The sequence below is a fragment of the Myotis yumanensis genome, unplaced genomic scaffold (genome assembly GCF_028538775.1).
Source record: "Myotis yumanensis isolate MYYU_CA2020_CCGP unplaced genomic scaffold, mMyoYum1.0.hap1 SCAF_10, whole genome shotgun sequence".
NCBI lineage: Eukaryota > Metazoa > Chordata > Mammalia > Chiroptera > Vespertilionidae > Myotis > Myotis yumanensis.
In genome coordinates, this window is record NW_027223761.1 from 61,434,700 (window position 1) to 61,723,057 (window position 288,358).

Sequence of the window (288,358 nt, forward strand, 5' to 3'; positions counted from 1 at the left end):
GGTGGTCCTGTTTAAGGGGGCTGTCCCTTCTCCCGCTGCCTATTAGTCTGACAATCCCAGAACCCATGCCAGAGGGCCCCAGGCTTGCTGGGCACATCGCGTCTTCATCGCAGCAGCTCTTGCAGTGCCCATAGGTCAAAAAAGGACAGTTCCGTCTTTAATTAGCCAGCATCGCCAGCCTTCTAAGGAGTAACACCCTCATGATTTGATAGCTGATTGGAAAAAAAATAAGCTGAAAAGGAAAAATGTTTATTTCATTCTTAAAGAATCATCACAATTTACTGATGGCTGTGGTACCTGTTGGTGTCCACAAACTTTGCACACAACCACCTTCGCTTTTGGATCCACGTTGACTTTTGTGTTGGACTTGCCTCCATCACAGCAACCACAGAATATTCGCCTTCATTACGAAATGATCCGTCGAAGGACATCATGAGCTCTCATGTCAAGTCTGTAAGCTTTCTGGAGTTCGTAGCAGTTTCCACAGTGTCTGGCAGTAGTTGTATCTCCACCCGCCTCCCCAGACGAAATGGCCTGCAGGGCGGTGTGAGTGCTCTGTGACCCAGGACTCGCTGGGGCATGGTTTGTGGCCCTACTCCATGCATTGATCGCATCTCCTCATGTTGAGGGAAGTGGGATGGGGTGAAGAATGTGGACAGAGAGATTGCCCAGACAAGCCCGCATCGTAACTTGCTCAGGACGCATTTGCAGATGATGCTCATTCCTTAAAGAGGCATTTCTAGGGACGATCGCGAGGCGAGGGTCCTCCCTGGGCATGTTAAAGGCGCGCTGTGCTGAGAAGGAATGGCACCTCCCCGAGTGGGCTGCGAGTCCATAGGGTTATGCCTGATACAATATGGTCACTTCACTATTTGTAGGCCAATCATTTCTTTCACTTTCTCTCCCTGCCTCCCTCCCTCCCTCCCCTCCTTCCATAAATGAACATTGTGCTCCTCCCGTGTGAAAGGTAATGAAAAGCACAGTGATGAAGAGCAAGATTCAGGAGCCATACTACCCACCTTACCCATATTACCGTGTGACTTCGGGTCATACCCCATCTCTGTGCTTCATGCTCTACTCCTGTAAAATGGGTTTAATAAAATGGTGTTTCCTATGGCATTTGTTAGATCAAAATAAGCTGATGGAGATTAGATCGATGTCTGCCCTGACACCGTGCAGGCAGCCCAGGAAACAGCCATGACAAGACAGACTTGGTCTCTACTTCTACCCGCTTACCGTCAAGAAAAGATAAATATCAAACCACTGTTGGAGCAAATATTTCATTGATTGCAATTTTGATGTGTGTTGCCAAGAAGTGTAATATTCTATGTGAGTTTCACATAGATTTGGGGGTGAGTGTCACAGAATCCTTCCAAGAGTAAATAACCCTTGAGATGTATTGGGGTGAGTTAGGTTGAGGTCCCGTGGGTGGAGGAGTGTTCCAAGCAGAAGGAGCATCATGAGCTACGGCGCGGGTGAGGAGCTCATGTGAGAGGGTTAGGCAGAGCAAGATCATGCAGTGCCTGCGTGAGGTCCTCGGTGAGGAATCTCTAATTTTTTCTAAGAGTGATGGGAAGCTGGCAAAGGGTTTTGAGCCGAGGAGTGATGTGCCTTTATGTCTCATAAAAGAACACTGGCTGCTGGTTGGAGAATGGGCTCTCGTGGACAAGAGAAAACACCAATTAGGAGCCTCCTTGAAACTCATTTAGGGGAGATAGCAGGAGGCCCTGCCTGGGGTGGTGGTCGGAAGAGGACAGACTTGAGAGGCAACTAGGAGGCAACTAGTTTCTGTGTTTCTCTCTGAAATATCCAGATAAGGATCTCAGGCCTTTGCTTTACTTTGTACGAAAGGCAGAGTGCTGGGGGTGGAGGATGAAAACCTCCTCTGTGGCAAAGAGCTCCCTGTGGCTTTAGAGTTCTTCACCGAACCTAAGATGCACGCGGGGCCATTGAAAACACAGCTCCTCCTCCTGGTGTCTGTGCACAGCCTCCCAGCTTCTCCGGGAGTGCCTCTCTTCCTTTCTCTGCAGCCACCCTTCTTTCTGGTGAATAAGGAGGTGTTTTTGATATTAATTAAGTTAGATGGCAATTTCCTCCCCCTAATTAAAGTGGAACGTTGTCCCAGGACACTTTGAAGTGGGACTCTGTGGATATAAGGAACTTTTCATCCTGCGCCAGCTCTCTGTAGTCTCTTCATATTGTTCACTTCAATCAGAATGAAACTCTTTCTGGTAATGGAGGGGAAAGCATTCAACGTTTCCCAACCATCACACAGCGAAGGCCGCCTGGGTGTGATGTGGGGGAGCCAGGCACAGGCGGTGTGGGCACTTGAGGTGCACCTTTCCGGGTGCACCTGGGAAGGGGTCCATGCTGTGGCCGGGCTGGGAGGTGTTGAGGGTGACAGAGGCCAGAATGCGAGGTGCTGAGCCGCTTCTAGAGAAGCTGGGCCACTGGCAGCACCTGCCTGGGATCGCTCAGCTCCAGGGAGGCTCTGGCCGGGAGCTTGGATTTGCTCCATGAAAGGGCGCTGGTGGGACCGTGGTCTTCTGTTCTGAGTTTCAGGGGACAGCTCCATGCCCTGTTCGGCCCAAACAAGCCCCTGCCCCAGAGATACACAGTGAGCAGTGAGGGAAGGAGACCAGGGAGAGAACTGAGGGCAGGCGGCAGCAGAGAGAATCGGGAAGGGAAGGGAATCAGCCTCACCCTAAAAGCTCACTTGGCCCCAATGATATTTTTTACTCTTTGAAAACTACCTGGTTCCTCTGACTTACCCTTTGCCTCCCTCCAAACTTTCCTCTTTGGAGCCCCTCTGAACGCCCCGAGCCAGGAAGGTAGGGAGGGAGTCTCATCCCCTCCCTGCCCAAAAACAGTTTCTCATGAAAACGCCCGGGGAGGAAGCCGAAGCCACTGAGTTTATCTGTGAATCTTCCCGCTAGTGTTTCCCCTGTAGGTGTCCACAGCCGGTATCACACACTCCCAGAGGGAACCAGAAACAGTGTGCCCACCTCCTCTGCCCAGTGCCACCCGCCCCGAGTGTCAGGCGCTTTAACTGGGTTATTGCTGTTTCCCAGGCTGTCTCCAGGCATCTCCCAACAGTCCCACAGCCACAGACAAAGGCAAATGGAAGAGGCAGTGGGAGGCGGAGAACGAGCGCAGGTTCCACCCCATGGTCCTCCTTCAGTGGCTGCCTGTCTCTGGGCTCAGGCCAAGGAGCAGTGTGAGTCCCCCCAGCCTCAGCTTCCTGAGCCGCCTACAGGCTCATGAGGGTGTGGGGTGCTGCCTGTGGGAAAGGGTGCCAGACCCCTGAGCCCAGAGGGACAGGCAGGGTGGGGTAAGGAGCAGAGGGGCACAGCCAGGATGGGGTGGGGAGCAGAGAGGGACAGGCAGGGTGGGGTAGGGAGCAGAGAGGGACAGGCAGGGTGGGGTAGGGAGCAGAGAGGGACAGGCAGGGTGGGGTAGGGAACAGAGAAAGACAGGCAGGGTGGGGTAGGGAGCAGAGAGGGACAGGCAGGGTGGGGTAGGGAGCAGAGAGGAACAGGCAGGGTGGGGTAGGGAGCAGAGGGGGACAGGCAGGGTGGGGTAGGGAGCAAAGAGGGACAGGCAGGGTGGGGTACTGAGCAGAGTTGGGAAGGCAGAGGGATGAGGAGACCCCAACTGGAGGGTCCTGAGCATCACTGCCTCCCCTGAGGCTAACAAGGGCAGGAAGGGTGCTGCGACCAGGGCGAGAGGCTCCCAGTGGCTGGTAGAGATTATACATGCAGGTCGATTCTGCGGGGCAGTTGGGACCCAGAGCCAGGCTAACCTGTGCTCGCTACAGTGTTCTGTTCAGTAAAGCTGTTCTGGCCAGCATGGAGCCAGGATTAGGTTCTCACTGTGCTCCGAATACCTGGGAACTGCGCTCCATGGTCTGACTTCATGGGAAAGTACTTTCTGGGTGAAGGCAGCAGATTCCACCTGGATGAATGACTGGGTAAGAAAGCGAGCTGAACAACTATTTTGTGTTTCACTACTTTTTTTTAAAAAGCCATCCATGTACCATTTAACACTCACAGAACCTCTAGGAAGGACTTCAGAGTAGATATTATACCCATTTTACAGAAAAAAGAAGGGCAGAGAAGTTAGATTGTTTTCCCCAAATCCCACAGCTTCTAATTGCAGAGAAAAGAGTCTATCCCTGGTCTTCTTAAAACAAATGTGTTTTTTTTTTTATTTGTTTGTTTGTTTGTTTTGTTGTGTTGTGTTGTGTTTTTGCCACAGACACGGTTCTAATAGATACCAATTTCTCTCCATTAGGATAAGGGAGAGTGGTGAATACTAGGACCCAACCCCTGATTCTTATGGCTTGGCTTCCGAGGGCTGGGTCTTTAGCGCTGATGAAAGCCAGCCTCCAGCAGCCAGCCATAGGAGACACCTGCAGGCATCCAGCCAACCCAGAGACCTAGAAAGAAAACCCAAGCATTCCTAACCTTTAAAAAGATCTTAGCCCGTGGACAGATAAATTAACTCCGGGACTCTGGGGAGATTAAACCTTATTTTATGGTTTGCTTGTTAAAAACGCATAACTCCAAATCTCACCAGAGATTGCAATTAAGATAGCACAGGGCTAAAGCTTTATGAGAAGAATTATTTACTCTCGGATCCCTGCAAAGACCAAAACGACAATAGGCTTTTCCATTTCCTGGCCTGCAGTTGATCTGAGGCCACCTGCCTTTGTATCTGAAATGCTCTAGGACACGTGTTTTTCCTCTCCCAGCATAGCTGCCACTACAGTTCTGTGATCCTTTGTGGTTGCCCAAAGTAACCATAAAAACCCAAGTTAAAAACAAAGTTTCCAGGGCGTTCATGTCCAAGAGACACCAAAACCCCTTTTTACCATCTGCTTCTCCCCTGTTCCCACCTGAGGGGCCCTTTTACAATGTTCCTCTTTGAAGGCCTGATTGGTACACGCCCCAAATAGCTCCCTGATTCCTAGAGAAGTCCAAGGAAAAGCCAGGGCATCCTGAAGCTGGCTCATCTCTCTGAAATGTGCCCTGGAGAGAACACATAGGACCCAAAGGGCCACTGTACCAACAAAGACCAATGAAATTATACTCAAAGCTGGATGAGACCTTAGGAGCCTTCTAGTCCAAGCCTCTCATTTTGCAGTTGAGGAAACAGCCCCAGAGGTCATGGGGCTGGTTAATGCAAAACTGAGGCCAATTCCCCAAACCTCCGCATTCCCACTGCTGATTCCGGTTACGCCCATGGACAACCCACACTCTACTGTGTTACATCTGAATGTGGGTGGCTCTGGATGATAATGCAGTTACTCCATTTTAACCATATGATTCGATTAAGTAGGAGCTCATCGATGCCCTTTCAATGTATTAATTGCATTAGCGATTTCCTCCCTGCGTGTTTGGTGTGTGTGTTTAGTTACATGTGCTTCCAAATTATAGTTCTCTTTATGCGAAGGCCAAGAAGGTGAGCCGGTGAGCTGGGATGCCGGTTCCCCTCTCCCTGGCTGTTGTCAATGGCCTAATTGATTAATTTAACCTCCCTCCGGACTCAGAAGCCTGGCCACAGCTAGAGCTTCTCATATTAGCTGTCAGTGTTGTCATTCACACGTGTATCAATAATCCTGAACTCTTACAGTTTTCTTTTCTTTTAGCCCTAAACCTTATCTTCTAATACAAATATCACACGCCAGGCAGGGCACCATAGAACAATTATTGCACTTCCCAGGTGAGCTGAATTTCTTGGCCTCGGCTCCTCATGGCAGCACCTGAGATGTGTTCTAGTCACTCGGAGGCTCTGACAGAAGGGTATTGCACTTTGTTAAAGACACAGGAAAAAGAGGACACCTGTTCTTCGGCAGCTCGCTAGGGCGTTCCCGCTGGAGAGAAACATGAAGGTGGGGTGGATTGTAAGTTACAAATGTCTCCCATTTGCACTGTTGCACGGATCTCCATGACAGCACTTGGGATTTCTATCTGGAAGTTAGGATATTGGATGCTGTCCTCGGTAATGAATTTTCAGATCTCCCATCATACAGATGAGGAAACATGTTTGGAGAGAAGAGGTAATTTGGGTAGAGCTGGTATTCAAACTCAACTCTTTCTGAGTTTATTTGGGTCAAACCGACAATTGCCAGGAAGCAAAATCTCAATGGATTGAGAAAATGCTCTGGAGAATGGCAGCTTTGCAGTTAATTTTAGTCATTAGAGCAGCGGTTCTCAACCTGTGGGTCGCAACCCCTTTGGCAGTCGAATGACCCTTTCACAGGGGTCGCCTAAGACCATCCTGCGTATCAGATATTTACATTACGATTCATAACAGTAGCAACATTACAATTATGAAGTAGCAACGAAAATAATTTTATGGTTGGGTCACAATATGAGGAACTATATTTAAAGGGCCAGAAGGTTGAGAACCACTGCATTAGAGTCAAAGGATAAGATGGAAGAATTCAAAAATCTATTGGTGGTAGACCTAGTCTGTCAGAGAAAGCAAAGTGGGCAATCGCTGGGATTGGATAAAAAGTAAAATGGGAGACAGGGCTTCTTTTACACTGGGGTGGTACAAGATAGTTAATAATTAACATTTACATCAGAGGGTCTAGGCTAAAGATAACAATGAGGGGTTCTGTGGCCTGTTCTCTGGTGCAGAGTGTGTGCCCTGAGGGGTCTGGAAAGATTTCCCCTGACCTTTCAAAGGTATGTTATCTGAGATGTAAAAAGACAGTAGACAGGCTCACTTAAGGTCAAGATTGACCTTTGTCAAGAAAACTACAGGCTGACTGCCATGCCCGCTTTTAGAAATGTTTATGTTCAGGCCATCCAATGTGGTCACTTTCAGCCTCTGAGTGTGTAGGGCCTGCCATGCTGGCTTCCCCTAAGCTTGTCAGGCTTAGTATGTGAGCCCTTTTGCATCCACACTCATTTAACCTGGGTTCCCCCGTCCCCCAGCACATGAGGTCAGGCAAAAGTTCTGTTTGTTGTTGTTTTTTTCATTGACTCAACATTTGCTTGATTAGTATCAATAGAATGCCAGTGACATAAAGCATTGTGTCAGACTCAGAATGTTATGCCCAGATTTCAGGATCCCCAAGAAACCACACCAGGGAGCCAGCCATGTCTGATGCAAAAGCATAAGAGACTTTATTCAAGCCTGGGCTTGGCTCCCCCAGCCTCCTTACCTATGCATGGGGGAGGAGGGGGAGGGAAAGAGAGAGAGAGAGAGAGAGAGAGACCGAGCTTTGTGGGTAGAGGGGTTTTATTTTTATTTTTATTTTTTTTATATATTTTTTTATTGATTTTTTACAGAGAGGAAGGGAGAGAGATAGATAGTCAGAAACATGGATGGGAGAGAATCATCGATCAGCTGCCTCCTGCACACCTCCCACTGGGGATGTGCCTGCAACCCAGGTACATGCCCTTGACCGGAATCAATCCTGGGACCTTTCAGTCTGCAGGCCGACGCTCTATCCACTGAGCCAAACCGGTTTCGGCAGTAGAAGGGTTTTATAGGGGAGTTGGAGTAAGGGGAGGAGAGAGGACTGTGGGCCCTGCCGATTGGCCAGGCGTAAGTCGGTGTCTTGTTGCACAGGATGTGGTCATATCTATGGCGCGCACTTCCCTTGATTATCATTAGTTAGTTTAAAGAAATCCTAGGTGTGGCTAGCAGAGGTTTGGGCTTCTGGGAAGAAGCTCCTTGCTGAGCACATGGCTGCTGCCCAAAATGGAGGATTCGGGGCAAGATAGAGGGCGTAGCCCTTGCCCTCTAAAGAACTGCAGTGATTGCTGGCTTCCTTACCCTCTATGTTCAAGGGAACATTTAGTGTAAACTTTCATGATTATGGATAATTACACATTCCAGGTAGATTGCTGAGAAGATCTTTCAGGTGCAGCTGGTAGAAGAGATCAGCAGCAACAGCAACCCCAAGTCATGGTTTCCATTTTGCTTTTCCAAGAAGGCTCTAATGCTCTTTGCTTTCCACCCTCCATCCCACCTTCACACCCACCAATCCCCACATAGCCTCACATGGCCTGTCTCATGCATGCTCACACACATTACACACAGTGTCATACCTAGATGCACACACACAGCCTCGCACACTCCTAGCTGTCACTGTCCATCCACGTCTCCCTTAGTTCCCATCCCATTCTGGTCCCTGAAGCTCTCCTTCCCTCCTCCCAGGTCCTGGTCTGCCAAGGTGCCTGATGGGGGTGGTGCTATTGCCAGTGAACCAGGAACATCCCAGAACAGCTGCCCGCCCCCAGGCTAATGTCCCAGTCCCTCTCACAACTCCCAGCCCCTTCTCCCTGGATACTCAGCAATCACTCCACCCTCCGTGTGTCATGGTTCCCCAGAGCTCCCTCTGACAAGTTTATCAAGTTGAGAAATGACACTGTGAACAGGCATATAAGAGAAAAAAGAAGGGAGAGAGGGGGGAAACCTGGAGCCTCCACTGGCTCTGCAAGGAGACATATCCACACTCCCAAGGTCATAGTGAGGCATCCTCCCACTTCACCATCAGTGAGCCTCCCCCAGTGGGTGCCCGGTGCGGCTCTCTCACATTGCCTTGGTGTGGAGTGGCAGTTTGTGTGTGTATGTGTGTCTGCGGCGGGGGGGCGGGGGGGGGAGGATTGTGCTTTAATAAGCGAGTGTTTGGAGAGAGAATGGCTGGCCTAACAATGCCAGCAAAGTCATGACACCAGGGACCTCTTACAGTCTTAAGATCCAATCAACTTGAAGCTATTATCATCTAAGGTGGACATGAAAGGGGCTGTAGCAAACAATCGATCCTGGCGTATCTACTGAGAGTAGGACGCCTGCTAAAATATTAATTTGGGATGGGGGTGGTAGGGAAGGGGAGGGACTGGGGAGCATCACACTGCCTGAGCTCTTCCTAAAAATCTGTTGACAAAATAAGTTTAATTAGAAAATACAGGAGCTATTTTGTATATATGTAGTTATTCTATTCTTTACAAAAATTCCAAGAGTCAGCCACATAGGAGGAACTTATAAGAGACTAGCTTTCTTTCTCAGTGCTGAGTATTCTTCAGGAGCTGCCTGGGACCTGTCTCCCTGGGACTCGGCCCCTCCCACTTTCCACATTCCCCAACCAGGGCCTCTCAGTGCCTCCCCTAGGGCTTCTGCAACCTGAGGTGATGAAGACCTTGAAGGTGGGAGGTACAACTCAGGAAAGACAGCAACCAGTACCAGGGGAGCGATTTATCCAGCTCACATGTCTGACAGAGAGCCAGCCCCTGCCCAGTCCCTGGCAGCATCAATAACATCGATGGAGCTGCTACCCTCAGCACGGGCTTACAATGTGGCCATGAGGAGAAGGACAAAGAAACAACCTCTTTCCTGGCAGAGCAGCGTTTAGGGAGGGTGGCGGGGAGGCCAGTCCTGTAGAAGGCTGAGAAACCCACTCCCTGACTGGCTGGCCGAGGTCAGAGGAGAAGGGGGAACAGAGGCTGGTGGGCCGGGCTGCAGCTGCACAGACACTGCTGGAGGGAGGCAGGAGCGGGGCCAAGGCAGCCAGACACCCACTCCTTCTCAGGGAAGGGCCCCAGGAGGAAATCCTGTTCATCTTCCTAGCAAGCACAGGTACAGTACCCGTATCTCTGGTTTCCTTTTAAAGGTCTATCTGAGAGCACTCGCATTCAGGATTTCATATTTGTTTTGGAGACTTGTCTCTGGCTCCGCTGCCCGGAATGCTGGTGTGCTAGGTCCAAACTCACCCCTTCCCTGCACTCATTCTCAGCTCTGCCCAGACCAAGCTCCTTATTCCCCTCGTTGCCTTCACATAGCATGTTGTTTGGACTTTAGTATTATAATTACTTTTATTTTTATTGATTTCAGAGAGGAAGGGAGAGGGAGATAGAAGCATTAATGATGAGAGAGAATCATTGATGGGCTGCCTCCTGCATGCCCCCTACTGGGAATGGAGCTCATAACCTGGGGATGGAGCCCATAACCCAGGCATATGCCCTGACCAGATTCCAACTGTGACCTCCTGGTTCATAGGTCCATGCTCAACCACTGGGCCACATCGGCTGCGCAGACTTTTGCTAACTAATCTGCATATTGAATTATAACTTTTCTTGCCTCTCTCTTTCTGGGACTGCCAGCCCCTCAAGGGCAGGGGCCTCCTACATCTACACCCCCAGTTCCTTGTGTGGTGGCCCATGTAGCTGGTATTTGAAACCCACAGGATATGCAGGACAAGGCTGCTCACTACCTGCAGCCATCGCCCGGAGGAGACGTCTTCTTCTAAGCTGAATCACCATCCTCTCACTGAGTGAAATATGGACCTGCACCACATGAAATGACTAACATGCAACCATCTGAGACCAGCCCAAAGGCCATTTCCTATGGTCCAACCTACTCTGACAGACACCGCCTCAGGGAGGGAAGGAGGAAAAGGAAGTAGCATTTGTCACCATCAACCGTGTGCCCAGCACTTCACAGAGTTTAACCCAAGTTTAATTCTGCTTCAGGAGAAGAAAGTAAACATAAAAGAAACAAAATGTTTGAGTGCTCAGAGGGGCGGTACTGTGGGACAGGGCAGGAAAGAGACCAATTTGGCTGGTGAAGGCGCATGACAAAGGCGGGCTTCAGCACCCCAAGGTCAGGCTTCCCTGAGCAGCTGGGCTGTGTCATGGGGCCCTTTTCTTTCTGGTGACCCCTTCCTTTCTCATGGCTCACTCACTCTGCTTGTGCTCCGCACAGGGCTTCCTTGCTGTTCACTTAGTTCTCTGTTCACATCTCGGTAATTCCTGTCCCTGTGTCTAGGGCAGCGGTTCTCAACCTGTGGGTCGCGACCCCTTTGGCGATCGAACGACCCTTTCATAGGGGTCGCCTAAGACCATCCTGCATATCAGATATTTACATTACGATTCATAACAGTGGCAACATTGCAGTTATGAAGTAGCAACGAAAATAATTTTATGGTTGGGTCACAACATGAGGAACTGTATTTAAAGGGCCAGAAGGTTGAGAACCACTGACTTAAAGAAAGAAGAAAGGAGGTGCTGGTGTGTGTCCATACACAGCACAGGCAGAGAGAGAATGCGATGTGGCAAAATGTTGACAAGTGGTGAGCCTCGGAGGAGGGCCTGTGGGTGGGCATTATTAGACTGGTTCCTGAACTTTTCCATAGGTTTGAAATTTTGAGAACACATGTTGGGAAAGCATACCTTTTTGAATCACTTAGGCATTCCTGCTATTATTTCATACCTTTTCTGTCCTTAAAACCCCAGTTCCTCCCTGCTGTCCCAATCTCAGGAGGCAGCTCTCTCCTTGTATTCATTTGGGAAGGGATGGGTGATGCTGCAATAACAATCTGAAAATCTCAGTAGCTCAAACCATCAAAGCTTTCTTCCTCACTCATGCTACATGGCATGTCAGAGCAGCGGGAGAGTCAAGCCACCTTGGTGACCATCTCAGGTACCCTCATTTCACCACAAGAAGGCTCTGTCTCTGAAGTAGGCGTTCCCTTCCTTCTCAAAGGAAGTGTTTCTTTCCTCTCATTTAGAGACCACTACTTCCTGTGAACTCTGGACCCATGTCTCTGCTGGGATTGTGCTTCCACAAGGTGCCTGTGGGTCCTCCGCTCTCAGGGCCTCAGTCTCTGTCTCTCCGTTGCTGCAATGTCCAGCTCTAGAAAGCCCTGTGCTCGATGCTTCACACCTCTAATCCCCCCGCTTCTTTTTTCCTGGCAAATCCTAAAGCTGATGGTCTTTGCAGATGCCTTCACTTTCTGATACCCCACTCTTGGTTGAAATACAGGCTGGCATTCGCTGCCAGATGATATTGACATATCTGTCTTTTTGCAAAACAAACAGCCTTTTCTGCCCCCTGCTCCATTATTCCTGACCTTGGCAGTGTGGCACTATGGACAGTTCCCTTCTTTGTGATATTTTCTCCTACTTGGATCTTTGTACACCAGATTTTGGGGGTTCTGCTCCCATTTCTGGGGTTGCTCCTTGTCCGGCTGTGATGTTTCTTTTTTATGCTGCCTTCCTCAATGTGAGGCTTCTGTGAGGACCCTTCTTTGGTCCTTTCATCTTTGTCCCTCTGGGGGCTTGTGGATGTCACTGCCAGTACATCCCTCCTGTGTGCTGTCCAGCCCTGATCTCGCCTCCGCCATTTCAATCTCATCTCAGCTGCTCCTGGGATTTTCCCACTCCAGTGACTGGCCCATCACCTCAAACTGCACACATTCCCACTTGAAGTCACCACACTTCTTCTTTCCAAACACTTCACTTTTCCCCAGAGGAGCCACTTTCATCAAGTGTCTCAGTTGAGCAGCATCTTAGCAGGATTCCTTGACTTTTTCTTCGTCTTCATTCCTCATTTTATTTCTAGTATTCCAAGTCCTGTTATGTCCCCTCCAATCTGCCTTTTCCTCATTGTTCTTGCAGATGCAGGCCCTCATGAATGTATTGTAGACTCCTCTACTGAGAGTCTCTGATTTTGGGCGTTCTACTTTGTGCTCTTGATTCCCCCTCAAGCCACCCTTCAGAACGTCTTCACCTCACAGTGCCTGTCATGAATGGGGAAGAGTCCATCTGACGGGGGCATCAAATCCAGGCTCCTCAGAATATCATTTGGCTCCCTTCAACCCACCTTGCTGTCATGGTCTCGGCTTCTTCGGCCTCTGGCCAAGCCTTCCAGCCTCTCTGAGAATGCTCTCATCCTATTCAGGCTTTTCTCTCCTCCCTTTGTCCCCACATTTCATTATGTGTCTCCAATTTTCCTAGCCACCCCACGCACCCCTTCATTTATTCTCATCCTCTTTTACCACCTTTTGCTTTTCCAATCTTTGACTTTCTTTAAGATATAATTCAGGGAGACCAAGATGGCGGCATAGGTAAACACCAGAGATTGCTGCCGCAAACAACCACTTCAAAAATACAATTAAAAGACGGAACGGACATCACCCAGAACCACAGGAAGGCTGGCTGAGGAGAGCCTCTTCAACTAGAAGGAAAGACAACAGCATACCGAGGCTCAGAGGAGGCACAGTGTGGAAAATATAAAGGTACCGAGGTGCACGTGCAAAGTGGGCTGGTGGCTGAGGGAGCGGTTGTCGTTTTCAATCTGGAGGGAGTCTCAGACTCTGAGCTCCAGTTCCGGGCAAGTCTCTAGGGACTCAGACTCAAACAGGAGAAGCGGGATTGTCTGGCATCAGTTGGAACGTGAGGGCAGCTTTCTCTCCCAGGTTTGCAGCGGTTGCTGGGGTTCTGAGAAGCAGAGCCTCTGGGAACAGGACTGAGAGCCGCCATAACTGCTCCCTCCACCCGCCCTGTTGATCCCGCCCCGCCCAAGCCCTGTGCAGAGCCATTTGCCAGATCAACTCAGGCAAAGGCTAGATTAGCACCTATCCAGAGGACAGAAGTTTTCCCGCAGCAGACACAGCTGATTCTCACAGCCAGTCGGCCTGGTGGTCAAATCCCTCTAGTATTAACTACAACAATCAAGGCTTAACTAGAACAAGACTGCGCACAAAGACCACAAGGGGGTGCACCAAGAAAGCATAAAAAATGCGGAGACAAAAAAACATGACAGAAATGGAGGATATAGAGCTAAAAAATGCAATTTTGAGGGCTTGCAATAATGTGCTAGAAGCTGCCAATAAACTTGATGAAAGCCTCACGAAATCTAATGAGACCCTTGATGCCATGATAAAGAACCAACTAGAAATTAAGCATACACGGACTGAAACAAAGAATATTATACAGACACCCAAGAGCAGACCAGAGGAGTGCAAGAATCAAGTCAAAGATTTGAAATGCAAAGAAGCATAAAACACCCAACCGGAAAAGCAAAATGAAAAAAGAATCCAAAAGTGTGAAGATAGTGTAAGGAGCCTCTGGGACAGCTTCAAGCATACAAACATCAGAATTATAGGGGTGCCAGAAGATGAGGGACAGCAAGATATTGAAAACCTATTTGAAGAAATAATGGAAGAAAACTTCCCCCACCTGGTGAAAGAAATGGACTTACAAGTCCAAGAAGCGCAGAGAACCCCAAACAAAAGGAATCCAAAGAGGACCACACCAAGACACATCATAATTAAAATGCCAAGAGCAAAAGACATAGAGAATCTTAAAAGCAGCAAGAGAAAAAAAGTCAGTTACCTACAAGAGAATACCCATATGACTGTCAGCTGATTTCTCAACAGAAACTTTGCAGGCCAGAAGGGAATGGCAAGAAATATTCAAAGTGATGAATACCAAGAACCTACAACCAAAATTACTTTATCCAGCAAAGCTATCATTCAGAATTGAAGGTCAGATAAAGAGTTTCACAGATAAGGAAAAGCTAAAGGAGTTCATCACCTCTAAACCAGTATTTTATGAAATGCTGAACAGTATCCTTTAAGAAGAGGAAGAAGAAAAAGGTAAAGATACAAATTGTGAACAACAAACATGCATCTATCAACAAGTGAATCTAAGAATCAAGTGAAAAAATAATCTGATGTACAGAATGAACTGGTGATTATAATGAATCAGGAACATAGAAAGGGAATGGACTGACTATTCTTGGGGGGGAAAGGGGAATGGGAGATGCGGGAAGTGACTGGACAAAAATCGTGCACCTATGGATGAGGACAGTGGGAGGGGAGTGAGGGCGGAGGGTGGGGCGGGAACTGGGAGGAGGGGAGATATGGGGGGGAAAAAAAGAGGAACAAATGTAATCTGAACAACAAAGATTTAATAAAAAAAAAAGATATAATTCAGCTTCCACCTCTCCATGAAAGCATCTTTCACTGCTTGGGCTTAAACTAAATTTTCCCTTTTCCCACTGTGACCAGAGGTAGTTGCAGTTTCGTAGTTAATTATTTAAAATATCTTATTCCTTTCTTTCTGACTACCTCATTAGTTCTTTGAAGTTCTACACAGAAATCACCACAGCACTGGGTACATGGCTGTGATCAATAAATACTTATGATTTGATTAATGGATTTCTCTGGATCTAATGAAAAGTGACAGGCAGGATTGCCTAAGAGGGGTAATTACTTGGGCAGTGGAATCAAATATCTTGATCCTCTTGAGTGCTCTCTCCCACCTCATCTTTGCATTGACCTTGCACTTTGCTCTGTGTGCTTTCTCCACCAAGCCCTAGGCTACCCTTCTGCTCTCTCCTCCACCTCCACCACAACAGCATCCACACGTGACTCTTGTTAGTGCCCTGTCTCTCTTTCTATTGTGGCCTCAGCCATGGTGATGAGTGCAGGGAGATATAACAACATAATCCTCCTCACACCAGCCAGTCCCCAAAGGTCCTTACTCAGAATTCTTCATTTATCTGGTCATTAGTTCAAATTAAATCTCTCCATCTTAGAGCACTGATGAGTGGCACCACTTTCTCTCACCAATTAGAAGACAGGAGATTAAAGAATGCCCTCCACACTTTGTCCTTGTGAGGGTGGTGGCAGGAAAGAGGGAGTGCAGGAAAGCAGAGATTGTCCTGTATCTGAAGACTGTGTTGCTGTACTGTGGGTGCTGGCCCCCCAAAATGCAGTCTTTGTTGGCTTCTCCAGCTGTCCCCATGAAAGTGCCTTTGGTAGCCTGTGTCTCTTATTGAAATTTCTACTTCTTTCTACAGATGGGTTTGGGCAATTTAAACAAAGGACATTTATAATAAGCTCGTTAAATAAAATCATAAAGGGAAACTGGGATTGAAGAAGGGAGTAAAAAAACACATTAATCCAAAAGGTTAATTAACATGTTTATTGCAGTTAACACAAAATCTGATTGGAGCTTCCAGGTAGTTAAAGTGAAAATGAAACATAGCACATTGCCATAGTGCACATCATTTAAGAGAGGGAAGTGTACTTTCCCACTATGCTCTATTCTTAGGGGATTAAACATGTCCTAGTTCTAAATTCTGAGAGGAAGTTCTAGTGTGGGCCAGCATTTAGGAGACTCTGGGAGATAGAGAATGGTTTCATCAATACTCCGTACACACTGTCTTGCATTTGACAGGCAAGGCTCTGAGTGCCCAGGGCTTGGGAATTGAGTTTTCTTCTTTGAAGGGTTACGTTGGCCACAGAGAGCTCAAACACTGACCTCAGCTCTATGGGCACTGTGCTCAGGTCACCTCGGCTCCCAGGTCAGCAGGGAGAGGAAGGCTACTGACTCCTACCATGTCCAATTCAACAAGTTCCTTCGGAAAAAGTACCTTTACTCTTGGGCCCCTACATAAACAGACCAGCCTCCACTACCCTGCCTCAGGGATGTGTTTGCTCATGAAGGCAGTCATCACTCACAAAGAGGGGTTTGGCACTGTGGGGGTGGGGGGTGGGGGAGGGTGATATCTGGGGCGGGGTGTGGGGGAGGGGGCACAGCCTCAGCCCTGCTATGACCTCTGCATAATCTTCTGTCTTCCTTCATCATGGCATTACGGAATCAGAGCTTGCTTCTCTCCCTCTTCTCCAGACACCCCAAGGTGTTATTTGGGAGGACACGCACGGACACCTCTTCTGAGCCCTCCCTAATATTCAAAGCGGAATTGGTTCTGGGACGGTCAACCAGAAGCCAGACCAAGGACCTGAAGGCAGCTCAGCATGGAGGCGTAGGGACGGGGGAGGTGGTCTCAGGCTCACAAGTGCTGAGATATGCTCCCTGCCAAGAAGAAGTAGGGAAGTCAGGCTCCACTCAGGCACAGACCCACCGGGAAGGGCATTGCTGCTAAAGAGATTCCTGATGCACAAGTTCCCCCATTCTCACCCCAGACTCCTTCCTTCAAAAGACACAGAACCTTGGGTTCTGGGTCAAGCTCCTGCCCTGCAGACCCCCGCCCCTCTCCCCCGCTCCCGAGTCTTTGTTAGTAAATTGGGGCTGGAGGCTTCTTTTCGGAGTGAGCGTTTAATGAGATTATGCATGTCCAGTGTGTGGCACAGTGCTTGCCCGGGGAGTGTGTGCCCATGTGGTGCTCCCTGGGGTCAGTTCCTCCTCCCTCTGCCAGGTTTGCCTGCTTCCCTCTCCTTTTCCCCTTTCCATCCCAGGCTCACCTGTGGGCAGGAAGCCTGTGCAGCCAGGGCAGGAGGAGCGTTTTTTCCACAGGGGGCGCTCTAAGATCAGGAACCATACCATGGGAGACCTTGACAGTGTGCCTGTGAGGACTGGGTGCTGGTACCTATGGCTGGACATTTAAAAAATGACTTTTTTGAAATCTATGCCTTGATATGCTATCATTTTTCCAGATGTCTTTTCCATACCTGTCTACAGATGTGTATGAAATCATAGCAGGTCCCGCAGCTGGGGGATGACGCTATGGCAGCTGGGGACAGACACCGCTGGCACCGAGGAACAAGGTAGCCACCTTCTCTTGGCAGCAGGTCCATGGGGGGTGGGGGCTGCCAGGCTGCAAGCCCCCGGATGCAGAGCTCGGCCATCAGCTGGGCGCTACCTGCAGCTGAAGCCCCTCTCCCTTCCAGGCCTTCCCTCCAGGCCTGTGCCTCCCGGGCGGACCCAGGTCCAGGCTCAGGCTCTGGGGCTGTGCAGGGGGCGAAGCTGGCTGGGTGGCCCTCCTTGGGTTAGACCGGGGCCTTGAAGACGTGGAGAGGTGAGAACGAAGCTCTGAGCAGCTTTGTGCAGGCCCTGGGTGCTGGAGGAGGGACGGCGTGGGCAGAGGAGGCTGAGAGAACAGCTTCCCTTGAGGCGGTGACCTGGAGCCCTGGGCCTGGGCATGGAGGGCGGACCAGCATTCTGTTTACTACCTGCCCTGGTGCGATGCGGGGGCCCAGGAAACTCCTGCGATGCTGAAGGCGCAGCATGAGAACCTGTACAGGGAGCCACCGAGTCCTGAGAAAACATCTAAGAAAGGAGAAGTGCCTGCCCCGCTGGCCCCTGATGGGCAGGTGGGGAAAGGCGTGCATCTGCAGCTGCCCCAAAGCGCCCCCTCCTGCAGGTCAGCTCCCTACAGAGACCCACCAGGCAACAAGTGCCCCTGATGGGCAGTTCTGTTCCCCTTTCCCCCCCACCCCCACCTCCCCCCCCAACTCCCATAAAGCAGGCTGCCAGGCCCACACCTACCCACCTCCCAAAGCTCTGGCAATAGGGAGGAGCCTGCCATCAGGGCCATCTGCAGGAGGAGATACTAGCCAATCGAGTGCTCCTTGTAGAAAGAGTGGGCTGGAAAGACATTAAACATGGCACCTTCAAAATAACACAAAAAAGTAACAAAATGAAACAAACAAACAATATATAAAAACGTAACAATTAAAATAAGTAAAACAACAACATAAATAAAAAGAAAAGAAGAAAAATGGAAAACAAATTAGCAAAATGGAAAAAAATGCCAAAACAAGTTGAGTCCAAGGCCAACAGGTCTCCACAAATCATCTTCCTGGGCTATATCGGACAAAAACCTCAGCCTGGTCAGGGTCTTATATAGGAGTGGTTTGCAATTTCATCACAGTGGCGCCTTATGAGGTCAGATTAAGAAATGGACCAATTACAGCTGGGGTGTGGTTTGCAATTCCCTCACAGTGGCTCTTTATGAGGTCAGAGCAAGAAATGGACCAATCTCAGCTGGGCTGTGGTTTGCAATTCCAACACAATGGCCCCTTATGAGGTCAGAGCAAGAAGTGGACCAATCACGGCTGGTGATAAACCACAGTGGTTTTCTAAGTTTTTGGTCTCATGACCCTTATACTTTGGGGAAAAACAAAAAGACAACCCCCAAAGAGCTTTCTGTTTATATGGGATTTAGCTATTGATATTTACTTTATTAGAAATAAAAATCTGTAAGATGCAAGCATACAAACACATGCAAAAGAAAAGTCTGACTGATTCTTATGCTCCAGGCCTCAGCTCAGATATCACCTGCTTAGAGCCCCTGAGAGCACGCCCCTGATCCATCCATGCCTACCTTCCTCGCCCAGCTGATCAGGTTTGTCGTCTTCATAGCACTGATGACAGTGCTTCCCATGAAGGGAGGAGCATGACTGTAGTGTTCCCTGTGTCTAGCACAGTGAGTGGCAACAAAACAAGTATTTCATAAATATTGTGTCACTGGGTTAACAGAGGAGTTGGGAGAACAAAAGAAAATATGTCCAACTACTTATTTAATCGAAGTGGCTCTGTGGGCCAATGGGTGTGCTGCGTGCAGGAGAGGCCCCCCGGGGAGCTGGTCCGGCCCCCTACTTCTTCCCTTTCCCCGTCTACTCGCTGCAACTCGTCCAGGGGACTCCCCCAGTGTCCTGTCTGAGGTGGTCCTGTTTAAGGGGGGCTGTCCCTTCTCCCACTGCCTATTAGTCTGACAATCCCAGAACCCATGCCAGCTATTTTATTAAAGGCTAAAATCAGCTAGGTAGGATTAAGGCTGAGGAACTGCCAGAAGCTCCCCACCCCCTGCCACCATGTAGCAGACCTCTTCACCATTTCACCCCCAGCCCTACCCCACAAGGCAGTGAGTAAAAGTCTTAAATAACTTGAGCGGGAATAGGCAGCACTGCAAGTTTCCATACTTGACAGGTGACTTTGAGTCTCTTTCTCAGACTCAAAGAAGAAACTGGGCCCCACTGGCTGCCCTGGAGGGCTGTGTGCAGTTTGGGGATGGGCAGGGCATGGAGCTGCCTCTTGGGTGCATGATAAAGAGAACATAGGAGGGGATGTTACCTTGAGAGTGGTCCTAAATGCCCTACACCCTGGTCATTGCCACATCCCACAACCAGGGCAGACAATGCCCTCAGGTCAGACTGGATTTTAACTAAAAGGAATTATTGATGTGGGGACCCTTTGCTTGATGATGTGAACAAACCAACCAAAAAAGACATTTTGAGGTAATTGTGAAAATGTGAACATGGACAGAGCATTAGAGAAACTTAAAGCTCTCTTTGTCTTTATTAAAAGGGATCATGGCACAGTTCTTTTTGTCAAAAATAAAAGGTCTTCTTCATGAAAGAGGTCCACAGTAAAATATCCTGGTTTCTGGGATGAAGTTTGTTTTTTTCATATTTCTTCAAGGGACTCTGCTGCTTGGCTGGCTGGCTGGGGACCCCACTGTTTTCTTCTTTTGAGTAGGTGCGTCTTCATACTGTTTTCTGCCATTTCCCCTCATACTTTGATGCTTCGCTTTTAAATTTTAAGACAGTTCAGAATCATTCTTACGTGGCTTTTGCTGCAGTGGTTGCCTGTGCTTTACCCACTGGTCCCCAGAACTTCGGGATATCACTGCCCAGTTTCTTAAAAGACCACTCTAGCAGGACAATCGTGAGCAGCTGCTTTATTTCCATTTCCTGTGTGAAATGCCCAGCCTGGTTGGCTCGGTACCCTTGAACCAGTCGTATATTTTCCAGTGTCTTTTCAAGTATAATTGCATCATATATGGATACTCCCATTGTTATTTCCACTAGTCACCCAAAACTTTTTCCACATCCTCACCATGAAGCAGTAAAAATGGACAATAACTGAAGACAACTTAGCAAAACCCCGTATGCCACACGGAGTTAATTCCTGTGTGTTGTGCATGTAGAAATCCAAGTAAAAACAACGGACAAGTTTAATCTGAAAACACAATGAAACAGCATTGTGTGCTGGGAATGTGCAAAGTAAATTGGCTTCAGAGAGCTTGTTTGGAGGTCCTAGCAGGGCAGCGCAGCAACTCTTACACCCGTGAGAATTTCTTGACAGCTGGAAGGAAGAGAATAATCCTTAATGACCAGACTCACCCATGTGGGGTGTCTCAGGGCAGAAGCACATTTTGCAGGCCCCTCCAGCAGAATATGCTATTAACTTTACATAGTGATAGATGGTAACTAGACTTATTGTGATGATCCCATTGTACGGTTTATAAATGTCAAATCACTATGCTGTACAACTGAAGTTAATATAATATTGAATGCCAATCATACTTTAATAAAAAATTCTTTAAGAATAGATGAACTGATAAATAAGTGAATGGATGGATGAATGGGTGAGTGGATGGGTGGGCAGGTGGACAGGAGGTGGAGGAGTGAGTGAGTCCTGGGATGGAAGGCTAGCCCAGAGCCCTCTGACCAACACACTGACGTTCCTTCTTGCTGTCAGCAGCCACCACCAGTGTTGTGGGCCTGCTGCTTTCCCTACCAGCCTGGCCTCCCCATTTGCCCAGGAAAACCATGGAGCCACCTCTGTGTGCCTCAGGGGACAGTGTCATCTGGGCTGAGGCCTGTGACCACCATCCTCAACACAGTCCTCACCAGCTTCCTTGTCTGTGACCAGGTGGCCCCACATGACCAACATCCAGGGAAACACTACCCTCTTCTCTTCATGCCGATGAGCTTCTGATTTCCTTGGTGGATTTAGGTTTTTAATAAGCCTGGGTTACTTTCCTGTTTTAAGAAATAAAAATATAATGAATTTTAATGAAAAGTCATAAGTAGCCCCAGATCTTGGCTTAATGTCATAAAGCACAGACTCTAGAGTCTGAGATGTGGGGATGAGTTCCCACCCAGCCACTGCCAGGCTAGGAGCATTTAGCAGTGAGGTCCCCTTCTGACACTCCATTTCCTCTAGAAAGAGATAATACTACCTCCTGGCCTGGTGTGAAGGTCAAGTGAGATGACATTATTTACTGAAGGGTTCAGGAAAGAGCCTGGAATACAGTAAGTGCTTAGCAAATGTCCTCTATTATTGTCATTACTATGATTGCTATATGATGGCCAGTGTGAGCTGGAATAAGATCCCAGGTGGGCTAATGTCAGCTGCAGAGCCTGCAGTTCCAGCTGGATTCCCCGGAGCCTACACTTTGCCATTCCCATGATGCCCTACAGATCCAGCCTTGCCCAAGCACCAGCCACCTACCTATACAAGATGCTGCTCAGCTCCTCCAGGTTGGTGGGTATAAGGTACCAGTACATGTCGTTGCACTTTTGCACGTTCATCTCCATGCAGTGCAGGTTCATTGTGTACACCTCCAGTCACTCCACTGCTTGCTGCAGCGGGGGAAGAAAAGAACAATTACACCCCAACTCCTCACAGCAGATTCTAACTTTATAGATTCTCCCTCCTCCTCCTGGTCCTCTCCTGTCCTCACTGAAAAGAACATCCTCTACCTGGACCAGTCAATGTGCGATTGGGTTTTGTTGTCGTTTTCTAAGAAACCCTCTTTCACTTTGTAGGATGAATATTTTTGAAATATTTTTCTTTGCAAAAACAATCCTATGAGGTATAACTGAAGCTGGAAATGCATCCCATTTGTGATTGGCCTACTATGTGCATGAAAATGCATAGGGCAATCCAGAGAGCAACTAGGAAGAATAGCAGTTGACGCTGCAGAGGGAGAACTAAGAAATTTAAATGGGAGAAGACTACCTTTCATCATCTAAAATTATGTGCACATGCTTTTATTTCCAAGTGGTTGACTATTATGGATCAATTTTCAAAAGTAGTTAGATGTACAGCTGATGCTTGAACAATGTGGGGGAGCACTGAAGAATCCAAGTATAATGATTCCCCAAAAAACTTAGCAATGAATACCTACTGTTGACTGGAAGTCTTATTGGTAACAAAAACAGATGATTAGATCATTTTGTACATTATATACTGTATTCTTACAATAAAGTAAGCTATGGGAAAGAGTTAGTGAGAAAACCACAAAAGAATATATATACAGCCCTGACTGGTTTGGCTCAGTGGATAGAGTGTCGACCTGCTGACTGAATGGTCCCAGGTTCAATTCTGGTCAAGAGCATGTACCTTGGATGTGGGCACATCCCCAGTAGGGAGTAGTGTGCAGGAAGCAGCTGATCAATGTTTCTCTCTTATCGATGTTTCTAACTCTATCCCTCCCTTCCTCTCTGTAAAAAAAAAAATCAATAAAATATATATTTTTAAAAAGAAGATATATCCACTTAAAGGATTGTACATATTTATTGAAAAAACTCCATGTGTAAGTGGACCTGTGTAGTTCAAACCCATGTTGCTCAAGGATTAACTACACATCAAGTATTAAGGAAAAGTCTCCAGATTACATATCAAAAGGTTTATTCATGGTTCTTTGTATCCTTAGGCCATTATCCATCAAGGACAGACAGCATAAGTCTATGTCAGTTGAAGTTATTGTTACTTTGAGTGGTTATGTCACGAACTTCACTTACTGTTAGTGACAAATGTTTCTGATTTTAATTTTGTTTTAAACATGTATTTTTATTGATTTCAGAGAAAAGAGAGAGGGAGAGATAGAAACATCAATGATGAGAGAGAATCATTGATCACCTGCCTCCTGCATGCCCCATACTGGGTATGGAGCCCACAACCCAGACATGTGCCCCAACCTGGAATTGAACCCTGACTTTCTGATTCACAGGTCAATGCTGAACCACTGAGCCATGCTGGCCAGTCTTTAATTGCTTTTTTATTAAATTATTTTATAGGCTGTAAAAAACTTAACTAGCTCCAAAGTCAAAACTAGCAAACAGAGTACATTCAGGGAATCATTCCTCCTTTCCCTCCTGCACCTCTGTAAGTAACCATGTGATTAGCTTCTGGCTTATCCTTCCATTGTTCCTGAAACAGAGACAAATAATGTACATATTAATATTTCTTCTTTTTACATAAAAGATGACATAATATGCACACTCTTTGCACTTTAAAAATGTTAAGACCAAATTAGCCTCCCTTTTAACTGAATGAAATGGAAAGTTGTTGAACAATACATATTACTGTAGGAATTTTTAGATTTTCTAACCTTGCAATGTATGTTCTGCGTCCTGTCTTCATACTTCTGTGCATGTGAGGCATACAGAGGGGTCTGGAAGGATACACGGCAAACTGATGATGGCAGTCTATTTCCAGGGAGAAAAGTGGGGATTAAGGATGGCCAAAGCCTAATTTAACTTTCTCTGTAACATTTTACTATTTTACTATTGTTTTACAGGGAAAGTTGATTCATATAATACTTGTGCAACTAAAATCTCAATTTTAATACTAGTATAAAAGCTAAACCATAAGTGACCAGTGGATTGTGGACATCCAAGTTCACTGTTACTCCAGGTAGCAGGGAGGGGCAAGGGCCTCAGGCAGGTCACCTGTGAGCTGCTGCTGGAGTCCCTCTGCAGGAGGATGTTCTGGAGGCCAGCAGGCAGCTCTGGGAGGACTGGGAGACAAAGAGGCAGGAGGGAGCCAGAGGGAGGCTGCATCACCCAGGCTCAGGGTCCTGCACTGAGCTCAGGAGGGCAGTTGTGTTGGGAGTCAGGAAGTCCAGTTTTATCTCTGTTCCTGAAATCAGCAAGTCCCCTCTCCAGGCCCCTGGTTTCTATCTGTCAAATAAAAGGGGTAGGAGTCTCACTTTCTGCTCCCTGGAGCCTCTTCAGAGACCATCCCAGCTTCTGGGCCTCAACTCCCACCCCTATAAACAGAAACTCCCATCTTTAACTGTTCTGTACTTGCGACTCTAGCTGACATCTTAGTTAGATTCAGACTAACTGACTGTATGAATGACCTGATTTTTTACTTCCTTCTCTGCATATGAGCCTTTTGCCCTATAACTTCTAGTAGTTCCTGCCTACTCTGATGCTAGGCTTGGTCATGTGACCCCCCTTGGCCAATAGAATGTTAGCAAAGTGCCCAGGGCGGAGACTTTAAAAGAGCTTTGGATGTCTCTCTTTAGGATCTGACTTCACTATGAAAACACACACAGGTTAGCCCTCTGGAGGATGAGACATGGAGTTGAGCCAAGTCACCCCTGGCATGTGAGAGAGCCCCATAAAGGTCAACAGATGTTTTAGCTGACCTTTAAAGCAGAACTGCCCTCTGACCCAGAGACTCAGGAGAAGAAGGAAAAGAATGAAGTTGGAAGGCACTGCCGTTTGGGAGTGGCTTGTTAGGCAGGATTAGTGTGGCAATTGATGGCTGACACGTCACTTGGGAAGAGAACCAACTCCTGCTTTGGGCCCCTAAACTGAATGCTCTGTGAGAGCAGAGATGTCTGAGTGGGTCACTGAAGTATTCCTGGCCTTCCAAGACACTACGGACAGCACCTGACATAGGATGGGCACTTCATAAGCATTTGTTGAATAAATGAAAGTCTAGCACTGTGCTAGGTGCTTTATACACACTCTCTTGTTTAAGCTGCACACAAATCTCTCCTCTAAATGATTATTCCCATATGATAGATGGGGAAACTGAAGCTCACAAGTATCAGAATTTGCCTGTGGCCACAGAGCTAGGAAATGGTGGGTCTGGAGTTCAAATGCAGGTCTGTCAGATTCCAGAGTCACTTTCTACCCTAAACCTAAGGGTGAGACGCTGTCCAATGCCCCAGACACCTAGTCCTCACCATTCCTACCACAGCCTGATGGAGGGAACCCCAGTCCCTGCCATAATCTTCTCATCACCTGGTGGCTGGTGGTGGACTCCCAGTGCATCATGCAGTGCAGGTGACCATCCAGGCTGGCCCCTGAGGAGCAATGAGCTAGGGCAGCTGCGTGAGACTGCGTTAGGCCACAGTCTGTGCATAGCCGGCATGAATCTGCTCACTGACCTAGGAGGGCAGAGGCAAGGTCACCCACAATGCTGGGATCCATGGGAAGCATCATTCAGACAGAAAAGAGGTCGATCTGGGACACTGAGCTCTTAAAACAGCTCTTTACCACTCAACAGACATGAACCCAGTACCTACTATGTGCCAGGCACTGGCTAGGCCCTGGAGATACACAAAAGTAAGCAGGATACTTTTTCTTTCAATCCAACCTTCCCCTCCTGCCTATCTTCCTCCTGTTTTCCCTCCTCAATCCCTCTCATCCTTATTCCCTCCCTTTTTACTTCCTTCCTTCCTTCCTTCCTTCCTTCCTTCCTTCCTTCCTTCCTTCCTTCCTTTTTTCCTTCCTTCCTTTCTTCTTTCCTTTCCTACTGCACAAAATCAAATATTATTGAACCACTATGCTATTCCAGGCAGTATACTAAGCCTCTTTGTACCCACAGGCTGGTGAGACTCAGGCTTGTTCAGATGACACAAGTGACATCTGCCTCATAATGTATTGAGCTATCTGCAAGGAGGTAAGCTCCCTGTCACTAGAGGGATGTGAGCAGATAGCGTGAGTGGGGTAGTAGGTTTGAACATCTTTCTTTAGTCATCCCTGGACCACCAGCCCATGAATTTCTCCACCATGTGGCAGCCTGGGCCCCACACAAACCTACCCATTCAGGATCTCTAGGAAGCCATCCAGGAAGCAGTCGGTTTTGCTACTTTAATGACGCCCATTAACATGTGGGACTTGTCAGTTGTATCAGTGCTTCTCAGCCTTAAAGGTATACACATGGTCTTGGGATCTTGTTAAATGAAGACTCTGCTTCAGTGGGTCTGGGCCCCTCCTGAAGGATTGATAATCTCCTCGGGTTTTAATGTTTCTGGACCACAGGGCTTAGAGGACTTCAAAAATTTCAATCCAGCCCCCACATTTTATGATGCTTTGGCTGAAGACGGGACCATCCATTGGAACAGAAGCCTAACAAGGACAATAGGATTATATTCTGACAGGCAGGCCAGGTCAGCAGGAAACAAGACCCTTCTCATGAATGGGCTGAGTACTCTCAAAGGGACCAAGGCCTATGTGCAAGGAAGGAGATTTAATATTATAAAATAAAGGTGCCATAGGCTAGACACTTTAAAGCATCATTAGATTTGTTGTGATAATAGCTCTATACAGTAAGCATTAGTGTCCCATGTGGTGGTGGAGCAAACAGAGGCACGTGTGATTATCATTAAGTAATATTTCTGCTGTCTTCCTTCTAGGAGGATGGGGGGGGGGGCTGCACTTCTTAGCCCCTTGTGATTGAGGCAATGAATTGTGAGTGGAAATGACAGGTGGAATATTTAATTGTTGGTGTGAGTCTCTCCAGGCTACCTTTTCCTCTATCACTGTGATTGGCAATATTCTAGATGGGGCGGCTCCATCAGTGGGACCCTTTAATGTGGAGAAAGCAGAGTCCCCAGGTGACCTATAATACACACACAGCATGAATGATAAATACTCCTTTGTTGTATAAGCTACTGAGATTTTAGGACTGTTTGTTACTGTGGCCTGCCTTATTTATCCTGACTGATACATGCAAGGAAGCTGCAGCAATTAGGACTTCACAGGGGTAAGATTTCATGTAGACTTGGGTAATTCCAGAGCCTCTGAAGTCAGTGCACAGCAAGGAATGGGTATCTCCAAAACTCTGGTAAATCTTCCATTCCCTCTCTCCACAGCTCAAGCCCCTCATACCTCCCATGTTTGCAGCCATTGGTTGAGACACCATTAGCCGAGCCTCTCTGTGGATAAGATGAGCACGTGAATTTGCTGGGACTGAGGTGCCATAGGAATGGCAGCTTGATGACGAAGACATCCATCGGGTCCTAGGGCACTGTGGTGGGTAGAAGAGGCAGAGGAAGATCCTATGTGGGTCACAGAAACCACACTCCATACCAAGCCACTCACCACTAGCTCAGCACTGAGATACGAAAAGACCCTGAATCTCACAGTAGGAAACAGCGATCCCAATCACTGTCTGACTCAAGTCCTTGAGCCCATCTGAGCCAAAAAAAGCCACCACCATTATATGGAGCCCCTAGGAAATAGGAAGAGCTGATGGCCATGAAGAGAGAGCAGAACTGAGAGAGAAAGATCAGAGTCAAGAGATAGGCCCAATCCCAGACCAAGGGGCCAAGCCTCACCAGGTTGCCACTCTGCTATCCTCACAGGAGGCTGACACGAAGGAAAGGAAGCTTACTGGGAGCTTCATGGGAAGGCATAGGGTCTCAAGTCGCCAGAGATTGACTCTCTTGGGGAGAGAGTCTCTGGTGGTAAGGCAGAGGGAGTCTGACTCATCTGATGAGGCAGGACACACAAGGCCAGGACACAGTGGAGTCCCTAAGTGATGATGGCACCTGCACTGTCCTGGTCCTTAGTTACCAAGAAGGTCTCAAACTGGTTGGCTACATTCTGGAATAATGAGGGAGACTTATTAGAAAGCCCAAAGTCTGCATCCCAGCCCTGACCTACTGAATTCAAACCTACTGGTGATACAGCCCTGGAAACTATATTTAAAAATAAGTTTAATGTAGCAGCAACATTTGAAAACCAAGAATGCACGACTTACCTAACTCCTGGACACTGGTGACTCCTGACCAGTTCACCTCCTGGAGTTCAACACTTACAGTTTCCCTTAAGTTGCCTTGCTCAGCTCCATTAAGACCACAGCCTCTGCAGTGCTGCAGGACACACAATAACATGTCCATCACAATTCCCATAGCTAACTTCCTGGCCTCTTGGCAATTTCAGATGGGGCAAACCATTATTTTCTTTAGGAGAAGGCTCAGTATACATTTTCTGTAAAGCGTCAGACAGAAAATGTTTTAGGTTTTGTGAGCTATTTGGTTTTGTGAGCTATTGTGACCACTCCACTCTGCTGTCATAGTGCAAACATAGCCACAAACACAATGTAAACAGAAGAGCACGGGGGTGTTCCAATTATGGGAACTGGAAGGTGAGTGTCATATCATTTTCACCTGTCACAAAATATTCTTTTTTTTTCAGTTACTTACAAATATAAAAACCATCCTCAGCTCATGGGCCCTACAGAATGACACTGGATTTGGCCTGCAGACCATAGTTTGACAAGCCTTGCTCTAGGATGTAAGAGGGGTACATATTTCCTCCTCATGCCATGCCTCTTCAAGGATGATGGGTAATACCTAGCCTCACCATGGGCTCCAGGGAGAGGTGGAGTTCTGTACTCCGCCCCACTTGCCATCACAGCTCAGTAGCTGACAAAGTCTGCCCCATCCAGTGACAGAGTAGGAAGCTGCCTTGGGAATGAGATTTTGGAGGTCACCAAATGTGTTACACTCCTCCTCCCCAGGCAGACACCCAAAGGAGCTGGCCAAGAAAGACCAGAAAACTGCTGTAAACTCCGCTAGAAAAATGGCTGCAGAACTTAGCCAATCTCAGGGAAGGGTTGCACCCAGTTGTGGCAAGCAAGCCTTTGCCTCCAGCCCCTCCCACTCTGCAGACATCACCAGAGGATCCCTTCTCTACTGAACCCACAATGCCCCAAGCTAAATCCTGCAGGGTGGAGGCTGAACAGCATAAAGGCATCGATTTGTTTTCCACCTCCATCTCCACTGAGACCAAGACTCAAATGACAATAAAGCAGAGGTAGTCGAACTCAACCCCAGGGATGAGGGTGTCCAGACATTACTGGAGGCTGCTGGGTCACGCCTGCTGCTGGGAGTGTGCTGTCCCATCTGCTCTGCACACCAGACACAGGACAGTCCCAGACACAGGGCGGTCCCAGACACAGGGCGGTCTGAAAATACCCTTCTCTGACTGATTCTTCTGATATTGTAGAATTTTCCTTTGCCTCCTCTGTGCACAAGGAGCAGGCAAGGTATGAGGTGGTGGAACAGGGGTAAGAAGACACTAAAAGGGAGTTTAGAACCCTCTGTGGCCACATCTTCCTTCCCACAGGTCCCTGCAAATTTTTTCTGTAAATAGTCAGAGAGTAAATATTTTTGGCTTTGTGAGCTATACAGTTGCTGTCACAACTATTCCTCTCTGCTCTTGAGGCCTGAATGCAGCCAGAGACAAGATGTCAATGACGGTGTGGCCAAGTTCCAATAAAACTTTATTGACAAAAACAGGCAGTGGGTCAAATTTGGCTGACAGGAGTTTGCTGATTTTTGATTTAGGCTCCTCTCCTAAACAGATTTCATACCTCTCACAGATAAAAAGCATAAGCAAAAGATTGTTTGCGGTTAACCCTGTGTGGCTCCAGCCCAGGAGAAAAATTACCCAAGGATGAAGTTATCATTTCCACAGGGACTGAATGTGACCTTGAGGATGAAGGGAGTAAAACCAGAACACCCTCCCTCTCCAAATAATCTGCTCGGTGTGGTAGAAAGAGGCACATTCTCTGGAGCCAGACAACCTGGGTTCCAATCCCATCCATGCCAAGGATTAGCTGTGTAACCCTGGACCCGTTTCTTAACCTTCCTGGGCCTCAGTTTCCTCCTCTGAACAATGGGGATGGTGATGGCAGTGGCACCTGTCTGGGATAGCTGTGGTGAGGATTAAATGAATCAGGACACGGAGAGCATAGAAGTGGGTGTGACACACAGTGGCACTCAAAACACGATACCTACTATTGGGCATGGAGCACTTGTCACAATAGATGGTTGGTGTATCTTCACACTGAATTCTCACAGCATGATCCTGGGTGGGGTGCTGATAACCCCATTCTACCGACCAGGAAGTGAGCCTGGAGAGGACAGGTCACTTGGCCCCATGGCAGCGGCAGAGCTGAATGCAGTGATGTGAGCTTTTCTCTGAACCAGTGGTTCTCAGCCTGGGATAATTGTGCCTCCAGAGAACGTTTGGTGACATCTCGGGACACTGCTGGTTGCCACAATTTGGCGGATTTGCTGCCTGGACTCTAGTAGGTGGAGACCAGGGATGCTGCTCAATATCTTACAATGGACAGGACAGCCCCCGTCACAATGAGCTGTTGCATCTGAGAAGCCCTGTAATAAAGAAACAGGCTTAGCTGAGGTTCCTCAAAGGCAGACAAGGATTCCAGGGCATGGAGTTTATCTGGGAGGTGTTCCCAAGGAGCCCGGGGAGGGGAGAGCTGAAGTGGGACGGGAAGGGGAAGCAGAGAGTAAAGGCTTAGTTATCACTCCTGTTACCACTATGCGCACGGGGGGCTGGATCTCCTGGGGGACCTCTGGGAGACAAGCAGATCCACATTTCAGAGATTTCTCAACTGAGGGTGAGGGAGCTTAGTGCCGGATCCCCACCTCCTGCCAGTCACTGGTGAGGGCTGCTCCAGGGAGCACTGATTCCCTGACACTTCTTTTGTGCCCAATCGCTGGGCAGAGAAATCCTAGAGGCCAGATAAATCTCTCAGGAAAGAGACCCAGCATCTGGGACCTGGCAATTGGGGTGTTGTGCACAGAACCGGGGAGGTAGGCACAGTCAGCAAGTGTTCCACTGGTACATACTGGAACCCCAGAGGCTAACATTGACATCCCACAAATAAGGGATGTCCCTACCCAGCCTGGCTTCCAGCAAGAGCCTACAGTAATGTGTTGGGGGATGAGCCCCTGTGGAGAGAGCTGTCAGGGAAGGTAGCACAGGGCATCTGGTCCTCGCTAATGAATCAGCTCTCTGGTGGGGCTGTATGCCATGGACAGACTGGGTGGCCCCAGACCCTGATTCAGGGCAGGAATGGGCATGGCCATGAACACTTCAGAACACTCTGAGGCTCTTAATGACACAGGAACATGAGATTTGTCTCCCAACTGGCCATGAAGGACTATATGGGTGAAAACACACTAACCCCAGCCACATAAGACATTACCACATAGCCTTCCCCACACAGTGGTCCAACTCAGCGATGGACAAGAGAAGGAGCACTACGCGGCTGGGCATGGTTAGTTCAACCTCACCAGGAAGGACATCTACTTCCAAAAGGGCCTCTCTCTGCCCAGCCGAGGTCACTTTAGCAGAGGGAGGCTCAGAGCAATTATCACTCTGATGGTATCAATGGAGCCACTGAGGGTGAAAGAAAATGAGGTGAACAGAATGAACCTGTAACTAATACCGATCTGTTTAACAGACATTCATAATGTGCCTAAAAAATGCCAGGCCTCCTTCTAAGAACCTTTCAAATATTAATCCACTTAATCCTAGCAATAGACCAGGGGAATGCTGATCTTAACAGCAACAGCCTCCATTCACTAGCATCTGTCTCAGGGCAGTCAGCAGCAAATTACTGAACATATTATCACATCCTGTGTTAATGCCAAGTGCTTCCTTCCCCTCTGCTGCTTTGCTGACCACTGATTGAGTGTCGACCTGGTGCAAGGCTTTATAGGCTTTATATTGAACATGTCATTATCTCATTGAATCCTTAAACAATATCTTGAAGTCTAGTAACAGCTTAATATCAGCTAAGAGTTGGGTGTTCTCTCTGTGCCAAATACCTTATCTCATTTAATCCTCACAAAAACTCTATTAAATGGGTGCTGTCGACATCCCCACTTTACCGATAATGAAACCAAGACACTGAGGTGAAAAGGTAGTTGGCCAAATTCAATCCAGATTCCAGAGCCCATGTCACTGCCACTATCCCATGCCAGCTGCAGGCCAGCCAAGAAGAGAGGGGTTACTTATTAGCTCAGAAAAGAGTGGTTGTTTCTCATTGCAGGAAAACTGAGGCCACTAAGATACACACTTCCTGATTCCAGGTCTCCCTGCTGACCCCAGAATCCAGACCTCTTGTCCTCTAGTTCCAAATGGCTGGGTCATTTTGGGGATCAGGTGCACCAACACGGCAGCTTACCAAATTCGGACTGCAGCCTGGGGGAGAGGAACCTGAGCAAGTCATCCGCAGCCTGGTCCTCTTCCTCATCTGAAGATGTGGACTCGGTGAAACCCCAATGGCTTCACGTGTGCAATTTGGGACGTACTTTGACCTGAAAAACATGTCTCAGTGCAGGCTCCCTGGGACCCACCTGTTCCCCAACCTGCACAGCCTGAAGCTCTCGATGGGGTGACCATGAGCTCACTGAGCCACACAAGAGCCGGTTGGTAAGAATGACCCCTCCCCATGGCTGACACTACCATTAGACTCCTGGATCCCCTCAGTCACTCACCTTCCCCCACTGACACCAGAATGGTGGGTCCAGCTGCCCTAGAGGAGCAGCCTGTCCTCCAGAGAGGAGAGGAACTGCAGGAGGTGCCCGCCCCTGGGCAAGTGGAAGGGCGGCCTCTGGATCCAATCCTGCTGACCAGCACCACTGTCCCACTGCTGTCCATTGCACTGTGACCCGGCCACAAAACACCCAACAGGAAGTCATTATAAAGCAAGGTGATGGGGACCCTCCCGGACAACACATCCCCCAGGCATGCCGAGCCAGACCCATGGACCTGCTCTGAAAGTCTGGGAAAGGCCTGGGCACAAGGTCAGGGGCAGGTTTTACCTCTCCTGGTCCCTCTCATCCCACCTGGCATGGTTGTTGACTGGAAACTGTAGGACAGGAGCAAAAGGAATGTGATTGGTCTCCCATAAAAGGAAAAGAAGGCTCCCAAACACCCCATGCCCCTCAAGCCACCTCTACAAATCAACCTCACCTATTTCTGCATGAAGGCCGTTAGACCTGCCCCTTCTCAAGGCAGTAGTTGATTCTCTCTAGCATGTGTTGAGCACTTGCTGTATACAAGCATGGCACATTACAGGCACCATCTAATTGTAGTACACAAAAATAGGACATGTCTATTTTACAAATGATAAAACTGAGGCTCGGAGATGTTATGTAACTTATCCAGGGTCACACAACTGATTAGTTGCAGGGCCTAGACCCGAACGCAGGTCTGTCTCATTAAATAAGCTCAATATGTTGTGCCTTAGTGGGCCAGGCACCCCTTGCTTTCCACAGCAGGATGTCTCTCTGCTTGTTAATAGACCTTCCTGGAGCTTTAAAGGAGAACTCTAATCATTAATCCCAGATCTGCAGAGCACTGACTTGGGAATGACAAAGACCTGGCTGGATTCCAGTCCAGGCTCTGGACATTATAGGTTGTGTGTCTTTTTGCCAAGCTGCTTCCTCACCTCTAAACTGGGATTGACAGTGCCCCTATCACTGGGTCATCGTGACGATTAAATAAAAGACACGTAGACACTGGCTGGGTAGCTCAGTTGGTTAGAGCATTGTCCTGATATTGATATGCCCAAGTTGCAGGTACAATCGCCCTTTTCAGGGCACATACAGGAATCAGTCAATGAATGCTTCTCTCTCTCTTTCTCTCTCTTTGTCTTTCTCTCTGTCTGTCTCTGTCTGTCTCTCTCTCTCTCTCTGGTTCCCCACCACCCATTCCTCTCTATCTATCTATAATTAAATTTAAAAATAAGTAAATATTTAGAAACATGCTTGACACATCATGAACACTCAGTAAGTGACAGCATCTAACACCATGACTTTGATGTTGAGCCATTAACATAAGTCATTTGATCCTCACAATAACCTGATGAATAGGTGCTGTTATGGTCCCCATTGTGCAGATGGCAAAACCTAGGCTCAGAGAGATGAAGTCACTTGTATGAGTTTGCACAGGTAATAAGGGTGTGGAGACAGGAAGGGGATCAAGGAGAAACACCCCAGCACTGTGCTACCTCCACAATCCTTACATTGTTCATGGCAGTGCAGGTAAACAATCTCATCCAGGCAGATGGACATGGCATAGTGACAGTAGATGCTGGAAGGGGAGGGAAGGTTAGGCCTGCAGGATGTCTGCCCATCTCATTGTGGGAAAGGACCCAGTAGGCCAGAGGAGCACACACCCATGGGCTCCTACAAACTTCTCATCAGGCCCCACCTACTTCAACATTTGTACCACAGTCTTCCCGGACTCTATCTCCTATTCTTTGGTACCAGCACCCAATGTTATAATCCCTTGTTGCCCCCACTCCAGGTGTCTGAGGTTGACCACACCAACCTGTACCCCAGGATTCCAGGAATGGCCACGTGACTCAGGCCTGGCAAATAAGCACCTTCCACGGTTCCAGTCCCAGAAACTGGTTCAGGGATGGTCCTATAGAGCAGGGATGGCCCTATAAACCAACAAAATTCCATTATTGCATTTATGTTAGAAATACTGGGAAAGAAGCTTAGAAGAGTAGTGATAAGGATGCTAGAAGACTGAAAATGAGGAGGGCATGGCAAGAAAACACCTGCCTGAGAACAGAGTCAACAGTCACGGAAGAAGAGCCAGGCGACGATAGCAAGTGTTCAGATCTTCCTCATGTGATCAAGCCCTGCCTGAAACCACTGCCCCTGCATGTTTCCAGTTCATGTGCACAAATGCTTAAGTCACCTTGAGTACGGTTTTCTGTCACTGCTATCTGAGTCTTAACTAACTCTGACCCAAATTTCAGGCCACCATGTATCCAGGGACTGGAGTATGAATAAGCACTCAAGGGCCTTGACTTCATAAGTCCCAGCAGTGAGACTTGAAGGCTTCTATGAGCCCCTGTTTCCTCCTCAGAAATTGCAGAGGATAATAATACCCACTGGGTAGTGTTGCTGAGAAGATGAAATGGAATCACATATTTCAAAGGCTGAACACAACCCGACACATTTAAAAAGTACCTGGTTAATGGTCCCTGTGATTATTTGCTTAAGACTTGCCATGTTCAGCTCAAAGCCTACCGTGCTCTTGAAATAGATTGCTTTTGCCCTCAAAACACAATGAGGACGTGAGCCAACAGGAACTGGGACTTGGTGGCACCACAGGAATGCATTGATCAGGTCTCCTTCATGGGGCCTAGCTGTGGGGAGAAGAGTTGAACATCAGCCTCTGAGGCCACCCCACTGTATTCACCACCATGTTTGTGCCAGGACTGAGCACACAGGGGTGATAGTGCCACCCTCTTCCTGTGGGACAGGGGACTCCTGGAATGGTCACCTTTATCCTGGGGACTTGCAATTGATCAGGACAAACAGTCTTAGACCTGCACTGTCTGAGACCCTCCTGCCCAGCCTCGCTGGTCTCGGGGCTCTCACTGCCTCCTCCTGGTCCTCACCTTCCTCCTGCACATCTAATCCTGGCTTCTTGTCTGCTTCTTGGAAGACCCAAACTAACACAGGCTTCGAAGTAAGAAAGGGTTCAAATCCTACTTCTGACACCTACACTGAACCAGTTCCTCCTCCTCTTGAGCCTCAGTTTCTCCAGCTGGGAAATGAGTAAGTTGGAACATAAGCTCTCCCAAGGCTTCCTGTACTGGTCTCATCAGAGTCCATGGAGTGAATGTCCTTGGAGGACAATCAAGTCCACAAGGATTTTTAGAGTCATAGCCTCTGCTGAGACCTTCCCATGCCGAGTCGTGGCCTGGCCCTCCCCTTAGCTCCAACTCCATGCCCATCACGCAGGGTTGAAATTACCTGTTTTCTCTTCTGCTCCTCCAAGGGGTGCTGATACCTGGAGAGGGACTGGGTTTGTTCACTTCTGCAAGATGCTCAGGCAGTGTTCATGTTCAGAGTGAGTGATGAATGCTAGGCCCTGGGAAGCTTGTAAACAAAGCAACTTAATAACTACCACAAGCACCAGCAAGAAAGAGCGCTGCAGCCACAGTCCCTTTGGATCCGTGTAAATCAACACCAATAGTCCCCATGTCAGACAGGCATTTCCAGGTGCCAGGCTTCCTGCCAAGGGCTTTGCAGGCATGTCCCCACTGACTCCCCCCACGTGCCTTTTCAAAGGTTCCATTGCCACATCCCACTTAAGAGATGAACAACCTGAAGCTCAAGTTCATTTCCCAAAGTCATGCAACACAGATTAAGGAGCAAGAGCTATGTTTTCTGGTTTTTTGTTTTATATTTTTTAACAGCTTTGTAGGGTGGAACTGCTGTGTTATATGTCAGTGGTATGCAATAAGAAAGCAGTTTTCCCATCAGCAGTGTATGAGGGTTGCAGCTGCTCCACATGACAGGGCTGAGATTTGAGCCTGACTCCAGAACCCAAATAGCCACCTCTTTGGTGATTATGTTCTTTCAAACATTAGGAAACCCAGAAGGGAAGTTACTCTCCTGGTTGTGCAAGAGGGAGTGTTGGGAAAAGAGAGAAGAGGTCCTGAACCGCTTCATGGAAGGACCATACCCCTTACCTTCATTGTCCCCAAGGAGATGCTGGAAAGTCTGGACACCTCTTTTCCACATGCAAACACCCACATTGCTGACCCTTGGCTCTTTCTCTTCTGTGAGCCCCAAGTGCAAGTAACAGGTAACAAGGAGAGATGGGGGTTCCGAACCCAGGACTGGGGGTGTCCCAGCATTGACAGTGACCTTGAAAGTGCAGATTCCGTTGGAAGTAAATATTTAGGTGCCCACAACATGTTTGTTCACAGAGAAAAAGGTGGAACTGACACAAGGAGTCCCTCATGATTTGAGCTGGGAAGGGGGAGGCTGTTTGGAAATCATTTGGTCAAAAGTCTCTCCCAAAACATGAGCATCAAAATTTCCATCTCACACAATCCTGAGTTTAAGTTCAACCAACACCAGGGGCCTCGGGCTTTAATGAATGACTAGATGGCTGGCTTAATAGGTAGGTGGACAGATGTACTGGAAAATAAAAGGAGAGATGGATGGAAGGATGGATGAATGGATATAAATACAGAAATGTGGATGAAGGAAAGGTGGGAAATGCAGGAGCAGGTGGATATAGAAACAGGAAGAGAAGTAACTGGCTGGCTGACTGCAGATATTGACAGATGAATTCCATGGAAGGAAACATGGACATGTGGATGAAGGAGTGGATGGAAGGAAATACTGGCATATAGATGAATGAATTGAATGTGGAAATATGGCAGATGAATGAATAGATGAGTGAGTAGGTGGGTAGGTGGATGGATGGATGGATGGATGGATGGATTGAGCAGCATGGATTCAAAGACCACTTCTCTATGAGATGGAGCCAGACCCCCAATGAAAGATCTGGGCCCAATATGAACTCTTATGAGCTGAACGAGAATGTCTTTCTTACCACACAGCAGGGTATCTCAGAATTTCAGGTGCAGGGACTCCACATAGTGGTGGGCAGAGAGGGATGGGTGGACACCCATGCTGCCACTGCAATGCCTCTTCTGGAACTGACAGTGTGAGGACAGGTAGAGGATGGTCCCTGGTATCACCTTCAAGGCCCCACTCCATTCCATTCCCCAACTTCATGGCAGGAACAAAGTCAAACTCCCCCACAGCTCCCACTGCCCACACCACTCACACAGAAGGCTGAATCCTTGATGAGGGAGTCCTGGGCAGGTGCAAACCGGGGGTGCTGTGCCTCTGGATGAGCTCATCAGCAGAGAGATCAGTCCAGAAGGGATCCTCTTTCTCCATCGTGGTGTATTTCTGTGCACAGGGCTCACTGCAGAGCAGGTGGGGGCTGGCAATCCTTAGCCCTGGAAAGTCCACCCTCCCAGCTACCACCAGATGGGCCACCCATTTCACTGCCCTTCCCCTCCAGCCAGCAGGATGCCCAGGGCCCTGCCAAGGAGAGGCCCACACAAGACCCTGGGTGCAAGAGACAAAGAACAGGTGCTTTTGGATGGTGGAGAATGGAGGGATTTGAGAGAAAAGGTGCCCCATGAGCCAAGAACAAAATAATTTCAGATGAAGCTCACAGCACCAGACCACTTACTTTACAAGACACAAGCATGAGGCCATCCCCAGGATCCATCAGGAGAGCTTCCTTTCTCAGAATTCACTAGCAAGAGGAAACACGTGCAAGTTGGGATGGTGACCAGCAGAGGGCACACAGTCCCCAATGGCCTGGTGCTTAAAAGCAGACAGATTGGTTTCAAGACCCTCTTGTCACCTGGCTACCTCTGTAAGCCTCAGCTGCCCCATCTGTAAACAGAGGATAATAATATATCTCAGAGAATTGTGAACGGACTTTAGAGGGAGAAAACAAATGTAATGCGAGACTAATTCCTGCATGACAGCAGGGCTGCATCTGGGAATGGCTGAGGGCATTTCCCCAAACCTGAAAAGGGATTATTGCTTGGCTGCCAGACAGCTAAAAGGCATCTTAATCTATATGGCATTGCCTCCTACTGGCCAAACACCTGAACAGCCCTAGGTTAATTCCCCCATTCTGGCAATGGACTCTGTACTGAAACCCTGACCCTTTGAAGTGTATATCTCTGCCTGGCCTCAGGACAAACTGTGTTAATAAAAAGCATGGGGTCCTGGGACAAGGAGACCTGAGAATTTAGATCTTGGATCTTAGCTCCTTTAGCTAAGCTCCTCTGACCCCCAAATGTCTTTCAAAATTATATTTCGTCTCTGGACTCTTATTTAAAATTTACGCACAGCCTTCTCCAGATTCCTGAACCCTCCTTGAGTTTGGGACAAGAACCCCAGCACTGTAAGGTGCTTAATTTAGCAGGGTGAAAGTAGAGGATTTAGAACCAGACAGACTGAATGGGAGTCCACATTCTCTTTGAGGCCTGAATCTGGTTTTGCTTTTGAGACCAGTAAAGAAGGAGAAAAGATAGTCACAAAAAGGAAAATCCAATGGGACCAATATGCAAATAGGAAGAAGTTCAGCTTCTCTAGGAAAAAGAAATAGCAACCAAAACCAACTTTATTCATCCTGGAAAATGCATAAGAGTTAAAACAGAAAACACACAGTAATACCAGTGATCAGGAAGATGTGGTAAAACACAATTTTATATATTGTTGATGGGTTAGCCAGAATCTCATCTCATACCAATATTATTCTATCACCCTCTCTCTGCATATCTATCTATCTATCTTCTATCTATCTATCTATCTATCTATCTATCTCTGTTGGAAAGAAGTGCTGTCCAAGAAGAGGCTTGGTAATAGAATCCAGACTAACTTTGAGTAGCAAGCTTAACATGACAGGCAAGACGTTCTTGACCTTTTTCCCGATCACCACTCCATCCATCCCCTTATCACTGACCTTTCTGACCCATGATCTACTCACACAGAGAAATCTGCAGATCCCTCTGGCCAATGGGTCTCTTCTCAGGAATTTCCCTGAGCTGCTGCTCATTCCTGTTTTCCTCCCACCCCATTCCAAGGCTCACCCCTTTTAACATTTTAGGTCTCAGCAAGGAAACCCCCTCCTGCAGGAAGGCCTCTCAGACCAGCCAGAGGTGGTGGAGGGGCCCCTCCTCTGTGCCCCCTCAGACTCTGCAGTATAACATCCTGCTCACTTTTCTGACTTCCCCTCCAGACTGTGACCTTAGAGACATGGACTAAGCAATTAAATGATTATTTAAAATTATAATACTCCCTGAGAGTCCACCACAGGGCAAGAATGGGTCCTCTTCATATCTGTATCTCCAGGGCTTAGCACAGTGCCTGGCATAAAGGAGGGCTCAGTATATAGGTTCATAAATGAGGGGTTGCATGAATGAATGAATGGCTCTCATTTACCACCTGGCATGGGCATCTCTAAATTCTCCATTAACAAGGCACTCCCAGGGTTATGGAAGGCCTATGGAAACCCATCCCTTTTAGAAGTTATCAGCAATACCTGGAAATTAAGCAAAGGGGTGTGAAGATCACGTGGCTGAGGATTCAGATACCGAAGGCCAAATCCAGAGCCCTGCCCATCATGTTCTGGCCAGCAGCCTCGGCAGACAGGTAATAAAGGTCAAGGAAAGGGCCTTTTTCCCTCCAGGAAAGGGGAATCATTACCCATGGCAGAGATGGCAAACCCATGGCAGGCATGACTCTCTCCCTTTCCTTGCCTGGTGCAGACATGGCTAATCAATCCATGCACTCTTTCCCAAGAAGGCCAATCACAGCTACAGAATCCTTCCCAACATGGTCCTCCTGGCAGCAGCTGCACCAACTGGAGTTGCAACCCGCTCGCCATTCCTGACCAGCCTCCGGGTTGGGGGTTTGGCTGTGCAGTCAGAACTCTAGGGGTGACGCTGGCCGGAGGTTCTTCTGTACAAACACTCAGGCCATGAGCCTCCCCCCAACACACACACTCAGCCACCAAGAGGAGCTTTTGAAGCCACTTCTCCCCTTTAGTGGTTGCCTCTATGTGAGTTGTAACTGGGTGCCCATATGGGGTCTATGAAATGTTGGTCTTGCTGCATTTAGAAGAGGGCTTGGCTCACAGAAGGCACTGACTCACTCAACACTTGTTTGGGGGGCATTTACCTGATGCTGGGCTCTTCCAGACACTGGGTCCAGAATGGGGAATAACCCAGATGTAGTTGCCTGTCCTCATGGAGTTCAGCCAAAAATAGGAGACAGACAACAGTCAGTAAATGTTAAAATAACAAATACATGAATAATTACAGGTGGTGATAACAGTTGTGAAGAGAATAAACAAGGTGATATTGAAGAGAAAGTGGGTTGCTAATTTATAATTAGCAAGGGGAAGACCTGAATATGACAAAGAACCAGACATGGAAGATGAGGGATAGAACCAGGGGTAGGATGTGCACAGGCCCTGGGGTGGAAAAGAGCCTGCGGGTCTGAGAAGCAGGAAGGAGAGCAGAGAGAGATTACTGGGAGGCACGTGCTCTCACAGAGCACAGGGAGGAGCAGGGATTGTCTGGGGGATTACCCCAGCCTGTACCCCCTGCTCTGAACTCAGGTGTTCAATATCAGCTGCTCCAGGTCCTGGACCTTCAGGCTTGGACCCACAACAGGGGGGAAGCTCTTGCCCACCTTCATGAAGAGCCATGATCTTATTTCCGAGCAGGAAGCCAGCCAAATCCATGCAGGACACAGTCTCCACCGCCGCTGCAGGGACACAATGGTCAGCAGGCCCTGTCCTGCCCATGCTCCCCAGCACCCCACTCAGTTAGAGTTTCACTCACACAGGCATCTGGGAGTCCCAGGGGTGCCCAGAATCACACATTTGTGACAGCATCATAGGAATAACGAAGGGAAGCACCCTGGCATGGGCATCTCTAAATTTTCCTCAAGAGCCTCTTCTCTATTGTCTTGAGGCCTCTGAATACAGGGATTGGACAACAGCCTCATCCCACCCATCTTTGGGGAAAACTGCAGGGCAGGGCTAGGAATGGGCTGTTGTATCAATGGGCACCCAGTTTGCTTCCAGGTGGCAGAGGTCAGGGCTAGAGTTCTACTGCCAGTGTAGGAGGACCAAACACGGTCCCGACTGGGAAGAAGGTGGTCACAGGCTGCTTCTGGAGGAGGCTGAGTTTTAGGACAGGATTTGCCTGTTAGACCTGAGGGGAGTGGAAGCCAAAAGGGAGGAAAAGGACCCCGTTGATGGGCGATGGTTTTCTGTCCAACCAAGTCCTGGACAGTCGATGAGGGGGCCCTGATGGCAAGGCTCTTCTCACTGTGCCCACCACAGTGGTGGAGCGGCTGGGGGTGGATCCAGGACAAACACCCCACTAAAGGCAGCCCTTCCTGGCAGTGGTGCTGGGTCCTTGAATGGAAATAAGAGAGCTCTGCTTGGGTGCAGCCTCGAAGGTGAGACATGGGGGAGGGGGCAATAGTGCTTCCAAGCATGTGGGCGTTCTTAGTGCAGGGCCTCTGCTCACCTTTGGGGTATTCTGGTGTGGGGGCTGCAGGCATGCAGACTTCGGCTTCTCTCATGGTGGCTGGTGCAGGGAAACCCACTTGTTTCCACGGTAGTGCTGAGGTCTCCAACTGTGCAGCAAACATCTGGGGAAGGGGCTCAGCTCCAAAGCCCACAGTTGCTGCTGAAACCCCAAACTGCAGGGCCAGAGCCAGTGTTGTCTGACCTTGAGCAGTGATGCCGTCCGAGGGCTCAGTACTGGTCACAGCACTGTGTTTCTCAGCAGCTGCAAGGCACCCTGCACAGCAGAGCTGTTTGTCTCTTAGGCAGGAAGTAGCCTGTGGTGAGTGAGCCATAAAGACCAGCTTCAACCTGTTTCAGCCCAGATGGCAGGGAGCTCACCCCCAAAGGATCTCACCCCTCATTATAATCCAACCTCTGTGCTCCATGACACACCCAGCGGCTCCAGGACCATTGGCAGTCAGCATGACAACGACCAAAGGGATCCATGAATGCAAAGAAAAAATGTGGATCCCTGATTCGGGGGGGAAACTGCCACCCCCTCCCCAGAAAGACCAGGAAGTGTCCTCTTTCTAATTTGCCTGGACCACGGCTTCATTTCTAGCCTCCTCTTGAATATACAACAGGATTTCAGAGTTCCAACCCCCTCTTCTCCATTCACTGGCCAGTGAACAAAGCCTGTGCCATGACCCTCTCAGGTTTCAGGATTGTCTCCAACACCTCTCAGCCCAAAGGCCCTGCTGTGGGGCTCAAACAAAGGGCTTAGTGCTTCAGTAAGAACTCCCTTGATGGCCCAACCATTTTGTGGCCAAGCCACAGCTGGCCCCAAACAGCAAGGCTGTTCCTTGCTGTGCCCACAGCAGAGGGGGGTGCTGCTGGGGTGGGGGCCGACGGACGCCCCACTAGAGGCCGCCCAGCTGGAACTGGTGCTGGGCCCTGGGCTGAAGGAAAGATGGCCCTGCGTGGGTGTATCTCTGAGGACAGGACTTCCTGGGTTTCTTAGTGCTGGGGCCCTCGGTGTGGGTCATCATGGCAGCATCCTGGCGAGAGCGCTTTCGGGTGTTCCTGCCCAAAGCCCCCCCAGAGCTGATAGTGGCTGGGCCAGAGGGGGTGCTGGGGCCCTTGGTGCTGGTCACTATGGCAGCATCCCTGTGAGAGCGCTTTCGCTTTCGGGTGTTCCTGTCCAAACTCCCCCCAGAGCTGACAGTGGCTGAGCCAGAGGGGCCTACACCTGGGGTGGAAGCAAAGGCTGGCCTGGTGCTGGCATGGGGACTCAAGGTGGAAGTTGTGGATACTGAGGCCCCAAAAGGGGTCTGGGTGCTGCTCCCCAAAGCTGGCTGGACTGGAGCAGAGGTTGGGGCCTGGGCTGGGGCTGGAGCTGCCTGATTTCCACCATTAGAGCCAGGGGGCGCCCTGGACACCTGAGCACAGATAGGTGGGGTGGTGTCCATGGGGGTGGCCTCTGTGTCAGGGGCAGGCTGGGGAGCCAAGCCTGTGGATGTGCTGGTTGAGGGCCAGGCACTGCCTGCAGAAGGCACTGGCAGGCTGGGGGAGGGAGGGGGACTGGCAATGGTGACAGGCACAGTGCTGGCAGCAGGGAGGAGGGAGGGACACCCAGGCTCTGGAGCACAGCAGCCTGAGATGGCCTCAGTCTCACCCCACAGAGCAGCGTGGATGCTCTGGAGCGCGGCTTTCTTCTCCGCTTCCAGGTGCTTGGCTGTGACCCGGAAGCTCAGGAGAGGAGGTGATGGCAGCCTCAGAGGCTCCCCCCGCCTGTGTGGCAGCAGAGCCACCTTGCGTAGGGGCGGCCTGGAACTGTCACGGGCCGGTGAGCGTTTCCTCAGAGATCCTTTCTGTCCGCTGGTGCCATCTTGGTCCTTTCCCTGCTGCCTCTCCCGCTGGGCAAGCAGGGGAGCTGAGGAGGGAGCCTGCTGGCCCTGCTGGCTCCCTGCCTTTAAGGACCCCGGGAGCCGCCTGGCGGGGCAAGTGGGGTTGTGGAAAGCGGAACTGCGCTGTCTGCATGCGCAGGTGGACACCCTCCTGCTCTGCACCGGAGGGAAACCTCGGGTGGAGCTGTAGGAGCTGGTGATGGCATTTCTAGTGGTGCAGGAGCTCATCGCGAAGGCCTGGGGTTTCCTGCGGCTGGCGGCTGCTGGCACCTGAGAGAAGACGATTGTCCGCAGAGCCCCAGGCCTGGGTACCAGGGAGGGGACGCCCCGCCGAGCCCCCACGGGCCTAAAGGCAGACCTCGCCTCCCCAAAGCCATCAGGGCCCCAGAGCCAGGGAGGCATATGCACAGCTGGCCTGGGCACAGCTAAGGGCACTGGGAGGGCAGGCCCAGGCGCCCTGGGCAGGGGGCGGCCCCAGAGCCTGGCTAGAAAACCGCCCATTGGGCGCTTGGGACAGTTCTGGCCTCTAACACAGAGTCAGTGAGCAGCTTCAGCAGCTAAAACTGTCTAAAGCCAAGAGCTAACAGTTAAGCCTGTTGCTGGGGAACACTTGGAACATGTGACAGGGGCTCGAGGAAGGAGCGCGCACTACAATTCTGGGGGGAGGAGCACGCGCACGGGACAGGGAGGACCCAGGGCCAGCAAAGGTGCAGGTCCTCCAGGTCTCTCCTGTGGTTCTGATCGGCTACGGGTGGGGGTGTGGGCCTGATGGCCATGAGCACAGTGACAGGCAGAGGCCCCTGCTTCCCTGGCGGCCCTGCAGGCCCAGGGGAAGCGACTGTGCAGCGCTAAAGAGGGGAAGGGATCTGTCAAGGGGAGCAGGACCCAGCTGTCCACACACAGGTGGCAGTTTTCCAGGATCAGCCTTAGGCTGCTCTCTACAGCGCAGGTGCGAAAGGAAGCGCTTTGGTTTCTGAAATCTTTGCTAGCGCTGGGCAGCTGTCAGGAGAGCAGCGCATGCGCAGAGCCAAGCTCTGCTTTCCCAAAACACTTTGCGTTCCTGGGCAGGTGTCCACCAGAGCATGGGCAAACAAAGCATATTTTTCTGAGTGGCTGACTATTATGGATCAATTTTCCAAAGTAGTTATATGTACAGCTGACCCTTGAAGAACATCCGGGCGGGGTCAAAAATACAAGTATAACTTTGATTCCCCCCAAAGCTTTACTAGGAGTAGCCTATTGTTGACCAGAGGCCTTACTGATAACATAAACAGATGGCTACATTATTTTGTGCATTATATACTGTGTTCTTAAAATAAGGTAAGCTAGAGGAGATAAGTGTTAGTGAGAAAATCATAAAATAAATACACTTGCAATACTGTACATATTTATTGAAAAAATCCATGTATAACTGGACCTACACACTTCAAACCCATGTTGTTCAAAGAGTAACTACACATCAGCTACTGAGGAAAAGTCTCCAGATTACATCTCAAAAGATTATTCGTGGTCTTTGTGCCCTTTTGCCATAACCCATCAATGACAGGCCATATAGGATTATGTCATTTGAAATATTGTTTTTCTCTGTGTGGTTATGTCACCAACTTCATTCACTGTTAGTTTCAAATATTTCTGTTTATTTTTTTATTTCTTTTTAAATAAATTGCTTTTAAGTATGTAAAAAAAAATTCCCTGGTTCCAGAGTCAAAACTAGCAAAAAAGTTACATTCAGGGAAAAGTAGCATCTTTCTCTGTCCCGCCTCTGTATATATTAATATTTCTTCTTTTAACACAAAACAGGACATTATATGCACACTTTCTCCACTTTCTAATCTCCCGTTTTAACAAAGAGAAAGTAGGCCTTAGGCAGAATGCCACAGTTAGATAGAATGGAATTAATTATGTTTCCATATTCTATTTATTTGTATAGTTTTGTCTTATTCATGACAAGTCATATTGATTTTCCACTGATGGCAGGGATATAAAATAACTTCTGAAGTAATTTATATAAGTGAGTTTATAAGTGATTCAAATTTTAAAGACAAATATTTAATAAATAATAGCAGAATAGTACACAGAACTGAAGTGCAAAATACCATCAGGTTTTGAAAATTTAGTACAAATAAAAAATATAAAATATCTCATTAATAATTTTTATATTGATATATGCTGAAATGGTAATATATTTGGATATATTGGGTTAAATACTCTACATTATTAAAATTGATGTCTCATTGATGAAATGATCTCACATGAGTAGATGCAAAAACTGGTGAAAAGCCTAATAAAGTCTGTAATCTAGTTAGTCCTGGTTTCATAATGCACTGGTCCTACTCTTCCACTGGGGAAGGTCAGGTTATGGAGACACAGGACCTCTCTATTGTTTTTGCAACTTCTTGTGAACTTATAATTATTTCAAAATAATTAGTATAAACATAGTAAGGGTGTCTGTGTCCATTCCCTTTTATAAATTTAACTACTAAAACATTTAACATTTCAATGTGGTAGTAGCCGAACATTACTAACTACAGTGTAATATATATTAATGGAACAGAATAGAGAATCCAGAAATAGACCCTCCCTCACAGCCCCCAGTGATTTTTGACAAGGATGCACAAGCGATTCACTGGCAGAAGGAGAATCTTTTCAACAAATGGTGCGGGAGCAACTGGACATCCATAGGCAAAAAGTGAACCTCGAACCTGGACCTAAATAACTCATCGTATACAAAAATGAACTCAAATGGATCACAGAATCGAATGGAGAAAGTAAAACTATAAACATTTTAGGAAAAAATATAGGAGAAAATCTTCAGGATCTAGGGCAAAAAATTCTTAGATTTGATGCCAAAACACAATCCCTAGATGAAAAGATGAGAAATTGAATCTTATCAAATTATCTAAATTTGTTCTGCAAAAGGCCCTGTTTAGAAGATTAAAAGACTAGGTACAGTCTGGAGAAAAGATTTGCAAAACACAAATTCTACAAAGAATTAATATGTAGAATGTATAAAGAACTCTCAAACTCAACAATAAAAAAACTGTATTAGAAAATAGAGACAACAGCTGACATTTTACTGAAGATACACAGATTACAAGTAAATGTGCAAAGATGTTCAATGTCACTAGCTTTTGGGAAATTCACATTAAAACCACAATGAAATGTCATTTACACATGAGTCTGAGTTGATAAGCATAGTGACAACACCAAACCCTGGTGAGGATGCAGGTGTGGGTCACAGTACATTGTGGTGGAAATATCAAATGGTACAGTGACTGCAATAGTTTGGCAGTTTCTTATAAAGCTAAGCACTCATAAGTTTCTTATAAAACTAACCAGAGGACCCAGCAAGTACACTCTAGAGCATTTATCCCAAAGAAATGACAATTTATGCACGCATAAAAACCTGTATAGGAATGTTCATTGCACCTTTATTTGTAAGAGCCAAAAAACCTGGAAACAAACCCCTATCCATCAACAGGAGGAGACATAAGCACACTGTGGGGCACCCATACCATGGAACACTACTTATCCATAAAAAGAATCCACTGCTAATGCCCACTACAATTTGGGTGGGTTGCCAGAGAATTATGCTGCGTGAAAAGAGTCATTCCCTGAAGGTTATATACTGTCTGATTCCATAGATACAACGTTCTTGAAATGACAAAATGATAGAAATGGGGAATACATTGGTGGTTTCTAGGAGTTGAGTACAGGGATGAGTGGGAAGCACGAGGACCCTCATAGCACCATATGTTCACTATATTGACTGTGCTGGTGACACACAAACCTACATGTGTGATGAAACAGTCATGAACTAAATACACACACACACACACACACACACACACACACACTAGTTCAAAAAAGGCTTCAGTGTAGCCCAGGGATTTCCCTGTTTTGTTTTTCTTCTTTCCCATTATTTCGCAGTTTCATGATGGTTTTCCTATATAGTTTCTCCAAGATTGATATTGGGGTCAGCAGCCATTCCCTGATAATTCTCTATATTGGCAAAAACTGGAGGTGTGACATTAGACAAAACTGAAACAGGTATCTCCTGGGACCATCGCTGCACCAGGACAAACCAAGATTCAAAATCTCCATTACAGTGCCTAGGTACCTGGCCTCCCTTCCCTATCAACAGCCAAAGGTCTCTGTGCTATGCCTTGCCTTCTTGCAATTGCATCCATTAATGCTTTTCCCTATGCAAATACCTAATTAGCTCAATCATGAAGCCTAAGGATTCTCATCAGGTAACCAAAGTGCATTTTTATAGTAGTTCTTGGAAGGCTGTCAAGTTTCTTTATTTAATCCAAAGGAATAAGGCTTTGTAGGAAAGAAGTAGGAGGCTGTGGGAAGAAACATTTTAGACAAAGAAAATCTTTCAATTTTCAAATTTCATTGTATAGAGTCAAACATCCATATAATACTATAATTTCTATTAATGCTTATGGGCTAACAACAACAGTTATAAGTCAACTTTGCCCACGTCAAGTCTAATGAGATAAGATGCACTTTATGATTTAGTACATATGGGACCTTATGTAATACAGTCCTAGCATATTACCCCTTCAGCCCATCCTTGTACCTGCACTATTACTGTTCAGTTGGAACATTTCCAGATTCTTCCCACCTCAAGATATTGAAACAGCTTTTAATTTCACTGATAAGGCTCCCCCACATCTCATCCCCTGGCCTATTCCCACTGACTTATCAGCTCTCACCTTAAATATTACTTCCTTGGGAAAATTTCTTACCCACCACGCTACAGACTAGAGCAGGACCCCATGTTATATAACCTCAAAGCACACTGTACTTTTGTTTTAGAACATTTACCATAGTTATGATTAACTAATGAAATATATTGGGAAGAGGGGAATCCTATAAAATAAAAGCTTAGGTGGCACCACGCCCTCGTGTGATGCCCTCGAGTGATGCCCTCGAGTGATGTTGTAAGAAGATGGCCACCACAAGATGGTTACAGTTACAGCGGAGGCAGGGCCTGGTGGCCACTCCACCCAGTGAGGCCCGGGGGTCATGTGGCTCTGCATGGCACGGAGGAGGCGATTCCCAGCAGAAGAGGCAGGTCATGGTACGGGATGGCAGTTGGGGGCAATCAGGCTAACAGCAGAGGGCAATTGTGGGTGATCGGGCTGGCTGGGGAGGGCAGTTGTGGGTGATTGGGCTGGCAGGGGAGTGGTTAGGAGGTGATCAGGCTGGCAGGGGAGCAGTTAGGGGGCGGTCAGGCAGGCAGAAGCGGTTAGGGGCAATCAGGCAGGCAGGCAAGCAGTTAGGAGCCAGTGGTCCCAGATTGGAGAGGGTGCAGGGCGGGCTGAGGGACACACTCCCCCTCCGTGCACGAATTTCGTGCGCCAGGCCTCTAGTATTAAAATAACACTGTACCTTTTCCTTGGGTCAGCATATGGAAGACTGGTGTGATTTGTAACTATAACTCTAGCATTGCCTGAGTGACCTAGGAAGCTACCTTCATTCCTTGGGGCTTGATTTCTTGATCTTTTCTGGGTTACCGACACTTTTGGGAATCTGATAAAAGCTATATTCCCAATGCCCGAGACAAACTGTAATAAGCAAAAATGTGCATACGTTTTAGGGGGAGGTTGAGGCTCAGAAGTCCAGTTGAGGTTACAGATCCCTGCAGTAAGAGATCTCTAGGGTCTCTTCAACGCTAACATTCTGTTAATCTATAAGCGACTGCGCTGCTGTCAGAATAACTCCTCGGAGACATCAAAATGTGGACGGATTTGTAACCAAATGAGAAAAGGATACAAAACAAAACACAACGAGCCTGTGAGCAATGCATTGCCCAGCCACAGTTCCCTGCCCCAGCCAAATGTGGGACACAGCATAGTCACAGGTGAGCTTCTGGCGGGAAGGGCCGGCGTGGGCGGAGAACCGGGGAGTTGGGGTAGGAGACCGCAGGCCCGGGCCAGGTCCCGGCACCCCTCCGCTCCGCCCTCCAGGACTCGCTCTTGGCCTTCCTCTGGGAGGCTGAGGAAATGTGGACCCAAGGGGCACCCCTGCCCCTGGCAGCGGGAGAGCTGAGAGCGCCGAGCCGGGAAGGAAAGCTCTGACCAGGCCCCGCCCATCTTCTCTCCCTCCCTCCTGCTACTCAAGTCGGCGCTGTCCCACGCTGACCAATCCAGTCCAGGCCCCGCCCCCAAGCCCTGACGTCGACGTACGTAAGCGGCGGCGCGTGCTCCGCTGGGTCCGACGGAGCTGGCGGGACCCAGCGGAGGAGCGAGCCGAGGGGCCAGCGCTCCAGTCCGCCGTGTGGAGACGCGGGGCCCAGCAGGTCGTGGCGGATGGCCCGAGGCACTTGCAGCCGATCCGGTCCGGGCATGGAGGGCACGCTGGGCAAGGGCAGGTTCGCCGTGGTGAAGCTGGGGCGGCACCGGATCACCGAGACGCAGGTGCGGCCCGGCTCAGCGGCGGCGTCTGAGGCGAGGGTTCAGGGGAGGAGCTGTTTTCCGAGAGGGACGGCTGCAGCGGGGCCTCGGGAGACCCCAGAGGCCGGGTCATCAGCGGAGGCGAGTGGGCCTGGGACTGAGGACCCAGGAGGTGCAGGCGGTCGGTGAGCGCCAAGGGGGTCGGGGTCGAGGCCGGGCCACTTGGGCCGAGTGTCGTCCCATTGGAAACCCCACCAGCGAGGGCCTTGCCTTCCCTGCGCCACCCCCGGTGGCCTCGCGGAACCTCGTCCAGAGGTGAGGGACGCCGCCAGCCGTGAGGAGGGGACGCCCGCGCTCGGACTCTGGAGACGGGCATCGCGCGTCCCCGTGACCTCGGCGCCCCCACGGCCCCGCGAGGAAGGGACCCCAGTGGTCGAGAATGCCCGGATGGCCGCTGTCATTTCTCCCTCCTGTTGCCCGACAGTGTCTCTGATTTGGTGGCAGGCTGGCTTTGATCTAGCGCTCCAGCCAGTGGTTCTCAACCTTCTGGCCCTTTATTTATTTATTTATTTATTTTATTTTTTTAATAATTAAATCTTTATTGTTCAGATTATTACAGTTGTTCCTCTTTCCCCCCCCCCCCCCATAACTCCCCTCCTCCCAGTTCCCGCCCCACCCTCCGCCCTCACTCCCCACCCACTGTGTTCATCCATAGGTGCATAATTTTTGTCCAGTCTCTTCCCACATCCCCCACACCCCTTTCCCCCCCGCCAAGAATAGTCAGTCCATTCCCTTTCTATGTCCCTGATTCTATTATAATCACCAGTTCATTCTGTACATCAGGTTATTTATTCACTTGATTCTTAGATTCACTTGTTGATAGATGTGTATTTGTTGTTCATAATTTGTATCTTTACCTTTTTCTTCTTCTTCCTCTTCTTAAAGGATACCTTTCAGCATTTCATATAATACTGGTTTGGTGGTGATGAACTCCTTTAGCTTTTCCTGATCTGTGAAGCTCTTTATCTGACCTTCAATTCTGAATGATAGCTTTGCTGGATAAAGTAGTCTTGGTTGTAGGTTCTTGGTATTCATCACTTTGAATATTTCTTGCCATTCCCTTCTGGCCTGCAAAGTTTCTGTTGAGAAATCAGCTGACAGTCGTATGGGTATTCCCTTGTAAGTAACTGAGTTTCTTTCTTTTGCTGCTTTTAAGATTCTCTCTTTGTCTTTTGCTCTTGGCATTTTAATTATGATGTGTCTTGGTGTGGTCCTCTTTGGATTCCTTTTGTTTGGGGTTCTCTGCGCTTCCTGGACTTGGAAGTCTATTCCTTTCACCAGGTAGGGGAAGTTTTCTGTCATTATTTCTTCAAATAGGTTTTCAATATCTTCCTCTCTCTCATCTTCTGGCACCCCTATAATTCTGATGTTGGTACGCTTGTAGCTGTCCCAGAGGCTCCTTACATTATCTTCGTATTTTCGGATTCTTTTTTCATTTTGCTTTTCCGGTTGGGTGTTTTTTGCTTCTTCGCATTTCAAATCTTTGACTTGATTCTTGCGCTCCTCTGGTCTGCTGTTGGGTGTCTGTATAATATTCTTTATTTCAGTCAGTGTATGCTTACTTTCTAGTTGGTCCTTTATCACACCATCGAGGGTCTCATTAGATTTCCTGTACATCTCACCAAGTTTATCGACAGACTCTAGAAGCCTCTTGAGAGACCTCCAAAGTGTGGTTTTGAATTCTATATCCAGTAGCCTGCTTTCCTCCGGTTCTGTCCTTTGTGGCCTGTTTCTTTGTCTCAGCATTTTTTTATGCTTCGCTGTGTCGATAGAGTGGCTTTCCGTGTTAAGTGTCCGAATTACCTCCTTCTGGCCCTTTAAATACAGTTCCTCATGTTGTGACCCAACCATAAAATTATTTTCGTTGCTACTTCATAACTGTAAGCTTGCTACTGTTATGAATCGTCATGTAAATAGCTGATATGCAGGATGGTCTTAGGCGACCCCTGTGAAAGGGTTGTTGGGCTGCCAAAGGGGTCGCGACCCACAGGTTGAGAACCCTGCTCCAGACTGTGCAATTGGTGACAGTGGTCACCTCTGCATTTGCACAGTTGGTGGCTGGGCCCTGCTTATCCCCGGCTGTCGCTCTACCACGTGTGCCTCCTGGCTGTGCACACGCATTCCCTGCCCTGCCGGAGACTCCGCTCTGCACTTGCAAAGCCTCTGCTGCTTCCTGGCGGTGGATTCAGCACCCCGCCCCCCCCCCCCCCCCCCCCCCATTGCACATTCTAATGCACCGCACACATTTCCTCACAAGTCTCTGTTCTTACCTAACCACCCCCTTCCTTCCAGGCTCCTACGGCCTCAGGTTCTCTATTTCAAGGCATGCAAATTAAATACTAGAAAAATGGTGGAAACAGAACTGTTCTATAGAATAAAACCTGGTGTTTTTGCCCATGGTATTGTTCTGGAATCGCATTCTTTTTTCAGTTTAGTTTTTTCCAGTTTCTAGCCTTTTAAGTGTTTCCTCATATTAGGGTGGATGTACTAGAGTTTGAATATGGAATAACATAGGACCTTTTTATTTTTCAGAATGGCAGTGTAAGGTAAAGGGCATTGGAAAACCTGAGTGATTTTTCTTAGAAGTTTGCTTAACTGTGTTTTTTGCTTTGTTGATGTTGTTGTTGTTTGTTTTTGTATGGAGTCCATTTCCAAAAAGAAAGGGGTATATGTCATTGCATCATCGTCACTTTTTGCCCTCCCTTATGGGTCCTGAAGTAACCCAAATATGACAATTTTTAGCATCAGGACCAAAGTCACAGATTTCTCTCTTAAAATTTCTGTTACGCCCTAGCTGGTTTGGCTCAGTGGATAGAGCCTCAGCCTGTGGACTGAGGGGTTGCGGGTTTGATTCCCATCTGGGACACATGCCCAGGTTGCGGGCTCCTTCCCCAGTAGGGGGCATGCAGGAGACGGCCAATCAATGATTCTCATCATTGATGTATCCCTCTCCTTCCCTCTCCCTTCCTCTCTTAAATCAATAAAAATATATTAAAAAAAAATTCTGTTAGCGATTTAGGTTAAATTTGTAATGATAAATAATGTGACTATAGTGAGATTGCTTAATTTACTCCTAGCTTTTTTTTCCGCTTTTTTAATCCTTTCTGGAGGAGTAAGGATATTTTTTTCCCGTTAATTTTTAGAGAGGGTGGAAGGGAGGAGGTAAGGGGAAGTTTAGTAATCTGATTTCCCTTGGGAACTTGAGTTCTTGTATGGGTTACAAGTAATTCAAATCAGGAAACAAGCTGAAATAGAAAGGTAAGAAGTAAACCTTACAGTAGAGTTAATAGTAAAGGACAGATAGCCAGATGGAAGGAATAAACAACTCATTGTATAAACAGGAGTGTGAGGGAATTGACAAGCTGAGACCTATTTTCTTGGATACCTTTTAAGGGTCTTCACTGTTATAGCACATACATATTTTTAATAACTGATATTAAAAATTACCCTGAAACAACATAAAACTGAATTATGTTCAGAATACATACATAGAATTATGAAGTGCATTTTAGAGTTTCTTCAGAACTTATTATAATTACATTTGGGTGCTAATTATCGGAAAATTTTACTTCCTAACCAAATATTTACTAATTTTTAAAAATAGGTTTTTGGTTTTTTTGGTTACATGGGAAAAGTACATGATTGTTGACTTCTGATTTCTTAGCTATTCACCTTCAAATGCCGCTCCTTCAAATTATCAACCTTGGAGTGGTTTGGGTTCCTATTTAATTATTATAGGAAGAGATCACATTTTAAAAAAGCCAAAATTTAGTAACATTTGAGTTTTTGCACTTTGATTTTTATTTATTTATTTATTTATTTTTTTATTGCTTAAAGCATTACAAAGGGTATTACATATGTGTCCTTTTCCCCCCCTCCACCCTTGACAAGCCCCTGCCCTCCCTTACCCCCCAGTGTCTTATGTCCATTAATTATGGTTATATGGATGCATACCAGTCCTTCGGTTGATCTCTTACTCCCCTCCCTCTTGTCCCCCAACCCTCCCTGGCCTTACCACTGAAGTCCGACAATCGGTTTGAGGCAGCTCTGCCACTGTATTTATTATTGTTCAAAGTTTGTAATGGTCTTAATTATCCATGAAAGAATGAGATCATGTGGTATTTTTCCTTCATTGACTGGCTTGTTTCACTTAGCATAATGCTCTCCAGTTCCATCCATGCTGTTGCAAATGGTAAGAGTTCCTTCTTTTTTACAGCAGCATAGTATTCCATCGTGTAGATGTACCACAGTTTTCTAATCCATTCATCTACTGATGGGCACTTAGGCTGTTTCCAGATCTTAGCTATGGTGAATTGTGCTGCTATGAACATCTGGGTGCATATATCCTTTCTGATTGGTGTTTCTGGTTTCTTGGGATATATTCCTAGAAGTGGGATCACAGGGTCTGCACTTTGATTTTTAAAACAAAATTTAATCCAATGAGCATGGTTTCATGGAGATGGATTTTTATACTTTATATTTAGCTTTTTGCTAGAAAGCTAGGTCTATAGTCTTTGGAACATATCACTTGCTTTTCTAGAAAATTTTTGTTTCAGTACAATAGAAATTGTCTTCTACTTGGCTGACCATTTATAAATGCTTTTTGGTGGAATGATAACTAGCTGAAACTGCTGAAATTGTATTTCTTTAACTTATAAATGGAGTATAAAGGCACTACATTTGTATTGAAAGAGAAATATGTTTTATTTTTTTTTTATTATTTTTTTATTTTTTATCTTTTTTTATTTTAACAATTTTTATTTCTTAAAGTATTACGAAGAGTATTACATATGTCTCCTTTTTTCCCCCCCTTGACATTCCCCCCGACCCTACCCCCCGCCCCCCCCCGCCCCGTGTCTTGTGTCCATTGGTTAATCTTATATGCATGCATATAAGTCCTTCAGTTGGTCTCTTAATCCCCCCCCCAACCCTCCCCAGGCTTCCCACTGTAGTTTAACATTCTGTTCAATGTTGCTCTGCTTCTGTATCTACCCCTGTACATCAGTCCATACTGGTCCCCTTTATTTGTCCCAACCTCACTGAAGTAGTCTCAACCTCACCAGGGCCGTCTGAGCCTCACCAGGGCCGTTTCAACCTCACCGGGGCCGTCCCTACCTCACGGGGGCCGTTTCAACCTCACCGGGGTCGTCCCTACCTCACGGGGGCCGTTTCAACCTCACTGGGGTCATCCCTACCACACCGGGGCCGTTTCAACCTGACCGGGGTTGTCCCTACCACACTGGGGCCGTTTCGACCTGACCGGGGTTGTCCCTACAGACCGGGGTCGTCCCTACCTCACGGGGGCTGTTTCAACCTCACCGGGGTCGTTCCTACCTCACGGGGGCCGTTTCAACCTCACCGGGGCCGTCCCGACTTCACCAGGGCCGATTCAACCTCACCGGGGTTGTCCCTCCCACACCGGGGCTGTTTCAACCTCACCGGGGTCGTCCCTACCACACCGGGGCCGTTTCAACCTGACCGGGGTTGTCCCTACCACACTGGGGCCGTTTCGACCTGACCGGGGTTGTCCCTACAGACCGGGGTCGTCCCTACCTCACGGGGGCTGTTTCAACCTCACCGGGGTCGTTCCTACCACACCGGGGCCGTTTCGACCTGACCAGGGTCGTCCCTACCTCACGGGGGCCGTTTCAACCTCACCGGGGTCGTCCCTACCTCACGGGGGCCGTTTCAACCTCACCGGGGTTGTCCCTACCACACCGGGGCTGTTTCAACCTGACCGGGGTTGTCCCTACCACACCGGGGCCGTTTCGACCTGACTGGGGTTGTCCCTACCTCACGGGGGCCGTTTCAACCTCACCGGGGTCGTCCCTACCTCACGGGGGCCGTTCCAACCTCACCGGAGTTGTCCCTACCACACCGGGGCCGATTCAACCTGACCAGGGTTGTCCCTACCACACCGGGGCCGTTTCGACCTGACCGGGGTCGTCCCTACCACACCGGGGCCGTTTCAACCTCACCGGGGCCATCCCGACCTCATCGGGGCCATCCCAGCCTTACCAGGGAAACAGGAAGTTTGGCCCTCTGTCCCCTGCCGGCGGCTCCCCACCAGACAAAATCTCCAGGCGTTCCTGGTGGTTGAACATCCAGCACTCCTGCCCTCCACCAAGTGCACAGACTGTCTGTCTGCTGTCCCCCAGCGTCCCACAAGAGACTGGGACCAGTGGGCATGTTTGTGCGCTTGCTGGTATAGCAGTTCCACAGTGCCGGCCGAGTCAGGCCCAGCCCTGGCCGGCCCCGGACCCGACTCTGCCCCCCGATTGCGTCCCTCCCAGATGCAAGGAGCTGAAATCTGCAGCCTGCTGGGATGGGCTCTGTACTTGGTGCCTCTGCACATCCTACTCAGTCTCAATGAGCTTCTTTCTATGCGAGGAGTTGAAATCTGCAGTTTGTTGGGTTGGGCTCTGTACTTGGTGTCACATCCTACTCAGTCTCAATGTTCTTTCTCTCCTTCCAGTTGTAGAGCTTCCACTGGGCCAACTTTCCCATGGTTCTGTATGATAGGTGTTTGTCTGATATTTGGTAGTTTCGATGTTGTTGTGTGAGGTAGCACGCACAGGTCTCTTCCTTATGCCGCCATCCTGGTTCTCCTGGGTCTGCTTCTTGAGTGTGTCTCCCATGGCTGCGAGCAGTTGAAGTCTGCAATTTGTTGGGATAGGCTGCAAAAGCGCAGGTGGGTCTTTTTGTGCACCTGGCACAGCTTGGATGGGGATGTAAATTGATTAGGGCTGAGACTCAGGGAGTCGCCATGGCGGAGCAAATTGCACTGGCTGAGTCTCCGCGGCCCCTTGAATCTCTGCCAGGGCTTTGTGTCCCCCAGTGCCGGCGAGCAGTTGTGCAACAGAGTCTCCCTCGCTTTCTGATGGCTGCAAGGCTGTGCTGCCTCTCCCCGTAGGGTCTGGTGCCTCATGATCCCGCCTGAACCCGCTCAGTGGATTTGAAAGTTTGCAGAAGCAGAGGCGTTTCTACTTGTGAGTCTGGCCCAGCCCAGATGGGAATGTAAATTGTGTAGGGCGGGGTCACAGGGAGTCGCCGGGGCGGAGACTCAGCGGCCACTTGCCTATCCAGGACTCCAGGACTTTGCGTCCCCCAGTGCCGGCGAGCAGCCGAGCGCCAGAGCCTCCCTCGCTTTCTGACCGCTGGAAGGCCAAGCTGTATCTCGCCTTGGGGCCTGGGGCCTCAGAGACCCGCCCGAACCAGCTCAGTGGATTTGAGAGTTTGTAAAAGCACAGTCATTCCCTCTTGTGCCTCTGGCACAGCCCTGAGGGTAGGGCGGGGTCACAGGGAGTCGCCAGCATGGAGGAAATAGCGATGGCGGCGTCTCCGCGCCCCTCGCCTCCCCGGGACACCAGGACTTCTTGTCCCTCAGTGCCGGCGAGCAGCCGCGTGTCAGAGCTTCCCTCGCTCTCCGACCACTGCAAGGCCGTGGCCGCCTCTCCCTGTGGGATCTGGGGCCTCAGAGACCCGCCCCGAGCAAGCCCAGAGGATTCGAGGGTTCGTAAAAAACCGAGAATCCATTTGCAGCCCGCGTGGCGTGTGACTGCGTACCTCTGGTTTTGGTGCCTCCGTAGCTCCCACTCAGTCTCACTGCGCTTCTTTCTTTTCCTCCAGTTGTAGATCTCCCACTGGGCTGACTTCCCCATGGTTCTGAGTGGCGGTTGTTTACTTCATAGTTGATAGTTTCAATGATGCTGTGAGAGAGCAGCACACACAGGTCCGCTCCCTACGCCGCCATCTTGGTTCCGAGAAATATGTTTTATTAAAGTAACTTTGCTGCGTTATTCTTCATAGCCCACTGAAGACACTCCCTAACAAAATCTACCACACTGTCTTACATGTGGTAGATGTTTAAGAAACATTTGTTGAATGAATGAGCATTGAATTTAATTTAGCTATCATCATTGTCATAGGAACAAACCTACGGGCAAAGTCTCAGATGTCATTTATTAACCATTTGAGTCCCAAGCAGCGCTATCACGCTGTTTGGGTCTTTTCGTACTCATTTAGAGAAAGTGCGGTTGCGCTGTTTGGGATTCTTTGACAGTGTTTTTTCAATACCCCCTGGGACTCAAACGGAATCGTATGTTTTCTCGACATAAAATCTCAGCAGCGCGATCGCGCTGCTTGGGACTCAAACGGTTAAAAAGATTCTAATTGGAGCACTAGCCGGTTTCGCTCAGTGGATAGTGTCAGCCTGCAGACTGAAGGGTCCCAGGTTCTATTCTGGTGAAGGGCATATGCCCGGATTGCAGTTGCGGGCTTGATCCCTAGTAGGGGATGTGCAGAAGGCAGCCGATCTATGATGTTTGTATCTCTCACTCCCTCTCCCTTCCTCTCTAAAATCAATAAAAATAGAAAAGATTCTAACTGGAAAATGTTAACCATTCTATACTAATTGTATTTATTTTTCTATAGGATGCAGGTGGTGATAAAAATTATAGATAAATCTCTGCTGGATGCAGTGAATCTTGAGAAAAACTACTGAGAAGCACAAATAATGATAATGTGAGACCATCCTTACATGATCAGACTTTATCAGGTATGACTTAACCTTATAACTCTCCATGCTTCTCACATTCAGTTCTCTATATTGCATCATCATTTTTCTCTTTTATGTTAGTTTTTCAATGTAAATAAAAAGATAATGTTATGCTTTTATTAAGCTGAGTACATCCATCTTTCTATATTCAAATAAAAAATTAAGAAAGTAAAAACTAGTAGCTTAATTGAGTTGTATCTCAGACTGTAAGTTATTTATTTAAAAAGCTTATAGTGTACATTTGTGATTGTGTGCTTAAACCTTCTGGATTTTGATGGTGGCACCATTAATGAAGACATTGGAGTTTTGCTTATTTAAAAAAATATACTGTTACTGTTTTATGAAATACAAAGGCTGAAAATAGTTTATTAGTTAGTGGCATACTTGGTGATACCTAGAGCCAAATCTCATTTTGTTCAGGTTTTTTTAATCAGATAAAGTCAATGAGCCATTTTTTTTTAAAAAAAACACCTTAAGATATAATTCCTCATAAAATGAAACTGCACCCATTTTAAGTATAAGCTATGTTTTTTAAAAGGAAAATTTTTCTCATATTTTTAAATAGTAATTAATGTTTAGGAATAGTAATGTAATACCAAATGCTTGTAATATTTTTATTTATTAATTTGTAGAATTTTTTTATATTGGAAAACTAGTTTCAAACTAGAATGTTACAGTATGCTGGACTATGACTTTGATCTCCCAAGTATGATGTGTGTACTTAGTAGTATGCTAGGCTCAACTGTACTGGCTGGTGAGAGCTGATTGTTAAATTTTCAGAAATTTTGCAAATATCATGTTAGTAGCTCAAAATCAGCAATGGTAGGAGTATATACACCACAGAAGTAGTCAGGACTTTTTTTCCCCCTCAGAGACCTGGGCTTAGCACACTACTGTGTGCAGTGAAATGGGTTAGCATAAGTATCCATTGGGGTTTAAGATAATATCAGAAGTTCTAATTATGTGTATTTTGTAGATTTATCTTCTTGTGTGCATTTTTTAATGTACCGAAAGTATTTAGACAGTGGCATGAGTATGTAATTTGTATCTCTTTATGGATCTATAATAATAAAAGCATAATATGCTAATTAGACTGGACAACCTTCTGGACGACCTTCCAGACTAAGCCGCAGCACTGCGGAGGCAGAGGCAGCCGCGGTGGTGGTGGAGGGCCAAGCCCCTTGCACAAATTTTGTGCATTGGGCCTCTAGTATATTCATAAATACACATACAAATTTTATGTATATATACATGTACATACATATCTGTATTTGGCAAAACAACTTTTTATTGGTAGAAATTTGCAGTTAAAGAGGAGTGGGGACCATTAGCATTATCATTAGCTAAAAATGAGAGACTGTGGTGTGCCACTCAAAACAATTCCTAAAGTTCTAAAACTATAGAGGACCTTTTAGGTCAAATGTATACCAGAATATTTCTCTCTTTGCTTTAAAAACAAAAATTTCTAAAGAGGATACTTATAATAATCACATTTTTAGAAGTCTCTAATGGACCTAAGCCAAACTGAGGTTAAAATATGAGGCTTCACATGATAATTCTATGCTTATTTGAACTAAATGATTTGCTGTTTGATTTGTTTAGACCCAAATTGTAGGTAGCTTTTAGTCTTCTGGCCTATGAAGTCCTATTCCTACATGTTAGAGCAAATTTGCTTTAGCCTTTCAGTAGATAGCAGTTCAATTTTATGCTATTAGCATGTGCCAGTCTATAAAACGGTAGATAGTTATGGGGGTTCTTCAGCCATGACAAGCAAGGCTAGAGAGTGAACGAGTCCTGAGTAGGGGCAATTGGGGATTGAGGAAAAGAGACAGACACAGAGACAGTAAGTAAAGCTGGGACCAGGTGGGACACTGTTCTCGGATGGAGAGACAGTGACCCAGAGCTAGTTTATTATATACAGCATAATACCAGGAAGTTTTACTAGAGTTTAAGACAAAGGAAATTATGTGAAATCATGCTTAAAGATCAAGCTGCAGTTCTTCATTCTTGTGGCTTCTCGTAATTGTCAGGCCTGACTATAGGTCAGGCCTGACAATATTCTTGCCTTTGGCCAGGTATGTTTCCAGGATGTGGTTTTGCCAACGCCCTGGACTCAGCCGACAACCTTTGCTCAGGTGCTCTCCCAGGCGCTCTCTACAGATAGTTACAGAGAAGCGATCTAAAACTCACTCCTTTGAATCTATAAATTCATTTCCTTTTGGTTCAGTATAGTTTGAAAAAATCAAGTTTATGACAATGACAGGCTTTTCTGAACCTAGAAAAACTAATTTAAATAAAAATGTATATAGCAGTGGAGTTATGAAGAGTTTTTGAGCAATGTTTTAAAATAATAATACTAAGTTACAGTATTAAAGTATTGTAGGAGGAATACCACATTGTGCCAGGTTTGCTAGGTTACAGGCATAACTGAGCTGTATTTTATTCTCCTTTCCTTGATCAGAGAATACCATATAACACGGGGCTAGAAAAGTCAGTGAGGAGGTGGTAAAAACTTAATCTTCAAAACTCCTGTTACCTACATTAGCATTTTTCAAACTTGAATGTGCATAATAATTACCTGGGGAGTTTGTTAAAAAGTGGATCTGGCCCTAACCGGTTTGGCTCAGTGGATAGAGTGTCAGCCTGCGGACTCAAGGGTCCCAGGTTCGATTCCGGTCAAGGGCATGTACCTTGGTTGTGGGCACATTCCCAGTAGGGAGTGTGCAGGAGGCAGCTGATCGATGTTTCTCTCTCATCGATGTTTCTAACTCTCTATCCCTCTCCCTTCCTCTCTGTAAAAAATCAATAAAATATATTAAAAAAAAAAAGTGGATCTGTGTCAGTAGGTCTGGGTGGAGCTTGAGATCCTACATTTCTAACAGACACCTGGGCAGTGCTGCTGATGCTGGTCCGTGGACCATACTTGAAAGAGCAAGGGATCTAGATTTTTCACCAAACTGTTAGCATAAAGATACTGTCTTTAGTAAACTTGACCAGCTTCTGAATTGTTCATAACTTTGACATTTTTATTAGTAATTTTAAAGTAAGTAACTCTAGAACATTGTGGCAAATTGCAATTCTTTCCTGTAAGACTAATATGGAATTATTTATCAGTAGTTAATGGGGACCAAAAACATGTACCTTGTGACAGAATATGCCAAAAATGGAGAAATTTTTGGTAAGTACTTTTCCTTAATTTTCTTAAATTTGAAAATGTCACTAATCTTCAGAATGGAGTATTTTCTATTCTGCTTGTTTAAAAGTTGGTAACATAAATTTGAAATTTTTAAGCATTAGAATACAATAAAATATCCAGTAAGCTAAAAATATAGACGATAATTTATTCTCTTATATTTGTGATATTAAAGGCACTGCTTAATTTTTTCATCTTTGTTAGAAATTGGAGAATTGAAGTTAGGAAGAAATGTTCAGTCATATTGTAAGGGAGATTTTCTTGCCGTTTATCTTCCTTTTCACTCTCCGTTTTAATAAATATTTATTGAGCTTTTACTATGTCCCAGGCATTGTGCTAGGTATGAAGGGATACAGTGGTGACCTAAGTAATATAATCCCTACCATTATGGATCTTAAACAGTTTAGTAAGCCCTTGACTCTAGTTGTTACACCTTGGGCAAGTCACTATACTTTTCTGGGACTTCTTTTATTTCTAATAAGAAAGTATTTGAGTAGTTAGTTTCTCTAATCTATTCTAACCCTTAAAAACTATAGATATTTTATTCTAGCTTTCATCTTTTTTATTTTTACTTTGTGGAGCCAGAGCACTATAGATAATCTAAATATTTCTGGTCTTTAACCTTATTTAAGTCCAGAATTGTTTTTTAAACAGATTTATTGAGGAATAGTTTATATACAATAAATTGCACATATTTTAATGTGTACAATTTTTTAAGTTTTACATATGTAAAAACAATCACTGTAATCTATCACTCTCAAGTTTCTTTGTGCCCTTTGTAATCTGTCTGTTCCACATCACCACCAGGCAACCATCAATCTGTTTTTTTGACTCTGTACATTAATTTGTGTCTTACAGAGTTTTATATAAATGTAATACCATATGTGCTGTTGTCTAGTTTCTTTCAGTATAATTTTTTAAAGATTTTTAAATATTTTTTTAATTGATTTCAGAGAGGAAGGGAGAGGGAGAGAGAGATAGAAACATCAATAATGAGAGAACCATCTATCGGCTGCCTCCTGCACACCCAACACTGAGGATTGAGCCCTCAAGCCAGGTATGCGCCTGGACCAGGAATTGAACCGTGACCTCCTGGTTCATAGGTCGATGCTCAACCACTGAACCATGCTGGCCAGGCTTAAGATTCTTTTTTTTGTTGTATGTATGAACATGTCATTTCTTTCTATTCTTAGATCTTATTGTATAAATATATACCAATTTGCTTATCCATTCATGTGTTGATAGACTGAGTTTGCTTCAGTATTTGGCTATTTCACATGAATTGCAGTAAATACCCATATGCAACTCTTTAACTTATAGTCTACCTTCAACTAATATTTAGCACTTCACATATAATATAAGAACCTCTATTTGTCTTGTTCTTTCTAGACTCACAGCTCTGTCTCTTTTTTTGTTGTTGTTTTTGTTATCCTCATCTGAGTATATTTTTTCCATTGATAATTTCTTTAGAGAGAGTGGAAGGAAGAGAGGGAAGGAAGGAGGGAGGGAGGGGGGGAGAGAGAGAGAGAGAGATTGATGTGAGAGAGACATATCCATCGATTGGTGACCTCTCGCACGCCCCTGCCTGGGGATCAAACCTGAAATCTTTAGGTACACAGGCCGATGTTCTAACCACTTAAGCACACTGGCCAGGGCTCAGCTCTGTTTCTTCAACTCAAGGTCTTTGCTGGGCTCAGCGTGGATTTTCCTTCATATATGGTGGCCTACACACTTTTTAAAACAATCACTCTCCTTGTTTGATTGATGTACAGTTTCATTAACCAGTGTTTTCCATATTTTTCTCTTTTTTGTTTGTTGGAAGGAGAGGGTTGCTTTAGGCAGGAGGATAAGTTAGTTCCTGTTACTTCCTCTTGATTGAAAGCAGAAGTCTCCAGTCCTTTCAAAATTATCTTTAATTTTAGTTATTTTTTAAAAGGAGGAATTATAAATACACTTCTGTAGTTTTAAAAAAATATTTGTAGTAAGTTCAATTATTTTCTAATAGTATTTCAGGGATTATAGTTGGCTTCCCTCTAGCCTCGATCCAGTCCATAACTTCCCAGAGCTTGACACTTTCCAGTTCTCTGCTGCTGCTGGCACTGGCTGCCCTAACTGTGCTCCGCTCATTCAGGAAGGGCCTTCCATGCTCTTCAGCTGCTCTTTCTTTCCATAGAGAGGTTTCCTGTGCCATCTGGTTTTCTTGCCCCATTTGACTAGGTTTACAGCAAAAGAGTGATTTTTGGTGGCATGCTGGGACTGCATTTGCATGATTCATTCATTACGAGGCTGTGGTGTTTATGCTGTGTATTTTTGTTTGGTTAGTTAGATTGTATCTTATTCCATAAATGGCTGAAGTAGCTTTAAAGGACAATACTACAAAAACAATAATTCTAAAAATATAAATAAGAATAAAGAAGTGATTCAGAAAATACATAGACCAGTAGAACATAATCATGAGAGGTAGGGGAAGAGAACACAAATGTGCAGGCAGTAAGGGCCCAAGAGCTTCAGATACGGCTCTAAGCTTTCTGGCTGTCACAGTGAAAAGAGTATGTAGTCATTTACATAATATTATCTAAGAGAAAGACAGGTGAATATCTCTCAAAGAAAGCAAAACTTTCCTTGGTAGTAAATTTTTCCTTTGGGGTTTCTTATAAGAAGTACTGAGCGATATTTCAAAAACAAAATCTGATTAAAACAATTTCAAGGGCATCTGTTTTTTTTTAAAGTTAGTTTTTTTAGCTTTATTGTTGACAACACTATTACAGATGTCCTGATTTTCCCCTCCTTTGCCCACCTCCACCCAACCCCTGTCTCTGCTTCTCCTCTGGCTATCACCACATTGTTTTCTGTGTCTGTGGGTTATGCATATATGTTCTCTGGCTAATGTCTTTAACTTCTTTCATCGAGTTCCCCCAACCTCCTCCTGTCTGACAGGTGCACAGTCTGTTCCATGTATCCATGCCCTCTGTTTCTATTTTGTTCATCAGTTTATTTTGTTCATTATATTCCACATATAAGTGAGATCTTATGGTATTTGTCTTTCTCTGACTGGCTTATTTCACAGTAATCTCCAGGTCCATCCATACTGTTACAAAAGATAAGAGTTCCTTCTTTTTCATGGCTGCACTAGTGGCCTGGTGCACGAATCCGTGCACATTGAAAGGAAATTAATTCGAAGAAATATTTTAATATCACTATTCGCCCTTTCTCTATAATAGAACTGTCAAGCAAATTCATGATCGACAATGACAGATGAAAATACACACGTGATTGGCGCCAGTGAGAGCTTTATATGTAATGCACATGCACGAATCAACTTAGCCATATATATATATAATAAACTTGCTTAATTAGACCTGCTTTCTGATTTAGCTAAACATTTTCCAGCCCAGTGAAGCACCCCAACTTCTCTTTCAGGTAATTGTCAGCAACACAGCAGTAAATATCAACACGAAGCAGATTATTATTGTAAATCATACAGGGAAAATATTTAACTGCAGCAGTGTTTGACTATATTCTGCACAGTGAGAAAACCTGAAGTCATTTTCAAGGTCCACCATTTCTTGCTTCTTTTTAGTTGGGTCAAGTTTCTAAGCTTTCTAAAGCTCTGTTTTCCGGCTAATGAAAAGAAAATAGGATTCCATTGTGTCTTTTATCTACCTTCTCCAGGACTTCTGTGAAGATCAAATGAGATGAGGCATGGGAAAATGCTTAACAGACATTTGGTTAAAGTGTAAAATGTTTCCACCTGGCTATGAAGCAAGTTGTGTTCCTGGGCTGAAGAAACTCCAAGGAGGCTAGTCGCTAGGGACAGGAAGCTGGGCGCTGCTACATGAAGTCATTACCTGGCGCCCGCAGCAACCGTTTCCAGGCTGGGCTGTGGGCTGCATTTTGCACTATGGGATTTTGGGATCGTCGGCTGCGATTTGGTGGGGTGTTGCTCTGCGGTGATGGCAGGGCCTATGTCCCACTTGGGGGAAGCTGAGTGTTGCTTTGTGGGCACCAGGTCCCCAGTGCCTTTTCTCTGTAAATGGCCAGTATGCATCACGGCAGCTCCTGCGTTGAGCGTCTGCCCCCTGGTGGTCAGTGTCTGTTATAGTGACCGGTTGGACATTTAGCATATTAGCCTTTTATATATACTAGTTTAGACTAGTGGCCTGGTACACAAATTTGTGCACATTGAAAGGGAATTAATTAGAAGAAATATTTTAATGTCGCTATTTGCCATTTCTCTATAATAGAAGTGTCAGAGATTAAAGAAAATTAGTAAAATGTATATGAAAATAATATTTAAATTTAATAAATAAACAATAACAACATGATATAACAACAAAGACATGATATGAAAACAACAAAAACATGATACAAAAACTATAAAAAGCATGATATAAAAACAAAAAGATGATATAAAAACAACATTGATACAAACAATGACAGATACATGATTAAACTTATCCAATATCTCCCTGTATACCACATTTAGAGTAAAAACACTTTCAGGGTGCTTGACTAATTTCCCTTGTGATGAAGTATTTACAACTTAAACGTCACACGCTCTTTGAACTCAAGAGAAAGCAACATATAACTGACCATGTCTGAAAACGGGTTCAGGTAGGAATATTCCTACTCTGTCTAAAGTTTGTCCTTGTGATTTATTAATTGTCATCGCAAATGCTGGCATCACGGGAAACTAATTAATTTAAACGGGAGGCCAGTGTCAGACGGGACAAATAAATTCTTAGAATCAGAACAACCTCTCCTTCTGCAGATCCTGTTAATACCTGCTGTCAGGGTCCAGATTGCAGGTGAACAGGATTCTGGGCTGTCAGGGCGCAGACAGCAAGCTGACCAATGGCAGATTTATGCAAAGAATGGTTCTCCCGGGAGGCTGTCAGGTTCCGGGGTGCAGGTGAATGGGATTCGGGGATGTTAGGGTGCTGACAGCAAGGTTGGGTCAGTGCTCATCATAGCTACTGGCTGGTTGTCTGGTCCTTGGTCATTCTGGTTGTTATGCGGTAATGGTCACTGGGCTTTTATTATATACTAAAATTTGTGCACTCGGGGGGGCTGGGGGGTCCCTCAGCCCGGCCTATGCCTTCTTGCAGTCTGGGACCCCTCGGAGCATGTGCATCTGCTGGCTTAGGCCCGCTCCCTGGGGGATTGGGCCCAAGCTGGCAGTCAGACATCCTTCTGGCAGCCCGGCAGCCCTTGGGGGATGTCCATTTACCAGCAGGGAGCAGACCTAAGCTGCAATCGGACATTCTTAGTGCTGCTGAGGAGGTGGGAGAGGCTCCCGACACCACCACTGTGCTGGCAGCCATCAGCCTGGCTTGTGGCTAAGCAGAGCTCCCCCTGTGGGAGCGCACTGACCACCAGAGGGCAGCTCCTGCATTGAGTATCTGCCCCCTGGTGGTCAGTGTGGGTCATAGTGACCAGTCATTCCCAGTCGTTCTGCTGTTAGGGTCAATTTGCATATTACCCTTTTATTATATAGGACTAGTGGCCTGGTGCATGAAATTTATGCACATTGAAAGGGAATTAGAGGAAATATTTGAATATTGCTATTTGCCCTTTCTCTATAATAAAAGTGTGGGAGATAAAAGGAAATGAGTACAATGTATATGAAAATAATACATAATTTTATTAATAAACAATAATAAAATGATACAACAACAAGAAACTCATGATATAAAAACAACACTGATGCAGATAATGACTGATAAACTGATTAAACTTATTCTAATATCTCCCTGTATACCACATTAAGAGTAAAAACACTTTCAGAGTGCTTGACTAATTTCCCTTGGGATAAAGTGTTTACAATTTTAACATCACACGCTCTTCAAACTCGAGAGAAAGCAACATATAACTGACCACGTGCGAAAACGGGTTCAGGTAGGAATATTCCTACTCTGTCTAGAGTTTGTCTTTGTGATTTATTAATAATCATTGCAAATGCTGGCATCACAGGAAACTCGTCAAATTAATTTAAATGGGAGACCAGTGTCAGATGGGGCAAATCAATTTTTGGAATCAGAACAACCTCTCCTTCTGCTGATCCAGTTAATACTTCAGCTTTGATAACGTTAGGTAGTAATCTTTTTTTTAAAATTAAATCTTTATTGTTCAGATTATTACAGTTGTTCCTCTTTTTTACCCCCATAGCTCTCCTCCACCAAGTTCCCACCCCACCCTCTGCCCTTACCCCTCCCACTGTCCTCATCCATAGGTGTACGATTTCTGTCCAGTCTCTTCCTGCAACCGACACCTCTTTCCCCCCAAGAATTGTCAGTCCACTCCCTTTCTATGCCCCTGGTTCTATTATATTCACCAGTTTAATCTGTTCATCAGGTTTTTTATTCACTTCATTTTTAGATTCACTTGTTGATAGATACGTATTTGCTGTTCATAATTTGTATCTTTACCTTTTTCTTCTTCTTCCTCTTCTTAAAGAATACCTTTCAGCATTTCATATAATGCTGGTTTGGTGGTGATGAACTCCTTTAGCTTTTTCTTATCTGTGAAGCTCTTTATCTGACCTTCAATTCTGAATGATAGCTTTGCTGGATAAAGTAATCTTGGTTGTAGGTTCTTGGTATTCATCACTTTGAATATTTCTTGCCATTCCCTTCTGGCCTGCATGGTTTCTGTTGAGAAATCAGCTGACAGTCGTATGGGTATTCCCTTATAGGTAACTGACTGTTTTTCTCCTGCTGCTTTTAAGATTCTCTCTTTGTCTTTTGCTCTTGGCATTTTAATGATGATGTGTCTTGCTGTGGTCCTCTTTGGATTCCCTTTGTTTGGGGTTCTCTGCGCTTCCTGGACTTGGAAGTCTATTTCTTTCACCAGGTAGGGGAAGTTTTCTATCATTATTTCTTCAAATAGGTTTTCAATATCTTGCTCGCTCTCTTCTGGCACCCCTATAATTCGGATGTTGGTGTGCTTGAAGCTATCCCAGAGGCTCCTTACCCTGTCTTCATATTTTTGCGTTCTTTTTGCTTTTTGCTTTTTCGGTTGGGTATATTTTGTTTCTTCGTATTTCAAATCTTTGACTTGATTCTTGGAATCCTCTTGTCTGCTGTTGGATCTCTGTATATTATTCTTTATTTCAGTCAGTGTATGCTTAATTTCTAGTTGGTCTTTTTTCATATCCTCCAGGGAATCACTAAATTTATCGGCTGTTTCCAGAAAATTCTTGAAAAACCTTATAAACGTGGTTTTGAACTCTATATCCAGTCGTTTGCTTTCCTCCATTACTGTCATTTGTGACCTGTTTATTTGTCTCCGCATTTTGCCTGCTTCCCTGTGTTGGTAGCGTGGTTTTGTGTACTAGGTGTCCTATAGGTCCCAGTGGCTCAGCCTCCCCAGTTACCTGTGGTGGACACTCTTGGTGCACCCCCTTGTAGGCTTTGTGCACAGTCTTGCTGTAGTTATGCCTTGATTGTTGTAGGTATCACTGGGAGGAATTGACCTCCAGGCCAATTGGCAGTGAGCATCAGCTGTGTCTGCAGTGGGAGAACTTCTGTGCTGAAGACACCCTTCTGGGGCAAGACTTGCTTCAGTGGGGCTTTGGTGCTACCTGAGTCTGCCCCCTGAGTGTATCCCTTATGGATCTGAGGAGTTGTAATCTGGATGGTCCCACTCTGACCACTGGGTACACTGGCTCTTGGATCTAAGGAGGTGCTAATTTAGCCTCTGCCTGAGGTTACCCAGCAGGAGCTCGAGGAGATCTGCAGATTCCCCTTCCTTTTTTGGGGTTTGGAGGTGCCCAGATGAGGCCCAGCTGTGAAACAATGCAAGGTGCTGTGGGGCCTTGGGCCTTCTCTTGGAAGTTCTGGGTCCGTCTGGCCCAGCTGCAATTTGTTAGGTAATTTTCAGGTTGCAAAGGGCCAGGGCACTCATATGCAAAAGCCTCTGCCTCAGCCTGGGTGGGGCGGGGTCTCGGAATCAATAGGCCAGCTATGGCTGATCCTCAGCCCTGCCCTAAGGGGCCCCGTGTCTCAGTGTCCCGGTAATTGCTGCAAGCACCTCTGAGGGAAAGCCGCCCTCAAGTTCCGAGTTCTGCCTGCTGCCAGACAGTCCAGTTTCTCCCCGTATGAGCCCTGGGTCCCCAGAGACATCCCGGAACCGCAGTTCAGAGCAGTCGGGAGCTTGTGACTCCCTCCCGATTCAAAAAGACAGCCGCATCCTCAGGTACCAGCACCTTTCCATGCACGCTCGAGCCTCCGTACCTCTGCATTTTTCTTCCGCAGCTCCTCTGAGTCTTAGTGTGCTTTTCTCTTTCCTTCTCGTTGTAGAATTTCCACTCAGCCAGCCTTCCTGTAGTTCTGGATGATGTCCATTTTGTCATTTCGTGGTAGTTTTGAAGTTGTTGTGGGAGGCAGCAATTTCCGGTGTTTACCTATGCCGCCATCTTGGTTTCTCCCAAGATTAGAGATTTGCCTGAAGGACTTCCCACAGTCACTACGCTCATATAGCTTTTCTCCCCAGTGTGGACTCTCCGGTGATTATCGAGAGTACAGATTTGACTGAATGACTTCCTGCATTCACTACACTCATAAGGTTTTAAAGGGTGCTCAAGACACCCTTCTGGGGCAAGACTTGCTTCAGTGGGGCTTTGGTGCTCACCGAGTCTGCCCCCTGAGTGTACCCTTATGGATCTGAGGAGTTGTAATCTGGATGGTCCCACTCTGACCACTGGGTACACTGGGTCTTGGATCTAAGGAGGTGCTAATTTAGCCTCTGCCTGAGGTTACCCAGCAGGAGCTACAAAGGGATCTGCAGATTCCCCTTCCTTTTTTGGGGTTTGGAGGTGCCCAGATGAGGCCCAGCTGTGAAGCAATGCAAGGTGCTGTGGGGCCTTGGGCCTTCTCTTGGAAGTTCTGGGTCTGTCTGGCCCAGCTGCAATTTGTTAGGTAATTTTCAGGTTGCAAAGGGCCAGGGCACTCATATGCAAAAGCCTCTGCCGCAGCCTGGGTGGGGCGGGGTCTCGGAATCAACAGGCCAGCTATGGCTGATCCTCAGCCCTGCCCTAAGGGGCTCCGCGTCTCAGTGTCCCGGTAATTGCTGCAAGCACCTCTGAGGGAGAGCCGCCCTCAAGTTCCGAGTTCTGCCTGCTGCCAGACAGTCCAGTTTCTCCCCGTATAAGCCCTGGGTCCCCAGAGACTTCCCGGAACCGCAGTTCAGAGCAGTCGGGAGCTTGTGACTCCCACCCGATTCAAAAAGACAGCCGCATCCTCAGGTACCAGCACCTTTCCGCGCACGCTCGAGCCTCCATACCTCTGCATTTTTCTTCCGCAGCTCCTCTGAGTCTCAGTGTGCTTTTCTCTTTCCTTCTAGTTGTAGAATTTCCACTCAGCCAGCCTTCCTGTAGTTCTGGATGATGTCCGTTTTGTCATTTCGTGGTAGTTTTGAAGTTGTTGTGGGAGGCAGCAATTTCCGGTGTTTACCTATGCCGCCATCTTGGTTTCTCCCAAGATTAGAGATTTGCCTGAAGGACTTCCCACAGTCACTACGCTCATATAGCTTTTCTCCCCAGTGTGGACTCTCCGGTGATTATCGAGAGTACAGATTTGACTGAATGACTTCCTGCATTCACTACACTCATAAGGTTTTTAAGGGTGCTCAAGACACCCTTCTGGGGCAAGACTTGCTTCAGTGGGGCTTTGGTGCTCACCGAGTCTGCCCCCTGAGTGTACCCCTTATGGATCTGAGGAGTTGTAATCTGGATGGTCCCACTCTGACCACTGGGTACACTGGGTCTTGGATCTAAGGAGGTGCTAATTTAGCCTCTGCCTGAGGTTACCCAGCAGGAGCTACAAAGAGATCTGCAGATTCCCCTTCCTTTTTTGGGGTTTGGAGGTGCCCAGATGAGGCCCAGCTGTGAAGCAATGCAAGGTGCTGTGGGGCCTTGGGCCTTCTCTTGGAAGTTCTGGGTCTGTCTGGCCCAGCTGCAATTTGTTAGGTAATTTTCAGGTTGCAAAGGGCCAGGGCACTCATATGCAAAAGCCTCTGCCGCAGCCTGGGTGGGGCGGGGTCTCGGAATCAACAGGCCAGCTATGGCTGATCCTCAGCCCTGCCCTAAGGGGCCCCGAGTCTCAGTGTCCTGGTAATTGCTGCAAGCACCTCTGAGGGAGAGCCGCCCTCAAGTTCCGAGTTCTGCCTGCTGCCAGACAGTCCAATTTCTCCTCATATGAGCCCTGGGTCCCCAGAGACTTCCCGGAACCGCAGTTCAGAGCAGTCGGGAGCTTGTGACTCCCTCCCCATTCAAAAAGACTGCCGCGTCCTCAGGTACCAGCCCTTGCCGCGTGGGTCTCCGTACCTCTGCACTTTACTTCAGCACCTCACCTCCTCTACTAGTTGTAGAATTTCCACTCAGCCAGCCTTCTTTTAGTTCTGGATGATGTCCATTTTGTCTTTTAGTTGTATTTTTTTAAAATATATTTTTTTGATTTCTTACAGAGAGGAAGTGAGAGGGATAGAGAGTTAGAAACATCGATGAGAGAGAAACATCGATCAGCTGCCTCCTGCACACTCCCTATTGGGTATGTGCCTGCAACCAAGATACATGCCCTTGACTGGAATCGAACCTGGGACCCTTGAGTCCCCAGGCTGATGCTCTATCTATTGATCCGAACCAGTTAGGGCTAATTGTATTTTTGAAGTTGTGGGAGGCAGCAATATCCGGTGTTTACCTATGCTGCAATCTTGGGCCTCTGGTAGTAATGTTTTGATAATAATTCTGGTACCATTACAAAGACCCCATTTACCATTGAGATTTCTCAGTAGCATGATGATTGCACCCATTTTCAATTTTAATTAATGACATGGCATTCCCCAAGGAGTAATACTATTAAGAAATTCAATGGGAAAATTTTCCTTTTCAGCATCATCTGTTGAGTCAACGGAATCATCACTCAAATATGTGTGAAACTCTCCATCAAGTATATCTAAAAATTTTTCATTTAATTTTTGAACATGCTCATTTTTTGGACAAAGAATTGCACGTTTAGATATATTTTTAATATTATCTATAGATATTCTATTTCCAAAGTTGGCTTCAATAATAGTTCTGTTACAAATCGTTTCATGGGGGATTTCAATAATATCCGTTCCTAAATGAAAACTGCTATCAAGTTTGCCATCCCCAAGTTTTATTAACCATTCACTATAAGCAGATTCCTCTGATCTCATATTTGTTTTAAGAGACAACTTTCTGAAACATCCCCAAACATTGCAGTACTTTAAACTCGTTTGTATTATGGCTGATCCCATAGCGTGCGATACAATACTGACACATTGTCGAAAATCCCCTCCGAGAAGGAGAACTTTCCCACCAAATGCAACATTCAAATTCATAATTTCTCTTAGTAATCTATCTATGGTGTTTATAGCATGACTGGATGCCATGGTGCATTCATCAATAATAAGTTGGGCCCTTTTAATGATTTTAGCAACTTCGCTCTTTATATCGAGTCTAGAAATTGAAGTTTCCCTTAATGGGGTTGGTAATTTATATTGGGAATGAAAGGTTCTTCCACCAAGAAGTAAATTTGCTGCAATTCCTGTAGACGCTATGGGTAAAACAGTACCACCTGACCTCTAATATAATGTGTTAAAACTTTATACACATATGTTTTTCCACTACCACCTGGACCATCCAAGAAAAAGCATTTGGGGTGTACAGTTTGATCTTCAGTGGCTGAAATTATAGTCTGAAAGGCTGCCAACTGTTCATCATTCAGAGAATTTATCAAAACCTCTGCCCTTTGTTGCTCATACAATTGATCACATGTATTTGCATTCGTTAATAAAGGATAGTCCCGAATTTTGAAATGTGAACATTTTATTCCATGCAATGTGAATACCTCCTGAATTTCATTAAGGGCATGCGTTTCACAGTTTACAGAGGCATCGTCTCTTTGGTGTAATTTCCAACAGAAATCTTCAATAAAATGAGATTTATTCTCATCCCATACTTTGTCTGCAGCAGAAGGATATCCAAACACACATATATATATGCAAAAAATTGCCGTAGTTGTTTGGGCATATTAAGGATGATTGCATCGTCAATCGTATCTTTCCAGATAGTGTCATCAAGTAATAATCCCCGGTGTTTAGCAGCTTCACGAAATGTATTATAAGTTATACCTCCTACAGTTCGCAGATCCTCAAAACTTACTGCACCTTTTACATGCAGAAGCAAAAGTCGAAGGTAATATCATTCTGGTTCTCTAAAGCTCACAGTGAACAGTCTACCTAATACATACTTTATTCCCACCCTTTCGGCGTTTTGTCCACAAAGAATTATTAAACACATAATGCTGTGGAATGTCCCAATAATAATAATTACGTTCATCAGAGTCTTCTCTATTCAATAAGAACCAAGCTATCAAAATCGAGTTATGCCTTTTAGCCCTACCTAAAACTTCAGCAAAATCATCTGCATGAAAGTATAAATTCTGATCACTTGGCAAATGAATAGCTAATCTTGTGATTGCATGAGATTGGTCATGCATTCGCATTCCAAAAAGTCTCCAAACAGCCTCAGGAGCACTCACATACCTGGAGTCAATGAAGTCCTATACTTTGTCATGATTGATAATATTTTTTTTCAGAAATTTGAATATTTGCACAGTCGTACCCTTTATAGATGTATTTAAATAGATATTTGACACTTCTAATTGATGCACAGACTTCAACATTTATATGACAGTTATACTTGAGGCACAAATACGGGTTATAAGGGACAATCCAAGTATTATCAACAATTTTATTTCCAATAAAAATGGTGCTACCAGATCTTCATTTGTATTTGGGATATCCATCAATATTTCCAATGGTCGCATTTTGAAATTCTTTTGGATATCCCTTTGAACATTTTCCATTTTCCATACATGGACTACTTGGATTTTGCATTCCACATGGTCCATGTACCATATTTGATTTTACAATTTGAAAAAGTCAAGGACACTAGTTCTCATCTGGAATTTCTGCCTTAACTATACGGTCAATGTCATCTGAATGTAATTTGGACTCATTAATATCAATAATATGTGAGTGTGAGGCAGTCCACGTTTCTGAAATTCAATGACATGAATCTTAGCTATTACTTTGCCAAATAAATGGAATTTACATATATCATTTGAAAGAGCATTCCACTTAATATTAAAAACTCTGGATACCAGGTCAGGTCTGTTTTCAACTTTTTGCCAGCGTTGTAAATTGTTTGTAATATCTGCCCATTTGGGGTTGCATGTCATGGTCATAAATAAATCGGGCTTGTCATACTTCGTTACAATTGCCATAGCATCCTGATATTGCTGTTGCATATTTTTGGGACTACCCTCAAAAGATGATGGAAGTATTATCATTTTACCAATCGGCACATTGTCATTTTCAGATCTAGATTTGAGATAATCCATCAAACCGCTATATTTTTCAACTCTCAACTTAGATTGGTTTGCTTTGATGAAATTTATCCGATTGGCCTCTATTTTTGAATACAAATCCACAATAAACTGTTGAGTTAATTTTCCTGCATTTAAAATAGGATTGAACGTGTCCCTCACCGAGAGATGAAATCCATAATACTGCATTTGGGTGACTTGTGTCCTTACATTTTGTTTAGTATTATTGTCGACTACACTGTTGTCTCTGAGTCTTAATGCAATATCTGTTCCCCAGCCTTTTTCACCATGTGGAAAAAGAATATGGCATTGCATCTAATGTAGGAAACAGGATACTGATTTGTTTCATTTTAGTGGCACTTGGATTATTAGGATCTGATTTACAATGAATGAGCAAGTCCCTTTCAAAAGGAGGTTCTCCATCCTTGTTTCTGAATATGACAGCAACTTCGGTTACACAGGGAGAATTATATCTACCCGGGTCACTGTTACAATCGTATTTAATTGCCATTGTTACCTCTGTGGGAGCAATACCTTTTGCTGCTGCTTTAGATTGAGCTTCCTTTTCTACCTCATGTAGCATCTTGTACGATTTTGTTAATTCATTGATTGCATGCATGAGGTTGTTGATGTTGATCATGAGTCTTTCTGAGCAGCCCTGGTTTTCTGGCATTGCTAATCTTTTACTTGTAGCTTCAGCTGTATCCAAAATATAGAGTTGAGCAAACTTCTGAGAAACACCATCTGAAGGGTATAAAGTTCCAGTACGGTGATAAACTTGTCCGTGTATTCTAAAACAGTATGGCCCATATCCTGATGGCGATGCAATATTAGCACCCATGGAAGCAAAAGCAAAAGAACTCTTTATGGATCGAATATTTTCCATGAAATTTTTACTGTCAGAATCTTCGTTTGTCATTAATCTTTTTAAATATGCCAGGTAATCTGGAAAATGTATATCATTTGGACAGACTTTCCCTTTGCTACAACATCGAGTAAATTTACAATCAGATAGTTTTTCATCCGAGAAATTTAGGGATAGGCAAAATTCACATCGAACAGTCATTTCACCACAACTATGTTCGAGAATTGCATCCTCATGTACTCCATTTTCGCTGAGAAGGCAGTTCTACCGGTATTGGTAGTACTTGTTGATGACTGTTCTCTAGACATATTCTGTCGTCGCCACCGCCTTCTTTCAACTTCAAAGGTACGTTTGTCTTTATACATTTTCTGTTGAAGACACCTCTGTTTTTCGGCTTCAGAGCGACGTTTTTCCAGTAGCTGCTCTTCAGATACATTCTGTTGCAGGCGCTGCCTTCTTTCAAGATCAGACGCATGTTGCTCTGCAGACATTTTCTGTCAATAACGCCGGCATCTTTCGGCTGCAGAGCTACCTTGTATCAACCGTTTTTCTTTGGACATAGTCCTACCTCTCTACTGACATGGTCTGAGATGCAGGTGAATGAGAGTCCTGCCTGTCAGGCCACTGAGAGCTGTGTGACTAACAGCTGATTCTGTGGGGCTGGGACTTCCTCCTCCCTGCTGTCAGTTTCCACAGCTGTGATGAGGAAGCTGGGGTGACAGAGGAGCCACGCTGTCCCTGGCCGCCTGGGTCGAACGCTGGAGGGCCGGATGGAGGCCAAGCAGGTGGCGGATAGCCACAGTCGCGCCCGGCCGCCCTGGGTCAGGTTGCACATGGGACGCCCACCGCCCCAGGTCGCAGATAGCAGGCTCGGATGGCGGCGGGGCAGGATGGCACTGTCCCGCCCTGCCTGCAGTATGCAAATTAGCCGCCATCTTTGTTGGCGGCTAATTTGCATATTGTGCTAATTAGCCAATGGGAGGTATAGTAAAGGTATGGTCAATTACCATGTTTGTCTATTATTAGATAGGATAGAGGCCTGGTGCACGGGTGGGGGCCGGCTGGTTTGTCCTGAAGGGTGTCCCAGATCAGGTTGGGGGTCCCGCTGGGGTGCCTGGCCAGCCTGGGTGAGTGGCTGATGGCTGTTTGCAGCTGGTCACACCTCCTTCAGGTGTGGAGGTCCCCACTGGGGTGCCTGCCCAGCTTGGGTGAGGGGCTGATGGCTGTTTTCAGGCTGGTCAAGCCCCCCCCCCCAGTGGGTACCCTCACCCCATGGAGGTTTGGCCTGGGTGAGCGGCTGATGGCTGTTTTCAGGCTGGTCACACCCCCTTTAGGGTGAGGGGTCCCCACTGGGGTGCCTGGCCAGTCTGGGTGAGGGGCTGAGGGCCGTTTTCAGGCTGGCCAAGCCCCCTGGCGATGGAAGCTCCCAGCCTCTCCTTTTTTTCTTTTTTTTTTTTATTCTGGGATTTATTTACCTTCTATAATTGAAATTTTGTAGCCTTGAGTGGAGCTCAGAGCTGGCCAGGGCGGGCGGGAAGCTTGGCTTCCTCTATCGCCAGGGGCAACCCAAGCCTCCTGCTTTCTCCAGCTCTGTGGCTGCCAGATAGGACTAGTGACCCGGTTTATGAAATTGTGCGAGATCTGGGACCCCAGGGGTCCAGCCCCAAAGAGGTAGGCTGGAGCCGCCGGCCCCCTAGGCCTCTTCCTCTGCTTCCTCCTCCTCCTGCTCCTCACATTCTCCTTCACCTCCTCCTCATCATCTTCCACTATGTTAATGGCCTCTTCCTTCCCCTGTAGACTGGCTGACACCTGGTACTCCCGTCCCCCTATGCTACAGGTATCTAGGGCCTCTCCACCAAAGCCGCTTGGCTCCGGCTCCAGCTCGTGCTCCGGCTGAGTAACCTGAATGACGATCAGGTTTCCCCCAGCCACCTCCTCAGGAGAGAATGTTTCCAGGCTCTCCATGGAGGGGGGCGCCTTCCCATACCCAGACTTGAAATCAGGATCCCAGTAGGAACACCTGGCATCCAGGGTGAAGTACGCATGCACTCCCTCCTCTTCCAGAATGACATAGGGGGGAGGAGGGGGCAGAGTGGGACCCAATCCCATGCCCCTCATGTCAGCCAGCACCTGTGCCGCCTCTGTTTCCTCCCAGAGCCTTGGTCACTGCTCCGGTGGAGGCAGGGGCAGTTGCATGAGCGGTGGTGGTGGCTGAGGTGGTGGTGCATCGTCTTCAGAGGGCTCTGAGCTGCTCAGGCGGCGGCCCTTGGCAGGAGGCCCCTCATCTGGGTGGTCCATGGTAGCTGTGCTCAGAGCACCATGCTCACCCCTTCCCTCTCAGCCAGGCTGCTGCAGCCTTTCACACCTGAAGAGGAGCCAACACACCTGAACGCGACCAGCTCTGCTTACAGGTCCACTCCGTATTCCCTCCCACGGAGCCTGTGCTATTCCCTCCACGCCAAGTGCTCAGGTCCCGCCCCTCCCTGATGTCAAGGGCCTATTCTGCCTTGTCGCACATGCAGGCCTGCCCACCAGCGCGCGCCCGCTGCGCACACAGCCTCCTTCTGATGGATTATGACAACGTGAAGGCATCACGGTGTGACGACCACCTAGGCCAGTGATGGTGAACCTTTTGAGCTCGGCATGTCAGCATTTTGAAAAACCCTAACTTAACTCTGGTGCCGTGTCACATACAGAAATTTTTTGATATTTGCAACCATAGTAAAACAAAGACTTATATTTTTGATATTTACTTTATATATTTAAATGCCATTTAACAAAGAAAAATCAACCAAAAAAATGAGTTCGTGTGTCACCTCTGACACGCGTGTCATAGGTTCGCCATCACTGACCTAGGCTATTATCAGTATAGACTAGGGGCCCAGTGCACGAATTCGTGCACCTTGAAAGGAACTGTGGGCCATGAGGCTGTGGTGGGCACAGGGGCCTCTGCCCAGCCTCCACACCCTGCCTGGCCCCGCCCGGCAGCCCTGCTCTTGTCGCCACCGCTGCCACGTGCTGATGGCTCCAGCCCTGCTTGAACCCACTGATGACGCGGAGCAATTGGGGCCAGTACCAGCAGTGGGTACAAGTGGCGGCTGCTGCCCCAATTGCCCCTCAGGAGCAGGGGGAGGTGGAGAAGCCCTGAGGGGCGATCTGGACCGGCAACTGCCACTCTTGCACCTGCTGACAGCGCCGAGTGATCAGGACAGGTTCCGGGTACCAGTAGTGGGTGTAAGCAGCAGCTTTGGCGCTGTCAGTGGGTAAGAGGTGGCTGCCGGCCACAATTGCCCCTCAGGAGCCAGGGGGAGGTGGAGAAACCCTAAGGGGTGATTGAGGCCGGCAGCCACCACTTGCACCCGCTGATGGCGCTGAGCCATCGGGGCCAGCAGCGGGAGTGAGCGGGGCCAGTGCCAGCCGCAGGTGCAAATGCCCTGCGGGACTGTGATGCACAGGAGCAAAGAATTTTCAGTAACCACCAGAGAGACTCGCCCCGATAACAGCAACTGGTGCCCCACCTTGATCTGGCACCCCCGCTCACCTGCTCCACCATCCCGCCATGGCTGATACCCGCCATGTTCCGTGCTCTGCCTCCTGCTGCCGATGCCTGCCATGTTCCATACGCACCCACTGTTGGTCAGTGCACGTCATAGTGACTGGTTGTTCCGCCGTTCGGTCTATTTGCATATTAGGATTTTAAATATATAGATTAGGGGCCCAGTGCACGAATTCGTGCACCTTGAAAGGAACTGTGGGTCATCAGGCGGTGGTGGGCACAGGGGTGGGACCCCAGCAGCAAGCTAACCTACAGGTTGGAGCGTCTGCCCACTGGTGGTCAGTGTGTGTCATAGTGACCAGTTTAATGGTCAGACACTTAGCATATTAGGCTTTTTTATATGTAGATATATTAAGATGCCCCTAAAAGAATGCTCATAATAGTATTGTTTTTAATAGTCCAAAACCGCAAACACCTAAATGTCCACCAACAGAATAGAAAAATCCTATTGATAAAGAGGTAATATGCAAATTAACCATCACGCTATGACGCCATCACAAGATGGCAGTGCGCGCAGCGGGGGTGAGGCAGCGGGGGTGGGTCCAGCGGCTACTTTGTGCGGCTTCTGCCAGGGTTCTTGTGGCCCCAAGGGGGCGTGGGGTTCCTGGTGTCTGCTTTGCGCAGCTTCTAGGGTTTCCATGGCCCGCGTGACCGGAGGCAGAGCATTGGGGCGGCACTCCAGGACTGGGGCCGTCCCGTGGCATACTGGCCACGCAGGGCAGGACTCCGGGACTCAGACCGGAGGGGCAGAGCCTGGAACCGTGTGAAGGAGCACAGGGCCTGGCCCTGTGGGTAAGGGCGTGGCCTTGACCAAGCCCAGAGATTGCAGGAGGGGTAAACTCAGGCACAGGAATTACTAGAGTTAAAAGCAGGGACATGGCCACAGGGACAGATGTGGAGTCAGCAGAATAAAGGTGAACACCAATAGACAGGAGGGGCCACGGAGTAGTGTACGCAAGGATGTACCCTGAACGTGAGGGTGCGCCCGGTCCTTAGGGCGTAGCTTTGTTGCCCTCAGTGGCATCATGAAGAAAGTCCTCCTAGAACAGCGGTTCTCAACGTGTGAGTCGTGAACAATGAAAATATATCCTGCATATCAGATATTTACATTATGATTCATAACAGTAGCAAAATGACAATTATGAAGTAGCAACGAAAATAATTTTATGGTTGGGGGTCACCACAACATGAGGAACTGTATTAAAGGGTCACGGCGTTAGAAAGGTTGAGAACCACTGTCCTAGAAGGAGATTTGAAACCAGGTGGAGGGCAGTGGCGGGGCCAAGTTAGCGTGCAGGTGCTCCACTGAGCAAAGCCCAGGTGCCCTTAGGGGGTGTGGCCAGGGTATGGCTTAAGGTGTTGTTGGGCGGACAGGGCTGTAATGTGAATAAGCAAAATGATGTGACCTTGGTGATGTAGCGAGGTGTAAGGGGGTGTAGCCAAGATGGCCGCTCGCATGAACCTCATCCCAGTAGCAAGTGCAGGGGTTTGTGTTCAGAGCGTTTGGGTAAGGTCCCATGGAGGGCGGGGGGAGGGGAAGGGGGGGTCCCAGGTCTCGTGCAGTTTTGCGCGGTGGGTCACTAGTACACCTATGTTTTTGAAGAGTGGTGCTATATAAATCCCCTTTTATTTCAGATGAGTGAAAGGAGTGCATTCTCCAGGAGAGTGCACTAGTTTGTATTAACTCTTCTTTTACACCCTGACAACTGTGCAATCTTGTTCGAGTTATTTAAACTCTCCAAATCTCAGTTTCCCTTTCTGTATAATGAAGGTGATAATATGCATTTATCTCATAGCCTGTTTACAAAGATTAAATTTTACATTTTATGGATAATGAGCATAAGAGCTTATTAATATAAGGTGGTACTTGCTTCCTATTTAATTCATTATTTTGAACAGGCCACTTTTAATGCAGATATCAGTTTTTAAAATGCCCTACACAGCTGCTCCTGGAGTTGTGCAGTGTGAGAGTGGAATCTCTTTTTCCTCTGCCATAGTGACCAGTAATGTTCTACAAAGGCTGCTCTAATGACAAAGAGCAGAGTTCCCAGCTGATCCTTGACCACATGTAGCTTGAGCAAGTAAACAAATTTTGTCTTCAACAACTAAGCTATTGTCTTCTTTGTTGTTCTGGCCTAACCTAGCCCATCTAAACTGCTATAGATAGAACATGCACTCATCAACCCCACTGTCTCACACCCAGGCCATTTCACTAATTTACATAACCTACCAGACCCTGTGGGCATGTGAGTTTGTAAAAGTGCTTTACAGAATGCTGTCTTAATGAAGTTTATTGCACCTATACCAAATTATGTGATAATCATTTGTCTGATGTAATGCTTTTAATTATGCCTTTCAGTGTGATGAAGTATGCTAGGTTTTTAGTAGAAAAAAAATGCAAAAACATATTAATAGGTAATCTTTCCCTGTATAGCAATTCTTTTAGATGCTTTGATGCTTTCTTTACTGTGTGCATGATCTAGCTTACTTTTAATTTGCAGGAAATAATGTTGCTCAGACTTGTAACTGAATGCTTTTTAATAGTATTTTTTTAAAAATACTAACCACTAATAAAAAGTGCTGAAGGGAAAGCTTTTTTTAATATACTATGGCAATTAATAAAAATGTTCACATAAGCTTGTTATTTTGAGTCTTTTATTTTTATCTGTTTCCATTTTTATTTACATAACATGATATTTTAATAACATGCAACAATCAGAGCTTTCTGCTTCACAGCCTAGCATATTTTTTTTAATCAATTTTGTGATAACCCTCTGACATCACAGCCTGTTGTTATGAGAATAGAACATTAAAAATTTGGCAGCACAAATTTATTTAACAAGGTAGCTCAGGATAAATTTAAAGGAAAAGAGGTCATGTTACAATTCCCATTTTTCAAGTATTGACTTGGCCCCTTTAATCCCTAAAGATAACAAATATGAAATTTGAAAATTTACACCATTAAGAAACATTCACTGGAACCAATGAAAGTTATTCCTATCATGGGTTTAGTGTACTTGTCAGGGATAGGGTTGTGAAGTCAATGAATCATAGCTTCATGTGATGCACAGGCCTTTCCATCAGGTTCAAATGTGGGTCCTCAGGGTACAACCCATAAACCAAAAAGATAAGTTATCTGGGCTTTCTGATGGGGACACTCTGGGAGCTTGATGGTTGTTCCAAGTCTTTTTCAGTCCAGGCATATGGTTTCATTAACAATACAATTCCCTTAAAAACTTAGTAGGCTGATATATTTGCTTTTAATTTCATATTCTAAATTTCACATTCTAGTTTTTTTCTGTATGTAATTATCAAGAATGATTTATTTCTTTGCAAATGCCCCTCTTGAGGCTATCTGAAGCAATAGGCTTGGATAGCAAAGTTAAAACCCTTAATCTGATTTTTGCAAAATGATTTTCACTTCACACCATTACCCTCCCTCTATCTACTTCCCATACAGTTAAGAGTCTCATTAGGCTCATGGCCTACCTTCTACTTCTCACGGAGGACAGTTTTACTAAATATTTTATCAAGGCGCACTAGAGCTCTCCAGCTAACCAGCCTGTACTAATGTTTCTTTGTTGCCTACTTATTCTATACAATATATTTTAACTTTCTGTATGGCAGCACTCTCCTTCCAAAAACCAATGTCTATAACCATGTGGTATTCAGGACTATCATTTCCAAAATATGTCTGGATTCCCCCTTTTGGCACATGGGATTATACTTCTTTGCTCTTTAAAAAAAATTTTTTTTCATTTATTTTTACAGAGAGAAAGAGAGAGGGAGAGATAGAAACATCAATGAGAAACATCATCCATGGGCTGCCTCCTGCATGCCCCCTACATGTGCCCTGACCAGGAATTAAACTGTGACCTCTTGGTTCCTAGGTCAATGCTCAACGACTGAGCCCTATCGGCTGGGCTTCTTTGCTCTTTTTAAAGATCGGCATGGCCATTTGACTTATGGTCTTTGATATGTAAGTAGAAATGATGTATTACATACCAGTGTGCACAAAAACCTTACAATGTATAATCATTTTTTTCCACTGCTGTGACGATCATGGAAGCGTAAGTCATGGTGAAGTTTCATCAGCTTAGTTCCCTGAGTAGCTATGATAAGTATAGTCTTCTGGATGGCATATCATAAATAAGAAATAAATTTTTGTTATAAGATATTGAGATTTTGGTGTCATTTTTTATTTTAACATAGGTTACTCCTGACGTATAGTCAAGGTACGTCAAACATTACAATAAACCACAAAATTTCACTGGTTTTATTTCTCCTTCATTTGACAGTTCAATGTAGTATTTGGCAGGCAATCTTCCATATGATGATTCAGGAATCTAGACCTCTTCTATTTTGTGGCTTCACTATTCTCTGAAATGACAGAATTCTCTCCTGAATTATGTTTGATCTGTCTGAGTTGCAGATAAAGAGTGAGGCCTTACATAGAACCTTCTCATGGCAATTCCTGATTGCAAGATAGGGTGGGAAATATAATGTGTCTCTAAAATAAGAATGCGTTTAGAACACACAGCACTTTCTGACACAGAAACATAGAGCTCCATTGAATGAAAACTGGGGTCACTCAGGCTTGACTTGCTTTTAAGGTGTGTGCAGGGGTGGCTTCATGAGCATGTCCCTGCCCTGGGTTTAATGGTCTGCTCTTACAGATCAATAATTTTTGAACAAAACTCTGCATTTTCATTTTGCTCAGGGCCCTACAAGTTATGTTACTGGTTGTAGGTGTAGGTTATATCAGAAGGATGTGCAAATGGAAGCTTTAGCTATATAGTATAGAATGTGGAAGAGTTCAGTGAAGATTGTCTGAGAATTCTCTTATTGTTTAGCCCATAGGGGAAAATATCTTAAAAACATTTGTGTGGTTTTCTTTTCTGCACATTCTTACGATCTTTAAAGTCAGTGTGATTCTCATTACCTCAAGCACTGACTGTAAAATCAGAAAGGAAAAATAGTTAATTTTTTGTTCTGTTTACTGTAAAACTATACTTTGAAACCCCATGATATTTAAAAAATGCAATTGAAAGCCAAAACTTTTGATTCTGATGAGCCACATTTTCTTTGGAGACCAGAAGACTCTTGCAAGTTAAATTGCAGGCCTTGCCCTTTGGCTCAGTGGATAGAGCGTCGGCCTTCGGACCAAAGGGTCCAGGTTCGATTCTGGTCAAGGGCACGTACCTCGGTTTCAGGTTCCTCCCTAGCCCGGGCCCTGGTCAGGTCGCATGTAGGAGGCAACCAATCAATTTGTTTCTCTCACATCAATGTTTCCCTCTGTCTTTCCCTTTCTCTTCCACTCTTTCTAAAAATCAATGGAAAAATATCCTCTGGTGAGGACTAAAAAAAAATAAATAAATAAAAAAAATACTTAAGCCTGTCTGGCATGGCTCAATGGTTGAGTGTCAACCTATAAACCAGGAGGTCATGTTTCGATTCCCAGTCAATGCACATGCCCAGGTTTCAGGCTGTATCCCCAATAGGAGGTGTGCCAGGAGGCAGCTGATGAGTGATTCTCTCTCATCATTGATGTTTCTATCTCTCTCCCACTCCCTTCTTCTCTGAAATAAATAAAAATATATTAAAAAAAGAAAGTACAGGCCCTGAAAGCAGAGCATACCTTTATGCCCTAACAACTGAATGTTATCTTGGCTAAGAAGGGGTTCAAGAGTTGGATAGGGCTCAAACTTGGCTCAAACTCTCTCTCAAACTTGAGATCTCTGTGAAGCTATAGATGAGGGAGTAGATCTGCAAAAGAACACATGGAAAAGCGCAAACTCAGCATTAAGAAATGTCAACGTTGCAACTGCCAGTGACCACAGCCATATATGGGTAGGTGCTGAGTAAATAAGACAATTTGTAGATCATTTACTGTCTTTCTAGGAGTCATTGCCTCTGCTACAGTCCGGTGAACTAATCTGCTTTGTGCTGCATTGCAAGAGATTTCAGTAACTGCCCACATGTCACCTTTGGATTTTCCAAAGAAGTAATGCCTAACCATGACCTAAGAATTTGCTGAGTCTCATTCAAACTGGCCTGTATAGACAATCCTATTTTCAATGGTGGAGAACTTGGTTAAGATCTCTGGAAACAAAGACAGGGCCATTGACATTTAATAAAGGTAATAGTGACAGGAAAGGAAAGCCCCATTACCAGAACTTGAGTGGGAATGGAAAACAGAGTAAGTCACCTCTTTTCCATATCCCCTTCTTTGCAATTCCATCCTTTGATTCTATGAACAACCTTAAATAAACTCTTTCTAGACTAAAAGAACTTCATTTTTGTAGGGTGTACCCTAGGGATTCCAGCTGATACATAATTACATACCCCTTAGCAGTTAGTTTTGATAACACATTCACATTTATTTTATTATTTTTCAACAGTACAGTACTGTGATATCTAGCTAAGGCATATATTTTATTACACAGATGGTAAAACATTTTATTCAAGGTTGCAAAACTTTAAAGGGCAAATCCATCAATCTTAAAGTTTTCACTTTAAGAAACCTTTTCCACAATGCCATCTTTCCAATGTTATTTGGAAAGTGTGACAAAACAACACCCATCTTAGTCTAAGACTATGAAAATGCTTATAAAAACACATCTGCCCTAGCCAGTTTGGCTCCGTGGATAGAGCATCATCAGCCTGCGGACTAAAGGGTCCCAGGTTCGATTCCGGTCAAGGGCACATGCCTGGGTTGTGGGCTTGATCCCCAGTGGGGGGCATGCAGGACGCAGCCAGTCAATGTTTTTCTCTCTCTTCCTCTTCCTTTCTCTCTGAAGTCAATAAAAATATATTTTTAAAAATACACACCTAAACACAAACTGCCGGCACTCACTTGGTCCTACCACTCATCTAAAAACAGTTTTCCTCTGTAGCAAGTCATCAAACACACTGTCCTCTCTGCCAGTAGTAATTTGATTCTGTGAACCACTTTTCTTCATTTGCGGTATATATTCATATGCTGCAAGGCAAATCAGGTGTCCAGCAGTAATTCGTAGTCCTCCTGGTAAGGGTTCAGCTTTGTTGTTGGGCACTTGATATACAAGACAATGCTTCCTACCTATGATCCCACATCCAGAATTTTATGAATTCTGACTTTTCAAAGCACCCAGCAGAGGTGGTTTTCTTGAGTTATTACTCTTTCTTCCTGCACTTTATTTTTTAATTATTTATTTCTGTTCACTTTGACTTTTTAAAAACAAACTATTTTAGAATACTTTGAGGTTTACAGAAAAGTTGCAATAATACAGAAAGTTCCCATATATTTCACACCCAGCTTCCTCTATTAACATCTTACATTTGTATGGTATAGGACTCAATGAACCAACATTGATGATAAAGGATGATGATGACTATTATTAACAAGACTCCATTTACTGAGAGGGAGTGGTAAGTTTCTAGAACAAGAGGATTGAAAGATCATTGTGACCATCTTTGGAAAATACAATGTATCAATGTGAAGTATAAGCAGACACTAATAATTTTCCCTACTATCCCTTTAAAACTGCTATTTGAACTCATTCTTCCCTGGATCTTCAATAAAATTGCGTTCCAATCCCATACTATTGTGGACTGTATTTATCTTTATTTGGTGCCTCTCTCTGCAAAAGGATTATACATTCCTATCTTGATTGGATGTGGAAGTGGTATGTGTCATTTCAGCACAGAACTTTTAACAGCCAGCATGGGGTTCACCATGTTTTCCTTGCCCTTCATCACGATAACAAGCGATGTTCCAGAGAGTAGTCACTCCTCAGTCTGGGTCCCAGAGTGAACCACAGCCACCGTCAGGCTGCAGTAAGTGTCCTCTAGCACACTGCTTAAGATGTAAAGGGCACATGGCATGTGCTCCATAGTTCTGCACTGTTGAGCTTCTCTAAAACACTAGGAATTCCTGTGGACTTTACTAATGCTCCAAAACATCCCATTTCTACTGTTCTCTTAGTCTTCATTTTCAGGGTTTATGTGTATGGGAATATTTTACAAAATTTTCACCAGGGTTAATATATGGAAAGTATTTATATAAATTCAGGACCATATAACATGGCATTACATAAATCACTGAAATTCTGTGTTGCCTGTTTTTCTGGCAAGTGGAAATGCCATATTTTAAAGAGGTATTAAGAAAATACAAACTATGTATAGAATATATAAATTAATAAATTTTAGGGCACTATATCTGTTGGCTGCTTTGATACAGATACAATTATTTTAAAAGATCTTTTTCATTACTTTCATTCTATAACCCCCCAAAAGCTAAAGGATATCCAATATATCAAATAGATGACAAAACCATGTTCAGTCTCGGTTCTTCCACCTCATGCCCTATCTAGCATAAATATATGTCCACTGTCCTTATAGATAGATTATTTATTTTTTCCACATCCTTCTCTGTAACAGTAGGATAAAACGAGCGATAAAAGTTATCTTGCCTAAAATCACCGAGTATCTTCTTTGGATATGAAACCAGAACACCTGAGTTTCTGCTTTAACCCTTTCAGTGCCAACCAATATCCTAGGAACTATGCTAAAATTGCCAAGGCATTTTTGCTGATTTTACAGCAGTTTAGGAAAAAAATTATGGATCGCAAGTAAATGAAGTTACATATTCAAAAACTTAAGGAAACCTTTACCACATTTGTTTTCATCTTTGACATACGTTGTTTGCTAGTAGAAAAAAAATTTGAACAAAACATGTTAAAATTAATGATGACTTTGAATACATGAAGATATTAACTTTTAATAAGATTTTGATAAAAATTCTAAAATATTTAGTATATTCTTTGAATGCACAAAAAAATCATCCTTTTAGGTTCATAAATAATTGCAGAACAAAAATTTCAATCTTTTTACAAAAAAATACTTTGAGTAGGGAGACTTTCTGGAATCACTAACAGCTGTGCTTTCCTACACATAGTCCATGAAGCCCTTTCCCACACTTAGCACACATGGTGTTGGATCGTTTTACAGGTCCTCCATCTTTGTTGCTGCATACTACACACCTTCTTAGATTTCTGCCAGGCAATTTTCGCAATAACGCATCATCTGCTTGTTTCATTGGTACTGATGAGATTAAATTATTACTCTTTTCTGCCAGCCATTCTTCCTCAATTGCCTGTATAATGGATGAAGTGAACTGGATACGGGACATAATTCTGCCTGACGTGTTCTCTTTGTATATTAGATAAGAATTTAACACCATCCTAGCAAAGATACTGAAAACCACCTTTTTCCAGTACTTCAAAGTTCTTTCATTTAGGTAGGTGTAAAGCATCTGGTACATCTACCCCTCCCATGAATTTGTTGTACTGGTTTATTATTGCTGGTTTGGATATTTCTCTTTCTTGGGAATATCGTCTTCTATGCAATGTTTTCATTCTCAGCAACGGCATGGGTTGAAAGAAGCAACACCGGTTTCTTTTTAGATTTTTTCTCTCTAAATCCACACAAAAGAATCTCATCACTGCAGAAATATTTGACCTGCCCTATATCATAATCTGTCGTAATATCCTTTGGCAGGCCCCTCCTGTTAGATCTTATTGTTCCAGTGAGGTAAGTTGCATTTTCAAACAGATACTTTGCTAGAGCAATACTGGTAAAGAAATTGTCAATCACTACATGATATCCCTTATTGAGGTAGTTCTCAAGTTGGAGCAACTTGGTCACTACTACATGACCAAGGCCTTTCTTTTTGATCTCAGCCTTTTCTTCACATTTTGCACCTTCGTAGCAGAAAAACCTAAACAATAATGTACAACAGAGTCACACAACATCCAACACTTTATTCCCCACTTGTGGTGCTTCTTATTTCGAAGATATGTATTAGGGACTCATCAATGGATAAGTGCTGGTGGGGTGTGTAATGAAATCTGAACAACCTATTTGCATGCTCAACAAGGGGGATAAATTTAGAGCAGGGGTCATAATTCTGATGACCTGGTGGAAACAGTTTTTCATTGTCAACAAGATGAAAAAATTTTAATATCAGTTGAAATCTATTTCTTGAGAACATGTTCCCAAACCATGGAATGGCTCTACTATTCCTATCCCAGTATGAGAATATGGTAGGCCTTCGTGTAATTCCCATTTCCAACAGCACAGCCACAAATGCTTTCATTTCAAGGACGTTTACAGGCCTCCATTGTCTGACTCTAAAATTGGGTGATACTTGCTCCTGAGAACGCAAAAACTGATTTCCATACCTATTAGTTTCAGCCACCATTAGATTCCACAAAGCCAAAGAGAAAAACATGTCAAAATAATAGGTTTGGCATCCTGGGGAGGAGCATGCTTCGGACCCGGTGATTCTAGGAAAGAAAGACTAGACTGCACATATAAATCTTGGCCAGGTTGTGTTTCAATAAACACAGGAAAACTAGAATTGTGTAAATCTTCAACGTTTTCACATGTGCTGTAACTGAACTTTCAATTATTACTGGGACTCGTTTACGTTTCAGAGGGACAAACACGTCACTGCAGTCACTTTCCAATTCTGATTTGATGGGACATTCTTGATCACTTCCAGAGGGACACCCTTCTCCAATATCTTCCACAAAATTGTCATCTTCACAGCAAGAATTGACATATTTAGCAATATTATCATCACTAATAAAAGCAGACTTAGAACTGGATGCCATTTTGAAGCTTTAGGGCTACAAAATCTGAGTAAACTTCATAAAATCGTAGTACCTGTAAAAAATTAGGCAGATAAATGCCAGTGGTCAATTTTAGAACTACAAACATTCGGCATCATAAGTAATCTGCACTTAGGTGCCATCTGTCAATAAAGAGTGAACTACTAGCACCTAATAGTGACACTGCAGGAGGAGCGCAATTGCACTCCCCGGCACTCTAGGGGTTAAATAAATGCTTTATCCCTCCCTTCTCATTACTTTCATTAAAAAATTCTTCTACACAACAAAGAACTATAGTACTCTGTCACAGTTTCTTTCCCCATTATAGGTGCCTTCTTGGTGAAAAATAATATCCTATTTTTATGCTGATGAGCAGCAGATAAGATTAAAACCACATAACTAAACATTTCCATACTATTCACAGGCAGTGATGCTACCAATAGGTCCCTTCGTTATAGAATGAAGTTATGAAAAGGATCTTTTAAAACAGTTGTATCTTTATCAAAGCAGCCAAATATAGTGCCCTAAAATTTATTAGTTTATATATTCTATACATAGTTTGTATTGAGCATAATTAGGGTAATGGAATGCTCCATTTTGAGAATGAAGGTATGGTGGTGACAGTAGGTACTGATCGGGGAAAACAGTAAAGAAAATTATCTATATGACTGAAAACACTATCCCTTTATAATCATTGACAAGCACAGATTATTGACCCTATTCTTTGTTCTCAAATGCATATGGGTTGCATATACTTCCCTCTCCAGACTGTAAACTTTATGAATGCAAGAGTCATACCTGCCTTTTACATACCTAAACCAAAAACATTTCCTAATTTTAAGTGATCATTACACATTATTTGAATAATAGACTGAAAGAATGAATACCATACAAAGAATCAGTCTTTTACCTTTTTTCCAGAGAATTCTATAGATGCAAGTAGGCTCCTATCCAGTCATTGCATTCAGTTGAATCTCCAGAGTCTCCAGGTGTGGTTGGGTCTTCTTCCTAGTCTAGAAGTGGTTCTTCCTAGTCTAGAAGTGGCCTCTCCACTCTCTTATAATAACAATGGAGAAGGGACACAATAATCGCAATAAATATTCCTATTGAGAAAAGAATGGAGGATATACATAGTCACTGGGCCACAGCAATGCTGATATCCTGCTAGACAGGCTTTGTAAAGGTTCCTTACCTCTTTTTTTTTTTTTTTTTTTAATATATTTTATTGATTTTTTACAGAGAGGAGGGGAGAGAGACAGAGAGTTAGAAACATCGATGAGAGAGAAACATCGATCAGCTGCCTCCTGCACATCTCCCACTGGGGATGTGCCCGCAACCCAGGTACATGCCCTTGACCGGAATCGAACCTGGGACCCCTCAGTCCGCAGGCCGACACTCCATCCACTGAGCCAAACCGGTCTCGGCAGGTTCCTTACCTCTTGATTCAACCTTAATTCTGCTCTCTGGAAGGTTATCCCTTGAACATTGTCCTCTCAGGTCTTTGTCTTCATCATTTAGATTTTTATTCCATTTCTCTTTTCTATTTATGAAAAGGGATATTTAGATTTTATAGCTCATTTCTTGAAATAAGCTTTGTTAATGTCTAATAGTGTCATTATTTGGGGTATATTTGTTTGCTCTTTAAAAATATTCTTTGATTTTTAAAGGGAGAGGAACATTGAATAGTGTGACATTTATAGGACAACTAGAGGCCCGGTGCACAAAATTCTTGCGGGGGGGGGGGGGGGGGCGGGAAGGGGGGGTCCCTCAGCCCAGCCTACGCCCACTCGCAATCCGGGACCCCGCGTGGGATGTCCAACAACCGGCAGACATCCCTCTTGCAATCCAGGATGCTGCATGCACCAGTGACCATACTTTTCATACAGGTGAAAGGCATCTTGCTGTTGTATGGGCAGCTACCTTTTATTGCCCTGATTATAAAAAGTAGTACATAACATGATCCTTCTGAGGCAGTAGTACTATTTTTCCCATCTTATGGGTGGAAAAACGGAAGCAGAGACAAGTTAAGTAATTGGCTGTGTCACACAATTTAAGTGTCAGAATCAGGGCTGACCACAAAATGTGCAAGCCAGAGTCCATGCATGTCATCACTGCATCATCCTGTTTTTTCAGTGTTAGAGTAGCCTTGCCAGGTTTTAATTTTTAAATCTAAGAGACTGTTCCCAATATATAGGGTAGGGTTGCCTGGTCGGCGATCAGGGCTGATCTGTTGGGTGATCGGCGGGCGGGGCGATCGGGGAGCTGGTGGCCTGGTACTGCCCGCTGGCCGGCCCCGCCCCCCACCACTGCCATTTGCCTCCCTTTCAGGGGACAGAAGCTCAACACAAAACCAGGGACAGCTCCTGCATTGAGCGTCTGCCCCATGGTGGTCAGTGCACGTCATGGCGACGGGCCTTCGTTTGGCTGTTAGGTCAAATTGCATATTAGGGTTTTATTATAAAGGATTGGAAATTTGAAGATAGAAACATTGATGAGAGAAAATCATCAATCAGCTGCTTCCTTCATACCCCCTACTGGGGATTGAGCCCACAACCTGGGCATGTGCCCTGACCAGGAATTGAACCTGTGACCTCTTGGTTCCTGGGTCAACACTCAGCCACTAAGCCACACTGGCTGGGTTATTTGCACTTTTTATTTCAACTTATTGAGGAATAATATTCATATAAGGGCATATATTTTTAATTGTACAGTTCAATGAGCTTTGACAAGTATATACACCACTACCTCAACAAGACATAGAATATGTCTATTATCCAATATAGTTCCCTTTGCCTCTTTACAGTCAGACTTTTCCCTCTATCACCACCATATCCTAGTCCCCAAGCATTACTGATATACTGCCCTGTAAGTTTTGCTTGTTCTAGAACAGTAATTCTCAACCTTGGCTGCACATTAGAATCACCTGGGAATCTTTTTAAAATCCTATTTCCCAGGTGATTCTAATGTGCAGCCAAGGTTGAGAACCACTGTTCTAGAATTTCATCAAATATTCAGCTAGTTTTCAAATTTCCAATTGTCTTATAATTGTCATATTATTCAACATTTTTTTAACTCAAGATTCAAATATGGAAAATGATTAATATATCCTTGAAAATTTCCTTCTTTAATACCTTGTTGCAGAATCTGGGTCATTTTTCTTGTAGAATTTCTGACAGTCTAGATCTTGCTGATTGCATTGAGCGTTAACATGTTCCACTGTCCCTACATACAGATGGTATATTTTTTTAGAGACTGGATTTTATTCAGATTTGATGTTTTGGTCTCATGCATTAAAAAAAAAATACATTTTATTGATATTTTACAGAGAGGAAGGGAGAGGGATAGAGAGTTAGAAACATCAATGAGAGAGAAACATCGATCAGCTGCCTCCTGCACACCTCCTACCGGGGATGTGCCCACAACCAAGGTACATGCCCTTGACCGGAATCTAACCTGGGACCTTTCAGTCCGCAGGCCTACGCTCTATCCACTGAGCCAAACCAGTCAGGGCTGGTCTCATGCATTTTTAATTGAGTTGAAGGATTACAGTAGCATTCGGAACAACCTTCTTTTGGTTGTAAATAACAGAGTACTGCATAAGCAAAACGGTGAGTTTTAGTGGCTCATGTAACTCATATTTTCAGGGCATATCATGGACTCAGGTTTTATACCAGAAAGTCATTTGTTTTTGTTGTTTTATTTTTCTCCTTGATTCTGGTCTTTTCTGAGTTTTGGCTTATTCTTGCATCCTCTCAGGTCAAGTCCATAGGAAATAAATTGATTCCTGATGGTTCAGTTTCATGTCATTGGCACTGATGGGCCTGGTTTGGATCAGATGTCCTTCTGAGCCAATTAATGGCCTAAGGAAATAGGATATTCCGATTGTCCAAATGAGTGCCCAGGTGGAAGTCATCTCACTAGAACCACATGGGCTGTTACTGAATTTAAAGATACTTTCTCTATAAACTCACTTTGGTTTACAGATGTTAACTTATTTTACATATATATTGACTAAAGCGACTTTCTACTATATAATCTTTATATGCAACAACCTTTATTTATAAATAATATTTTCACTGAAGTGATGGTGGAGTCATTACAGGTGTTTGGGGTAAAAGTTTGAGGGAAGGCCCCTTAGGAATGCTCCCCAAATTACTCTTTACTACGTCAGCGACCACCTACTGTTTCTTATGTGACAGGTGAGAAATGTAAAGCTAAGTTTTAACAAGGCACAGGGGTGAGGGACAATGAAGGGGTGTGAGAGTGGGCGGTTGCCGCCGGCCAGCCCAGAAAGAAAACGTGCATTTAAGAAGTAACAATGAACGCGAGGTTACCGAATGAATGGAAGAGCTCAGAAGTGAAATTTGGTTTACTTTACCAAGTTATTTTTAAGGCCAAAGTATTAGTGGTTTCATAAAACATTTCTTGGAGGTGACTTACCAGCATTAGGGGGGGTGGTGGAAGTTTCCCGAGACAGGCCACCGAGGAGGTCGAAGGGACCACCAAGCCCATTTCTCACCTCCAGCTGGTACTTGGCGTCCTCCAGCCGGAGGCCGCTAAAGCATAGCAACCAGAGCTCCGCCCCTCCCGGCGACCAACTCGGCGCTGCGTCACTTCCGGCCCTCGGCGAGGCGCATCCGGGTCAGGCTGAGCCTCTTGCTCTCGGAGTCCGTGACTGGTGGCGGTGCCGGCCAGTCCGCGTCCTCCCTGCCCGGAGAGACCCAGCCGCAGTGTCCACCGGTGAGCAGTGACCCGCTGCCCCGAGCACAGGAAGACCGGGAGGAGGCGTGGGGGCGGCCCGCGGCCGGGCTGGGCAGCTGCGGTGCGGGCTGGAGACTTGGCTCCTACGCTTGCTGCTGTCTCTGGGAACCGGGGGGCAGCACTGAGGGGCCTTCCGCGGACAGCGACCCCCTCCCCCGGCTCCCCTGCCCGCCCTGCCGGGGAGGGCGGAAGATGCCTGTGAAGAAGAAGAGAAAATCGTCTGGCGTGGCAGCGGCAGTAGCGGAAGACGGAGGCCTCAAAAAGTGTAAAATCTCCAGGTACCACCTCCCCCCCACCCCCCTTCAGTCTTTCCTCCTCTGCTGGGCGGCCAGAGGAGGAGGAGGCGAGTCGGGTCTCCCTGGCTCGAGCTGGGGAGAAGCGCCCCGTCCCCCTCACCCCCCAATTAAACCTACGTGGTGGGCGCCGATCGCCGCGAGTCTGCCGGACCCACCGCGTGTTCGCTGCGTGTGCTGCGGCGCCCGGAGGGACCGGCGGAGTCCCGTGCGGCGGTCTGCGTGCCCTGGAGGGTGGGGAGACGAGTGCGCAAGGCAATCGCGCTCCTTCTCTCACCCCGACGGCCCTAACCCCTCCTCCACCTTCTTTCCAAACAGATCGCGGCAGGGTCGCGTCTAGAATTCCTTCGTAGAGTGAAGAAAGGAGCGAAACAGGACAAATCTTGACCTGCCAACTGCCCTGGGAATGATAGGAAGGAAAGCTCCCCAGGTTGCAGTTGGCCTCCACCTTTAGCGGTTTAACCCGGAGCGCCCCGGCAGGAGGCCCCTTTTCTGGAAGCCTAGTGCCTCCACCTGCGCCAAGTGCCTGGGTGCCGAATGGGGAAGCCCCTGAATGCGTTGTTTTCTGGCATCCAGGATGCGGTTCGCTCTCAATATAAATATTAATAATTGAGAGCTATTGTACTCTATCCTCTGGAAGAAAAAGAAAACAAAGCAGAGCTGTAGTTGTAGCTCTCTGATCCCATTGTAACAGGTTGAGGCATCACCGCAACATTATATAATGCAAAAGATTATTGCCATTTAGGTGAGGAGTGGGTTTTTTAATTCTTATGGCGTGTCTGATTGTATCTGTGGTAGGCACTTAGTGTGACAACTTCAGATGCCACCGTTAAAAGAAGACTGTAGCCAGCATTATAAAGGCGAGAGATAATAATAGAACTCTACTTAGTTATGCTTAAAATGTGAGGTAGGTAACTTACTTAGTCCGCATCTTTCTTTTTGTGATTGGTTCAGTTGTTTTTTTTCCTTCATTAAACTGTTTGGGAAAACAGAGCCTAAGTATATTTCTCGGCGATTCCTGTGAAAGATGATGTTTTTTTGTTTGTTTGTTTTGTTTTTAGAGGCTCCAGAAACACAGGCCCCCAGGAGGGGCCTAAATATATTTGTATTGATTTCAGAGAGGAAGGGAGAGGGAGATAGAAACATAAATGATGAGAATCATTGATCACCTGTCTCCTGCACGCCCCCCACTGGTGATTGAGCCTGCAACCTGTGTATGTGCCCTTGACCAGAATGAAACCTGGAACCCTTCAGTCCGCAGGCTGATGCCCTATCCACTGAGCCAAAACTGCTAGGGCAAGATTTTACTTTTCATTTCAGTTTTTTTCAAGATGATGTTTTTTTATACCTCTTGGTAACTCATACTAGAATTTGACATGGTTACTCCACTAGCTCAATTTTTATGGAACATGCAAATTAGTTTTGTATTACTCTTAATTTGTAAGTATCTTAAGTATATAACGTATCAAAATGATTTAAAGTAATTACTTAAAAAAGTTAAGCAGTCATTATAACTCAAGTGATACTTTGCTCTATCAACTTAAACTTTTAAATATGGTACCCTTATTTTACATTACTCAGTTGCGGAAATTATAGCATTTCTATGTCATTGTGGTAGTGTAACTATTTGAGCTTCTCAAGAAAAGGTTCTCTGAAGTTCATTATATCCTAGAGGCCACTTATGAGCTTACTAACTAAATGACTTTGTGGAAAAAGAAAACAGAATCAGATTAAATAGCTTTGGCCCAATTATTTGTATTAATGTTATCCTTAGGGATTTTTTGGTTGTTTTTTTAATTGTAGAATTTAATTAATATCCTTAGGTCCTAAATCGTCTTTTATCTTTAAATATCTACTTAAACTTGATAGATGATAAACAACTCTATATAGTTTTATTTTGAAATATTGATAAATTAACTATCAACATATACTTTGTAAGATTTTGTTTTCAAATGTATATCTATTATACACAAGTACGATTTCCGTGCAATTCAGAAGAAGAATTATAAAGATTTATACTTTCCAACTACCAGTCCTGCATTGAGACCATTAGATTGAACTTCTGTGTGGTCTTGAAATCTGGGGAATTAGTTTTTGTTGATATTTTTGGAATTTGATAGTGAGCAAAGTAGCATTTGGGTTTTGTTAGCCACACATTTTTATGTATAGACTACTGTATCAAATTGCAAATACTTAACTCTATTTTTCCCCATTACACCAGCTGTAAAAAATAAAATAAAAAATACTTTGTTTAGTTTGAATTGACATAGATGGTATTGAACTTAGCTTTTCACTAAAAGTTGAGACTATAAAATTCTTAGGCATTTGTGTGTTTTCTAAGCTATTGCAGATCCCAACCCCCTGCTAGACTAATAAGTGGAGAGGAACATTTTTCAAGCAAGAAGTGCCTGGCTTGGTTTTATGAGTATGCAGGTAATGAAATTAATATAAGAAGATATCGGTCACATGCTTTACAACTTTCTTGGGGGGTTCATTCATTTAACAAACTATTTATTTCAGGCCTGCTGTGTGTTGGTGCTGTGTGCTGGGATCAGGGTCAAGGCTAAGAATTTCAGGCTATGTCTTTAAATATATATTTCAGTATATATTTAGTGAGGGGGCGAAACTCATTTTCTATAAATACAATTTGTAAACAGACAGATTTACTTACTGGTTTACATCCATTAGCGAAAATAGAGTTGATATTCTGGAAAACAAAGTATGTGATAAAACATTATACATAGTTTCTGTTTTTCTTTTCAATATTCTTTTGAAATTTTTTTGAACCAGAGACTGACGTTTTCTGAAACTTCTGGGAGACATAGTAAAAGATTTTAAAACTCAGACATGTCATTGCACAACACACTTTTTAATAATTGCTATTTCGCTACTAACTTCTAAGAAAGATGCAAAAATGAATAAAAATAAACAAAGATATTGATACAGTGTGATAAAGGTCATCTTAGGAAGATGCACTGTGAAACTTTATAAGAGGAATATGTAACCCAGCCTTGAAATATCAGGGAAGGCTTTTTGAGGAAGCTAACTCAAACTAAATCCTGTAGTGGTGGATGTAAAGCTTTTGGCCTAGGGTGGTGTGAAAGTCAAAGCTGAATGGTTAAGCAAATTTATAAAAAACAAAACTTGTTTCCCATTAATTACTACTTTTTTTTAAAAAGATTTTTTTAAAAATTGATTTCAGAGAGGAAGGGAGAGGGAGAGAGATAGAAACATCAATGATGAGAGAGAAGCACTGATCAGCTGCCTCCTGCATGCCCACTACTGGGAATGGAGCCTGCAACCCAAGCATGTGACCTGGTTCATAGGTCAACACTCAACCACTGAGCCCTATGAGCTGGGCTATTCTAACTTCTTTATAAGCATATATGAAAATTTTTTCCCATTAGGATTTTTTCATCTTTTGAAATTACTGGTTTTAAAGCTCCCCTTTCCCCTTTTTTCTTTCTCTTACCTGCCTCCCTGTTTCCCCCCTCCTCTTTTATTATTATCATTCTCAGAGTGTTTGTTTAAAATAAAACAGTGTATATGCAGTCATTGTATTATATGTAGTATAATCAAGTTAAGGTTTCAAGTGAACTCTGAACTTAAGATATAAGTTTAGGCTGAGGGTGGGGGACAATAACTTCACTTTTAGGATCAGCTGAGTGATCTCAAAAGCATAATTTAAAATTGTTTAGTAACAGAGCAGATTCTTTCTAGACCAGAAAAACTGCTATTACTGGCATCCCAAGACAACCACTAACCCAAATTAAATGAAGGAAATTCATTTTATTACTGACCTACATTTAAAATGTTGACCCATTATTCAAAATGCCATTTTATTAAGCATGATATAGAATCAAAAGGTCACTCATTTTACTTATAAAGGTTACTAGATATAAAATTATCTGGTCATTTTTTTCTTTCATGCTTACTTGTTTTACCTCTTGTAGGGACTTTCCTGGGTAGCATAAAACTCTAGTTAAACATTTATTTCCTGTACTAGCAGTTTTGTAATAGCATAATAATTGCTATCTTTATTTCAAAAATTATGCTAATTATGTAGCTTTTCCTAGTGACCATTTTGTTACTCAGTGGTAGCCGTGTTTTATAGATGAGAAAACTGATGCTTAGATTAAGTAATTTGCTTAAGATAATGCAATGATGAGCCAAAATGCAAACCTAGGTCATTTTGATTGTAGAGCCTATTCTTTTAACTACTACTATCTCATGTTTTTTGTTTGTTTTTTAAATATGTATGTGGCAACTAATTTTCCTGTTGCAAAGAAAATATTAGTAAGTACACTTGAGGTTAACTTATCTTCTGTCATTCATGGAATGATTCATTCAAAAAATATTTTTTGAGCACTTGTGTATCAGGCCCTCTCTAAGTGTTGGGAATATAATAGTGAACAAGTAAAAATAGACCCTTGTCCTTTGGGAACTTGCCTTCTAATTGGAAGTCAGACAGTAAATAGGTAAGTAGGCAAGATAATTACAGATTTCGGAGGGTTATAAAGGTAATATGGTGAGGTTCAGGGATAGAAAGTAGGAAGTTTGGATTTTCAAATAGAGTGATTAGGAAAGGCCTCTCTAGAGGTTACAATGGGCAGAGAACCAATTGACAAGGAGGAACGAGTTATTAGCCAAGTAAACAGTTACTATTCCATCATAAAATGGAAGTGTTGCTTATTAGAATAGAAACAATAAATGTGCCTACTGAGGTAACGCATGTAAAGCTCTTAGCCCAGTAACTGGTACATAATTAGAATTCAATAAATGTTATTTATTATTAAAAAAGTAATAGTATTACAGCATCAGATTTACTGGTTGTATATGTTTGCAATACAGTTCCAAAATTATCAGTATAGCTCCTATGTAGCTCATGTACAAGATGCTGTGCCATTCATTTAGCATAGATTTTTTTCCTGATCTGCTGAGGCTGACATGGTTTTATATCTACATACATAGCCAGGAACATGTCTGTATGGTTATTAAAATGTTTTACCAGTAATCTTACTAACATAATATTAATATATTATATGTGATAAGCCTGATGGTTTTGCCCTTTCACAAGACCTCTCGTCTTGACTAATATGTAAATTAGCAAGGATTCAGTAATATACTGGGCCTGTTACAAAACAAAAAGCATGGAAAGTAAAAGGCATGTTTAAAGTCTTACAAAGAATCAAAATTAGGGATAGTATTACATAATCCTAATAAAGTATATAGCTGGTTCATTTCCATAGCTTTTAAAATTGATTAGAAATCTGGTTTTTGTTTGAAAGTTAGTTAAATTCAGCTCCCTGGAGTAGTTTTATTGGAAGAGTGAGTATGTTTTAAGAAGAATAATTAACACTATGCAATCTGATAAAAGAACATTGGTATAGACCTTATTTTAGATTAGATCTATTACTACTTGTGTTACTTTGGGAAAGCCTTGTACATTTGTAGAAAGGTCTTATCTGTATCTTATATATCTTTGTATAACATAATTTAATTTGATTTTAATAAAATTTAATCACTAATTTCACAGTATCTAGGGAGGCTATATTTTATAACAGTAACTGGTATTTTTTTACAAACTCTTCAGCTTTCTCTTCTAATTACTAATGATGGCAGCTTCAAGAGCAAGTCAGCTTTTGCTGCATAGAAAAATTTAGAATATATTCTTACCATGCCTTAAAAAATACCTTTGTTTTCTTCTATTACATTTTTTATCTGATATTTACTTTCAAACCACGTATAAGGATATATATTCAAATATATATATATACACACACACATATATATATATATCTTTAAATATGTGTTTATATTTAAAACTACATACAAAGAGATAAAAGAGATAAAAACATTAATGATGACAGAGAATCACTGATCGGCTACCTCCTGCATGCCCCTCCCACCCCCCCTAGGGTTGAGCCTGCAACCCAGGCATGTGCCCTGACCAGGAATCCAACTGCGACTTTCTAGTTCATAGGTCAATGCTCAATCACTGAGTCACATTTTTGTTAATCTTCACCCAAGGATATTTTTTTCATTGACTATTAGAGAGAGTGGAAGGGATAGGGAGAGAGAGGGGAACATCAATTGTGAGAGAGACATATCAATTGGTTGCCTCGCACACGTCCCCACTAGGCCAGGGATCAAGCCTGCAACCAAGGTACCTGCCCGACCAGAATTAAATCTGCGACCCTTTAGTCCAAGGGCTGATGCTCTAACCCAGTGATGGCGAACCTTTTGAGCTTGGCGTGTCAGCATTTTTGAAAAACCCCAACTTAACTCTGGTGCCGTGCCACATATAGAAATTTTTTGATATTTGCAACCATAGTAAAACAAAGACTTATATTTTTGATATTTATTTTACATATTTAAATGCCATATAACAAAGAAAAATCAACCAAAATAATTAGTTCATGTGTCACCTCTGACATGCGTGTCATAGGTTCGCCATCACTGCTCTAACCACTGAACAATTGGCTAGGGCCAGATAAAAATTTTCTAACTTTATTGTATACTAGTGGCCCGGTGCATGAAATTTGTGTCCTGGGGTGGGGGGGTTCTCTCAGCTCTCTCGCAGTCTGGGAGCCCTCGGGGATGTCTGCCTGCTTAGGCCTGCTTCCTGTGGGGAGCCAGCCTAAGCCGTCAGTCGGACATCCTTAGCACTGCTGCAGAGGCAGGAAAGGCTCCCGCCACCGTCACTGTACTTGCCAGCCGTGAGCCTGGCTTCTGGCTGAGTTGCCCTCCCCCTGTGGGAGCAAATGTTTATACTACTTTATCAAAGATATGTCAAAATTCAAAATCATCTATTTGCAAAAATGTTACGGTATATTCATAGATGCCTTTAGCATAATGGTTTATATTTTATGTTGATATTAAATTATAACAATAAAATATATAAATTATTTTTGTCTTTGAAGGTCCTGATGAAGTTGTAGGGCCAGAAGGAATGGAGAAATTTTGTGAAGACATTGGTGTTGAACCTGAAAATGTATGTCTTATTTCTAAGTAGAATGAAATATAAGTGGGGTATAGCATATTCATAAATTTCTAAACAATTGGACACCTTAATCTTATGTGAATATTTTGTTCATGTTTATTGTAAATTTTTACTTAGGATATTTTTAATCAATTTAAATTGGGCCCAAGTTCTCTTTCTTGATACAAATGTCATTTGTAATAGAGTGAGGGTGATTCTACCTTCAGAAACTATTAGAACTTTTTACTTTTATAAAATTGGTCCCATCTATGTTTCTTTATAGATAATAAATCCAAAGGTTGTACACTTTAATATTTGAACGAAGGAAATAGTTGTATAAAAATGCTCTCCATGATAAATATAGACATGATTATCTCTATGCTGACTTTTCCCCTATCCTTTATGTTCTGTTCTTTCCAGATTATTATGTTAGTTTTAGCGTGGAAATTGGAGGCTGAAAGCATGGGATTTTTTACCAAGGAAGAATGGTTAAAGGGCATGACTTCATTACAGTAAGATATTTTTTTAAAAAACAAATTTAATGGGCTATTTAAAGATCTTAATTGATATTTTGTGCTTTGCAATTTTCAGGAGTAAAGTTTCACATTATATAATCAAATTGATTTGATCTATAACAATCAGTTTAGTATTGATAAAATTTATGCTGTGGCTTGGCAAAATATGAACAGTTACCCCAATTTTCATATTATCTTTTAAAGAACTTTAGTACAGTTCTATTTAAATTCACTGACTCTTTTGGTGGGTGAATTAGAGGTCCTTGATGAAATTTATTTACTCACAGGTTGTTTGAGCAATAAAAGATTTCCTTCTCTGAATATAGAAATCTGTGTAAGGAGTTTGTTCCTTGGGCGATTCTAAGCTCTGAGGCCTCCTCTCTTCAGTTTTATACTTGATCTAAAGATGAAATTTGAAGATAGATTTGAATAGCACTCTCAATTCTTTTTTGCCAAATGAATCTCATGAAGAACAAAAGTAGAAATGCTGTATGGCTCCCCTACAGCCTGTAGCCATTATACAGTAGTATTAGGATGATGCCTTTGAACACTGTCATAAGCTTGTTATAGAATTGCTTCTTTATAAAAATAATTTGATTTTTGTCCTTCCAGAGTAAAGTAGACTTAGTTTCAGAATCAGTTAGCAATTATGTGGTAATTTTATATCATGCTTCTAATGTTTATGCAGATGTTACTAATTATCAACATTCTAAAATAGATGAATCATCTATACTAATAATAGAGGAATATGCAAATTGTCCAGAACGCCGTCACGTAACAACCAATCAGGATGGGGATGGGGCCGTGGTGGAGAGCTCTCAGCACGCCTGTACTGGGGGTCCGAAGGGCGTGGAGAGGACGGTAGAGCAGATAGGCAGTTAGGGAGATCAGGCCAGGAGGGGAGAGCAGATAGGCAGTTAGGGGGATCAGGCCAGGAAGGGAGAGCAGATAGGCAGTTAGGGGGATCAGGCCAGGAGGGGAGAGCAGATAGGCAGGTAGGGGGATCAGGCCAGGAGGGGAGAGCAGATAGGCAGTTAGGGGGATCAGACCAGGAGGGGAGAGCAGATAGGCAGTTAGGGGGATCAGATAGGCAGTTAGGGGGATCAGGCCAGGAGGGGAGTGCAGATAGGCAGTTAGGGCGATCAGGCCAGGAGGGGAGAGCAGTTAGGCAGTTAGGGGGATCAGTCTGGCAGGGGAGAGCAGTTAGGGCCGTCAGGCTGGCAGGGGAACAGTTAGGGGCATCTGGCAGGCAGGCAGGTGAGCAGTTAGGAGCCAGTGGTTCCAGATTACGAGCGGGATCCCAGATTGGAGAGGGTGCAGCCTGGGCTGCCCGCATGAATTTTGTGCACTGGGCCTCTAGTGAATTTATAATATCTTTGAGCCACAAACTGGGGTACTTGTTTGCTGTATGGTTTCCTGTTCCGATTATGCTTTTATTAACACATTTAACTATTCTTTACTTCTTGTTTGACTGTCTTTAACTTTCAAAATATATGATTAATATTTAATTGTATTTGTTCATATAGAACTTAAATTTTCCTATTTGAATTTTCAGTGTCTAATATTTTATAATTATCTTAATTAACCAGTATTAATATAGAGATTATATTTAGGTAAAAAACCTTGCTCATATGAACCAAATCCTAATTTCTAGAATCTATAATAATAAAAGCATAATATGCTAATTAGACCTGACAGCCGAACGTCCTTCCGGACAAAACCATGGCAGCTGCGAGGGCCGAGAGCGGTGCCTTCCCCTGATTGGCCCGGTCACCTCCCACAAAGGGAGGCCAGACTGTGGCTTAGTCCCGTTCCCTGTGGGGAGCAGGCCTAAACTGTCAATAGGACATCCCCTGAGGGATCCCGGACTGTGAGATGGGGCAGACCGCGCTGAGGCACCCCCCACCACCACCACCCAGTGCACGAATTTTTGTGCACCGGGCCTCTAGTAGAACATAAAATCAACCATCTGACTTCCATTAGGTATACGTGAGAAAAAGAATCTGACACTCAGAGAGTTAAATATTTGCTAAAGTTTAAATGGCTCATTTGTGACAGAGTGAGGACCTAGAATTTAAATTTCAGGATTACCAGTCTACCATACTGTACTTTCATTTGGACATTTCTTTTGAATACGTGTTAGCATTCTTTATAAAACAGAAGGCCATTATTAACTTTTTAAGTCATAGTATTTACAACCAAGACTAAATTCTGCAATTTAGGTGTCATAACATGCCATATTAAAATAATGTTGGAATATGAAATGTTTTGGCTTATTTCCCACCTCTAATTAGCTTTGTAGAGAAAGATAAAATACTATACGAAAAAGTATGCAAAGGACATAAACTAGTTTTTACGTAGCTCAGTCTGTTTTATTGAAATGTCTATCAGTTGAAACATGGATTATTATAAGACATTTTATTTAGCATTGTAACTGCTTTTTGTACTACTCTTATTGCTTTTTTGTACTGCTCCTTTGAATATATTTTTAAACCAAAGAGTTTTTAATTCATTTTTGCATTGTTTGATATATATTGCCTTTGTGTAAAACAAATGTGTAAACACAAAGTATTTCTAATATATATTCTTGAATAGTTAGCAACATATGGCCTTGAGTCCAAGGATAGAAATTGACTAACCCATGAACATATTTTTTTATTAGCACATCTTTCTTATAGGCAGTTCACAAGCTATCTTCTATACATATAAAGGGCTAATATGCAAATTGTCCCCTCGGGAGTTCAACCAGGAGAGCAGGAGTTCGATCACTCGCTATGATATGTGCTGACCACCAGGGGGTGGCACGGAACATGACAGGCGACCAGCGGCATTGGCGGGGTGCTGAGGGAGCAAGGGAAGGGGGAGATGGGGAGGCCAGACCTAAGGACCCTACCCTGCACAAATTTTGTGCATCAGGCCTCTAGTCTACACTAATAAAAGAGAAACATGGTAATTAGCGTATGACTGCTACCCTTCCCATTGGCTAATCAGCATATCCTTATACAAATCAACTGCCAACTAAGATGGCGGCTAATTTGCATACGCCCAATGATGGGAGGCGAAAGGGGAAGGACTGAAGAATGGTGATTGGCAACCCAGGCGGCAGGCAAGAGCTAGGGGGTGGGCAAAGGCCGCCTTTTCCCACCCCCCAGCCGGTGATCGCCATTGGAAAGCTGGGCAGCAAACCCGACCCCAGGGGCTGAGGTTGCCGGCTGGCCTGTGCCGATCGATGGTGGCAATAGGAGGCGTGAGGGCCTGGCCCAGGATCGCCATGGCATCGGAGGGCAGGAGGGCCCGGGCTCAGGCCATGGGGATCGGAGGGTGGGAGGGCCCGGGTGCAGGCCAGGTGGCAACCCTGGACCCCCTGGGGGCCAGGGTTGTCGGCTGGCCTGTGCCCAGGATCGCCATGGCGATCGGAGGGCAGAGCTGGGGCGCAGGCCCAGCAGCAACCTTGGACACCCCAGAAGCCACCTGCCCGTCGCCCGTGACCCTATCAGGTCCGGGCCACAGGCTGGCGTCCGTGTACAGCCACAGAAGCCGCCTGCCCACAGCGTGTGCAGCCACAGAAGCTGCCAGCTCATGCCTGTGTACAGCCACAGAAGCCGCCTGCCCGCCGTCTGTGACCCGATCCGGTCCCGGGTTTCAGGCCCGGGCCGTGTGCGCCTGCAGAAGCCGCCTGCCCACAGTGTGTGCAGCCGCAGAAACCTCCGGCTGGCACCCGTGTGCAGTCTGCAGTCGCAGAAGCCGCCAGCCTGCCTGCCGCATCCCACTATGATCCACTGAGTTAGGAGGCCAGAGAGCAAGGAGAACTTCCACCCCTGAGTCAAAGTGGGGAGCGGAGGACACAGCCTCCCCTCCTAAAGTTGCCAAAGGACAGGACCTAACCTAAGCCACATCCTCTGAGACAGCCAGGCAGGCACCACTGACCGTCTCTGCAGGCCGGGCCCCCCTCCCCCTTCCCCTGTCCCTGCACAGCTCCCATAGCTCCCCACTGGCTGAGTCAGGCACAGCAGGTTTGCAGCCACAGCGGCGATTTAGCAGCTAATGAAAAATGCGAGAACGAACAAATGAAGCAGCTACTGCAGTGGGGAAAAGACGTTCATCAAATTCATTGTCTCTGAGAAACTGAGGCAGCCAGCACAGGCCCCTGCACAGGATGAGGCTTCTGCTTCTAAAGAAATGTCCTGGGGTTAGAGGTGAGGGGGTGCTGCCTTTCCCATCTCAGAGCTCTAGGAGGAGTCTGTGCTCCCCCTCCTGGTATTCTTAACACCCAGAGACCCCTCCCCAATCCAGGGCAGGAATGTTCCACGCTGACCGCCTCCAGAAAGCAGAGAACAAAGAGGCACTTCTTGACTTCAAGCCTCTAAACCAGTGGTTTTCAACCTTAAACCAGTGGCTGCACATTAGAATCACCTGGGAATCTTTTTAAAATCCTGATTTCTGGGCCTCATCCTCTGGAAATTCTGTTTCTTTGTTACGGGGTAGAGCCACAACATTAGTAACAAAGGATGAGGCACAGAAATCAGGATTTTAAAAAGATTCCCAGGTGATTCTAATGTGTAGCCAAGGTTGAGAACCACTGCTCTAAACAGACTTGACCACTGTGGGCAAAGACCTGCAGCTGAGAGGGGACAGGTTCTGGGTGTCAAGGTCCAGAGCATGGAAGGCCTGGGGGAGCAGTGGATCTGGAAGCCTGTGTGCTGGGTCAGAGACACCCCTGCCTCCCACCCTCCCCTGCCCTGCACATAGATGTGCCTGGACTGGGGTGAGGAGGAGAAGGAGAACTAGAGGGAAGGAACACTGTGTGTTTGTTGGCGGCCATGTAAAAAGGACTGTGACCCTCCCCTCCCACTGAGTCACTCCCTAAGGCAGCAGGAGACGGAGGATCTGAGAGCAGCCACACAGCTTTGTGGCCGTGACCAAGGCACCAAGATGATGTCCATGCAATGAGGCTGAGGAGGTGTCAGAGGACCTCACCCCAGAAAGCCCAATAGCTCTTTGTGTGTGAGAGAGAAGGTGGCAGGGAGGGGTGAAGAGAGCGAATTGGACTCAAGAGGCCTCAAGGCCCAGATGAGGAGAATATACCAGGGGTCGGCATGGACTTGAGCTCTGAGGTGTGAGGGTCAGGTGAGGGTCAAGGGCACTGGGTGGGGGCCAGTCCAGACAGAAGACTGAGGTCCACATGTTCTTGACCCTGCTCTGTTCTTTGGCACCTCTGCCTGAGATATAAACTGTCTGACATGGAAGTACAACTCCAGAGAAGGGGGTGGGGAACCTAAGTTAAATAATGTTTTGTTTTTGTTTTTTCACTTGGCAGAATGGGGGCTGAAGTTGAAGTTAGGTTTGGTTACTAAACAATAAAGAAAGCAACATTTCTTGCACACCCGACTGTATGGTCTGAGTTTGCTGCTGCCTATAAACCGAGAAAAAGTTGTAAAATGAAGTACTAATCTCTAGGGTTTAGGTCAGACCAAGGAGTAGTGCCACTCAGCCAGAAGCTGGCTCATGGCTGGCCAGTGCGGAGGTGGTGGCAGGAGCCTCTCCCACCTCCATGGCAGCACTAAGAATGTCTAACTAACAGTTTAGGCCGGATCCCTTGGGGGCGTAAGCCTTTAGTCGGACATCCCCCGAGGGCTCCCTGGCTACCAGAAAGAAGTCTGACTGCAAGCTTAAGCCTGATCCCCCGGGGAGTGGGCCTAAGTCAACAGGTGGACATCCCCCAAGGGGTCCTGAACTGCAAATGGGCGCAGGCCAGGCTGAGGGACGCACTCCCCCACACACACCGAGTGCACAAATTATGTGCACCAGGCCTCTAGTCTATATATATAAAAGGCTAATATGCAAATTGTTCACTCAGGAGTTTGACCAGGACAGCAGGAGGAGTTTGATCGCTCGCGATGATGTGTGCTGACCACCAGGGGGCAGCGCAGAACATGGCAGGCGACCAGCGGCATTGGCGGGTGCTGAGGGAGCCGAAGGAAGGGGGAGGTGGGGAGGCCAGGCCTAAGGACCCTACCCTACACAAATTTCTTGCACCAGGCCTCTAGTACAAAATAAAAGCAATTATTTAGCACTTAAAATTGAATTAGATGTTTCTGTTCACTCATTATTTCCTGTCCATCAGTCTAGAACCCTTTGCTGTATAGTCTTGAAGCTATTCAAATTAGGCAAGCACACTTGACTGTGAGAATAGGGTTTTCTGCCATTGACCCTTGAACAGCATGGGGGTTAGGGCCATCAGTCCCTGTGCAGTAAAAAATCTGTGTGTAACTTTTGACTCTCCAAAAACTTTACTAATAGCCTACTTTTTGACTGGAAGCATTATTCATAACATAAACATTTTACAATTAATACATATTTTGTAGGTTAAATTTATATAATTCTTACAATAAAGTAAGCTAGAGAAAAGAAAATGCTATGAAAATTATAAGGAAGAGAAAATACATTTACTCTTCTTTATTTCTCCATACCATATGCTTATGTCATTAGTTTACAAGATGAATTGTCTATCAGTATCTACATTAATACTGTCTTAGATGGTATATAATACTGATGTTATGCATATTTAACATATTTATTGAAAAAATTTTGCATGTAAGTGGACCTGCACAGTTGAAAGGTCAACTATACAAAGCATCTTTTCTCAATTGGCTAAGTCCTCTTATTCCCTGAATCTTGTAAAAATCTTGCAAGGAATAAAATAGTTCAAAATTTAAACCAAGAGATTCAAAGGAATCTGTATGTATAAGTCTAAAATTTAAATTTATACTTGTCTAGTTGATTTGGTTTTATATAATAATCACACAATGTAAAACTTAACAGATTTGGTTCTCTTTATAGATATTTCATATTTTTAATATTTAATTTAACCTGGGTATAGTTACTTCATGGTTCCTAAATTATCTGAATATAGTTATCAGTTGTTTAAATTAATTAATTTTAACCCTAGAAAACTTTAGTAGAGCTCTGCTAAAGAATAAAATAGTCTGGTAATTAAAATATATACAGTGATCAAGGATAGTGGACTATAATAATCTTGATTAATTAAAATCTGTAATTATATAATGCTTAATAGTTTTCAGAATACTTTATTTTAAGGCTGTTTATTCATGAACACTTTTCAAAACTACATTGTCTTTTTGTGTAAAATAATTTATGGGTATGAATTGGTATTTGATTATATTAGAACTAGAGGCCCGATGCATGAAATTCATGCAAGGGTAGGCCTTCGCAGCCCCAGCTGCAGGGGCCCTCGCAGCCTAGACTGCCTTGCGGCCTCCCGGCCCCAGCTGCCTTTTGCCTGCCTCCTACCCTCCAGGCCCTGATTGCCTCCCACCTGCTTCCAGCCCTCCCAGCCTTCTGGATGGTCATTCTGCTGTTCGGTCGATTTGCATATTATGATTTTATTAATTATACTAGAGGCCCGGTGCACAAAAATTTGTGCCATCGGGGTGGGGGAGGGGTCCCTCAGCCTGGCCTGTGCCCTCTCGCAGTCTGGGACCCCTCAGGGGATTACCACCTGCTGGCTTAGGCCCGCTCCCCGGGTATTGGGCCCAAGATGGCAATCAGACATCCCTCTGGCAGCCCGGCCGCCCTTGGGGGATGTCCTCTTGCCAGCGGGGAGCAGGCCTAAACTGCAGTCGGACATCCTTAGCGCTGATGAGGAGGCAGGAGAGGCTCCCACCACCACCGCTGTACTGGCAGCCATCAGCCTGGCTTGTGTCTGAGCAGAGCTCCTCCCATGTGAGAGCGCCCTGACCACCATAGGGCAGCTCCTGCATTGAGCATCTGCCCCCTGGTGGTCAGTGTGTGTCATAGTGACCAGTCATTCCCAGTCCTTCTGCTGTTAGGGTCAGTTTGCATATTACCCTTTTACTATATAGGATAGAGGCCTGGTGCACTGGTGGGGGGCAGCTGGTTTGCCCTGAACGGTGTCCCGGATCAGGGTGGAGGTCCTGCTTGGGTGCCTGGCCAGCCTGGATGAGGGGCTGATGGCTGTTTGCAGCTGGTCACACCCCCATAAGGGTGGGGGTCCCCACTGGGGTGCCTGGCCAGTTTGGGTGAGGGGTTGAGGGCCGTTTTCAGGCTGGTGGGCAACTGAAGCTCCCTACCTCTCTTTTTTTTCTTTTTCCTTATTTATTATGGGATTTATTTACCTTCTATGGCTGTCACTGGAACTGAGAGCTGGCTTTAGCTCTGAGGCTCGGCTCCAGCTCTGAGACCTTGGCTGCTGAAAGCAGGTATCTGGGTTTGTTTGGCTACTATAATTGAAATACTGTTGCAGCTCTGAGGCCCGGCTGGCTGAAAGCAGGTTTCTGGGGTTTGTTTAGCTTCTATAATTGCAACATTGTTTCTTAGAGTGCAGCTCAGAGCTGGGTGGCGGCAGGCGGGGAACCTTGGCTTCTTCCATCACTGGAGCAAGCAAGCCTCATGTTCGCTTCAGCTGCCTGGCTGCCGGCTGCCATCTTGGTTGGCAGTTAATTTGCATATCTCCCTGATTAGCCACTGGGAAGCATGTCAGAGGTATGGTTAATTATCATGTTTGTCTATTATTAGATGGGACTAGAGGCCAAATGCACAAATTTGTGCAAGAGTAGCCCTCCCTTCCCCCAACTGCCGGCACCGACTTTCCTCTAGCACCCAGGACCCAGGCTTCCCTCTGGCCGCCAGCAGGCACCCAGGACCCGGGCTTCTCTCACAGTCTCGGCTTCATACGGAAGGTCATCTGGAAGGATGTCTGGTCTAATTAACATATTATGCTTTTATTATTATAGATATTAGAATGGCCATTTTGTAAGTTTTAGGGGATGTAATTGCCATATTCTTTCTAGGTATTTTGCTCTATGTAGTTTTTATCATTCTTTAGTGATATTTTAATTTCTCCAAATTGGATGTAACTTAGTAGATGTTTAAACATCTATATTATGTAAGGTACTGTATCATTTACTGGTGATTTCTGTGAGGCATAAGACATGGCTCTTGCCTGCTAGTTAGATTCTAATAGGGTAGGGAAGACATTATAATACTATAACCGTAAAGCTAGGTGGAATGTGACAAGTGCTAGATTAAAAACACAAAATACTGTGGAAGCACAGCTGATCATAAGGTTAATTATAGCTGAATAGACAGGAAAATCTCTATAGGTGTGGCATTTGAACTGGACCCTGAAGAATGATTAGGATTTTAATGGTTGAGGATTTATGAAAATGTTTCTGAAGAGGAAATTGTGATCAGAGCTTTGAGTAAGCATAGTATATGTTTGAGGGGGAAATGATCTGGTTAGTTATAGTCAAATGGTACATGAAGAAAATGGACAGAATAGGCTTAAGCTCTAGATAGTTGGGATAATAATGGCTACATTTTGGAGAGCTTTGGCTAACATGTTGAGAGTTATAGCATATCTTATAAATATTGGGAAACCATTAGAAATTTTTGAGCACAGGAATCATCAGAGATTTTTGGGATAGTTTTCAATAGAGCAGTTGTTTTAATGTTTTAAGGTCATTGACTCTTGAACTTTATGAAAACTGTGGACCTTTCCCCATTAACATGCACATATGCTGCTACACCCAAAACATTGCATATGGATCTTCCTCTTTCTTGCATTCTTGGATTCAAGATTCCAAGGATACTTGCAAATTTTTGTCCTGAAATACTTTACTAGAGTAGAGAACTTTTCTCATATTTGCTAGTTTTGGTGTTGCAGCAAGGGTGAAATACCATGATGATGGAGAAAACAGCATAGAACTTGGAAAAGACTACTTGATATGATAATGAAATAAAAAGACGCAAGAAGATAGCATCTGACAAGAATGGTAGTAACTAAGTTGCCTGTCTGTAGGTTTAAGTTGTATACCATGTGGTCTCCCATATTGAGCCTGGAAATTGAGGATCAAAGGCAATGGTCTAACTTGATTTTCTTTAGGGAAGAGAGGTTTGGGGAGCATTTATATGATTTTTGGTGGGTTTGAAAGAATGTGGGGTATATGGAATGTTATTGTGTGTATAGTGTGTGACTATTATTTGTTGAGCGTTTTGGGGCTAACTACTAATTACCATTACCTTTCTTTCTGCTCTCTCCCAGAGTCATATAAGAATTTTAAAATGCTCCCCTCCATATTTCCAAATACCCTCAGAGGTGGATTGTATTGTTCTGGTCAATAGACCTGATTCAGAGAAAGTTCTAAATCCAGAACATTGTGAATAAAATTTTTCCTATTCCATATCACTCTGTCAGAGCGTATTTATTGGGACTCACTGATGAAGCAAGAGAACCTCATTTAGGTCTAATACATAAGTGGGAATTTCTTTTTAAAGGTCTTTAATGAAGCAGAAATTTGATAGCCTCCCTTGTAAATACAGGTTTACTCCACTATCCAAAAGTAGACCATTCCTGTGTAAACTTTTGTAAGCCAAAGTGGCATAAGCCAAAGAAGGAATTAGCCATGAATTTATATGAAAACTTTTTGAGGGTTTCCAATCCAAATAACCTACCAAACCATACCAAATACACTTATTTATGTCGAGTTTTAGGATAAGCATGAACCCCCTTATGAGCTCTCTTAGGCTTTTTTTGATACTTTAAGACACATCTTGCCTAATGGAGGCACAAATTAAGTCAATATAAAGCACAGATGCTCACATATACAGTTCTAAACTGTGGCAGTCTCATGCTGAGATGCTAAGTGTAGTTCCTGGGGTAGGAGCTTGGCAGGGCTGTTTGGGGTGGAGTTGGATACTGCCTCTACAAAGGATCTCTGCAAAGCAAACCCTGGCTGATTCTTAAAAGCAAAAATTCTCTTTGAATTCATTTCTATTATTGAAAACAGGTATTATTATGTAGTTCTCTCAAAAAAGCAAAGTGGCATATGAAAACTTTTGAAAAGCAAGGTACCTGTACTCAGGAAGTCAATTTTCAAGTCCTAATGTTGAATTTTTTTTTTTAATTAAATCTTTATTGTTCAGATTATTACAGTTGTTCCTCTTTTTCCCCCCATAGCTCCCCTCCACCTGGTTCCCACCTCACCCCCGCCCACTGCCCTCATCCATAGGTGCATGATTTTTGTTCAGTCTCTTCCCGCATCCTCCACACCCCTCCCCCCCCAAGAATAGTCAGTCCACTCCCTTTCTATGCCCCTGATTCTATGATAATCACCAGTTAATTCTGTTCATCAGATTATTTATTCACTTGATTTTTAGATTCACTTGTTGATAGATATGTATTTGTTGTTCATAATTTGTATCTTTACCTTTTTCTTCTTCTTCCTCTTCTTAAAGAATACCTTTCAGCATTTCATGTAATACAGGTTTAGTGGTGATGAGCTCCTTTAGCTTTTCCTTATCTGTGAAGCTCTTTATCTGACCTTCAATTCTGAATGATAGCTTTGCTGGATAAAGTAATCTTGGTTGTAGGTTCTTGGTATTCATCACTTTTGAATATTTCTTGCCACTCCCTTCTGGCCTGCAAAGTTTCTGTTGAGAAGTCAGCTGACAGTCGTATGGGTACTCCCTTGTAGGTAACTGACTGTCTTTCTCTTGCTGCTTTTAAGATTCTCTCTTTGTCTTTTGCTCTTGGCATTTTAATTATGATGTGTCTTGGTGTGGTCCTCTTTGGATTCCTTTTGTTTGGGGTTCTCTGCGCTTCTTGGACCTGTAAGTCCATTTCTTTCACCAGGTAGGGGAAGTTTTCTGTCATTATTTCTTCAAATAGTTTTTCAATATCTTGCTCTCTCTCTTCTTCTGGCACCCCTATAATTCAGATGTTGGTACGCTTGAAGCAGTCCCAGAGGCTCCTTACACTATCTTCGTATTTTTGGATTCTTTTTTCATTTTGCTTTTCTGGTTGGGTGTTTTTTGCTTCTTCATATTTCATATCTTTGACTTGATTCTTGCGATCCTCTAGTCTGCTGTTGGGAGTCTGTATGATATTCTTTATTTCAGTCAGTGTATGCTTAATTTCTAGTTGGTCCTTTATCACAACCTCGACGGTCTCACTAGATTTTTTGAGGGTCTCATTAAGTTTATCGGCGATTTCTAGAAAATTCTTGAAAAACCTTAAAAGTGTGGTTTTGAACTCTATATCCAATAGTTTGCTTTCCACCATTTCTGTCATTTGTGTCCTGTTTCTTTGTCTCCGCATTTTTTTTATGCTTCGCTGTGTCAATAGAGTGGCTTTGTGTGCTAGGTGTCCTATAGGGCCCAGTGGCTCAGCCTCCCCAATGACCTGAGCTAGACACTCCTGGTGCACCCCTTTGTGGGCTTTGTGCACAGTCTTGTTGTAGTTAAGCCTTGGTTGTTGTAGGTAACACGGAGGGATTGACCTCCAGGCCAATTGGCTGTGAGAATGAGCTGTGTCTGCAGTGGGAGAACTTCTGTGCTGGAGACACCCTTCCGGGGAAAGACTTGCTGCAATGGGGCTTTTGTGCTCACTGAGTCTGCCCCCTGAGTGTGTCCTTTATGGATCCGAGGAGCTGCAATCTGGATGTTCCCACTCTGACCACCGGGCACACTGGCTCCTGGCTCTCTAAGGAGGTGCTAATCTAGTCTCTGCCTGAGGCTATCCAGCAGAAGCTAGCGTGAAGCAATGCAAGTTGCCCTGTGGCCTTGGGCCAGCCGCAGTTTGTTAGGTAATTATCAGATTGCAAAGGGCCAGGCCTTTCATATGCAAAAGCCTCTGTGCACGGCTTGGGCGGGCCAGGGTCCCAGGGGATAAACAGGGTGGAGCGAGCAGTTATGGCTGCTCTCAGTCCTTCCCTCAGAGGCCCTGCTTCTCAGTGTCCCAGCAATCGCTGCAATCACCTCTGAGAGAAAGCTGCCCTCGAGTTCCGACCGATGCCAGACAGTCCAGTTTCTCCCGTATGAGTCTGGGTCCCCAGAGACTCGCCCGGAACTGGAGCTCAGAGCTTGAGACTCCCTCCCAATTAAAAAAGGCAACTGTGTCCTCAGCCGCCAGCCCTCTCCGCATGCGCCTCCGTACCTCTGTATTTTACTTCCGAACCACACCTCCTCTGAGTCTCGGTATGCTTTTCTCTTTCCTTCTAGTTGTAGAATTTCCACTCAGCCAGGCTTCCTGTGGTTCTGGATGATGTCCGTTCCGTCTTTTAGTTGTATTTTTGAAGTGGTTGTACAAGGCAGCAATCTCTGGTGTTTACCTATTCCGCCATCTTGGTTTCTCCCCCTAATGTTGAAATTTAAACCCATTTCCACTCATTCTAACTGCAGTAGTTTTGGAGAGTGGTAACATATTGTGCTAGTGTTCCTTAAAATTTGTGTGTTTTTTTTGTTATTCAAAAAACTGCCTTTTGCTTTCCATGACATAAGTATGCACTATTTCTTTTTAGTGCAGGGGAAATATTTTTTCTAAACTTTCCAAGTTATGAGGTATGATATTAACTCTACTGAGTCTGTTTTTGGACTAGATTAAATGTAAGGGTTGTATTAGTGAGTGCTTGAGGATGTTCACTGGTATTGCTAGGTTCGTTTACAGTGTCTATGATGTTGATAACTAATGTGGAAGTTTGTGCTCTTGTTCTTACCACTCTTCAAATAGAAAACATTAATTGCCAGTTATATTAGACTAGAGGCCCGGTGCACAAAAATTTGTGCACTCGGGGGGGGTCCCTCAGTCTGGCCTGTGCCCTCTTGCAGTCTTGGACCCCTTGGGGGATGTCCACCTACTGGCTTAGGCCCGCTCCCCGGGGGGATTGGGCCTAAGCTGGCAGTCAGACATCCCTCTGGCAGCCTGGGAGCCCTCGGGGGATATCCACTTGTCAGTGGGGAGCAGGTCTAAGCTGCAGTTGGACATCCTTAGCCATGCTAAGAAGGCGGGAGAGGCTCCCACCACCACCGCTGTGCTGGCAGCCATCAGCCTGGCTTGTGGCTAAGCAGAGCTCCCCCTATGGGAGCACACTGACCACCAGGGGGCAGCTCCTGCATTGAGTGTCTTCCCCTTGGTGGTCATTGTGTGTCATAGTGGCCAGTCATTCCCAGTCGTTCTGCTGTTAGGGTCAATTTGCATATTACCCTTTTATTATATAGGATTATATAGGATAGAGATCTGGTGCACAGGTCGGGGCTGGCTGGTTTGCCCTGAAGGGTGTCCCAGATCAGGGTGTGGGTTCCACTGGGGTGCCTGGCCAGCCTGGGTGAGGGATTGAGGGCTGTTTTCAGGCTGGCCACGCCCCCTTCAGGGTGGGGGTCCCCACTGGGGTGCCTGGCCAGCCTGGGTGAGGGGCTGAGGGCTGTTTTCAGGCTGGCCACGCCCCCCAGTGATCCAAGTCCCAGCCTCTCCTTTTTTTTTTCTGGGATTTATTTATCTTCTATAATTGAAACTTTGTAGCCTTGAGCGGAGCCCAGTGCCAGCCTATGGCCAGGGTAGGCGGGAAGCTTGGCTTCCTCCATCCCCAGGGGCAACCTAAGCCTTCTGCTCGCTCCAGCTCTGTGTTTGTCGCCATCTTTGTGACGCAGTTGTGGCATGATGGTTAATTTGCATACTACTCTTTCATTAGATAGGATAGGGTTCTTTCTCTGCTCAAGATTTAGATAGACCATTAGGAATGGTATGAAGTAGTTTGGAGAGAGAACCACCGTGTGTAGGTGATTTTTGCCTCAAAAGGAGCATATCGTGCTCAGAACTGTGTTAGGCATTTAACACATATATGCTCATTTAATCTTTGGATTGCCTATTAGTGTTATTGTTTTAAAATGAGGAAACAGACTGGAAAAGGTTAAGTAACTTGCCTAAAGCCACATGAGAGAATTTGGAATTTTAACCACACTCTCTTTGACTTGAACCTTTGTTCTTCACTTTATCTCTGTCTTAAGCTTATTGCAATCACATCCTAACTATCACTCTTTCCTTGTATCCCTCTGGAATATAAAACATTTGGTAAAGATGGTAATTTCTTGGAATTTTACCTGCTTGGTGACTTGTCAGCTACTATTATATGAACTTTACAATTTTGTTTGAACTACAGTTCTTTATCAGGTTGAGGGAGTTATCTTCTATTTCTATTTTTCTGTGAGTTGTAAATAGAATGAATGTTAAATATTTTAAATTTTTTTTGCATTAATCAAATGTAGTTTTTCTTTTTTATCTTGTTAATATGTGGTTACATTGATTTTTGAATATTGAATTAACCTTGCATACCTGGAATAAATGCCACTTTTTCATGGTGTATAATTATTTTTATATAGCTAAATTATAGTTGCTGACATTTTGTTAAGGATTCATAGGAGATAAGGGTCTATAATGTTCTTTTTCCTACTTATTTACTTATTTAGATATAATTGACATGTAACATTATATCAGTCTCAGTATACACCATAGAGATTCAATATTTGTATATATTGTAAGAATAGAGGCCCGGTGGGGTCCCTCAGCCTGGCCTGTGCTCTCTTTCAGCCCAATCCCTGCAGGCCAGGCTGAGGGACCCCATTGGTGCACAAATCTATGCACCGGGCCTCTAGTATGCATATAAGATCTTTGGTTAACCTTTTCCCGCCCTCCTCCTCCCTGAGATTCATCAGTCAGTTTCATGTTTCCATGCCTGTGCATTGAGTGTCTGCTCCCTGGTGGTCAGTGCACATCATAGCTACCAGTCAAATGGTCACTTAGGCTTTTACATATATATAGATGATCACCACAATAAGTCTAGTTTACATCCATCATGCTATATAATAAAAGCCTAACATGCTAAGTGTCCAGTCGACCGTTCAACCAATCAAAGGGTAATATGCTAATGATATGTGAAGGCTGCTTGCTACGACGTGCACTGACCACCAGGGGCAGATGCTCTGACTGGTAGGTTAGCTTGCTGCTGGGGTCAGGCTGATTGGGACTGAGCTAGATGAGCCAGACAAGCCCTGGACCCCTCCCACAGTCCCTTCCCAGCTGGCCAACCTCCTGCTTCTCTTCCCAGCCCCAATTGTGCACTGGTGGGGTCCCTCAGCCTGGCCTGCTTTCACAATACGGAACCCCTTGGGGGATGTCAGACAGCCGGTTTTGGCCTGATCCTGCAGGCCAAGCTGAGGGACCCCACTGGTGCATGAATTAGTGCACCGGGCCTGTAATCATACATAATTATATAGTTTTTTTTTCTTGTGATAATTTCTTTTTTTAATACTGTCTTTGTCTGGTTTTGATGTCAAGGTAATACTGGCTTTATTGGCTCAGTAGTTATAGCATTGACCCATGGACCGAAGAGTCTCAGGTTTGATTTCAGTCAAGGGCAGCATGTACCTCGGTTGCAGGCTCTATCTGTTTCCTGGCCCCATCTGGGGTGGGTGTGAGAGGCAATCAGTTGATGTGTCTCTCTCACATTGATTTCTTTTTTAGAAGTTTTAAAAATTTTAATTAAATTTCTTTAGTAATTATAGTGCTACTCAAATTATTTACTTCATATTGTGTATGTTGTGATAGTTTTGTTTATTAAGGAATTGATCCATTTCATCTATGTCATCAAATGTATAATCTTTTGATATCTGCAAGTCTATAATGATACTCTGTTTCATTCATGTTGGTAATTTTTATCTTCTCTTTTTTTCTTTGTCATTCTTGCTAGATAATATTAATCTTTTCCAAAAAACTCAATTCTTTGTTTCATTGATTTTTCTCTCTTTTTTTTTCTGTTTCAATTTTATCAAGTTCTGCTGTTAATCATTTACTTTCTTCTGCTTGCTTTAGGTTTATTTTGCTCTTCTTTTAGGTTCTAAAGTTGGTAGCTATTTATTAATTGAGGCTTTTTCTCTTTTCTAATGTTTGTATTTAGTACTATAAATATTCCCCTTGGCACTGCTTTGTGTCTCACCAAATTTGATGTGTCGTGTTTTTGCTTTCATTCACTTAACATATTTTTTGGTTTTCATTGAGACATGCTCTCATCTGTGGATTATTTGGAAATTTGCTGTTTATTTTCTAAGTGTTTAGAGATTTTGCTCTTATCTTTGTTATTTCTACTTTGATTTCATTGTGGTGAGAGTATATATTCTGTATGATTCAATTCTTTCCTATCCGTTTATGTTTTCTTTATGTCTCAAGATATGGTCTATCTTGGCTTATGGCTTATGTTCTGGGACACTTGAAAAGAATATGTATTTTGTTGTCATTGAGTGAAGTGTTCTATTATTGTCAGTCAGTGTTACTGAATTCTTTATGTTTCCTGATGTTCTGTCAGTTGCTGAGAGAGGTGTATTGAAATCTCCAACTATAATTATGGGTTTGTTTATTTCTCCTTTCAATTCTAAAAGTTCAAGTTTCATATATTTGCAACTCTTGTTTGGTGCACACACATTTAAAATTGTTATGTCTTGACAGATTAACCCTTTTCATTTATCTTTTAAAAGTTTTTAATTGATTTTTTGAGAGAGAAATATCAGTGGGCCTTCTCCTGCATGTGCCTTGACCAGAATTGAACCCACTACTTCTTGGGTGTACTGGACAACACTCCCATCAGCTGAGTCACATTGGCCAGGACTTAACCTTTTTTAAATCATTATGTAATGTTCCACCTTGTTCTGATAATTTGTTGTTCTGAACTCTGCATTAGCTGGAATTAATATAGTCACTCCTCCTTTCTTTTGATTGTTTTTACAATGTCATTTTCTATTTTTGTTTTTTTTTAATCGTCACCTGAGGATATTTTTTTCCATTGATCTTTAGAGAGAGAGAGTGGAAAGGGGGAAGGAGGGAGAGGGGGAAGGGGAGAGAGAGAGAGAGAGAGAGAGAGAGAGAGAGAGAGAAACATTAATGTGAGAGAGATAAATTGACTGATTGCCTCCCTCATGGGCTTCAACCGGGGATGGGGGTCAAACCTGCAACTGACGTATGTGCCCTTGACTGGGAATAGAACCTGAGACCCTTTGGTCTGAGGGCCAGTGCTCCCTAACCATTGAGAAAAACCAGCCAGAGCTCATTTTCCATTCTTTCACTTTCAATCTGCCTATGTTGTTATATTTGAAGTCTTTCTAGATAGCATGTAGTTGGATCTTTGTGTGTGTGTGTGTGTGTGTTTTTAATGCACTCTGTCCATCTCTGTCTCCTAATTTTAATATTTAGGCTACTTACATTTAATGTAAAGGACTTAAGTCTGTCCTGTATTTTACAATTTAAAAATTACCATTTGCTTTTTTACATAATTTTTTCTTCAGACTTTATATTTCTTTGCTGAGGCTTTCTATTTTCAGTTGTCTTATTGTGTTCATAATTGATTATTGAAGCATTTTTTTATTGAAACCTGGAAATTTTGACTATTATACTCATGAAGCTCTGGATTTTATTTAAACTCTCTGTTTTAGCTAGCTTCCTTTAACACACTTCCGCAGAAGTGGGGACCACTGCTTCATTACTTCCAGATTCAGATAGAAATTGAAGTTCCCTATTCTTCCTCCATTGACATCTGAGGAGGGAGGTCCTCATTAGTGTTGGCAGGCGTGAGAGTTCCAGGTCACCAACTAGGCCTTCACTGATACCTTCTTGTACCCCACCAAGTCCCTGGTAATACTGCTAGGGCGGTGACCTTGTTCCTGCAGTGATGGTGAAAGCCCTGGCTCTGACCCAAGGGCAGAGGAGGATTGGCTGCTCCTTATTACCTGGCAGGAGTAGAAGTTCATGTTCCCTGTGTGGTTTCCATTGGCACTGCAGGAGTTGAGAGGACGGCATCCTTATATACCGGTGAGAGTGGACCATTCAGTCTTTGCTGGCATTGGTGGGGCTTGAACCACACTTTACTGTGATGTTTGACTGAAAAAGAATGTGTTGGTTTTGGGGGTTTATTTCGCCCTAAAACTTTTCTGCCTTGCTAGGCTCTTTTTTGTTTGGCTAGAGGGAAAGCTGGTGTATGTGTTTTTTGTTTGTTTTATTTGTTGTTTTTTGTCTGCCCATTGGCATTTTTGGTTTGCTGACTCTAGTTCCAAGTCTGGGATACACAAGGCAGAAAGGGAACTCACTATTGTCATGTTCCTCAAAAATCTTCTTATGCTTGTTTTATATATAATTGTTATTTTTTGTTAAATTTGTAGGATAGATAGGGAAAAGTACATTTCACCTTGCTGGAAGCGCAAGTTATTTCCTTTATCTATTCTTTTTAAAAGCAAAACCTTATGCTTCTCTTTCCCCTCTCCTCCCAACCCCTCAATCCCACTCTAGGTGGTTCTTCTTTTCTCAGTCCCCTTTTAGGACCAAACTCTTTGAAAGCATTTGTCTATACTTACTTTCTCCAGTTCTTCTCTTATTCTCTCTTAAATCTATTCTAATAAGACTTTATACCACTCTTCTGAAATCACGCAGCAAGGTGTCATTTACCAATGAATAATCAAAGCAGTGATACTTATCAAAACTGTTGCTGAAGCTAAATTTATACTTAGAGGGAAATTTATAGTCTTAAGAGACAAAACGCCTGAAACCAAATGAGCTCATTTCTAATTTAAGAATTTAGAAAAAGAACCCAAAGAAAGAGGCAAAAAGATGTCCAGACATTAGTAAAATAAAAAGCAACGCTAAAATTGAGAGAATTAAGAAATTCTTGAAAGATGGTCTGGAAAATCAAAGAGAAGGCAAAACTATATTAAAATATATATTATAAATTTTTGTAAATAACTTTAATTGACATATTTAAATAAAATTGTGTGAAATAAACAAGTTATCAGAAATATATAAGTGGCCAAAAGTGATTGAAAAAGAAATAGAAAATCTGAATGGTCCTATAACCATTAACCGTTTGAGTCCCAAGCAGCGCGATTGTGCTGCTGAGATTTTATGTCGAGAAAACATACGATTCGTTTGAGTCCCAGGGGGTATTGAAAAAACACTGTCGAAGAATCCCAAACAGCGCAACTGCGCTTTCTCTAAATGAGTACGAAAAGACCCAAACAGCGTGATAGCGCTTGTTTTATTTTATGTCGAGAAATACCAAGCAGCGCGATCGCATGCTTGGGACTCAGACGGTTAAATATGCTGATTTATTGGTTAAAAGTCCTTTCTTCAGTGAAAAGGCCCAGGTTGTTTTTCACCTGAGTTTGAACAAATGCTCTTTCCAGTGTGTTCAGTAAACTTTTTCAGAAAACAAAATAAAGGGTAATAATACTCATTTTATTTTCTGAGGCTTAAGTTATAAGTTTGTAATCAAAACTAGCAAGGAGAATGTGATAAAATGAAATTTATAAGCCAGCTTCACTTAGGAACATAGAAAAAAAATAGCAATGTATTAACTGGTAACAGGACCAACTTTGGCTTATTCTAGGAATGCAAGATTTAAGTAACATTCAAATTTATTTAAAATATATATACCTTAACAGAATTATAAGTTACCATGTCACATTATTGATTTACTATAGTGAAAGTCTCAGGTAATTCTCAGAATGCTAGGTATCTATCCTATATGATGAGTACTAAAATTTCAGTTTTGAATGAAATAACTGTGGGTCACAATAGATAGCACAACTAATTTGATTGAAGGGAGTCAGGTCTCTCAGATATGGCAAAATGTGAGTGGGGTTTTGATGAATAATATTTAGTGAAGATGTTGGAACAATATTTCTAGTATAGGGAAATGATGTGTACTGAAGCATAGTTGAGGCATTTGGGAATGAGAAGTGAAATATATCCAGAGCACAGTAAAGATATTGGGACCTGCCAGGAGATGTAACAGGAAATTTGGGCCAATTGTGAAAGGCTTTGTCTCCTTGCTTCTTGCTAAATAGTGGGATATATTAACCCATCGAAAATCAAAAAATTTATTTAGCTTCTTATATTTAATGTCTTATCTTTAGAAATAACATATAACTTTTTGCATTCTTTTGCATAAGTATGTACTGCATTTGAAAGCAGGTGCTGCCACTGATGTTCCTCAATTTTTTGTTGACTACAAATTTAGGAATCTGAATTTATGACTGAATCACTAATATAATGTATTAATTTTAATTTCCTCAGTGTAATATCTTCAACTTTTAAAACCACTCATGGCTAATCTCTCACCAAGTTGGTGCCTAAGAACTTTCCAGTGAAATATGTGACAGAGGCCTGATTAATTTCATTTGTTCTGCCATTTGCTAACATGTGGTAAAAGCTCATTTTAATACATCTCTCTTTAAGAGACAATTGTAATTTTATTAAGATTTTTTTATTGAGTTTGTTGTTTTTTTTTTTTAAAGAAATGTCATTTAAATTGAACTGTTATTGGGGTGTGTGTGTGTGTGTGTGTGTGTTTTATTGCATTGGTAGATACAAGGCAACAGGGTTGTTTATTTGTTATAGTAAATTTTGAATCAGAAAATTGTAAACCTAATAACTTCATATTGTATTGCTCTTACTTTTTTTCTTAATGCATTCTTTTAGACCAGTGGTTCTCAACCTTTCTAATGCCGTGACCCTTTAATACAGTTCCTCATGTTGTGGTGACCCCCAATTTCATTGTTACAAATTGAACATAATTAAAGCATAGTGATTAATCACAAAAACAATATGTAATTATATATGTGTTTTCCGATGATCTTAGGCGACCCTTGTGAAAGGGTCGTTCGACCCCCAAAGGGGTCTCGACCCACAGGTTGAGAACCGCTGTTTTAGGCCTTCTAAAGGTGCTTTTTAATTAACTTTTCTTTATTACATAATCTGTTTAATTTTTTTAAATTTAAGGTGTGACTGCACAGAAAAATTACAGAACAAATTTGACTTTTTGCGCTCACAGTTGAATGATATTTCTTCGTTTAAGAATATCTACAGATATGCCTTTGATTTTGCAAGGGTAAGTGGAATATCCATGTTTTGTGATTTTAATATTTTTCCGATCTTGACGCCACATTTAGGAAAAAATTTTTGACTTATATATATTTTAGGATAAAGATCAGAGAAGCCTTGACATTGATACTGCTAAATCTATGTTAGCTCTTCTGCTTGGGAGGACATGGCCACTGTTTTCAGTATTTTACCAGTACCTGGAGGTATGTATGTTTTTTTATTTTTAAAATGTTATTTTAAAATTTAATCTGATTGAAAACATACCTTTAATTGAGGAAAAGCAAATAGATTTTTAATATTATACCTTTAAAAATATTTGCTTTAGTAGAAAATTTGTTAAAATGTTTATATACCTACTTTCATTTTTAGACCCAAGTTCATGTTAAGTAATATATTCTGTACATAGTTATTTTACTCCTGCCCTCCATTAAAAAATAAACCTTCAAGAAATAATTTTAGCGCAGTCTTCAGACAAAATAGTTTCTTGGGCTTTTGGCAGGAGAAAATTGATATTAGTGTATAAATCTCAAGCTTCTAAATCAGGTTTCTTTCTGTTACACAGGGTCTTAGGCTGAAATCCACATACAAACCAAGTATAGTAATATAACTTTTCACTTGGACTCAATTTAAAAAGTTCAAATAAAGCTTTTAATATTTGATGTCCATAAATATGAGAGTGGCTATAATGGTGTACTGAAATGTACTGATTACTGAAAACGTATGCTGAATTTATGAAGAAAGTATTCTTTTAGAAGGTTTATCATAGCACCTACTATAGGCAGTGGTTTTAAGAAGATACTATTCTTTTTTTTTTCATTGCTTTTTTTTGCTTTTCTGTTTTTGTGCCTTTTCAATTTCAGTTTTTTTGATATGGTTCTCACCATTCCTTGAATTACAGATCCTTCTGCTTTTGCTTTGAAAATAATTTCTCAAAATCTTTTTATTGTGTTGTTTTTTTTTAATTTGAGAGAAAAAGAGAGAAACATTGATCCATTGCCTCCTGAACACACTCTGACCAGGGATGGAACCCACAACCCAGGCATGACTGGAATCAAACCCACCACCTTTTGGTATATGGGATGATGCTCCAACCAACTGAGCCACACCGGCGAGGGCTCTTTTAAAATCTTTATAATACCATTTTGAATTATATTTTATCCCCATTAACAAATGAGGAGATGGCTCCTATTGATACATAACTTCCTAAGGTCACTTACAAGTGGCAGAAGTGAGATTTGAACCCATGCCTTAGTCTTTCCAATGTCTCCAAAGATGCCAATTTCAGAATGTGGCTAAACAATAAATCTCATGCAAAGAAATGAGTTACTGGGAAAAGTCACACAAGGGAACTTACTGGTTGTAGAGAATGTTGTATACCTTGATCTCATTTGTGGTTACACAAGTATATGCATAGATAAAAAATAGTACCCTGATGTGCTTTTATTCTTGAAAAATGAAAGAAAAATAAGGAAAAAATAAGTTGGTGCTCTTTTTTTTTTTGTAAACCCTCACCCAAGGATATTTTTTCCATTGATTTTTATAGAGAGTGGGAGGGAGGGAGGGAAGAATGAAGGGGAGAGAGAGAAAAGAAAACATCGAAGTGAGAGGGACACATTGATTGGCTACCTCCTGCACATGCCTGACTGGGGTCAGGGATCAAACCTGCAACCCAGGTACGTGCCCTTGACTGGAAATCAAACCTGTAATTCTGTGATGCTCAGGCCGATGCTCTAACCACCTAGCAACACAGGCCAGGCCCCTGAGGATTTAAAAACACAATTTAAAAGAACAATAAATGTTTTAGAAAAACCAAATTATAAAATATAACTAGATTTATTGAAGTCAAGCCCTAATAAATAATGCATGTTCTATAATCCAAATATTTATATCATTTTCTTCAGCAATCAAAGTATCGTGTTATGAATAAAGATCAGTGGTACAATGTATTAGAATTCAGCAGAACAGTCCATGCTGATCTTAGTAACTATGACGAAGATGGTGCTTGTAAGTATGTTTTCCTGTGAAAATAAAATTTTTAAACTAAATGAGAATACGCATTTGTATAGCATTACCATAAATGATTTTAACTTTGTAGCAGTAATTTTTAGTATTTAATCATGTGGGAGGAGGCAGGTGTAGAAGGTAGGCAGAGAGCTTAGATTGAGCAGTATTACAAAATCTATGCTGATAAATGAAATATTTTTAATTTCTCAGTAACAGCATTATAAAGCTTAATTTAAGTTACAATTTTTGTATCTAGAAGCTAAAATTCTGCTTCATTTCTGCCTTTCCTGGCATTTTTCTATGGAAGAAAAGTACAGTCGTGATTTAAAAAACTAGGAAAAGAAACATCAGCTATAATAGAAAAACCTTATGATACTTACTTGAAAGCTTTTTCTAAAATCTGACAAAACTTTCATAAGAATTAGTAGCTAGAGCCAAGTAGTGGCTTATGTTGGACTTGCTTTCCAGTTTTCTTGCTATGCCAACAACTAGGGTGCTTTTCAGTTGCCATTTATGATTGTGTTTGTTTGCTATTTATCTTACAGTCTTTCAAAGCATGAGAAAAATAGAGACTACCATAGGGTTGTGCATTTTCAGAAAAATAGGGCAATCATGTTTCTTTGTGGCAGTGAGTTTTGCTACATTTAATAAAGTAAACACTGAGCTTGCTTACTTTGCCTCCCTGGTTGGCTTTTAAAGGTAAATGAGTTTGAACCCCCTGTATTATAAAAATGTCTTTTTAGAATAGTTCTTAGATCGGGTATTTATTAGGCACTTAATTTGTATGCAGATTTTTACTAGGTCCTATTATTGGAACCATATAAATCTGTATTATGGTTACCCCTTCAACAAGCTTATATACTTTTGGTGAGGTAGCATAGAAATACTACATTTAACACTTTTCAGATTTTTAAGTAATTTAATGGCAAATTCTATGGGCAGTTGGAAAAAGGGCGAGGTTAACATTGATTTAGTTATTGTAGAGTTCATGAAACACAATCCTTGAGAAGGAAGTGCTACAGATACCAATTGTGAAAAAAGTCCCGTATGTAAAAAAAGAAAAAGCTAAGGCAGCACTAAGTAGAAGAGGGCAGTTGGAAGCAAAACACTTGAAAAAGGGAAGGATCAGTTCCTTGTTGTCACAGAGCTTGTGGGGAGTTTGTTTTATAGTTAGAGAGAAGAGTTCACTGAATTCTAACAGAAAATGTCCCTTTATTTCTAGGGCCTGTTCTTCTTGATGAATTTGTTGAGTGGCAAAAAGTCCGTCAAATATCATAGCAAGAACTATTGTGAAGAAAATGCAAACCTTTTGATTCCTACGTGCATACAAGCTAATGAGCTGAGGAAAAAACTCCAAGGGTGCATTTTTATTCATATGAAAGACTTCTCATAGTATTTTTTTCTTTTTTTTTTTTTTAAAGGAAGTTTTCTTGTTACATGTGATGGGCCTTGTGCCACACCTCTTCTAAGACTGAATATTGGAGTTTTTGTTTTGAGTTATGTTGATAACATTTATTTCAGAACAATAAAGATTCAGATTTGTGATAAAGGCCTTAAAATGAAGATGTCCCTTGAGTGTCAGAGTGGTATTTATTTTTGTAAATTTTAATTCTTGAAATTTAGAGGTTCTATTCACCATGAATTTGTTGAATTATAAAGATTTTAAATAACCTTAATATTTGGTGATGTAATCTGATGGTACGGCTTAATGTATTCCTCTCTGCACAATTAAGAAGAATATTTCTTGGCCTTGACTTCTGGGATAATGATTTTCTGATGCAGCTAATATGTTTTTGGATATTGGAAGTGCTCCAACTTTCAGCTCTCGTTTTCTGTGAAAGCTGCCATGGTCCTATGCACATACTTTATCTGAAAAGTTTGGAATTGGAAAGATGATGTCTGGTTATTTTGTTTTCCAACCATTAGCTAGTATTGTCAATAAGCGTATCAGCATTGCCTGTCTATTCTTAATGTGAATTTTAAGTTTTCTGTATTCTGTCAGTTTAAAAGTACCATTTATATTTGAAAGAGCAAGGCTCATATATTAATGGTCTCAGAATCAGACAAATGAGATAGCCTTATGAGAGAATTAAGATCAATATTTAAGTGTTATCATTATTGTTGCTATTAATGGCATATGTATGATCTCTTTAACTGTCATTTTATGTTATTGGGAGTTGTATTGAGGACCCTTTCTGTTTCTCTTTAAGAGAACCGAAGTTCTGATGTTGTAGACTTAATGAAGATATATATAGGAAAAGAAGATAACAGAGTAAGGAATTATGAGAGAACATAATTGTGCACAACTCAAGGATGCCATTTACATTAGTACAGCCACAGTATTGCTAATAATCAGTTTTCTGACTTTTGGCAATAAAGTATCTTGACAAAAGGACAGTCTTTTCCAATTCACATAAAAGGCATTGTTTTGTACTAGTAGCAGAACAGAGGTGCATTCCATTTCAAACCATCCAATAGCTCAGTGATATGAAAATTGTTCACATTCACAATTCAGTCACAACTTCAATAACATTTCTAATTTCTTTGTATGAGTGGAGAGAGTAAACAATATTTTTTCATAAGGCCATTTCTATTGGGATTTAAGCTGAAGGTTTATTTTTGGTGGTGAATTTATTTAATGAGTGACTTTTAGTATTGATTCCTTAAGAGAAAATAATAGCATTTTAAAGGTTTTTATGGTTGGTTTGTGTTTTTGTTAATAAGCTGGGAGAAACTGCTGTTTTACTTCTTCATGAAATTACTTGGTCAAACACTGATGTAATAATAGTGGAAAACAATAAAAAAATTGATTATTATTATTAGTTTTTTTTTTTTAGAGAGAGAGAGAGAAAGGGAAAGAGAAAGTGAAACACTGATGTGAGAGTGAAACATCAATCAGCTGCCTCCTGCACACCCCCTACCCAGGATTGAGGCTGCAACTTGGGCATGTGCCCTGGCCGGGAATTGAACTGGCAACCTTTTGGTACATGGGATGTACCATGTACCAAATCGACTGAGCCACACCAGCAGGGCTGGAAAACAATTTTTTAAGTATTAGAATCACACACTAGAACTGAACATACCAACAGTATTATGATTTAACAAGTGATGTTTTAATACCAGGTTTATTATAAGTAAATAATTTAGATTGTTGGACATTTGAGTTTTTATCATTTGACTCCAAGGCACAATTGCTGAACTTGAAGAATATTGCCCATTTTTGCCGAGTTCCAAAATATATAATTTAAGTGAAATCATACCGGTTGTCATTTTATAGCCCGAACTAATTAATGGTAATGTCTTTGTCATTTTCACTCTTTGAGTAAAGAAACACTTAAGAGTTATAGATTACATTAAAAAGATGCATATATATGAAACTGTTTACTTTGCTGACTTATCCAAAGATACCTTTAAGACTTTTTGAATCTGAAAACTAAAATGAAACTTTGTTCCCGTAAGTCAAGAGCCCGATCCTACCCAGGCCATGCCTGCTTTACTTTCTTCTCCTTCTAGTTCTCTTACCTCCTTAGAGTCATAACATTCACTTACTTTGGAGGCAAATTTACTCTGCCTCGTGTATCAGTCAGGCTGTAGGCTGTCCCTTCTTGTCTTAACTTTCTTAATTTACATTTGAACAGCATTTGATCTATTGGGAAACATGAGGACAGTGTTAAGGAACCTGCATTATAAAAAAGAGGTCTAAATATTGTGGTTCTTTAATTAGTTAGCTTTAAGTGCCTTCCGAGGAATCCTCTTGTAAAATTTGCAGGATTATTTCCTGTGTATGGGATGAAATACTCAATGGTGCTTATAATGGAAACGACTTGCTTCTTATAGAATAGCATTTAAATGTAATAATACTACTTGAAGAAAGTAGAACCAGGTGTTGATTCTCAACTGTGAGAGGATAGAGAAGTTGTTGCGAGGAATACAGGTAACATAGTGTTAATGTCCTGAATCGGACATTAAAAAATGGTGTATCGTGTGCTGACCTGTCTCTGTGTTACAATGTTTGTCTTTCATTGTCTAATGATTTCTTGTTTTTTTAAATGCTGTCAGTAAAATTCTTGATAAAACATTTTTGACATTAGCAGTATTTTTGTGTATAATGTACAGATAGAGTTTATCGATTTGGGTTTTACTCTGAAATACTCTGGATTAGTGTTTCTTGAACTGAAATTTGAGGGCCTTCCGTGGGATGTTAGATTGACTAAGAGGATTATTTCTTTTAAGCGCAAATGCCTTTTCATCTAGTAAACCAAAAATTGATCTTCAACAAATTTGTCATCAATTTGTGCGGTGAGGGGAGGAAGAAGGAATTTAAAGATAACTAGAGTTCTTAAAGCATACAAATTATGTAGCACTAGAGGCCTGATGCACGAAATTTGTGGAAGAGTAGGCTTTCCTTCCCCCGGCTTCCTTCTGGCACCTGGGACCTGGGCTTCCCTCGCAGCCCCGGCTTCGTCTGGAAGGACGTCTAGAAGGATGTCCGATCTAATTAGCGTATTACGCATTTATTATTATAGACTAGTGGCCCAGTGCACAAAATCCATGCACGTTAAAAGGGAATTAACTAGAGGAAATATTTTAATATTGCTATTTGCCCTTTGCCGGGGGCAGGGGCATGAGCCTCACGTCCCGGGTCCATTGCTGGAGGCGAGGATGTGAGCCTCACATCCTGGGGCCTGTTGCCGGGGGTAGGGATGTGAACCTCATGTCCCTGGGCCGGCACAGGTGGCCCACCCACTTGCCTATCCGCTCCTGCTGAGCACGCAGCCTCCTGAGCACGCAGCCTCCTGATTGGCCATTATGTGAGGGCGTCCCGGCCAATTTTCATATTACCCTATTATTAGATAGCTTGGATTCAGAACATGAAGAGTATTAGCAATCAAACATTTAGTTTGAACTATGAATTCAACAGAACGTGTTCTTTCTGCCTAATGGTTAATGTAAAATTATGAAAGGATTTATTGGAATTATGTGCTCTGCTTGAGAAGGAAGTAGAATGTTCACTTAATTTTACTTAGTCTTGTAGAAGTGTACTTAAAACTCTTGTGATATTTCATATTCTGATAAAAGTTTTTGGGGGGCTTTTAAAGCTCCTATAGGCTAAAATTTTATAGCACACCATGTGCTTACCAAATGTCTAAAACATCATATAAATTGGGCACATTTTAATGATTTAAGTGCATTTTGTTAGACTAAGAGAAAGGCAAAATAATATCTTAATCTTATTTCTATAGCAGAATTCTTATTCTTAAAGAGTACTTCTCCCTTCTTGAGGAAGTGTTACTTCTTGAGTGATACTGGGAATTATTACAAGGAAACATTTCCAAGAAGGATTCATTTTCTCTTCAGGGGAAAAGAGAAATAACAGCAAAATCTCATTGATTTCCTTAATAGGAAAGGCTAGTCTGAGTTATTAAATATTCTAGATCATATAATTTTTAAATGAATGTAGTCTTATTACTTTCATAAATATTTGGTAACTACCAGACAAAAAAGATTAAGATATTCTTTTTGCTTAACAAGACCTAGTTACCTCTGAATAGTACTGTGGAAACCAAAAAGGCAGTCTAATTATGGTAAATTTACATACATTATAGATTGTAGAACGGTGAATTTCTGCCCAAGCCTTAGGTGAATTATCACTAATTCACTCATTAATTGTTCCTGTGAACTTTTACTTCTACTAGAACAAATCTTTAAGTTTTTAAAGCACAATTTATCTTTTTCCAAACACTATATCTATATCTATCTATATATCTATATCTATCTATCTATACACACACACACATTTTTATTGATTTCAGAGAGGAAGGGAATGGGGAGAGAGAAAGAAAACATCAATGATGAGAGAGAAACATTGATTGGCTGCCTCCAGCCAGCCCCCGACTGTGGATAGAGCCCAGAAACCCAAGCATGTGTTCTGTTAGGTGGTCGCTCAACCACTGAGCTACACTGGCTGAGCTCCAGTTGCCAATCTGAATAAAAATCATACATTTGCTATCGCCACCTATAATCTTTAGTATCCTATATAGATAGTGCTTCCTTTGTTCCTTTTCTAGTTGTTACTGGTTTGGCCTTTTTTTTTCAAATGCAAGCAAAAGTCTATTTTAGGAAGTCACAGGGGTAGAAGTAGTGAGCCTGTGGAACAAGTGAACCTGCGGGGGCTGCATGGACTCAGGAAACAAGTTGCAGAGGCAAAAGAAGGGCCCTTGGAGCTCAAGTGAAAGAAAGGCAAAGAACATGCCGGGGGGGGGGAGGAGTAGAGGGGTAAAGGTACAGACTGTGCTCTGAGATGGCACACACTCCATTTTTTAGACTTTTGTGTAATTTGTTTACAATTTATTAGAGCCCTTTATAATAATAGTGTTAGATTTTAACATGAATATAGAATCTTGTTTTACGATGCCAGTATTATTGCAGTTTTGCTGTATTTTATGGAAATATGGTCCATAAATGGTTGAATTATAATAAAATAGTTTTACTAAACATTTTTTAGTCTCACCCCCCCCCCCCAAAAAAAAAAAACTTCTTTCATTTTAAAGAAGTTTTATCCTGCATTTTGGCTTTCACAGCTTTAAAATATGAAAATTGTTTTATATACTTCATGGATTGTTCTAAGTATTAAGATAAAGTGGAGCCCAGCCGGTGTGGCTCTGGTTGTGCATCCACCTGTGAACCAGGAGGTCACAGTTCAATTCGCAGGGCACATGCCTGGGTTGCAGGCTTGGACCCCAGTTGAAGGCGTGTACGAGGCAGCTGATCAATTATTCTCATCATTGATGTTTCTATCTCTCCCTCTCCCTCTCTGAAATCAATAAAAATATATTTAAAAATATAAAAGTTAAAGTGGACATTATGAAATATTCAATAACCATCTTATAATTATTTTTAAAAGCTAATAAAAATAAGCCAAGCCAGATTTACCTATAACTCGTGTGTGTGTGTGTGTGTGTGTGTACATTAACTATTACTGATTATTACCCATAACTTACTTTTCCATGTAAAAAATAGATTGTGGCTAAATTTTTTAAGGTGAGAAGAAAATTTGCTTTTGTATTATTGTTACCAATTGCATTTGAACCATGAAAGAAAGAAGACTAATACCTACTTGAACAATTTGTTATTTGAGATATAGTATTTTAACTTATTAAACTTAGAAAATTAAATTTTGTGAATATTGAATTAAATGACGTTTATTTACTTAGTGCTTTACCTGCATTTTCCTATCATACAAATGAAATGGCTTATAGCAAATTCATAGATAATATTTTTTATCTACAGATGTAGAACTCTTACCTATTTTGGATTTATATCATTCCTTGAAACTACTTTGAATATTGAGAGTTTATAGGAGTAATATCAGAGAAACCTGAAGTGGTTTCTTTTTTGCAGCATCCTTGCTATGTGACTTTCCGATATGTTACTTGACTGCTGTCATTTTCAGTTTCATCAACTGTAAAATAGTGATACCTACCAGACTTGTTAGGAAGTTCAAACAGAACTGTATCTACAACACCTAGTAAATGTTAAATGAATACACCTCGATATTTGAATAAAAACAATAGCTAAAATTCTCTTTTTTCAACAAAACTTTTTATATAAACTGAAATGTCTTGCATTTCCTGTTTTATCCTACCACTTATCTTTATAATCAGACTTATTCCTCTTGGATGAAATATTTCAATAAATCTCAAGCATGTATTATATGCCAGGAAGTGTTATAGGTCTGAGTATATAGGGCACAGAATAGGTAATTACTTCTAATCCTTATGGATTTTCATTTTGATAAGTAAAATACATAGTTTATCATATGGTAACATGGTTATTTTTTAAAAATATATATTTTATTGATTTTTTACAGAGAGGAAGGGAGAGAGATAGAGAGTTAGAAACATCTATGAGAGAGAAACATCGATCAGCTGCCTCTTGCACACTCCCCACTGGGTATGTGCCCGCAACCAAGGTACATGCCCTTGACTGGAATCGAACCTGGGACCCTTGAGTCTGCAGGTCAACACTCTATCCACTGAGCCAAACCAGTCAGGGAGGTAACATCATTATTAAGAAAAGTCAGAAAGGGTCTGGGGTGTGGTGTTGCTATTTTAAGTAGAGTGAACACTGATAAAGTGACATAGAGCAGAGATCTGATGAAGTGAACAAATAGCCATATGCATATCTGCGAGAAGAGCTTTGTAGGCAGAAGGACTATTACATGCTAGGGCCCTAAATTAGTAATGTGCTTGGTGTTCTCAAGAAACAGCGAGGCAGTCATTATGACTATAATGAACAAGAATATTGCCAGAATTAGAAAGTAAGGTTAGAGAGATAAGGGATAATGATTGTGCCTGTTTGTAGGTAATTATATAGGGCATTGTAGGCCTTTCTAAAGACAAACTTTCATTGAGTGAGGTGGAGAGCTGTCAGGGTTCTGAGCAAAGCAGGGCTAGACGTGGATAGTATTATTAGGGTAGCACAGTGGTCCAGATGAGAAATGGTATTGTTGAGTGAGGCTGAGGGCAATTGAAATGGGTAGTAATATTCTCAATGTATTTTGATAGAGCCAATAGTATATGCCAGTGATCAGCAAACTCAGTCAACAGAGCCAAATATCAACAGTACAACGATTGAAATTTCTCTTGAGAGCCAAATTTTTTAAACTTAAACTATATAGATTGGTACATTGTTATTAACTTAATTAAGGTACTCCTAAGCTGGCCTTTGCTAAAAATGTCCTCAATCTGAGGGGTCGACCTCAGCGAACGTACCCCCACTTCTTCTAACGCCACTTCTTCAAAATAGACTCGCCCAGGCCGAAAACCGACTTCTGCGCATGGGCCACGAAGTTTCAATTGCAATGTTCGTGTGTGCCTGCACGTGGTATTTTGTGGAAGAGCCACACTCAAGGGGCCAAAGAACCGCATGTATATGCTGATGGATTGGATGTGGGGCATGAGAAAGAAGGATCAAGGATGATTCCAAGATTTTTTGGTTTGAACTCCAAGAAAGAGGTGGCATTGATTAAGATGAGGAAGACTCAATGGAGCAGGTTTGTGGGGTGAAGATTGAAAACTTAGTTTTGGACAGGTATGGTAAATAGGCCTATTAGATGTCCCAAAGGAAATGTAGAGTATGCAGTTGGATATATTTGAGTCTGGATTCAGGGGAGATGGGTGTGTATGTGTGTGTGTGTAAGTCATCGGTGTATAGCCCTGTTTTAAGTCAGGAAATAGAACTAAATTGAAGATATATTATTAGTATAATTTAGGACTAATGTGGTTTTTCAAGAACAAATGCAATTTAACATTCTCTACAAAAAATTGTTTTCTATAATGTTATGATTGCTTTTAAAAAACAAGATTGATAATATAAGCATATGGCAAATTTAAAGGTAGAATGCCATTTGGTTTTGAGATCATACATTAAGAATATATCTGATATGCATATATGCATAACCCATAGACAATATTGTGATGAAGGCCTTGGGCAGGGGGACGGGTGCTGGTTGGAGAGAGTCGGGGGGGGGGGGGGGAGGGTAGATTTCAAATACTTTCAACAATAAAAATAATTTTTTAAGTAAATTAAAGAGGTGGCAAAAATATATCTGAAGTGCTAGGTCTTTTTTTTTTAGTAGTTGGAAATTGCTATTCTGGTTCCATTAGACAGTTTTAGCACTAGAGGGCAGGCTTGCTTCTAGAAGCAAGAGCAGTGAATGGATTTATAGCCAAACAGCACCTATATTTAATCCCAATTAATGAATACACTTGTTTGTCAAGTGACAAGTTTTCTATTCTATTTTCCTATTGCAAGGCAAGCATAAAATAAGGCTGATGGTTGACTTTAGTATACTAGTCTCTAGAACTGGTGGTTGATATTAATATACACTTGCATATGAAGTCCAGGGAAACTCAAGTGTAACACTATAATTATATTAAGATCTGATACAGAGATTTGCACATAAGAACATTTGAAGCCTGTCAGAAGAAATCTTAGACATGAAAACACTTATTTAGGAAATGTATTGGGTTGTTAACTTTGAACTGTCAATTACAATAAGAATTGGGCTACAAAAATGAGTAAAATATAAGCTTTGGTATAGTACCTTACAGCACTTAATATTTTGTGCTATATCTATTTAAATGTCTTTTGTTCCATCAATATTAGAAATCCTAACTCATAACTTTGGTACCTCTAAGTGCCTATCACAGTACCTGGTACTTAAGTTAGTTTATAGTGTATGAATAAATGACTGAAAAAGAAAAAAAGGAAAAATGTAATTACATAGCTAGGGAATTGGGGCCTTTGCAAACATCTTTTTACACTTTTTCCCTTGCAGGAAATTTCTTCTACTAACAAACATGAAAACATTTAAAAAGTTTACAATAATTTAAAAATGGTTATGGAGATAATTACAACTGTCCATCTTCATTCCCACTGCTCTTTTCAATAGTCTTTACACCCCACAGTTAAGAGCACTTAGTAGAGATAACCTGTTAGCATCCGGAAATGTTGGGTGATCTACCTTTTCTGGTCACTGAAGTGGAGAAGAAAGATGAGTGTAGAAGACGGACACCTTTCCTGTCTTGCTTGTAGCAATTTGAGAAGTTTGAGGTGAAAGGGAGCTTTCTGGAATGAAGGCGCCCTTCTTTTTTCCCCCACTTCACCTCGAAAGTTTGCCTGCACATGGTTCTTCTGTTTCCTTAGTCATTTTAGGGTCTCTACTTCTACGTGATAGTTCTTTAGTTTCCTTATCTATAACATGAGAACAATTGTCCTTACATCGTAAGATTGAGAACAACATGAAATAATGTATGCAGTAAATAATAGCTACACTGCAGTCTGGAAAAACATCAATTGGGCTTTTTAGGATGGATTTGTGTTCGTTAAGTGTTCTTACATAGTAAATTCAAACAGATGGCAAAAGAGTGGTTCACTAAATCACATTTAGAATTGCAGATCTCTTAGGAAATTAGTCTCTAATGTCAATTATGTAAACTGATTTGTTTTATTCACTCTATTACTATGGAGAAGTATAATGAAATGGTTCTTTAAAAGGATATTAAATATAAGTGAGGTGATCAATTTAGAGTGCACTTGCGCTAAATAATAATTGCTCAATAACATTAGCTGCTATAACTGTCTTTAAAAGTGGGTCAATTTGACCTCATACAAAGATTTCTTTTTTTTTTTTTTTGGTTTTTTTAATTTTTATTTTATTTATTTTTTTGTTTTTGTTTTTGTTTTTTTTAATTGCTTAAAGCATTACAAAGGGTATTACATATGTGTCCTTTTTTTTCCTCACCCTTGATAATACCCCGGCTTCCCTTACCCCCCAGTGTCTTATGTCCATTGGTTATGCTCATATGCATGCATACAAGTCCTTCAATTGATCTCTTACACCCCTCCTTCCTGCCCCCCAACCCTCCCCGGCCTTCCCACTGCAGTTTGACAGTCTGTTTGAGGCAGCTCTGCCTCTGTATCTATTATTGTTCAAAAGTTTATAATGGTCTCTATTATCCATGAATGAGTGAGATCATGTGGTATTTTTCCTTCATTGACTGGCTTATTTCACTAAGCATAATGCTCTCCAGTTCCATCCATGCCGTTGCAAATTGTAAGAGTTCCTTCTTTTTTACAGCAGCATAGTATTCCATTGTGTAGATGTACCACAGTTTTCTAATTCATTCATCTACTGATGGGCACTTAGGCTGTTTCCAGATCTTAGCTATGGTGAATTGTGCTGCTATGAACATCTGGGTGCATATATCCTTTCTGATTGGTGTTTCTGGTTTCTTGGGATATATTCCTAGAAGTGGGATCACAGGGTCAAATGGGAGTTCCATTTCCAGTTTTTTGAGGAAACTCCATACTGTCTTCCATAGTGGCTGCACCAGTCTGCATTCCCACCAGCAGTGCAGGAGGGTTCCTTTTTCTCCACATCCTCTCCAGCACTTGTCGTTTGTTGATTTGTTGATGATGGCCATTCTGACAGGTGTGAGATGGTACCTCATTGTTGTTTTGATTTGCATCTCTCGGATGATTAGTGACTTTGAGCATGTTTTCATATGTCTCTTGGCTTTCTGAATGTCCTCTTTTGAAAGGTGTCTATTTAGATCCTTTGCCCATTTTTTGATTGGATTGTTTATCTTCTTTTTGTTAAGTTGTATGAGTTCCCTATAAATTTTGGAGATTAGGCCCTTATCAGATATGACGTTGGCAAATATGTTTTCCCACACAGTGGGTTTTCTTGTTGTTTTGTTGATGGTTTCTTTTGCTGTGCAGAGGCTTTTTATTTTGATGTAGTCCCATTTGTTCATTTTCTCTTTAGTTTCAACTGCCCTAGGAGCTGTATCAGTGAAGAAATTGCTTTGGCATATGTCTGAGATTTTGTTGCCTTTGGATTCTTCTAGAATTTTTATGGTTTCCTGTCGTACATTTAAGTCCTTTATCCATTTTGAGTTTATTTTTGTGTATGGTGTAAGTTGGTGGTCTAGTTTCATTTTCTTGCATATATCTGTCCAATTTTCCCAACACCATTTATTGAAGAGACTATCTTGGCTCCATTGTATGTTCTTGCCTCCTTTGTCAAATATTAATTGAGCATATTGGTTCAGGCCGATTTCTGGGGTCTCTATCCTATTCCATTGATCTATATGTCTGTTCTTGTGCCAGTACCAGGCAGTTTTGAGAACAGTGGCTTTGTAATACAGCTTAATATCTGGTATTGAGATCCCACCTACTTTGTTCTTTCTCAGGATTGCTGCAGCTCTTCGGGGTCTTTTTTTATTCCAGATGAATTTTTGGAGAGTTTGTTCTAGATCTGTGAAGTATGCCATTGGTATTTTAATGGGAAGTGCGTTGAATTTATAGATTGCTTTGGGTAGTATGGACATTTTAATGATGTTGATTCTACCAATCCATGAACACGGTATGTTCTTCCATCGGTTTATGTCTTCCTCTATCTCTTTTTTCAACGTCCTGTAGTTTTCTGAGTAGAGGTCTTTTACCTCTTTAGTTAAGTTTCATCCTAGGTATATTAATTTTTTTGGTGCGATGGTAAATGGGATTGTTTTTATAATCTCTCTTTCTGAAAGTTCACTATTGGTGTATAGAAATGCCTCAGATTTCTTGGCATTAATTTTGTATCCTGCTACTTTGCCAAATTCATGTATTAAGTCTAGTAGTTTTTTGATGGAGTCTCTAGGGTTTTGTATGTATAATATCATGTCATCTGCAAATAAGGACAGTTTTACTTCCTCTTTTCCAATTTGGATGCCTTTTATTCCTTCTTCTTGTCTAATTGCAATGGCTAATACTTCCAGGACTATGTTGAACAGGAGTGGTGAGAATGGGCATCCTTGTCTTGTTCCTGTTCTTAGGGGAAATGGTGTTAGTTTTTGTCCATTGAGTATGATGTTGGCTGTAGGCCTGTCATATGTGGCTTTTATTATGTTGAGGTATGATCCTTCCATTTCTCCTTCCTTCCTTTTCTCCTTCCTTCATTTCCTCCTTCTTTCCTTCTTTTCTTTCCCCATGGTAAATATTTATTGGAGTGGATTTAGGGAACTACCTCCCTTATGTGCTATGGCTTTTGGGGCTAGGTTCAGGATCTGAAGGAGGGGCCAACGCACAAATGAAATGCTATACAAGAAATATGAATATAGAAGGCATTGGGGGCCAGGTGGAGACCTCTTTCCTGAAGAGGCACACACTTCTGGCCTGGTCTGCTTTTTATTTACTTGAATACACATTTTCCCTTTAGCAATGTATACAGGCAGATCAAAGGTAAAGTTTGGTATACAATGTAAAGATTATCAGGTCGAGAAATCTCCTCAAGCCATTGCAGTCACAGCTGATTCATCTCTGCTGAATATCAAAGTCCATTCGCCTTCCAATGTTAACTGTTGTTTGCTTCAGCCTCCAGCACCTATAAATGAAAACATGCTCAAAGTCACTAATTATCCGAGAGATGTAAATCAAAATGACAATGCAGTACCATCTCACACCTGTCAGAATGGCTATCATCAACAAATCAGCAAACAACAGGTGCTGGCGAGGATCTGATCCAGAGAAAAAGGAACCCTCATGCACTGCTGGTGGGAATGGCCACTGTGGAGAACAGTATGGAGTTTCCTCAAAAAACTAAAAATGGAACTCCCATTTGACCCAGTCATCCCACTTCTAGGAATATATCCCAAGAAACTAGAAACACCAATCAGAAAGGATATATGCACCCCCATGTTCATAGCAGCACAATTTACCATAGTTAAGATCTGGAAACAGCCTAAGTGTCCATCAGCAGATGAGTGGATTAAAAAACTGTGGTACATCTACACAATGGAATGCTATGCTGCTGTAAAAAAGAAGGAACTCTTACCATTTGCAACAGCATGGATGGAACTGGAGAGCATTATGCTAAGTGAAATAAGCCAGTTAGAGAAAGATAAATATGCATGATTTCACTCATTTATGGAATATAATGAACAACATAAACTGATGAACAAAAACATGTCCAGAGACAGAGAAGCATCGATCTGATGGCCAAACCTCAGAGGGAAGGTAGGGAGGGTGGGGGTAAGGGAAAGAGATCAACCAAAGGTCTTGTATGCATGCATATAAGGCTAACTAATGGACACAGACAACAGAGGCGGGGGGTGAGGGCAGCAATGGGGGGATAAGGACACATATGTAATACCTTAATCAATAAAGAAATTTTTTAAAAAAGAAATCACCTCCAAAATGTCCTAGACACAAAGTCCTCCAGCCCTTGTTTGCCTTTTTCTGGGAAAGGGAGATCATTAATTTGTGAGATAGTCTGTTTTTTAATTCAGTGGCCCATATTATTAGAAAAGCTTTCCTTATACTGAGATGAAATGTGCTTCTGGGTGGAAGGACATTATGGTATTATGTGAAAAGCACAGGTCTGGTATTAGAAAACTGGAATTTGGATCCCAATGTGCTCACTTTAGGCAAGCCCCAACCTTTCTGAACCTCTTTCCTCACCTATAAAATAGCAATTGGTTGTGCCTCCATGGCCTAACTCTCAGGGTCATAATGAGAACCAAATTAGAATGTATAAACAGTTCTTTGCAAAGAACAAATCCCAACAGAAAAGTTAGTTGTTCCCATTTCATTCTCTGGGATTTCATTGAACCATTATATTTATTATTAAAGAAAACAATTAAATGTCTCATTACATCTTCTTTTCTGTAGACACTAGTGCTCCATTTCCTTACATATTTTTAAAAATATAAAATGAATGGGTGTCATATAAAAACTCCTCCTGGTTGCCTCCTGTGGAATCTTCTCTAATATGTCACACTGCAGAATCATTTTTGCCAGCACAGAATGTAGTATCATAACGCTCCTTGGCTTGGCTGCACTGCTTTGATAATACAGCCTCAAATTACACGAGTGTTTTCATCCATTACATTCTACAGCTAAGTTATGTTGACTTTGTGTTTGACTAAGAGTCACATTCCTTTCACATGAATTGCTGTCAAGTTGGGTCTTCCAGGTCCTATATTTATCTGGTTATATTAACCTAAATGTAGATCACTGAATTTATTTATATTTAATTCATCATGGCTTTAGGCCTTCATTCCAACCATTGCAATTTATTTGATTTCTTACTTTTATCTACCAATGTACAATTATCTCTATTAAGTTTTTTATGAAATCTACAAAAGTGATAAGTCCTTTCTGGCTTTAGCTATATTACTGGTAAAAGTGTTGAATAAAATAAGGCTTGCAAAGAACACTGTGTCTTCTCACTAAAGATTTTCCTCTAATACTGATTACTCTCATAGTTGCTGAGCAGGTTTTTTTTTTTTTTTTTTTTTGTGATAGAACTGCTTCTCCTTTCATAGATTGTGAGACCACAGCTTGATCTTCTTAGAATCTCTAAGGCTTAACATAGTAGCTACTCAATAAGAGTTTCCAATTAAAGAATGGATGAATGGATTGACATTAATCTGTTAAGTAATATGCTTTGGGTATGGTTATTCAACTGTGTACCCACCCATCTACTGTGGCCAACATCCAACTTAAATTTTTGCTTTTTAATTCATAAAAGTATTAGGAGAGAGTTGGTCAGATATATCCCAAATCAATGGAAGTATTCCCTTGATGTATTGATTTAATAACCCTGTTATAGAAGGAAATTAGATCCACTAAAATGGCATGATTCTAGTGAAACTCATCCATGCTTATTTATAGTTAACACCTACTTATTTCCTAAGTATTTACATCCTTCTGCTTAATTACTGTTTCTAGACTTTTGCTTCATCCTGTCCTTACCCGATTACCATGTGTACCTCCCTGTGAGATGTACATCCGTGCAAGTATTTCTCCTCTAACACCTTCCTTGCTCCCCATTTTTGCTCCTTTCTCAACTCAATCTTTTCAAGTTAAACAGTTTTCCTTAAATGCATTATTGAGAATAGGTTCCTTTTTAGCTTTAATTCTCTCATTTTTTATCCCTCTCCTTTTCTACCTGGATTCTTCCCTTCTTTGGACCAAAGCTGAATAGATACAGTGTTAAGTAAAGTTTTGTGTGTCCCCCCCTCACCCTATATTATTTTTTATAAAAAGATGAAACATATTTCTCTTCACCTAAACAAAACTAAAATCCCTGCAACAAATGCAATTACATTTTGTTTAAATTCCGTGGACAGACAAGTGGGTAGTCCTCAGGTGGAGAGCCTTTTCTTTCTAGGGGACTTACTGCAATCTGGGTGATCAACCAAGATCCAAGGAGAAACCTTCTGAATAATTATTATTTGTAATATTGTGTAAGGCTAGTTCTGTTTCCCTCAGAAGGCTAGAATATTCTGCTAAATCATGGTGAACTCGGTTTTATTTACCCTCATCATTTAGCTCTTGAGTCACAGTTTAGGTTTTGTCATAAGAGAAAGCAGGTTTGCCTTAAGGCTGGTTGTCTGGCAGTAGAGTTCAATGAGGCCATTGATCAGCATTCCTGTTTAGCTTCAGGAAATCTCTTGTTTACTGAAACTGGACACACAATCCTCTGCTATTTCCTGCTTTTTGATAAATAGCGATATTTTCTGGGATGGAAAATACATGTCATTCTCTTAAAGGCTTCATGTGATTTTAATCTGAAAGTACTGTAATTAGTAGCTACATTTCTTTATATATAGTCATACATTTTACTAATAGTCTTTACTGGGAATTCCATGGGTACCATTAATAGTATATTAAATTTTGATCCACATGCCAGCTTTTCGGAAAGTTTGTCCATTATGATAACATGTTTTATATTTGAGTTATTTTGAGGGCTGCTTTTTATTTTTTATTTAAGAAATGTATGAATTTACTCTTAGAATATTGGCTAACCCCATCTGGAAGTTGTCATATGACAGGATATAATCTCTGAATCTTCAATTAGTAGAAAAAATACATGAATCAGACAGCCCAGAAAGCAATGCAAAGGAAGTCTTAAAATGCAGTTTTTTTAAAAAAAATTCAGTTTTACCCGGCTGGATGTGACTTGGTGGTTGAGCATCAACCTATGAACCTGGAGGTCACGGTTCAATTCCCAGTTAGGGCACATGCCCAGGTTGTGGGCTCAGTCCTCAGTGCGGGGTGTCCAGGAAGCAGCCAATCAATGATTCTCTCTTATCACTGAGGTTTCTATCTCTCTCTCTCTCTAACAGTCCCTCTCTGAAATCAATTTTTTTCAAAAGTTAAAAAAAATGCAGTCATATCACTTCTGCCTTAAGAATTAAATTAACATGTGATGTAGAGACTTCATCTACTACTAGGCACACTCTTAGAATCTCAGCTAGTACTGACCTGACCACACCGCAGATGTTAAGTGCTTTCTCTCTGCTACCACTGAAGCTTTATTAATTTCATTTATTTGCCTGGATTTTCTGATTAATCTGGGAGCTCTTTGAGTGCTGTGTCTTTATAAGAGAACCAGAGTGCCTAAGAGTCTAGTAAAAGAAGCATGTGTCTATCGTTTCACTTTATCCAATCCCAGAGTTACCCCTCCTACTTTACTTTCTCCCACCTCCCTAATCTGTCACCAATGGATTTCATGTAACGTCTCCTCCACTTATATTTCCTCTTTTGATGGAAATTGATAAAACTAGGTAAAAAATCGCCATTCTCTGGAGCATTATCTTAATTTGTTGAGATTTTGTCTCCCGGCAATAGCTGACAGTTTGGTTCAAATAAACTCACAAAAATTCCTTACGGTTTGAATGGTAACCCTGGGTAAACAGTTAAATTTAACTGAGTATTACTGTGGGTGTATTACTTTCCACTCTTTCTCTTGGGCAAAGGTCCTTCCACCTTTTTTTCATGTACTTGGTCCTTTGCCTTCAAAGAGTACAGTAATCTATGCAAACTTTCAAAATGCCAGAAAAAAACAGAGTATAATAAGATTAATGAGAAGTTATATAACCTAAAATGACATTTCTGCCTGGCCTGATTCTTTCTCCAAGCCTGTGGGCCTGTGGGGTAGCAGTGGTTGGGTGTAATGTTAAAGGAGAAAGGAGGTGAGTCAAGAGGGAAGCGGGGATGGCTACCTTGGATAAACCTGAGGTTAGGATAGGTGAAAGCTTCAAAAAAAAGTTACCCTTTTCCACCCCTTCCTGTAGGCCCAAGGACATTGGTTCATCTGCTATCCCTGAGCAAAACCCTAGAAGAAGCTTGCCTAAGGATACCAGGTTTATTAAAATATTTCTCACCTCTTCAAACTGCTCATCTGTATGTATTTCTTATAATCTGTGCTAGGAACCTTCAAGTCAAATTGACTCTCTTCTGAGGCTCAACTATCCAATTAGGTATCACATGCTGTCATTTTTACTTCTAAGGCTTCTATTGTATGTTTCATGTATCCATCCACCCATCCATCCAACCATCCATCCATCCATCCATTTTGTGTGTGTGCGTGTGCGTGTGCGTGTGCGTGTGCGTGTGTGTGTGTGTATTGTGTTCTAGATTTTGTATGAGGTGCTGAGGATTCAGACATGATTAAGACATGGACCTTGTTTTCGCTTTCAAAAAGCTCACAGTAAGTCTCAAAACACAAGCCAAATCCCATCACCTACAAAATTAAGCTTAGACACTTCAGTGTGATGGCACTCAGGGCCCTCCCTCCACGACCAGGAGAGAGGGCCCTCCCTCCAGAGCCTCTCCTGCCACATGTCCCACACTGCTCTCCACTCATGCAGTATTCACACCTGACTGTTCTTCGACTTTCGGCATCTCCACCCTTCGCTCATGCCCAGACTATGTGTTCCCTGCTGCTTCACCTAGTGAAAACCCTGCTCATCCTCCAAAGCTCAGCTCCAAGGCCCGCTCCTCTTTGAAGTTCGCTGCACCATGCACTCAGGATTGCTCATTTTTCTTGCTATGATCTCACAGTACTGACGCCTTAAGAATAGGATTTATCTTGTCGGCCTGGGATACATGTTCATTATTTGTCATTGTTGCTCTGCCTTGGACTACAGGCACCTTTAAGGCAATAATGATTCATGCATCTTTTTATTCCCTCTACCTCCTTACAGGGTGAGAGCTTGGCAAATCTCATATTGAATTATCTGATATCACCACACGCAGTATCCTTTTTACTTAATAATACTTTCCAGTAATTATATATTTCAAAAGTATAAACTATTTTCCCTACCTCATTTTTCTCCTGACCCTTATATCTTCCATTTTTGGAGAATAAAATTCTTCCCACCAAATGAATCTACTCACAGGGAGAGTTGGTCTTACTGCCATTATTGCTTTGAAGGAGAGGTGCCACATAGCCTAGGAAAGGCAGACTCAGCTTTGATTCAAATCCAGACCTGTCGTGTGACCTTGAAGCAGTTAAATTATTTTAATTATTTTCTCTGTGCCTCATTTCCTTGACTATGTATGAAAAAAGGCGGTTAATAAGGTTTATCTCATAGGATGGTTGCAACAACTAACTGAAACACGTGTGGAGCACATAGAATAGTGTGTAGAATATGGCAAGCACCCAGTAAATGTTAGCTCTAAAACCACTTCCAAAAAGAATGCTGTGATGAAATTTATTTATTTTTTTTGTTAATCCTCACCTGAGAATATTTTTCCATTAATTTTTTAAAAATATATTTTATTGATTTCTTACAGAGAGGAAGGGAAGGGATAGAGAGTTAGAAACATCGATGAGCGAGAAACATCGATCAGTTGCCTCCTGCACACCTCCTACTGGGGATGTGCCCGCAACCAAGGTACATGCCCTTGACCGGAATCAACCTGGGACCCTTCAGTCCGCAGGTCGATGCTCTGTCCACTGAGCCAAACAGGTTAGGGCTTTTCCATTAATTTTTATTTTTAGAGAGAGTAGAAGGGTGGGGGAGAGATAGAGAGAGAGGAACATCAATGTGAGAGAGACACATTGATTGGTTGCCTCCGTCACACACCCTAACCGGGGTTGGGATTGAGCCTGCAACCCAGATATGTGCCCTTGACTAAAATTGAATCTGGGATCCTTCCAATGCTCTAATTATTGAGCCAAATAGGCTAGGGCCTGTGATTTTATAAGAACACAAGGCAGAAAAATAAAGATTTAGCAAGTTTCTCTGAATGTATCAGAACATTTCTTAGATTGTGCCATTTAGTTAGTGAATTAGTTTTGGATTAATTTTCTCAATGTGTTGCACTTTAAATGAAATGTTCACAAGAATCATGATATAAAGTTTAAAACATGAAGTCATTCATTTTCAGGCTTTTTAAAGAAAACTTAACCTACGTTCTACTTGTCCCCTTCAGCCCTCTCCCTCACTTGGCTTTCTCATTACATCTGTATGCTTTTGTCATTTACCCTGATGAGAAGATCTTTACTTCTTTTGCTTAAATCTATATTCATCACCTTTTAAAACAACTTGTTCAGAAGCCTGCTGCTCTAAGTTTTTTTCTGATTCCACCTAGTGGTAACAGCCCAAGGGGTAGAAGCCCTTTCACCATTTAGAATTTGTTCATACTATTCATAAATATTTTAAAATTCTACCTCATATTTTCTCTCTCTGCATCCTGGGTCATTTTCCCCTCAGGATTTTTCACATGACTTGATAAGATTCCAGTTAAGAACAGAAAATCCTATAATAACAACATTAAAAAAAAAAGCAGGAATTGGATAATAGTGTCACACAACTATGGTTGGTTGGATACTAAGAAGGTTTCTCGCCAAACACATTTGGCTTATGTACAACACTGAAATAGAGGATATGAACTTAATTGAAGATGGGAAATAAAAAGTAGCTGAACTCTTGGGAGCCAATTGTCTAGTGTATCCATAATTTATTCATTCATTCAGAATATTTTAAGAACATATTATATTGGGTGCTATGAAAATTCAAAATGAATAGGTCATTGTATTCACCTTTGAGAAACTTGCAATTGAGTGATGATGGATAAGAGAAAGATCAACTAAGGATCCATTTGACAGAATGAAATAAACGCTATAAACAATGTGTAACATGACAATAGCTTTAAGGCCGCTAAGATGATAAACCTGCCCCCAACCTCTACTACTACCTGCATTCCCTGTCTGTCCATATTCTTTGACTTACATCCTATCATTATGAATGAATAATCCACATTTCTATCTAAGCCACAGCCTTGCAGGTATGTAGTATATTTCATCTTCTCTTGCATACCCAAGGATGGGACTCCACAATTTCCCCCTCTCTTTTCTGCATAATTAATTTTAAAATAGCTTTATTGAGGTATATAACCCACATACGATACAATTCACTCATTTAGAGTGTATGAATCAATTGTTTTTGGCATATTACGGTATTAATTTTTTTAAATTGTGGTAAATATATATAACCGTATTTGCCATGTTAACCATTCAATTCAGTGGCATTAATTATATCCACAATGTGGTACAGCCATTACCATTATCTTGTTCTGTAACTTTTATTAACCCAAACAGAAACTGTAACCACGAAGCAATAACTCTCCATTCTCCTCAACATTTCACCCCTGGTAACTTCTAATCTACTTTCTGTCTCTATGGATTTGACATCTATTCTAGATGTTTCATAAAAAATGAATCATATAACATTTGGCCTTTTGTGCCTCACTTATTTTATTTAGCATAACATTTTCAACATTCATCCATTTACCAGACCTTCATTCCTTTTTTATGGCTGAATAATATTCTTTGTATGAGCATGCCACATTTTGTTTACTTATTCATGTGTTGATGGACACAGAAGAAATATGTATGCTAAGTAAAATACACAGAGGAACTCCTAAATGTATATTTCTAGTTCTCACTTCCTCTTTTTTGAACTCCAGTACTGTATACTCAACTGCCTTTCCAGCATTTCTATTTGTATATCAAACACCTCAAAGTTCATAAATTCCTAATATTCCTTTTCAAACCTCCTCTTCCTGCCATCGTCCCCATTTCAGCCAATGTCAACCCTTCTGTCCAGTTCCTCAGACCCAAAACCTTGAAGTTGTTCTAGTCTCCTCTTTCTTTCAGTTCTGCATCTACTGCATTGACAAATCCTGTTGGCTCTTGTAAGTACATAGAACCTGACCCTCTCCCACCTGCACTGCTGCCACCCCGGCCCAGCGCCATCATCCTGCCCTATTGTGCCAACCTCTCCAGTGCCGTGGCTGCTGGAGTTTCTGTCTCCCTAGAGTCTGTTCTCCACACTGCACCAGAGTGTTGTTTTCAAACGCAAGTTGGTATAGCGGCCATTCCTCTCTCAAAATCCTCCATTTCCACCTCTCTCGCTCTGAGTAAAAACCAAACTCCTGCAAAGCGCTATAGTCTGTCCCCTGTTGAGTCTGTGACCCCATTTCCTATGCTCTCTGCCTTGCCCACAGCCACACCAGCGCCCCTATGGTTCCCAGCTTCCTTGGTGCTTGCTGCTCTCTCTGCCGGAAAGCTCTGCTGCCTGACAGCCCTGGCTCGTTCTTTCTCCTCCACCAGGCATCGCAGCACCTACGCTGCACCTAGGCCTGGGCTCCTAGGTCCCTGCCCTGCCCTTTTCCTTCACAGCACTCATCACCATCCGTCAGCCCATGTTTCATTTATTTGTTTATTTGTTGTTGTTCTGATAGGAATTTAAGCTCCAAGAAGGCAGGGGTATATATCTGCCTGTTTTATGTTTGTTTTTTATTGCTGTTTTTACTCCCTTACTCAAAGCACCTAGAGGGACGCCTGGCACAATAAATAAATGTTTGTTCAATGATGAATGAAAATTACATCCTGGTGACATGTTGCAGAGCACACTTTACTGCTGCTGTTAATTTCTGTCCTCCACTTTTCACCAATCTCTCTCTATATAAAGAGCCAGGGGCCGTCACATCTGAAACAACCGAACAGGCTGAGTGGGGCCACAAGACTGGCAGGCGGGTTAGTGAGGGACAACCAAACGACTGAACAGCAGGCTGCATGGGGTGATCAGGCCAGTAGAGGGGACAGTTGGGGGCGACCAGGTCGGCAGGAGGAGTAGTTAGGGGTGACTAGGCAGGCAGAGGAGGGCAGTTGGGGGGGGCCAAGCTGTCGGAGGGCAGTTAGGGGTGATCAGGTCGGCAGGCAGATGTGGTTAGGGGTGATCAGGCTGGCAGGGGGGCCAGTTAGGGGCGATCAGGTAGGAAGGCAGGTGAGCAGTTAGGAGCCAGCAGTCCTGGATTGTGAGGGGGATGTCCGACTGCCGTTTTAGGCCTGATCTTCAGGATCCTGAATATCGGGCCTAAACCGGCAGTCGGACATCCCCCGAGGGTTACCAGATTGGAGAGGATGCATGCTGGGCTGAGGGGCCCCCCCTCCTGTGTGCAGGAAACCACCCATTATCTTCACTATCAGAGAAGTGTAAACAAGGATCCTGGAATGCTGGTGAACCTTGAACCCATGGCAAGGGCCAGAGCTATGCACTGATTATTTAGTCCAGATAATAGGGACTCAAGCTATCTCCTGACCAAATAGTCTCAGAGTAAATCTTTCTAATATTTACTGACCTTTAATTTAGTCTGTCTGTTACTGCAATTACCTGCCTAAGAGCTAGATGTGTATCCAAAATTGAATAAAAGGTTGGCAAGGTCTGGGCACCAGGGGAAGTCCTTTCTCTTGCATTGGGCTTGCCTGCCTGGCCCCCAATATTTCCAAATTACTATTTCTTGTCTCGTCTCTTTCGTTTGCATGCGGCCCCTTCTCCAGATCCCAAACCCTGAACCATGTGGGATGTGGGAACATTCCCACTGTGCACGAATTTCATGCACTGGGCCTCTAGTTTATTAATAAATGTATTCATTGTTCAACTCAACCATTTTATAATAGAAGAATCTGAGGCCTTGAGGGGTTAAATGACTTACCTAGGGTTATAGGAGGGTTTGGCAACAGAGCCTCAAGTACAAGTCAGGGCTCTTCACATTCACCTTCCAGGTGGTCTAGGGGAGGCAGTCACTATAACAGAGCAAAAGCTGGAGAGTGAGTGAATGACAAGCCATTATGTAACTTTCTCAAATGGCTTAGCTTCTACCCTCAAATTGGAAAATCAGTCTTGGTTTGGCAATTTAGACTCACTGATTCCTCACCCTCTGTCTTCTTTCTGTGTCAGAGTGATGTGTTTTCTGGCCACTTGAACAGACCCATGTTTATATTTCTCAACTAGACATGAAACCACTTTATGCTCTGCTAGTTCCTGGGGAAATTTAGGCAATCCTGGGCAGGACTGTTAGATCCCAGGTCATTTGGGCTTGCGGAACTGACAAGTTGGAAGGAAACTGGGGCTTACCCAAGCCAATCTGTGTTACAGCTGAGGATCGGGAAGCCTGCGGTTGGGGACAGGCAGTGGGTGGCACAGGCCTCCTCACCTATGGGCAGTGTGGCTCCCACTAGTTAAGCTTTCTGCCAATGATCAATTTTGTGCTTTTTTTCCCCCTTAAGTAATGATAATATCTCTTTTCAAACTGGAAATTTAATTTTTAATCTCTTTTTGCAGCTTATATAGCTGCTATCTATAGAAATAGGTTTTGTTTCTTTGGAGGTATTACTCCTACAGTGAGTTCCTCATTAGCCCGGAATGAGTGATATGCTTTTCAGGGTTTCTGGTTTTCCTGTGCTGTGTCCCTCATACCCTCACATAAAGGAGGGCTGTCCCTACCGCCCAGGGAAAGGTGCAAGTACAGCATGCTGAGGGGCCTGGGTGAGCCCCCCCTGCTGTCATCACTAGCAGAGACCACATGACCAACTTGGTCATTACAGGGCCTTGGATTGGTGGAGTGCTTGAGAGTTTACAGACTGCATTCACACAAAGAATCGTTTGATTTTCTGGGCACCTCTGTAATACAAGCCAGGGTGATATCATCTTAATTTGATAGAAATGGTGAGAAAACTAAGTTTGGGGATGTCTATAGTCACATAACTAGAGAATGGCAAAACAAAGGGTTTTTACTCTGCTCTCAGTCTTTGTTTCTGTTGCAATGAAATTGTGATATGCTTTGGACAGAAAAAGCCAGTTGCTGCAGCTGATCGGTAGTTGCAACATCAAGTGTACTTTTCCAGACATTCATTCAACCAAATTTATTATGTACTGACTATGGGCCAAGCACTTTGCTAGGAGCTGGGGCTATAATATAATTCTTGCCTTGTTGGCATTATTAGACAAGATAGACATGCCAAGAAATAAAAACAGCAATATTACAATGTAAGTACTATCACAGAGAAATTAGCTAAGGAAACCCATATTTTAAAAGTAAGAAAAGATGATTTGTCCTAGAAATATAATTGGATTGAGGAAACAATAGCTGGGGAAGAGGGAGTACAATTCAAACAGCAGAATCTACACATTATACAGACATGCAGGCAAGACAAAGCCTGAGATTTTAACAGAATTAAATGCCATGTGGGCAGGGCGCTGCAGGGGGCAGTGACAGCTGACGATGAAGAGGCAGCAGAAACTAGGTCCTTAGGGAAGTTATTTTTGTGGTAACATCTAACCAGGTCCGGAGATGAAGCTAAAGTCCCCAAGACAGAGCCAGGAGAAGGCTGCTGCAGGGTTTCTGGTTTTCCTGTGCCTGGTCCCCCAGGAGGACTCGACCACAGAAGGACTAATTCCACAGGGGGACTCGATCTATTTGATGCTGAGGACCTGTGATCTGAAGAACAATGAATTGGAAAGAAAAGTATGTTTTTCTAAAATAAGAAAAACTGCAAATTAAAAAATGTGTTTAATTGAAATTTCTATAAAATGTACATTGTGTCTATTTAATAAAGTATTTAATGTAACAGTGACAAAAATTGCATAGCTTTCAAAACAATGAATGGGGTAGGCTTTTTCACTCTGTGCGAGTTGCAAAGAATCCAAAATTATTGCTGAGAAATCACCGCCAACCCAAAGCCAAGTAATTCCAAAAGGAAATTTATGAAAAAATGGAGTTTCGGTTGCATTTTGAGACTCATAGGGTGTGGGATGGGGCCCCTTTAAGAGCCACAATGCCCAGGATCTCCAAGGTCTTAAAAGGGCCCTGGCCTCGGCAGAGGAGCTGGAGTAGAACTGGGGTGAGGGAGGATGAAGAGCTGTGTTGATGTGGTGTTACTGGCTGAAGAAGAAAGTTTGTTAGGGCAGAAAGCAAGCAGACCAGGAATGTTTGTCTGCGCTGGTATAGGTTCTCCCATGGCCGGCAGGAAACCACTTCACATCTCTGTGCCTGTTTCCTCCTCTGTCAAATGCAAGGCTGGTCTAAAATCAGCCAGCACGTGGCCCACAGAAATAACTGACTGACATACTGTCTTTTTAAATTTTTTTATTAAAGTAATATATACTTTAATAAAAGTATTCAGTTTCAAAAGTCAAATAACATGTCAAGGCTTATAGCAACAAAAATGTGGTCCCCTGCTTTACCCACCCCCTACCTTGAGTCCTGTTTCCAAGATGTAAGAACTTCTAATTCCTTTAACAGTTTCCCCTGGTAGTCCTATCTTTTTTTTTTTTAAGTAATAATGTTTATTCTATAATTTTTTAGCTTTGCAATTTTAAATCCTACAAGGGCTGGAATTAATTAGGGTTAGGCAGTGAGGCACTCACTTCATTCACAAATTTACAGGGGTTATCAAAATAACTAACATTTTTTTTTAATATATTTTATTGATTTTTCACAGAGAGGAAGGGAGAGAGATAGAGAGTTAGAAACATCGATGTGAGAGAACCATCGATCAGCGGCCTCCTGCACATCTCCTACTGGGGATGTGCCCGCAACCCAAGTACATGCCCTTGACCGGAATCGAACCTGGGACCTTTCAGTCCGCAGGCTGACGCTCTATCCACTGAGCCAAACCGGTTTTGGCAAAATAACTAACATTTTAATGCAATGTTTTAAAAATCAAAATTTTGCAAGAAATCTATGATAATCAAAATACCAGTGAAGGCAGGCTCTGACTGGGCTGAGATGAGTGGTTAGAGAGTGCAGCTGAGTTATATAAGGATAGGGTTGGATTCTGTCTGTATTAACTTTTGATATTGGATGGTAGGAACACCTACTATGCACATTGTAATTGAGCTGTCCTCAGCCAGGCACTGGCTCCCTCATTTCCTCTCCCTCCCATCCACCCAATGGAGTACATTGGAATCACCTGTGGGGGGTGAGGGGGGGGGTGGGGTCTTTAAAATTGTCAATGCCCAGGCTGTATCCCAAACCACTTAAATCAAAATGTCTGGGTTGAAAAGAAGGCATCAGTGTTTTTTAAAAAAGCTTCCTACATGGTTCCAATGTGCAGCCCAAATTGTGAACTGCTGCAATAGAGTGACATCACAGTTATGGTCAAAGCATCATAAAGTGCTTACATCAATCATTTGGACCACTTACAGCTGAGTCCCATAGTATACTATAATTATATTTTGATATTGTATTCTTATTGATTGATTGACGAGAGAGAGAGAGAGAGATTGACTTGTTCTAACCATCCATGCACCCCATTGGCTGATTCCTGTAAGTGCCCTGACCAGGGATTGAACTTGCAATCTTGTCATATTGGGAAGATGCTCTAACCCACTGAGCTACCTGGGCAGGGCTTTCCCCCCATTTTTATTGAATTTATTGGGGTGACACTGGTTAACCACATTATACAGGTTTCAGGTGCACAATTCTACAACACATCCTCTGTGCTCTGTACTGTGTGTTCATCACCCCAAGTCAAGCCTCTGTCCATCACCATTTATCCCCCCCATTCCCTCCTGCACCTCCCTCTTCCTCTCCTCCCCCAGCAATCACCACACTGTGTCTGTGTCCATGAGTTTTTTCTCGCTTTTAGATTCTTGTTTGGCTCTATCCCTCCATCTCCCCTATCCAGCTGCCCTCCTCCCACGACAGCTGTAGGCCTGCTCTCTCTGAGTCTGTCTCTATTTTATTTGTTAGTTCATTTTGTTTATTAGATTCCACATGAGTGAAATCATATGGTACTTTCTTTCTCTGACTAGATTATTTCTTTTAGCATAATGCTCTCCAGGTCCATCCATGCTGTTGCAAAGGGTAAGATTTCTATTTTCGTGGCAGAGTAGTATTCCATTGTGTAAATGTACCACAGCTTTTTTATCCACTCACCTACTGATGGGCACTGGGGCTGCTTCCAAATCTTGGCTATTGTAAATACCACTGCAGTGAACATAGGGGTGCATGTATTCTTTTGAATTAGTGTTTCAGGTTTCTCCAGATAAATTCCCAGAAGTGGGATGGCTGGGTCATAGGTTTCATTTTTAATTTTTTTTTCACGTCCTCAAAAATATTTGATAGAAAAAAGGATGTTAATTGGAAAGAGCTGGATAGAAAACCACACATGCAGCAGGACACCAATATTGTAAAACAAACAAACACAATTTAGAGAAGTGCCAGGCGCGACAGCATCATGGCACTAACAGCGATTCTCCGTGCGGTGGTGGACTCGATCGTGTTCTAAATGTGTGAACTGTTCATACAAGTTCAAAAGCACTAAACGGAGGTTTAGGAAAAACTCCCAGGAAGGGGTCCTTCCGGGAGCTCTTCCGAGGGACACTTGGCCGGAAGTATGGGTTTAAGGTGAACCTGCTGGGAGGGGAACCAGGTAAGAGGTTTCTCATTCCAACACTGAGTTTCTGCTTCATCCCAGCGACTGTGAATGAACCGATCTGGCCCCTGCCTTCCAGGAATGGCCGCACGCTGAGTCACCCCTGGCCTCTGAGGGCCAGGCCTCAGCACTGCGCAGGCAGGGACCCCAGGAAGAGCTTCCATCCCATCTTAAAGGGGGAACAGGCTCTGGTGAATGTCTCCCTCACAACCCCACTAGAGCCAGCGGTCCAGCCGGGATTTGAATCAGAACTCTAACATCAAAGCCTGCTGCCTTACCCATGACGCTGCCACATCCAAATCTAAAAAAGCCTCTACCAATCAAACAATTTTAAAAAATTCAGTACTTGGCATAAAAGGAACCCAGTACCTAATCTCTTGGTCCCCACAGCTGTCTGTTGGGCTGCAGCCGAGTGTCCAGCAGGGTGAGTAACCACCTGTCAAAGGAACCAGTAGAAATAACAAGCCCAAACCATTGACATTGGTAAGCAAATGGACATCTATAGCTGGTCTGACCAGCGGGTCCCTTACCCCCACCCCCAACCCCCAGCTGACCAGAACCAGGGACCCCTTTTTTAATTTTTTGAAGTAACTCTATACTGCTTTCCACAGTGGCTGCATCATGTATAAGTTCTTTTCCCTTGCAAGTAAAAAACAAACAAACAAACAAAAAAAGCCTTATTTTTACTTTAGTATTCTTTTTATCTACTACTAGAGGCCAAGTGCACAATTTGTGTACGGGTGGGGTCCAGCCGGCCTGACCTCAGTTGGGGCAGATCCAGGCCGGGCCAGGCCTGTCGGAGGAGGAGATGGCGGGAGGTTGGCCAGCTGGCCCACCCTGATCACGGCCCGATAAAGGCAGGACTGGCTGGGTGGAGGGACCAAGGGCGATTGGCAGGGGGCCCCTGCCCCCGATTGGGGTGGGGGGCCTATTGGGGATGGGGCAGTCTTGGGGAGAGGCTGTGGGTGGTGGGCCGGCTGGCCCCGCCCCAGAATTGGGTGGGGGGAGGCCGATCAAGGGTCAGCAGCCAGGGGAGGAGCCATGGGAGGCTGGCCGGCCAGCCCCACCCACAATTGGTGTGGCGGCAGTGGGCATCATAGCGACCGGTCATTCTGGTCATTACAGCGTTCCAGGCACTGGCTTTTTATATAGATTTTTTTCCTTAGTGTTCCCTTTTTTCTTTTCTTTTTTTAAAAAATATTTTTATTGATTTTGGAGAGAGAGAGTGATAGAAACATCAATGATGAGAGGGAATCATTGCTACCTTCTGCATGCCTTCCACTGGGAATCAAGCCCACAATCTGAGCATGTGCCCTGACCAGGAATAGAACCATGATCTACTCCTGGTTCATGAGTTGATTCTCAACCACTGAGCCACACTGGCTGGGCCTTTTCTTTTTCTTTTTTTAAAATGTATTTTATTGATTTTTTACATAGAGGAAGGGAGAGGGATAGAGAGTTAGAAACATCTATGAGAGAGAAACATCGATCAGCTGCCTCTTGCACACTCCCCACTGGGTATGTGCCTGCAACCATGGTACATGGCCTTGACTGGAATCGAACCTGGGACCCTTGAGTCTTCAGGCTGACGCTCTATCCACTGAGCCAAACCGGTTAGGGCTGGGCCTTTTCTTAGAAGCCTCTCTGCCTTCCCCACCTTCCCCAGGACACAGGTAAGTACTCAGTCTTTTATGCCCCACATACTTTGTCCAAGCTACTGTACCCCCAGGGACTTCCCATCCTCTCTGTTTGTGGGTTACAGTCAACACATGCAATCAGTGTATCAAAGAATGAATACCTGGAAAATGGTCAGGGCAAGGTGATTATAAAAAAGTGATCCTGACTTATCTGTGGGTGGAGCAGAGTAAATACAGTCAGTTCCTAGGAACAAGTTGCTTGCCTATACTTGAAGGCAGAGACTTCATCATCATTACCCAGACTTTTGGGTTAAGGTATCTAGAGGTGAAGGAGAAAAGAGAGGTGTTACATGGGCTTAGTAAGAAAGAAAAGTCATCATAACTTTCCCAGTAGGGAAACCTTGTGATTTCATGTTATGCAATCTCCTTCTCTCTAGTGTTTGTCTTCATCTCATCAGTTGGTTGGTCACTTCACTTCTCTGAATCTCTGTTTTCTCATCCATAAAGTGCAGGGGTTAGACTCTACACCTGTACTGTCCACTATGAAATCCACTAGCCACATGTGACTATGGAGCAATTGAAATATGGCCAGCTTAAACTGAGAGAGGGTGTAGGTACAAAACAGGTGCTGAATTTTGGATATTTAGTATAAATAATAATGTAAAATACCTTACTCATAATTGCTATTGAATATATGTTGAAATGATAATATTTTGGATCTATTGGCTTGGATAAAATATGTTATCAAAGTTAATGCCACTTTATTGGTTTTTTGAAATGTGAAAACTGGAAAACTTAGAATTACATATGTTATTCTCATTGTGGATTTTGTTGCATTTCTATTGAACAGCACTGCCCTTGATGGTGTATGAGGTTCCTCTTACCTCCCTGATTCTATGACCCTAGGTATTCTTTTAAGTACTAATTCCCTGCTGATTTTACTCAGGAGAGGAAAAAATTCAGAGAACTTTTAAAATAATTTTTGCCTTCATGAAGCTCATACTCTCACTATAGAGGCTGAACTTGTCAGTAAGTTCTTGAATTGACCTTTCTCAGTAGCACCTGATCTATCTGGCTCAATAACCAAACATGGAACAGTTAGAAAACAATCAGGTTGGTCTGTTTTTAAACTAACAGGGTGTAAGTAAAGGCAAGGTAGCCACAGGTGAACTCAATATTTCATTTGAGGGAAATTCCTAATGTACCTTAACTTTTAAAGCATTCTTCTACCAAGGAAGTAGGACAACATTTCTTTCCCTGCTATTGACCTCTAAAAGCTGTTGGCTGGTCTGACCTAGTTTGTGGGAACATGGCTACTATAAATGCACCTAGAACAGTGGTTCTCAACCTTCCTAATGCCTCGACCCTTTAATACAGTCCTTCATGTTGTGGTGACCCCCAATTTCATTGTTACAAATTGAACATAATTAAAGCATAGTGATCAATCACAAAAATAATATGTAATTATATATTTGTTTTCCGATGGTCTTAGGCGACCCCTGTGAAAGGGTCATTCAACCCCCAAAGGGGTCGTGACCCACAGGTTGAGAACCACTGACCTAGAAGGTCTGAATTGTCGGTAAATACAGGACCCATTTTGGCACCTCCCTCGGGAAAATGGTGAAGAAAATTGAAATCAGCCAGCATGCCAAATACACTTGCTCCTTCTATGGCAAAACCAAGATGAATAGATGAGCTGTGGGGATCTGGCACTGTGGTTCCTGCATGAAAACAGTAGCTGGTGGTACCTGGAACTACAGCACCTCTTCTGCCATCACAGTAAAATCTGCCATTAGAAGACTGAAGCAACTGAAAGACCAGTAGAAGCCCCACAGTTTAAAACATTGCTAGCCTATAATAAATGGGTTAATTTAAATAAATAAATAAATGCTGTTGGCTTGAACAGTACCTCCTAATTGAGAGCAGAAAAATAAGAGAATTTAGAAGCATGAAGATACATAATACTAATAAATTAAAAAGGTATGGTGGATGAATGAAACTTAACTTAAAAAAAATATTACTGCCCGCCAGCATGGCTCAGTGGTTGAGTGTCGACCTATGAATCAGGAGGTCATGGTTCGATTCCCAGTCAGGACACATGCCCAGATTGTGGGCTTGATCCCCAGTGTGGGGCATGCAGGAGGCAGTGGATCAATGATTCCTTCTCATCATTGATATTTGTATCTCTCCCTCTCCTTTCCTTTCTGAAATCAATAAAAATATATTTAAAACAAAACATTACCAATACCAAAGCATAAGCTTAGAAATTTGCCATGGTGTCATTATGATCACTGATATTCAATAGGAATAGCCCAATTCATAGTTTGAGGAGGAAGAGACACTGTCAGAAGAAAAACTATATAGACACCTCAAAATGACCAACTCTAAATATTATTTGATAAAGTGACATGCACAGTAAATTCAGATTCTGAACTAACTTCCTGGTGACCTTTTGAACTTGCTATTGAAAACATCAAATACAGTGGGGTCTTGACTTACGAGGGTCCCGACTAACGAGTTTTTCTGCCGATGTTTTGCTTTGAGTTGCGAGCTAACATTCGGGTTACTAGCCAGCTTCAGATACCCCACCGCTAGTTGGCGCAGCAAACGTCACAGTGAACGCCGCAACATCAGCCCAGCATCACGTGTCTCACTCGTTCACTTTTTGATTTGACATACGAGTAATTTGAGTTACGAGCACCGTCATGGAACAAATTAAACTCGTAAGTCAAAGCCCCACTGTACATTGAAGTAATGTTTTGTTGATTTGGCAGATTTCCTGAGCCTGAAATTTCCCTTGAGAAGGTAGAGAAAATAAAGTCATTGCTGTAACTGAGCTGAGTTCTTTCATTGAAAGCAGGAATGCATTTTCTCATTTAGACAAAATCATTCAAATCTCTCCACTCCCTCTACTAATCTTCATTTTACAATTTTATAATAGGTGAGAGCAAGTTGTAATTAGTTTCCAGTAAACAGCAAAAAAAAAAAAAAAATCATTAATGTTCACTCCAAAATGAAAAGAATAAAGTACAAGCCATGCCCCTTTTCAGGTGAAATAATTTTTATCTTTACAGAGCCCTGGGCTCTCTACTCCGTTCCACACCCCAACTACCAATTGTAAAGACAAGTGATTTTCAGAGAAGAGCAGTGCTCTGCAGGAAACAGGAAACCAATGCATCTCCTCACTCACTCTCCCGTGATAAGCTGTGTTGGGACCCTTCACACATCTTCATATCTGCTCTGTTTGGAATTCAGACCTTCTCCCATGGGAGAAAGAGAGCACACATTATTCTGTTATTCCCAAGTGAAGTGTAAATTCTTCTGAGGGTGAACTCATTTATCTTTTCAGAAGCTAGCATAATGTTTGGTACACACGGAAATCACTAAAAGGTGAATTACTGGTAAAGGGGATTTTTAGAAGAGCTTTTGGAAACAGCTACTTCATTTCCTTGAGTGAAAACTGGGAGATGGGTATTTCTTATAAATAGTTTATACAGAGGTTTGGAATGAATAAATGGAGTTTAGATGTTTTCTAAAACCTTAAGAAGCTTATGAAGACATGGCTGCAGAGTTGGGCTATTTCAGGTTTGAGTGAGTTTAAGAGCAACACACAAACAGGAAGCAGCCAGCTGCCTCTTCGCCTGTTGCAATGGCAGAATGCAGACATTATTTGAGAAAAACAACTGCCTGCAAATATTCTACTAAGTAAGCAGGAATGGGAGATGGGGACAGCTTCTGAAAACATGTCATACTGGGATTTTTCACAGCTTCCCCGACCCTGGAGGTTTTAAGAGAATTGTTTCATGTGGTCTTTGGTTTCTGCTTACAAAACCCAGCAGCCTATTCTTGAACACAAAGAGGTGTTTCAGGATGTCCGGTGAGTGAACAGTGGCTTCCCTTTCTAACTTTTCAGAAATATATAAATTAAACTAGTCACAAAACTTCTTTTTTGTTTTCAGGGGGCAATGGGAACCTATTTCTTAACATTCTCTTCTGTGGTTTTTACATTTCCAAAGAGATGCTCTCAAAAGTCAAGAATAATATTACTTTTTACCAAATCCAAAGCCATCTCTTGGTCTTTATTTTCCATGACTTTCTATGAGCTCCATTGGATATCACTGGCCACCTGCTCCTCCTTGAAACCTCCTCTGTTCTGATTTATAAGATACCACACATTCCAGACTGCCCAGCTCTTTGATAGCGTATCTGTTTCCTCTACTCCAGGCACTTCTTTAGGCTCACTTTTGACCTTCTGGCTCTTCTCTTTCCAGTCTTCCCCAAAGAGTTGATCCACTTAAGCCTTTGCTCATCTTCTGTGCTCAGTGGATTCTACCAGATCTGTATACTCCATAGCCTGGAGCTCTATAAGCAGTGGTTCTCAACCTTCCTAATGCCACGACCCTTTAATTCAGTCCTTCATGTTGTGGTGACCCCCAATTTCATTGTTACAAATTGAACATAATTAAAGCATAGTGATTAATCACAAAACAATATGTAATTATATGTGTGTTTTCCGATGGTCTTAGGCGACCCCTGTGAAAGGGTCATTCGACCCCCAAAGGGGTCGCGACCCACAGATTGAGAACCGCTGCTCTATAGGAACATGTCCTTCAGTCAGCTCTCCTTCAACTTGACTCATTGTCAAAACCAGTGGTTCTCAACCTTGGCTGCACATTAGAATCACCTGGGAATCTTTTTAAAATCCTGATTTCTGGGCCTCATCCTTCAGAAATTCTGTTTCTTTGTTACTAATGTTGTGGCCCCACCCCATAACAAAGAAACAGAATTTCTGGAGGATGAGGCCCAGAAATCAGGATTTTAAAAAGATTCCCAGGTGATTCTAATGTGCAGCCAAGGTTTAGAACCACTGGCAAGACCTCATTCCAGTTGATCCCCCTCATTAGGGGAACCAGTCTCATGTGGTTTATTTTTTCCTTTGGTCTTCATAACTAGCCAGGCACACAGTCCTATAGATTTTTTTCTCTGAAATGTCTCATATCTCTTCCTACCTCTTTTTGGGGCACCATCCATCACACAAGTCACACCTACATTATTGACTAATTTTCTGGCTGACCACACAGGATGCATCCAATCAATCACTATATCTGGACATCTTCCTTTTCTGATATATATTTTATATTTTTTTTATTGATTTCAGAGAGGAAATCATGCATCATGGTAACCACCCGTTCAAATATCTTTACTGACTTTATTTCCTTCAGTAGATAATTTAAAATCCCGAGTGTCTAATGGTAAGATAAAAGGACTGAATATAGCCAGTTTGGCAGGATTGGAGAGAGGAGTCGGGATGGAGCCTAAACTCAAGATAAAGCTAGGAGTCTTGAGAGTGGTAAGGGCTGTGCTAAAGATTCTGATCTTTATCTTTAAAAAAAATGTGGAACCACTAACATATGTTAAGAAGTGAAGGATAGGCCTGCTGGTGTTGCTCAGGGCTTGAGCATTGACCCATGCACCAAGAGTTTACCAGTGCTATTCCTTGTCGGGGCACATACCCGGGTTGAGGGCTCAATCCCCAGTTGGAGTGTGCAGGAGGCAGCCACTCGATGCCATATCACTAAGGGACTTGCACTTTATCTTATAGAATTTGGAATCATTTAAAGGTTTTGGACAGTGGAAGGCCATGATAACATGCATTTGGAGCCATTACATCAGTAGCAATGAAGAGAATGGGTTAGAGCAGCGATTTTCAACCTTTTTCATCTCAGGGCATACAAGAACTAATTACTAAAATTCTACAGCACATCAAATTATATTTTCTTTGCCCTAGCTGGTTTGCCTCAGTGGGTAGAGCATCAGCCTATGGACCAAAGGATCCTGGGTTCAATTCCGGTTAAGGGCACGCACCTTGGTTGCAGGCTCCTGGTCAGGGTTCATGCAGGAGGTAACCAATCAATGTGTTTCTCTCACATCAATGCTTCTCTCTGTCTTTCCACCTCTCTTCCACTCTCCCTAAAAAATCAGTGGATTAACAAAAAACAAAATATATGTTCTTTACCAATCTGACAAAAAATAGGTATAATTTTGATTCATTCACACTGGATAGCTATTATTGTGTTGCTGTTGTCATTATTTTACTTGACAATCTAAGACAGGGTGGGTAACCTTTTTTTCTGCCAATAACCCCTAATGCTTCGGCAGGGCAAGACCAAATGATTTTATGGGCCTTATATGTCCCATGGGGCCGAATGTTCTCCATCCCTGACCTAAGGGGAAAGAGGTCAGTCAGTGTCCCTGACTAAATAGTCAGGTATTGCACGTTTGAAAAGTTCTTGTGGCACACCAGTTGAAAATTGCTGGGTTAGAGGAGGGGTTGACTGGAGTCAGGGAGACCACCTGAGGAAACTCTTATGATTGTCTAGATTAGAGATAATGAGGGAAAGAATTAAGGTAGTAGCAGTGGTGAGGAAAGAACAGAATAAGGAAATATGTAGATGTTAAAATGGACAGATATTCTGAATGATTACATGTGGTGAATTAAGGAGAATGAAAAATCCAAGTCCCATTCAAAGTTTCTGGTTAATGAAACATGTGTTGGGGCCATTAACCAGATATAGACACACTTAGGGTGAATCCTAATAATTCCATTGGGAACCTGCACAGCTGATGAACCTCTGGAATGCTATATGAAAATGTCCAGTAGATTGTTGAATAAAAGAATCTGGAACTGAGCAGGAAGATCTGGACTAGAAACAGACTCATAAGAGGAGTTATCAAGACATAGATGTTAAGTGCAGAGGTCTAAAGTCCTGATTCTTTCTTCTAATAGAGCTCCTAGTGTATCCTCTTAGTAATTTGAATATGGGAGACATCAAATAAATGGGTAAATGATAAATGAATCAAATTGAAAATTTAAGAGTGACTCAGATGAATACTTAAAAATATGTTAGAATAGTACCTCCACTATTATCACTGAATTTTCCCATCTATCTTCTTCATTAGATTATAAACCTCTTAAAGGAAGGAACAATAATGGGAAGTGAATATGCTATACTGCTTATATTAGTCTGACTAGCCATAGAATAGAACTAAAATAAGAATGTACTTAAGCTTATAAAAGAATCTATAACAAAGCTACCATGTTAGTTTTCATAAATGTTAAGAACAGTTTGTTACTCTTGTAACCATGATTTAATATGACCAATCTAGTGATCAAAATTATGTATTCTGTCATCTCTGGTCAAGTTATCATTACAGTTTAACAACCTATTAAAGCAACACTAACACTGGAAGTTAAACTGCAAAGGTCTCGTTGACACATGTTGAAAAATAACATCAGAACAGAAAGAATGAGCAAGAGCAAGGACTGCATGTCACCAGAAATTCCACCAACCTTCTTCCCGTGATCTCTTTGTCCTATTTTCTCTCTCCCTACACTGAGATGTTAAGATGGATTTTTGAGAAAGGAGTCTTCCATCTTCTTAAGTCACTGGCATTTGAATAAACCTCTTTCCTTCCCACCAGCACTGGCCTCATGAGTTTGGCTTTTGTGGCAGCAAGTATTTGAGCCTCTGGGGTCTTCTATTCTTGGTTTCAGGACCATGTCTTATTTATCAAATCCTCAGTTCCTGGAATAGTTGTCTCTTTCTTCTTCTTTTTTTTTTTTTAAATTATGTTTCATTTATTTAAGAGAGAGGAAGGAAGAGAGAGAGAGAGGGATAGAAGCATCAGTGATGAGAGAGAATCATTGATCAGCTGCCTCCTGCACACCCCCTATTGAGGATTGAGTCTGCAACCCAATATGTGCCCTGATCAAGAATCGAACCATAACCACTGAACCACACCAGCTGGGCCTGGATTAGTTCTTAATAGAAATGCCCACACAATAAATATGTGTTGAATGAGTGAACAAATAAAGTTTTTTTTTTAAATTTTATTGATTTTTCACAGAGAGGAAGGGAGAGGGATAGAGAGTTAGAAACATCAATCAGCTGCCTCCTGCACACCTCCTACTGGGGATGTGCCCGCAACCAAGGTACATGCCCTTGACCGGAATCGAACCTGGGACCCTTCAGTCCACAGGCCGATGCTCTATCCACCGAACCAAACCGGTTAGGGCGAACAAATAAAGTTTAGTCAGAAAATGTAAGAAAAAAACTCCCTGGACTGAAGCAGTGCATGAAAATATTCAAATGAGTCCAGATAACAACAGTTTTCAAATATATTTCCTGATTAACTTTCAAAAATGCATTTTGGACCCAGCCTGCATGGCTCAGTGATTGAGCATCAACCTATAAACCAGGAGGTCATGGTTTGATTCCCGGTCAGGGCACATACCTGGCTTGTGGGCTTGATCCCTAGTTGGAGGCATACAGGAGGCAGCCAATCAAGGATTCTCTCTTATCATTGATGTTTCTATCTCTCTTCCTCTCTCTTCCTCTCTGAAATCAATAAAAATATGTTTTAAAAAATGCATTTTGGTAGGAAACTTGAAAACTACTCTTTTTAATGAGCACTGTGAGGCAGTGGTCTAGATAGTGATGACAAGCTGGAGAGATACCATGAGTTCAATTGTTTTATGATTTCCCTCAAGCATTTTCTCTAAAAATATACTTTATAGCTTTGTTCAAAGACATTTTAAAGTTTACTGTTAAATTATCATCATAGAGTATGTTATGTTCTATGTAGATTTTAACTCACATTAGGATGGCATCAAGTTCATAATAGGAGTAAACTGTCTGCCAAATCAGCATGATAAATCTTGGGGCATCGAAAGAGCAGATGCAAGATTATATCCCATGAATTGCTCATTTCGTTTTACAGACTATTGATTTACAAACCCTCAGGGAAGAAGGTACAAACAGTCTGTTGGATAAATTGTTCATACTCACTTGACAGGTGTTCTGCCCCTTTATTATATACAGTGTCTGTCACCATGGTTTTAAAAGTCTCAGACAAAACACCTCAGGAAAAATCAGAACACATGTAAGAGAAATAATTGGTCCTTTAATCTCTTCTGACTCTGCGCTTGGTAGATTTTGGATGCCAGAGTTTGAGTCACAGGATTAAAGGAAACATTCAGATATGGAAGCTCAGGATTGACTTTTCAAATATGAGTGTGTGTATGGACTACACTTTGCAAGTAGATTTTCTAGGGCTGAGAGGCCCGGATATATAATAAGAAATCAATATGATGGTGATAATAATGTATTATTTAGTTTAATTGTGTTCATTCACAGGTGAGGAAGCTAAATTATAGAGAACTATGAAACATATCCAAGGCCACACAGGTAGGAAGAGGTAGAAAAAGAATTAAAAACTAGATCTGTTTGCTTCTAGAACTATTTATGAAGTTATGCATTTGACAAATATTTACTGAGCACCTATTAAGTGCTAGATACTGAGGTAAAATGTTGAACAAAACAGATGTGTTCCAGCTTTCAGGGGATTTACACTCTAATTTGGCAGAAAGACAATTTAGTTATGTAAAAGTATATAATGGTAGCAAATGCTATGAAAAAATATACATGGAGATATTAGAGCACTTTTAATGCGTATAAAGAATTACCACGCTCTAGCCGGTTTGACTCAGTGGATAGAGAGTCAGCCTGCAGACTGAAGGGTCCCGGCTTCGATTCCGGTCAAGGGCACATGCCCGGGTTGTAGGCTTGATCCCCAGTAGGGGGTGTGCAGGAGGCAGCTGATCAATAATTTTCTCTCATCATTGATGTTTCTATCTCTCCCTTTCCTGTACGCATCCTATGGTGGGATTGAACCTGCCACCTTTTGATATATAATACAACACTCCAACCAACTGGGCCACCCCAGGCTGGGCAGATGGTACAAAGGTTTAAATGTAAAAAACAATATCATAATATACATAGGATAATTTTAAATATGATTCTAGAATAGGGAAGGTTTTTCTAAGTTATAATAAATCTCAAAAAAACATAAAAGAAAATATTGATATTTAATTCAAGTACATAAAATTTAAAAAATAACTCATGCCCAGTCTCTGTGGCTCCATTGTAGAGCATCAGCCCATGAACTAAGAGGTTACGATTTGATTCCAGGTCAGGGCACATGCCTGGGTTCTGGGCTTGATCCCCAGGAGGGTATGTGCACGAGGCAGGTGATCAATGATTCTCATCCTTGATGTTTCTATTTCTCTCTCCTTCTCACTTCCTCTCTGAAATCAATAAAAATATATTTTTAAAAATAACTCATGAAGGTAAAACAAACAAAGTCAAAATATAATTATATTCTGGGGGGAAATTTGCAACTCATAGACAAATGGCTAATTTCCTTAATACATACAGAGCTCAAATTAACCACTAAGAAAAAGGCTAATAACCCAGGACCACACTAGCTAAGGATATATATGTTAATTATACAAGTGGCTGTAACATAAAAAGAAGCTCAACCTCATTTAGAATGAGATATAAAAATTGACAATTACTATTTTTCACCCATCATGTTAGCCAAGATAAAAACTGATGACACTGTGTTGAGTTAGGGGTTGTAGTAAGGGGAAATAAATATTCTCAAACATTTTTGGTGAAAAGATAAATTGACCCAATTCCAGTTGAAAGCAATTTGGCAATCTATCAACAGCAAAAATGCAAACCTTTTTGATTCCAGTGATTGATCCTAAAAATAATTATTTTTGCAAGTGCAAAATAAGGAATGCATAAGTGTTTCCACTGTAGCATTGTTTTTAATAGAAAAATATAGAAAACAACATAAAGACTGATTAATAGGGGTCAAGTTGAATAAATTGTATCAGTTCTATACTATGGGATAGAACTTAATAAGAATAAAATTGGTCTTTATGTACTGATATAATCTACAATTTGCAACAAAAATTTTAAGTAAAATATGCAAGATGCAAAATATTGTGTGTAGCAAGGTACTTAATGTTGTGCAAAATATTTTTTTCATAAATAGTTTTATAAACATAGACTATCCCTGGATGAGAACAATAACAGGGGTTACCTCTGGAGAAAGATACTGGGTGGCTGGGATTCAGTTTCCCTATATTCCCTTTGCACCTTACATTGTGAGTATATTACTAATTAAAAATTAATTTAAAATTTTTAATTTCCATCAATAGCTTACCATATCCTGGTTTTTAAAGTGATAGAATCAGACTTAGAGGAGACTCTGGAGGTTTCCTCATCTAGTCTGCAGGCAATGTTTTTACTACAAGAGCAGCACATAACCTTTTACTTTCTTGAACATTTTATTAATGTGAATCTACTCTTTGTTGAAACAGCTTATTCTACTTTGGGGTAGTTCTAATTCATTTCTTCATTGATCAGTTTACTATTTATTAAATACTTAGTATGTATTTGGCTTTGTGTGACTGTTGTAATTTCTTCATGATATAGAGCCCAAAATAGTATGTCTCTTTGTTTGGCATCCATTTATTTTACTTTTGTTTTCCAGAGGAGTACTCGAGAATCCTTTAGTAACTGGAGAATCCTTATTCTCTGATAAGTATACTCTGCTCCCTATTCTGTTCCTCATAAGAAATATTGGATGGTTTTCAGATGCTTATTTAACCCTGAAAGATTTCACCTCTTTTTTTGGCGGGGGGCGGGGGATGCCTTCTACACTGTGGTTCCCTGAACTGATTTTGACATTCCAGAGTGGCCAGACTAGCAGAGAAGAGATATATTTTGTTCTGGATTATATAATGTTATTAACACAGCCTAATATTATGTTAATTTTGTTAACAACATTGTGAAATGGCTCAAGTTGAGAAAAAGGATAACCCACATATTGGGAAAAAGTATTTGCAAGCCATAAAGCTGCTAAGAGACTTGTATCCAGGTAAAGAACACTTGAAACTCAATAATAAATAGACAAAAACCCAATTAAAAGATAGACACTAAGTTTGAATAAATAGGATATACAGTAGGTCAATAAGCACATGGAAATATACTCAACGTCATTAGTCATTAGGGAAATGAAAATCAAAACTATGAAATACCACTTTCTGCCCACTAGAACTATCGTAAGATAGACAATAGCAGGTGTTGGAGAGGAGGTGGAGAAATTGGACTCCTCCTACATTGCTATTGGGATTGTAAAATGGTGAAGCCACTTTGGAAACAACCTGACAGATGCTCAGAAACTTAAATAAGAGAAATAAGAGTTACCCGAAAACCCGGCAATGCCTCTGTGAGGTATTTGCCTGAAAAATGAAAACATATATCCACACAGAGATTTGCACATAAATATTCATAGCAGCATTATTCATAACAGCAAAAAATAATGGAAACAACCTAAATGTCCATAAACTAATGAGTGAATAGTATGCTCATATAATAGACTATTATTTGGTCTGAAAGAGAAATGAGTACTGATACATTCTACAATATGAATGAACCTTGGAAACATTATGCTAAAAAGCCAGTCACCAAATTAATACATGTTGTATGATTCCATTTATATGAAATGTCCAAAATCCCAAATTGGCAAATCTTTACAGACAAAAATTAGATTAGTGATTGCCAGATAATGGAAAGAAGGAGAGTGGGGATGACTGCTAGTGAGTTTGAGGTTTCTTTTTGGGGTGATGAAAATGTTCTAAAATTTTATTGTGATGATAGTTGCATAACTGTTAATGTACTAGCATTTTAGTAAGAACTAAACGATTTTTAAAAGCAAGCCCTGCAGATGTTTTGAGGAAGAGTGTTCTTGGGGAAGGGAAAGGAAAGCCAAGAGCAAAGGCCCCGGAGGAAAGGCAAGCCTGCTTTATATTAGGAACTGGAGACCCGGTGGCAGAGAGGAAGGGTTATGGGGGGTGGGGGGGAGGGGTGGGGGAGAAACTGCAGTGGAAGAGATCAAAGAGAGACCCATGGCCCAGACCAAGTAGGATCTTTCAACCCCTTTAAGAGTTTGGTTTTTACTCTAGTGAGATGGAAAGTCATTAAAGAGTTTGAGTAGAAGACTTTTGTGTTATGAATTTTTAAGGATCCCTTTGGGATGTTGTATTGCATAAATAAATTGAAGAGGAGACAAGGGCTAAAGTCGGTAAACCAGCTAGAAGGCTACTGCAGTGATCTAGACAAGAGATGACAGAAGTGTGGTCCTGGGTAGTAGCAATGGCAGCGATGGGAACTATGCTTCTGGACATGTATTTTAAGATAGAGCTGAATGTATGATTTCCTATTAACCAGCACATTTTACAACTCTAAGGTAGCAAATAAGCAAATAGGAAGTTCAATGGAATTGATTCCAAATAACCTTTGTAAATTGTACTTATTGTTTAACAATTTTAAACACCAAAACATTTTATTAAAAGGTAGGAACCCCTTTTTTCCACCTGAGTGGCAAAATGAGGTGGTCAGTAGTATGAATCTGTTGCTTATAAAGGGACATGGGCTTTGACGCTGAGTAGACCTATGCTTGCTTGTATCCCATGCTTTCGTTTATGAGCTGTGCAACTCAGAGGCGTTATACTAGGAACTGGAGACCTGGTGGCGGAGAGGAAGGGTTATTGGCGGGGGGCGGGGGGGAGTGGAGAAACTGCCGTGGAAGAGATCAAACAGAGACCCATGGCCCAGACCATGTGTTCTCATGTGTGGGATCATGATGGTGATTAAATGAAAGAATGTGTATAAAGGGTCCAGCTTAGTGCCTGGCACATAGTAAATGCACACTCAAATTAGTACATTTCTTTCCTCCTTTCCAATATACAGTCATAAGTCCTCACTTTAAGTCATTGATAGGTTCTGCACCTTTAAGTGAAATTACATGTAACAAAACCAATCTCACCATAGGGCAATCGATATAACAAGAGTTAAGTTCCCATGGATCTCATCTTTATAACAAAATGACGTTGAGTGAAACAACATTCATTAAGGGCCCGCTATAGCTCCCCAGCTCTGCCCAGGAACACTTCCCAAAAACACATTAGAAAATCCAAATCTTAAACGTGCCTTATGTCACTTTTATAATTAAAGAAAAAATGCATTTCAGAAACAGGAGAATAGAAGATAAATATTTTCATGATGCACTTTTCTAGGGAAAATGTTTGCATCTGATAAGAACTATCCTATCTAGTTTATTATCAAAACTAACTATTTTATTAGGATTTTACATTAAAATAGACTTGCTGTTTTCTAATGTCTCAGAAGTAGAGCTGTCTTCAAAAAATTTTATAGAGTTTCATTAATGTTATTCTTCTTGAATAAATATCCTCTTCCTGAATACCAAGATTTCAGAAAGGTGAAACGAAGTTTAAGGGACTTGCTGTGCATTTGAGAAGTTCAGCTGGTGATTTTACATTCTGGGAACAAATTAAGAAAATATGCCAGCCATCACTTAAAAAATCCAACCCCTAACATGCAGACCTCACCAATTTCCTCATACATTTATGTGCACACTGCATTCAGATCTCTCCCCACCCCCCGCCCCACACATACACCACACACACACACACACACATACACCATACACACATACACACACCCCACACATACACACATACCACACACGTGCCACACAAACATACAGACACCCCACACATACACCACACACACACACACAAACACACACAGACACACCACACACACACACACCATACACACATACACACACACCACACACACACACCACACACACACACCACACAAACACACACCACACACACCACACACACACACACACACAACACACACACCACCCACCCACCCACACACACACACAACACACACACCACCCCCCCCCCCCCACACACACACACACGCTCATAAGCACTCTCTGAGGAAATGTAACTCATATTCAAAACCATTTTATTTGTCTCAGATCTGGCTTTTTAAGACGGTCAGAACAACTTCTTATCCCATACTCTTCCTATTCAAAATCTCCTGTTAACTATGTTCATGTTATGTTCAGATAAATTAATGGAAGAAGAAATTAATTTATCTAGTATTTTTTTTTCCTGTACAAAATCAAAAGCTTGTTGGACAGATATTTTGCCCCAGTTTCTAATTTTTGGAACTCTATGCCTTGCTTTCAAGATATTTTCCACCTGGTCCTTTCTTGACTAATTCTACCCATTTCCTGCTGCGATGGTAGTTCCCACTGTAACCAGAGAATCTGCTAGCTCCCGATGCACATGACTCACCCACTCCTTCCTTTTAGTCATTTTCCTGACAATATTCTAGCCTGAATTCCTTGTTGTGTCTCTACTTTATGCCACTTCCTTTCTTATTTCAAAACATTTCTCAAAACTCCATGTGACCTGATCCGAGTAGTCCAATAACCTTCTAGAATATGTGGATCTATATTAAAAAGTGATGCTAGTAAGCCTCTTATCACACCAACAGATAGATGATGTCTCCAGCACAGAATTCTGGGGCTGAAGGATCCTAGAAGTTATCTGTGTAACCCCCTCACTTTCCAGATGAAGAGCACCGAGCTCTAGGGAGCTCACCATGCTTAGGACCAGAGCGCCAGAGCTCCTGACTCCTAGCCCGGTGTTCTTTCTACCACTTCATGCTCTATTTTGTAGTTACCTCCTTCCCTCACTACAATTCTTTTAATCTGGTTGCTAACACAACTCGAACAGTCGTGTGATAATTCAACCAGAGTGTCTATCTTTCATCTCTTAGTAGCTATTAATATTTGAAAGTTACTTAACCCGTTTGTCTCATTTCTTCATTTGTGAAAATGAAGTGGTAAAAGTGGTACAGTAGTACCTACCTTATGCGGTTATTGGGAGGTTTTAATGAGATGATCCATGTACCTGGCATATGGTAGATGGTCAATAAATGTTAGTGGTGGCAGTGATGATAATGAATATAGTGACTATAAAATATTTGCACTGTGTTGATTCTGTTTGTTCTTTGGGGTCATGTCCTGGTTTCTCTTTCACCTTTTTTTCCCCCTTTCAATCCTCACTCTAGGACATGCTCACTGATTTTAAAGAGAGGAATTGAACTGGCAATCTTCTGGTGCGTGGGACTATGTCCAACCAACTGAGCCACACCAGCCAGGGCCAATTTACTCTCTTTCTATGGGAACTCTCACAAATGGCTATTTACACCCTTACTTTCAGTCCAGAACAAAGGAAACCATCCATGCTAGACCACAAAAGCAGGGAGCAGGTATCGGCCATCTGGCAGAGATGATAATGGAACAGCAAGTGAGACTTGGTTCTCATCTTCAAACGACAAGAAATATAGTGGGCAAGTCACATCTAAAACTGCAAAAATAAAGTTTAATTAAGTGCCTTACAGTGCAGCAGCTGATAGGAGAATAAGTTGCTGACCCTAGACTTGAGTGCTCAGGGAAGACTTCTGATGACACGGGACTTGTGCCAAGGCCTGGCGCCTCGGTTAGTGGAGAGGAGAACAGCACGGACCTCAGAGAGCAGGCACGGGAATGCTCTGCACACACAGGAGAGTGGAGTGGCTAAAACATGGCATCACCATCCATTTCCCGCTTACTGGAGTGTAAGGCTTTGGTTCCATCTCATACCCTCCCTTCTCTCAGGTCAGCTACTCAGTCCTGCCCTTCAGAGTGTTTTGTTTGTCTTTTATTTTATTTGCATCACCATTTTCTGCATTCAGACTCTTGGCCCCACTCTCTCCTGAAGACTTGCTCAAATATCCTCTTGTCAGTTTGTCTCTAGTGTCTCCTGGCTTCTGCCCACTCCTGGAGCCAGCACCAGATACATCTTCCTGAAACACAGGACTGATGAATGTAACGACAGTTGCAATGCACTGAGCACTCTAGTAATCCAAGAGCAGTGTTATTTATCCCCTTTATAATAAAGGGAAAGGCTCAGACTTAGAGAAGTTAAGTGACTTTTCTAAGTTAAGTGACTGGCCCAATGCTACACAACTGGTGGAAGTTAAATGGAGGATTGAAACCCACCTCATTCCGTCTGCAAGGTCCATGCATTACCCCAAACCACGTGGCCTGCATTGCTTCAGATAACCCAAACACTGAGAATGGTGACAGGTTATTTGCTTACGGTCCCCAATGTCTTTAATCTGGCACCCTTGCAAGCAGTCTCTCCTAAACCACTCCTGACTAGACATAAACGCATACCCCTCTCCCAGATTACACCCCACCTGTAGGTGTAAGCATGCACTTACACATGTATACACACTATTTGTGCATCAAACACTTTATGACTTAGTAAGATTTGAATAATTACCAGTAGTTGCAGTGACCACACACAGCCTTCTGCCAACTCCTGGCTTCCCTTCGCTCTTGGTCTTGGTCCTATTGTAATGTTAAATGCTCAACTACTGCAATCTTGACTGCAATTAACAAAAAGTTCTCTCTTGCCCTACACAGACCAGTGCTGCCCACACCCAGGCTGCAGAGGGATCTCTGCTTTCACCCCAGGGGGAATGTCAATGAGTAGCATGTTCTCCCTCTTCCCACATAGGAAAGAGCAAACCATTTTGCTAAGCTGAGAGGTATTTTTGTAGATGGGATTACAAGTATCGGGAAGCATTAGATTTTAGTAAAAAAATGTAAGCACTTTCTGTATTCTGAGAGCCTTATCTTTAAATTTGTTTACTTGAAAAGTTCAAGAGGGAATATGCTAGTAGTGGTCGGCAAACTCATTAGTCAACAGAGCCAAATATCAACAGTACAATGATTGAAATTTCTTTTGAGAGCCAAATTTTTTAAACTTAAACTATATAAGTAGGTACATTGTTATTAACTTAATTAGGGTACTCCTAAGGCAGGGGTCCTCAAACTATGGCCCGCAGGCCACATGCAAATATACAAATATTGTATTTGTTCCCGTTTTGCTTTTTTACTTCAAAATAAGATATGTGCAGTGTGCATAGGAATTTGTTCATAGTTTTTTTTAAAACTATAGTCCGACCCTCCAACGGTCTGAGGGACAGTGAACTGGTCCCCTGTTTAACAAGTTTGAGGACCCCTGTCCTAAGGCTTAGGAAGAGCCACACTCAAGGGGCCAAAGAGCCTCATGTGGCTCGCAGGCGGCAGTTTGCCGACCACGGTGCTAGGCGATATAAAGATGAGTATGTTCCAGTTCTTTCCTACAAATGCTCAGTCTCATGGGGAGATAGACACATCCACAGATCATAACACTACAATGTGGTATGTTCTACATTGAGAATAAGCACAGAGGAGATGCACTTAATCAAACCTGGAAGAAGCGGTATTCAAGTTGAGTTTAAAAGATATATAGAGTTAATAAGACACGGTGGGATCAGAAGCACATTCAAGGCAGAGAGAATAGCACAAGCAAAGGCAAGGAGGAATAACATGTTTTGTATTGAAAAGGAGCCCTTAGTTGTTTAGAAGAAGACATGGGTGTAGAATATGGAAGGGTCAGGTCTTGGAGGACCTTGTTTGCCATGCTAGAGCGGTTGGACAATGACAGAGGACATGGAGAGACAAGAATTCTAAGCAAGGCAATGACATGGATAGACTTAGAGAGGCAAGCTGGGGATTAGGGAGGCCTGGAGGCTAATACAGTTGGGCAGATTGAAATAGACTTGGCACCGAAGAACAAAGCAGAGAAATGTCCAAGAGGCAGGCTTTGGTAATAGACTGGATGTGGGGACTGATGGAAGGAACAAGGTCAGGATGATTTAGGGGTTCAGTTATGCTAGTGCCATCACTAACCCTGGGAACAGGTTCCCCCACCCCAATTCTTCCATTGAAGAGAAAGAGGATGAGCATTATAATGGACATTATAATGCAGAAGCATTCACTGTCCACTCTCTCACTTCCTTCAGGTCCTTATGCAAATGTTAACTTCTCACTGAAGACTTCCCTGCACACCACTACCCCCAGCAATGAACATCACCTCCTACCTTCCATGCTGTTTTCGCCATAGCAGGTATCACGATCTAACATATTTATTATTTTCTAGTTATATTTTTTAGTTATCTGCCTTTTCTCGCTAACATGTAAGCTCATGGAGGATTTTTTTTGTCTATTATTTATACTACTATGTCCCTAGTACCTAGAAGAATGCATGACCCATTGTAGTAAGTCAATAAATGTTTGATAAACGAAGGAATATCAGTGTTGGTAGTTGATTTCATAAGCTGTTCAGGGATAGCTAGAGATAATAACTTCTGTGAGTGTCTCCTGCCATTACTTCTAACCCACTCTATGTGCCGCTTCCTTCCTTCCCTCTCCTCTCAAAAAGAGCTTCCCATCTTACTACCCTAATTATTCAGTTTTGCAATTTCACAACAACTGTGGTTCTGATTCCTGGCAAAATAAAAACCTCTGGGAATCTATCCTATAGTTTCCTAAGTGTACAAACAGGCACCCGGGTAAACTCTTGGTTAATTTGCCACCGCAGGGGCATATTGAATTTAAACAAACAAGGAAGTGTGCTGTGTTTGGAATCTGAGACATTGGTCTGAAAGCTTTCCATCACAACCAGTGGAAAGGAGGAGCCCATTGAAGCAAAATGTGAAAATTATCTTTTAAATCATGGAATAGCTAAAAGGCTATATGATTTTTTGCATCTTTACTTGTGCTTGTTTCTTTCATCCGTTTCAGAAGATGTGGAATTCCTTTTTCTGAAATGAATGCGTGTGCCTGTGCAATTGATTTCATGTCCTCCTGGCCACCCTGTGACCCTCTTGACCCCCTGCCTGGCTTGTCTCCATTGCTTTCTAATGGAGGTCCTTGCCTCCCATCTCTGTCTCCTCACCAACCAGTACTCATACTGTTTCCAGAAGGATATTTTTGGCATATGACCAATTATGTTACCTTATACCTGCATTGATTTTATGGAAATGATCTTCATACGTGTTGATCTTAACTAGAACATGAACTCTTAGAAGGCTAGTATCACTTTATACCAGTGACTAGTATGGCACCTATCACATTATAACTCTGATAAAACAATCTTGTTTTCCATTTTCTATGGAATAAAGTACAAACTCACTTAAGTGTTATTCCAAGTCCTCTATAATTTCACTCAATCTGCTTAAAAAAAAACGCTCCTCCTATTTTATGCCTTCCATACTACCCAGTATATAAAGCAGAGTATTCTTGGGAATTAGAGACATTTGGCAAATCTATGACTTTTTGGTTTGTTTGTTTGTTTGTTTGTTGTAATCACCAAGTAGCCATTATAACAGATATCCCTCTCCCCATTTTTGGCACTCATATCCCTAATTGAATTTCCCCTGGCCTTGAACTTCACTCCACCCTGAGCCATGATGAAGCACATTTGGACATTGCTTGATAATTTTAAAAGTTGAAAAATGTTTGCTTTCAGGCCATGACAAACCCCTCCAATCAAATTGGTCTCATAAGGTGACCCTGCCCTTACTGCTGCATACTTGCCCTTTCTTTAGCTCACGGTGAATGTTCATGTTTGTACTTGAGTCATGTTGCTCCCTTTGCCTTGCATTCTACCCCTGACCCAACTATTCCTTTCCTGGTAAAACCTGTCCAAACCCTATTCATCTTTTCAACACAACTAAATACCTGACTCCTTTTTACATACTTTATTACTCCCCCTATTAGCAATAATTCCTTCATCTTTTGTGTTTCCAAAGGGCATTAACTATATATTTTTATTGTGTTTTTTAAAATCTTATCTCTCAATTTGTTCTGAGCTCTGGTGGAGAAGAAAGGGCTACTTCTTGGGATCCCTTCAATCTTGTCTTTTCTCCTTTGTTTATTCGTCTTTTAGAGCTGAGACCATGTCAGATCCAATGTGTATCTAATGCATGCATCTGGCTCAAGGATGAACACATGGTAGGTGCTTAATATGTGCTCCTTGGATTGAATTAACAAAATATGCGTATGAGGACTTTAAAGCTGTGCTGAAGTAGAGAAATGATGGGTTGTCCTGCTGAAGTAATGAGCAGCAGCGTTTACTTGTGCCATTTCTTTTTTACTTCTGCATTAAGTAGCATCGGCAAGCCAGTTACTCTGAAGCAATCTGTGTGTGCAGTAATTGACAGGTGTCCAATTGACAACTGATCTGTGGAGTTCTTGGGTGCAGAGAACTATGGATCTGACTCAATCCTGAAGGCCCCAGGTTTTACCAACTTGTGGGCACAGAAGAGACCACATTAACATTAATATAGGGTGGACAAAAGTAGGTTTGCCATTGTAATATAAAGAAATAATACATTAATTAATAAATAATAAATCAAGAATAAACTGTGTACTCACAACTGTAAACCTACTTTTGCCCACCCCTGTGTTTGAATTTCACCAGCGTTTGGTCCCCACCTGTCACTAGGGATCCAGCCTCCTCATGCTATTTTGTGTATTCTCCAAAAGGTTGGATGAAACAGATACTCAGGAATGAGTCCAGTTTGTGTTCTTTTGATCTAACCATCTCAAAAGCACCTTAACCTCTTTTTCTGCTGCCACTGCCTTGCATGAAACACGTGCATAGATGTTGAGGATGCTGACTCCCAGTGCTCTCAAATTCACTAATCCTTGAGTTGTCAGAGCAGTGCTGGGTCCCGCACTGCCTTTTGTCACTAGGGAAACCATAGAGAGAGAAGAGCTGGGGCCAGAAGGTTGTCTGCACTTTGGAAAATGGTTACACCTTGTGAATGGGGAGGAGAGAGAAGGAGGAAGATGACCTGTGAGAGACCAAATCAACAAAAGTTTCCAGAACTGGTTTGGCAGAAAAGCTCAAGCATGTCGAAAACTAATTTCTTCTTCTTTAGCAATTTGTTTTTAAGGATGTCATCAAGAGATCCCATAAAGATTTATCTTATGGATGTTTATTCCCACATTGTTTATATGAGTCACTTCCCGAGAGCAATTTCGGTCAAGTGGTGGAGTAGAGGCCAGGCCACAGTGCTGAGTGAGTGAGGAGGAGATAGAGGCAGTGAAATAGAGGAGAAAAATGTGACGGAACCTTGAGGAGAAGGACAGAAGTCCCCAGTCAGACAGAAGGGAATCCAATGTGACTGAGCAGAGCGAACGAGGGGTGAACAGAGATGAGGATGGAGCAGGATTACTCAGGACTTCATAAGCCAGGGACAAGGGGCTCAGTAAACAGGTTATAACCCAGCAGTCAGCTCGGGTTTTACTACAGCCATATTTTTCCTAGTTACACCCATAACCCTGCAATAAACAAGGATGCAGATGTCCCCATGTGTTAGGTTATTTTCTTTTGGAGAAAGTTCCCGAGTTAGAATGACTGAATAAAAGATGTGACAGATGTGTTTTTTGTTTCCCTTAAAGGTGATTTGTAGCAGCACTATTACAACAGCTAAAAGATGGACACAAACCAAATGAGTATAAATGGATGAGTGGATAAACAAATTGAGGAACAAACATATATACCATGAAATGTAGGAAAAGGAATGAAGTGCTGATACATGCTACAAGGAGATAAACCTCCAAAATGTTATGCTAAGTGAAGCCAGACAGGAACAGACGAGATATTTATGACATCATTGATATGAAATACCCAGAATAGGTGAGTCCATAGAAACAGAAAACAGACAAGTAGTTGTCAAGAGCTGGTGGGGGAAGAGGCAAATGGAAAAACCATTGAAAGGTTTCAGGACTTTCCTCTGGGAAGATGAAATGTTTGGCACTCATATACGTGGTGGTTCCACAACATTGTGAATGCACTAACATGTCAGAATTATACACTTGAAATGGTTCATTTTATTTTGTGTGAATTCTACCTTGATAAATAAAAATTTTAAAGTATTCTATGTTTTCAATAGTGCTTTCTAAAAGGGTGGTCACAACTTACCCTAGTGCCAGCAAGGTACAAGGGTTCCAGTTTTCCCTGGCCAGTCTGGCTCAGCCATTGAGCATTGACCCATGAACCAGGAGGTCATGGTTCAATTCTCAGTCAGGGCAAATGCCCGGGTTGCGGGCTTGATCCCCAGTGAATTTGTGCAGGAGGCAGCCGCTTGATGAGTCTCTCTCATCATTGATTTTTCTATCACTCTCTCTCCCTCTTCCTTCCTCCCTGAAATCAATTAAAGAACACATATTTAAAATAAAGAGTTCCAGTTCCACCATATATACCTGCCTGCATATTTGCAAATAACATTTCAGTTATAAATTCCCATTTCTTTGATGATTTGTGTCTCAGTCACATTTCCTCTTCTTAAAATTGTCTAATTTTTTCTTTTATTTATTTATCTATTAGGTCTTATGCTTCTGTTATCATTTTGTACATGCCTTGTAAAATAAACATATCATCCCCCTTTCTATTCTATTTGTTGTGCATATTTTTTCACAATCTGTCTGCCTTTTTTTAAAAGTCTAAATTTTTTAAAACATTTGTATACTACTAAGCCTGTTTATCTTTTTCCATTTTGATTTCTTCTTTTATCTCTAGGTGGAGAGATTGATTTTTTTCAAGTGGTCTGACTTAATAGCTAATTCTATTTTTTCTAGCTTTTCTATAGTTCGATCTATCAAGAATTTATTTTTAATAGTTATAGGTTTTAATAAGGGTTTCTATCAGCAAATGAGTTCCAATTTTTTTCTTATTACCCAAATCATATAATTTTGAGCGTGGTTTTTCCAAATTGAGAAATAGGCAGACCACTTGTAAAGGGAAAAAAAATGTCTAAGGTTGTTAATTAGGACTTAAATTGTTTTTATTATGCTGTTTTCTGTTATGAATTGAATTGTGTCCCCCCAAATTCATATATTGAAGTCCTAACCCTTAGTACTTCCGTATGTGACCTTATTTGGATAGAGAGTTGTTACAGATGCAATTAGTTAAGGAGAAGTCATACTGGAGAAGGGTGGGTCCCGGACCCAATATGACTGATGTTCTTTTAGAAAGGGGAAATTTGGATCGAGACATTCATGCAGGGAGAACACCGTGTGAAGACTGGAGTGATGCTGTCATCGCCCAGGAACTACCAGAAGCTGGGAGAGACCTTCCCTGGTGCCTCCAGGGTGAGCACGGCCCTGCTGTGATTTTGCACTTCTAACCTACAGACTGTGCAATAGTAAGTTTCTGGTGTTTAAGGCATCCAGTGTGTGGTATGTTTCTATGGCTGCTCTGGCAAAATAACACATTTACATATGTACAAATAAATACTCATTATACGCTCCATAAACCTACCATTCTTTATCAGGGACCAAAGCAAAAGAAATTTACAAAATCTGTTTAAAATGATAAAATCAGCAAGCTTGAAATGAACCACATTAAGTTAGTGAGACAATTGGTATAATTTTGCTGCAACTACGTCATGGCTCCCAATATGCTTATGTTCTGGACTGTCCTCATTAATGTATAGGGGGAATTCAGTACCCTTTCTCTACCCCAGAATGGTCCTTCATACAATGCTTGTGACACCACTTAGTGTTTACTTGGCCTATTAAGTTTTCACCTGTTCCTTTCTCAGTAATTCTCAATAATATATGAACACAAGTGCAAACCTGGGCCCGGAATTATGTCTTAGTTCTTGGTTTCAGGATGGTCATTTAAATAATGCAGGTTATGCTCATGCTGATTACTTTAAGAAGACCATGAAAATAAAAACACAACATAAAGCGTTCTCACGGGAACCTTGCAGACTCCTAAGAACACACGGACAAACTCAACACACAGAGACCTCAGTCTGAGAAAAGGGTAATTCTGAGCGGCCCTCTGATCTGGTGATATTGGCACTGGGAACAGCTCATTGTACAGCTCCCTTCTTAGTTAGTGAGCTAGATTATTGGAACAAAGATACTTTGCTGGTGACCTCACTTATTTGCTTTTCTGTGTTATTCGTGTCCTCTTCCCCTCTCAAAAAATCCTGAAGATGTTCACTCACCCAAAGCCAGCTTCCTTGCTGCTACTAAGAATGGGAGCTGGGAGTGTTCCCATGAACTAGTGCAAAGGCTTTTTAAAAAATAATTTCAGTTCAGCCAAGCATGTGAGTTAAAAACAAATCAAGCAAAGGCCAACAGGAAAGGATGAATTTGCATGAGCATTTACTGAAAAAAAAAAAAAAAAAAAAAAAGTAATCCCAAAAATGGAAATCTAGACTGCTGTGGTCTTACTTCCCAACATGCCCAGAGTAGGAACCGGAAAGCCAGCAAACCACTTCTCACGCTCTATAATTTGGAAGAGAAGAGAACTTGATTTCACAGTGTTTGGACACCTTTGCACAACTATAGTATAAGCACATTTTTTTTCTTCAGACTTCTGGGAAAAATTGCATTTCTCTAAAATAAGTGCAATATTTTGCTCAAACCAGGGCCCCCAAAAATTGGCTTAAAAATGTATTCAAGGTTTCTTGTAGAAATCAGTACCACCACCATTAAAACATTCTAAATTAAATTTACCAGTGTTTGCTAATGGATAAGCAGACATGGAACATGCTGACTTATTCCTTTGTTCAGTGCCACATCCTGAGGCAGGATGAGAGAAGGGGTTCTACAAGCTTGGGAGCACTCAGTTGGGTCACTTCCCAAGACAGCTTTGAGGTCAAGGTGATTCAGCCAATTTCATTGCCTCAATAATGGGAAGCCTGAAAAGAGGATGTGGCACAAGGAAAGAAATCTAGATTTGAATCCTGAAAGACCTTAGATAGACAAGTTATTACATTTTCCTAGCCCTTGTTTTCACATGGGTACCTTGAAGAAATTGACTTACCTTATAAGATATTGTAAAAATTAATTGAAATAAAATATTTGTACAGGGCTTCTGCTTGAGACACATGCAGACATGTACACAACACACACACACTTACACACACACCAACACATATAGACACATACACAAATATTAAACAGAGCCATTTGACATTGCTAGCATTGTCTATTTTTGACCTACAAAAATGGCAATTTTGAATGTTTTAAACTAATATGTAGCTAAAGAATTATGGGCAGTGACAAAAAAGTAAGAATCACTACTTCATTGGGCTAAAGAAAGCACACATCTAAACAAGAGGAGTAATCTAGGCACTAGGACCATTTGGCATATGGTTGCTGTGTTAATATCAAGTCTTCAAAAAAGTGATTTCTGAGCTTAAAAAAGGGATATACTCAACTTTCCAGGGAAAATTAAAAATACACCTAAATGTTTTTTATTTTCTTAATGAACCCTGAGGCATTGTCTAATGTTGATGCCAGGATATGAGTCATAATATTTTGCTCATTAGTCTTTATTTGCCATCACACTGGAATGAGCCAGCCCCAAGACGTGCATGATTACAGCTGTTTTTCAGCGTTTCAGACTTGTAATGAGCAATGTTCTATCAATTTGCCACCCCCACATTGTCCTGGAAAAGAACTTGCCACCCCCAGGTTTTGTCTCCTGATAAATGGTTTGGATGTTGACTTTTCAAATAGGTGACTTTCTTACCCAGTGGCTGAATGGATTCCGGTGGCTCTGTCCAGTGAGGAGACAGGATGACCACTAACAGGAACTGGGTGAAAATGGTGAAAATTCAGGTCAGGAGTGGTTTATTTACCACAGCCAGTAGGACTAGAATGAGGTCAGGAGATCAGTTCAGTGTCTGTATTGAATTCTTACCCTTTGGGCTTAAAAAAAAAGAAATGGGGGTGGCAAACTGTCAGTGAGAACTCCAGGGTGGTTTACACCCCAATTTCCATCAACTTCTTGGGTTCTCAGGAGTTAGGACTTCAGGGAAACCCTCCAACAGTTTACCAGAGATCCAATACATTGCTCAATGTCTGTATGGTAAAAATTATATGCTGTGGAGGAGAAGCCATAAGTGGAGGGCATTCATCCCAGAGCAGAGCAGTGCCAACTTTAGTTGGTAGCACCACAGTGGTTTCCAGTAACCTAAAGAAAAATATTACGTTAAACTGTGTCCCCAGTGTGACATTTTCTTCAAAACAGAAACAGTAAACCATTTGACACAATAGCAATACTTATAATCTGTAAGGGGATCTTGATGAGCCTTTCATTATTTATTTTTACTAGTTTTTAATTGCTTGGTTTTCTTCTGGTTGGTTTACCGTTGGTGATTTTATAGAGAATAGGATCTGGGTGACAAGCCCTCTTTATTTCGACTTGGAATGTTTTTCTGCCCAAAGTTTGAACTCTGCCCCAGTAATTATTTAGGACTGGTCTACCCAAAGGCTGGTTAGGAGTTTTGTGTGCAAACACGACATGCCAAATATAGGGCAGTAGCCACTTTGGAAAGTTATTTTTGATCTGGACCTATTTGGCCCTGTGTGACAGAATCTGTATTAGGAAATACATGATCAAGTTCAGAATTGTGCAGCACAATTAGGTACATACTTTGTTTCCACGATGCCTACTTGGTGATTATTGTGAGGTGTTGTAGTGTATATCAGCCGATGGAAAGTACTGGAGTGACAACTTAGGAAATCGTGAGTCTGGGCCAACTCTCGTATTCTCCCGGCTTGGTCGTTGGGGCCAGTTGTTTGCTGGTCTAGGACTCAGAAAACAAACAAGTTACTGAGTCATTACTATATATTGTTAACAACAAGCAGAAAGTGAGTTGGCTAGCTTTTGTCCCCTGCTAGGTTGATGGTTACATAGAGATCTTTTGACACTTTCAGTCTTGAGTGTTGACCTCTAGTCTTGGTTTTCTTCTGTGAGATATGTTTCAGTTTTATCTTCCACATTTTTTTATTTTACTTTTTTAGTTGAGAAACACAATAGGATAGTGGGTAAGCCCATGGGCTTCGTTGTCAGAAAGTACTAGGTTTAAATCCGGTGCCTACCATTTATTGGCTTTAAGAAGTGTGACTTAATTTCTCTGAATTTTAGTTTTATTATCTGTAGGAAGGAAATGATAATAAAAATGTGGTTATGTATTGTTACTTAAATAAAATAAGATTATGTAGCCGAGTTACTAAATAAATATTAGCTATTTTTATCATCTATTTTCTCAATTTTTATATTAGTATGTATAATGTAGCACAGTTGTACAGGAACAAATTAGCCAAATGGAAAATTTCTTAGTCTATAAGTGATTGATTTAGGGGATATTCTGGGGAGAACTGATAACTTTGATAATGCCCTCTCCCTTTTTGTCCATTCTGCTCTACCTTTTATATTCTAACAGGAGGATTAGCCAACCCTCGTGAAGATTGAGATGCAGCTGCAGAATTCTGGGGGAGTTAGTGATGTTCTCAGTGCATACCATGCCCACAAACTCCTGTCCAGGCGTGACTTCTTCCTCATTCGTCACCGTGCTTGTACTGATCACCCTAACACCGCCCTGGCCACTTAATTTTGCCAGGACCCTTGAACCAAAGGCAGCTGTTTATAGGCTTGCCAGAAAACTTAACGCTGCAGGAGCAATTCTGCATTACAGAGAATCTAAACGAACCCATGAGATTCTCTCTTGGAGCACAGCAGGTCTTCAAATAATGTGGTTTTCTGGCTTCCTCGATGCCATTTTACTACGATGTTGATGCAATTCCCATAGGAACTTAACTCTTGCTCGTGTCAAATAGCCTGAGGGAAAATTGGTTTTGCTATCTGTCATTTTGCGTACAGTCTCAGAACCTATCAACGATGTTAAATGAGGACTTAACTTCCTATGTCAGGGAGAGCTGAGAGAGAGAAGGGAGGCTGGAAAACTTACAACTAAGAAGGAAATAAAACCATAAATAAAGAGACTATGAAAGAAGGCAAACTGGGAGAGTCAGGAATTAATATAGGCAGCAGAGAGTTAAGCAGGAGCAAAAAAACAGAAGAGAGAGAGTCCAGCAGTGTCTCCTGGTTAGTGACTGGCTTTGGTGGGACTATCTCTAGAGCTGCTACTGGACAACTAGAATTGCCACCCAACTGAGAAAGCCTAGAGGGCTGCAAAAATGGCCATAAATATTTTAAAGGTAACGGGGCCTCCACAAGTCCCTTCCAGTATTCCCAAAGAGTGACCACTAGGTCAATCTCCCGGTAAAGCTGAGCCTTACAGGTGATTAAGTTCTGACTTCCTGCTCTCCCTTTTCTTCCTTTATCTTGGGCTGGCAGATAGCCTGTTATCACTTCCGGCCTCTGTGTCCAAGCATCCTGGCAGCACGTGCAGCTAACCACACCTGTCACTCCTCCAGCCGCCTTTCAGGTTGGCCTTGATTGTCAAACCCCAATGCACCAGGGGCTCAAAGATAAAGACCGGTGGGGAGAAAGGTCAAGGGGAAGATTGCTCTGAATGCATTAAAACAAGAAAGAGCATCACCCAGGAAACAGCTTGTTCACCCCTACACCTGGCACATGTGCCATTTCCTCTTCTAAAATGCTCTTTGCTTCTCTCTGCCAGTCCAAGCCCCTCACCAAAACCCTGCAGAGCCTAATGAAAGTTCACTTCCTCCTAACAGTGTTTTCCAGTCCACAGACTTCCACCTGATCTGTCCTAGCTCCTGGTTATTTCTGTTGTCCGATATTAGAATGCATACGAGAAATACTGCTTTGTAAAACGGATGCTGCCAACTTGTTTTGTCTTTAAAAGGTTACATCTTCTATTTCTTAAATGTCTTCTAAAACTTTAAGTACTATGCTTCATGCATAATTTGTGCTCAACAAATACTGACTAATGTTCAGTAGCAACCAATAACAACAGCAATCACTGACAATGATAAGTGTGGAGAACTTCTGTGTGTCAGAGAAGGTGCTGCTGCTTATGTTATCTCTGTTCCTCATATGGATAGTTTACAGGGGAGGGAAATGAAACTCAGAAAGGTTAAGTCAATTTTTCCAAAGTCACACAGCTTTTAAATATTGAGATTAAACTCGATGCCTGTTTCTGTTGTGCGCCTCTGATTAACATTTTCAGGTGTGTACTGAGGGGAGTCTATGTCTCAAGTACAGTGGGGCCTTGACTTACGAGTGTCCCAACTAACGAGTTTTTCGAGATACGGGCCGTCTCTCGGCCGATTTTTTGCTTTGAGTTGCGAGCTAAAATTCGGGTTACTAGCCAGCTTCAGATACCCCACCGCTAGTTGGCGCAGCGAACGTCGCAGTGAACGCCACAACATCAGCCCAACATCACGAGTCTCACTTGTTCACTTTTTGATTTGACATAAGAGTAATTTGAGTTAGGAGCTCTGTCACAGAAGGAATTAAACTCGTAAGTCAAGGCCCCACTGTACTGCCATTGCTAATAGCCTGAAATGTGAGTGTTTACGATTTTTTATTTTGAAAATATTTTGCATATCTGAACTAATATTTGACTTCCCTAAATGTCTTTTAAGGAAATGAAAAGTCATTTATTCGTTATCTACAGTTCCCTCTCTCACCTCTGTGGTTGTGGAAAATCCAATGGTGATTCATAGATACCAAATCAATTTCAAAGTGTTACTAAAGGTATGCGGCACTCTCCTCCCTGTCCCAAGGGCATGGTTCACAAACTCTTCATAAGGAAAGCCACAAATACTGTCTAGAGTTGAGGCCAGACAACATGACTCACATTATTTAGTGACCCTTTATACCTTAAAATCTTATCAAATTATAAGAGATTGTAACTAGCTTCTTTAAACTTATGTGTTAATAATGTCAACAGTATAATAGCATTTTAATTGAATATAGCTGCTTACAATTTAAACTGAATTTGGGTCTAAGTGATTTTCCTGTTTAATTTAGCTATCAATTAAGTAATTTTTGAGCACTGCATAAATTCAAGAATTAAAAAGTAATTAAAAGTAGTATGCAGCTCACAGAAAAACAATTATGAATTATAGGGAAGTTAGGGTCACAGAGAACTAATTCTCTTTAGACAACTGAAAAGAAATCTCTGGACCTCCTCCTGATGAATTATATCTAGATTAGAAAGTTGCTTGTGCATATATTTGTTGTGTATGTTTTCCTGAAACTCAACCATGTGTGTCCTAATAAGTCAATTGCATTTGTATTGCATAGCAAAGAGCAGATAATGCACTTTATAACAGGGAATCTGGGGTAGGCTAGTCTGGGATGGAAGAGTGGTTACCTAGCTCAACTAGGTTACCACCATTTGTCTTCTATCTCTATGGCTCTAATATCCTTTACCCCAAAAATCATCTTTAGAACATAGCAGTTGAATGAAGATCAGAGCTGTTCACAGGAAACTGGTGAACCAGTGCTCAGTGTTAATCTGCACTGAGGAACACAATTTTGAGGTAAAATTGTTATTATTAGAGAAAAATATCCAATAATCTATATATTCCTTGAGAGATACCTACATGAGAAGTGTAACCAAGAGCAGAGTTTTCCTAATCTATTTGGAGACAGAACAAAGGGTTCTGGGTGATCTTACAGGATGATTCCGTTAGCCCTGGTCTGTTCCTTTTTCCTCCCTCACAGACCAGAAACCCCAGGCAGAAAACACTAGATATTGCTGCAGACAAATTTGCCTATATGTCAATTATTACTCTGTTAGAATTATATAAATAAAATAAAATTATAAAACCCAACAAAAAAACAAGAGAGTAGGGGGAGGGGTTCATTAGCAACTGAGAGATTTCAATGAATTACTGAAATGAACAAAATGATAATACAGGTGTTTCAGTACTTGTTTCATAAAGTTCTGTATTTAATACTCATATTTTTTGTTTCAAACATGTTCAGAATTTATAATACCAAAGAAATTATTGAAATTAAGTAGTTAATGCATTTTAAATTTAAAAAATTATAAACATATTATAGAACATAAAATTATTAACACTTGTCAAGTATAATTATCTTTGTAAAATAAAGTTTCAAAATAAATTGTTAAAATAAGGTATTTTTAAAATATAAATTATTTTCATATTCTTTAATTTTACCATTTATAAATGAAGGTTTCTTACACAGAATTTCCTGTATTAATTTCAACATTCTTATCTTTATATCCTACATTTGGGGAGCAATCCTCCAGCTTGCCATCATTAATTTAGAGACAAATTCAATGATTTGTCTCCATTAATTGTGTGAGGTCAGTAAGGAGGAATAATTATAAAATAATTTGAAAAAAAAATTTGCATTATCTATTTTGTTATTTCTTTTCCTGGGTTATTTATTATGATAATGTCACTTTAACTGCTTTCTAGTATTTTTTTTTTAATCAGAAAGAAAGAGGTGGAATTACGGGTGGTGCCCAGTGTAGTTCAAGGAAGTGTTCACTGTATATGAATGTTGCCCATCACTCGGGACAGCAGAAAGTAGGTTGGAATCTATGTTTACCTAGATCTCATCCCCAAGTCATCTTTGACCTCTACTGGTTCCTGATTTAATGCCTAAGTTTGGGGGGCAGGGGGTAGGTCATCTTAATTTTTGAAATAGTGCCCTGCCTCCATGAGAATCAACTGACTAGATTCTACCGTAAGATAATGAGTAGTGACAGAGCAAACTGGTTCAAAACCATTTATCTAATCTGGATATGACCAAATACCCTGGGAGCAAATGAAATATTAGGATGAATGTCTCCATTTCTACTAGTTATGAAATGTACTTGCCTCTTCAAGCTGAAAGCCCTTGGAAGTCAGCCAAAAACTCGCAGGTGTAGGACTTTCCAAAATGGGTAAAGCATTTATCATTGGAAGAAAAAGGGATAAAATTCTATATTTAACCTCTTGCTTGATCAGTTTCATCAACATCCATGTTTGTACAAGAGGGGATGAGATCTGCTTAATCATTTGTGCTTGTCAATGTTTTGAAATTTTTTGAAAGAAATTTGGTTTTTGGAAAAAATTGGCAAATATTTTAAGCAATGCTTTGCCAGGCAAATGGCTCATTTCCTACATCTGGATTATATTATCTCATTTAGGGTTGGATTCATAGTTAAAATGGTTCTAGTAGCAGCAAAGTGATTAAATGGGTTCCCAAATTGAAATAAACTAGTAGTTCTTTGGGGGACTTTCTGGGGGAAGTTTTCCCAGCCTACAGTCCTGTCTAGTTCTGTTTGTATCTTCATCTAGATATCAGGCACAGACTCACTCAGATTCTTGAACACCCTAATAAATCGGAGTAAATGCAAAAAGACAGTGCTTGGCCCTTTGTTACTTCAGAAAATTGCCACTTCCTTTCTAACCTACCTCCCTTCCTCCCTACCTTTTCTCCTTTCTTCCTTCCTTTCCTTCTCTTCCCTCCTCCCTTTCTAGCCTCCTTCTAGCCTCCTTCCCAGTGTCTCCTTCCTTCCCTCTGCCCTCTTTTCCTTTCTTCCTATGTCAGAGGGCAAATTATAAGTTCCCTGTTGCTTAGCCAATTTTAAAGGTAAAGTTCCCACCAAAAGTACATACCATATTTAAGGTCATTATGCTATCCTTGGTCTGTCCTTGAGCAGAAAGTAGTGAAAACAACATAGGGATAAGAAATCATATGCCAACATTGGACTCTATAAGACCAATTTAACGAGGTTCAAATGATCTCCCTCCAGCCTCCCACCCTCAACTGAAGGTGTCAACAGACTCCTCAGCAACAGAGGCAATAGTGTTTGTGCTGATCACCTTTCTGTTGTAGACTCTTGCTGTCTCTAGTCCCTCCCAGTCCCCTCATCTACTGCCAGAGAACAAGATTGCCTCACCAAGGCACATCAGGGGGTGGCATGAAACTGGGCCTCTTGTTTTTCTAATTTAGTATAGTTTCTCCATTTAATGGTCATGAACGTGTGCTTCTTTCTAGCACTATTTGCAAGCCTTTTATCACCTTTCCTTGAGATCAACACATGGGCAGAAGAGAAATCTGAACTCCTGGGGAATAGACCCCAGCATATGCAAGCCTGCTTTACTCTACAAGCAAACTGCCAACTGGATTCTGGAACTTTAAATCTTATGTAACCATTAAGTTGTGGGGTCCCTGGTATGGTGGAGTATACAATATTTCCCTAAGAAAATGAAGTGGCTAACTGATAACTTGACCCGAAGGTAAAAAGGTGGCTCATAATTTCTCCTTTGTACAATGTGTAATGTTGGCAGAATCAGCTTTGGCACATCATATACTTATATGTTAAGAAGTAGTTTTGTGTGTTTTTTTTTAGGTGGGGGGAGAGTAATACATAGTATCCTGGACTATCCTGTTCAGAAGGCTGAGATTCAAATCCTAGCATCAATTTTCTCTCTTTGTGTGATTTTGAGAAAGTTTCTCAATATCTTTGAACCTGTTTTCTAATCTTTATTTATTAAAGGCTAATATGCAGTGTCAGGAGTTCAATCACTCACTATGATGTGTGCTGATCACCAGGGGGCAGCACAGAACGAAGGAAGGCCCCAGTCAGCAGCCAGAAGGCGCTGATCAACCCTGATCTCAGGCCAGACCTCAGGACCCTACCTGTTCATGAATTTCGTGCACCAGGCCTCTAGTGTAATATAAAGGGATTAGGCTAGAGACTCTCTGGAGGTCCTTTTGGGGTCTATAAATTTATGTTGTGCCCAAATAACATTCTTGTGTATTCCAAAGCAAGCCTTATCTCTGTTACTTGAATACTGGGTTAGAAAACCTTCTCTAGGTGGCTTAAAATATCTTAGAAAAAATAATCTTTTAAATTAAAAATATGATAGAGAACTAATGGCTTTATTCTTTTCATTGTAATAATTTTCAATGCAAATTGAATTTTAAGGAATAGTTAAAATCAGTTGGCTTTTAACAATGGTAGCATGGTGCAACAGATCATTTTCAGGCAAATTTTGGAAGTTCAAAAACAACAAATATTGAACTTACATTATTAGATGAAGGTGATTCTTTCTCAGGTGAAATTCTAAATCACAACTCAAGCAAAGCAGAAGATTAAGACATGAGGTAATCCCAGCAAGAAAACTGTAGATAAGGACCTTGAACCTGACCTTTATTTGAACCCATTTATTTATTCATTTGTTCGCCCATTCAACACATTTTAACTGAGTACCTAACATGTGACAGGCTTGCATAAAATATCTGGGGATATAAAGATGAGTAAGAAACATTTTTTTCTTTTTTTTTTTTAAATCTTTATTGTTCAGATTACATTTGTTCTTCTTTTTTTCCCCCCCCCGCCCCATAACTCCTCTCCTCCCAGTTCCCGCCCCACCCTCCGCCCTCACTCCCCACCCACTGTCCTCATCCATAGGTGCACGATTTTTGTCCAGTCTCTTCCCGAATCTCCCATTCCCCTTTCCCCCCCAAGAATAGTCAGTCCATTCCCTTTCTATGTCCCTGATTCATTATAATCTCCAGTTCATTCTGTACATCAGATTATTTTTTCACTTGATTCTTAGATTCACTTGTTGATAGATGCATGTTTGTTGTTCACAATTTGTATCTTTACCTTTTTCTTCTTCCTCTTCTTAAAGGATACCTTTCAGCATTTCGTATAATACTGGTTTAGTGGTAATGAACTCCTTTAGCTTTTCCTTATCTGTGAAGCTCTTTATCTGACCTTCAATTCTGAATGATAGCTTTGCTGGATAAAGTAATCTTGGTTGTAGGTTCTTGCTATTCATCACTTTGAATATTTCTTGCCATTCCCTTCTGGCCTGCAAAGTTTCTGTTGAGAAATCAGCTGACAGTCGTATGGGTATTCCCTTGTAGGTAATTGAGTCTCTTTCTCTTGCTGCTTTTAAGATTGTCTCTTTGTCTTTTGCTCTTGGCATTTTAATGATGATGTGTCTTGGTGTGGTTCTCTTTGGATTCCTTTTGTTTGGGGTTCTCTTCGCTTCTTGGACCTGTGAGTCCACTTCTTTCACCAGGTGGGGGAAGTTTTCTGCCATTATTTCTTCAAATAGGTTTTCAATATCTTGCTCTCTCTCATCTTCTGGCACCCCTATTATTCTGATGTTGGTACGCTTGAAGCTGTCCCAGAGGCTCCTTACACTATCTTCGTATTTTCGTATTCTTTTTTCCTTTTGCTTTTCCGGTTGGGTGATTTTTGCTTCTTTGCATTTCAAATCTTTGGCTTGATTCTTGTGCTCCTCTGGTCTGCTATTGGGTGTAATATTCTTTATTTCAGTCAGTGTATGCTTAATTTCTAGTTGGTTCTTTATCATAGCATCGAGGGTCTCATTAGTTTTCGTGAGGCTCTCATCAAGTTTATTGGCTGCTTCTAGCACATTATTGCAAGCCCTCAAAATTGCGTTTTTTAGCTCTATAACCTCCATTTCTGTCATGTTTTTTTGTCTCCGCATTTTTTATGCTTTCTTGGTGCACCCCCTTGTGGTCTTTGTGCGCAGTCTTGTTCTAGTTGAGCCTTGATTGTTGTAGTTAATACTAGAGGGATTTGACCCCCAGGCCGACTGGTTGTGAGAATCAGCTGTGTCTGCCGCGGGAAAACTTCTGACCTCTGGAGAGGTGCTAATCTAGCCTTTGCCTGAGGTGATTCGGCAAATGGCTCTGCGCAGGGCTTGGGCAGGGCGGGCTCAACAGGGCGGGCAGAGGGAGCAGTTATGGCTGCTCTCAGTCCCGTTCCCAGAGGCTCTGCTTCTCAGAACCCCGGCAACTGCTGCAAACCTCCAAGAGAAAGCTGCCCTCACGTTCCAACTGATGCTAGACAATCCCACTTCTCCCGTTTGAGTCTGAGTCCCTAGAGACTCGCCCGGATCTGGAGCTCAGAGTCTGAGACTCCCTCCTGATTGAAAACGACAACCTCGCCCTCAGCCACCAGCCTGCTTTGCGCGCGCACCTCCGCACCTTTAAGTTTTCCACACTGCGCCTCCTCTGAGCCTCGATATGCTGTTGTCTTTCCTTCTAGTTGACGAGTCTCTCCTCAGCCAGCCTTCCTGTGGTTCTGGGTGATGTCCGTTCCATCTTTTAGTTGTATTTTTGAGTGGTTGTTTGCAGCAGCAGTCTCCAGTGTTTACCTATGCCGCCATCTTGGTGGAGTCTTCGAGTAAGAAACATTTTTGCATTCAATCTGAAATACATCAGAAAGACACTTCTAACGAATGCATTTTAAAGGCTACCGATATAGGTATATATTTTATAGATATATATTTTACACAGTGTACATACATCTTATTTAGCAAAATGTTGGAGAAAGGAACCACTTAATGTCTTTCTGTGCTAATATTGTTTTACTTGAAAGGCAAATCAAGTTGGAATGCATAGCTAATTCTTTCCAAGCATTTATGAGCTTAATGATTCTTTAATATTTTTTTTACAATAGAATTTTTTAATCTTGTGCCTCAGAACTCTGGAATTACCAATTTGATCTTTTAGTGTATCACTTATGTAGCATAAGGTGAGTATTAATTTATTAGTTGATTTCAATGATCTCTTGCCTTGCACTTCAATAAAATTAAAACTACATTCAAATATTTTATATAAAGTGGAATTTTACACCTTTTTTCAAAATTATTAATGTCTTATAGTTTTTAAATCTTAAGTAATCATAGTGCAGTTTCATTTTTTAAACCAAGAATACTTGTAAACACATAAAAATTAAGGCTGTCACTAAAGAAAATTTAATATACCATGGTTAGATTTCTGATTCTCTAAAATAAAATGAACCATCAAAAGGATAGATTTAAAAAGTAAATAATCTTTAAAATGTCACATTTAAAATTCACAAATGTTGCTGAGATGCTTCCGTGTATATGTGTTAGTCAGAATAGGGAATTACACTTTCAGATCTTTCCCCTGCAACTGTGGACCATGCTTTTTAAGAAGCATTCAAGGTTGGGAGCAATGAGACCCAAATCAATTTTCCTAGTTTTCTGGGATGCTGCTGACATGATCTTCTTTGGAAGCCAAGGTAATAATGATGCAAAGATTGTCTTTTTTTTTCCTGCCTCAGATTTATTTGTACAAATAGCACAGGAGGACACCAGCCTCATGCAGACAACAGCCCAGGGGACACACTAGTCCTTGCTAATATGCAAATTGTCCCCTTGGGAGTTCGACCAGGAGACCAGGAGTTTGATCGCTTGCTATGATGTGCGCTGACCACTAGGGGGTGGCATGAAACATGGCAGGCGACCAGCAGTGGTGGTGGGCACTGAGGGAGTGAGGGAAGGAGGAGGCGGGGAAGCTGGGAGGCAGGGAGGTGGGGAACCTAATCAGCCTTGATCGCTGATCAAGGGTGCAGCCTAGGGACCCTACCCATGCATGAATTTCATGCACTGAGCCTCTAGTTTTTCAATATGCTCCACCCGAAGTGATAGGTTCTTTTATTTTCTTTTCTTTTCTTTTCTTATAAAGAATGTCATATATATATATATATATATATATATATATATATATATATATATATTATTGATTTTTTACAGAGAGGAAGGGAGAGAGATAGAGAGCTAGAAACATCGATGAGAGAGAAACATCGATCAGCTGCCTCCTGCACATCTACCGGGGATGTGTCTGCAACCCAGGTACATGCCTTGACTGGAATCGAACCTGGGACCCTTCAGTCCGCAGGCCGGCGCTCTATCCACTGAGCCAAACCGGTTTCGGCAGGTTCTGTTCTTGATATAGGTTTTGTTCTTGACAATTTTCCCAGTTATTATCTGAGATATTTTTCCCTTTGAAAGGATGGCATTTTTTAAATCCTCACCTGAGGATGTTTTTCATTGATTCTAGAAAGAGATAAAGGGAGAGGGAAAGAGAAACATTTATGTGAGAGAGAAACATCAATTGGTTGCCTCCCATACATGCTCTGATTGAAAATCAAACCCGAAATGTGGGTATGTGTCCTGACTAGGAATGGAACTGTGACCCTTAGGTGCATGGGACAACGCTCTAACCAACTGAGTCACACTGGCCAGGGCTGAATTTTTTTCCTTTTGATAATGTGGAGATTTCTCCCCCATTTGGTGGGTTCTTTGGACAGCTGGCTCATGCCTTTCCTCCTAGTGAGGGCCAGGGAGGCGATGTTCACTTTGATGATGATAAAGTTTGGAAAATAACTCCAAAGGTAAAAGTGAATGTTCTTCCATTAGGATTGGTGTAATCCTCATTCCTGAACTTGCATAATCATTGACCTTGAAGAGTGGTCAAAATTACAGAAATAACCCATTTAGGAGACAATTGCTTTTTATTATCTATATCTATATTTATATCTATAGTCTAAACATAGAGTTTTCTATCTCATACTCCCAAACAGCAATTAAGGCAATACAACAGAATCAACTAAAATGCTTTTATATATATATATATATATATATATATATATATATATATATTGATATATTGATTTCAGAGAAGAAGGGAGAAGGAGAGAGAGATAGAAACATCAATGGTGAAAGAGAATCATTGTTTGGCTGCCTCCTTCACGCCCCACACTGGGGTTCGAGCCCGCAACCCGGGCATGTACCCTTTTTTTTTTTTTTAAATATATTTTATTGATTTTTTACAGAGAGGAAGGGAGAGAGATAGTTAGAAACATAGATGAGAGAGAAATATTGATCAGCTGCTTCCTGCACATCTCCTATTGGGGATGTGCCGGCAACCCAGGTACATGCCCTTGACCGGAATCGAACCTGGGACCTTTCAGTCCGCAGGCCGACGCTCTATCCACTGAGCCAAACCGGTTTAGGCTAAGGCATGTACCCTTGATCAGAATCGAACCCAGGACCTTTCAGTCTGCAAGCCAGCACTTCTATTAACTGAGCCAAACTGGCTAGGGCAACTAAAATGCTTTTGAGGTCTTGGGAAGTTGAGCTGACATCACAGAGATTGTGTGGTAACACTATAAAGTTTGACTTGACCCAGTTTTTTCCCCCTGTGGTTGAACATATGCAAAGTTTACCAATTGCTGAATATTTAAACTTCAGGGAGGTGGAATAATTGATAGTGATTCACAAATAAGCATATTGTCACATATTAAGACATAAAACAATGACCTTTATTTCATGCTTTGCTGCTTTACATTATATTTCTACTCTTCCCTAACATGTTGACTAAATATTATCTTAAGAGGTAGTCAACACAGGCATTAAATATCTATCTACATTCTCTCTAATTTTTTATTAGAAAAAAATATGTCACTTGGACCCTGAGCTGCCATAGAAAATATGTCCCTCATAGGAACGTAATGATCATTAAAAAAGCTTGCTGTAAAAGCTCCCCAAATGTGGACAAATGTGGAAGTAGGAGGGTGTGTGTGCTTACACCAACTAGATGCTAATACTTTTGTTTGCCAAGTACTTTCTGCAGAAGGCTTGCCAGAATCAACAAGAATTACTGTTGACACGTTTGTTGTTTTTATGCAAATGTTGCTACACAAGTTAAAACAACCTAAAGCCTCAAGCCTGAATTGCCCTCATGTGTCCACAACTGCTTGCAACTCATAAATTCTTTTTATAGTGCCCAAACAAACTTTGGTTAAACTCCATTATAATTCAGATTTTAATCTTTTGTAGTTAGTGTACATTAAGCATTAACTATTTGCCAGGTGCTTTGGATACTAATAATATAAACAACAACAAAAGCCAATCTAAGCAATGCATACGCAATTCACATAATCTAATTAATGGCATCATATATATATATATATATATATATATATATATATATATATATAATATATCCATGAAGATATACATTAAATTACATAAGAAGGTTCAGTAAGTCAGTACTGGTTGCCTGTGGAAAATGTATTACCATTTTCCCAATTTATTCCTCAGATTATCAACTGGTATCAGTCAGGATACAACCAGGAACCAGAAACCGCTTAGACATTAAACAGACAATTAAGTTCCACAAGTGATAGAAGATCTAGGAAGATAAACAGAAATTAGCAACACCAAAAGCCCCTAGATTATCATTCAGATTTTAATCTTTCGTCATTAGTGTACAGGAGGCATTTTGCAGCTCAGCTTTCCCCACCCTTCTCCCTGTTTCTGATGTTCCAGCACACGTTTCTTCTGTTCCCTGGACAGAAGTTTGTTTCCACCCAGAGCCCCTCTAGTCCTCGGGGCTAGAGGGACACAGGGAATAGGTGACGACCAACTCGAGAAGCCTGAGTGATGTGGGAAGGGAGAGTTGCAACTCATGATGGGGCTGCCCAGGGGGAGCTGAGCTGGAGACAGCCAGGGCTCCCAAGGAAGAGAGGGAGGCACAAGAAAGTCCTGGCTCTTCCCCTGCTTTCTCGAGCCTCCGTGCTTCCCACGGGCTGAACTTACCAGTTGGCAGGAGGTCCCAGGAAGAGTAGTTAGTAGTAGTTTGGGCTGGAGATGGGAAAGTAAGACCTTCAACTTCACATTAAAATGAACCAGTGACAGGGAAATACAGGGCAGTAATTTGAGGGTAAGAATTAGGAATAAGCCATAATATATGATCTGAAGACTTCTTCCTACTGCATTTTAATCTAGACATCAACCTAGAATGCTAATGGTTATTCCGTTTTTTTAAAAGAATTCAGAGACAATTTGGAGCAAATCAAGGGACTGTGTTGGGTCATTATTTTCTTACTTCAGAACCAAAAATAAAAGGGATCATTTAATGGCCCAAATCCAGAGAAATGTAATCAAGACTTCACACTTTGGTGCCATTACGCAGTTACAAGGAAAATAGTTGTTTCTTTACGGACACATAAGTAAAATTTTGGGCCTGATATCTACTTTGGGAGGTATACAGTGGAATAGCCTGGAAAACAAACCCCAAATTGACATTTTGCAAATTTTGCAGCTCAGCTTTCCCCACCCTTCTCCCTGCTTCCTGTGTCCCAGCACACGTGTCTTTCTGTCCCTGGACAGAAGCTTGTTTCTACCCAGAGCCTTTGTGCCTCCCATTTCTTCTGCCTGGACTCACACCCTGCTCCCAGATGTTCACATGGCTGAGCCTCCCTTGTCATTCAGGTCTCACTTTTATAGTAAACATATCTTCTGGAGAGACCTTCCTTGACATTCACCTAAGAGTGTTCATCCTCTCAGCCCTGCCTCCAATAATTCTATAGCATCACTTAATTTTATATTCCTAATAACATCCATAGCTACACCAAATCACCTTTCTCCAGTGTCTACTTTCTCCTTATTCTAATATGTAAGAGTCCATGTCAATATTGTTCATGCAATATTTCCTGTGCCTACAAGAGTGCCTTGCACAATAGTTTTGCTGGGTGCTCTGTAGGTTAGTTATTTGAATTAATGAAAAATATCAGATGTTTATTAAGTTTATTAAGATGTTGCAAATGCTCTTCAATCATTATGTCATTTAATCCTCATATCCAATATAATAAAGAGATGATATGCAAATTGACTGTCACACCCTCACACAAGATGGCCACCACAATATGGCCGGCAGGAGAGGGCAGTTGTGGGCAATCGGGCTGGCAGGGGAGGGCATTTAGGGGTGACCAGGCCTGCAGGGGAGGGCAGTTGGGGGCAATCGGGCTGGCAGGGGAGCAGTTAGGCGTCAATCAGGCTGGCAAGGGAGTAGTTGGGGGTGATCAGGCTGGCAGGCAGAAGCCGTTAGGGGCAATCAGGAAGGCAGGCAGGTGAGCAGTTGGGAGCCAGCAGTTGCAGATTGTGAGAGGGATGTCCAACTGCTGGTTTAGGCCTGATTCCACAGGGATCAGGCCACCAGGGGAGGGAAGTTGGGGGTGACCAGGCCTGCAGGGGAGGAAGGAAAGTTGGGGGTGGACAAAGCCCACAGGGATTGGGCCTAAACCGGCAGTCGGACATCCCCCAGGGGGTCCCAGATTAGAGAAGGTGCAGGCTGGGCTGAGGGACACCCCAACCCAGTGCATGAATTTCATGCACCGGGCATCTAGCCTACATATATAAAAGCCTAAGCAAATGAATGACCAGTCGAGCAGTGAATTCCTTTCTATAATTTTCTGAAATTAACTAACTAGAGCATATAGAAAAATTTAAATTATTAACCTCTTTAATGCATAGCATTATTAAGATGTATTTTCCGCAGTTTTGAGTTTATTCTGAATTTTTTTGTTAATTCAATGAAGAAAGGCAAGCTGTGGAAGATAGGTCACCCCAATGCATTAAATATGCCTTTTTTGTTTTGTTTTGGTTTCAAGAAAAATGATTTTAAATATATAATGTTACATGCAATATACATTAATATTTCAAGAAAAATGATTTTAACTAAAATAATATTACATGCCTTTTTTTTGAATTGATAGCATGGAAAGTTTTTCTAGTGTAGAAAGTGCTATTTTTTAAAAACCTTGAAGATTGACTATCATGAAAACAAATCAACTTTAAGGACATATAATAGGGGTTATCTAAAAATATCTTAATGTATTATGATACTTTTTTCTTCTTCTAGTTTTTTCCCCCCATTTTCCAGTCATTATGCAATAAGTTTGTTACTTTTTTGTATGTTACTATTTTAAATCATAAAATTGATTTTAAAATGTGTAACAACTTTTACTTTAGTGAATTAAGGTAACAAGGTGAGGCTAGGCTACGTTAAAAATAGACTTTTTGCTTCGTTGTTTAAATATTAGGAATCTTTAAATATACTTAAATTACTTGTTGTTAAAACCCTGAAGGCCCTATTTCTCTCACTTGTTTATATTTCTATTATTCACTACCAAACAATCCGGATTTTTCCATTTCCAAACACATTTGGACAGTGCTCTATTGGAGTATTTGGTTAAATCTGGCAAAGGTGAATATTCAGTAATCACTGTTTTTAACAAAACACAATACAATTAAAAATCATTGTGGAGTGAGCCTAGGAAATTAAAATTTGACTTTCAGATGTCATACTCAAGTAAGAACTAAAAAGAATTTCCTTTTTTCCTTGCAGAGTCTACTTGTTTCTTTTGTGGATCAATCCAGTATGAATACAGCATCTCTGAAGAGCACGTGATTCAAATGTTAGAAGTAAACGACCTCCTAAATTGCTGACTTTCTGCTTTGCCACTGCAGCACTGAAAATGAGTTCCTTGGCACTTGGCAGTTGGCACCTGGGGATTAGGCCATGATTGACTGAATATAAGGAGGTTGGGGGAGGGGGCACTCTTACACCTTCTCTAGGGTACAAATATTGTGGATGAAAAAGGGGTTCTATGGAAAGTAACTTCACTGGGTGATCCAATTATAAACTCCTATCTGAGCAGGTCATGGTAGGTAGTCACGCCCCAGGCATATAACTTCTTCAGTAAAAGTTTATCTTTGCCTTAAGCAAACCCTGTTCATCTCAGTTAACACACTGAAATGCTCCTTTTAAGATCCCCCTTCCCTATTTTTTCTGTGAGCCATTTATTTATTTTTAAATCTTTATTGTTGAAAGTATTACATATGTGTCCCCTTTCCCCCCATTGACCCCTTCTAGCCCATCCCAGGCCTTCACCACCCTATTGTCTGTGTCCATGGGTTATGCATATATCCATACAAGTTCTTTGATTGACCACTTCCCACCCACCCACCCTTCCCGCCTTCCCACTGAGATTCCGCAGTCTGTTCTATGCTTCTATGTCTCTGGATCTATTTTGTTCAACAGTTTATTTTGTTCATTAGATTTCACGTATGAGTAGATCATGTGATACTTGCCTTTTTCTGACTGGCTTATTTCACTTAGTATAATACTCTCCAGAAGATCCCCCTTCTAAAGCATGATCACCTCAAGAAAGCAAAGAATCTTAACTATCCTATAATCTGATCCCCACCCTGCTTTCTCCCACCTTCAGGTAACTTTCTTACTTTCTCTTTTTAATCTCAAATGCATAAAAGAAACTGCAAAACTGTTCTTCTCCAGAGCATTTGCGATCTTGCTTCCCAGTATATGCCCTCAGTTTTGGTTCAAACCCATAAAATTCTCTACAGGTTTGGACGTTTCTTATGTTGACAATATGACTGAGTGTTTAAATTCTTGCTTAGTTCTCCTTTTAAGAATATGTAAGCCCTTCCCTTGGGATTACGGGGAAGAAAATCAGGAACTAGGACAAGGCAACCATCAGAGGGTGTTTACAAAAATCATTATTCCATGCAGTCGCACAGAATCAAATCACTTACCTTTAGGAAAACAAAGATAACGCTAAGTGTTGTTCATCTTCAACATTGATAATTTACAACACTTTAAACTGAAGCCAAAATTTTTGTCTTAAAGATTCTTTGACTTACAGAATTTTCATAATTTCAACCTAACTCAAATGGCCCATTGTTCCAATTATTCCTAATCTGGAATCCCCCTGTCCTTTACTCAAAGGTTTTGGTTCTCTCTTGGGGAATGTTTTGAATTTAGAGGCTGATGACGACATATGTTTTAAAAAGTCCCATATTGCTTATGTCTGAATCAGCAGGAGAAACACATTCCTAAATAGTCCACAGTTTTGTTTGCTCATTCTACAGGTTTTCCAATTTCCCAGTGAGTAGGTAGGGTTTTAGAACTATTGGTAAAAGCCACCTCAGACTCATTGTATTAAAGGTATTATTTGAAACCGAAAACACTTCAGTGAAAACCAGAGGCCTGACTTTCATCCTAACAACTAACCACCTGAGATAAGGGCTTGTGTGCACAAGCAGTTTGCCAGCACATTTCCATGTGATGACACATCCTGATCACCGGCTTAAAATGACTCCTCCATGAACAATAGCCTGGGGGCAAGCAGTCTGATGTTTTTCTTAAGGAACCAATTTCTATTTTAATCAGGATTTTTTGTTTACACTACTAAGAAACCTAACAGAATGTGTAACAGCATATTCGCATGAACCTGTCTGTGTTTTTCTTTTGCACGGCTTATGCTCCTAAATGAAACGAGAACCTTATAGATGCCAAAGATGTTTGATAATAAGCATTTTTTTTTTAAGTTGAAAAACAGTGACATTTATTTATTTTCATTTCACATTAAAAATGTTTCTTTGGGGCCCAGCCAGCGTGGCTCAGTGGTTGAGCGCCGACCTTTGAACCAGGAGATCAGTTTGATTCCCAGTCAGGGCACGTGCCCAGGTTGCAGGCTCGATCCCCAATAGCGGGGGGGGGGGGGGGGGGGGGGGGGGGGGGAGTGCAAGAGACAGCTGATCAATGATTCTCTCTCATCATTGATGTTTCTATTTCTCTCTCCCTCTCTCTTCCTCTCTTAAATCAATAAAAATATTTTAAAAATGTTTCTTTGGGGGAGAGATAATGTTGTATGATTAAGAAAAGGGCTCTCATCTTATCCTTCATTTCATCTTTCTAGATGACCAGCATGGTATCCTACCTACTCGATGCCCAATCAATATTTATTGATTTAATAAATCAGAAGGCTCTAAAAAAAATCTAGTTTAAAGTAGTGACATTTCTATAACTACATGGAAATTTATAAGTACAGTTCGCCCATTTGATTCTTTTCTCTCACTTTCAAACATTAAACGAAATGTTACTTGCTTTAAACTTCTTCAAGGACTTCTTTTTTATTATCTAAGGAAACAGTAAAAGATTTTGACATTGCCCAGCCAAGTGTTGCTCAATGGTTGAGCATTGTCCCATGCAGCATGAGGTTGCCAGTTCGATTCCTGGTCAAGACACATGCCCGGGTTGTGGGCTCGATGCCCAGTGGAGGTGCGCAGAAGGCAACCGATCAATCTTTCTCTCTCACCCATGTTTCTATCTCCCTCCCCCTTCTCTCTCTGAAATAACTAAAAGCATGTTTTTTAAAACAGAGGGAGGAGGAACCAAAATGGCAGCTTAGGTAAACGCCAGTACTCGCATCTTCCCACAAGCACATCAAAATTACAGGTGAGACACAGAACAACCATCATTCAGAACCACCTAAAATCCAGCTAAATGAAAGTCATGTAACCAGAGAATTAAAGAAGAAAGCACATTGAGACTAGTAGGAGAGGCAGAGGCAGAGAAGGGGCTGGCCTGACTCCCACAGGTGGCATGGTTTTCATCAGGAGGGATATCTTGGCTGAGAAGGCCTCCCCTGAGGAGCAAGGGATCCCAGCTCCACACCGGGCCCCCAGCTCAGGGCTCCAGTGCCAGGAAGAGAAATCCCAGTAACTTCAGGCTGTAAATGCAGCGGAGATTGTGGCTGAGTGACATGGAAGCTGCTGGAGTTCCAGGCAGTTTCTCTTAAAGCACCACTGAAAGACTTACCACAACTCACTCTTGAAAGGATTCAGGGGAGGAAATAAATTATCTGGCATCAGGGTAAAATCTTGGGGGCGGCTTTCTCCCATACAAAAGTGCTGAGACCTCCCCCTAAACAGACTGGAAGGTACTATAGCTGAGTCTCCATCAACCTGGCCCACACTGTTCACCTCACCCTAGTGATTCCCTGAGATTCTGCCCCACCCAATTTGTAGCCCCACCCAAGTGGTTTGCAGTGTCTTTCATATGAATGGCCTGTCCTGGCACAGGCGCTTCAGACTTTCCTAAAAGTTCTTAAACAAGCAGCAGTTGGACTCAGTGCGCCCCATATCTCTCAATAAGTGGCCCCAGAACCAGCACTAGCAGAAGCTTGCCAAGGTTCACAGGTTGGCCTCTCCTGGGCACCTCTAAGCCCAACACAAGTAGCAGCCATTTGCAGGTCACTCTGTAGGTCATGCTGGGACACCCCAGGCAGGGCACAGGCAGTGGCTGACTTTACACCTCTGAGGAGGTCCCAGAGCCAGTGCACCTGGTGGATAACTTTAGTCCACGCCTGATTACAACTCTACCACATCCATGAGCAACACACTCAAGGGGAAGACTTGGTGAGCACCAAAGCCCCACTGAAGCAAGTCTTGCTCCATAGAGGTGTCTCCTGCACAGCAGCTCTTTCTCTGTAGTAGCAGCTGGTCCTCATAACCAATTGGCCTGGGGTCAATTCCTCCCAGTAATACACACAGCAGTCAAGGCTCAACTACAACAGGACAACACACAAAGCCCACATCAGGCACACCTAGAGTGCCCAGCTCAGATGACTAGGGAGACTGAGTCACTGGGCCCTACAGGACACCTACTACACAAGACCACTCTCACAATTCCAGGAGACATAATAGCTCTACCTAATGCATAGAAACAAACATAGGGAAGCAGCAAAAATGCAGAGACAAAGAAACATGTCACAAATGAAAGAACTGAAAAAAATCTCCAGGAAAAAACCTAAATGAAATGGAAGCAAGCAAACTACTAGTTACAGAGTTCAAAACACTGGTTATAAAGGATATTCAAAGAACTTGATGAGAGCTTGAGGGGACTTAGTGAAATTTTCAAGGAAATTAGTGAGAACATGAAAGACATGAAAAAGGACTAGTCAGATATGAAGAATACACTGACTGAAATGAAGAATAATTTGTAGGGAATAAACAGTGGAGTAGAGTATGCTGAGAATCAAATCAGCAATCTGGAATATGAGGAAGCAAAAAACACCCAAATCAGAACAGCAAAAAGAAAAATGAATCCAAAATATGCAAATAGTGTAAGGAGCCTCTGGGACAACTTCAAGCATACCAACATTTGTATCAGGGTGGTTCTGGAAGGAGAATAGAGGGAGCAAGAAATTGAAAAGAAGAAATAATGACAGAAAGCTTCTCCTACCTGGTGGAAGAAATAGACATACAAGTCCAGGAAGCACAGAGTCCCAAACAAGATGAACCCAAAGAGGCCTACATCAAGACATGTCATAATTAAAATGCCAAAGGTTAAAGACAATGAGAGAATCTTAAAATCAGCAAGAGAAAAGCAATTAGTTATCTATAATATAGCTCCCATAGATTATCAGCTGATATCTCCACAGAAACTTTACAGGCCAGAGGGAGCAGCAAGACATTATCAAAATGACGGAAAGAAAGGACCTACAACCAAGATGACTCTACCCAGCAAAGCTATCATTTAGAATTGAAGGTCAGATAAAGAACTCCACAGACAAGAAAAAGCTCAGGGAGTTCATCACCACCAAACCAGTATTATAAAAAATGTTGAAGAGTCTTCTTTAAGAAGAAGAAGAAGAAAAAAGATAAAAAATATGAACACTAAAATGGCAATAAATACATATCTATCAATAATTAAATCTAAAAATCAAAATAAATGAACAAGGAATCTAATGAACAAAATACACTTATGAATAAAACAGAATCAGAGGCATGGAAACATGGAACAGACTTATGAATCTCAGAAGGGGAGAGTGGAGCAGGAAGAGATTAACCAAAGATATTATATGCATATATGCATTACCCATGGACGCAGACAACAGGGTGGTGCAGGTCTGGGGTGGGGCAGGATGTGAATGGAGGAGGGTAATGGGGGGAGGAGGGGGAAAGAGGGCATATCTGTAATACTCTCAACATAAATATTTTTTAAAATAATACATAAATAAAAAGAAAGAATGTTTATTGGTAAAAAAATGCTTTTTGATTAACTAATTTCCTATAACCCTAATACCTTAATAGATTAATCAAACTTTTGTATAAAATTTACTTAACCTGAAAATTAAATGTGCTACACAGAGAAGGCTTAAAACAAATCATTGTTTAGCATTGCTGAATGGGCCCAAATCTAATCTTAAACCAATAAGTATCTCTTTGGCTCTATCTTGGATAAAAGCATAATAAATATCACTCAACTCCCACTTTCAATCTCACATGCAATTGTTTATATTTTATAGGATTTTCTGGTTTTCTCTGAGGTACTGACTAATCTAGATTATAGAATTTTACCCACATGTTGGAGTACCCCTTTCCAACTGACCCTAAAGGTATATTCATGCTTCTTGTCTTTGTCTTAATATGTCCCTGATTTGAGCTTCTCTCTGACTCTCAATTTTTGAAATTAACTTGTATTTTCAATTATTCAATAAATCTGAAGATGGTGGCCCATAAAGCTGTATTCATTTACATCTATGAGGGACCAAAATGGCATTCTGATTTCATGGTATTAGATATTTGACGTTCTGAAAGGAATAATAGACTAGAGGACCCTAGAGAACTATTCTCCTGATTTATTTATTTTAATTTTTTTTTTTTTTTACCAGAAGTACCTCTATTATTTAAAATAAAAAATAAAAAAATTGAGGAACTTGAAACTGGCCATGTGTTTACCCAGAGCCCTAATTTTCTTGGGTACTCTAAGAAGTGTGGGAACCAAGCAGTTCAGTTTTTAAGAAAATATCTGGGTCCTGGTCAGTTTGGCTCTGTGGTTAAAGCATCGGCCTATGGATTGAAGGGTCACAGGTTGGATTCCTAGTCAAAGGCACATACCTCAGTCTCAGATTCCCTATTGCAGACACATTGATTGGTTGCCTCCTGGTAGAAGCAAGTGCAGGAGGCAACCAATCAACGTGTCTCTCTCTCACATTGCTGTTTCTCCCTCTCTCTATCTCCCCCTGCCCCCTCCCTCCCACTCTCTCTAGAAATCAATGGAAAAGAAAAATATCCTCAGGTGGGAATTAAAAATATAAGAAGAAAATATCTGAGAATGGATGGGGTAGATGCCATATTAGATGGTGGTTAAGAAGAGTCTTGAGTCTACTAGCCTGGATTCATATGCTAGTAGTACCATTTGTTAACCAAATGGCCTGAAACAAGTATTTAACTTCCCTATGTCTCAGATTATTCAGATGTAAAGTGAAAACAGGCTTTTCAATAGTACCTACTTCATAAGGCTATTGTAAGGATTAAGTAAGATAATACCTTTTAAGTCTAGCATGTAGTAAACCCTCAATATGTGTTAGCAATTATATTGCATCCCAATATATTTTATTTCAATATTAGAGGCCTGGTGCATGACATTCTTGCACTGGGAGGTTGTGGGGGGTTCCTCAGCCTGGCCTGGGCCCTCTCACAGTCCTTAGCGCAGAGGCAGGAGAGGCTCCTGCCATGACCGCTGAGCTCGCCAGCCGTGAGCCCGGCTTCTGGCTGAGTGGCGCTCCCCCTGTGGGAGCACACTGACCACCAGGGGGCAACTCTTGAGCTGAGCGTCTGCCCCCTGGTGTTCAGTGTGTGTCATAGGAACCTGTCGTTCTGCTGTTCAGTCAATTTGCATATTAGGGTTTATTATATAGGATATCCTTCTACCTCTGCCTGGACCTGTGAGGAACTCATGCAGGATCCCATGTTCGTTAAGAAGTCACACTGCGCTTTAAAATTCCAACCACAGCACTCAATTCTATCTAACATCAATCAAGCTTGGTTCTGGTCTAATTCCATGATCCTCAGGTAGACATGATATTTCCAAAGTAGTTGCTCTGGCAAAAATAAAGCTGACAATTCACCAGATTATAAACATTCTGGAAGTAAGACAGGTTTCTCTTTTTTTTCTTTTGGAAGTGCACTATCTTGATAGTCTTATCTGAAAAAGTAAAAGTGGCTACTTTCCTACAGAGGGAAAAGCATTTTTGCCAAATGAAATGAAAAATTTACTGTTCTCTGTTTCTTCCCACAGTATCCGTAAATATGCTGAGGCCGTTAATTTGACCAGCTGGTTTTTGAGACCCTGCTGAAATGAGAGATGCCCTCGTTTTACATTTCCCTCAAATTCTACCACAAACCACACTTCTTAGGAGAAAAAAAAAAAAAGTCGCCATGTAAGCATGTTTACCTTCAACAGACCAGGAAGTTGAAACTTGTCCATAAATGATGACTCACCATTGTAGGTCTATAAAAGTAAAGGTGCTGGTCTATGGAAAGACAGCAGCCTGCAGGCACAGCCATTCAAGATGCACTCAGGTGTCCTGGCTGCCTTCCTCTTCTTGAGCTGGACTCCTTGTTGGTCCCTGCCCCTTCCCAATGATGAGGATGACGAGGATCGGTCTGAGGAAGACTTCCAATATGCAGAGGTAGAGTATCTTGCCAGTCCCAATGGTGCGAAATATATCATAAATGCCCTTCTCTTTTAAAAGCAGGGTATTTTGGTCTCTTTTCCAGCGCTACCTCAGATCATACTACCATCCCCTGAACCCCGCTGGCATCCTGAAGAAGACCGCAGCAAGCTCCATGGTTGACAGGCTTCGAGAAATGCAGTCTTTTTTTGGCTTAGAGGTGACTGGCAAACTTGACGATAAGACCTTAGACATCATGAAAAAACCAAGATGTGGGGTCCCTGATGTTGGTGAATACAATGTTTTCCCTAGAACTCTCAAATGGTCCAAAATGAACTTAACCTACAGGTAAACCAATGGCTATGTCTCTTTAATTTTTGTTAGTTTTCGTATAGTAGTAAAAGTCTAATTTTCAGCATAAGCTACAGATGAAAATAACATCAATTAATGTTATCGTAACCAGCATTGATTTTTATTGTAAATTCCAAAGTATTTCTCTTAGATAGGAATCAAAATAGAAATAAATTAAGTTTAATAAAATTTGCAAATATAGCGCATCAAGCATATTTATTATGACAATACTAAAAAGAGAGTTTAGCAATACAATTGTAAACTTTTAGCATGCAATATAAGTTTTATTAAACATCTGAATACTTTAAATTTAAAATACCAAAAGGTCAGATATTTGGAGATACTCATAATGGCTGATTGAGTGCTTCATTTTAAATCTTTGTATGACATCATAATAAGTTCTTTAAAATTTATTAAAGAACTTTTAGAGAATCGTTGCATTTTGAGTTGAAAAGCTATATTCTAAGGAAACATATTCTAAAATGGTTTTCACCTTCTAAAAATTTAATTGAAACGTTTTCTGTTGAATAGAATTGTGAATTATACCCCTGATATGACTCATTCTGAAGTGGAAAAGGCATTCAAAAAAGCCTTCAAAGTTTGGTCTGATGTGACACCTCTGAATTTTACCAGACTTCACAATGGCACTGCTGATATCATGATCTCTTTTGGAACTAAAGGTAATGATGCAGAATCACTTTTGAAATATTTGTATGTTCTGCTCCTTAATTGCCTCTTAGTTTTTAATTTCTTCTTTAAGTCATCCATTACTTTTTACGAAATTCAACAAAAATTCACTGAGCTGCTGTGTTAGGCACTACTGGGTATAATTAGATTCTGAACTCTTGTTTTTGTGCAGAGCATGGCGACTTCTACCCTTTTGATGGCCCCTCTGGTCTGCTGGCTCATGCTTTTCCTCCTGGGCCAAATTATGGAGGAGATGCCCATTTTGATGATGATGAAACTTGGACAAGTAGTTCCAAAGGTAATATTTCTTATAAAGATATAATTAATGATTACTAGGTTAGAACATTAATAAGAAGTTAAAAAGTATATACATTATACATAAAACATATGAATTATATTTGGTATTTGATTTTCCAAAAGTATAAAAGCTTATCTTATTAATTTCCACAAATGACATTTCTCTGACATTTCTATTTAACCAATGTGAAAAGTAAAAAATGAGCAAAATCTACTTAGTTTAGTGATTTGAGGGACACTAACTAACTTTGAAATAGGACCAAAAAATGTCTTTCTGTCAACCAAGGTGTTTTTACTGTAGATTGCCTTTTGGTTTGTTAGAGAAATACAGTTTATTACAAATATACATCTAAAAACTATTAGAGCTGGATATGTAGGTCATAGATGAATTGGATGCGAGTTGAAATAGTTTCTTTCCCACCCCCTGATAGAAATATTAATAGCACAACTCCAGTCAAATTTATGTTCCCTGTTATAAGAGTTACCTATTTCAGATTTGTCTATATCATTGATTTTATAAATACCATTAAGATACCAAGAAAGTTCTTACTGCAAATAGCATGAAATGGACCAGATGGAAGTTGTATTTAACAGAGAAAAATTAACTTAGCTTTGAATAAATCAAGTCAGAAGTTGAATCTTCAAGGTTCAAGAGAATTGGAAATGTTTATTTCAGAAAGAAACCTACAAAAAAAAAAAACCCCACAAATTGTTACAACTAGGTCTTAACTTTGAAGATGTATTGACCCTTAGTTGTGACAACTAAAAGTAGTCTTCATAGATAGCTAATTTTTATTATTCATTTAAAATCAAAGTAGTATCTTTTCAAAGAGTAAAATTGGGCCTTGAATGATTAATGTCTCAACTCCAGTGCCTCCAATCTGTCTTTGGAAAGAAAGATAAGAATGTACATATTTATGTTCTGAATATTCCATAGGTAAGAATGGTTTTAGGAAGAAAAAATAATATTTAGTATTTTTAAGATAGAAGATAGAGTCACAATAAACCTCAGTTTTAGGTTTCTGAATAAATTCTGGGTTTAAAATATTTAATTAATACTGGTAAATCCACAGGTAAACCAGGATTAACTTTTCAGCTAAAGGCCAAGAATGTTATCCATTATTAGTCATTTCAATGACAAATCACTGTCATTCAGATTATGTGAACTTTGCTTGCTTTTCTGGTCTGCAACATTTACTGAGTTAATTATCCATTTTCTTCATGCATAGGCTATGGTAGCAAAGGGAATTTAAGGTCAATCTGAAACCGCTGGCTCCAGTTTTCATGTATTCTTTTTCTTTTAAACTTTTTATCTTTTTCCAATTTAAAATACCAGTATTACAAGGCTAATCAGCTGGTGGAAAGAATGACTTAAAGGAAATAATGTAAATACAGAATCATAGTAGTCTTTTAAAGTAGAGGGGGGTTGGCCAATCATTTTACTAGTAAGGATTTCTGTTTCTTTAAACTCTAGGGTCTAGAGATATTCTGAAAAGGATTGTTTGTTTGGAATTTGTTCACAGTAGATTCTTAGACCCTCTTTAGTACACACTCCATCCCTGGTAATCTTCCTTTTGGATGCTGCCTAGTATTTCAATTATGTTCTACATAGCGTCCTATATACTAGTACAGGATGGGGCAAAAGTAAGTTTACAGTTGTTTGTATGGAAAAATAATACAATAATCCTATCTAATAATAGACAAATAGGGTAATTGACTGTGCCTTCGCTATGCCTTCCATTGGCTAATCAGTGTGATATGCAAATTAACCGCCAACAAAGATGGGGGCTGGTGGAGCAGCGAGGCCTGATGTTTCCGGGGCCGGCTCCGGCCAGAACTCGGCCAGAGCGAAGGCCTGGGCCCCTGGTGCCAGAGGCAAACCGGTGCCAGCAGCGAGGGGAAAGGAAGGCCTATTGCACAAATCTCTTCATGCAACAGGCCTCTAGTTAATAAATAATAATACAAGAATAAACTCGGTGTTTCACATATATACTCACAACTGTAAACCTACCTTTGCCTCCACCTGGTTTGAACCCCCATGTGACTCCCACGACTCCTCATGTAAGGTTATCACTGTTCACTCTCCTCACCTGACCTGAGAAAACTGAGAACAAGTCAGGATCGCTAGTAAATTCTTCTTATTACCAAGTTGTTGAAAGCAATCTGTTGATATTCTAATTATGTAAGCAATTATAATGAGAGCACTAAATTATTTATAAAGATTAAACCGATTCTTGATTCTTCCTTCAAGCAACTGAAGGTTAATTTTAAAAAGTGAGTGAAATAGCCAAGAGAGAGGAACAATGACATACAAAATAGATGAAGAAAATAACATTTCTTCCATTAACTGCTCATTGGAGGACCTTGTTTTCTAATTGTTTCCTTGTTTTCTTACAGGCTACAACTTGTTTCTTGTTGCTGCCCATGAGTTTGGCCACTCCTTAGGTCTCGACCACTCCAAGGACCCAGGGGCCCTCATGTTTCCTGTCTATACCTACACTGGCAAAAGCCACTTTGCGCTTCCTGATGACGATATGCAAGGGATCCAGTCTCTCTATGGTAACTCTTTTAAAAAAAAAAAAAATATATATATATATATATATATATATATATTGGTTTCAGAGAGAAAGGGAGAGGGAGAGAGAGCTAGAAACATCAATGATGAGAGAGAATTGTTGATTGGCTGCCTCCTGCAAGCCCCCTACTGGGGATAGAGCCCGAAACCCAGGCATGTGCCCTTGACCAGAATCGAACCAGTGACCCTTCAGGCTGCAGGCCAATGCTCTACCCACTGAGCCAAACCGGCTAGGGCTTAACTCTTAATTTATCAGCTTAAAAGCAAAATAGATTTATACATTTATTTTCTAAATTATCAGTGAATTTGCCACTACCGCCTTTGCCATTGTGGCTTTGTTAGTAAAACCTGGGAAAACATGCCCACTTATTCTTTCCAAATAGAACGACTTGCTTAAGTAGAAAATATTCCATTTTCCAAAGTTTTCATAACTCTTTATATTTGTGTTTTATACATTGCAAGGTACATTTGATACTCTCAAAACACCTCTGACATAAGAAGGGCAAATATTTTATTCCCCATTTAACCAATGAAGACACCAAGCCCTGTAGATTTTACAATTTTTTTATATTCTCACCTGAGGATATGTTTATTGATTTTAGGTAAAGGGGAAGAGAGAGAGAGAGAGGAGAGAAAGAGAGAGAGAGAAACATCAGTCAGTTGCCTCCCATATGTGCCCAAACCAGGGATTGGATCCACAACCTACAACATGCTCTGATCGAAAATCTAACTCACAGCCTTTTGGTGCCTGGGACCATGCTCCAACCAACTGAGCCACACCAGCCAGGGCCAAGCCCCGTACAGTTAAATAGTATATCTACAGCTGGGGGTGAAAGGGAGATCTTAACCAGCTTTTATAAATTCTGGGCATTCTTTCGACCACTCTGGTTTGCCACAGTAGAACTATTCAATTGGCTTGTAGTAGTTTTTAATCAACATCTACAGTGACTATTGTAAAAATATCTTTCTTTTTTCCTTCCAAATTTTTAATAATATTTACAAAGTAATTAAGCCTAAACTCAAACAAGAAAATTAGCCACCAAAAATAGAGTTTAAGCCATAGTGCACGGTCATCAGTGTAAAACTCCTAGGACACAGCTCAGAAAACTTGCTCATGCACCCAACCCATTGTTTCCCTTCTGGATTTCAATCTACTATAGCAGCTAGTGTAGGTGTGAGCAAGCACTTTGTAATTATTCTTCCTACAATATTGTGACAAAGGGACTTGATGATTGAACTCATATGTACTAAGCAGAGAAAAGGCAGTTTAGAATAGTCATTGTACACTGCACCTCTTTTGCACTCATGTGAGCTGGAAAGTTTACAAACACGTGACAAGTCATGTTAGTGCTGCTGAAGGCCTGGCTTTTCACTGAGAGACAGCTGCACGGTGGGAAACTGGTGAAGCAACATGAGCTGATGTTGACAGCTGGGAAAATAGGCAAGAGAAAGAGCCAAGATAAGGGCTTCCATAGGGACGATGGGCCATCAGAAATGGCTTCAAGAAGAATGTGTTTCTCAAGAGCAGTCTGTCAATAGGTTGTGCAAAGCATGTGGAAAGTTTCCTCAGCACCCCGCGCCCCCCATTTCTATCATCATCCTCCAGAAACATAAACTTGTATTTCAAACGAATCTCAAGGGATTTGAAGGATGAAAGCAGAAGGGGACGTCCCACCTGCAAGACCTTGGTAACCCTGGGGGAAGGAAGTAAGATGACATGATATTTAGTCCATTATGTAGGAGGAAGAGGATGTACTGCCTCTCCTACTCTCCATTAGCAGGACCAGGTCATCAGTAAAGTTCTCCTCGGCAACTTCTTTCATTTATATTTGATTGCAGGTCCAGGAGATGAAGACCCCAACCCGAAACACCCCAAAACCCCGGACAAATGTGATCCCTCCTTATCCCTCGATGCCATTACCAGTCTCCGAGGAGAAACAATCATCTTTAAAGACAGGTATTCTTGACATTATTTTATAAAATCTGCATGTAACAAACATCTGTGAAGCTGTTTCTGCAAAATGCCAAAACATCCAGTCAGACTTCCAACGGTGACGTGAACAGTGAACATAATAGAACTTTGAGCAGTGTATTTTCCTATTTCAGATGAAATAGCTAATAGATAAATGTTTATTTTTCAATAAATAACCTTAGCATTGTACAGATTTTTTAATATCTTTGGTCTACTCTTCTTTATAAAGGTAGTCAAGTAAAAGTAGAAGTCCAACTTATTTATTTAAAACACAAATATTGGAATTAATTACCATATTAGTGAACTGTTACTCGTCATGGCTCCATGAATTCCTTTTGGTGTGAAAGACTTTGCACCAGGTACACATGTTGGAATATGCTTTACAACCTAAACCTGTAGGCAATGAAAAACGAAATATTTAATTTTTAATTTTAATCTGCTTATAAATATGCTTATTTGTTCATTTATTCATTCATCAGTTAATTGTTCCCTCACCTGTGACGCGCTAGCATTTCTACACCCTCTATTACAGCTCTAGTGACACTGTACTATACCCCAAGTATTTTCTCATTCAGGTTCCCCAGGCCATGCGACCTTGGCCAATGCAGTTTATGTAACTCGTGTTTTCTTTCCAGAGCCCTACACAGTGCCTGGCATATTTGTTTTCCACCTGCAAGATCTGCAAACTTGAGCAAAGCATCGTCCCAATCCACAAAGGACTTATAGCCTTCACAAAGGCTCTGTGAGACTTTAAATTTGAGTACTGCTGGCTAGAGTTAGGATAGCAACAGCTTGGATAACTGGCACTTAAAGGGAAATGCTTTTCTCCTTCACAGGTGATAGAGAATGTGTCTAACTTGTCTGCATTGATATAGAGACAGGTGTCTAGCAGGATAGAAATACTGCACTTACAAAGTGACAGAAAACTGTATTTTTATTTTTGTGTTAGATTCTTCTGGCGCCTGCATCCTCAGCAGGTTGACGCGGAGCTGTTCCTAACAAAATCCTTTTGGCCAGAACTTCCCAACCGTATTGATGCTGCGTATGAGCATCCCTCCCATGACCTTATCTTCATCTTTAGAGGTAAGCTTTCCACCAGCTAGGCCTCCCACGTAGACAGTGATAAACTTGATGATACCAAAGACTTAGTGAAATGATCACTCCTAAAAGTACACCTAAATTAAGAATCAAGTATAAAAAAAATGGAAAAGAGAAAGCACCTGAAACTTTTTTACCAAATATCCTCAGATTTGACAAATGGGAAGTCTACATTATTATGATAAGTATATAAGGGTATATATACACACATATATATATACATATACATACACTATATGATGAATACCCACTTTTGTTTCATAGCAATCATGTCAATTTTTTTCTATTTCCTTTTAAAAGTTATTTACTGAGCAAGCATTTATAACACTGTATATTTTGAAAAATTGAAAAATGTTAGCCATAATTTCCCCCCTGAAAAGTCTATTTTCTCACTTTCTTTTCTAGTTGTTCACTCTATGTAATATACATATTTAAATATTGATATTCCCAGAATATACATTTAAAAATTCTATTTGTTCCCTTCACATAAAAAATCATAAAAAATTTCCAAATTGTCACTCCACCTTCATGATCATAATTTATAGTGGTTGTATAGCATTCTACTGACATTGTTTCTATTGTTTGACTAATATAATTAATGCTATAATGAAGTTATTTTTTAGAGGTGGAAATAACTTTTTATCTCCTATAAAAATTGACTTCTCAGTCTAATTTACTGTTCCTACCATGCTTCTTATTCATGCAGAAATCTTAATGTATTTTTCACCCAGTTTTAAACTTAATATTCAGAGGAAATAAGTTGACAAATTAATTATTATATTTGGTTGCTAGACTCATAATTAGGAAATTAGAATCTTAAAACTTATTTTTGTGTGAAGAATGCTCATATTTCTATGTTTCACAAATATGGTGACCACCAAAGCTGACTAATTTATTTCTAAATAATTAATTGTGGACCACAAATACTGACTTGTTTATTTTTAAATGTATAAGATGGTTCTTTCTTTGTTAAAATAAATGTCTATATGAATCCTAATAGATTACCTTGGATAATAAGACCATCCTTTCACTTTTTCTAGGCAGAAAATATTGGGCTCTTAATGGCTATGACATTCTGGAAGGTTATCCCAAAAAAATATCTGAACTAGGATTTCCAAAAGAGGTTAAAAAGATAAGCGCAGCTGTTCACTTCGAGGACACAGGAAAGACCCTCTTCTTCTCAGGAAACCAGGTCTGGAGGTATGGCCGCCATCTTTACTGACCCATTATCTTGTGTTACAGAGGCAAAGTGAGTCTTGTCCATCTCTCGGGACTTTAAGTTATTATCTCATGCATTATTTAAAATGTTGGACTGTCATATTAATTTCTGTTCTGTGTCAGCTCTTGCACGCAGCCTCTCAGACAGAGATTTTCAAGTTTCAAGTCCTCTTGAAAATACACATATATTCATATAATTCTCACCACTCTTCTTTCTAAGCCATTGGTTGTAACTCAACTGTGCTAAAACTATCTTTTTTACACATAGATGCTAAAACCATCCTTAACACAATAGAAAAGTATTCAATTCATTAACATATGTTGATTTTTCTCTAAGAACACTTTCCTAATAATCTACTTTCAAGCAATTTGTGAAATGGAAGTAAACTTCTGTCTTTACAAAGATGGCCTTTTAGCCAAGTCAAAAAATACTCACCAGACATCCACTATACACTCAGTATTGTAATTCCTTATTTTTAAAATCTACTAGATGTTTTAAATGAACTTAAAATTTTAAAACTTGTCAATTTTCAAAGATACCATTATATCGATTGTATTATTTTTAAGTACTTTCTAAGAAATACAACCTACTTAAGTTTTTTTTTCTTCTTATTAAATAGCTATGATGATACTAACCATCTGATGGATAAAGACTACCCCAGACTAATAGAAGAGGACTTCCCAGGAATCGGTGATAATGTAGATGCTGTCTACAAGAAAAATGGTAACTAATTCCCTTGCACTGGCCATAATGGAGTACTCTATAGTCCCTCAAACTCATTCCCTTATAAAGGATTTTTACATAGGACTTAGATGTGCTCATAAACATTGCCATTAAGGAGTTAGTCCGTCCGTGTGACTACTTCCACAGACAGCAAGCAAAAAATATCATGCTTAGCATAAATGAGAATTTTACTTAATGATTGTCAAACCTTAAACACTATCTGAAACCATGCTTAAAGATGCCAAGATGCAGGAGTATTGCCATAATTCAAATGAGGGGTAGAGTAGGGAGTACTTTATATATGAAGATCAATGGCTATCATAATTATATAATGATTTTTACTTTAATTATGAAAAAGGATATAACCCCCAACTTAAAATAAATAATATCAATACTTCAGGCATCAAAACAAGAACTCATGAAAAGACAACTAACTTGAGGTGATAATTTAGGTGAGCTGGGAAACTTTAGACCTTTCCCCCTCAAACTATAAGCAATATAGTAAAGTGTTAGCAGGGTTTATAAAGATAAGTAAATGTTGGCATATTTTTTCAAAAATGTCATCTGGCAGAATGGGCTTTTTAAGAGTAGCTGGAGTAAACTCTTACTGTTTTCAAATTTAATTTTTCTTTTTTTGGTCTTTTTCTTATAGGTTATATGTATTTTTTCAACGGACCCATACAGTTTGAATACAGCATCTGGACTAACCGTGTTGTTCGGGTCATGCCAGCAAATTCCCTATTGTGGTGTTAAGTGTCTTTTAAATGTTGTTATTTAAATCCTGAAGAACATTTGGGACAAGGATTCAAGGATCTGGGAGGGAGGGGGTGAGGAAGGGGCAGATATCAGGGAAAGCTTCGTTCTGTGAACAAGCTTTAGTAAGTTATCTTTGACTATATAATATCTATATGGCTATGCGTGGCTGGAACCACATTGAATTTTAAAGTAATAAAATTCAATTTCTCTAAGGATCATTTAATTTCTGTGTCCTATATAGAAGCAATAACTGACAATATTTCCCAGCATCAAAAAATGAAACATAAATGGTTTGTCAAGGAGAGTTAGCATAATTTTTAATATATTTATAAGGAAATTTTGCAACGGCATAAGTATATCACATTTATATAATTAACAAGTCATCTTTGTCAAAAAATATAAAATAGTATAAAAATAGAATTTGGGGGGTACCATATGGTAGCTATAGAAGAATAAAGATAAACCAAAGGGAAGTGTCTGTAATAAATATATTGTAAACAACTTTGCAAAGATGTAATATGGGTTTTGCATTGAAGGATTTGGGTGTATATGTACCTTTTCATACAGACACTAAAGCCATATCAATGTCACTAAAGGTAGGAGACAGAGACTAATAATGAGGACAATAGATGAGACCTTTGGATTCTGTTTAATTTTACTTTTAACAATGACTCAATGGCTACTTTCAAAGAACACAAATATCTCTTTGCTTATTTATAGAAGTTAAAGAGAAACAATCTCTCTGTATTCAAATATTTCAGGTCTTTCAAAAAATCAAAGTAAAGTATTAAAATTGTTATAAAAATTATCTAAGATAATTTCTCATAAAATTATTGGAATAAGATTAAAAGTAGCATTTTTACCCTATTTTTATCAAGACAATTGTTTCAGTTGTCTAATTTACCTTTGGTATATAGGCTATCTTATTTATAGATATAGACAAAATATATCTTATATATAGAAAGGAGGTATGTTAAGACAGAGACATCAAGATGAAGAAAACAGTTTAAATAGATTGTGGTCTTCCTGAGGATTTGCAACAATGTCTTTTTCTCTCCCTTTAAAACAAATTCCTCAGTACTTTTTACAGTGCCTGGCACTTGGCATTTATTGAATATATGAATGGCTATCGAGGGGTCTGAGAGATCTTATTTATAAAAACTCAGGCAAAGAAAAGAAAATGTGTTATGTTTGCAAAATGTATTAGGAAGAGTTTATATTGTTTATAATAAAAAAAGATATTTTCAACACATGGTGTTATATTTTGTCTTTTGATGTATTTTAAGCTTCTCTCATTAAAAAAATGTCTAAATTATCCCTTTTTCTTGAGAATGTTTCGTGGGGACTAGAGCTCACTCACTATTTTAGTTTCATTTTGTTTTGTTTGTTTGCTTTTTGTCTAAATTCAGAATTTAGAATTCTTGTACCAGACTATTTTAACTAAAATTCTGGTAGAGTTTGGTCAGCTTGGTGCCAGCTTCCCTAGAGAGTTTTATAGAATAATGAAGTGGAAGGAGCACAGATCTGGAGTTGTAATATTTACTCAGTAATGAACTTCGCATGTAACTTTGGACAGGTCATTTAGTCAATTTGGGCTCTGCTTTCTGATGTTTAAAAAAAATTAGAGGATTAGCAGCTTTGGTAAAGCTGGGAAAATATGAGGAGGCAGGAAACTCTAATGAGGAAGGCAAACACTATCTATTAAGGAGCATCAGGGTCCACTGAGTTTAAGAGATTAGGTCCCTTCTGTTCCCTAAACATTGCCCACCCCCAAACATTGAATAAGTGCCTGTTAAATGTAGGCACGTAAAATGTTGAGATGAACCAGAAAAACTTGGTCTTTAGCCCTGAAGAGCCAACACAATTAAAATTTATTAAGTGCTTTTTCAGAGGAGCAGTGACCACTTGCTGTGAGTTCAGCGAGAACTGCTGATTTCTTTCTCCAAGTATAGTCCCCAAAGTCAATCTATGCATTTATTATCTTCCCTGACAATTTAGTTTGATTTCTGATTTTTAAGGTTTGCTATTGAAGTTGAACATAATCAGTCCACCCATCCATATATCCATCCATCCATCCACCCATTCATCCAACCATCCATCCTTCCATCCATCCATCCATCCATCCATCCATCCATCCATCCAATAAATATTAATTGAGCACCTAAGTAAAGTAGATTCTAAGGTTACAATGAAGAACAAAACCTCATTGCTTTCATGGAGCTCACAGTCTAGTTGGAGAGACAGATATTAATCAAATAAGTACAAATTACAACTGTGATAAAGAAAAGGAACATGGTGCTCTGAGAGCATATAAAAAGAGAGATTTTATCTACTGTGTATGTAGGGAGAGGGGCACTGTAGGGCGGCTCAAGAAAGGCTTCACAACTGAAGAGATACCCAAGCTCACACCAAAGGTGAGCAGAACTGGGACAGGGAAGGGAATCAGGGAAAAGGCTCCAGCTCATCTCTCCAGACTCGAGTGCAAGTGTATTTGCCCAGGACCTCAGGTTTGGCAAATGCACTCCAATGTTTGTGGACATAGTATGGCTTCTCCTAAAATATTCCCCTTGGTTTCCTCAGGTTGCTCATATTTTATAGTGGATCCTGTGAGAATTAACTGCTCAACTCATAATGATCTCTTCGTAGTTTACCTCACCCCCATTGATAAGCTCCAAATAGACATTTGTTACACTGCACTTGAGTTCAATTGAAGCTGGTAAGTAATAGATTCTTTCTCAGATAACAAGGAGGGAAAGTTTGAAAAACCCCTGAAAGTGAACCACTCTCCCAAAGGTTTGTGAAATAGGAGCAATTGAGAAGATCCTATCTACACTAATAAAAGACAAAGATGCTAATTGACCATACCTTCGCTACACCCACCAGCCAATCAGAAGAGTATGCAAATTAACCCAACAAAGATGGCCATTAAATTTGCATACTGCAGGTGGGGCAGACAGCGTGAGATGCCGCCCGCAGGATCCAGGCCGCAGATCAGGGACCAGGAAGGCGGGGCGGGCAGTGCCAGATGCCACCCAAGGAGGGGAAGCTGGTGATCGCCCCAGCCAGAAGCCTGAGGCTTGGGCAGGGGCAGAGCCTGTGACCAGAGCGGGCTGGGGGGTCCCCTGCCAGGGCCTAATGCCCCTGTGGCCTGGGCAGAGGTGAAACCTATAATCAGAGTGGGCTGGGGATCCTCTACCCAGGCCTAACACCTTAGCCAGAGTCCTGAGGCCTGGGTAGGCAATCAGAGCAGGCTGGGGTTCCCCTGTCCAGGCCTAAGGCCCCAGCCAGAGGTCTTAGGCCTGGGCAGGTGATCGGAGTGGAGTAGGGATCCCCTGCCTAGGTCTAACGGTCCTTTGGCCTGGGAAAGGACGGAGCCTGCTATCTGAGCAGGCTGGGGGTCCCCTGCCCAGGCCTAACGCCCCAGCCAGAAGCCTGAGGCCTGGGCAGGGGCTGAGCCGGGGATCAGTGTGAACTACAGAGGAAACACCTTTTCTGACTGCTCATTGGCTAAGCTCCCCGTACACCACTGGTAATATTCTTAGTAACTTTGGTAATAAGAATCCAAGAAGGTGATCTAGGGTTTTTCCACCTCACTCCTGGAGAAAAAAAAAGAAGGTCTGCTGCTGGAGGGGCTAAGAAATATCATATCCTGCCCTAGCCAATTTGTCTCAGTAGATAATGCCTCAGCCTGCCTACCACAGGGCCTGGGTTCAATTCTGACCAAGGGCATGTACCTAGGTTGGCTCTTCCCTGGCTGGGGCCCAAGTCAGCACTCATGCAGGAGGCAACCAATCAAAGTGTTCCTCTCACTTTGATGTTTCTCTCTGTCTTTCCCTTTCTCTTCCACATTCTCTAAAAATCAATGGGAACATATCCTCAGGTGAGGATAAAAAATAATAATAAAGAAATGTCATATCCTATGAAAGACACATCTTGAAAATGCCTAAAGAAAATTGTCATTTTTTCATGGTGAAGGGACTGGAGTCCGTGTTGATGAAAACACCTTTCTGGCTGTGGTGACTGACAGTGGCTGCAGCAGCGGGGTGATGGGGCTGATGCCTTCCCCTGATCAGCCTGGTCGCCTCCCACAAAGGGAGGCCAGACTGCGGCTTAGGCCTGCTCCCCAAGGGGAGCCTGGAGCAGGCCTAAGCCATCAGTAGGACATTCCCTGAGGGCTCCCAGTATGTGAGAGGGGACAGGCTGGGCTGAGGGACCCCCCCCCCCTCCCAGTGCAAGGATTTCGTGCACTGGGCTCCTAGTGCTGATATAACAAATTTTGTCCCTCAAACTATCCTAGGAGGACTTTCATGTTAAGTTAGAAAGAGTGCCCTGGTTCTCCACATTCTCATGTCAGAAAAAAAAAAGAGAGAGAGAGAAAACATATATAGCAGACCTCATACAAAGAGTCCCAGTCGCAGAAAATGTCTTGACTGAAGGATTCATCACAAGGTTGTGAGATTTCAAGTAGTTCCACTAGATGGCACCAGCAATACTATTTTGAAAATGATGAAAGGTTCTGACAATTCGAGAAACAAAGCCAGCGTTTTGTTCTTTCATGTAGGGATGAGGCACTTGACCAAATTGCTGCTCGTTTAATCCCTGCCTTTATGCCACTAACTTGCAGTAAGTTTTAACAGCTAAGAGACTCAAGAACATGTGCCCTTGTTGCTTTTCTCCTGAACTAAATGTTTCCTTTCTGGAAGTGGGAGTCAGGATGGTGTGTCATTCCAAGCCACCAAGACCTGTGGCAGGCCCTGTGGAGCTGGGGCTGTGAGTCATCACAGAACTCTGGGTGGCAAACATCAATGTGAACCACAAAAAACACAATGTACACAGAGGAGCGGAGTTACCCTCAAAATAGAAGCCAAACTAGCCAGCAGCAAGAGGGGAAAAGAACACACAGCAAATTACCAGGCCTGTTATCTGGGAACAACGTCAAATCTAGAGGAAGAGAATGTTTAATGTTTCCAAAGTTTCTGTCTTACATGGTTTTGTTTTTCTAACATTTTTGGACTTTTATACCTGATATTCTAGGGTGTGTGAAATGCTGATTAAGAGTTTCTTGGCTTTGTTCTACCTCTCTGCTCATTGGGCACAACAGTTGGACCACAGCTCTCTTTTTTTTAATTATTGTTTAAAGTATAACATGTGTCTCCTTTTCCCCTGATTGACCCCTGGACCACAGCTCTTAAAGACCTCGGGAAAATCAAAGATGTGTTGGTTTTACACCAACAGCACTGTCATTTAAATAAAAGTTTATCATGATGTCTTACTTGTTTTAAATGGTAAAAATTATGCCCCAAAATGAGATGCTGTGAGAAGACAAATTTCTCTTTCATATGTTTAAAATGTATCACCCAATGTGGAAGTAATCATTCAATAGAGTCAGCACACAGCAAGAAACGATGATAAGTCCTCAACATCCAGTGAATCTGTGAAACTCTTAAATCTTGGTTGAAATGAAATTAGACTCACATTACTCAAAATCCACCTGTTACATCTTACCACTCTTTACAAGTAAAGATAGTGCTGTTTCCTTTGTCATAGCTTTATGCTGGGTTAAAGGGCATCATCCAAGCATCCTTAGCTAAGTCCCCATCTCCTGTGCCAAACAATTTTTAAAATTAGTAACTAAAATTTTATTTATTTGTTTATTTATTTAATATTTACCTACACCAGTAACCTTCCTTTTCTTCTCTCTCTCTTTCTTTCTTTCTTTCTTTCTTTCTTTCTTTCTTTCTTTCGTAACCTTCCTTTTCTTAGCAACCTTCCCTTTCCTTTAATAGACTGGGTAGTAAAAGCTAGTAGTGTACAGGCCACAAGCAAAATAGTTCATGGGAGCCTTCCAGTTCTATTTGAAAAGGAGTGTTGCTTTCTGTGTTTTAAGGAGTAGCCTTTCTGGGCTGTACATTCTGACCAGCTTGTGCCTCTGCTTACTGAGTGCCCAGTGGCTGTGACTTTGCTTCCAGAGCAACTCAAGGGAAAAGGGGTTCCGTGAGCTCTAAGTAGCTCTGAGCGCATGGGTACATGTGTATGCTTATGTTGGCTCTGCTTCTGGCACACTCTGGTTTCGATCATTTTGTGCTGAGTAGAGGACCCCAGCCAAGCCCACTTTTCCAAATCTACTTTAACTAGAGGCCCGGTGCATGAAATTCAGCCCAGCCTGCACCCTCTCCAATCTGGGACCCCTCGGAGGATGTCCAACTCACAGTCCAGGACTGCTGGCTCCCAACTGCTCGCCTGCCTGCCAGCCTGATCACCCCCTAACCGCACCCTTGCCAACCTGTTCAATGCCTAACTGCTCCCCTGCTGACCCGGTTGCTCCCAACTGCCCTCCCCTGCTGGCCATCTTGTGGTGGCCATCTTGTGCCCACATGGGGGCAGCCATCTTGTGTGAGGGCATGATGGTCAATTTGCATATTACCTCTTTATTATATAGGATAGGCTCTATCCCTTAATAAATAGATACTCCTATGCAGTTGTATGCTCAATATAGAAAACATCTAAACCAGCAGTCCTCAACCTGTGGGTCACGACCCTTTGATGGTCGAACGACCCTTTCACAGGGGTCGCCTAAGACCATCCTGCATATCAGATATTTACATTACGATTCCTAACAGTAGCAACATTACAGTTATGAAGTAGCAATAAAAATAATTTTATGGTTGGGTCACAACATGAGGAACTATATTTAAAGGGCCAGAAGGTTGAGAACCACTGATCTAAACTGATTTATGGTTTGAATAACAGTGAGATAAAATAAAGGTCAAGAAGGCAGGATAATGAAGAATTGAAATAATGGGCAATATTTTTACAATAGTGGTAATGACAGCAAAGTACTTAGGCAACAAAATCTCCCAGGAATTATGTGGGATTAACTGGAATATGAATTAAGAACTCAAAGATATTTTACTAGAATTGCCTTAAGTACTCTGTATATGTTTCTGTTTGATATTTCCATTTAAGTTCAAAACATTTCCTGAAATCTTTCCATGTGGCCACTTTGGTTGAGGGGATATGACAATATTGTATGTCCTGTGTTTACTTAAGATGAAAATAATTTAGACAAACCAATTAGATCATCTGACTCAATTTTCATTTTATAAATAAGAACTTGAGGCTGAGAGAGAGGAAATTATCTCTTTAAGGCCATACAGTAACGTTGAAGGCTGGACCATTAAAAGTCATCCCACTTTTTTCTTTCCATCTTATTAATTCCCCTACTCCATTCCCAGGCCAAGATGCTATCTGTTTAAACATTCCTTATTTATCAGGGATCATGAAATACATATAATCCCTACTATATGTATTCCACTAATCTGATTCCACAGTCCGACTCCACTCCCCTTCCCTTGTATCATAAGGATTCCACTAACCTGATGGTACTAGGGGAGCAGATTCTGAATGTCTATCTTATCTTGGGGAATTGTCAGGTACTACAATGTTCTCAACCTTTGCTGGCCATCCTCTCCCCACAGCTGAGACTGCTTGACCTTGACTGACCTTAGTCAGGAGAGGTGGAGGGAGCTCCAGCTTAAGTGTCTGGGACTCAGGGAAAATTTTTCTTTGCCAGGACAGTTTTGGCTTTGCCTCCAGTTTTAACAACTCCGTTTCTGTGTTATTCTTGAGATAGAGTTTCTACCTTGCTACAAACTATACCCTCCTTTATTCCCTGTGCCAGAGTCCCTGCTTTTTAATTCTCTGTGCCAGAGTGTGCTGCTTTCTTTTTGGCAGACCTTAGGGCCTCAAGTTCTGGCCCTTGACTCAGCCCAGAGGCTGGGTCCACTACTTATTGTGAGGTGCTGGTCTCTTCCTTCAGTGAAGACATAACTATTGAGACAAACACAGACAAGTATCTCCATTTTGTTTGGTTCATCCCGAATGTCTTATATTTCCTCCTCTCGCTCTCAGCCATCAAGTTGGTTTCTTCAGCAAGGAAATACCTGCCAACTACAATGACCTGATTCTCCACAGCACTGAGCACCCAGCCCATAGCCCTACTTTGAACACTGGCAGCCCAAAAGCCAATCACAAGCTTTGCTCCTTGCAGCTCTCTCATTGTCATCTGCTGGAACTATGCATGCATGTTCTTTGACCTCCTCAAGACTGCCTTTACCCAGGACTCTCCCTGACAATTGTGAGGCTCCTCTTCCCAGCAGATTCTTCTTCTCTTCTTGCCCCTGCTTTTGTTTGGCACCACAAGGGACCTCCCCCATGTGTATGAACACCCCTAGACTGTAGATCCATCCACACCCACTGTATCCAGTAGCCCCTTGGCCATCACTAGGGTTATGCACATCATTGAGGCATCTATCCTTGGTAGAACAAACTGATGGAAGAGGCTCATTCAGGCAGATTCAGAGGACCCATGGCCTAAATCAGCCCTGTGTAATAGAAATATGTGAGTCACATATAGAATTTTAAGATGTTTAAATTAAAAAATGTTCACATAAAAAAGTAAAAAGAAACAAGTAACGTGGACTTTAGTAATATATTTTATTTAACTCAATAAAACCAACATATCATTTCAGTTATAGTTATATTTTAAAAAATAACTAATGAGATATATTTTATACTGTTTATCATATGAAGTCTTAGAAATCCAGTGTGTATTTTTTAAATACGTTTTGTTTTTATTTTAGAGAGACAGAGGAAGGAAGAGGGAGAGAGAGAGAGAGAGAAACATCCATGAGAGCCAAAACCGGTTTGGCTCAGTGGATAGAGCGTCGGCCTGCGGACTGAAGGGTCCCAGGTTCGATTCCGGTCAAGGGCATGTACCTCGGTTGCGGGCACATCCCCACTAGGAGATGTGCAGGAGGCAGCTGATCGATGTTTCTCTCTCATCGATGTTTCTGACTCTCTATCTCTCTCCCTTCCTGTCTGTAAAAAATCAATAAAATATATTTAAAAAAAAAAAAAAAAAAAAAAAAAAAAAAAAAAAAAACATCCATGAGAGAGAACCATCGATCTGCTGCCATGGCCCCTACTGGGGATTGAGCCCTTAACCCAGGCATGTTCCCTGACCAGGAATCCAACCGGAGACCTCTCAGTGCATGAGATGACGCTCAATCAACTGAGCCACACCAGCCAGGGCTCTGGTGTGTATTTTATACTCAGCATATCTAGCTGAGTTTCCAGTGCTTAGTAACACCTGTGGCTAGTAGCTGCCAAAGGGGACAGAGCAGGAAGGGAGCAGATACAAAGATCAGATGGACACATCCCTGGTACCTTGGAAGATTGCAGTCTGAGGAGAGCAAAGTGCACTCTTGAAAGTGTGGCACTTCAGATCCCTTCATTTTCCTCACTCTATTAGTTTCCTTTTGTCTTCACTTCCTTCTAAATCTAACCCTGGCCTCTTGACAACACCCACTTAGGGCTTCTTTGTCCTTTTAATCCACGGACTGTAGATTCATCCACACCCGCTGTATCCGGTAGCTCCTTGGCCACCACTAGGGCTATGCATGTCATTGAGGCATCCATCCTTGGTAGAACAGACTGGTGGAAGAGGCCCATTCAGGCAAATTCAGGTCCCTTCATTTTCATGTAAACAAGTAAAAAGAAACAAGTAACATGGACTTTCCTTTTAAGACGCAGAATGGAGAGGGGCTGTTGGAGGAAACCACACTGCTGCCTGAAGGTGTAGTCTCCACCCTCAGGAGGATTACTTGGATGATGAGATGCTACGCTGGCCATGCCGTTCAGACCCTCAAGTCAAGCTTGAGAAGCCTCTTGGTACATGCCCCTGAGACTAATTGTCATAGTTGAATCGCTCGAAGAGACTGGCAAGCTACTATTTTTTTTTTTTTTTTTTTTATTTTTCGCTTACAGTATTACAAAGGGTATTACATAAGTGTCCTTTTTTTCCCCCCCGCCCTTGACAAACCCCAATAAGATGGTCTTCCATGTTTCTTTTTTTTATTATTATTTTTATTTTTTTATTAAATTTTTATTGTTCAGATTACATTTGTTCCTCTTCCCCCCCCCCATAACTCCCCTCCTTCCAGTTCCCGCCCCACCCTCCGCCCTCACTCCCCACCCACTGTCCTCATCCATAGGTACATGATTTTTGTCCAGTCTCTTCCCGAATCTCCCATTCCCCTTTCCCCCCCAAGAATAGTCAGTCCATTCCCTTTCTATGTCCCTGATTCATTATAATCACCAGTTCATTCTGTACATCAGATTATTTATTGACTTGATTCTTAGATTCACTTGTTGATAGATGCATGTTTGTTGTTCACAATTTGTATCTTTACCTTTTTCTTCTTCCTCTTCTTAAACGATACCTTTCAGTATTTTGTATAATACTGGTTTAGTGGTGATGAACTCCTTTAGCTTTTCCTTGTCTGTGAAGCTCTTTATCTGACCTTCAATTCTGAATGATAGCTTTGCTGGATAAAGTAGTCTTGGTTGTAGGTTCTTGGTATTCAGCACTTGGAATATTTCTTGCCATTCCCTTCTGGCCTGCAAAGTTTCTGTTGAGAAATCAGCTGACAGTCGTATGGGTATTCCCTTGTAGGTAATTGAGTCTCTTTCTCTTGCTGCTTTTAAGATTCTCTCTTTGTCTTTTGCTCTTGGCATTTTAATTATGATATGTCTTGGTGTGGTCCTCTTTGGATTCCTTTTGTTTGGGGTTCTCTGCGCTTCTTGGACCTGTAAGTCCATTTCTTTCACCAGGTGGGGGAAGTTCTCTGCCATTATTTCTTCAAATAGGTTTTCAATATCTTGCTGTCTCTCATCTTCTGGCACTCCTATTATTCTGATGTTGGTACGCTTGTAGCTGTCCCAGAGGCTCCTTACACTATCTTCACACTTTCGGATTCTTTTTTCATTTTGCTTTTCCAGTTGGGTGTTTTTTGCTTCTTCGGTTTGATTCTTGTGCTCCTCTGGTCTGCTATTGGGTATAATATTCTTTATTTCAGTCCGTGTATGCTTACTTTCTAATTTCTTTATCGTAGCATCGAGGGTCTCATTAGTTTTCGTGAGGCTCTGCTCAAGTTTATAGCAAGCCCTCAAAATTGCGATTTTTAGCTCCATATCCTCCATTTCTGTCATGTTTTTTTGTCTCCGCATCTTTTATGCTTTCTTGGTGCACCCCCTTGTGGTCTTTGTGCGCAGTCTTGTTCTAGCCAAGCCTTAATTGTTGTAGTTAACACTAGAGGGATTTGATCACCAGGCCGACTGGCTGTAGGAGTCAGCTGTGTGGAAAACTTCAGTCCTCTGGGGAGGCGCTAGTCCAGCCTTTGCCTGAGGCGATCGGCAAATGGCTGTGCGCAGGGTTTGGGTGGGGCGGGCTCAACAGGGCGGGTGGAGGGAGCAGCTATGGCTGCTCTCAGTCCGTCTCCAGGGGCTCTGCCTCTCTGTCCCAGCAACCGCTGCAAACCTCGGAGGGACCGTAGCCAGACAGTCCCGCTTCTCCAGTTTGAGTCAGGGTCCCTAGAGACTCGCCCGGATCTGTAGCCCAGAGTCTGAGACTCACTCCTGATTGAAAACGACAACCGCGCCCTCAGCCACCAGCCCGCTTTGCGCGCGCACCGCCGCACCACCGTACCTTTAAATTTTCCACACTGCGCCTCCTCTAAGCCTCTTAATGCTGTTGTTTTTCCTTCTAGTTGAAGAGTCTCTCCTCAGCCAGCCTTCCTGTGGTTCTGGGTGATGTCCGTTCTGTCTTTTAGTTGTATTTTTGAAGTGGTTGTTCGAGGCAGCAAACTCCGGTGTTTACCTATGCCGCCATCTTGGTTTTCCTCCTTCCATGTTTCTTATTATAAAATTTCAGTCTGTTTGGGTTTTTATTCATCACTTCCTCATTCACTAAGCATAGTAATTCTGTGAATATAGCAGATAATTCTGTTTACTAAGGTTGTTGGTATATTTTTCAGGGAGGAAAGGCATGGCCAGAGATGTGCTAGGTGAGGAAAGTTTACCCTAGGGATGAGGTCCTTGTTTTCCCAGTTTTGCCCATTGCCAGGAACCCTGGACTTTTCACCCTGCTCACCTTCTGTACCTGGCCCATCGTCCTTGCTCTGCTCATGTCTATCTAACTGCCCACCACAAATTTACTTATTGTCACTGAAGTTCCATTTTTGTTCCTATTTTATGAGTGAGCAACCAAGCACAGAGAAGTTAAGAGACTTGACTTAAGTCACACAACTAGTATATGGAAGAACTGGAATTGGAACTCAGATATTTTATCTCTGGAGCTACGCTCTAAACTGAAATAATGCATGTATAGCACTGAGCAGAATTAAAAATAAAACATCAATCATCCACTTCTTTACAGCTAGTAAGTCCTGCCTTTTTTTGTTTGGTTCTGGGCCGATGGAGGGTTCTTCTTTCATTGGTGTGGCATACAGCAGGCTAACAAAAAGGAAAGAGCACCTCATAAAGGATTTATTATCTGTTCGTGGAATACTTTTTAAAGCACATTGGAAGAAATTGCTTTTCTTTACTAGATGTCTTACTTAAAATTCCCAAGTATACACAAAGCCTGGGGAAAGGCCTAGTGGCATCTAAGTTGCAAGGAAGATTAGCCAATCATCAGGCATTTCTCCCAAGGAAAGGTAAAGACTAGATGGGAATAATAAGGCACTGCACTCTGGGGTGTGGCCCATCTAAGACTAAGATCCTGATGGATCCTTAGGATGAGCAAGGATAGAAACTATTGACGTCCAGCTCTTTTCTAAACCTGTTTCTTTCCATACTTACACAACTTAACCATGCCACATGACCTAGTTGGCTGAAGCACAAGGTAGTCATTTTTTCCAACCATGAGCCTGACTTTAATTCTGCATCACTAATTGAATCAACTCTGACCATTCATAGTGTAGTTGAAAACCAAATCTTCTAATCCTAAGCCCATTGTTTTAAAACCCTATGGAGTGGATGTAGTCATTCCATAGACAGCTCATAGAAGTGTCCACGCCCCAAGTTGCAGCATTTAAAGTGTGTCTCACGTTGTCTGAAGGATACCTGATCTATGTCTTTGCCTGTTTTCAACCCCAGCTGACAGCTGATGCTATCAACTCCCAATTCCGTTGTGCTCCCTTTGATACTATAATCATTGATGATTCTTCACTTAGTGAATATGAATTAAGACTTTGGACCCAGGGGCAAAAACACACCCTGGAGAAGCCGGTTTTATACCAGCCTGTTACCAAACATGATATCATGATAAATAGAATTGAGTCAAGCTTGAGAAGCCTCTTGGTACATGCCCCTGAGACTAATTGTCATAGTTGAATCGCTCGAAGAGACTGGCAAGCTACCATTATTAATAAGATGGTCTTCCATGTTTCTTATTTTAAAATTTCAGTCTGTTTGGGTTTTTGTTCATCACTTCCTCATTCACTAAGCATAGCAATTCTGTGTATATAGCAGATAATTCTGTTTACTAAGGTTGTTGGTATATTTTTCAGGGAGGAACCAAAATTAGGTATAAAACTGGGCTAATTCAACCAAACAAAAAGTGCCAGAATGTATTTAGTCAATCGTGTGAATTGATCTGCAGGTTACTTGGTCTATGGAATTTTACAAATAGAGAATAAACAATTTTCCATGGCAGAGTAGATAGATGCTTATAATTTCTGACCACTGGGAATGTAATTGGTGGGTGAGGGCAGAGTAGGTTGGGAAATAATAAGTCTCTGAAATTGATTGGGCCTGCCTTCTCGCTCTCAATTAAAATGCAGAAGTTCCAGTGGTTTCTTAAGAAGCTGTTCTTTGGAGTGGTATAGTCCTATTGTAATGTCCAGACAATCACTGAATTAAGAAATGTAGCTTGGCCAGTGTAGCTCAGTGGTTGAATGTTGATCTATGAACCAGGAGGTCATGGTTCTATTCCTGGTCAGGGCACATGCTCAGGTTATGGGCTCGAACCCCAGTCGGGGGCATGCAGGAGGCAGTCAATCAATGATTCTCTCTCATCATTGATGTTTCTATCTCTCTCTCCCTTTCTCAAATCAATAAAAATGTATCAAAAAAATGAAATGTAAAGACAGGTGCATGTTTTATCTTTATGGCACTGAGCACTCTCAATCTTTACTTGCAATAAGGGAGAGCAACTTCAATGTGTCCTCCTGTGGGTGGTGGTTCCTATAGGCCTGGCCATGGTAAAGAGGTGAGTGGATGACATCTTTTCAGGCCAGGGCTAGTTGTATGATCTTAAGTAAATCTGGCAGTCATTCTGCCTCAGAGATAGTCATACTGATTACAAAACTTTCCAGGTTCATGGTCTTATTCTGACTAGAAAATACCCTTGTGTATGAAGTGCTACTGAGTGGCTTAGTGGAGGGCTTGCCCAGCAGGATGTGGGGCAAGGGAAAGGAGAAAGGGAAGGGGAAATGGGAGGGAATGGGAGGCCTTGGAAAATAGAAATACAAATTGTAGATATTTATCCTGCTATAAACTGCTATGCTTAAAGGGCACTTAGGAAACAGGTGTCTAAACAGTATAGAAGTGAAATATGTTGTCTAGTGTGTGTGAATGTGTATGTACTTGGCAGGGGAGATGCTGCAACCATCTAGTCCAATTTTCTTGCAACATGGGCCACGGGAAGAGCCCAAACACTCCTGCAATCCTCTATAACCTCCAAGGGCTAAGCCCTGTGCAAAGGGGAGTTTGCCTTCCATCACTGGGAATTATTGAATAAACTAGAGGCCCAGTGCACAAAATTCATGCATGGGTGGGGTCCCTCTGCCTGGTCGGTGATTGGGGCAGATCAGGGCCATCTCACCCAATCCTAATCAGGGCCTATCGGGGCCAGTGACCGGGGAGGGACCGTGGGAGGGCTCCAGGGTGTGTCTGGCCCTGTCTCACCCAGTCCTGATCGGCCAGACCCCAGCAGCAAGCTAACCTACCAGTCATAGCATCTGCCTCCTGGTGGTCAGTGCACATCATAGCGACCAGTCAGTCGACTGCTCAGTGGGACACTTAGCATATTAGGCTTTTATATAGAGAGAGAGAGAGATTGTAACTCACAGCACAGAATGCTCGGCAAAACTTTCCCTCCAACCCCTGGTCTTGGAGACCACATGTCCTTCCAAGGCTCTGCTCACCCTCTTCAGCTGTCACATGAAGTAAATTGCATCGTGTGCATGGAAACCCTTTGCAGGCTCCATGGGTGTGCCTTTACTTTGCTGCAGTTTCCATTATCCCAACATAAGGGAATTATTGAATAAACTAGACGCCCAGTGAAGGATTTCTACTTCAACCAAGGGTGATGCTTCAGCATGGCCCTCCTTCCCTGCCCATCTCTGTCCTCAGCCCTGCAGGGTCTCTCCCTCCCTCCCCTCCATTTAACTTTGTGGGCCCTGCTTTGCCCCCTCCTCCTGCAACCTCCTGTCCACAGCCTCCCCCTTTCTCCTCTGGGGATAGAGCTCCCCAAAGGCTGTGTGGAGCAGGGTGGGGCTATGCTATGGGCGGGGTGAGCCCTGGCAAGGCCTCAGAGGAGAGCTGGGGTGACCGGTCACAGGAAGGAGGAGGGAGGGCTATAGAGCCTGTCCCATGGGAGAGACATAGGGCTCCTCTGCTGCCCCCACCCAGCAGCTTTTCTAGGCCCCTGCACAGCTGTCACCCTATGCCCCTTGCTGCCTCCCGCTTCCTTTCAATTTTTGGACTCAGTTTTTCTGACTCAGCCCTGCCCCTCTCTCTACTGTGTCCCGGAGCCTGAGGCTGCCCCTTGGCCTGGGCAGGCAGGCCTGGCCCATGTCTTCCTCCCCCCAACCCCCCTTAATGGTACTACCCACTCTGCTGGAATAGTTAGTGGAACTTAACAAATAAAAAGAAGCATCTCTGAAGATTATAAATTGTGCACTGAGAAAGCCACAGGCTGCGGAGAGCTGTGCAGTCCGTGGCTCTCAGATCACGCATAGCAGCCTCCTACGCCACCCAGTCCCTCCTGGCTCCCTCTCCGCCCACCTCTACCCGGGCTCGGGCCAAACCCTGGGAGCTTCCTGATGGCTCCCACTTCACACCTCACTTTCCAGTCCAGCCCACCAGTGCCTGCAGCAAGCCAACCTATCGGTTGGAACGTCCGCCCCCTGGTTGTCAGTGCATGTCATAGCCACTGGCCAAATGGTCAAACTCCCAGCAGAACTCTGGTTGAGGGGACAATTTGCGTATTAGACTTTTATTATATAGGATGATTTCACTCTGAATGAATTAGTTATACTTCCCCACATTTAAACCCAAGGATTAATCAAGTCATACATACTAATTGATAGAAAGAATGGAGGCACACCTTGCATTTCAACTGACTTATTATATAGAACAGCATCTTCCATATTTTTCATACAGAGAAATATATTGTCTATTCCTTTAGTTTTTAGTTGTCCTTTAAAATCTGCTTCTTTAAAGACTATTGACTTTTGAATTGGGATCCCCTAGTTATTGTACCATTAAATCTAGAAGAGTTATGTTATTGCATGATGGCTAAGCCAGTACAAACTTGACAGAGAAAATATAGCCCAGGAACAAGCTAGATCTTGTATTTCGTACTATGGAGACTGTGCTTTCAGGTATCTGGATATTGTGTTTTCCTAGTTACCAGGCTGAGGAGTCTTAATTCCTCATGTCTTTGCCTTTTTTTTTTTTAAATGGCAGAATTTGAAAATGTTGACACAGTCCCCAGTTTTGAAGGTTATGGCATCCATGGCTTCTTATGAGGGTGCACTTAACTGATGTTTTTAGAATATATTTTATTGATTTCAGAGAGAAGAAGGGAGAGTGAGAGAGAGATAGAAACATCAATGAGTAGAGAGAATCATTGATCAGCTGCCTCCTGCATACCTCCCCACTGGGGAACGAGCCCGTAACCTGAGCATATGCCCTGACAGGGAATGGAACCATGCCTCGTTCCTAGGTCAATGCTCAACCACCGAGCCAAACTGATTGGGTAACTAATGTTTTTATGAGCTCTGTTAGGTCTGTGCATGTTTTGCTCTTTCCCATAAATATTCCCTAATTTTATGTCATCAGCCCATTTCCTTTCTCCTTGCGCTCTTGCCTTTGGCTGCCTGATGCATTTCCAGAGTTTCAAATGGCTCTTCCCTGAGAAGACACAGCCTCTTAAACCTGTAGTTACAAAATAGTCACGAGGATGTAGAGTACCGCACTGGAAATATAGTTAATAATACAGTATTGTAATAACTGTGCATGGTGTCAGATGAGCACAAGAAATATCAGGGAGAACACTTTGTCAAGTATGTGATTCTCTAATCACCATGCTTACACCTGAAACTAATACAAAATAATATTGAATGTCAACCGCAATTGAAAAAAATAAAAAGAAATAAATAAAAATATTCCACAATAAAAGGAAAATAATCATCTTTTAAAAACACACACCTGCATTTCTGGCCCACACTCGATTTGAATTCCCAGTGTCTCTTGGACCTCTCCGTTCAAACAACTTGCTGGCACATCAAATTTCACAAAGCAGGAGGTGCACAACTGGCCCCAGCTTGCTTCTCTGACTTCAATCCCCTTGCATCACTTAGCTCTTCACTTATTCATTGTCTTTCAACCACACTGGTGCCTCTCTCTTCTTCATCTATAGCAGGCTCATTTCTGCCTCTGGGTCTTTGCAAATGCTATTCCTTCCTGGGCCCCCTTCCCCTGATTCTTCACACAGCAGGCTCCTGCTTACTCTGACTGCCAGCCAGCCCTTGTCCACTACCCTCTCCCACAGCAGTCTATTCTATTTCCTCCATAACCTTCATTGCTCTGAATGTATCCCTTGTGTGTTAAAATATAGATTCTGTGAAGAGAGCCTGAATCTATCTCTGTCACAGTGTATAGCCTACGCTCCCAGTACAGGGCCAGGCACACATTACACTTTCCAATAGTGAATTGTGCAATAGGAAATCCGGCTTTTCATTCTAGATCTGCTATTGACCAGTTGTCTGCCTTTGGGCAATTCACTTTGCCTCTCTGGACAGCAGTTTTCTCCATTTTAAAAGGTGGAGCACTGTTTTCCCAACCATTTTCCACGTACCGTCTAAGAGGCCCCCTTAGGTATGTGTTGAAGGTGGAAGAAGTAAAAGGAGGAGACCTGAGTGGGAAGGCTCTGGGACGCTCCTACCCAATCCTGTCTCAACAAGAATAGTTTTACTTTTATTTTGTTAGACAGTTTAGACTTCCACTTGAGATTTCATTTGAAGACAGGTATCCACATTAAAATTAAAAATGTAAAGTTTAAAAAATCACCTATTCTGACTATTGAAAGTTTCCTTCCATCTTGAATTGTGACTATTACCAAAGTAGAACTGATTCTTTCTGTCCTCCCATAAACCGGTTTGAATTTCTTGTTAGCATTTTTGGTACTGTCACACAAATTCAAAACTTCAGAGTTCTTTTTGACAGTGTCTTCTCCGTCCAACCAGTGGTGTAATTGTTCTAAATGCTTTTCTTATCAACTGTTTATTTCCATTCCCCAAGGCTGGATATAAGGTCTTGCCTAACTCCTAGGTCAAGACTGATAACCTCTTATCTGGACAATTACAGCATCCTCTACAACATTCTTTATACCTTCTGGGCTGGTAATCCTTTCCTCACACAATTAGTAATTGATCTATCTACACAATATTCTAATAGTTAAGTCTTTGTTCAAAACCTTCAGTGGTTTTTCATTGCCTATGAGAGAAACTAAATGACTGACCAGGGAGCCTGTCTTGGTCACAACACTATTCGTGTCTACGATGTTCACTGCCCACTGCCTTTGGCTCACAGATCCATCCATAAGGATCACCATTCCCTGTTCCATAGGATCCCACTTTCCTGGCCAAAGCATCTGGTCAAACATCTATAGTCTGAGTAGTGGTCTCTAAGTCAATCTAGCAAAAGAACTTTGCCTAACAGGTATTCTATACCAGATGACAGTGCTTGATTAATCAGATATTTTCTTCTGGGAAACTGAAATGCAAGATTTGAGGAAATCCTTAGAGATTAGGGTGGAAAAGAGTGAAGAGAAATTTAGAGAAGAGATATTGGGCAGAAGCGGTGGGATAGGAAAAGTTATAAGTGGGCAATACCTTCACACGGAGAGAACGGAGGGAGTTCTTTGATAGTAAGAGTAGAAGTGGAAATGGAGATATAACTGATCCATCTGGATATACAACCATCTCCATGAAGCTTCCCCTCGTCACAGTAGGCAAAACTCACCTGCCTCTAAACCAGGGGTGGGCAAACTTTTTGACTCGAGGGCCACAATGGGTTCTTAAACTGGACCGGAGGGCCGGAACAAAAGCATGGATGGAGTGTCTGTGTGAACTAATATAAATTCAAAGTAAACATCATTACATAAAAGGGTACGGTCTTTTTTTTTTATTTCAATAGTTTTATTCATTTCAAACATTTTAACAAGAAGGATGTAAACACTAATTATTATAATTTGAAACTTCAAAAAATGGAGGAATCATAGCACAATAACATACCTTATATTGAAGATGGCAAAGGCAAAATAAAATTGCCTAACAAAGGAAAGGTACAAAAGCCTTTCAAATTAAACTTAAATATAATAAAATAATTTAAAACTAAAACAAATAGAAAAGAACAAAATGTGTAAACAGTAAATTAAACATTTTCTTTAGTGCAACTTCTAAATTATGCCCGGGACGTAGATGTAGGTGGCAATGTAGACTGGGTTGAAAGGTTTTTGGTCTTTAAAACATCAACTTCAGTGGGAACAGTGTTGTTGGTCTCCTTTTTTAGCTAATGCATCAAAGCCTGGAGTTAATTTTGTTGTGGCTGTTCTCAGGATAGACCTGAGGTGTTCGTCAGTTAGGCTGGATCTGTGAGGGGCTTTGTTGATGTTCATGACGCTAAATGTCTGCTCACAAACATAGGTTGGCCCAAACAGCACCAGTATCTTCTGTGCCATCCTCCGGATGTTTGGAAAAGTGGCTTCATTAAGTGAAGCATAAAAGTCTCTTAGTTCTAGAGCTGAATTTCTCCTGTAGGACAAAGTCAGACTGAAGATCGATGAGTTCCAATTGCACCTCTTCTGGTGCTGTTTCAGGGTTTTGTGACAAAGGACAAGCCACTAGTTGAAGTGACTGGTCAATTTTTTTCAACATCAGAAAACCGATGACAGAATTCTGCATGCAGGTTATCCAGTGATTTGCTGTATTTCTTCACATTTTGGGTGGTCTCCTTCTGTGTGGCTAGTGTGGCAAAATGAGTGAAGACTTTGTCTGAAATTTGTCTGGAAAAGAAAATCAGCTTCAATTTAAAGGCTTTCACATTAGTGTACATGTCATGTACATACTGATCTTTTCCCTGTAGCTTCACATTTAGCTCATTCAAATGTGAAAATATATCTACAGCAAATGCAAAGTCACACAGCCAATTCTTGTCACTCAGCTCAGTAAATTCGTCAGACTTCCCCTTTAGTTTCAAAAATGTACCAATCTCTTCTTTGAGCTCCCACACTCGTTGGAAAACTTTGCCCAAACTCAACCAGCGGACATGAGAGTGGTAAAGTAAGTCGTGGTGATCCGCATCAGTTTCCTTCAGAAATTTAATAAACTGACGGTGTTGAAGTCACTTTGCTCGAATGAAATTAACAAGCTTTACGACTGGATTAACAACTTGATTAAGTTGTAATATAGACTTGCACAATGATTCCTGGTGAATAATACAGTGAAGAAAAATAACATCTTGGTTAGGGTTCTCCTCTTTCACTTTATCCTGAATTCTTTTTAGCAGTCCAACATTTTTTCCAGTTAAATTTGGAGATCCATCTGTCGTGACATTAGCAACTTTACTCCATGGTAACTTCATTTTCTCGATGACAGTAGACACCCGGTCATACAAGTCCTCTCCCCGTGTTTTTCCTTTCAGTGGCTCCATGGCTAAAAACTCCTCCGTAATTTCAAAATTGTCACTAATCCCTCAGATGAAAATTAAGAGCTGAGCAGTGTCCTTTATGTCATTACTTTCATCCAATGCTAGTGAATAAAACTTAAAGAACTCTGCCTTACTATTTAACTTGCTGACCAAGTCTTCATCAATCAGTTCCACTCAAGGAGTCACTGTCCTGCGCGATAAGCTGAGTTTTTCAAACTTGCCTTTGCTCTCTGGACACAAGAGACCTGCTGTCTCTATCATACATTCTTTCAAAAACTCGCCTTCAGACAGAGGTTTGCTAGCTTTTGCTAATTTGAATGATAGCATAAAACTTGCTTTGGTAGAGTCATGGTCTTATGCATTTCTTTGTCCCATTGAAGGAATCTGGCCGAGGGCCTTTCCCTTAGCAGGGTCACCTATCTTGAAAAGATTACAATCTGAAGACAGAAAGTTGGTCCCAAGGAAATCAGTGGTTTCCTGAGTTTCATGGAACCGTGACTCACCTAACTCATTTTCTGAATAAACTTTCATGTGATCTATGAGCTCTTCTTTGGAAAATGAAATCTTCGTTCCTTTCTTTTCATTCCCTGTGGCACTTACTAGCAGCTTTCAAATTTTAGCACATGTCTTACATGGGGACCATATTAAAGAAGCAGATTCTAGGTCGCACCCCTGCAGAGTCTGATTCCGTAGACGTTGGTGGACCACACACTGAAGCCACACTAACTCCCAGTCTGTTTGTTTGAGAAGTTGTGTCAGACCTGCTCAAGTGTTGCTTTTATGGCTTGAACTTCTTTCCTCTTTCTTTGTCTGGTCTTCTCTGATTACGGCATAAACTTTGAGATTAGGATTTATATCTTTTCTTTCCCCACTACCCCAAAAGTGACACTCACATGTTTAAAATATACACGGGAGTTGCTGATGGACCAAAAGTTGACAGAAACTGTTCTTCCATGCCTTGTCCAGCATGTGAATGTCAGGGCTGGGTTTGAATGGGAAATATCTTTTAGATTAAAAGAGTCAACCAGAAAAGAAACATATGCGGTTGTCCAGTAGGTTTACATAGATAACTCAAAACACACTGGGAAAAAACACAGAATATGGAATTTTAAATCCTCTTTTACTTGAAGGTATTTTAAACCAGTAATTTTACTTAGAACATTATCTAAAGAGGTTGAAATAGTGTTTCCTTCTATCCTATGCTTAGGATATATCCATTTCTTCCTTTTATTGATAATTCATAGAAATGCAGCCCTGACTGATTTGGCTTAGTGGATAGAGCATCGGCCTGAGGTCTCAAGGGTCCCAGGTTCGATTCCAGTCAAGGGCATGTACCTTGGTTGTGGGCACATCCCCAGTAGGGGGCGTGCAGGAGGCAGCTGATCAATGTTTCTCTCTCATCGATGTTTCTAACTCCCTATCCCTCTCCCTTCCTCTCTGTAAAAAATCAATAAAATATATTCTAAAATAAATAAATAAATAAATAAATAAATAATTCATAGAAATGCAATATTGCAAATTAGTTTCAAGTTAGTTAAGAGGGCAAACATACATCAAAAGCCAAAGTCATCATAGGCATTTGTTTAGGGAGGATTGAGAAGGGTCTGTCACTGTCTCCTTATTTAGCAATGTGTCACTCCCTTGCTTAAAGCCCATGGGTGGTTTCAGTTAGCTCTGAGGGTATAATTCAAACTCTTCATTGTGCCTTACAAATGTTACCTGGTCTGACCCTATGTCCCCACCTGCCACTCTAGCCTAGTCTCTGACTCTGTGGCCCTCCATCCCCTCACTCCCTCATCCCCCACCCTCTCCATTGCACAAGATCATCCTTTTTTCAGTTCCTAGAAGACATTGTTCTCAGTCTCCTTTCTGGCCTTAGTATATGCCTTCCTTCCTGTCCCAGCTAACTCCCTTTTCAACCTTCAGGTCTCATTTTATATTTCCTTTCATCTGGGGAGCCTTTTCTGACCCCAGGTCTGGATTAGAAGCATGACTGTCCTTTTTATATTATAATTTCCTGTTTTCTATTCTGTATTATCCATCCACTAAGACTGTAAGCTTAGTGTATGTCAGGGAAATAAAATGTACATAAGTAGGTATATACATATATAGACATATACATATAGAGACCTAGATATCTATCTATCTATCTATCTATCTATCTATCTATCTATCTATCTATCTCTTATACTAGTATATAAAATAAGCTGATCAGGAAAGAGGTAAAATGATTTGTCTCGCTTCCCATGATTTCATGCCCTGTAGTTAAATTCTTTCAAGTACTGGGCACAGGAAAACCCATAATGGAAGCTCATGGGGAGGATGCCTGCAGACATGGGGAGTATAGGCAGAAGCTCTACAGGCACACAGCCAGTACTACCCTTTGAACAGGGCAAGGAGGGCTCCCAAACTGGGTTCCATATTCAGAGTGTCTTGCATATAAAAAACACTGAAATATAAAGCTCCTTTTCCTATTTGATAAACTAAGGAGGTGTTTTAGAAATGTGTTATGCCATCAAGTGAATGACATTATGGGAGAAGAATGCACAGGTTGAATTGGCCCTCTAAGCCAGCACGGGCAAGGCTGAGGGTGTGGCAGTGTTTATCTGCAAGCAGTGGGGGTTGGGTGAGAAGGATGTCTACTCCAGATCACATGAAATGTACATCTTTGGAAATATTGTTTCTCCTTTGCTCCTCTACGTTGGTGCTTAGAACTTTTGCAGGGGTGCTTAGAACTACCTGGAAATCTTGAGTCAGAACTGAGGCACTGGGGAGGGTCACCCATGTGCTATGGGATACTTGGCCTGATGAGTCCCAATCCTAGGTTTGGGCAGGGCCAGCCATGCCAAGAAGTCCTGGTCAGAGCCTAATTTCCACCTGCCTTAGCAGACCCACCCTGCCATTCAGGCTTAGAGGCTACTCAGGAAAGAGAGGGGATGGAGATGGGACAGAGTATGGGGAGAGGTGGAACTCCAGCTTCTTTATCCTTTAGTCTGTGTGGGCCACATCATCTGCAGATTGTTGGATGGAAGTAAGAGCTGAGACATGGGCATGATTTGATTTATAACTTCTAAATGTTTAGACAGATATTAAGTGTGTCTCCATTTGGATCCTTCCCTTTACGTCCCTACCAATGTTTGGGGTAGTCTTACACACAATCTTGCTTCATAGTCAGAGCTATCTGTGCTAATTGATTCCTTGGAAATGAATACCGTTACTCCCTACTTTAATTTTCTATTCAAGGAGTGGCTCAACTTTTAATGTTTGCTTGTATTTATTCTACTTCTGCCTCTACTGACTAACATAACTGCTCCTATTTGAACTCTTTCTGAGAGAGGATCCAATTGGTTGGCCAGTCTAGTTAGTATGAAGCCCCTCTGTTAGACCTGCTGGACAATACATATCTTGGATGAGACATCCCTCTCTGAGTTAATCAACTGTGGCCACGTTGCAGGTCACCTTGTGACTTTTGGCTGAGCAAACCACTCTGGCCATTGGCTCTGAAGAGGCTATGAGTAGAAGAGGCATTCAGAGCTCCATGACCAAGTACCTCCTCTTTCCTCTATCCCTGTGGTAGGCAAACTGCGGCTCGCGAGCCACATGCGGCTCTTTGGCCCCTTGAGTGTGGCTCTTCCTAAGCCTTAGGAGTACCCTACCTATATAGTTTAAGTTTAAAAAATTTGGCTCTCAAAAGAAATTTCAATTGTTGTACTGTTGATATTTGGCTCTGTTGACTAATGAATTTGCCGACCACTGCTCTATCCCATACTGCTGCCCAGGTAGTTGAATGCTACTTTTGTATTAATTTTTTATAAAGTCACTTATGCATTATGTGCATTCTCACCTAAACCATGCAGGCTAAGAAAATATGTGAGAATCTAAATCATTCTGTCTCTTCTGCAAAAGAGGGAGAGAAAATAAGAACTCTTCAAACTTCATTGGACAATTTAGAAGGAAGATGTGGTCAGCTATTTCACCATAAATTTACTTTGGTTTTGGTAATTCCTTCTGTCTTGGAATGGTTTCATTTCCTCCACAATGGCAGGCAATAGTCACTGTAAAATTAGACAGCGGGAATATAAATCTGGGTCTACATGTAGACAACAAATCAATTTTTTTATTACACAATAGTCTGGGACAATTTTAGTGACTGTTTCCATATAATTTACACATAAGGCTAGCTATAGAGTTTATATAATTTACTCACTAAGCTGGCTCAAACACTAGGCTGGACGTTGTTCAGTCCTGCCGTTTGGTCGCACAGAACTAACCATCCCTCTTAATGTTATGTGGCTGCTACCATGGTGAGTGCTGTGCTATGCTTAAAAAATAAGCCAATAAGTTGACTTCTGAACTTTCTTCATGACTGACATTGGCTCTCTACTGGCATTTCCTCCCAATCGATGCAGCAGGGTTAGATGATGGTCGTCCAGGACCCTTTAGAGTTGTAGTTCCTGGCTCCCTGTATCCAGTCCTAAAAAAATGTAAATATGAATGTGACAGGATTCTCCCCAGATGACCTGTCTCAAAGTGTCTGTCTCCTCTTGGGAAAAGAGGAAGAAGTAGATGAGAAAAAGTGAAGCTTAAGTCTCTTCTACTCTAGAGAATTCAAGTTCTAAGAATTAAGGAGAGAGCCAAGCACGGGATTATCAACTCCAGTTATTCACTAGAACCAATAACTATGTTTAAAACGCTCACATTCTAGCACCAACCTGAAGATTCTAATATCAAAGTCAGAGGTGGAGATTGGCCCATGTAGATATTTTAGGCTTCTAATAGTAATTTTGATGCCCAGGCAGGATTGAAACCAGTGGTTTGGATAAGAGGTTTATACGTTGATTTTTTTTTCTCCCCTCCATTAGTGAATAAGAACTTTATTTTACTAAATGACAGACTGCACACATTGGTACTATTCCTGCTTTAGGAACAGAAAGGTTGGTTTCCAAGAGTAACCTCTTCAAGCCTCCATTGACCTCCAAAGGAGAGTGTGCAGATCATCCAGCAAAGAAGTCTGACTGACTGGATAGTTCTTCACACTAAACCTGCTTGCGATTCATTGCAGCTTCTGTTTCTTAGGTGCTGAATTTGCCTTTGGGGAGCATCAGTGTCAGGTCCCTTTGGTATACTATTGCAAGTGAGATTGCAAACAAATACTTGAAAATGTCAAAACTTTGTCACTACCATGCAGCAGTAAAAACACAAAAATCACCTTTGACTCATATGACCAAATGGATAAATCTTAAAAACATACTAAGTGAAAGAAGGTAGATATACAAGGTTACATACTGCATGACTCATTTCTATGATATTCTAGAAAAGACAAAAGTACAGAGACAAAAATCAGGTTAATGGTTGCCAGGGACTAATATTGGAACAAGGGAATTGATGCAAAAGGACAATGGCATTTTTTGAGATAATGGAGATGGTTTATGTTTGTTTGTTTTTCTGGTGCATTACATTTATTAGAGGACATTAGACTCAGACTTTTGAAGTGATGCTTGATTGTCACATGAACTTTCAATACTGGGATTTGGGGTGTATTTTATACAGGAATAAGAGGTTGAAATACTCTGTATAGAAAGGGTAGATGCTGTCTCACAAGGAGAAACCAAAAGTATCACATGGCAATTAATATTTCTGAAGGCAAACATATCCTGTATTGAGAAAAAATTCCCCCCATTGTTTATTGTACCAAAAAATTATAACATTATTTTTTTGAACATCTAGTTCTCTTTATTACTGACAATTATTCACAACCATTCAAGCAAAGGTAATCCCCGCATCTACCACCCAAGCCTCAATCCCTCCCCATGAGAGATTCAGGTGCATATTTCTAACTCCTTAGGACAAATCTCCCCAAAGAAACCATCGAGTCCCCTGTCAGCATTTCCCCCCAACCCTGAGTAGTTGTCTGAAACTCGCTGCTGTGTTCCTGTACGGTACACTTATGTCTGGGCTTCAGTGCCCAAGTGCCCAGATGTGCACCCAGCTAGACACTCAAGCAACAGGATCACAGAATGGGAGTTGGGTCATGGAAGGTTCTACAACCACAGTGAGGACAGGGGTAAGCACAGAGCCAGACCATGCTGGGCCGCCCCAACTCCTGCAGCATATGCTTCAGCATGGCATAACATTATTTTTTATTAATAATAATTATTAGGGAGCCTGTGCCATCTTAAAGGAGGGAGCAACAGAGGCAGGGGGTGCAGCCACACCAAACTATTCCTGGACACCATCGGCACCTGGGCAGTGAGTGGCACCCTACCTCACTGCTGGCTCCCAGTAGGGACCCCAGTATGGGAGACCCCCAGTGTTGTGCCTCCCTACCTGCACATCCGGACCCAGCTCTTCAGGATTCTGTATACCCATTCCCTACACCCAGAACTGGTACTTTACAGACCTGGGACTTTAGGACCCCGTGCACGCCCCAATGGTCACATGCCCAGACCTGATGCTTCAGGGCCCTGTGCACACTCAGATCCAGCTCTTCAGGAACCCATGCCTGCTGGTATCCAAGCACCCAGACCCAGCACTTCAGGATCCCATGTGCACCTGGTGGCCATGCTCCCAGACTCGGTGCTTCAGGGACCCCCACTTGCTAGCGCCTTGTTTCTGCACCAGCACCTCTTGGGCCTGGTCACCATGTGCCTCGTCACCGTGCCAGATCCCCACATGGAACTGCCACCACAGGGACCCTTTGTGCCCAGACCCAGTGCACCTGGATGTTGTACCCGGACCAGTTGATTCAGGATCCCCATGTGCTAACACCAGGTCACTGTGTTAGAACCCCTCACCAAAAGGACCTGGCTTGCCAAGACACAGTGCACCTTGTCCTTGAGCCCAGAACTGGCACTTCAAGGACCCACTGGAGTCACACACCAGGAGAAGTGTGCACTTGCCCCCACCAACCCCAAGCACCAGCATGGGACAACTGAGGAACCAGATCTATAGGGGAAATGACTACAACTCAGAACAGAGATAAAGGCATAAGAAATAGGCAGACCCAGCCTCTTAGCTAAGGAGTCCCAGACCATTGGACTGCTAAGGGCATCAACTTCTCAAACTTCAAGCAGGTTGCCCAGGGCCATAAGGTGACAGCAACTCAAATTACATAGAAAAAAATATAAAAAGAGCAAAAATGGGGAGACAATGAAACAATCTCCAAAGGAAAGAAAATGAGGAATCGCCAGAAAAAGAAATAAATGAAATGGAGGCAAGCAATTTGTTAGAGAAAGGATTCAGAGTAATCGTTATACTGATGCTGAAAAGGCTGGAGGAGAAATTCACCAACATGTATAAGAATCAAGTGAAAATTAAGAATGACATAGGGTTAATAAAGAACACAATGGAAGGTCTCAACCACAGACTAGACGATGTTGAGGACAAATGAATGAATTAGAAGACAAGAGCTTTGGGACAACACAAAAAGAAACAGCATCCACATAGTTGGGATGCCAGAAGGAGAGGAAGCTGAGCAAGGAATAGAAAACCCATTTGAAGAAATAATGACAGAAAACTTCCTTGATCATGGAAAGAAAAAAGTCATACAAGTCCAAGAAACAGATTCCCAAACAGGATGAACCCAAAAAGACGGACACCAAGAAACATCATAATTAAACTGGCAAACATAAACGACAAAGTAAGAAACTTAAAGGCTGCCAGAGAGAGACAGAAAGTTACCTACAAAGGATCTCCCATTATACTATCAACTGACTTCTCAACAGAAACACATCAGGCCAGAAGGGAATGGACTGAAGTATACAAAGTGTTGCAAAGCAAGGAACTGAATCCAAGAATACTCTACCCAGCAAGGTTATCATTCAAAATTGAAGGGAAAATCAGGAGTTTTGCAAACAAAAATAGGCTAAGGGAGTTATTACCACCAAGTCAGCAATGCAAGAAGTACTAATGGGATTGCAGTAAAAAGAAGAAATCGAAAGAAGGAACATAGGCATAAAGAATTAAAAATGGCAACAAACAAGTACCTATGAATAACAACCTTAAACATAAATGGATTAAATGCTCCAATCAAAAAATATAGGATAGCTGAATGGATAAGAAAACATGACCCATATATATGCTGTCTAGTAGAGATTCACCTCAGAACAAAGGACTCACACACTCTGAGAGTGAAGGGATGAAAAAAATTTTTTCAGGCAAATAGAAATGAAAAAAACACACAAAAAAACTGGGGAAGCAATACTTATATCTGACAAAATAGACCTCAAAAGTGAAGGCCATAACAAGAGATAAGAAAGGCCACTTCATAATACTAAAGGGATGGATACAACTATAGGATATAACTCTGGTAAACATATGCACCCAATGCAGGAGCACCCAAATACATAAAAACTCCTGAAAGATATCAAGGGAGAGATCAACAGAATACAATCATAGAAGGGGACTTTAATACCCCATTGACACCACTGGATAAATCCTCTAGATAAAAAAATCAGCAAAGAAATGGCAATCCTAAGTGACTCACTAGATCAAATGGAACTAATTGATATCTTCAGAACATTTCACCCTAAAGCTATAGAATATACATTCTTCTCAAGTGCACATGGGACATATGGACCACTTATTAGGACACAGGAAAAGTCTCTACAAATTCAAGAAGATTGAAATCATATCAAGCTTCTTTTCAGATCACAATGGCATAAAGTTAGAAATCAATTACAATAAAAACAATGAAAAAAATCAAAATCAAGCACTTGGAGGCTAAATAGCATGGGATCTAAATTCATTTGAAGAGTACCGAAATCTAGAGGGACCTGACACTTCCTGCCCAGTAGATTGGGAGAACTGAGCAGGAACTGATGGGTAAGGAGGGCAAGAAGAGAAAAATACCTGAGATTGAAGGGATATGTTGGCTTCTTTTCTGAAGTAGATTCCATTCAGACGGAAAGGTGACTGACTGGATAGGAAAATGAAAGGACTATTTTGCACCAATGGTTCTCAAACTTAATCTGCATCAGAAGAATCGAGGGCATTCGTTAAAACACAGATTATTTGGCACCACCCCCCAGAGTTTCTGAAGCCTTTAGGGTAGGGTCTCTGGAGTATTCTAATAAATTTTCAGGCACTGCTGATCTGGGAATCACACTTTAAGAACCACTGTTTTTCATTTCAGTACTCCAGGCCTATGCATAAATGACTAATAAAAGACTTTCTTTTGAGGAATGGACTGAATCTCTACTTGATCCAAAATATTATTGTCTACAACTAAGGGGTTATGCACTGCAGTAGGATCATTATAATTCCTTTGAAATCTTTTAATCTGTTAAAAAACAAAAACCAAAACTCTTGGCATCTAAATGAATCTATCTGAGCCTCAGCTCCCCATTATCACTGGCCTTTGCTTGGATCACTTTCAAGATAATTTTAGATGGGAATAGAAAGTGGAAAACCACAAACATAATCACACAGAAACTTTATTTCTTTAGTCTGACCTTTGCTCCTTTTTCCCTTTTAATTCAAACTGACCTTATCCAGCACCATGACTTACTCACCTCCCTCTTCCTTGAATGTTTAGCCCTTAAGCATTAAACCCCCAAGACAATGAGGTTCTGATCAGCATCAGATAATCTTAGGAACAAAGCCTCGGGTCTGTTGACCATGGAGACATAGTTTTGGTCAAACTATTGATAACATCTAGGCAGCAGTGGTGTTTCATCTGCAGGCCCAGAAAAGCTGAAGTTCTCCATTATCACAGCCTGGGGAAATCGACAGATGACACCAAGGCTGACATCAAGATCAGATGCAATGATGAATTGCCCCTAGCTTAGCTCCAACCAACTAATACAGGCCAGGACTCTAACCACAATCCTAACTCCCTCAGTCACCATGATTAATGATGTCCCGCTAGATAGCCCAACCCCTATCAGGTTTTAGAGCAATCTCTCTCTTGTGCTTGGGGGTTTGATGCAATTTCCTGGGAAAAAAAAATAAGCCTTTACTTTCTCGGCTGCAAAGTCCTATTCACATTTGATTGGGTTTGATGAGCACAGACAAATGAACCCCTTTAGCTGGGTAACACAAACAAGACTGAAATCCCATAAACTGACTGTTCGAGAATCAAACTAATAGAGACAACTGAAGGTTGAAAACAAAATGGCTTTCTTGTTGATAGCATTCTGGTCTTGCTACATACTTGCTGCTTGTGTTCTCATTTTTGACACAGAATTTCTGTCACCTTTTAAAAGTATATTATTTGCCTATAAAGTTGAATGTGTATAAGGAGCATGCTGTGTAACCCAGATAGACATTCATTCCCACAGTCGTAATAATGCCTTTCCTAACATCTGTGTGCTTTACAGATGTTAACTCATGTACTTCTCACAAGAGGGTACTACATTCTATAGAGGAGGAAACAGGCACCAAGAGGTTGAGGGATGTACTCAAGGTTGCACAGCTAGTAAGTGGCAGAGTCAGGATTTGAGCCTAAGCAATGGAAATCCAATCTGAGTTCTTAACTAAGATGCCAGAATTATTTTTATATTTTTCATAATGAGATCTTTAAGGAAGTAATTAAACACAGAAGTATAAAAAAAATTAAAACATATATATATATATATATATATAATATCTTTTTCAGGAAAACAAGACATATCATAGACAACCAAAACACTGTAAATGTGAAATGGGACAGAATTTATAAGTCATTTGATAAAAGGCTAATTTCCTTATCATAGAATTTTAGCAAATCATTAGAAAAGAAACAAACAACCAAATAGAAAAATGAATAAAGCATGTAAAAAAATGGATTGCCAATGGATTTTTCATGGTAAAAGACATAGCAATGGCTTTCATATGTGTGAAAATATATGTAACTTCATAATAAAGACATCCACATAAGAAAAAAAAAAGATATGTTGTCTCTCATAGTTCAGTTCCATGGGCTCAGCTACTTTGCCTCTGGCTTTAGGCCTTCAGTTTTCCTTCCAAAGCTCTGCCCTCTCCTCCAGGTGCTGCATTGCCCAGTTTCAGAGTTGAGAGTGTACTGACCTAGTGAGAGAAGTCCAGCCTTTGTCATGTGCCTTCTCAAACCATGTACCCAGTAGAGGTCAGAGCACTCATTCTATCAGGTCACATTAGTTTGTTACATGGCACCTTCCCTTGGGAACTCTTTAAGGGCAGATGCCTCATCTTATTCCACTTTATATACACAGTTGCTTATAGGAGACTTGGCACATGGCAAATGTTGAATAACTAAAAATTGCAAAACGTTTTCCCACGCTCTCTCTTCTTCTTCACTGATTTATTTTTCTTCATTATACTTAGACCTCTGACATATTAGTTTTGAAGTTTAAAAATGTTTTGTTTATTGTTCAGATGTAAGATAAGCTTATATATAGCTTTAGGAGCTATGACCAATTTTCCAAAATAATTGAATCCATTTACACTGTTACCAGTAATGTACGAGAATCCAATCTATTCCAAATCATTGCCAACCTTTATTTAAAACAAGCATGTCAAACTCAAAGGCTAACATGGGCCAAATAAACAAGGTTTAAGTTTATGTGAGCTGCAAAAAAAACAAAAGCTTCAATTTCCATAGAAACCTAGGTTTACTTCGATAGAGACATGCTGAATACAAAGGGCTGGAATAAGTGAATAATCGTAACATAAAATAATAGAACATTTTAATAAAAATTAATATTTTTTCTTGAACATTAACTTACCAGACACTGAATAACTGCACAAATAATTAAGCGTAATGCAAATAAACCTATTTTTCTTGTTCTCTGAAAGCAAAATTTTTCCTGTTGCTCACAACAAACAAGTCAGTACAAGACTAATGACGAGGCAATCGGCTGCTAAAATATTCGCTGCTAGTATTAGTGGAGAGAAATGGTGCGCCTGAAGGGAAATGAATGCAACATGATTATAGGAATCAGTCATTAGCGAACATTGTAGTTCGTTATTAATAATTATGTGTAACAGGATATTGTAAGAATTAAGTTACAAAATTTTTATTAAAACATTTCTTACATACCGTCTTATTGGCTGGGCCACAAAAATATTCCTTGTGGGCCGCGTGGGGCCCACGGGCTGTGAGTTTGAAATGCTTGCTCTAAAACTATCATTTTAATCTTCATCACTGCAGGAGCCTGGTGTAGCGGTATTTCACTGTAGTGTTAATACACATTTCCTGGTTAGTATCTTTTTCATGTCCTATTGGCCTTTTGATATTGACCCAGATAGTTCACTCCTGAATTCAGAGAAATGAAATAAATAATATGATCATTCATACACATATATACGAATGTTCATACTTTAATTCCCAATATCCAAAAACTGGAAATAATGAAATATCTAGGAGAATAGATTTTTAAATGGTGATATGTTTATATGTGATACCATAAAGAATAAATTACAACACGGTGATTCTCACAGATAAAATTTTGAGTGAAAGAAGTCAGACACAAGATAGTACATACTGTGATCCTATTTAAATAAAGTGCAGACACTCACAAAACTAATACATATTGAGAGTAATCAAAATAGTTACATTGAAAGGTTATTACCTTTGGAGGGAGGGAGAACAAGGAAGCCTGGGAAGCTGGAGATATTCTACCTTCATCTAAGTGGCAGCTACATAGTATATATGTCACATATGCAAACTATTAAGCTGTATGCTTTACTCTATGTGTTATTTCTCAATTAAAAACAAAGTATTTAAGAAAAAAATTTAAATGTGCAGTATCTGTCTCCTCCAACTTGCTCTATAAGGGTGGAGATTTTTTTCTGTTTTGTTTACTGTTATATATTCAGTGTCTGGAACGTACCTGTCACCTAGCAGGTGTTCAATATTGGATGAATATTGTATCAATGAATGGTTCCTGCTTAGTTTTCATGTTGAAATAGCACCGTCTGGTAGCTACAAACCAGATTTTTATGTTTTATGTACTTTTTGGGAAACACCTTTCTGGTTAATGAGATCATGATTAGAAAGAATTAACTTGTAGAAAGAGCCACTTAAAGATGTTATGAGAGCCCCGGCCAGGTGGCTCGATTGGTTGGGGCACTCATCTGAGTTTTGGGTTCGATCCCCAGTCGGGGTACATACAGGGCAACCTATTGATGTTTTTCTCTCACATTGATGTTTCTCTCTCCGTTCCCCTCTCTCTAAAATCAATACTTGTGTTCTTGGGTGAGGATTTAAAAAACAACAACACGATGTTGTGAGAAGGAAAACCACACTGGCATTATCCTGAGAGGCAGCTGACCACCTATGCAGCAGTTCCCAGGGCTCCGGGGTACACCACAGCCGTTTCCCAAGAACACGCCTGACAGCTGTCAGCGGCTGAATCATACACACAGTGACAGGAACTGGAACAAACTTTGGCCTGTAATCAAAGAGCAATTATAGCAAGAGTTTAGAAATTAATCTATAAAAAAGAATAAATGTTAAGAGGAAGATCCAAGCATATCAGAAAACTTGTTAAGACAAAAGTGGCATTTTAGTTATATTTGGGAATTGATGGTTAATTTGAAAAATAGTACTGGAATAATTGGCTGCAAGAAGAAAAGTGTTAACTTTTTTTCCACATTACTTATAAAATTAAATTCTGGATTGATTAAAGATCCAAATGTAAAATAGAAAATATTAAAAAAGCTCGAATAAAATTTAGGAGAAATATACCCATAGCTTTAAGAGTATGGGATACATGCTTAAGCAACATAGGAAATCTAAAAGCCACAAGAGAAAAGATTATCCAATATTATCACATAAAAAACTTTTTTAAATGTTTATAATGGTGAAAGGCACCATAAGAACAAAGGAAAATGTCTATTGGGAGAAAATATTTGCAGTGAATATAATGAAGGGTCAATTACCTTTATAAATATAAAGAGTTTTTACAGATTGATATGATAGAAAGTAACTCAATAGAAAAATCTGAGATATAAAAACTAAAAATATAAGCAGGAAATTCAAAGAAAAACAAGTATGTAAAGATGTTGAATCTCTCTAGTAGTCAGGAAAATGCAAAACAATAACAAGATGCCTTTTTATTGATAAGATTGGGGAAAATGCGTTAACTTTTTAATTTCTTTGGTTCTTTGGGGTGTTTTTTTTCTGACATTCCTGTTTAAGTTTCAGTAAACTGAAGCTTAATATTTCCATTGGAAATTGGAGGCCTGCTGATTGAGAACTTAGGTTAGAAACCTGACAAATAGGGCAGCTGCTTAAAAATATGAATGCGATGCTTCACCCTCACTCCCACTCCTGTGCCATAGAATGAACCCAGGTATCTTTGGTTGATGTTTCCTAATGCTCTGCCTCTAAAATTGACCCATCAACCCAAATACATTCTTGCTTCTAAGAGGCAGTAGAGTTTTACCAACTTAAATCATGACTTTTTTTTTATCGTAAGCTGAATACTTTTAAGAAACAGAAAACTCAAGAAGAGCATTTTACCTCCCCTTTACCTGACTAAAAGAATTCATATTAAAACAACAACACCCTGCTCAAGGAGTGTGGCAGACTGAGGAACCCAGGAAAGTCTGCTAGATTCCTCTCTGTGACCCATTACTGCTGGGTGGCCTGGCAAGAATTTATTCACCAAAGGTTTTCTTCTCATCTGCCTTCCCTTTGAGATTCAGACCACTTCCTTTAAGCTGCACCCCATTTCCTCAGCGCAAGATGGCTTATAAGTCTTAAATGCCTGATATTCCTATGAAATTTCTATCTATACATACATAATAAATTTGGTTATTTTCTTCTATTAATCTGTCTCCTGTCCATTTTATTATTAGACCAGCTAGACGAACAAGGAAGGCTAAGAGGGAAATGTTTCTGCTCCCTCCCACCTCTCAACATTTGCTGGGAACAAAATCTTAAAGGCATACTTTCCTTCACTTTGTGTTTAAAAAGAGTAGAGAAAACTTGTAACTAAGGAAAAGAAGAAAGAATGTCCTTTCAATGTCTTATCAGAGCATTGTTAAACTGGTCACCCCAAGGATTATGTAATCATGTAGGAGGATATATTTTTATTTGACTAGTTACTCATTATTAATTAAAAGTCTACACTTAGGGAAACTACATGCTAATTTATAATTTTTTGTCTATTGACAATATCAATGATTTCTATCCAGTGGAAAAGATAACCCCACTGGATTTCTTGCCTTGTAAGATATTAACCAATTTGTACCTAACCTAAACTAATTCTAATTTTTTTTTCAAATGCCTATGCACATGTAGTTTCTCAAATACTCTTTGAACTAGTTTTACTATTCTCCTGATTCTCTCATTAATGAACTAAATATATCCTTAAATGAATATTTATAACTTTTTGAAAATTTTACTTTGATAATCTCCTTTCTTAATTTTATCCAATGATCAAAGCCCAGCTCCATACTCATTTTTTTTCCCAAAGAAAACTTACTTAACTGTGCCAGACGATCTCTACCTGCTCTGAACCACTTATCGTAGCAGTTTTTCAAATTGGAACCCTCGCATTTCTTGAAGGTAACTGGAAAGCTGGGAAAGGGAGAAAGATAAAAACAGGGGGGTAGTGGTGATAATGATTAAGCAAGGAGTGTCTACTTTTCTGTTTCATATATATATGTATATATATATATATATATATATATATACATACATATATATATATATATATATATATACTATTTTGGAAACCCTTGTTCTACAGCAGGGGTCAGAAAACTATCTGTAAAGAGCCAGAAAATAAATATGTTAGACTTTGTAGGCCATATGGTCTTTGTCTCCGCTACATACTTAATTCTACCATTCTAATAAGAGATCAGCTATAGATAAATATAATTAAATGAACATCATGTGTTCCAATAAAACTTTATAAACACTCAAATTTAAATTTCATGTGTCATGATGTATTAAGATGGGAAAACATCATAACTCACAGGCCTACAATAATAGGCAGCAGACTGATTTTTAAATGGCCCACAGCTTGTGGCTCCCTGTCCTCCTGCAGTGTTTGAGGATCATTCAATTTTTTGGTAAGTCATTGGCAGACTATATTGTTATTATCCTTTTTTTATTCAAGACCTTATGTCCTTAGCTAGGTTGTAAGTGTCTTATACACATTTGTAAACCTCCTAAGGACCAAGTTCATTGTTTGGAGAAAAGCAAGCACAATAAATGTTGACTGTGGAACAGTTTTGCCTGGGATGAGCCTGGCCTGAGAAAATTGTGGGTGGTAGGGAAGTTAGTATTTTAAGTGGGTGGCAGATTCAGGAAGAATCAGAGAGAACAGGATCCTCAGAGAAATCCTTGAAAATCAGTCAGAAAATGGAGTTGGAAGCAAAGCTGCACTTTAAGATGACCAGGAACTAGGGTGCAGGTGTCCCTTTTGCATCCAAGTTGTGAGGTCAAAGTGAAGCCAAGCAGAAAAAAAAAGCAAGCTCCTACCTCATTTGGCTCCTGCAAGGTTGCAGCATATCTTTAAGGATCAAAATATGCATTGACAAGGGAATCTTTGTGCTTTCTGCAGGCTGGCTCTTCTCACTTTTTGACATCATCTCCCAACTGACTCATTATTTCCAAAAAGCCTTCCTCACTTTCCACTCCACTCCCAACACAGACGCACATGCACGCACGTACGAATGCACACACACATGGGCACAGGCGCACACAAACACACAGTCTTGAGCAGGCCTCCTCCAGGAAGAAACAGTCACTCATCTTCATATTTACTGTGACCTAAACAGTGGCTGGGATATCCTAGGTACTCGGTAACTTTTTTTGAATAGGGATTTTAAATAGAACCTCCTTTAATCCAGCAATGCATAAGTCTCAGAAATGCTTGAGTTTTACGTTTTTAATCTTGGTTACCAGGGAGTGTAAAAGGAAGGAACCGAATCCTTTGTAGATCCTCCCTTTAAACACTTGGGCAGTAATCTCCAAAGCACCATTGCTAGACCCCGTCCCCCCTAGAGTTTCTGAATGAAAAAGGTCTGGGGAAGTGGCAAACACTTGCTGTCTAACTAATTCCTATGTGAGCCTGCCACTGCTGGTCTGGAACCACACTTTGAGAGCCAGTGCTCTACTCTGCTATGGCTCTATTCCTCTAAGAAGTTTCAGGAGCTTGTCTTCTGACTTGGTGGCTTCCATCCTTATTATCAACCTTCCCTCTCCAATCCCAGATCCCTGACTCTCATTCCAGCCCCTCATCACTAGGACAAAAAGGGATCAAACGACTAAAAAAGGATCTGAGATCATTTCAAATACAAGTAAAAATAAATGGTAAAAGCTTTGTTTTATATTAAGGAACTAGCCTTTGAGAAGGAATATCATTTGGTAAGCTAATAGAATTATGCTCTAGGAAATGTTGGGAGTTTACTTAGGTGGAAGAGAACCTTTCCCACAGGAAATTACACAATCCCAGTCACACCCACCACTTGCGGATACACCCTTCTCAGGACAGGTATTAAAGTATTAAAACCCTCTGAGGTCAAGTATTGAGTCACCCTCAATTGAAGTAAGCACATCTGGAGTTCTGATTTTCATGTGCAGCTCTGTGGTGGTATCTGGAGCTACAAGATATAAAGTGTTGTGGAGTGCCATCGACAGAATGACCAGAACTCCAGACTGTTTAAAATTTAGAGAGCCTTTATTGACTGGCCAGTGTCCGCTCCTCTACTCGGGAAGCCCAAGAGAGAAGCGGCCACGGCCATCTGCAGAGTCCAATATTTAAAGGGGACAACTGCATCCGTGTTCGGGTTCCCATAGCAAGCAAAGCCGAGTTACAAAAGCTAATAGCGTAATTTTAGCCAAGCTATTCATCTTCCTCCTGTTATTCATTACTGGGTAACTTAAAGGTCAGGACTATTATTACTTTTGATCTGTCTGTTCTTTTTTTTTTTTTTAATATATTTTATTGATTTTTTACAGAGAGGAAGGGAAAGGGATAGAGAGTTAGAAACATCGATGAGAGAGAAACATCAACCAGCCGCCTCCTGCACTCTCTCCACTGGGGATGTGCCTGCAACCAAGGTACATGCCCCTGACCGGAATCGAAGCTGGGACCCTTGAGTTCACAGGCCGACGCTCTATCCACTGAGCCAAACTGGCTAGGGCAATCTGTCTGTTCTTTAGGCTGTTGCTCAGGTGTGTTGATCTGTTTGTTCTTTGTAGGCCGTTGCTCAGGTGTGTGAGCTCAGTTCCTAGAAACTTTGCACAGGCTGGCAAGCTGCTGAGGTGGCTAGGTAATTAAGCAGGCCTAAAATGTTTTTCTAATCTGTAACATAAAGCAAAGTCACCAGATCCAGGAATGTGGTCTCAGAGGGAGAAGGGGAGATGGGACAATAGCTGCGAGTATCCACGAGAAAGAAGATTAAGATTTGGAGAAATCAGAGGAGAAGTGAAAGAGGAAGTTCTCTGTGGAAAAGGACTTACTGCAGCAGCAATGTCAGAGGGACTGGAACAGAAAGAATGGGAGCGTTGGCTGGAGTAGAAAAGTCCCTTCAGGGAACTGTTGGGGAAAGGTTGGAAAAGGGAGGGTGCCAGATTGTAGAGATTAAATCTGGCTTCATTAACTGGACCACAACTTTGCTCTTCTTTCATACATTCTCTCCACAGCAACTACAATGACAACATGAATGGACCTTGAAAATATTATGCTGTGTGAAATAAGTCAATCAGAAATAGCTAAGAACCATATGATTTCACTCATATGTGGGATATAAAACTGAAACTTGTGAACACAAACAGCAGTGTGGTGGCTACCAGAGGGAATGGGATGAGATGGTGGTGGAGGGGGCCTAACATATGGTATTGGAAGATGATCTGACTTTGGGTGGTGGGCACACAGTGCAATATAACAATCTGGTACCATAGAAAGGTGCCCTTGAAACCATATGATCCTAATTAATCAATGTCACCCCAATAAATTTAATGAAAAATTAAATAATAATAATCATATGAATTGGAATTTTTATTAAAAATTTATTCTATTTTTTAAAATTAAATCTTTATTGTTCAGATTATTACCCTTGTTCCTCTTTTTCCCCTCCATAGCTCCCCTCCACCCGGTTCCCACCCTACCCTCTGCCCTTACCTCCCCCCACTGTCCTCATCCATAGGTGTACGATTTTTGTCCAGTCTCTTAAATTGAAAAATTCAGAAATGTACAAAGAAAAACATAAAAGCTATTTGTAATCCCCCTATTCTGAGATAACCTCTTTTAATTTGAGGTTAATTTGAATGAGTTTTTTCAGAAAAGGAATACCATGAAAAAAGTAAAATGTAGAGCCAGGCCGGTATGGCTCAGTGATTGAGCATCAACCCATGCACCAAAATGTCACTGGTTTGATTCCTGGTCAGAGCACATGCTCGAGTTGCAGGCTTAATCCCTGGTGGGGGCATGCAGAAGGTAGCCGACAGATGTTTCTCTCTCATAGATGTTTCTATTTCTCTCTCCCTTTCTTATCTCTCTAAAAATCAATAAAAACATATTTTAAAATAGTAAAATGTAGAACAAAAATCTGGTAACAATGAATCTTGCATAGAGGATGGAATTAAAAGACTAACTAGAAAGGGATTTAGACTCCAGGTATAAAATGGTAAATGTATGGACTAAATGGGACTGGAAAGAATGTGATAAGTAGTGAGATGACAGGATGTGGAAAGTGATTAAAGATGTTGTGAGTGGGGAATAGAAGAGAGGAAGAGAATCAAATGACCTAGAGGTCAATAACATTGGTTAAATAAATAAAACATTTTGAGATTGGGTGAAAGGAGATTTTTGGTTTTTTTACTCTTTTATTTCTTCATTAAATATTTATTAGGCACCTCGCCTATGCCAGGCACTGGTCTAGTTACTACAGCACATCCGTGAACACAACAGCAAAAGCCTATCTTTCCTGTGGCTTCAGTTCTGGCGGCAGGAACTGTGGTACCAATGAAGGAAGCAGGCAGATTTTGACTGGGAGATCAATCAAGGAACATTAAAAGTTGCTTAAAGAGTTTTTAAAGAGCACATGTATGCCTTTAATTCTCTGAACATCTGTATGTAATTAAAAGATTAAAATCCATTCCAGGCTGTCACACTGTAGTCAGCTGGGGTCTGTGGGTCAGGGAAAAAGAAGATGCTGTTTCAGAGGAAGGTAGAAAACCTCCAATTATGCAATGACTGGTTTTTGGTTGGTGCCAGATGTGGATGGGCCAGATTCCTTCCTGATGAAAGTTGAGAATTAGTTGCTCGCTGAAGAGACATCCCCTAACAAAAATATTTCATTAATAGTCAATACCCAGAAAAACCATAGAAAATTTAAGAAACTTCTGAAGAAAAAACACTAAATAAATAAACTAGACCAATTATGGTTACATCAGTATATTAACTCTGTGAAAATACTTTGAGATCAACATTTCTAAATGTATACTTTTCTGCGTGTATATTACACATATCAATAAAAATTTATTTTTAAAAGCAAAATTGTTCCAGATACAGCTTCTATTAAAAAAACAAACAAGCAACAACAAAAAACACAACAAAGCACACAAAACAAGAAAATCCTCCCTTGTTTCAGTCATAAGAATTGCTGCCTTGTGTTATGATGTTCTGGTACATTGTGAGGCTCCCTCCTAAGGAGTTCGTGAATGTGGACACACCACACTCAATTCCATCTCCTTAACTTGTTGGTTGACCACAGACAAATTTTCAAAACTCTCTGAGCTTTATGTTTCTCATCTGAAAAATGGGAATATTGTCAACATCTTACAGTCATCTGGGGCTTGGAAGAGATAATGTGTATAGTCTGTCCTAGTGCTTGCCACACACAATGCCCACATTAGTGCTGCGTTCTCATTTCTCCAACTGCCCTCTTTTACAACTTCAAGAGCTCTCCTAGGTCTGAGCTCCCAATAAAGTCAAAAGGAGATGCTACTGAGTCAAACACGTCAAAGGCTGAAGAGCGGAAGTGCCTCCAGGAGAAGCCAAAGCCAATCAGGCCCTGGGACTCTTGAGTAATAAGGAAAATGTGAAGGGATCCCTGTCATAATAGAAACCCAGCCAAACACTGCCACTGAGGTGCCAACGATAATAAGGGAACTTGCAGCTGAAATTATAGCATTTGCTCACTGCACAGATTTTCCCCCACAGAAAAAAATAGAGGGGTAAGTAAAACAGACAGTAATACCAAATATCAAAACAGTGGATTTTCCCATTGGATGATCATAGTAGGGAATTTGGGTTTACTTTTTGGTACCAGTCTTACAGGAATGTTTGGTTGACTCATTAAAATTCAATCAATGGTTGTTTTCATGTGTGAAATCTTCTGACACATGGTTTGGGGGAACTGAGATATTCTGCTGCACACAGCAGAATGTGGCATCAACTTGCTTACAGTGGTTTCCCCCAAGTGTTCCATTCTCCCCAGTTTGGTGCCTAAGGGAACTTGTCAAGGTTTATCTAGCAATAGAATCTTCGTGGTCATTAGTTCTAAAGCTTCCCTCGATTCCTCCCTTCTTGTCTCAAAGTCCACCCTTGCCTTAATCATCATCTCAGCTTTTTAGTGTCTTCTTCACTTCATATATAGCCCCAGACTGATGCTTTCTTAAAACATTTTTATTAAAACTAGAGGCCCAGTGCATGAATTCATGCACCAGTGGGATCCCTCAGCCTGGCCTGTGGGATCGGGCCAAAACAGGCTCTCCAACATCCCCCGAGGGGTCCTGGGTTTCGAGAGGGTGCAGGCCAGGGCAGGGACTCCACCAGGGCACTATCGGGGCCAGGGAGGGATGCGGGAGGTTGGCCAGCCAGGGAGGGACTGCAGGAGGGCTCCAGGGCATGTCCGGGCCACCTTGCTCAGTCCTGATCTGCTGGACCCCAGCAGCAAGCTAACCTATAGCATCTGTCCCCTGGTGGTCAGTGCAAGTCATAGGGAGTGGTTGAGCAGCCTTAGCATATCATTAGCATATTACACTTTGATTGGTTGAACAGACAACTGGACATTTAGCATATTAGGCTTTTATTATATAGGATTTTAAGTGTTGACATAATTGCACATGCCCTTCTCCCCCTCCCCCCATTTTCCAAGCTCTTTGCCCCTCTCCTCGTCCTTTGGTCATCACCAAACTATTGTCCGTGTGGGTGGGGTATACATATATAAAAAGTTCTTTAGCTAATCCCTTCACCTTCTTTATCCAGTATTTTGATGTGCTTATTTGGTGACTAGGAATTTCTTTCCTTCCCACATAATTTGTTCAGTGTGGTTTCCATGAATACTGTGCCTCCTTAGACCCATGTAGGCTGGAATTTCTTCTTCGTGAATTTTTTAAACATAAGGTAAAAATCCCATCAATCTATCACTTAAACAAGAGGAGACTTGTTAAAACTACATATTGCTTAAATGCACAAGACACTCCAAATGTGCTACTGTATGTGTCGCTGGGTGGCCTTGGCCCAGTAGAACTTCTGACCTGTCTTTCTCTGCTGTCTTATGGCCTTGGGCTAACCTCTAACCTTTAAGGGACAGAGGAGAGACAGGAAACAGATACAGATGAGGTGACACATGGAGTCCAGTTCCAAACCTCAACATCTCCAGCCCATTGCTTTGCTGTTACCACAGAAACAGGGGCTTGCACTCAGAAATGCTTCTGGTTTCTCCCCCATAAGTCTGAGCATATGATACATTTGCTTTTTCTGTCCTATGGAGGTGGGAACAGAGGAGTAAAGGCAGCTCTCTGCTGAAATTTGGGACTGACTTCTGTCATGGAAATGCTGGTCTAACAAACAAGCATAAAATGTATAGGGAATTTAGATTGCATGTGCCATCAAAAGATCTGGGAATCATCACACCCATTATCTCTATAAGAATGAAAACTAAGACAATATTCACAATGACCAATTACAAGCTTATGTGAATAAAGTGATATGTGAATAAGTACTTAATAATTAGGTTGCGTGTAAGAGAGCAGTTACCTTCACAGTAGCCCCCAAACTCACACCATTCTACCAGTCCACAATCTATTACAGGTCATCAGCAAAATGAAGAGGTCCAGAGATGTGGGGGATGATTACAATAATAGTCAAATCTTCTTTGTTGTGCAGAATTTTCCTTTAAAATCCAGGAATTTTTCACTGGATCCAAGGACATTAAAATTATTTACCAAAAAAAAAAAAAAAAAAAAAATGTAAGTACTTTTTTTTGGAGTTTTGTCACTTGAATGAAGAGACCCACAACCCCCAGAAGGTTCTGAACCATACAGTTCCATTCAAATCATTAGGCAGTGGTACAGAGAAGACACAGAAAATTACTTTAACAAACCTGCAAATATGAGAGGAGAAAAGTGCTTCAGTAGGGTAAACTTAAGATTCTCTTGCTGCTAGTGCAGAGGTAAAAAACTGGAAACAGGATCTACACTCCTCAATGAGGAAAGCCTTGAAAATTCTGGTATATCTAGGCTATGATACCTACTAAAGGGGTTTTTGAAGAACAAGTTAGATCTATATTGGACGATTTGGAGGTCTTTCTATAATATGTTTGTTAAGTGAGAAAAACAAGAATCGTAAAAATGTATGTAATATAATTTCATTTTATGGAGCAAAAAAGAAAAACATAGGAGCCTATCGTACCAATTATGAATGGAGAGTAACCAGAGAGCAGGAGAGGGTGAGCTTTTCAGTGGAGAGAGGAAAATAGAAGGGGGATGTACCCAAAACAAATGAACAAAGTACCAAATGAACAACAAAAAACCCTACTGTATTAAAAAAAGGAAGATGTCCGTAAAAAAACTTGCATATAGGATATGAACTCATTTATATAAAATTAACTACATGTGCATAAAGAGATGCATATGTGGTAGGCAGTTAGACAGACATGAGCAGAGCAAAGACAAAGGGCCAGGTAGGAAGGTCACCAGGGCAGGGAAGCCCTAGGTGCCAACAAAGGACAATTGTAGGGTGGGACCTCGAACCCGGGGGGACCTTTCCTACCCTTGCATTAGGCTGATCATGCAGTTTGGATCCCTGACCTTTCCTCCCTAGAGATAACATCTAGGCCTCAGTTGTATTTCAGCTCCAGGCCAAGAAAAGCAGCAAAACCATGGCCAAGGCTGACCTCGGGACTAGCGGCACTAAATAATGACCCCTTGCCCTGGCACCTAGCAGTCAATCAGAAGAGACCTAGACCCTGAATAATCTCACCTGGAAAGCTAATGAATATTTTATTGAGATCTTCCCCTGGGACCTCCCCTACAATCTCCACCCTTAAAACCCTTCCGAGAGAGGACCCAGTGCGCTCTCCCTCCAGGGAGCCGCCCTCATCTTTTCCATTCCCTTCCCCCTCCCACCTCTCTACCCCGGTCCATTACCCTTACCATAACCTTTCTCATTCCCAAGCTCCTAGGGCCCTTCCTTTGCCTCTGTAACTTATTTCCGCAGCCCATTTCTTTAAACAAATTACTTCTTCCACCTCTGTAATTTTCTAAATAAACGTTCTCTCATAGTTTGAGTATTGGCTCTGAATTCTTTCCTAGACAGAAGTCAAGTACGGAGTTTGCTGAACCCAGGTCCAGTGTGACTCACCGGTCTAACCCTGGTGCTGTTTCCACGCCCTACACATAATAGAAGAATGGTGACTCTAAGGGTGGTTAATATTGCTGAAATATTAATAGATATTTTATTCTATTCATATATATAAATTGATTCCTTACTCTTTTTCTTATATCTTTTGTAGTTCAAATAGTTTATGACTGGCACGTATTATTTATACAATCAAAGAAAACATCTTAAATATCCTTTTGATAAGAAAATTTAGTTATTTTTATTACAGATGGCCGTCCTCATTCTCAGTGTATAATTCCAGTAGGCGTTAACTTAATTATCCTCAGAAATTAGACATAGAAAGCACACTAATTGTGGTCTCTGTATCATGCATTTTATGTGGGCAGGTTCCACAGGGCTATGGTATCAGAGGGCAGGTGTCAACGTGGGTGGCACCAACAGTGTGGCTTAGAAATTGAGAGGAAAAACACCCACAAAATCCACTTTCGTGATGAAGGGAAGGCCAACCCATCTCAGGTTTTCAGTTGGAACTCTAACCGAAAGACAGATTAACAGGGGAAAACATTTTATTAAAGGAGAGCAGTTCACATCACATGGGAGAAGCCTAAGTAAAAAAGAACTCAGAATGGCAGCTTAGAATTCCAGCTTACATACAATCTTCCAAAAAATCAATAAATTTGTAGACAAAGGACAAGACAAAGGAAAGTGTTTTGGGAGGACAAACTGGAAAGGCAAATATAAGGGAAGAAACTAGTGGAGTCAGATTTGTTTGCAGACTTCTCTGGTGCCCTCTCTGGGCTATATGCAATAAAAAGAGAATTTTTATCTTGCCTTTACGCATAAAAGAGGCGCTTTTTCTCCATTTGCTATTTTTAAATTGTCTTTGATTCAAAATAATTTTTATATCAAATAGGCATATTTTGGGTGAAATATTGGAGTTGGGTTCTGGGAATGAAATGAGAATACAAACAACCTGCTCAGGGTTACAAATGAGTAAAAAGCACAGCCTGCTAGCTGTGTGAATAGGGCTCAAAGCAAGCTGTGTGAGCAGAGCTGAGCCTGGAGACAGGCTGCGCTTGGATTACTGAAAAGCAGGATCTGAGTTTCCCAGAGCAGACAAGAATGTGACTTAAGATGTTATTTCCTTGAGTTATGCCTAAAACACGATTGTTTAGACATTGCTATATTCACTGTAAGATATTCTGCATTTATAAAATAAATTTTAGGCATGGTTCATGCTTCTTTGCAGGGCTCATTAATCATCTGATGGACTTGATATTCGAGAGGAGACAGTTCATTGCTCTCTCCAGAGTGGATCTTCTTAGAGCTGACTTGGTTTGGAAAATCCCAAGAGCTTTGTTATTCATAATGAAATGAAGATGTGAAACTTGAGATTATGAGTTTTCTTGGTGCTAAGGAAGAGCGTCTGTGTTTTCTCTGTATTTGAGGTAAGTTGGGTAATCATTCCGCAGCAGACAGAATTCCATTTTTGTAGTGATGCTTAAGTAGCTTCATTCACTTCCTGTGTGTGTCTCTGTGTCCTTTTCACCTTCCCTTCCCTGGATTATTTTCCTCTTCCTACTCTTGATGGGCCCATGTGATTCTTCCACAGGACCACACTTGGTTTACCTTTGGCCAAGACCCTGGCATTCCTAACTTTGGATAATAGAAGGCCTTCCCATGGAAGAATTCACTCAAAAACTGTCCCTCATGAGATAACCATGTCTCATTCTTCCAGTAGAAACTAGTCATGATTGCCCTAGCCAGTTTGGCTCAGTGGATAGAGCATAGACCTTCGGACTATAAGGTCCCAGGTTCAATTCTGGCCAAGGACACATGCCCGGGTTGTGGGGTCGATCCCCACAGGAGGGGGGCATGCAGGAGGCAGCCAATCAATGATTCTTTCTCATCATTGATGTTTCTATCTCTCTCCCTTCCTCTCTGAAATCAATAAAAATATATATTAAAAAAAAAGAAACTAGTATGACTCTCCACGTTTTCCTAGGAGAAAAAAAAATCAATGGCTTGAGAGAGGGGAACAAATTAGAGAGAATCGACACAGTTCCCTTCAAGAGTGAGGCAAAAACAAAAGCCTTTAGTTGTCACAGAATAACCAAGATTTTGTAGTGTGGTTGATTTAAGAGTAGTGATGATTGATGTACAGTTTTAAAGTCAAAAAAAAAATAAGAGTGAGGCAAGATAACTTTTAAAATATTAATCCTCGCCCCCCATATTTCTTTCCTTTCCTTCAAGTTCCATTCGTGCAGCCAGTGGAATCTGTTTCTTGCCTCAACAATTGTGACCTGAATCCATTATTCACTTTGACTTCTTTCCAAGAGTTTAAATCCACTGAAGTTCTTTCCATCATTCAGAGCTCTCTATACAATGATGATGCTCATGATATAAGTAGCTCTTTAAGGGCCATCAGACAATACCTTGTAGAAGGATTTGTTGAAAGGCAGCTGAGACCAAGAGACTTTTGGAAGCTCTGAATTCTTTGAATGGAAATGGCTCAAGAATCGGGGTAATGCCCAGCTGGCATGGCTCAGTGGTTGAGAGTCGATCTATAAACCAGGAGATCATGGTTTGATTCCTGGTCAGGGCACATGACTTTTTGCATATCATGTTCTGTGACCTAAATAGTGGGGCTTGCAGAGGCAGCCCATCAATTCTCTCTCATTCTCTCTCTCTCTCATTCTCTCTCTCTCTCTCTTTCTCACTCTCTCTCTCTCTCTCTTCCCCTTCCTCTCTGAAATCAATAAAAATATTTTTTTAAAAAGAATTTGGGTGAGGACATTTTTAATATTTCAAAAATTTGCCTTAGGTAACCCCTGATTTGAATACATGCATAGAAAAGAGACTGTCTGCTATGGAAATGTGAGCATGTGCCTGTGTTAGGTCCAGTGGTGTGGCCTCCACAGTTTTATTTCAATTCATTTAAAGTCAAACACCTATTTATTGGCCACCTAGTAATAGTACTCCTTTGTGTTCTTTGAAGGCTAGAAAGGGGTCTACAATGATTGCTAATTCATAAAACTTAACCATGGACACAGACTGTAGAGGAGTGAGGGCAGTTGGGGAGAGGTCAATGGGGGTTGTGGGGAAGAAGACATATGTGATACTTTAAACAATAAAGGATTTAAATTAAAAAAGAAGAAGAAGCTCTTCCTGGGTCTGCTTGGCCCCAATCATCTTCAGCTCAATATAATCTATACGGCACATTCTGGGGTGGCGAGTTCTGCTTCACTTCACCTACACCAGGTCTGTTCGGTTACTCCTGGCCCTCATAACAGGAAAGGGGACAGCCTGGCTTTAACTAGAAAGCTTGAGGGTATCATAGTATCATTTCTGTAGTGTTTGCATTAGAAGGTACCCAGAGGGAGACCTAAATCTGAAGAAAAATTAAAGTGATACACAGGACGAGATGAAGTATATTGTAGCAACAGGTCAGGACAGAATCAGGAGACCTCCCAGATGTCTTCTCAGGCCATTCACTTCCCTTTTCTAGATTCCAATTTCTTTATCCATAAAAGGAAGGGTTAATCAGCTGAAGTTTTCTTTCTGCATGAATAGACTATTGGTGAAAGGGTCACCTAAGGGATTTCTTTCTATATTTGGGAGCATTTCTCCTTCTTGGTCTTTGCCAAAGACTGTTTCCATTTACCTGTGAATTCTCAGGGATTACACTACAACTACCGGATGGTGATTATATCGGGTTATACCTTAAAATGTCCTGGGGTCAAACTGAGAAAGGAAACAAGGTGATGGAGAAGCTTTGTGTTATTAAATCTGCCTTTTAATAAGAAAACTCTTATTAAAAAAAGTTGTCCCTCTTAAAAGGAACTCTGATCTTGGCTCCTTTCCTGCACCTTCATAGACATGTTTTCTTCGCATAGAGCATTGCCAACGATCCCTTGATTCTCACTTCCTTCAGTGTGTCCCCTGGAAGTCATGTCCCTGTTGGGACCCCCAGCTTCTAGTTGTGACCAAGATTGCTACTGGAGCCACAGTGTTTTTGCATACACTGGTGCAAAGAAATGCATAAGCAAGATAGAAAGAAAAATCATTTAATATTGAATTGGCCAATCCAGAAATAGGAAACTAATGTTAAAGATGCCATTTCCCCACAGCATGTAGGTTACAGATTAAATAGAGCAATATCACAAGGTACTCTGGGTTAGGGATTTCCGTTCACGCTGGGAACTGAGAGGTCAGAGGTGAGATAAGTGTAATAAAGAGTTTCCTCAGGTCTTGAGGACAGTTCTGAGGTCTGCTTCCGTGTTGCTCTCTCTGGTCTCACCGGAAATTAGCCAGAGGATCTCTAACAGAACTCCGATCAAGATTTTATCTTTAATCTGCCAGAGTTCCAGACACTATGACCATTAGTCAGGTCTAGACTTCTGCTGCCTAGGGGGTTGCTGATTATGGAGGGAAAGGTTAGGTCTCTGAGGGGTATAGAGAGAAAGAGATATGGTTTCTAGAGCTGGGGTTAAAGCTAAATGAAATAAAAGTCATAAGGATTTGATCATAATCTTTTTGTAGCTCCTTCTATCACAGAGAGAGGTCTGAGCATGTAGTTGATCTCCCTTCTCATCCCCATTACCAATCTATTTCAAATGTCTTACAGTACAGTAAAGGAAGGGTAATAACAAATCATTGAACAAGTAAGGTGTGTCCGGATTAAGCCAAATACTTTTCTTTATATTTTAATGTAATCCTATGATAACTCTTGAGGTAACTACTCTCATTCCAGTTGTGAATACATAAACTCTTAGAGAGATTAAAGTGATTGCCCAGGGTCATAAAACGATGGAGCTAAGATTCTAAAGCAGGCCTATTTGACCCCAGAACTTAAACTTATAACCACTGCATTGTTCTATGCTGGCCCAAATGGCCCTCATCTACTTGACCCACTTGGGGCATTTGATGAGACCATTAAAATGTGGGTGCAGTTTTCTATTTTTTGAGACCTTTCAGTGAGAACATTCTTTCACTTAGTTTGTAGCTTGGGGCAATTTTTATTTTGTATCTTTCACCTTATATTTTCTAGACTTCCTGAAAGTCTTCCAAAAAACAGATTCCTTCCTGCTCTGAATGAGACCAGTTCTTGTGTGCTTTCAGTGGGGCTTAGGAACACACCCTCTGTGTAGTAATTGCTCCCACAAAGGGCATTTACTACTGATATCCTTTAAGCCCTATTCTCCAACTAGAGTCATTCACACCTATTTATTGAGCACCTACTAAGTTCAAGGTAGTTTTAGGCACCAGGAATACAGTGGTGAACAACACAGACGGGCCCTGCCCTAATGTAGCACCATCCTGATGGTGAAGAACCAGCCACTTCCATATTTTCTAATAAATCCCATTTTTCTGCTTTCCAGCCAAACAGCCATATTCCTCTTATGATTCATTTTTATTTTTGGTTAAACCTCACCCAAGGATCTATTTTTTCCATCGATTTTTTAGAGAAAGTGAAAGGGAATAAGAGGTAGAGGGAGAGAGACAGAGACAGTGACAGTGACAGAGACAGTGACAGAGACAGTGACAGAGGGAGAGGGAGAGGGAGAGGGAGAGGGAGAGGGAGAGGGAGAGGGAGAGGGAGAGGGAGAGGGAAAAGGAGAGGGAGAGAATGAAAGATCAATGTGAGAGAGACACATTGACTGGTGGCCTCCCACATGGGCCACAACTGGATGAGTGATTGAACCTGCAACCCAGGTACTTACCCTTGACCGGGAGTTGAACCTGAGACCCTTTGGGGTCCAGGCTGATGCTCTTACCACTGAGCAACACTGACCAGGACACCTCTTATGATTCTTGAGTTATATTCAGTATTTGAAAAGATCACCTTATAATTCTTCTACATGAACTTCCTTTTTATGAATCCTGCACTCACACCTGGTTGGAAACCTAAGATGCATGATGTTCTTTCAGGCCAAGGGGAAGGGAAGGAATATTAGTGAGCACCTGTAGTATGTGCTGATATTTATAACACCTTGTCTCAATTAACCATCACAAAAGCATAAGGAAGCCAAAGTTATTATTCTAATTTTCAAATTAAATACTTGAAAGATTTTAGAAGTCAAATCCCAGAGCTTGGAGGTGGATGTTAAATTCCTTCCTACTTAGGAAGTGACTCCTTCTCCGGGACTCCAGCCTCAGGGAAATGCTGGTGAGCAGCCAGCATTTTCAGGACCTGGAAGATGGGTCAGAGCAATGACTGAACCATAGCACAGTATTTTGCTGCTCAACACCACCTCAGACTGTTCATATGGAATCAGGAGATAGTCTCACTGTTTGCACTTCAACCTTCAGGGGGATGAATTCATTGCTAATTCTCAAAGTTTTCAGTCTTCAAACATTCTCTATTGACTGGGAGGCAGATTCTGTGTTAATGGGACAATTAAGTCACAGGGGAAGGCAGTTGAGCTGATAAGGAGGTAGAGAGGTTCTGGAGGCAAACTTTTTATCTCCCAAAGTTGAAGTATTGACTTTCATGCTGCCAACTCCAGATGATTTCCTCTAGGGAAATTTGCTTCTGGAACCTCTCTACACAGCTACTCAGTTGGGAATGGGCCTCTGATTAGATGCCTGAATATGTGAAGTTATAGAAACAGAACCTAAGCCTGTACAACACATAGAACAAACATCGAAGCATCATGATGTCATAAACTTTTCTTTGATAAACATGAAATCTCTGCATCAGTGATTCCCAAAGTGGGCGCTACCGCCCCCTGGTGGGAGCTGCAGCGATCCAGGGGGGCGGTGATGGCCACAGGTGCATTTGTTTTAACTTTTTTTGAATTACCTTTCTATTCTGAGTTCAATAAATAGTTTCATAATTTCAAACTTCAATGTTTCTAATTTACACCTTTCTTTACTATATTTTACGAAAAAGGTAGAAACATTAATACATATATCTTTCTGTTTAATTACTATTAAAATTTTAAAAAAATTAATTTCCAGGGGGCGCTGAGTAATATTTTTTCTGGAAAGGGGGCGGTAGGCCAAATAAGTTTGGGAACCACTGCTCTACATCAAGGTTCTTCAGGGAGCTAGATTAAGCATAGAGAGGATGCCTCCATTCTAACAAAAAGCATTTTATTTATCTTACCCTTTACATTTAGTATTGTGTTGTTGTTGTTTTTTAATAAAACTTACTTCATCTATAATGAACATAAAGAAGGTATTACAGTGAAAATTCAGGTACTAAACTCTCTAAAAATTTATTTTTTAGTTATTTCTATATTTTAGGTGCTCAGAATTTCTTGTATAATGGCTTATTCTGCAAGATGGGTAGAAGAAGGAGCTCATTTCATTTGAAGAAACATAACCTCAAGTTGTCTGAGTGAGGGTTGACGTCATTGCTAATTGAACCATTGATGGGTTAGATATGAATTGACCCATTGTTGGTCCTGGAGTAAGGTCATACTCCTGTTTGTGGGTTTTTGAGATTTGTAGAAAGATGATATTAACTATGAGTCACTCAAAGGATTTCATCTTCATGTCTGGCCTAAAAGATATATAAAGAGACACATTTAAGGACTTGTACTAGAAAAGACAAGGTGACTTAGGTTGTCACTCAGGAGAAGTTTAGAATGAAGTTTCTTCTCTTGATACTGGTCCTGCAGGCCATTGCCCCTGGAGCTGTTTCTCGGATAAACTCCAAAGAAAAGAATGTGGCATTTGCTCAAGTAAGTATTAACTGCTCCAGTATTTATCTAACCTGCTTTCTGTCTTTAAGATTGATTACATTGACCAGTTTTATATTGAAAAGTACTATTTGGAAAAAACTTGTTTAAGGAGCTATTTGATTTTAGCACTGAAGTTTTCTTTGCCAAAGAGGAATATAATAAAGAGACACTGGTTTTGAAGGAGTGTTATAAAATTGGTGGTTGAATTTGTCCCTTTTACTAAAAAGCCCAGGCCAGGGATTTTTAGTTGAAAATAATTGGTGCTCTACTTCTGTTATGGTATTTTACATTAATCATTTAATGCTGGTAATAATCTGAGATTTGAATAATGTTTTGATTATTTTAATCACTTCAGTCTTCCATGATAATTCAAGAATATTATTTTATTAAATATATTTTTATTTATTTCAGAAAAGAAGGGAGAGGGAGAGAGAGATTGAAACATCAATGATGAGAATCATTGATCGGCTGCCTCCTGCAAGACCCTACTGGGGATTGAGCCCATAACCCAGGCATGTGCCTTTCACTGAAATCAAACCTGAGACTCTTTAGTCCCCAGGCTGATGCTCTATCCACTGAGCCAAACCAGCCAGGGCAAGAATACTCTTTACTGTCTCTATCTCAGATATTTCTTCCTGAACAGTTTTTAAAATATAATTTTTCAATTCATTTCTTTCCCCTAACTACATGAGTTCAGATGATGTCCCCATTTTCTAAGATTGTTTTAATGTTGAATTTGTCATGGTTGTCCATTTTGTTGAGCTTTGGATTTTTAGGCAAGAACATTTTATTCCAACTTAATTTATGGATCCTGACAATAAAGGTTTTTCTGCCCTAGTTGGTTTGGCTCAGTGGATAAAGCGTCAGCCTGTGGACTGAAGGGTCCCAGGTTCTATTCTGGTCAAGGGCACATGCCCGGGTTGTGGGCTCGATCCCCAGTAGGGTGCGGGCAGGAGGCAGCCAATCAATGATTCTCTCTCATCATTGATGTTTCCATCTCACCCTCTGCCTTCCTCTCTGAAATAAATAAAAAAATATTTTTAAAAAATAAATAAATAAAGGTTTTTCTGATTTACTGAATGCCATGATGTGTCAGATGCTGAAATAAGTTTTTAAAAGTAGAAACAAGTTTGAAGCAGTAGAGACATAAGGATGTTTTTAGTGGGCTTCCAGGAATCAATCTTGCTAATAATTTATGACACGTATGACAGCACAAAAATTTTTTCTTATTATGATTAATTTTCTGATACCTGATTCAAACTTATCAGTGCACAGTTGATCCACATATGCAGAGCTCCAACAGAAAACTTTAGATATATAATAAGGTAATACTAAATTTATTTTTCCAGAGGTACTTGAAACGCTTTTATGGCTTCAACATGGGGGCAATTTCAGCGACAAAAATGAAAGTCAATGAGAACTTCATGGAGAATAAAATTCAGGAAATGCAACAGTTCTTGGGACTAAATGTGACAGGGAAACTGGACAAGTCCACTTTGGACATGATGCACAGACCTCGATGTGGATTGCCTGATGTTTATCGTTTCGACACAACGCAAGGAAGGCCAGTATGGGAGAAGTATCTCATTACCTACAGGTAACATCATAGCCATGTATTTTTCTGCTTCCCCACAGGTCTCACTTCTGGAATCCTAAAAATTTTAGATATGGCCCTACATTTGGTCGTGACTAAGCAGCCTCCCTCAACTGTTAACACTTTCTCTCTGTTCAAGTTCATTATCTCCAGGAGCGAGGATTTTTCACTCAAGGATGGTTTGGCTTGCCAGTCCAGACCTGAGTAGAAATCCTGCAAACGAAAGGAGAATGAAATTACAATAAATAAGACAAAGGATAAGTTCTTCTCAAGTAGTCAAGATGAATAAATGCAGAAGTCTTGGAGCAGGGGCAAAAGGCATAAGTTTCTATGAATGTAAATCATTCGTAAGGGTCACCTATAAATGACCTATGAGAACAAATCAAGTTAGATTCCATTTAAGGAGGAAGTTGTCCAAAGATAAACATTTCTGCATATCGAAAGTATGCTTTTTAAAAAAATTGGTACAATTAATTTATGAAATAACTCATTCTCCAATGATACCAGCAGATATGAAGTATCATTATATAAAAAAATTAGCACATGGTTTCATATATTTTTTCTTTTTTGTCTTGCTGATAAAGAATTAGTAATTACACTACTGACATGAAGCGTGAGGATGTTGACGATGCTATAGAGAAAGCTTTTCAAGTATGGAGTGATGTGACCCCTTTGAAATTCATCATGATCAATGCAGGAGAGGCTGACATTATGATAAGATTTACAGCTGCAGGTAGAGAACTTGGACTTATTTCATCTCTATCATTTGATATGACCTAGACTGTAGTGGTCGGGAAACTGCGGCTCACGAGCCACATGCGGCTCTATGGCCCCTTGAGTGTGGCTCTTCCACAAAATACCGACTTCTGCGCATGGGCCACGAAGTTTCATTCGCACTGCACGTGTGCGCTCGCACGCCACAGTTTGCCGACCACTGACCTAGAGTATACATAGAAAGATTAATCTTCTTTTCCTTTTCAAAAGATTATGGAGACTTTTACCGTTTTGATGGTAAAGATGGAGTTATAGCTCATGCTTTTAAACCTGGACCTGGTTTTGGAGGAGACATATATTTTGATGAGGCTGAACGCTGGACTATGAACCACAAAGGTAGGCAAACAAATAAACAAAACCACAAAGGAAAACCCTAACAAATTATAAATAGTGCCACCATTTTGGAAGAGGCTACATACTGAGAAAGGATTATAGAATGAAAAAATGTGATTATAGTTTTTATAATAAATAAAATGTAACACTGTCTCAATTTTACACTCTATAAAGTGAGGACATTGAACTAGGTAATCTTAAAGATCAGTTCTAAAAATCTGAGGATGAGCTACTTCGTATAAACTCAGAAACCTCAGATAGGTATGTTAAGTGATTGATTTTGACAGTGCAATCCATAAACTCATGCAAACATAGGTACTAATTCTGTATATGCTAACAATCCTAAAATGGTGTGATTATCTTCCTGATCCATTATCTATAATAATAAAAGCATAATGTGATAATTAGACCCAAAGTCCTTCCAGATGAAGCTGTGGCAGCGGGGGCCGAGGCAGAGATAGCCACGACGACGGTGGTGGGGGCCAAGACTCTTGCATGAATTTCGTGCACCGGACCTCTAGTATGTTGATAGTTTCTTAGATTCATAGTGACACAGAAAGGCAATGCTGTAGAGAATTTAGAGAACCTCATAGAGATACACCATGTTATATGGTCATGTAGTCTCTTGTGGTTCAAGGATAAAAATTTCAGAATGCCCAACTAGTCATTCAATGATAACTTGTATGTATTTACCAAGGAGCTGTAAGTCACCATTCCTATATAAAAGTGAAGATGTGAATAATTAACCTCCCTTATTTGGAGGAATCACTTTCCATTGGAAAGTTGGAGCCATCATATCAGAAGCCTACTTAATCTCTCTTTTGGGAATCCTAGATTATGTGACTGAGTCATGTGGAAAGTAAACGGAGAGAAAGTCATGAAGAATATGCTTTTCTCAGCATCCCCCTTTGTCTTACTGATACTGCAAATGTTAGATAGCGATAGTTTATAGGCCAGAAAGACTATTTATTTTAGTCTGACACATGGTCTAAAGCTTATAATATTCTTAAGCGATAAGAGGATTTTTACATTGTCAAAAGACAAATGCTGTACAATTTGTTTTTTTCTGAGTTACAAATTTTCAACTTAGACGTATTAAATTTGTCTAAATTTTATGAAAGAATATTTTGGTTTTATAATCATTTCATTTGGTGTGGGAGAATTGTGCCTGCTAGCTAGAATGTTTTGAAATTCTAAAGAACCTTGGAAAAATCACTTAATATAGTTTTTTTACAGTTAGAGGAAATTGAGACCAAGGGAAAGTTAGTGGCTAGCTTGTGAAAAACTAGGGTCAGAACACGCATTTCCTAATTCTTACTTTAGTCCAATGTTAGTCCAATGAATTCTAACTGTCCATGTTGCTTTGTTTTTAATTGGCTTAATTTTATATTTTTTCAATAGCTAAATTATAAAAATTCTAACTTAAAGTGCTCATTCTCAACCTAATTTTTGACACTGTAAATTAGATGAACAATCAGCTCAATGGTTACTTTCTATTAGAGTGTTAAGTAATGTCGTGGGGGTAATTTCAGTGACAAAAATGAAAGTCAATGGTTACACAGATAAAAAGGACAAAGTCTGTCCTGGAGGAACACACAATGTAGGAAAAAACAAACAAACAAACAAAGAACCCCACAAACAGAAATATATTATTTTGAGATAAGAACCAGTCTATACAAAGTATTATATGAGTCGGGAATAAGATAAATTTAGGTTTAAGCCAAAATATCAAAGGCTTTGTTTACTCTTTCCTGTATTATGCAGCGCAGAGAGAATGACAGAATCTACACTTCTTTTTCATTATTTGAGAGAAATTCAAGCATTTCCAAGTTTGTTGCTAAACCCCTGTGTTACATGGAATGTTCCTGGACACCTCCCAAAAGACAGTGTAGACTCTATGTTCATGCTTGCGTAGTGGAGAGTATTTCAAGGCCTTGCTCTGAGGCTAAATGGACTTTGACCCTGGGCAAGTCAATTCTGAGCATCAGTTTTGTCACAAAACAGGAAGAAATAATGAGGGCATTAGACCAGAACACAGATAAAAACTAAGATTAAGGGGTTATTCAGATCTTCTTGAGAAGCTTCAGAGAAAGGATACACCTCTCTTTCTTACCTACAAAGGTGCATGCTCTAAGAGATACAGAAAAAAAATGAACAAGCATGACTATAACTTGACAGTGTAAATATATCTCACTTGTAAGCATAGTCTCTGATTTTATTTAGAATCACGTATAGTAAAAAGGTGAGCTTTATTTAGAGCCAAGAAATTCAAATTTGAATCTTGGGTCAGCACTTAATTTGGTCAATTAATCTCACTGATACTGTGTCTTCATCTGTAGATGGAGAGAGTGGTGGCTTCCTTTTAGTTGCATAAGGATTATATATAATGTGGTATATTTCTCAGTGACTCATAGTACCTAGAACTTCATATTGCCTTATATTTGGGTTTAGTAAAGAATGGTTATTAAGTACTTTTTTATATCCACTCAAGACTGACGAAGAGTAAAAGTAGGATGAAGTGATAATAACTTAGAAGCAGTGAAAACTATTGAACACAGCTATGAGTTATTGTAGAGATGTTCACAACAGAATATACGTCATTTGTGTGATAGTGCAGTGATCCTTAACCAGAGGCAATTTTGCTCCCAAGGGGACATTAGACAATGTGTGGAGACATTTTGGTTATAAAAACTGAAGAGGGATTTGATACTTATTTAATGGTAAGCCAGAGATTTCTAAAAAACAAAACAAAACAAAACAATTATCTAGGCTATAATGTCAATAGCACCAAGACTTGAAAAACCTTGCGCAAGGAAGGGAACCAAGTAAAGGATTCCCAAATGTTTCCCTTCTCATTGTGTCAGATTTAAATTGTGTTATTGTCTTCTAGATGCCTGTGGATTACATTGCTCTTTTCCTCTTCTGGTTGGTTTCCTCTTAGGCATCAACTTGTTCCTAGTTGCTGTTCATGAGCTTGGCCATGCCTTGGGTCTAGACCATTCCAGTGATCCACAGGCCATAATGTACCCCATCTACAGTTATGTGGACCCTAACACATTTCAACTCTCTAACGATGATATACATGCCATTCAGTCTCTCTATGGTAAGTCGAATTTCTTTACTGTTTTGCCTTATATTCATGCTTCTGAGTGGTTTCATGATACCTGCATTTGGCTAAAACTTTAACATCTGTATTCACTTTTGAATCCCATGGAAACCCTGTGAGGTAGGTAGCACAGATATTATGTTCATTTTTGCAGATGAGCACAAGAGATTTAGTATGTTAATGCCAGAGCCAGAGGCAAAACCTAAGCCTTCTGGCCTTGAATCTGTTATTTCTATCTAACATACCATTGTCTATTGAAGAAGGTACACAGAGAAAAAAAATATAATATAACTGGAACAAGAAAACCATAGTGAACAGATTTTTCCTCCTCCATAATGTTGCAACCACATGGAGAAAAACTTTTTTGTTTGCTTCCTGTAAATGTTATAGAAAGCATAAATTGCTTTTTATGCATTTTTCATCAAGAAAATGGAATGTTTTTTAAAAAGAATGATTCTTCTTTTGATGAACTAAAAATTAGATTTTTTTTCTAATGCTTCTTGAAACGTATTTTCAGGAGGTCCAGAAAACTTCCAACTCTCATCAAATCCTAACAGTACAGAACCGGCTTACTGTGATCCCAATTTTCATTTTGATGCTGCCACTAGAGTGGGAAATGGAATCTTTTACTTTAAAGACAGGTAGGATTATTTTTATACCAGACCAAATTTAAAGGTTTTCTCCTAAGGTGTTCTTTGTTGTTGTCCTTATTGTAGAATAATAGAAAATGATGGAAAATTAAGTAGATGAAAATAGTAAGTAGGGACTCGGACTTGATTCTGTAGGCAGTAAAGAGATCTTGAAGATTTTGAAGCAAGAAAGTGTTATGATTATATTTACATCTTAACTAGAAAACTGGTGTGTAAATAATGGATTTACAATTGGAATCTGGGTTGAGGAAGTATAAGACAGGAAACAGAGAAGCCAGACTATTTTAATCATAGATAAAAAATAGTGTCTGAAACTAAATCTGTGACAGAGTACTTATTTAAAGGATTTGATTCTTGATTATAGAGAAGGGAAGTCCAGGATGACTTATGGTTCGTGTCTTACAACACAGGCTGAAGCAGATATTAGAGGTGTGGGGGAAGTATAGAAGATTAGAATTTGGAAGGAAGAACAAATATTCTTCATTTTTGAGATTCAAACACTGAGATACTTGAGATTAAGTGACTTCCTTTAGATTATAAAGCTAGCGAATGGATTGTGGGACCAGACTAAATAATGATCCTTTGATTCCAATATCCAGGGTATAACAGTTTGTCTGTTAATACCATTGCTATTATCAAAGAACTGATTTAACATTTTTTTCCTTGTGGTGCTCCTACACAGACATCCATGGAATAGAATGTGAAGATCATGAAAAGAAACATTAAACTGTTTCACAGGTCCTTTCCACTCACATTTCATGGTTCTTGAGTCCACAACAATTTTTTAACATGTATTTAATGTTTTACATGTCAGTTTCTTCTGGATGCAGATTCCTGGGAATCCAAATGCCAGTATTGGTTTAATTTCTTTCTTATGGCCAAACTTCACATCTGGTATTCAAGCTGCTTATGACACTGAAACTGGACAACACGTTTTTCTTTTTAAAGGTAATTCCAGTGTTTGGTTTTGCTATTGAGTCCACTTCAAGGAAGAGAATAAATTAAGGAAATACTACAACTTTTTATAAATATAGATTTTTTTAAAAACCACTCCAAATTGTATTAATTGTACACTGAACTATAACTAACATAAATTAAATAGATGATATATAAAACTTTCAAGAAAAGTTTGTAAAATATAGATTATAATACTTATGGGGGGAGGGAAATACAGAACCATAGAAAATGGGCTATGTTTAAGAACAAGGAACAATATACTTTGGAAGAATGGGGAAAGAATGATGTTCACAGTGAGTCAACATATATTTCTATTACTCTTTCTGTATGATTCCAATGTGCCCTTTTCTTTGTATTCACAGATGATAAATACTGGTTAATCAGTAATTTAAGTCCACAGCCAAATTATCCCAGAAGCATACATTCTTTGGGCTTTCCTGAGTCTGTAAAAAGAATTGACGCAGCTGTTTATAACCCACTTCTTCGTAAGACCTACTTCTTTGTAGATCAAGTGTATTGGAGGTGAGCTTTAATGATTACTAATTTGACCTCTAAGATAGTGAAACAAGCAGGGAATGGGATTTTCCAGAAGAATAGTTTTACATACAACTTCCCAAAGATTTTTTTATCTTCCAGGGAGATAAATCAAGAGAATATAGGACTAGAATATTCATTGTCTATCTAGTTCTTTTCTCTGGACTTTTAGATTCTGAATTTTGAAATAACACATAGTGTATTTTAAAAGAATACTTTACATTAAATGTCATGGTATTAATCATAGTGGAAACACATTGGGAAATAGTGGTGGAGATGTATGGGACCTAGTCTTTACAGTCAGGTGGGAGGGTGTACGGAGTTTCAGGTTCCTTTCCAGAATCACTGGACCCATGAAGACAAAACGAGGAAACCATCCTCTGAATGACAGCTGATCCTGCAAGGTCTTCACTAACAGGAAATTAGACAACCAGGCTCTATAAAAAGGGACTGAGCACTGCGAAAGCATTGTGGAGGAGGGAGGAGAGTGTTTGACTGGTAGTCAAGAAGACTGGGGTTAGAGTCCCATAGGGACATGGAATAGATCAATGAACTGTTTACCATAGGTCCTGGGTTTTCCCGTCAGTGCAACTCAACTGTTTTTAGTAAGTACCTTTCAGGACAGAAGTAGGTGGGTTTTGTTGTTCATGTCATGAAGTGTCAAGTTTTTGTCATGAAGTCTATTTATGCTGAAGTTTCTGCTGTTTGTTTTTTTGCTCAGGTTTGATGAGAGGAAGCAACACATGGACCCTGGTTATCCCAAACTGACTATTGACCACTTCCAAGGAATTGGGCCTACAATTGATGCAGTCTTCTATTATAACAGTAAGTATACTAGGAAACTATGAAGATACTTGAAATCTTTTTTTAAAACACAGAGCCTTTCATACTTTTTTATACTTTGCATTCTTTACCTTCCTTTCATCTCCTTTCACTCTTCATGGGCTCTCAAGGACTGGGGCTGATGGTGGGATGAGAGAGCTTAAGTTTGTATCCGTGAATGTCTTTAAGCAAAATCAACCTAAGCAAATTGTTGACTAGGCCAAGATATTTTGTGTTTTTCTTGCCACCCCCATGAGCTTTGTACTTCTTCCATCAAGGCTTTGGTGTGTGTACCTGGGCCCAATCTCCTCTCTCCCACTCTGAGTTCTCCACTCGGAGTGTAAATTTGAAAAACATTTGCATGTTAAAAGTCAGCCTTTAAAACAAAATAACCTTTTCAATAAAATTAATGAGAATATATAATGGTGAAATGACTGACAGTAGGCAGATATCTGGGGGCCAAGGGATCCAAATTTTATATATTTGAATCAGACCTTATTTAATGTAGATAATCTAAAAAAATGATAATCTATGTTATCTTTTCAAAGAAATACAAGCAGAGAATTAAACTATTCAATTTGTTTTTGTTTTAGAACACTACTATTTTTACCAAGGAGCTGTCATATTTGAATATAATACCCCAACCAACCGTGTCATCAGACTACTGAATCGGAATGCCACCCTTAATTGTTAGGAATTATATAATGACTGCTGTTTGCCAATTTACTCTAGTTTAATATGTATTTATGCATACTTGGAATGTGCCTAGTGTACCACTAAATAGTGACATATATCATAAAATAAGGTAAAATCTATAGGCCATAGACAAATAATCATATAGACAAATTATTATACAAAATATATAAGGTTTTTTTAATTTTAAAAATTCTCATTGTCAATTTTTACTTGACTCTGCTATTAATTTTGAAAATAAACACCTTCAAAGGCCAAGAGAATATGTTGATCATTTATATACATAAACTGAGAAATTATCATTATTTCTCTGGCTTAATCAAATTTAGAGAAAAGATTAGTTTCTTTGAACATTAAATGTTTCAGTAAGGGTACCATTTTAATTGGAATAAGAACAGAATATATCTAGAACTTTAAAAATGACAATGATGTAGGTAAGATATATAATATAAGTAAGTTATATAATTATGGTGATAATATACTTTTATTTGGTTGACAGTGTTGACTTTTCTACTATTTTATATAAAGTATATGTACTTCTAATGTTCAAATAAAAACTTTAAGACAAAATATTTGGATTTTAAGAATTTTTCTTGAAAACTGGAATATGTATATTGAAAATAATTCTGGACCTGTTCCTAAATAAAACAAGTCTCTATATGATTATACCAAGGGGTGAATAGAAATATGGCAACTAGGATTAAAAAAAGGTTGTATTTGCTTTGGCAACTTGTTTAAAGCCACCTGAATCCTTGGTCTCAAGTCAAGAAAACATTCTCCAGACTGCATATGACTCCAAGGAACACCTACAGTGTGTAACCACAAACATGAAAAGAAGAAGGCATGAAATAGGAACTTCCCATTTTGGTAAATTTCTGTTATAGATCACAATAGGTGCCATTTAATTGCTGTGTGATCTTGGAAAGAGATTGGATCTAAGCTTCCTTAAATTTAGGGGAAAATATTAATGGTACCTATCTCATAGATTTATTGTGACAAAAAATGACGCATGATATATGGTGAGAACATCATGCTGATAGCTTGGCCTACCTTATATCAATTTTCTCCACTATCTCTTTAAAAAAATTTTTTTAAAAATATGTTTTTATTGATTTTCGAGAGAGATAGGGGATTAAGATAGAGAGAGAAACATCAGTAAGAGAGAAACATTGATTGGCTGCTTCCTGGGGTTTGAGCCTGCAACCCAGAATATACCCTGATTGGAAATCAAACCAGGAACCTCATGGTTCAACCACTGAGCAACACTGGCCAGGAAATTTTCTCCCTTGCTTTTACACACATGCTCCCTATTTTCTGGATTGTACACATATTAAAGTTCCCTCTAATGTCTTATAGATTTGTGGAATGCTTGGAGTTTTTAATGTATTTTCAAACTATTGCTGACGGATGTACTCAAGACCCCAAAAAAGGTCAAGTTTATTTCAGCTCAGATGATTGTTCTTGGCTAGTAGAATGAACTGAGATCAGAGAAAATACGAGGATCAAAAAGAATCTAGATGGCGGCAAAGCTCCCTGTCCTTCATAGGTTAGGTCCATTCTTAAGGATGTGCTGCTTCAGTGGAGCACATGATATTAACCCCACAGTGGTCTTTATGGGAAACAGGATCAAGTCATCTTTAGAAGAAATGTTATTTACCTACAGGAAACTAACCACTGGACTTCCTTCAAAGGAAGAAACTTCCCCCACAGGATAAGCATCAAAAGAAAACTTAATGGTATCTTGGTTGAGATGTCTTTGGTCTTAGGATATTCAGGAATAGCAGTTTCTCTTAAGTAATGGCTATCCTATATAATAAAGAGCTAATAGGCTAATGGTCGTGATGCCCTCACGCTAGAACATCTGATCAGCAGGTGCGCATGGTGGGCAGGAACTTGACTCTGGAGGACTTGACCAGAGGCACGGGCGGGTTTCTGGGTCCGGCTGGCACAGTGGTTGAGTTTCTGGGTCCCGTCTCCCTGGTCTCGGGACTCTTTCTGGGCAGGAGAGTGGGGCTGCCTGCGTGGGGAGGTGCGTGTGAGGAGAGGTTCTGGGACTCACGCGATTTCGCATGCCGGGAAACTAGTACAGTGGGGCCTTGACTTACGAGTTTAATTCGTTCCGTGATGGAGCTCATAACTCAAATTACTCGTATGTCAAATCAAAAAGTGAACAAGTGAGACACGTGATGCTGATCTGATGTTGTGGCGTTCACTGTGACGTTCGCTGCGCCAACTAGCGGTGGGGTATCTGAAGCTGGCTCATAACCCGAATTTTAGCTCACAACTCAACTCAAAGCAAAAAATCGGCCAAGAGACAGCTCATATCTTGAAAAACTCATTAGTCGGGACACTGTATTGGAATAAAGGCCCAGAGTACATCTCTCTCAGTTTCATGAGTGTTCATGAGAAACGCCTTTAAAGATTTAAAAGTGAACCCTTTTTTCTTCTATGTCTATTTGTGTTATATTATAAAATTTTGTTTAATAAATCCTTATAATGCTAACCATGTGCCAGACACTCCCCAAAATCTGCAGACACACACACATACACACACACACAATCTATAATAATAAAAGGGTAATATGCTAATTAGACCATTAGACCAAACATCTTTCCAGGCATCATTCTGGCCAAAGCCGGGGCTGGAGCAAATCGCCTGATTCCAGGTGGAGCAAAGCCCTGGCAGCTGGGGGCAGGAAGGCCTACTCTTGCATGAATTTTCGCTCATCAGGCCTCTAGTTTTTAATAATAACTAATAATGACTAATAATAACCTAATCATTAAAATTATGAGATAAATACTATCATTCATATTTTTTAAATGAGGAAAATGAGGCACTGAGAGGTGAACTAATTTGTCCTAAGTCATATAGCCTTGGAGCTGCAATTCAAAGCCAGGCAGTTGGACTTCAGAATTTGTGTTATTAACCACCACAAAATTCTGCCTTTCAAATTTAGAAAGAGAAAAAAAATCAAATAAAGTAAAAACTCCTGGCATTCTATGCTATTTGTACTTTAACTTGTCCTTTCGATCAAAAGTTCTTTAACATGTTATAAAAATTCTTTTTGTGTCTAGATCGGAGAATACCATTTTTCTCTTGGAAAAGGTAGTAGTGACATCTTGATAATGTCAGGGGAAAAATTGTCCAAGACTTAGAAATTACAGGTGTCTTTACAATGGAGTGCTGGGCATGTCTAACAGATCTTCTGGAGGGGAGCTGGTTTTATGAGAATATGCATCTGACACACAGTTTGGGGGGTCCAAGGTCCTGAGGGTCTGAGACCTACTGTGAGTTCTTGGCTTCATGTGGGAAAGAATTCAAATACAAGCCAGCATAGAGTTTAAAGTGAACGTGAGTTTATTAGTGAAGCAGTGAGACAGAAAGTAGGCTACTCCACAGACACAGCAGCTCCCCTTTAGTGGAATTTGATTCCCTTATTTGTTTAAAATATGTTTTTGTTGATTTTAGAAAGAGAGGCAAGGAGAGGGATAGAGACAGAAATATAGATGAGAGAATCAATTGGTTGCCTTCTGCATGCCCCCTACTGAGATTAAGCCCCCAACCTGGGCATGTGCTTGCTGGGAATTGAACCATGACCTCCTGGTTGATAAGTCGATAGCAACACTGGTGGGGCTATTGAGGCTCATTTAATCCGGGGGTTAGGATAGTCAATAAGGGAAAGGAATGTTTAGGATCTTCCTGGGAAAGAAGTGGAGATTTCTTGGAGGAGCTCCATTAGCCACTGTGTCCTTGTATGGGCTTTCTGATTCCAGTCACAGCAGTGAGTGGTGAGTCATTTACATGCTAATGTATTACAATGAGTATAAAAGGCTAGGGGTTAACTCTAGGTGAAATTAGTCCTCATGGTGGATCTAGCTGGTCTCTGCCAGTTCTTAGCCATAAATGTGGTGGTGGCGGGGGTCGGGGGGTGGTTTTACTTACTTGTTGACAGTTCCTATAGTTTTTATTGATTACAGCTATTTCACCACATACACTATCTCACACCTTTGACTATAAATAAATCAGTCTATTATATAGCTCTGTAAGAATATGAATGGTAAAAAAACAATAATAATGCAAATGGTTCTTTTCTATAGCAATACAAATAAATGTTATCTAGCATCCAGTCACGATGGCAGTGTAGGTAACACAGTACTCAAACTTCCCACAACTCTATCAAAATTAAAGCAAAATACAGAACAACCATTATCGAGAACCCCCTGAAACCTAGCTGAACAGACATCCTAAAACTAAGGATATAAAGAAGCCACATCAGAGATGTGTCTTTTGTCTTTTACAAATCAGGAGGAATATCTCAGCTTCAAAGGTCCTCCCTGGGGAATGAGGGGTCCCAGCCCACACCAGGCTCTTCAGTCCAGGGTTCCAATGCTAGAAAGAGAAGTTCCCATAACTTCAACTGTGGAAACAAGAAGAGAATCTTGCTGAGTGACAAAAAGGGCTCTGTGTCTTAAAGGGCCCACACACGGACTTACTTGGACTCACTAGCTCTGAGCTCCAGCACTGGGGCAACAGCTCAAAAAGTGCATCAGGGGCATATGGAAAGGAACTGAAGAATATGGCTTCAAGACAAGGGCTGGAGGGGTAGGGGTGTTGTTTTTTTTTTGGTTTTTATTTTTGTTTTCAGACAGAAGTGCTGACAGAAACCATTGTTGCTTTGCTGAATTCTACCCTTGCAGAACCAGCAGGCAGGCACCATAGCTGAGTCTCCATCATCCTGGCTAACACAATTTGCCCCACCTTCATGATTCCCTCATACGCTGCCCCAACCAACTTTCAGACCCACCCAAGTTGATTCCTGTGGCTATTCCATACAAAGAGCCTGCCTTGGCTCATGCTGTGAACTTTCCTAAAATCTCTCAAAGATTCACACCCCCGAAACAGGCAACATCTGGCCTCTGTGTACCCTATACCTTTAGCTAAGTGTCCCCAGGCCTGGCACCAGTGGTAGCCAACCTCAGTTTACAGCTTTGTCTCTCCTGCTCCTTTTCAAGTCCAATACAAGTAGCAACCACCTGCAGATTGCTTTACAGCTCATGCCTGTTGGCCCTGGGCAGGGTACAGGTAGCAGCTGATCTTGGTCTGTACCCCCCAGGAGGCCCCAGAACCAGAGCACAGGATGGCCAGCTTCAGGTGCACCAGAGCACCACCCAATCACCTCCACCAGCAGCACACTCAAGACGTGGACTCATTGGGCATCAGAGCCCTGCTGACGTGCTCCATGGGGTCAACCCATGCACAGCAGCTCCTCTGCTGTGGTCATAGCCAGTCATTGAAGCTGATCAGCCTCAGGGTAAATCCCTCTCATTGACATTCCAACAGCAGTCAAGGCTCAGCGACAACAGGAGGATGTACATAGTCCTCATGGGGTCATACCTAGAGTGCCCAGATTGGGTGAGGAGAGAGTCATACCACTGGGCCCCACAGAACATCTACTACGTAAGGCCACTTTTCTGAGACTGAGAGTCATAACAACTCTATCTAATACATAGAAACAAATACAGGGAGGCAGGCAAAATTAGGCAACAAAGAAATATGCCCCAAATGAAAGAATAGGACAAAGAACTCCAGGAAAAGAACTAAACAAAATGGAGATGAGCAATCTACAAGATACAGAGATGAAAATATTCCTTACAAGGATACTCATTGATCTTAGTGAGAACTTCAACAAAGAGATAAGAAACAAAGAATGGAGAGAGGAAACATGAAAAAGACTCAATCAGAAATGAAGAATACAGTAACTGAAATGAAGAATGCATCGTAGGGAATCAACAGTAGAGCAGAGCCCTAACCGGTTTGGCTCAGTGGATAGAGCGTCGGCCTGCGGTCTTAAGGGTCCCAGGTTCGATTCCGGCCAAGGGCATGTACCTTGGTTGCAGGCACATACCCAGTAGGGAGTGTGCAGGAAGCAACTGATCGATGTTTGTCTCTCGTTGATGTTTCTAACTCTCTATTCTTCTCCCTTCCTCTCTGTAAAAAATCAATAAAATATATTTAAAAAACAAACAAACAAACAAAAAAAACAGTAGAGCAGAGGAAGCAGAGGATCAAATCAGCAATTTGGAAGAGAAAGAAGCAGAAAATACCCAATCAGAACAGAAAAGAAAGAAAGAAAGAAAGAAAGAAAGAAAGAAAGAAAGAAAGAAAGAAAGAAAGAAAGAAAGAAAGAAAGAAAGAAAGAAAGAAAGAAAGAAAGAAAGAAAGAAAGAAAGAAAGAAAGAAAGAAAGAAAGAAAGAAAGAAAGAAAGGAAGAAAGAAAGAAAATAAGCCTATGGGACAGCTTCAAATGTACCAACATTTTCTTCATGAGAGTGGCAGAAAGACAAGAGTGAAAACAAGAAATTAAAAACCTATTTGAAAAAATAAAGATGAATAACTTCTTTAACCTGGTTCGACACAGAGGTGTCAAACAAGATAAACCAAAGAGGCCCACATCAAGACACATCATAATGAAAATACCAAACGTTAATGACAGACAGAATCTTAAAAGCAGCAATAGAAAAACAAGTCAGTGATAAAAAGCAAAGGACCTGCAACAAGATTACTCTACCCAGCAAAGCTATAATTTAGAATTGAAATTCAGATAAAAAGCTTCCCAGACAAGAAAAAGCTAAAGGAGTTCATCACCACCAAAACAGTATTACAAGAAATGTTCAAGGGTCTTCTTTAAGAAGAAGGAAAAGAAATTAAAAATATAAATAATAAAATGATAATAAATATATATATCTAGCAACAATTACTTAAATACAAATGTATTTGAATTTAAATAAAAATACTACAATAAAAAGACATATAGTCATGGAATGAATAAAAAACAAGAACCTTACATATGTTGTCTACAAGAGACAAAAGACACCACAGACTTTCAGTAAGGAATGGAAAAATATATTTCATGAAAATACAAACAAACAAACAAAAAAGTAATACTTATACCAGACAAAATAGACTTTAAAACAAAGGATATAGTAAGAGACAAAGAAGAACCCGGCAATTTCATTTCTGGGTATTTATCTTAAGAAACCCAAAACACTAAATCAAAAAGACATATACATCCATATGTTCATTGCAGCATTATTTATAACTAAGTGGCCATCAATACATGAAGGGATAAAGTAGAAGTGGTGCACGTATATGCAATGGAATACGACTCAGGTATATAAAAAGGAATGAAATCTTGCTC

General features: G+C 41.7%; 3 protein-coding genes, 2 long non-coding RNA genes and 1 pseudogene across 8 annotated transcripts; 4 read left to right on the forward strand and 2 right to left on the reverse strand.

The window, feature by feature from the left end:
- Positions 1-19,874: 19,874 nt before the first annotated feature.
- On the reverse strand, positions 19,875-21,877 carry LOC139018252 (uncharacterized). The gene is made up of 3 exons (XR_011472899.1): positions 21,792-21,877; positions 21,188-21,319; positions 19,875-20,639 (listed from the first exon to the last, which is right to left on the reverse strand). It is a non-coding gene; the product is annotated as an uncharacterized lncRNA (long non-coding RNA).
- Positions 21,878-50,200: 28,323 nt separating this feature from the next.
- DCUN1D5 (defective in cullin neddylation 1 domain containing 5) lies at positions 50,201-130,992 on the forward strand. 4 transcript variants are annotated; one of them, XM_070425883.1, is made up of 9 exons: positions 50,201-50,354; positions 58,824-58,947; positions 98,024-98,115; positions 102,606-102,676; positions 103,085-103,176; positions 124,811-124,919; positions 125,011-125,115; positions 126,814-126,916; positions 128,139-130,992. In XM_070425883.1, the coding sequence occupies exons 4-9, from the start codon at positions 102,635-102,637 to the stop codon at positions 128,192-128,194; spliced, it is 507 nt and encodes a 168-aa protein (XP_070281984.1). In that variant the 5' UTR covers positions 50,201-50,354; positions 58,824-58,947; positions 98,024-98,115; positions 102,606-102,634; the 3' UTR covers positions 128,195-130,992. The 4 variants fall into 4 exon arrangements, with proteins under 4 accessions (XP_070281984.1, XP_070281983.1, XP_070281985.1 ...); XM_070425882.1 differs by lacking the exons at positions 50,201-50,354; positions 58,824-58,947 and adding an exon at positions 95,285-95,667; XM_070425884.1 differs by lacking the exons at positions 50,201-50,354; positions 58,824-58,947; positions 98,024-98,115 and adding an exon at positions 95,581-95,667.
- LOC139017449 (uncharacterized) lies at positions 82,633-95,417 on the reverse strand. The gene is made up of 3 exons (XR_011472860.1): positions 95,069-95,417; positions 91,539-91,731; positions 82,633-86,767 (listed from the first exon to the last, which is right to left on the reverse strand). It is a non-coding gene; the product is annotated as an uncharacterized lncRNA (long non-coding RNA).
- Positions 130,993-152,899: 21,907 nt separating the features above from the next.
- LOC139018486 (large ribosomal subunit protein eL43-like) lies at positions 152,900-159,448 on the forward strand (annotated as a pseudogene).
- A 49,445-nt stretch (positions 159,449-208,893) lies between these two features.
- On the forward strand, positions 208,894-219,913 carry MMP13 (matrix metallopeptidase 13). The gene is made up of 10 exons (XM_070426906.1): positions 208,894-209,013; positions 209,102-209,343; positions 209,878-210,026; positions 210,206-210,331; positions 212,728-212,889; positions 214,745-214,862; positions 215,827-215,960; positions 217,016-217,175; positions 217,814-217,917; positions 218,570-219,913. Exons 1-10 carry the CDS (start codon positions 208,894-208,896, stop codon positions 218,668-218,670), a joined length of 1,416 nt encoding a protein of 471 aa, XP_070283007.1. The 3' UTR covers positions 218,671-219,913.
- Positions 219,914-271,600: 51,687 nt separating this feature from the next.
- Positions 271,601-281,160, forward strand: MMP12 (matrix metallopeptidase 12). The gene is made up of 10 exons (XM_070426907.1): positions 271,601-271,696; positions 273,046-273,293; positions 273,875-274,023; positions 274,275-274,400; positions 277,339-277,500; positions 278,021-278,144; positions 278,968-279,101; positions 279,473-279,632; positions 280,366-280,469; positions 281,060-281,160. Exons 1-10 carry the CDS (start codon positions 271,601-271,603, stop codon positions 281,158-281,160), a joined length of 1,404 nt encoding a protein of 467 aa, XP_070283008.1.
- The last annotated feature ends 7,198 nt before the right edge of the window (positions 281,161-288,358 follow it).

Excerpts from the sequence above, each read along its gene's own strand:
- MMP13 (XM_070426906.1), top strand. The coding sequence starts at position 208,894 with ATGCACTCAGGTGTCCTGGCTGCCTTCCTCTTCTTGAGCTGGACTCCT. Across the intron at positions 209,014-209,101 it reads AAGACTTCCAATATGCAGAG|CGCTACCTCAGATCATACTA; the intron begins GTAGAGTATCTT and ends TCTCTTTTCCAG. Across the intron at positions 214,863-215,826 it reads ACAATCATCTTTAAAGACAG|ATTCTTCTGGCGCCTGCATC; the intron begins GTATTCTTGACA and ends TTTTTGTGTTAG.
- DCUN1D5 (XM_070425882.1), top strand. The coding sequence starts at position 95,582 with ATGCCTGTGAAGAAGAAGAGAAAATCGTCTGGCGTGGCAGCGGCAGTA. Across the intron at positions 102,677-103,084 it reads TTGGTGTTGAACCTGAAAAT|ATTATTATGTTAGTTTTAGC; the intron begins GTATGTCTTATT and ends TGTTCTTTCCAG. Across the intron at positions 126,917-128,138 it reads CTATGACGAAGATGGTGCTT|GGCCTGTTCTTCTTGATGAA; the intron begins GTAAGTATGTTT and ends CTTTATTTCTAG.
- MMP12 (XM_070426907.1), top strand. The coding sequence starts at position 271,601 with ATGAAGTTTCTTCTCTTGATACTGGTCCTGCAGGCCATTGCCCCTGGA. Across the intron at positions 277,501-278,020 it reads TGCCATTCAGTCTCTCTATG|GAGGTCCAGAAAACTTCCAA; the intron begins GTAAGTCGAATT and ends ACGTATTTTCAG. Across the intron at positions 278,145-278,967 it reads ATCTTTTACTTTAAAGACAG|TTTCTTCTGGATGCAGATTC; the intron begins GTAGGATTATTT and ends TTTACATGTCAG.